This window comes from Chelonia mydas, chromosome 16, assembly GCF_015237465.2.
Source record: "Chelonia mydas isolate rCheMyd1 chromosome 16, rCheMyd1.pri.v2, whole genome shotgun sequence".
Classification (NCBI taxonomy): Eukaryota; Metazoa; Chordata; order Testudines; family Cheloniidae; genus Chelonia; species Chelonia mydas.
Window position 1 is genome coordinate 14,703,720 of NC_057857.1, and position 283,882 is coordinate 14,987,601.

The following is a 283,882-nucleotide window of genomic DNA, read 5'->3' on the forward strand; positions in this document are numbered from 1 at the left end:
CCGTGGCGAGGGGAGGAGAAGGCCGAAAGGAAAGCGGCTCGAATAGAATCCCAAATCTGTGCCTTGACCGTGGCCTGTCAGCGCAGAGCGACCGGAGCCGGCTGTCGCCCCGCTCCCGGGGAAGAGAAGGGACAGGAACAGGCTCCTCTGGCTCCCTTCACGGTGAAGTCATCCCCGTGTGCGCCTGGCCTGCCAGAGGGGGCTGCCGCCATGTACTGTGTGAAGGCTGGGCCGGCGCCACAGCCTTGTAACTGCGACGGGTGAGGGAGGAGAGAGGACATCGGGGTGTGTGCCTGTTGTGGGGCCCTCTCCGCCAGGCACAGTGGGAGTTGTTCTGCAGAGGAGATCCCCCCCAAGCCTCCACGATGCCCCCCTGGCTCAGCTGGGAGAGCAGCCGCTCTTAGGGCTTCACTGCAAAATGAACTCAGGCTCTTCCTCGCATGGTGGCCTGAGCCTGACTCCTGGCCGCATGCAAAACCCTCAAGCCTGAGCGTGGTGATGCTTGACGCCCCCAGGCAGCTGGCCCCTCGGAGGCATGGGGCAGGGGGAGGGATTGGCTAAAGCCGGAGAGTGGCCAACACTTGAGTTGCTAAGAGGACCACTTGGCAGTGTGCTCTCAGGCGAAGCCTCTGAGGTGCCACCAGTCCGCCAATGCCTTCCCACAGTTCCTCCTGGCCAGTATTTCCTTACCATCTCCCTGCTTCTGCATGGCAAGTCTAGAGTGTAGCAGGCAAGAGCCTTTCCCACCCTCTTTGTGCGCCCTAAAGGAGCCACAAAGGGCACGAGCCCAGGTTTTGAAAAAGAACCATTCTTTGCAGTGACCAGGATTGGCCACACTTGCTGGAGCTTCCTCCTGGCCCCTGGGCCTAACTTCATGCCAAGGCACTTCCAGAAGCAAGGCCTGCAATCAGCGTCAGGTCTCCCCAGTGCAGATTGCTTCGGCTTTAAATCCCAGCGAGGCTTTTCCTACCGACGGCTTCACGCAGCTCCCCCGTAGCGGGAGGGCAGGTTCTTCTGAAGGCAGAGAACTCAGTCAGTCATTGTGTGTATTATCTAGGTCAGGGTCTTTGCTCTGCACAGGAGGAATCAATAGCCAAGGCCACAAAACAATTAGATTTCTGAGGCTGGATCCAAAGCCCAGGGAGGTCAGGGGGCTCTGGATCCAGCCCCTACAGCACAGGTGACAGCAGACAACGTAATAATGAACACAGGGGGCCAGAGTTGATGTGTTCTCATTCTATCCCTCTGTGGCAATCAGCTCCCAGCTTCCCCGAACCCTTCATCCCTCAGTCCCCTCGTCCCGCTGGCTTGGGAGTGACAGTAGGAGATTCTCTGGAGAGGGAAAACAAAGGCACTTACCCAGTTATCAAATGGAAATCAAACCTCTGGTATGGGCAAGGCTGCAGAATACAGCAAGGGCACGGAAGAAAGATATGCTGGCAGGAGCCGCTGAGATCAGAGGCAGCGTTTTGGCCCTGGAGACTCCATTGGTCAGGGGAAGGGAAGAGAGGAATAAGCCTGGGGAGATCGTGCCAGCATTACAGGGACAGAGCAAGACAGAGGCAACAGTTTGGGGGAGCAGATGGTTTGGCTGAGACTCCTGGGTTGGAGAGAGTCCCACAGGCAGCCAGGATGTCAAAGGCTGAGACCATCCTGCTCCATACGTCCCAGAGGAGAAGAGCAGCCTTGGGAGCCCATGGAGGGCAGGTTTTGAGTCCTGGCTGGGACACCAAGTGACCTGGTCGAGTCCCTTTGCCACCCTGAAATGGGGATGATGGCGCCCTCACAGAAGGGCATCCATCCATGCATGTGCCTATTGTGATCTGAGAGGGAGGGCTCTAGAGAAATGCACAATAGTTGACCCCAGTGGCACGGAGAGCATGCCCCAGCTGCCGAGCTTCCCACAGGGTCACCGGGATAGTGATCAGAGTTCCCCACATCTGTCCCAGCCAGTGAGCTGCACCCCAGGCTCTGCCTGCAACCTTTACCTTCTACAAACCAGATTGGCCCGTGGACATTCTCAGCCTGCGTGACACTGCTCTGGGGACTGGCCTGCAGAAGGGGACGCAGGCTTCAGAGACAAACAATGTGGGATCCATTAAGGTTTTTGCAGCTAATGGAAGGAAACAATCTTTCTGAAAAGGCCTGTTCTCTTCTTGACTCCCATGAGGGCTGGTGGGAGGCAGGAACATAGGGGCTAAGCTGGCCCGGGGAATTCTGGCTGGCTTAGGTTTCTGCCACCAGCAAGGGCTAGCAGCTGTTGCTGTGGAAGAAGGAAATAACCCTGTGACACCTGGGCAGTACTAGGCACCGGGGCAGGGACTGCCCTTCTTGACTGCCCAGGTGATCAGCTTAAACCCTGAAGCATGAGGTGAGATTGGTTTGACCTGACCGTGCTCCGCTACAGCATAAACATTATCACTGGTCGTAAAATGAGCCAGCCCCTTTTTCAAAGCAATCAGAGGGGCCTTATTCTCCAGTCACTTATGCCAGTGTAAATCAAGAGTAACCTCACTGAAATCCCAGGTGAGAGGAGAACGGGGCCCATAGTATTTATCTGATGCACCAAGCTCCTGTCGCAGTGAGTTCCACTGTCCCACTGTGCCTAAGGGAGAACTGGGCACAGACGGGTAGGAACAGTGGCACCAGTCGATTGATTTCAACTTTAAGTAAAATGGGCCAGATCCTCAGCTGGTTTACAGCAAGGTTGATCGATGGACTTCAGTGGAGCTAGGCTGATTTATGCCAGCTGGGGATCCAGCCCCATGTATTTAATTTTGTACTTATAAATGCTTTGGCATCAGGGCCAGAGGGCTGGATCTGGAAACCGAAAAATGAATGCAATACAAATGCTGCCCCGCTAAAGGAAGTGGAACCGTGGTTGGCAGCCGGGGGCTGGTCGTCAGCACAAGCCCCTGTGCTTTTGGGTCCAGAGAGCCAGGTTCAGAGGCATCTTTGCCAGCTGCTCGGTCTCCAGGCTAGTGGAGATCAGGTGTGTGGCACAAGTGTACCATGGGTCTCCCAGGGAAAGGCATTGCCTTCATGTTTCACAGCACTCCCTTTCCCGCCTGATCCATTAGTCAGTGTCAGGAGCCCTCTCCCACCAGGGAGAGGGATGACCGTGTCTCCCCTGAAGACAAGGTGCTATGGCCATCTTGCTAGTGAGGGAGGGAGCAGGGTGTGGTGTGGGGAGGAATGGTAGCTGAGTTGGGCTCCATGATGAAGGGGAGCACATTGGGCAGCTGAGTCCCTGCATGTCCCCTCTATGAGGAAGGGGCCCAGATCATTCTCTGGATGTAGTTAGCAGCTCCTCGCTCTCTGAAGGGGCCCTCAGCTCTGGTCTCTTCCATCACTGATAGGAATTTAGCACAGTGCACAAGAAGCATTTAGCACAGGAATAGAGTCAGGAGAGAGCTGCCCAGGGTAGGATGATAACTATCCCACATCCTTCCTATGGGCAGCAATCTGAGAGCAAAGAGCATCTGTGCAAGCACAGCCGTGGTCTTCAGCACCTCCTTGTTCTGCTACCAGCTGAAGCTTCAAGAGGCTGCAGAGAACTTGGGTAGAGCCGTTGTCCAGCAGAGACATTCTGACCTTCAGTGGAGTCCACAGCTGCTCCGGTGAACTGAGCCTGGTCATGTGGTTGTAAGGCAGCATCACTGTGCAATGTGGCCCACTGCATTTCTCTCGCGTTGTGACTGATCTGCTCTTCTGCGGTGTGGCAGCATGGCATGGTCAGGTACTTGGCATGGAATATATGGCTCATCGGCTATGAGGGTTCTCTGAATGGCAGTGCCATTTTTTGGTATGTCAATATTTCCATTGCCGTGGGGTGGTGCCGCGCAGATCGGTCCCCCCAAGCTGTTTCGATGAAGTTAGTCCCAGTGAATGTCCAGCAGGCGTATTTATATGCTATCAATAAACTAGGTGCCATGGGGGAGGAAAACAGGGATGGGAAACTATTGCACAGGTACCCATATGTTCCACAGCAGTTTTATTTCTTTGACTTGGATCCCCGATTGAAACCTGCCAGAGCCCCTTTAGCTTCGGGCCCCTTCGTTCTCGGTAAAATCCCCTGGCCTGCTTGCCCCTTTGCAAAACTTATGAGTCCTTTGAAGGAACATTCTTAATGCCCCACACCCCCTAGGGAGCCTGATCCCAAGGGATCCCCAGCTCCACTTGCGTTTAGTGGCAACTGAGGGTGCTCAGAGCCTCACATTGCAGGTATGGGCCCTTAGTCCCATGTCCAGAAATCCTTCAACCTCTTTTCCCCTCGCTGAACGCCCCCCTTGCCCCGAAAGCTTAAACTCCTCCAGCTTCTTGGTGTTCCACGCAGGGGGGCTCTCTCCCACCCTAACACCCTGGCGCAGCTGCTGGGGATTCCCTGCTACTGAAGCACTAATCAGCTTGGAGAAATCTTGGTGGTGAAGCCCAGGGTGGGGAGGGGGAAGTTAAATAAATACCTGAGACCGGAATACATTGAGCGTAGGCCCACGCTCGGCACCCAGGAGCTCGGCCCAGTATTGCATATGTTCCAATGAATTCCAATTAGCAAGGGTAGAAATGTGCTCCTGCTTTCGCTAGTGGGAGAAGCTAAGTCATCTGTGGAAGATTGAGAGCCTGCTGCCCAGAAACCACAGGGGCCTTTGTGTACATTGCTTTTTTTTTTGCTTTTTTTTTTTGCACACAAACACAAGAAAAAACCAACCTCAACAGTCATGACAAATATTTTCTGCTCTCTCTTCCTCTTGCTTTTTTCCCTTTCTCCTTCTCCTTTTTCCCTCTGCCTCTCTCTACCGCAGCAGCATGTTGATTGAACTGTCTTGTTGTAATCCATTCTTTCTATGAAAATTTGGCTTTGAATAGTCCCAGGTGGGAGCAGGCATATCTGCATGCTTTTGCGGCTTGCTCACGCTGCTGTATGCACGCGCTGGCGGGGCGGGGGGCAGTGTGGTGGGAAGGTGAGGGGGGGGTCACTGTCAGGCTGCTCAGCACTGAGATAATGTTGTTATAACTCTCACCCCCGAGCCCTTTGGTGTACAGGGCCCAATCCTGTTCCCATCAGAGCCCATGGCAAAGCTTTCGTCATCGTCAGTGCCAGCAGGATCAAGCGTGTGGCGGAGAGAGGGGGAGCTCAAAGGAGGGCAGAAATGCTGGTTCAGAGGAGAGCTAATTGCAGGATCATGGCTCAAGCCATCTGTTTTGGCTACCTTGATATTAGACACCCCGGAGCTCGAGGGGCTCAGCAAGAGGATTTTGATTCAGTCCATTATAAAGAGGGGGCTTATTTGCTTTGCACTGGGGTCTGGATTTTGAACCTTCCTACGTTTCATGGGTTATTTTGGTTTGAAAACTGTGGATCCAGGTTCTAATTTTAACCTCTTACCTTCCTCCCTCTTTACTGTCCTGGGATGCTTGGATCCAGGGCTTTAATTCCAGCCCATCTCTAGGTCTGAGTTGATTATTTGGCTACTCAGAGTGCTTTGCAGGGGATGGATGCAAACGAGCGCGCTTTAGCCTTTCTTGCGCAGAGCCGAGAGCTAGCGACAAGGCTGGCTGGAAGCTGATTATATGGCTGTCCAAAGGGCTTTGCAGGGGGCCAGTACAGAAAGGAGCACTTTAGCCGCTCTGTAGCTGAGGTGGGAGCAAGGAGGGGAGCAGCTGACCATGGGCTGAAAGAAGCTCATTATCTGGCTACCCAGAAGTCTCTTCAGGACAATGGCACAAAAGAGCAGAGGAGGGCCCAACAGGAGCTAAGAGAGAGGATATAAAGTAGGAACCCCTGCTGGAGATGCTCACAATTAACGAGGATTTTCATTTCCAGCCGTGATCTCCCTCACTGTAGTATTACTCCATCTATAGTTAATGATGGCAAATGGGCTATCGTTAAAAAAACACAGGAAAGATTTTAATGTAAGCCATCTTCTGCATGGAAAACAGCATCCCTAGACCATTTGGAGGAGCATATGCAGGTAAGTGGCAGGTGTGGGTGCCTCTCCCAGGCTCCACCACTGACAGCTGGAACCTGGGGATGGGATGGTGGGGGTGTCCACTGGTGGAGAACTAAACTCCAGGGGCAGCAGTGTCCCCTGATCACCGGCAAAACCTGCCAGAGCTTCCAGCTTCCCCAGCAAGTTTGCAAGATGCCTCCATTTAATCGCCACGTTTTTACTAAAAGTCATTAAGAATCCCACTGCCAGTTTGAATAACAGCAGAGTTTATTGAAAGTTTATCTGAAACTGCAGGAGCAGAGCAGGAAAGAGCCGTCTCCAGGTTGGAGACAGGCAGCCCAGATCTGCTCCCGAAGGTCCACAGCCACCCCCTCACCATGCAGGATAGCAAGTCAATACACTAAGTCAATGATGAAACACAAACTGGAACCATGATGTTGCCAGCATACGCTCCCATTGGCTGATCCCATCCTAAGGGGCAGGGTGCTGTTACCTAGCAACTTCTGAGAGATGCTGGCTTTCACCAATTAACCCTTGCCTGGATATCTCATACCCCACCTGAAGAAAACGACCATTAAGGAAAACCTCCCTCATCGGGGTAGAAGCCTTTGGTATGAGCCTTTGGGACTGAAGTGGATGACAGGAACATGGACAGCAAGGACCATGCCCTGTAGCCTCCCTGACTGTGAGTCATGGCAGGAGTATTACTGTCTGAAGCAGGAAGAAGTTGGGGTGTTGGCAGACACAAAATGATGGGCTTCTCTAAACACATGTTCTGTGACTGCAGTGGTAAAGCAGCAGATTGCAGGTAACATGCCCTGTGACATATTAGACTGGGTAGGTTGCCTATCTCAAGTTTTTCCTTTGACAGTGTGGGCTGGTGAAAACCCTTGCCTATGCCGTAGGAGTCCTTGGCAGGTGACACAAGAATTTGGACTCGTGCTGAGACTGCCCCGCTTTGGCCCTTGAAATGATGAGCCCAGAGGGTGCATTCCTCTCACAGTACAACCATCCACCACCTCGATGGCTCCCATCACTTGGCTTGAACTCCCATGGCAACTTGTCCAGTTAGACACCGATGAGCTGGTGATCACCTGGCCTCCACGAAATCTGAACACTGAAGAAATGACTCTGAGCTAACTCTTTCTGCTCGGGAAGACCAACTGACAGGTATCCGGATGGGTGTGCCTGCTTTATTGTGCCTGGCCAAAACCTTCATGCTCCATCCCTGGAGAGAAGGGGTCAGCTCATTTAGGCATCAGAAGATGTCTAGAACACCCACTGGGTGAATGAATTATGGAAGGTGTTCACCACCTCCAAGGACCTGGCGCAGGCTTGCAGGCATGTTTTTGCTGCTGGAACTTGCTGGCGGTGTTTGGAATGGTGAAGCAGAGCCATCATCTGACTCATCATGCTGAATTGCTAACTGGTCACTTTCCCTGAACTTTGAAAGCATTTGCTCGTGGGTGTCTTGTGTCCTGTCACTCACGCAACACAAAACAGGGTTATTTGACAAAGAGTCTCTGCTTTGCTGGTAGCTGCTTCCAACCTATAACTTGTGAAGCAGGGAAGGGGAAGAGATTCTGACTGAGCCTGCTATGTGATTTGTAGATACTAAAAAAAAATACCTGAAGGGGTGTTCATGCTGACACAGTCCGTCTGGGTAATCAAGTCTTGTTGATTATTCAAGGCTTCATGTTTTCTCTGGGGGGAAAAAAATCCTCAGGTTTATGTTTCAGTGACAGATGTTTGGTTTCTAAATGGCGCAGTCATTTTGAAGGCTTCATTCTCTAGGCAGCCAGCACTTCAGAAGGCAGAACACGCCGTGGTTCCGAATCGACCGGTGTAAAGCCACATGTCGTGCATTTGTCATCGCATTTCCACTTCTTTCTTCTTAGCTGTCACTGGACCAACATGCCACTGTCCTCTCCTTAAAATGATCCATCTCTCTGAAAGTCCCGTCAGCCTGCACCGAGTTCCGACAAAGGCTGAACGACTTGGGGTCTACACTGGCCTGGTCAGATCTGTTTTGATTTCCTTACAATTCGTTAGATTTCAGCCTAGAACTTTATTTGCGGAGAACCATTTAGAAGAGCCAAAATCCCCTCCCCCGCATTCTATTCTGAGTTGAGATTTCTATCTATCTTTAGCTATTTAACTACTGACTTTCCCTCTGATTGGTTCTGTGAGCCCCAATGCACCAATGAAGATCTGCTAATTCTATGCCTATGCTATAGAAATCAAGATAGAAAAGACCCACTTAGGCCACCTAATGCGAGTGCAGGGCTGGTTGTTCCCTACAGGGTATTATCCGAGTGCTTTATCAAGTCATTGTAATAAATGTCTCAAATTATAGCACTTCCCTCAGGAGACTATTTTGCAGACTAAGAGATCTCACTGTCAGGAGTTTTCACGTGAATCAGATTCACTTTCTCTTTTTTTTAATTTCACCCCGTTACATCTGCTTCTGCCCTGTAGTGTCACCTTCAATCATTCATCTCCCACCAGGATCTTCACACCCATCTTAAGTGTGGTCTTCATACTTCTCCACTGGCCACTGTAGGGCCTGGCCCTGCTGAAGGCACTAGGAGATTTGCCCTGCTCTGACCATTAGCCAGGATGGGCAGGGATGGGGTCCCTAGCCTCTGTTTGCCAGAAGCTGGGAATGGGTGACTGGGGATGGATCACTCGATGATTATCTGTTCTGTTCATTCCTTCTGAAGCACCTGGCATTGGCTACTGTCGGGAGACTGGATACTGGGCTAGATGCACCTTTGGTTTGACCCAGTATGGCTGTTCTTATGACCAACCACTAAATAAATATTGTCAATGTTCCGCAGAGCACATGCGAGACACAGGGCCTGATCCAGCTCCCACTGACGTCAGTGGTGTGACTCCCATTGGCTTAAGGAGGAACTGGATTGTCCACCTAATCTCTGCCCCAATGATCTTACTATCTAAAGAGAAGAGCGATAACATCCAGACACATCAAGTACTGGGTTTGTCCCACGGCTCTCTCTCTTGAGCTTTAATAATAAATAAATTACAGCCTTCCTTGGGAGGTGCATTAACAATGCTAACCTAGCTCCACTCCTAACCACCTATACAAATAAAAATGTCCTTGCGAGAGTAAAATCATGGGCGGATAAAGTGTGCCATTCCCAACCTTACTGTTTGTACAGCGCTTTGAAGATGTAAAGCTGCTATGTGTTTTTATTACTCTTATTATTACATCTTGGATCAGCTATGGTTTCCTGTTCCGTTTGGAGTCTGGGGGAACTAGAAACAGGTTTCTCTCTCAGAGAAGCTGAAAAAAAAAGATTTTCTTGGTTAAAAATAACATTTGATGTTTGAATAATCAGTGGGTTTTCTGGTTTGATATTTACAGGCTGAAAACGTATCCAAAGACCAGAGGCGACTAAACAATTTACTTTTAAAAAAAGTTTAATGCGTTGTGCTCTAGATAAAATGTACCATAAAATGACTGAATGGAAATTTTAAATGGGGGGAAAATATCGTCAGGGTTTGCTGCGTCTTATGTTTTATTATTGCCAAATAAAATACCACTATACAATTAAAACAACATTTTAAGTGCCAACTGACAGAGATAATATTAGTCTTCTGACTGCACTTTTTGTGTCAGTCAATGAAAATAAATGACACAGGATATCTAATAACCATCCAGATACATTGACTTGAAGGTGGATTCAGAGCAGCAATCATTAGAGAGCAAAACAGAGTGATTTTTAGTCCTGTTTTAAGTGGAAATCTCAGTGCAGTCTTGACTGCGGATGCATCACCAGTGCCTTCATGATGAAGTTCAGTCTTTATAATGTAAGAGCTCCCCAATGGGAGAGATTTGAAAAGGGAGACTATTTAAGCAATAATACTTAGCATTTCCATGGCATCTTTCATCCAAGGATCTCAAAGCCCCTTGCAAACATTATTTAACGAAGACTAACTGCACCTCCAGGAAGTAGATAAGCATTCACATTATAACACTGATTAGCCAGATGGATAAAACAAGGTGCATAGAGGTTAAAATAGGCCTGAATTGCAGAGCAACTAAGCGGATTGTGTTGGCTCCCACCGCAGCAGCACGGGATGTTAGGGAGGGTTGTCACCCCTTTTCCCTACACGCCAGCTCAGGGAGATGACTCAAGCCATCTCCACCCACTGAATACATGTAACCCCCCCCTTCCCCAGTCATTTTTGGGGGGAGGAAGATGACAGAGAGAGCCCCCACCCCTTCCTCCCATGGGCTGCCCTGAAACGTCTGGAGATTTCACCTGAGCCCTCATTTGCCATTCTCTGCGTCTGTGTCGGTGGCCGGAGGCGGGGACCTGTCTCTGTGCAGTCAGGCTGGGTTTTCAACCTGATGCTTTACTCCTGGCTCGGTCTGAATCCAATGCACCGGCCCTACTCCTCTCACAGACCGTCTCACCCAGCCCCCCGTTACCCTCCCCTCTCCACAATCGTGCCTCAGTTATCTGGGTCCTGGGTGGTGTTACCAAATCTCAGTGTCTGCTGGCCCTCTCCCAGCCCCAGACACCCTGGGAGGGACAAAAGGGGCACGGCTGCTCTGCCCCTTTGTGTCCTTACTGCTGGTCTCAAATCCTGAGGGCCTCCCCCCCGCCATGGCTCTCTGTACACGGCAGCCCAGTATGGCTGCAGTTGGTTGATTTCAGCTGAGCCTCCCTTTCTTGTGGCCTGGATTGGAGCAGACAGGTGAGCGAAAGGGAGAGCCCAGCGCCAGGGGCAAGAGGGCATTCGCCTGACCTGAGCTCGGCTCTGCAGGGAGCAAAGAAAGTAGATTTAAAAACAAAAATCTGCTAGCTGGACCCTCTTCCCCCTGCTGCCAGGGTTTCATTTCTGAAAACAGCTGAGCCCGTAACCCCAGGCCAAGCCGGGGGAAGGAGTAAAGGGGAACTGAAATCAAGCTAGCTCCACCTTTGATCCTGTAGTGAGGGCTTCCTTCCTGGAGGCACAATGCCCCCCTGCCCCATTGGGGCACATGGCCCTGTCTCATCCCACCCCACCTTCCATCCGTGCGGCTCTCCTCGCTGGCTAACCTGCCTCCCCTACCCTGCCCACTTTATTAGCCATCTTTGCCTGCATCACAGGCTATGCTACCTACTATGGAGCGGTGAGGAAGAACATTTGTGTAAAAACAAGCCCTGGCTAATGTGCTGCTCTCTCCAAAGTGTGCCTGGCTTTAGCAAAGTATTTAATTAGCCCTTTAGCAAAGTATTTAATTAGCCTCCACTAACTTCTTTTCCTCGCCTGCAGAGTATAGTGATCTCAGCCCAAGAAGCTCTGGCATGTGATTCCTTCTGAGGACGTGCTCAGTTGAGACGTAATGACATTGACGTGGTGTGCAACAGAAAGTAGTAAGAAGAGCATGGAATGGATTTTATGAACACTATTGAGCTGCTTGTGAATGATTTCGTGACTATAGATATTGGTGACTTCTTTCTCTGAACGTCACTATCATTGGCAGTGAAAGTCGCTAGGTTTGTCACTGGTCACTTTGACACTTATTTTCTCGCTAGGGAAACCAAAAAGTCACTAAATCTAGTGACAAAGTCTCTAATTTGGCAACACGGTCCTGCTATTCATGTAGCTGGATGAGATCACGTAAAAGTGAGGCCCTGAGTGAGGGGGTCAGTAACTGACATCCTGGCTCTTGGCACTGGAAATGGGCTGGTGTGGGGCCAGGGCTCTGGCTAAGTCCCAGCTGGGAAGTTACATTCCACCTGCTCAAAATTTTAAAAATTAAAAACTCTCCTTGTAGTTTCCACTGGAGATGATGTTGGTCCTCTCGTCCTCTCCCCGGCTGAGAAGCAGCGTGGCCTAGTGCTCAGGGCACTGGATCGGGGGTCTATGGGACCTGGGTTGTAGTCCTGGCTCTGCGGCTATCTGCAGCAAGGACAGTCTCTTACTACGTGTTTGTACAGTGCCCGGCACAATGGGGCACTGATCTGAGTTGGGGGCCAATAGTGATTCAGATGGTGTTGCTCTCTTCAGCCCTGGAGTCATCTGAGTGTTAGTAGCAGATGAAGGAGCGAGAGAGAGAGAGAGTATGTGTGTCAGGTTCTGTATCTCATTATTCCCTGATCCCTGGCACATAGGCCCCTCTGCTCCCCATGTTGCAGAGGGAAGAAAAGGTCAGTAGTTCCTACCCCTCCGTGCTGTACGGTGCCCACTGCAGGGGTCCAAGACACTGGTGCTGGCCGCTGGCTTGCCATTGTTGGTGTCAGTAGGAGCAGGCAGTATCACTGTAGCCACGTTAGTCCCGGGACATCAGAGAGACACGGGGCAGCGGGGGAGGTAATATCTCTTATTGGACCAACTTCTGGTGGTGAGAACCGTGAGCTTTTGAGCCACACAGAGCTTTTCTTCGGGTCCCGAGCAGGTCTCTCTCACCAGCAGAAGCTGGGTCAATACAAGCTCTTACCTCACCCACCTTGTCTCTCTCAGTAGATTCATGTCCATCTTGGCCCACAGTCCACAAGGATTCCCAGTTCCTGGCCCCATCTCTGCCCTGATCCTGTGGTGCAGGCAGGAGCATGGGGGTGCCAGGTGGCTCAGGGAATGGGTGCAGGTGGGGACCGCATGGCCCCATGTTTGTCGGCTTTGCTGAGCGCTTTGGGGATCCATGCAGCAGTGATTTCCCCCTGCAGGCTGGGCGGGAGGCTAGCTCCCTTTGAGAGGGCTGAGAAGCCCTCCTGCACCCACCCTCCCTCCCTCAGCATGGGAGGCGCTCGCTGAGCGACAGCCCTTCTAGTCCCTCCTCAGCTGTGGGCACTGCCTTTGCTGCCCTCTCGTCCCCAGCTGCCTGTGAGGGAGAAGGCAGCGAGAATCGAACCCCATTTCCCTGCGGGGCCACGCAGGAGTCACTGGACTCTCCCCACTTGCTTACTGTTTCCAGGGCATTGTTTGGATGTGTGGCTCTTTCCTCCTAGCCATGCAGGGGCTAGCTGCTGCTGAGCAGCAGCGAGGGGGAGCTGGGGACTCAGGTCACCTCTATATCCCTTGTCTGAGGATGGCAGCAGGGGACAATGTAGTCAGAGACTCCCTGGGCTGCCACTTTCAGTGACCCTGGCCTGACCTGTCTGGGATTAGTTCCTCCTCAGGGAGCAGAGGTAATTCAGTCTCTGCGCTTTACTTCTCCAGCCAGAGCCTCTTCCATCCTGCATCGCGACTGCTGACTGTACCAAAATCCCAGTGGTAATTGGATCAGGGGCACTCTTTTCCATGAGAATATTAAATCAGGCTCACAGCCCAAGTCTGGTGCGACACACTTTGGAATATAAGGGCACGGAAGATCACATTACCAGGGTTATTTCTTTTGCTTCAAACCTGAAGCTATCACAACAGCTTCTTATTTGGTACAAAGTAAATTGGGTCTGTTTTTATTGGAAAACAGAGAAAGGAGGTGATGGAGACTGATACTGCGGTCAGGCAGAATGTGAGTTGCCTGAGGTGTTGAGCACTTGCAACTCATCACAGCCAATGGGACTCCAGGGGCTTGGCACTTCTGAAAAACTGCCCCTTCAAGAATCTCAGCAGGAAAAAGATCTAGAGACTACATGATGATGATAAACAGATAATTCTGGGCCCAGTCTGGCTGGCATGGTGAAACAGCAGCACTGGGGCCTAACTGTCCTGTGTTTCCTTGGCTATTTTCAAGCTAGTAGCCAGGGCTTCTGGGAGGAGAAGGGTACAGTGGTGGCGCCTTAAATTCCTGCTTTTCTTAAAGGGAGAAGCTCATTTTCCGGAGCTCAGTGTTGTTCAATGGAGTTCACCCCACAGAGCAGGAATTCACCATTGCAGGCGGGCGGAATTTTAAGTTCCTAGGAACATGACTTGCATTGCAGGTGATGCCTCATGAAAGGGTTAGTTTGTACAAAATTACAAAACCCTGCTGGTGACCGCTTATCAGCCTCAGGTTGTAATCAGCCAATGAGAGTGTGCTCAGATGATCGGATGGGTGACTCTAACTTAAAATCCTGCCGGGACAGTGCACTCCATGGAGTTTTTTTTGAACTTGGTGGACCAGGTATTGTCTCTTACCGGCTCAGATGCCATGGTGGTGGGCACTGTATAAGGAGTAGACTGGGGTAGACAAAAAGAAAAGGAGTACTAGTGGCACCTTAGAGACTAACCAATTTATTTGAGCATAAGCTTTCGTGAGCTACAGCTAGACAAGAAGAGCTTGTCCAGTTTGGCTTAAGCCCAGTTGAATTCATCTCTGATTCTTAATAAGTTCTGTTGTTTTACTCATTTGCCCCTAGACTCTTCATAACAATCACTCCAACCGCACTGGTAACTTAACAGGTGTGCAGGGAGTTATTTAATAGGGGGGAGCAGAGGCTAATTGAATAGAGACTGAGAAGGTAATTTAACAAATGACTTGTAATGGGATACAGAGCTTTTCACCTCTAGGTTATTGGTTTAGCTCCTTTTCAGGTTGGCGGTGACCATCTGTTACCATCTGATGGCTGCTTAGCAGCCGATATATGAAATGAATGGGTCTTAGCCCACCGCCTTGCGCCCACATCACTGCGTATTCCATGTGCAAGGAGTTATGGCTGGTCCCTTTTTGTTGGGAAGGGAGACCAAGGGTTTGAATGGGCCCTGGAGTCTGGAATCACCCCTTGAAATGCTCTCTGCGGCTGAGGGATGTTGGTAGGATCTGCTGCACCCGTGCTGGTCCTATGCTTTGGCTAAACCGAGATCTTCGGTCTCAGGGACTACCTGTCCTGGGTTGTTGGGTGTGGGAGTTAAAAAATGGGAGTGTCAGGGGAGTCTAATGTAAGCGCTTGTGGGGTATTGCAAAGAGAGTCCTGAAGGGGTAGTATTAATGGAATAAAACCACCACAGGACTGGAACACAGTGCTCTCTCTTTGCAAGCTGCATCTGATATGCAGTTCAGGTCCCTTTAGTGTCTCATGGCTTCAGCCCTCATACACCCTATGTTAAATAAATAAAAACACCAATATAAAGAGTCAGGACATCTCATTTCCTAGCTGAGCCTAGGACCCTGCAATGGGCACATCACTCACTTCTGGTACATAATAGAACCTAACCTTATTCCAGTTTATACTGGATGGGCTCCTGCATGTGGGTTACATGGACAGATGTGGAGCAGGTGAAGGGGATGGGATCTAAGTTTGAACTAAGCAGCTAAGGTGAACTGGAGTAAGGAGAAAAGACATCCACTCCAAACAGGTGGCCAGATCCTATGAGTGATGAGAGGGATGTTTCTTGGGAGGGACACCACCCTCACTCTACAGGATGCAGGGTTAAGCTCCCGTGGCACAAGGTACTTTGTGCATAGCTCACCCTGCTGTAGCAGCCCAGGTGCCAGGCTTGGGCAAAGCAGGTTCCTATCACAACAATTCTGAGGACAGCTTTGGCCAATCCCTCTCCAGACTGTCTGGATCGAAGAAGAGCCAGATGAGCCTTGTTAGCAAATGAGGTAGCCTCAGGTTATGCTAACAAGCCCATTAAGGGGGCTTATAAGGGGAGTATGGCTGGACAACAAGGGGTGAATGAGGAAGAGTAGCAGCTTTGTCCAGGAGGCTGTTATGGGGGCGCAAGGTTAAGCTGCTGGCTAATTAATTAGAAAGATTTTCTAGTGGTGTTATGCTGTTTGGGCCTTGCTTGTGAGCTAATACTATAAGGCTGGTGATTGTGGACTCTGAGATTTTTTAGCTTGAATCATTAGGTTACTGATAAGCCCAAACCCAACGAAAGGGCATGTCTGGCTTTATCCAAATCCACAAGAAAGGTCTGTTCCACTCAGCTGACCCCAGCCAATGTCCATCATTGTCAAGTCCCCTGTTTTCCTCAGCCACCTGCACATGATCTTAGAAGCGTAAAGACCCCTTTCCTCCTCTTCTGAGTCTGAGCCAAAGCCCACTGAAGTCAATGGAAAGAGTTGCAGAGACTTCCATGGGCTTTGGCTTAGCCTCTCACCGATGGTGGAAGCTTCATTCTTGTATGGGTCTGGCAAACCTTGTGGGTAAAAACTTTCGCAAGACAAGATTTCTTCCCAATGAATACTGTTGCCCTGAGGAACAGAGAGAGTAACCGTGAATGTGGAACTATAGGGTATATCCATCTGCTGAAAGAAACCAGGCACTTGAAAATGACCGATGGATTTATACTATACCACAAGAAGATCTCTGTGATTTACCTATCCCAATGGTCACTAGGATTTTCCTGATGGTCCTAAGCCATCTTGGGTCCCAAGTCCATCCGTTCCTCAATATGGTATTTCCATGTGTTGTGTCCTCTCCTCCACTGTTAATAGTTAAATGAAAACTGTAAATAGGGAGGATGTGGCATTTGTGCCCTTTAAATTTTCAGTTCTATACAAGATATTTTTAAAAGGTTGCTTCCCCTACCCCAGAAATGAGTTTCTTGGTTTTATTTTTCTCTTTGTTTAGGTTGCATTAGAACTCTGGTCCCAGCTTCCTTGGAAGATTCTCTGCACAGGATTAGGACATTATGAAACCTGAGTAATTGAGAAGGGAGCGCACGCTGATTACCCTACAGCTTCCACCACTGCTACCACTTTTGGAGCTGCACCAGATATGAATTACATATCCAATTTTTTTCCACATGTAAAAGCACCCTAGGTAACAGGGTTTTACCAAGGTGGAATCCTCATCACACAGATAATTCTGTCCTCTAATTCTTTAGGGACAGGTCACCGAGGGCTGGAGCAACATAGCCACTTCCCCATTGCTATTCCTAGTACAAGGACTCGGGTTCCATTTCCAGCTCTGCCATAGTCTTCATGTGTGAGCTTGGGCAAGTCACTTAGTTGCTCTTTGCCTCAGTTTCCCATCTGTAAAGTGGGGATAACAGCATGTTGGTGTGGTGAGGATACATACATGTAAGATGGTGAGTAGTTCAGGTGCTATGGTAACAGGGTGTATGTAAATACCTAAAATAAATAGATTCTTCTCTCTGATCCCACCATAAATTTCTCCTGATATTCAAGCCTACGTCTCTCTTGACTTAATTTCCTTCTGTTACTCCTGACTCTCTCCCCTTCGTGCCACCCTCCCTGTCCCACCTTGGCGTGGTTTAGCTTGGCATCATTAGAGTTTTATTTATGACAATGTTAATCAAATACCCCCTTCATTCAGAGCTGTGTGCAATTCCCTCTGCCTTAGTAGGGATTAGCACTAATATGCTATTACTGAGCTAGAATATGATTGTTGTTAACGCAGGGAATTCTAATAGTGATTTAGTTATTCCAGGGCCTCACATTTAGCTATTCTCTGACATTTGTAAAGTTCAGGTTTAGAAAATAAATCCAGATGAAGAGAGAGAAACTTCAGCCATTATTTACACTTCACTTGCCATTTTCTGTTTGGTTGGCCCTTTGTCCCAGATCTTAAAGGGCCTGTGTATTGTATTAAGACCTAAAGGATTTCCATTTTCCTTTCTTCATATGTGCGTTGAGTCCTGGTGAAAGGCGCGAGAATGACATGGCTGGAGATCACAGAGCAGGTTCTGCAGGAGCAGCAGCCGTGCTGGCAAGTGCGTCTCCCTGGGGTGTGAGTCCATTACAGGCCCAGCTGGGAAGCCTGGGCTCTTTAGCTCAAGCTGGTCATGCTTTTAGTTGGCAGCCCTTGGAGAGACCAGCTACACGAGTGAGAGGGGAATTTAGCTTCCTTGGCCCATTGGATCCTGGTCTGCTGAAATGGCCAGCAAGGGGGGCATTCTGAAGTGACAATTATAAGGGGTGGAACTGGACTGAGATCATGTAACTCCTTTCACACAGGCCGCTGAGTGGCCCATGATGCTAACTTTCCAATACTATTGACATGGGCTGGACTTGAACTGGCAACCTAGAAGTGAAAGTTCTGTCCTATTCCCAGTCCCCTGCATGACCCATTTTGCATACACAGAGATGCCATGTGGGGTTGCATTGCTCACCTGGGGCCAGGGCTGGATCTGTGGTGAAAGCTGCTCCCTATGCTGGTTTAGGCACCTATGTGGATGGTGTCCACTATTGCAGGAAAGACACAGATCTACAAGAGCAGGACTTGGGAGATAGAGTAGGGAAGGGAGAATTGATGCAGAAGAATGTAGAAAACCTTCCCCCACCCCAGCATTTGAATTAAGGTCTAGAATTAAACTGAATGCTAAGGGGCTGAGTGCTCACATCAGGGAGTTTTTACTTTGCGGTCCCAGCTGGGAAGCTAAAGCTTTGTGGGAGAGAGATGCTCCGTGGGAGGTATTTCTGCCCATGGCTGGAAGTTGTACAACTTGGAAATCTCACCCTGGAGCCTGGGTCTTAGATGCTCAGGAGTTCCAGATAGTTCTCAGCAGCCTTTTGGGAAGCTTCCCTGAACCAAACCTTGCTCAGGTCAAGGGGAAGTGAGGGAGCTCTGTGGGGGCGGGGGGTAACTGCGTAGGAGCCCCTTAAATGGAATTGGGCCCAGCTCTTCAGTTCCAGTCCAAGGGTGCCCTAGTTTGGTGTAATAAGGAGGGTGGGGCTACCCCTGGGCATTACAAATGGGAGACAGTCCAAAGGCAAAAGGAAGCTGAGAACCCAGAGTGTGTGTGCAGAGTCCAGAGCCTGGAGAGCAAAGCTGGCCCGAGAGCTTCAGGGAGGGGATGCCCTGAAGATGGGAGTGAGGAGGGTTCTCGAGCAAGAAATGGAGCCAGATCACAAGGCAATGCCAGGGGCAGGCAGGTCATCTACAAACTGCCACAGACCGAGGAGGCTGAAGGCTGACGCTGATGTCTGGGGACAAGAGCTGGAGCCGTATCTGAGAAGGAAACAGGGCAGAGAAAGACCCCAGCTAGAGGGGCTGGGGTGAGGCGTGGTGAGAGATGCTGGGGATTTACCTGAGGACTGGCACCTGGTGAGAGACACCAGAGCTGTATATGGTGTTGAAGGACTGTTGGGATTCGAAAGATTGTAGTGTTTGGATCCTGCTGGGGAATTCTGGGCTGTGGTTGTGGGACTTTTGTAATAAATTAACCCCTCAAAGGGCTGTTGATAATTGGAGAGCTTGTCTGGCATTACTGGGGACCCCACAAGAAAGGGGGAAACCGAGGCAGGTGTACCTGTTTTGCTGTAGCCTGCTGCTGGAGGGCACGTCCGGCAGGTCACCCAGGAAAGGATGAGGTACCAAGTGAGACATGATGGCACCCACGTGGGGAGCCAAGGTTCCTCAGAAATTCTAGAGCTGAGCACCCAGGAACAGGTCAAGGTGGGTTTCCTACGTTCTTGTTCTCTCTGTGTATTTCTGTTCTCTCCCTTCCTATTCACCTGTAATGCCCCCTCCACACCTCCCTCGCCTTTCGGCTTTTAAGCCATTGACTCTGTTTCCCTTCCGACTGCTCGTCATGTTCTTTATTTGTGTACATCTCCGGGATGCCCCAAGCACCTTCTTATTGTTGCAGCTTGTATTTGTGCAGACTGCAGACCACCCTTCTTCCAGGTAACGCAGATGGAGTCATGGATTCCCTTGCTTCAAGGCACATGCTGCTGCCTCTCTTGGCTGGAAATGTCTGAATGTGACAGAGGAGAAAGGGGACTTTTCCCCCCTGTCTATTTAAATGCACATGTAGCCTCGTGGCTAGAACCTGCCTCTAATCCCATCCCGTCGGCAGGATCCTCAAAGGGTAAGCTTTGAATTGCAGCTGCAGTCAGAGGAAAAAGAGAGGAGAAACAAACTCACCAGTGTGGGAGAGAAAGAAATGTTACCCTCTCCCGCAGAATACGTGGCCGCAAAAGGGTGTGATGTGGTGGAAGGAGATTAGGGCCGGATTCTGCCAGGGATGCTAGATGCTGATGATAAAGAAATAGAATTGGGGGATCCCTCTAGCTGCAGCTAAAACTAAATGGGAGATAAAAGCAGACGATACTGTAGAGCAGTCTGCTTGTATGCTGAATGCCTGGCCCAGGAAGGATGGAGAGTATTAGCAGAGTCCTGTTAGTGCCTGGCAGTCTCTGGATCTCAGCTCGGGCAGAAAAGCCCATTTTAATAAGTAGCTCACGGAGGAAGGAAGCATCCTGCTTCATGACTATGAGGTAAAGCAAGTGCATCAAAATATCATGCCAGGTGCTGGTCACTGTGGGAGGGGAAGGTCCCCAGGCGAGAGGCTCCCACTGTCACGGACTGTTGGCCAAGAAGGCAGTAATGCTAGCAGTTGGTGGGTAGGCAGGGCTTTTCAGCCAAGGATCCCAAAGTGCCTTACAAATTATACATGGGGATCGCGGCTCCAGGGACTGAAATGCAGCCACCTCTGGGCTGGGACTGGCAGCTGCTTAACAGCGCACAGCAGTGCTTCACAGCAATTTAAGGTCCGGATCCTGTTTCCTGGTCCCACTGAAGTCAGTTGCAAAACTCCCATTGCCTTCAATGGTACAAGACGGGGCCGGGCCTGAGGACAGGAACGGAAGGAGAATGCCACATCCACCTGAACTATATTAACCCCTTAGCAGCGGAGGGACAGTTCTGTGGTGCATCCAGAATGCATCTACCAGAGTCCTGTAGCTGCCTTCAGTTCCCTGGCCCAGCTCTTGCAGCTTCCCCTCCCCTGAAGGCCTTGCCCACTTCCCCTCCACACCCAGCCATCTCTGCCCCTGCCTGTCAGTCACTAGGAGTGGAGGATGAATGGCACCTGCTAGCACAGGGCCCATAGAGGACAGCTGGAAATTGCTCCAAAGACCTTCACTGAAGAGCCCTTACCTAGTCCCTCCCCAACGGCTGCCATGCTGGGAAGAGCAGTCCCTCAGAGCTCCGAACACAGCCGGTCCCGGTGCTTGGATTGGGCCAGGCCATCCAGGCAGCTGGTCTGGTAGCAGCATGTGGCAGTGAAAACCACCCCAGCTCCAACCGAAGGCTGGCATCTGAGTTTGATCAAAGTTCGGAAATTTTGGGGAGGGCCAGTTTAGTCGCTGCAGGAGGGAAGATTGTCCCAGCTGTGTCCTGTCGGACGGTCGCCAGTGAACTAGCACCCAGAATCCCAGCTCCTCCTTTGTAGTTAGCTTTGCCTGGCTCTGATTTCCTGAGGGCAAGAGTGGCACAGACACCCCATGGGTCAGATTTGCAGCTGCAAGGCCAGAGTCTCCCAGGTGCATGCTGAAATTTAAGCCCACTTCTCCTCCTCCCCAGGGAGTGAATTGAGAGAGAGAGAGACCTCTTCTCACTCGCTGCTATGGGAAGTGCAACTTCCAGGAGAGAACTTTATGTACAGGATTTATTTTCTTGCAATGATTAAATGTAGGGAAGGGCCCAACCCGAAACCCTGCACCCAAGCAGCTCTCAACGCTGGCCAGGTCTGGCTCCAGCTCCAGACAGTGCCCGATTCAGGTGTGCCCACTTTTCAGGGCTGTGAATTCCTTCCCCCAGCTACAGATTGCACGCTACCCATTTTTTAAGATGGGGCCAGTGACCGAAGGGATGGGCTTGGAGAAAGCAGGCAGAGCTGGAGAAGATAGATGGCTCCTCTGCAATAAAAATCTCCGGCTTAAGGAAAGGAGCCTCTGATGCCCAGATGAGTGATCTGCCTTGGAACAGAGTCCGGTTCCTCTCATTCCTGTTCACCCCTCTCTGCAGCTTGGGACTCGGGTGTGACTGCAGGAATACAGGAGCTCCGTGTAACTGTCCCTGCTCTGATTCTCAGCACAGCACAGCTCCGGCCTCCCCTGTCCAGACAGAGACCAGAGAGGCAGGTCAGTGGGGTGTTGGTAGCAGACAGGATCCCCCTTCCCCTCAAAACTACGGAGAGCCACGCTGCATGCAAAGTGATTCCACCCCCGCACCTGAGTGCCCCTTCAAAAGACAGACTAAGCTCCATGCCGGCTACACTCCTTGCTTTGAACTGGGGGACGGGGGAGGAAGGGGGATTTTCTGCCCTCGCACACACCTTGCCGCTGCTGGTGCCTGCATTGTCAAGTCTGATCAGGAGGAGGATCAGTCGGCCCCGCTCCCTCTCTCTCCAGATTTAATTAATGAGCCTTTCATCTCTACCCTGAAGGAATCTGCTATCTTCTGTCTTCTTAATTAACGTTCATTAAGCAAATCAGAGGAACGTTTTCTCCCAGCCGCCTGGAAGGCTCTTAACCCTTGTGAGGCACCCAGTTTGGGTTGGCTGGGGCTGGGTGGCGAAGTGCTCGGGAAGGGATCCTGGCTCTGGGGCCTCGTGGCTGTGTGACCTGATGGTGACAGCGTAGCATCGTGTGAAAGTCAAACCCATGCAGCTCTTCCTCCATCATGCTTGGAGAACCTGGACCAGAGCAGATGGGCAAAGGCTCCTTAGCCTGGCCGTGGAGGTACCAGGCTGTGGATCAGTTCCATGCCATTGGCATCCCAATCTGACAGAGGGAACAAGGACAATTCCTGAGCTGCCCTCTGGGTGCCCTCCACCATTCTTGTCCCACCGCTTCCCCTGCCTTGAGAAGGCTGGAGTCCATTGGCTTCTCTCCTGTGGCATTTGGAATTTCCGATAATACTTTGAGGTGGCTTGGGGTCTCCCACGGAAGAACACGGCTTAGAATGAGAGGGGGGGATTCTGTAACTATATTCAAGACCCCTCCCCCGCAAGAGGACGTTATCTTTCCAGGCTCTAGCCACATGAAATGAAAGGAAGATTCCTCTGATGATCTTGCTCTCAAAGGAGGAGGAGCGAGGGCAAGCCCAAAATAATTTTGAATTCAGTCACAAGACTTATTGACCCAGAAAGATGTACTGATTAGAGATGGACATGGACCAAACCCCCTGGCTCGAGGTTATTTCTCCAATCAGCCAAGTCGAAGCTGAAGCCAGCGGTTGTCATTTGAAGGGGCTGTAAGTGTGATCGCTGACTGAAAACAGGAGCATGCGCTCCAGGGAGTTTACTCCCAGGCATGACACGAATAACCCTGAGGAAAGCAGGTGAACAATTTTGCCATGCTTCATAGAGGGGCCCCTGCTGCAGTAATCCAGCACAGACCTATAATAGGGTTCAAAAACCAACTAGATCAATTCATGGAGGATAGTCTGTCAATGGCTATTAGCCAGGATGGGCAGGGATGGTGCTCCTAGCTTCTGTTTGCCCGAAGCAGGGAATGGGCGGCAGGGGATGGATCACTTGATGATTCCCTGTTCTATTCATTCCCTCTGGGGCACCTGGCATTGGCCGCTGTCGGAAGACAGGACACTGGGCTAGATGGATCTTTGGTCTGACCCAGTAGGGCCGTTCTTATGACCTCTCAGTTAGCATCCAAAGTGGAGTCACCTGGCAGGAACTGCTCTTGCAACAGGGCAAACTGCTCTGCTGGTTACCAAGCTGTGTGCGAGCTCCGCTGCTTTTTCTGTGACCTATAACTGTAGCAGGATCCTGGCAAAAAGGGGTCTCTGGAAATGCTCTCTCTCTCCAAGTGTCTGCCGGATCCCTGACAAACGGTGGAGTTCTCTCTGGGACATGTAAAAGATTCTGCCTCTTGCCAGCATGCCAATGAATCAGCCAGTGCCTGACAAAGCCCATTCTGGGAACATGTTAACAGTTCTCTGCCAGGGTGCCAACCGGAGTGTGTCTGACGAGCCATGAAGCACGTTCCAGGACACTTCCGTGGTCCCTTGCCAGACTGTCAGTCAGCGGTGGCACGATAAATCATCACGCACTTTCAGCCATGTCAAAGTTTTCCTTTCTCTTGGCCAGCTGTGACAACCCATTGCTGCAAATCGCACAGACCCGCGGCTGGTAGAACTTCCAGTCACTTCCAGTGTAAGTCTAGTCCAGCCATACTTATCCAGTAGTACTAGAGTGGGCCTTAATAAAGGGCTTTATGTTCTGCTCCCTTTGGATCTGCATGGGTGAACGACACTGCCTTTTGTACTCAGTGCAAGTCCGGCTGTTATGCCACTGGGCAAGATGCATCCTTCACCACCGTCATTGTGAACAGCCCTGGCACTTGCCTCTTTGCCTACCTGCTTTGCAATGGTTTCTCATTCAGATTCTCATCTAGCATAGGGTGACCAGATGTCCCGATTTTATAGGGACAGTCCCAATTTTTAGGTCTTTTTCTTATATAGGCTCCTATTACTGCCCCCCCACCCCATGTCCCGATTTTTCACATTTGCTGTCTGGTGACTCTAATCTAGCACCTTATCTGGATAAAGTAAAACAGATCTCAACACAAGCGTTGACCTGACTCACTGGTTCTCGTTCATCTGTGTATCCCCGTAAAACTAAATCAGTAATGTCGTCTTCGCCTGAGTCCACAAACGGCCATCACCACCAGCCACTGATCCAGGGTTAGCAACAACTCTCACTGCCCAGCCGTTGTACTGGCAGGTATCCCAAAAATGTCCTTCTCCTGCTATTATATGTATTATGCAGTGCCTAGAGGGCCCAACCAAGATCCTTGCCCCATTGTTTAGACTATACAAATACACAGTAAAAAAAACCCGGCTCCAAAGAGCTTACAAGCAAGCTAGGCACCACAGACAAATGGTGGGAGAGGGGATTATCAACTCCAATTTTCAGCAGGGGAACAGATGCAGAGACTTGCCCAAGGTTACACAGCAGGTCTACGGCAGAGCTGGGAATTGAACCAAAATCTCCTGAATCCCAGTCCAGAACTGTCACCATGAGCTGCTCTTTCGGTCTCCCTAGTGCTTTGCAGAAGACAAAGTGGGTAAAAGGGTGGATGTTTGGACCATTCATAAAGGAGGACCAGGCTCACTGATCACAGAAGGTTTGTGCACACTTCCAGCTGGGCCTGGAGCAGCTGCAGGGGCAAGGAAGAGAGCAGCTTGACAGCCTGTGCCCATCACTTCTGGACAGCACTGGACACAGGGCTGGGTGCTCATCTTCAGCAGCTCTTCCTTGTTCCAGCCAAGGGAAGCTCTCTGGCTGCTACTGCTGCAGGCTCCAGGGGCCCCTGGTGTGACGATGTGACGCAGCAGGGAGAGGGGAGTGATAACCTGGGAATGTGCCCTGGGGATGGGAGACCTGAGAGCCTGTCACCTGAGCCCAGACCGGGAGGTAACACCTCTGCCCAGGAATGTGAACAGAGGCTGCAGGAGAGAGTCTGCTGGGGGGGTTTAGTTTGCAGTTTGGGGCTGGGTGGAGGAACGCAGGGAACCCCAGGGCTGGGGTCTAAGCTCCCTGCTCCCCCAGAAGGACTTGACTGAGGGGTCCTGGTTGTACCCACAAGCTCTGTTTTGGACTGTGTTCCTGTTGTCCAATAAACCTTCTGGTTGGAGGGGAGTGTTGACCTGGGAATGTGCCCTGGGGATGGGAGACCTGAGAGCCTGTCACCTGAGCCGGGAGGGGGAGGTAACACCTCTGCCCAGGAATGTGAACAGAGGCTGCAGGAGAGAGCCTGCTGGGGGGGGTTAGTTTTCTGTCTACCAACCACAGCCTCAGGTCGGATGGGCACTGTTCATACAGTTGCTCCAGTACGATTAGGTCAAGCAGGTCCTCTTTAGCTTGGGCCCCAGCCGTTCACTTGCGGGCATATCCCTGCATTCGGTTGACCAGTTATAGGTATGTGACCTCAGGCGTTTTACGCTGACTCCGGAACCTTCTCCGGTACATCTCAGGGGTCAGCCCAAACTCACGCAGCAGAGCCTGTTTGAACAGTTCATAGTCCCCTGCCTCCAGCCCTTTCATTCGGCTGTACACTTCCACGGCTTTGGGGTCCAGTAAGGGGGTGAGAAACTGGAGCCTGTCTGCAGGGTCAACCCTGTGCATCTCACAGGCATTCTCAAAGGCCGACAGGAAGCTATCTATGTCCTCCCCCTCCTTACGCTGGGCCAGGAAGCACTTATCAAAGCTCCTTGCAGTCTTGGGTCCCCCCTCACTCACCGCAGCCGGGGCCCCACTGCTCCTCAGCCTGGCCAGCTCCAGTTCATGCTGTCTTTGTTTCTCCTTCTCCTCCTGCTCATGCCTACGTTCCCGCTCCTTCTCCTGACATTCCTGCTCCTTCTCCTGACGTTCCCGCTCCTTCTCCTCCTGCTCATGTTGACGTTGTTTTCATGATCCTCCAGCTCCCTCATTTTCATCTCCCTCTCCCATTCCAGCCGCATCCGCTCCAGGGATGGGTAGCTCCGCTGGGAGGCTCCCCTGCTGGCTGCTGGGGTCAGGGTGCCCTCGGTATTCACCGGGCTTCCCCCAACCCCTCCCCCAGGCATAGGTAGGAAGGGTCTCGGGATGTCCTCGGCAGCAGTCTGACCCCTCCCAGCCTGGCCAGGCCCCAGGGACCACGCTGCGTCTGCCGGGCGGCTTCCCTCCGGGACAGGGATCAGGTCATCCAAGCGATCCCTCTCCTCCAACTGGGCAATCAGCTGTTCCTTGGTGGACCTCCCAATGCGCAGCCCCCTCTGCCTGCACAGCTCCACCAGGTCACTCTTAAGGTGTTTAGCGTACATCTTCCTGCTGGCCACTCGCAGACCTGGGCAGCTTTCTACAGTTTCCAGGAAAAACCCCTCGTGTGCCAGTCCTTCTTGAGGTCACCGAGCTGCAGACTCCTCCGCCCCTGGGACCACTCACTGCAATCCCCCGGGGGACCCTGTTACTGCAAAAGTCCTTCTCTCTGGTCACACACTCCCAGGGGTTAACCACCCCCTGAAACTGTCTCTCTCTGAATCTTCAGCACGCCCGGTCCCCGTCAATCCCCCTTCGTTTTACTGTTCCCCGGTCACTTACTGCAGGAAGCGGGGTGCAGTACATCCCACCGCTACCACAAGTCGTCACGGAGTGTGGGGGAGTCCAAGCCCTGCACCCCTCTTCCTGGGATTCACTGAGACTCTCAGCCAGCCAGTAAAACAGAAGGTTTATTGGACAACAGGAATACAGTCCAAAACAGAGCTTGTGGGTACAGCCAGGACCCCTCAGTCAAGTCCTTCTGGGGGAGCAGGGAGCTTAGACCCCAGCCCTGGGGTTCCCTGCATTCCTCCACCCAGCCCCAAACTGCAAACTAAACCCCCCCAGCAGGCTCTCTCCTGCAGCCTCTGTTCACATTCCTGGGCAGAGGTGTTACCTCCCGGTCTGGGCTCAGGTGACAGGCTCTCAGGTCTCCCATCCCCAGGGCACATTCCCAGGTCAACACTCCCCTCTCCCTGCTGCGTCACATCGTCACACCTGGGCAGAGCTTTCCTTCTGAAGTGCCCATCGTGTCAGTGACTCCCTGGCAGAGGCCCCTTCTTGCTGCTGCAGCTGCTTGACAGGCAGTTTGCATTTCTCTTCCCTGCTTTTTTTATTACGTGGGGGAGCCTTCCCCATCCCCTCCTGGACCCAGGCAGCTCTGTTCGGCAATAATGTGCCAGCCTGAGAGAGCACAGAGCACACCCAGAGGCCCTGATAAACTGCAAAATTTGTTCCCAAATATCCAGAGTCATGTGAAGAAGAGAGAGAAGTAGTTCTTCCCTGCCCCTTCCCTTCATCTCAGATCCTCTTCCCTCAGGGCACCCAGCAGCAATCTATCCACCGCCCCAGGGCTCTTGCACTGCCCACTTCTAGGTGGCCAGCTTTTATATTTTGTGTCATTTCTCCCAGGTCCTGCCCGGGCTGGGTGGCATTGATAATAAGCAGTGGGTGGGTAAAGTGTCAGATTCTCTTCAGCTCAGTTCTTACGCTCTGGTCTCCTAGCCATCCTCCCTCCCTGAGCGTGGCTGCTCAGCTCAGAGCCTCTCTCCTGCTGTCTGTGTGCAGACCAGTCTATGCCACGGCCTGGCTGAAGGGCTGGGTGCCGCGGAGCTGGGTGTAGAGGGGAGGAGCGAGGTGGAGGGGGGAGGCAGACGCCCGTGTTGGGGCTTCATGCGCACAGCAGAGAGCGCAGGTTGACCAAGGCTGTGCTCCATGGAGGATGTGTCACAGCTGAGTCTGGGAGCGTATAGGGTGTGCTCATTCTGGGGGGCTGGAAATAGGACAGCCCCCAGCTCTGCTCTTAGGGCGCGCTGTGCCAGTCAGTTAGCTGGCCCCATGCAGTGGGGGTCAGAAGGCCCGTCCCAGCACTGGCCACGAGAGAAGAAGCTGTTGGAATGGGAATGTGGTAGAGAGAGAGGGTCGGAGAAAACCCCCTGCCTGTTCGGCCTCCTTCCTCGAAACCGCTGGCCTGGCTCCTCATACCTCTCTGCCCTGCTTCCCCTCAGCTCAACTCACCCACCCCTCCTCGGCCCCACCTTACCCCACACCACTGTACTCAGTTTACCCCATGTTCTCCCAGCCCCCTCAGTCTCACCCCAAACCATCTTCCTTCCCCCCATGATCCTGTCTCCTCTCATCCCACTGCACCATGCTCCCCACACACCCCAGCTTCCCTCATCCTCCCCTGCCCTCCCTTTCCCTCAGCTTCCACCCCACCCCATCTGGCCTCCTAGCGGTTCCCTTGCCTCAATTCCCTGGGGCCAGAAGCCCCCTAGCAATGTACTTTGAACAGCTCCAGCCCCGAAGGAAATGGTTCCTTCCTTTCCTTTCTGTGGAGAATTCATGCTCACCAACAATCCCATTCTCCCCCTCCCCTCCTGCTCTCCCCCCTCTCCAAAATCCATAGGAGGAAAATGACTTTTTATTTAAAGGGGAAAAAATGGAGCACGGGGAAACATCAGCTGCTTTGCTACAGGCCATTTCGCCATGAGCAGCTGATGTGAAGTTTCTCAGCACTGGGAACTCTCCCTTCCTTGAGGAATCAGTTGCAGCTGTCAGAACTGGGGTCGATACATGCTAATGAGGCTTTGAAACTGCAGTGCTGTGGGAACCGCTTTTGGACTCCCTAAGACCTTGGTAATTCACGGCTGGTCTCCAGTGCCCTCTCCCCAGTGCTGAGAGGGAAGCTGTGAGACCAAAATAAATAAATAAGAACAAAAGAAAAGGCGAGGGAGGGAGTTTAAATTATAAATAAGGGCTAAGTTTCAAGAACCTTTCCAGAGAGCTTCTAAGGGCGAGTTATTCTAACCAGGGAGCACTGCTGTGGGTAACTGAAACAGATTATAGAAAAGCAAGGAGAGCTTGTCCAGAAGGGACAGTCTGTTCCCTGTCCTACTCCTTGGCTTGGCCATCGGCTTCTATTTATTTCTGAGTGCACCAATGGGCTTTCTTCTGCTCTGGTGCTTCAGGGAACGCATGGGTGAAGAGTTGAATCTTGCAGTGAAGCCTGAAGATGGAAAAAGCTGGACACTTCCTGATCTCCTTTGGGAGGGTGCCTGGCCCCATGCCCTTGAAGGGGCTAGCAGCAGCTCCATCAAGTCTATGCTCTTTCAGCCAACCTCCAGTTCCCTTCCCTCACCTGACCCTATTCTTGAAAGTTGAGACTGAGGTGTATTGGCAGAACTGAGAGGGGGGTCTAGGCCTGGCATAGCAAGGGGTGTTAAATCAAGGTTGAGCTGCAAGGGACAAGCTGGCGGGTGAGGGGCTGTAATAGCTGGATGTTGTCGGCTGGGACTGAGGTGTCTTGGCAAAGCAGCGTGGAGGCCCAGGGCTAGACTAGCTGGGGGTGCTCCGTGGCTGGAATGAGGTGCGTGGACAGAGCTGCGTGGAGATACTGGGATGGAATAAGTGGGGTTGAGCAGGTCTGGGGTGAGGTGCATTGGCAGAACTGTGCAACCTCAGCAGAGAAGGTGGGTGCTGGATGTGACGGAGGTGCACTGGTAGAATAGTGTATAGACCTAGGACACATTTAGAGGTAAAGGTTGAGTTGTGTGTACTCCAGGGTACAAGACACAACATATGTGCTGCAAAGCTAAAGAACATTTGGGGATACTGGCAGCTGGGGTGGGAGGATTGTTCAGGGTGGAATCGCAGCCTCAGCCTCACACCTGCCTCGCTCTAGGGAGTCAGGCGTTGTGAAGTGGTTGGCATTGGGAGTGAAGTTCTCTTAGCAGGACTGAATTGATGCTGTCATTTCCCCATGGTGAGGCTTACGCTGGCCGATGGCAGTTCAGAGGCATGCACCAAACGAAGCGTCTGTGTCCATCCAAGTGTCCGTGTCCTCAGCTACTCTGTGTCTAGGCACTCACTTCTCCATCAGCACCCTTATGGCAAGCCGTATAGAATTTAACAGCCAGGAGGGTGTATAGAAATTGCTCTTAAAAACATATAGAATGCAACAGAAAATGCAGACTTTTTCCATATTTTGTGACCCATCCTATTGAATCCTAGCGCGGGCCACAAAGACTTATATAAAATAACTGCTCTCTGTTAAATTCTGTAGGACTCTTCCACAAAAAACTTGAAAGAATGACCAGAGGCTTCCTGTTGTGGATTATGGAGTGACGTCTGAGTGGGGGAAGCCTAAACAAGCTCCTAGCAAATCAGACGGAGGCCAGCATCTCCTTTCAGTCAGCAGCTGGGGACCATTGGGTTCTGGAGGTAAGTCTCGGGCCTCGTCTCCACTGGGGATTTAGCCACAGGAGTAGCTGAGCCAAAGTAGGTGCCCGTGCCCCAGTGCAAACCCTCAGCAGACACGCAGTGCACCAGAATGAACCATGACTTGCAAACCAAAATAAGCTGTTCCCGTGCAAGGACTGTGTTCCGTGAGTGCAACTCCTCTATGGGAGGCGTTTGCCTGACTGTTGCTACTGCGGTGTAGCTAGGTGGGTGACCAAGTATCTCATTACAGACAAGACCCCAGCTGCTGTGGGACGCAGGACTCTCACCTAGCGTATGCAGCCTGGGGATGATGTGGGTGCTTCCCCCATCGACTGAGTCTTCTCTTAGTGCTGGCTCACTGGCTGACGGACACCATGCTTCTTCTGGTCTCAATCTGAATCTCACATGTCCCATGCCCACGCAGCCTGCGCTGAGTAGCAAGTGTTTGGCCAGGACGGCACCACTCCGATTCACCTCAGGGCCGGTGCTCTGTGGTTGAGACCCCTCACCCTGCAGCCCTTTCGGCTCTTGGTTTTAAATCCTCAACTGGTCTCTTGCGTGAGGAATGCATCAGAAATGGGCAGCACAAAGGCAGGTGAAGCAAAATGTCCTTTTTCCTGAGAAGCTGCTCAGGGAATCTCGGCCTGGCGCTCCTTGTAACCCCGCTGGGCTCCTGCTCCCCCGTTCGGGTGACCTATTGTTCCTCTGAGCACCTCCATCCCACCCCAGTAGCATTTCCCTGCTAGTAGCTAGACAGGGATTAATGATGGTCTGTCCCTGCCACCTACTGGAGACACTTTCCAAGTCTGAGCCTCCCTAGAAGAAGAAGCTACCTCAACTCTTCAGAGCCCGGAGGCTTCCTTAAGTGCTTGGGGAAAGGGGCCTTGGAGCTCTCTGACTGCTCTGCTCAGTCTCACAAGAGAGAATGGGGATCCTGGAGTCCTGCACCCCAAACTTGCCTTCCTGCGGGGAACCAGAGAGGAGGAGTTTGGGCGTCTCAGCCCAGTCCCCGATGGGAGAGTGCCTGGCCATCGTAAAACACAGTTCAGCACGGTTGGCGTCACTTGAATAACAAGGGTGCTGGAGGTTAGGGCAAAGACGGTGTCTGAGTGACGGGGTCCCTGCAAGCAAAGCTATGCAGGGAGCCCCAAACTGGAACAGCAGGGGTGCCCCCGGTCAGGATTGGGGAGCACTGACAGTGTTGGGGGTGTGAGAGCCGAAGCAGAGCTAGGCATTGGGCTCAGTGACACCCAAGGTCTCCCTTGCTCCTCAGTTTGGCACAATAAGAAATAGAGGGAGACTCTCCGTTTTCATGTAAAAAAAGAAAAGTTTCTTTCTAGCCCTCTTCTTGCAAAAAGCCTGGAAAATGTGAGGGATGTGAAACGTTACAGAACCATTGCTGGGCTGATGGGAACAGACTGCTGGGCCCTATTCCCACAGCGGGGGCCCATACGCCTTTTATGTAAAATGAGTCTAGTTTGGGGGGTCCCTCCCATAGAATCCTTACCAGAATTCTCTGGCTGGCCTTGTGCTTTGCCACAAAGGCCCACAGTGGTGAGACCAGGACGGAGGTGGTAAGGGTGGGTCAGCACAGGGGCTTCCAAGGCTGAGGCTCTAGGTGCGCCCCAACCACAGCCAGGGCCAGACACTTTTGGGGTATCCCTTGGCATCTATAGGCCATGGAGAGAAGAGGGGCTGTGGCCTCTTTCCGTCACTCCACGTCCAGTGAAGCCTCCATAGACCCTGGCGTCAATCTTGGGCCAACAGAAGGTGAATACGTTGTCTTGGATTTAAAAATAAGCCTGTTTTTTGGCATTTCCATCAGCATCCACAAGATGGAACCTGGAGCAAGTGGATCCGAGAGCGGGGCTGCTCTGGCAAAAAAGGAGGGACCTGCCAGAGTCTCCAGAGGCTGTGACTGAGAGAAGGAAGCTCAGTGTCCTCTGAGGCTTGCCATGGCACAGGCTCCTTGTCTGTGTGTCCTGGCCTTGCTGTCCCTCAGGCCATACCCTGCCGCAGGGGGCATGGACTCCTGCTACGACCCGTGGGGGCGGGCACAGCACTGCACACCCGCCTTCGAAAATGCAGCGTTCGGCAGGGAGGTGTGGGCGACCAACACGTGCGGCTCCCCGCCCGAGGATTACTGCCTCCAGATGGGAGCCCGGGACACCACCAAGCTGTGCCATCGATGCGACGCGGGAGACCCCTTGCTCCACCACAACCCCACCTACCTGACTGACTTCCACAGCCAGGAGCAGAGCACCTGGTGGCAGAGCCAGTCCATGGCCTTCGGGATACAGCACCCCAACTCTGTCAACATCACCCTGCACCTGGGTAAGCGCGACCGGAACCACCCTTCCCCAGGGAACCTTCTGCTTTCCAGGGGCCTGGCCCAGAGTGGCAGGGGCTGCTGGAAAGAGAAGGCCCTTGAAGTGAAGAGGGAGTTGGCTGGTCTGATCATCTAGGATTATTCCCCCCCGCCCCCGCCCCGAGAGAGAGCAACATTATACACATGTATAGATGAGATTAAAAATGTGAGCTGGACCTGTGGGAGGAAGGATGGCCCAGTAGTTGGGGCATTAGCCTGAAACTCAGGAGAGCCAGGCTGAGTCCCCCACTCCACCATTCCTTGCGTGACCTGCATCTTGGCAGGGGGTTGGACTAGATGACCCTGATGGTCCCTTCTAACCCTGTGTTTCTATGATTCTATGACTTTGGCCCATGCAATTAGAGGGATGACTGCAGCCCACCTAGGCATTCCCAGGCTGGCTTTACACTAGTTAGTGTGGATAAAAGGAGTGGTGAAGATGCCCCCGTAAGGGCCAACCATGCAAGTATGTACCCAGGGTCCCGGTCAGGCTTGTACAGCCTCTGCGCCCTCGTCTTCACTGCTATGTTTAGCCATGCATGTATAGCTAAAAAAGCTAGTGCATGTATGCATGTTGCAGTCGCCCCTTGGATTGCAGTGTAGACGTACCCTTAGCCTCTGCATGCCTCAGCTCCCTATCTATACAGTGGGGATAACAGCACTTCCCTGCTTCTCAGGTGCTGTGAGGATAAATGCATTGAAAGCTGTGAGTTTCTCTGGCGCTGCGGTGATGGGAACCAGATAAGAACCTTTCTAGAAATAGCTGGGCCCATAGTGAAGTGGGGCAGGGCACTGGAAAGTGGGGTTTGTTTATGGCGGTGAAGAGGGGGCAGACTGCATAGGGCCCTGCCGACTGAACGGGTTAATGTGATCCAGAAGGCATGTGAGTCCCAATCTGGCAAAACACCTTTCCCATGCTGCCATTTGCCAGCTGCATTTGTCCAGCCTCAAAACAACTGTGAAAGGATCATAGACTGTATCCTAAGTCTTTGCACTTCTATAGCACTTTCCATCCGTGATCTCATAGCATTTTATGAAGAGTAATTAGTGGAGCTGCATTCAGCCCCTGTGCCAACCATCAGTATTATGATCTCCAGCTCACAGATGAGGAAACCAAGGCACAGAAAAGTGAAGCAACTTGCCCAAGGCCACACAGTCAATCAGTGGCAGAGCAGAGAGTAGGTCACAAGAATTTTGACTCCCAGTCCAATGTGGTAACAACAAACCCCTTTTTTTTCTCTTGGGGAAAAATCATTATTTTCCACAGAGTTATATGTTGAATTAAATGAATTGCACAGGTGTGTAAAAACATATGGGGTTCTATATAGCCAATAACACTTGGGTATTCAAAGTAGTCACCAACGGTTGAAGGTGTATGGTAGCTTGTGCTTCGTATTTAAAGCATCCGATGAAGTGAGCTGTAGCTCACGAAAGCTTATGCTCAAATAAATTGGTTAGTCTCAAAGGTGCCACAAGTCCTCCTTTTCTTTTTGCGAATACAGACTAACATGGCTGATACTCTGAAACCTTATTTAAAGCTGTGTATTATGGGCCGGGGTCACCAATGTTCTCCTTCAGTTTTACACTAGTGTGTATCTCCATTGACTTCAATGCAGTTCCAAGGGTGTAAAACTAAACTAACATGGTGGTGAATCAATTCCTATGGGGTAGGTTTTCAACTGGTGTAAAGGAGCATAGCTCTGATTTCAGTGGAGCTACGCCAGTTTCCACCAACTGAAGATCTGGCCCATATATTTCAGATATTCTAAAACTGTCCCACTTTTTCAGCAGTTAAAATGTAAGGGCTCATGCCTTCTATTATAAATAAAACTGAAAAGGTTTCCCTGCTATATAAACTCTCCTGGCAATTAGCCAGCTCCGCAAATATTTTCATTCTTTCATATCCTGCCATCCACATTCTGAATACAAGAGATTACAGAGAGTCATTGTTGGAGCTAAACAAATAATAAATAGTAATAATAACAGCCAAAAGCTGTCAGAGTGTGTGTCTGTTTAGCTTGGGCTACTCTTGGGGGACACGCAATGGTGCATTTCCAAATGGAAGCAGTCGATAGCACCGCTTCTGCAAAGCCATCAGGGTGGAAGGTTCGTGCTGTGGCCACTGATTCCTAAGGGAACAGTGGGGGTAAGGGCGGAGGGAGACAGGAGCAGCTTGTTTCCAAGAGAGGTCACTCCTTTCCCAGCCCCCCGTGAACGGGCAGGCAGACATCTGTTCTGAATCGCCGGAAAGTTAGGACTGGGCTTCCTGCCTGGGATGAAAGGCGACGCTGGAGGAGCCGAGAAGCGCTCATTCCACGTTCCACCTCCATAAAACCCGGTTTTTCCTTTTACAGCTTCATAGATTGTAAGGCCATAAGGGATCACTGTGATCATCTAGTCTGATGTCCTGCGTAAGACAGACCCAAGACTTCTCGGAACTAATTCCTGCTTGAACTAGAGCAAATCTTTTAGAAAAATATCCAAACTTTCTTTGGAAAAATTCCAGTGATGGGAAATCCACCACAGCCACTGTTAAGTTGTCCCTACGGTTCACTACCCTCACTGTTAAAAACTTTTGCACCTTATTTCCCCTGTGAATGTGCCTCGCTTCAACTTCCAGCCAGTGGATCTTGTGATAGCTTTGTCTGCTAGACTGAAGATCCCTCTGTTATCAAATGTGTCTTCCCCAAGTAGGTATTTAATAGACTGTGATCAAGTCATCCCTTAACCTCTTTGTTAAGCTTAATAGAGTGAACTCCTTGAGTTTTTCAATATAAGGCATGTTTTCCAATCCCTTAATTATTCTTGTGGTGACTTCTCTCCAAGTTTTTTCCCCAACATCCTTCTTGAACTATCAACAGCAGAACTGGACACAGTAGTCCAGCAGTGGTCACACCAGTGCCACATAGAGGTAAAATAGCCTCTGTACTCCTACTCGATACTCCCATGATGAAACATCCAAGGACCACATTAGCTCTTTGGCCACAGCATCAAATTGGAAGCACATGTTCAGCTGATTATCCCCTCAAATCTTTTTCAGAATCATTACATCCCAACATAGAGTTCCCCATCCTGTAAGTATCACCTACATTCTTTGTTCCTAGATATGACTTTACATTTGATCTTATTAATACGCATAATTGCTTGCACCCAGCTTTCCAAGGGATCTGGATTGCTCTGTGTCAGTGTCCAGTCCGCTTCATTATTTACCTCTCCCGCAATCTTTATCTGCCAACTTTATTAGTAATTATTTTATGTTTTCTAGGTAATTGATAAATTACCTTGTTAAATAGCATAGGACCTCACTAGAAACATACCTGATGATTCCCTGTTTACATTTATATTTTGTAACCTATCACTTAGCCAGTTTTGAATCCATTTAATTGTGCCATGTTTTTGTATTGTTTTAGATTCTTAATCAAAATGTTGTGTTGTACCAAGTCAAATGCCTTACAGAAATCTAAGTATATTACATTGCTGTTATTACCTGTATCAACCAAACTTGTAATCTCATCAGAAAAGATGATGAATTAGTTTGAGATCTGTTTTTCCATAAACCCATGGTAATTAGCATTATTTATATTACCCTCCTTTAATTCTTTATTAGCTGAGTCCTGTATCATCTGTTTTTTGACTGGCTCATCCTGTTTACCCTTTTAAATATTGACACAACAGCAGCTTTGTGTTAATCTTCTGGAACTTCGCTAGTGTTCCAAGAATTATTGAAAATCAACATTAATGGGCCAGAGTGCTACTCGGCCAGCTCTTTTAAAACTTCTGGATGCAAGTTAACAGGACCTGCTGATTTTAAAAATGTCCTGCTTCAGTAGCTGCTTTTTAACACCCTCCTTATAATCTATGAAACATCTCTCTGTGCCTAAGAGGGGGAAGGAGGAGCCAGTTTGACTCTTAAGGGATGAATCCTTGTGTAGCAACTGTTCATGTCATTGAGGACTAATGCGTGGCTTCTCCATCGGAGGGTACAGCTGAGAGTGTAGGTGGATGTGACACTTATATATTACAATAATATTCAGCCCATCTATAGTCCTTTTCATCCAGAGACCTCAAATAGTTTTACTGACTTAAACAATTTAGCCTCCCAGCCCGGTGGATCTTTCTCATTTTACAGATAAGCAAAGTGAGGCCCAAAGAGTAAGCAGCAGAGCTGGGAATAGAACCAGGAGTCCTGTCTCCCATTCTCCTCCTCTACCCGCCAGATCGTGCAACGTGCAGTGCTCATTTTCTTCCTCTATGCACAGTTTGCTGCTTGTCAGTTCTTTTACTCCTCCCCTCCCCTCCGCCCCTGCTGGGCTACTAACGGAAAATCCTTATGTGCCAGAATTTTTGTTGGTGCTAGCCACATCTGTAGTCAAATGAATTATCCAGATTCTCACGAGAACACAGTTTGGCCCATTAATTTTATCCCAGTGTCTTGGACCAAGAGCAAACTCCAAAACCTTCTCTGATGTGCAGTCTTTTATTAATCTGATAGCCTGGAGATTGAACCTGGGATCTCCGATTCCCACTGCTCCCGCCGTCTGCTACTTAGCTGGAATCCAAGCTGATTCTGTGAGGGTCATTCAATGGTTGTTTATTGACACAGTGCAGAGACCAGCTCCCCTCCCAGAGGAAATTGTTTTGCGCATTGACAGCTGTGACCTCCTGCCATTTTGGTAAACGCCCCCAAGGAATTTCCTGTCTGGGAATAAACCCACCCAGGGTGTCTGGAATTCCACCCCAAAGACCTTCAGGAGTCCTACATGAGACCAGGGTGTGAGTCTTTCCCAGGACAGGCAGGACATGGGCATCATCAAGGCAAGCTTCAACAGCACTGCCCGTCCAGTGTGCCTCTGCCAGGATGGATTGATTTAAATCACCAATTTTAATCATGGTTTAAACAGCATGGAGTTAACTTTGATTTAAATAATCAATTTTTAATCTTGTTTTGTACTTGTACTTAGTTGTTTTTTTTTTCCTAAAGAAGACTTGATTCTCATTGGTTGGTAACCACTGAATCATGTTGATTTGCAACTAAATATAGCTTTAGCCTAAATTTGGTGCTGCTTTTTTTGCTAACCAGGACAATACACTATATCTATACATATTTCTTTAAGCAATTATATAGCTTAACATACATGTATTCAGATTTGTAATTTTTACTTTTTTTATTGTTAGAAATGGTGATTGATACATTTCTTATTTACTAGATGGGAATTATTTCTTTCACTCATGATTTGCATCAAGCTGTTTGGAGGGAAACTGAAATTAAATTAATGCACAAAAACATTTAAATTTTTTAAAATTAGTTAAATTAAACCTTAAATGTGCTGGATACACAAGAAAAAAAGTTAATCAAACCATCTTTTGCATTTAAAACTGACTGACTTATTAAACAAAGGAAGTGTTATATGTAGTTAGTGAATTAAGATGATTCTTTCTGATCACCATGTCCTTCAAGATTTTAGAAGTAGTAGATCTCATCCCCTCACACCTCACTTTCATCCATAAATTGGGAGAGGAAAACAATTTTTTCTAATGTTTCAACTCCCACCGGGTTTCTTGACTTTGAATGAATTAGTCATTGAACTGAACAAGTTGAATAAACTGAAATGAAGAATATATTCTCACTGCATCTGCAGAAGAGGCCAATGCTGTCAAAAGCTGGTTTTGTACTTCAACGAACGGTGGTTCCAGGTGCTGAGCCAGTGACTTCCACCAGCTCAGTGCTTTGACTTTTGCCTAAAACTTTGTCAGCAAACATGTACTGCCTAATATTAATTTCTGAAGTTTAATTTACATTATTTTAATCGATCATAGTAAGTTTACCCCATAACATAGGTTATCATAATTTCAAATTTAAATAGGTTTATTTTTTAAAACAAAACTGTATTTAAATTAACCAAAAAAATCTGATGATTATTATTATTTTTCATCATCCAATTTTATCCACCGTGGCCTCAATCTGGACCTGGAGGGAACCACTACTTGGGGCAAGAGGTCACCCACCCCACCCCAGCCAAACCTGAGCCTCTGCAGAGAACACAAGTCAGAGCCAGTTGTCATGGTGGTTTGTGTTCTGCCTCCCTGGGAACTAGACTGAGACCCACCAAACCAAAGGAACTCTCACAAAAGACATTAGAAATGCATTATTTCTCGCAAGAGCGATGAGTTGGAAGCAGGTCAGTGAGCATAGAACCCAGCTGCGGATAAAGCCTCCACTAGGATCAATTTAGAAAGCTCCCAGAGGGTGGAAGGCAACCAGAGAGGAACAGCAGAGTTGGAAAAGAAAGAGAAGAGAGAGGATGGGTACAACAGCCACGCTGGGCCCGATCCTCAGAGGTGCTCAGCCTCAGCTCCCACTGAACTCAATGGATATTCAGCACTCAGCGCCTTTCAAGAGTCATCCTGTAAAAGGGGTTGTCTCCAAAGGGGAGCAGTTGCTGTCAACTTCCCCTAACGCTTGCTGCCTTCTTGCAAGGTTATCAGCAAATCTCTCCCGAAGACAGAACTGCAAACAGTAGTCAGGTTTCTGTGATGACAAGAGAGAATCTGGGCACTGCTGATCCATGGCAGCTTCTTCCCCCCACAGCCCGGCGGTAGCCTGAGTTATCTCCGCTCCCTGACAGCATTCTTACAAAGTCACAGCCCATAGCCGACATAATTCATATGGGTCCAATTAAAGGCTGTTTTTCCTTAGTCCCCAAATAACCCGTCTAACATTCCGGACTCATTATCTTTTCCAACAAAGCCCAAACCTTGTAGCGGATTGTTTTGTACTATCAATAGTAGTATAACTATGGAAGAACCAGCTCTCGGAGTTGAACCCAGTCCTTTGTCTCTGGCAATTAAGCAGTTTGATATTTGTATTATTTTTTCTCACTAATGTTTTCAATAAGCAATTGTAGTGGTGGATTGACTGCCCTCGGGGACTGGAGCCCCCTCTGTTTATCCTCGCTGCAGCCTCCCCCGCACGCTGTTCTTTCAGCGGGTGGTGTCAACCTTCACTCAAAAGGCCAACAAGGGAGCTGAGTCTCGATGGTCCACTGAGTCCTTCAGCTGCTTTCCTAATGCTGCCCTGAAGGAGGCCAGTTGGTGATGGTGGGCCTGATTCTCCTCTCCCTTACGTTGGTTTTACAGCAGTCTAGCTCCATTGGACAAGCTCTTCAGCTGCTGTAAATCAGCGTAGCTCTGTTGACTTCACCATCTGAGGAGCTGGCTCATTGACTTCAGTGAGGTTCATTCCTGAGTCTCATGGGTGTGAGTGAGCTCAGAATTGGGCCTTTTTGTGTGTGCGCAGGATGCTTGTCTGCTGGAATCTGGCTTGAGACCCAGCAAACCCATTTTGCAGAGGTCACCGAGTAGCTATTAAGTGGCAACGACCTAAAGCTAGGCTGGATTTCGGCTGGCACCTGAGAAGCTGAGTGTCTGGTCTGGGTCCCAGCTCTGATCTCTTGACCTGGATGGATTGGATGCTTTTTAATGTCCAGCGTCCTCCTTCACATCATTGGCACGGACCAGCACTGGAAGAGCAGCTGCAAAGCTGTCTTTGGGCTGACATATCTCTCTGTGTGTCAGGAGAAACAGACAGAGAGAAAATAAACAGGTTGCTTGAAACAGCAAAAGCAGGAACTATCAGGGACACTGGGCAGGCTGGGTCGCTCTGAGCTGGTGTTGTCCAGGGGAATCCAAGGTGCGACTGGCGTCTGTGTGAGCAAGAATTTCCTGCCTGGTGTTGACGTGGGGCATGTCCAGGAGAGGAAGCATTTGCTCATCCCTGCCCCATCAACTGGGGACGGACCTGTTCTGATGGCTCATTCCTCTGGGGTAGCATCTCTGTAAAACATTCCCTTTTCTAGCATTTAAAATGTGGGTGTGAATTTTGTGCTGGTAAGAAGAGTGTCAGAATGACAGTCCTGAAGTCCTCTGTGTATTCACAGAACACCTACAGCACAGGGCTGGGCCTCAGGATTCCTAGGTTTTATCCCCAACCGCTTCAGTAATTCCTTTCCCTTGGAAAAATCACTTCATCAGCTCTCTTGAACCTCAGTTTCCCCAGCTGTAACACGGGGACAATGTTACACCTCCTCATTTAGAAGCAGCTGTCACAGGTTCCTCGTGGCACAACGTATGGGGTTAGCATGGGCAATAAGTCAGTTAACCCATGGCATGAATGACCTATGTCAGCAGATTTTGACAAGCATTTGTAGTTCCTGAAATTGGTGGTACCCAAAGAGAGATGTACAGACTGTGGATGAGCTCTTTGCACCTAACTACGTTGCCTTCTCTTCTCCTCCTTCTTCAGGGAAATCCTATGAAATCACCTATGTGCGGCTGAAGTTTCACACAAGCCGGCCAGAGAGCTTTGCTATTTACAAACGCAGCCATGTGGACGGGCCCTGGATCCCGTACCAGTACTACAGCGCCTCCTGTGGGAAGACCTACAGGAAGCAAGAGCGGCAGTACCTGCGGCCTGGTGAGGATGAGCAAGTGGCCTTCTGCACTGAGGAGTTCAGCGACATCTCCCCGCTGAGTGGAGGGAATGTGGCCTTCTCCACCCTGGAGGGCCGGCCCAGCGCCTACAGCTTTGACAAGAGCCATGTGCTACAGGTACTGGGCTCAGGGTTGGAGGAGGCCATGTGTGTCCAGCAGACCAAGTGGCTCAGGGGAGCTGGCACTGGGAACCGTGTTTGGAGATCTGTAATATTGTTAGTGCTCAGGTACCATGGGGGTGGGCACATTAGAAATATCTGTTCAGATAAAGAGAGATTCCGCTCTTAACTCCATTCTGCTCCGATGTGAGTGTATGTGTGTGTGAATGTACAGATGTGCAATATGTTTCTGAACTGGATTTATAGGGGTCTGATGGACCGTGTTCAGCTGGCCCAAACTCTGATCCACCAAGCCCTTGGTGAATAACCTCCAGCACCCTAGTGGAATGGATCGTGCTAGGCTGGCCTTAATCCAGTTCTTCCAGACCCTCGCTGGCTAACCCCATTCCCAACACCATTGGGAGGTCTGCTCTGGAACTGGAAGGTGTAATTACCAGCGCGAGTAGGCGTACCCGCTCTAGCTATGTCTGACCTAGTGTACTAAAAATAGCAGCACGGCTGCGGTGGACGAGTGGCAGGATGGGCCACCTGCCCCGAGTACGATGCTGTCCGAGAGCCTAGGCACATACTCCAATGGCTAGCCCTTCAGTTGCCATGGCTACACTTCTGTTTTTAGTGCACTAGCTCAACCAGAGCTAGAGTGGGTATGTCTACTCAACTGGAAATTACCAATTCCAATGTAGACATATCCTGGGACTCAAAACATTTAGTCTTCGTTCAACTTCATAGTCTAAGGTTCTCCCTTATTTTGCTACCAATATTGGGAACTAGGGTTGTGTCCAGGTACCAGGCCTAAGGTTGGACCACTCTGTGCTCTCAAAGGGACTCGAAGGTGGTGGAAAGTACATATTCAGGGGGCTTAGTGGAGAGGATACATCCTATACACTAGCAGCAGAATGTCCCCTTCAGCTCCCGTCAGTTCTTCCATGGAATGTTAACGTTCCAGTCTCTGGCTTTATATCATCTGACTTTGTGGCAGCTCCCTCAGTGAATCTCCTCCTGACCGGAACCCTCGGAGAGAGGACTTTCACAAATGTCAGATCTTCCACTCCAGCTCTGTGCAGAGAACGGAGGTCTCTGATGAAGGGGTGGGGATGGGGGAGAAGTAGAGAAGCAAAAAAGTTCTCTCTTCAGAGTGACCCTCTGGTCACTGCTGGTGCCTGCTGCCTGGTGCCCGCTGGTGCCTGCTGCCTGCATGCCCTGGGAAGACACAGAGCAATGTCCTTATCACACTCCTTCTCCCAGAAGCAAGGAGGAAAGTTGTTTTCCGTAAACCACTCAAAAGCTAGCCATTACCAGCTGTGACCCAAAATGGACCTGGACCAAAATCCCAGGTCCAAACACACTTGCATTTTGAAGACATTTGGATCCTAAATTTTATCTCATCTATCCATCATTCATTAGGTCACCTATCACTGTGGGATCTGAACATCTTCCATCTCAATAGGTCCAATCAAGCCCAGACCCAAACTTCCCAAAACATTGGCTATTTTGAAACTGGGATCCAGTGTCAGGTCTTGGGGCCCCTCTCCGCTGCCAGCCAAATGGGGAGAATGTTTCAGGGCCTCCCTCGGCATGGGAGGACATGGTGCAGATGGAGAGAAGACAAGTTTATGCCACACCTGGACTGCACGATTTCTGGCATGTGCATGTGCGTGTCTAAGCAGCATGAGGGTTCGATGAATTAAGGGGAGGACGTAGTGCTATACACATGGTGGTTCCTCAAGGTGGTGTGGTGGTTCTGCTGCCTCCTCTGCTCCCTCTTGTAAAGGGGCTGCTGACCCCCCCCGCACCCCCCCCAGGGTGATGTGTTTGCTTGGGCCACTCACCAGCCGCTCTCTTGTGGCCTGAACTCCTCAGGAGTGGGTGACCGGCACTGACCTGCTCATCTCCTTGAACCGGCTCAACACATTCGGGGACGACATCTTCAAGGATCCCAAGGTGCTGCAGTCCTACTATTACGCCATCTCCGACTTCTCGGTTGGCGGCAGGTAAGGCGTGGGTGGGGCATGGGGAGAAGAAGTGGAAGGAAGGATGTTCTTGTGGTTAAGGGATAGGACGGGGAGTCAGGACTCCTGGGTTCTGCTCCCAGCTCTGAGACTGTGTGATTGGGACAAGCCATTTAATCTCCTTGTTCCTCAGTTTTCCCATTTGTAAAATGGAGATGATGGTACAAAGGGAGGATGTGAGGCTTAAAGCCTTTTGAGAGCCACAGATGAGAGGCACTTACACTCCAGTTCCCCCTGTTTAAGCAGCGCAGTCCCTATTTTGCACATGGGGGTTACAATCTAAATAGGAGTCAACAGTGTAATACTGTTTCAAAAAAAGCGAACATCGTTCTGGGCTGTATTAGCAGGAATGTAGCAAGCATGATGCAAGGAGTCATTTTTCTGCTCTACTCTGCCCTGATAAGGCCTCAGCTGGAGTTCTGTGTCCAGTTCTGGGCAAGGCGCCTCATGAAAGATGTGGACAAATTGGAGACAGTCCAGAGGAGAGCAACAAAAATGATTAAAAGGTCTACAAAACCTGACCTATGAGGAAAGATTGGGGAAAAAAATTAGTTTTGTTTAGTTTGGAGAAGAGAAGACTGAGGGGACACAAGTCTTCAAGTACATAAAGGGGATAATAAATTGTTCTCCTTATCTGCTGAGGACTGGACAAGAAGAAATGGGCTTAAATTGCAGCAAGGGAGATTTAGGTTAGAAACAGGAAAAACTTCCTAACTGTCAGGGTAGTTAAGCACTGGAACAAATTGCCTCAGAGGGTTGTGAAATCTCCACCGCTGGAGGCTTTTAAGAACAAGTTAGACAAACGCCTGTCAGGGATGGTCTAAATAATACTTAATCCTGCCTCTGCAAGGGACTGAACTAGATGACCTATCGAGGTCCTTTCCAGGCGTATGTTTCTAGGATTATACTTGCCATCTTCCCCCTCAGTCCCTCCAGAAAGCTCTCCCAGGCCCATGCATCTCAATGGACTTAGAAAGTGTGTCGCTCTTTCTCTGCCCAAAGTTCCCAGTCTCTGCTACCAGGTGCTGGGGCTGCATGGATGTTCTCGTTATCAGATGGAAAAGGAACCTTCAGGAGGCAGCAGGCAGGGACTCAAGGGAGATGGATCTCCAGCAAACAGGACCTGGCAGGGGAACAGGCTGTGGAAAGCTGCTCATGTGTGGAACAGGCTTTGTCCTGCTTGCATATGGTGCACAGTTTGTATTCAATACGTAAAGCATTTACACGGCCCAAGCAGTTGGACATGGAGCTGCGGTGCGGGCTGCCGGTCAAAACTATTGTGGGAGAAATGAACCCTCGGCTCCCATCCTACGCCTTCGCAGAGGGAGCTCCAAACAAAGCCCTGTTTGGGGGATTAGCAAACCAGCCATAACACACAACTCACCCAAACACAACAGCAGTGCTAGCAGAGCCTTCCGGCTCCCGCCTGCCCTGGAGCAGGGCCAGCTTTCTTCCTGCCGGCGCACAGGGCTTGTGATTGTGGGAGACTGCCCGCTCGGTGCGCAGTGCCCTCGGCTCCTGGGGTCCAGACTGTCTGTGAGCTTTGGGGCATGGGTGAGGCTAAGCAGGCTGGAGCCAGGGAGGAAGGCTGGTCTGTGAGAGGAGGGGTCTCCAGCTGTTAGCAGGCAGGATGCTCGGGAGAACCCCCACTTTTCTCTCCTTTTCCTTCAGTTGCCCCCTGCTGGTTCCCAGTTGCTCCCTCAGACCAGCCGAGACAGGTCTCCCTAGTGGGTCAGGCCATGGGTGGGGAGGAACTGGTGCAGGGCTCTGCGCAGGGAAGAGCAGCCATTGGCCAAGATCAGATGGGTGGGGTGCAAAGGCCCGTGGGTGACTGCAGAGTGTGGAGGCTGAGCTCCTGTGGGACTGAGGGAGAAGGCCCAGGACACCAATATCCTCCTCTTCAGTGTCCAAAGGGTTAAACCGTGGCCTGTTCAAACCCAGTGCACTCTAAGCAGGGTGGGCCGTATGGCGAGGGGCCGCTTGCTTGGCTTGTATGACAGCTGGCCCTGGGCGCTCAGGCCTGGGGTCGCTGGGCTTGACAGGAAGGAGAGGACAAAGCTGGAGCTGCTGCAGGGTTTAGCTGAGTCCTTCCTCTTTTTTGATCCACCATTGCCGGCCCACTCTGTTCTCTGCTTCTGGAGGACAAACTGGGCGAGGCCTGCGGTACCTGCGAGTGAGCGTACTGCAGATGAGCACTCCCATGGAGAAGGGCACCTCCCGCCCTCCATGCTCTTCCCCCTCGGGTGCCCGGAACGAGGCTGTACTGTCAGTATCTCCCTGCTCCCATCGGATCCCCAGGGTCAACATCTCAGTGGCCAAGTGAGAGCTGCTCCCCACGCTCCAGAGTAGAGACGCTGGGAGAGGAGCACACAGCAACTCCATCTGACTCTCCAGTCCCAAACAGCTGGAACTCATTAGCGTCTGATCAGGCCACCCTCAGTCTCAATGACCTCGCAGCTGGTGCTGCTGGGGAGCGCCTGCGGGAGAGGGATGGGTGGCCTTGAAATGGGCCCAGCCTGTGCTGCTTTCCCTCCTCCTCCTGTTTGGGTGACGTCTGTTCTGTCCATACCCCGATGCTCTCCTGGGGGCCCTGAAACCGGCCCAGCAGCCCACCCCCTCAGGCACATCGCAGTGCATTCACCAGCTGCTGGCTAGACACTACAGTGCACTTGACCTGCCAGCTCAGCCTGTCTTCTGCTAGCTGGGCTAGCACCAGTGCCCTTGTGTGCTGTAGGCAGCTGCCCCGGCTGAGCCATGGGGGGCTGAGCTAAGCTTGGTTCAGCTGGATGTCCTTATGTGCCACCTAACCCAGTCCACTTACCATGGTCCAAGTTTTTAAGTGAGGTGAAACTTGGGGTATGCAAGACAATCAGACTCCTGAAAGGGGTACAGCAGTCTGGAACCGCTGCTCTAGAGTAGCTTCACCTCCTTGAAATAACACCCTGGCACCACCACAAACTGGACCAAATCCAGGGGTGAGCCCGTCATTGGAGTCAGTGGATTCCCTGCAGTCCATGGAAGCTGGGCCTGCCTACGGAGGGAATGGCTCTGCTGAGCACAGCGTTCATTCTAATTAACGCTCCCAAGGCTCAGCCGAACCCTGACAGTGACAGCCCCGTGGCTCCCTTGCAGGTGTAAGTGCAACGGCCATGCCAGCGAGTGTGCCCCCAATGAAATGGGCCAGCTGGTTTGCCTCTGCCAGCACAACACCACCGGGGTGGACTGCGAGCAATGCCAGGCTTTCTACCAGGACCGGCCATGGGCGCGAGGAACTGCTCAGTCCGCCAACGAGTGTCTCCGTGAGTACCAGGTCTTAGGGCCCTGCAGGCGCTCTCAGGAAGCTAACTGGCCCCACTCCTCACTCAGCAGGCTGACTCTGCCATTCAGAAAATCATTTTTTCTCGGGGTCCTGGGAGCCTTGTTCCTGTAGGTTGCCAGTTCGAATCCAGCCCTGGTGGGCAGTGGCCAAAAGCTGCTAACGTCAGATGCTGGGGGAAGTCAGCTTAGGGTCCTGGTTCTGACCCAGGGCAGTGGCCTCTCCTGCACCCTGGCACAGCAAGAGAACAGCTCCTTCCTCTTGCAGGACAGCTCCAGCCACTGTGGAAAGAGATGCCCATGCTGCACGCAGGGGGTCACCCATCTGTTACATCAGGCCTTCTCTGAGGGCAGGCATATATTTTGTGTTTTCCATCCAATTAAGACTATAAGCGTCATGGGGCACGGGTCTGATCTCCTGTATGTAGCACTGCTCTTAGCCCCCGGGGGTGCTCAGCAAATAACAAGGTCGACTCAGAGGCAAGAGCGCTACCTACAGTCAGAGACAGACACACGGACGATTGTCAGTGCATTTAGCATCTGGACACTGATGGAGAAACTGTGGGGACTCAGATGCGCGTGGCCTTGCACGGGGAATTCCCTGACTGCACCCCAGAAGCAGGAAAGGGGGCTGCATTTCCATTATAGGCTCTTGGCACAGGGCCTACCTTTGTGCTGTGCTTAACCCCTAGCACAAAGGGGTCCTGACCCATGACGGGGGCTCCTGGTTCTCCCAGATTACAAACAATACAGAATAATAATAATAATAGCAGTCCAGTGAGGTAACACATCATCCGTTCGCTCCAGGGGACCTGGGCTGGAACCCAGCGGAGGCCCCGAGTGCCATGGGTTTGTCTCAGCTCAGTCCCGCCCCACCCCCCAGTGGCAATTCAGACCCAAGCCTTTCCATCTCCATGTCTGTTTTGGCCCCTGTGACGTTCTCGCTCTTACCTGCCCCCCACTCCCTCCGGCACAGCGTGCAACTGCAGCGGCCGATCGGTCGAGTGCTTCTACGACCGGGAGCTGTACCGGAGCACGGGGCATGGCGGCCATTGCCTGAACTGCCAGGATAACACCGACGGGCCCCACTGCGAGCGCTGCCGGCAGAACTACTACCGGTGGGATGGGCAGACGGCCTGCCAGCCATGCAACTGCAACACGGCGGGTATGTGGTGCACAGCAACGCCGCTGGGGGGAGGAAACGGGGCGGCCCTGGCGCAGGTGATGCCATGTCCCGTCAGCTTGTCCAGCCTCCACCTGGCAAAGCCGTGACCCTGGCCCTGCGCTTGGCCTGTGTCTCACGGCAGGTCTATACTAGATAGTTACAGCAATGTTGGTTAGGGCTGTGACTATTTTTTTTTTTTTTTCCACCAACACAGTTATGCTGGCAAAAGCCCTAGTGTAGAGACAACAGACCTCACTTCACTCCGGGAACCGGTATAAGCTGCACCTACAAAAGCCCTTTTTTGGCCATATAAATGCGTCTGCACTGGGAAGCTATGCTGGTATAGCTATCCCAACCAAACTTTTCGAGTGTAGACTAGGCCCCTCACCCACTCCAGGGAGCGAGAGGCCTAAATCCTCTTAACTGTGGCAGAAATGTGGGCCCAGTTAACTGCGGGGAAGGGACAAAGGTGCATCCTCAGTGACTGGTTCGAGACCTCTTAAAAAAACCATAAACCTTAAATGTTCAACCGCGTCCCATCCCGGGGAGCGTCTCTCCCACCCTGCCCCACGCCACGCCCTGCTCTCTCTGTCAGGTCCCACACGCACTCTACTTTTCTGTGATTTGCCCTCTTTGCCACCTATTGCAGCATGCTCTTCCCTCAGCCCATGACTCCTGGAGGCACCTCCCTTCCCGATCCACCTCCCCCAGGTTCCACAGCGCTGTGCTTGAGGCAGAGTCCTTGCTCCCCTTTGTGGCGGGGGGGGGGGGGGGAGAGCAGTCTCCCTCTCTTGCCAGCCCCTCTCTCGCGGCTTCCTCTTGGTTTGGTTCCTCGCAGGCTCCCTGCGGCTCCAGTGTGACAGCTCGGGGACCTGCGACTGCAAGGCCAGCGTGACTGGCTGGAAGTGCGAGCGCTGCCGGGCCGGGTTCCACTCCCTGAGCGCAGGGGGCTGCAGGTGAGAGAACTGGCTCCCCTGCACTTCAGGGGAGCTTGGCCCCTCTCCGCTTCCCACCCCTGAGCGCAGCCTTGGCCCTGACCTGATAGGGCCAAGGGCTGACAGACGGGCAAGTGGGGAGTGGGTCTCACGTTGTTGGCTTTTGCCTCTGCAGACCCTGTGCCTGCGACCCTGCCGGCAGCGTGGGGACCTGTGACCCCAACTCGGGGCGCTGCTCCTGCAAGGAGAAGGTGGAAGGCTACCTGTGCAACAGGTGAGCGAAGCACCATCTCGGGCCGGGCTGGGGACTGGAAAAAGGCTGGGGGCTGGAAAAAGCCACTGCCGGGTCAGTCTCTCCCTCCGGGGTGGGCATGAGCGAGGCAGCACCCCTCTGCCCCCACTGGAGCAATGAGATTGGGGGTGGAGACCGGAGGAACGGCAAGCTCGCTGCTCCCTACTGTGCCACCTGCTGGGAGAAGACAGGACTGCAGCAGCCACCAGTTCCCCACAGCCAGCACTCTGACCCCACTCCCTGTGGTGCCTCCTGCTGGGAGGAGCTGGGAGTGCAGTGGTTCATTCCCCGGCGCCAGCACTCCTTTCCCATTGTTGGCAATCCTCCTGCCTCTGCTCTGCTCGCTGCGGGGGCCCACGCTGGCTGAGAGAGGCTGGGAATGCAGTATTTGAGGTGTCCCCTGCAGCGTTTTCTCTCCAGCGACTCCTGCTGGGAGAGGTTGGGATTTGAAGTCCCTTTCTTCTGCCTCCTTTCCTCCCTACTGCCTGTGAACACACCCTTTGCTCCTCAACTGCATGCTGTGGGGAGCAGACAGGAGGGGAGTAACTATAGTTCCCCCACTGCAAGCGTCCATGCCTGCACCACTGCTTTGTTTTGTCACCCTGCATCCAGATGCCAACCTGGCTCATTCAATCTGCAGCCCCACAACCCCGCAGGCTGCACCAGCTGCTTCTGCTATGGCCACTCGACTGTGTGCACTGCAGCCGCCCAGTACGAGGTGCACCACGTCCGCTCTGACTTCAGCCAAGGTACCAGACCCAACACCAGTGCCAGTGCCTGCTCATTGGGAAAGGGGAGGCAGGGCTGGAGGAGGGAGACCCTGGGATGGAGGCTAAGCTTTGCACTGAGGTTTTTAAAAAGTTTGGGTCTGGGTCTGGCTTAGATTGGGGGAGGGGGCGGTCCTCTGGCCTCCCCTCACTCTGCAAATAAATCACTGATACCAGCCAAGTTTAAATTTGCCACCATAAACTCCCCCTGCAATTTCAACTGGACCCAGTATTCCCCTTCACTTCCTGCCCAGAACTGCTGCGTGGCATTATGGGAGACCATTACATAACTACCACCTTCCTCCCCAGAGTAGCTCATGGAAGTGGTGGATGCCGTGGCCCCTAGATACCGGTATATGGGCTGTAAAGTACCGGCTAAATGGCAGATGTTGCTACTGAAAGCTGTGACCATCCTGCAGTGGCCAGGGGCTGGGGTTGCTTTGAAAGGTTTGAATGGCCTTTCCCCCCCAAAACCGTGGAGCAGAGTCTGGTGAAAAAGCTCTGTTGGCTTGGGGAGGGGATAGATGAACATGTGGGAGGAGGTTTCCCCTGGCTCCCTCTGGAGTCTCTCTGCCTCTCAAACGTGGCTCCTAGTAAGGGGTGAACAGCTGGCGCAAGGGTTCTGCTCACACTTTGGAACTTCTATGTCGTCTTCCTCCTCCTAGGGTGACTAGAAGTCCCAGTTTTATAGGGACAGTCCTGATATTTGGGGCTGTTTCTTATATAGGCGCCTATTGCCCCCCCCACCCCCATCCCGATTTTTCAAACTTGCTATCTGGTCACCCTACCTCCTCCTCCCAACCTTGGCCTAACATTGTGCATAGCGTGGGTTATTCCCACCGGGGAAAGGCCCCTGCATGACCCTAGCTTTGATGGGCGGAAGGTACTGCTCAGGCCATGAAAACAGGACTTCATCTCCACTGGGCCTGCAGCCAGGGATATGTCTTATAAGGCTTCAGAGTAGTAGCCGTGTTAGTCTGTATCCGCAAAAAGAACAGGAGTACTAGAAACTAACAAATCCCATCTCTGTGCTGCATATGTGAGGACATTCTGCCCTCTGCTGAGCATCACAAGAAACATACATAATGCAACCATTGAGCATCACCCTGGGGGTGGGCTTCCTGCCCCGGTGGAGGAAAAATTCCCATGTATTCCCCATGTGAGTAGCCCAGCTATCGTGCCCATGAACGTAACCTGACCTGTGCATGGCTGCCATAGACCTGGTGGTGTGGAACGACATCCGATGAAAGCTTATCCTGATGGTATTAAAAATATGTTACCAATTGCCACATCCCTGTCATGTGTGCCATAAATTTGAAATAGAGCCAGGCTTTAGACCATGTGTTTTTCTGTGGTAGGAAATCGAGCCACGTTTGGGTTGCTCGTTTCAGGACAGATTTTCAAGGGCTCAGCTCCCAGTTAGCCAGTCGTGCGCCAGCTCTTTTATAGTTCACGTTGAGCAGAGCTTTTCTGTTCAGAAGTGGATGATTCTTTTAGTGCTCTAAAATCGGTGTGCTGTCTCAGATTATCTTGAAACTTGTTCTGCCTCCTGGGGCTGTTGGCTTGTATTAATGGGCCAGTTTGGGGGTCATTTGGGCAAGACATTCCTGAGATGCAGCCCCCCTAAAAATCTAAATAAGGGCTAGATTTCCAAATGTGCTCTTGTTGTGACGCGTCTGCCCAGATCAAATAGATGACTATTCTGCAGGGGGTACCGACTGCATGCTCCATGTTATATTTCCCATCATGCCCCACTGCATGCTCTGACTGTGTGCGTTTGTTGCCAAGGGCCTGAGGGCTGGAAAGCTGAAGCTCCAGGTGTCAAGGAAGTACGGCTGCATTGGGCCAATGGGGAGATCTACGTAGAGCAGGACGGAGAGGAACCAGCCGAGTTCATAGCACCAGGTACTCTATATGGGAATGCCCAGCTGAACTGCTACATTGTAACTGTGGTTACTGTGTGGCTGCAATAAAACCTGCACTGTGTGTTTAAGAATCCACAGTTAAAACAACGTACCAGCTGCCGTGTTCCACCCCAGAGGTGGCTGTATTTCAGTGGTAGATGAAGTGATTCCTTTGTATGTAAGGGAGGCAGTGGGTGCTAGTGGATAGGATGCTGGACTCAGAAGACATTGGTTCAGTTCCCAGCCCTGTCACTGGTTTGCTGGGTGACCTTGGGCAACTCAATTCCCCTGCTCTGTGCCTCAGTTTCCCCATCTGTAACATGGGGATAATGATATTGGCCTCCATTATAAAGGACATTGATATCTACTGAGGAAAGGTGCTACCTAAGAGCTAGGCATTAATATTACTGTTATTTGTGAAGAGCTTTGGGTCCCCTTGCCATGACAGGTGCTATATAAATACATGATGCCATTAGTGTTGTTACAAGGCTAAAAGGGAATTGAACCCTTAGCGTCCAAGCCATTAAAGCCATTCTCACACTCCCATGCCCCCTTGTTAGGAAGCATGTTGACGTTGACCGAGTGCTAATCTCAATGCAGATTAGAACAGCAGTGGAAACCCAGAACTATGTGTGAAATGAGCCAGGATCCATTGTACGCGCCAGGCCTGTGTCTGGGCCGGTTGGTTCTGCCATTGAAATCCATGGGAGCAGGATTGGGCCCAGAGGCTGGGAGGATCTCATGGACTCTCCTCTCTTCCTTTCACCTCCCAGAGAAGTTCCTGCGTGACCAGCGCCTCAGCTACGGGCAGCTCCTCTCCGTGCTCCTCCGAGCGGAGGGGAACAGGAGCAGATCCTCTCCATTTCCCGTCCGGCTGGTCTTAGAGGGAGATGGCATTGTGGTGTCTGTGAGCTATGCTGCCCCAGCAGGCCGTGGAAGCCAGCCCCACCATGGAGAGCACAAGGTCACCTTCAGGTACAGGCTGGCTGACCTCACTTCCCGGCAGACAGGCTTCTCCCTCACTAAAATCACCACCTCAGCTGGCCCCTCTGTTGGCTGAATCTAGCAGGGAGGCCAACAATTGAGTGGGCCATGGAGACTGAATTTCCCTCTCATCTTCGTCGCCTCTCTGGGCAGGTTTGAGACCCACTGGCAGGGCACCGTGGGGAGAGTTTGTACCAATGCTCCGTGTGCTGGACCTGTTCTGTCAGGCCAGCACCTTTCAGCAGTGCTACTTCCCATGGCCTGGTTCTGGTCTCAGTGCAAATCAGGACTGATTCTGCTGAGGTCAGTGTGTACTTACCCCAGTGTTAAACCAGTGTAAGCCATAACAGAATCAGGCCCACTGAGTCACCCAGAGTACCTTGCTCCATGGCCTGGGAACGCACAAACAGAGCAGGGTTTCCTCCTGCAAACTTGCCACGCCCCTTTGTCTGTGCCCCCTCTAGTGACTTCCCAACATTCACCTGCCTCGTTGCTGCCCTTCCCGTGCCTGCTGCCCCCTCCCTCAGGTCAAGATGGCACCCATTGTCTTTGTGTGGGCAGCTCTTGTAAGGAGCAAGGCCGCACCCTTCCCTTCTGGGCTGGTTTCCCACAGGCTCCACGAGGCGGAGGAGATGCAGCCCTCGCTGTCGTCCTTCAACTTCCAGCGTCTGCTCTCCAATCTGACTGCCCTCAGGATCAAGGTTGGCAACAGTGACACACCTTGTAAGTGACCCCCTGGTGGCACCACAGGCTGGGGGCTTCCTCCTGCGAAGAACACAGGAGAGCTCTGGGGCTGGGCACTGCACTGGGTAGCCCTGCAGTGCAACAGGGCGGTCAAAGGCTCGAGGGGAGGGAAGAAGATTTAGCTTGTAAGCTCTCCGGGGCGGGGGATGTCTGTGTACAGCACCTGGCACAATGGGGCCCTGATCCTGATTGGGGCCTGTGGGCGCTGCTGCCATATAAATGATTAATAATCATGGTCACCAGGTGGAGGCTGCACTGGGTTCCTCTTTGACTCTTGAATGCTGCTGACTGGGTGTTCTTTGGCCAAGGTCTTGAGGTTCAGAGACCCGCCCCACTCCACCTGTGGCCCTGAGTCTGAGGATGGAGTCTCCCTCTGAGTAGCGGGAGGCAGGTGGCATCGTGGGAATCTGTTCTCTGATCAGCGTGGGCTGTGATCTTACACTAAGCAGGGTTGGGTTAGGGGGTTACTCGGATGGGAGACCTTCCCGAGACACCTCGTGGTCTCAGGGATTCAATAAGCAGCATCCCTCTCTCTGAATCGGGGTGGTCTGATGCTAGGGGCATTGTGCGGCTGGAGTTACTGTTTCTGTGTATGAGACATAAAGCAGAGTCCTGCGGCTTATAGTTCCCACAGCTCGTGGTCAGCCTGGATGATCGAATGGGCCCTTCTGACCATCTCATGGCACTCTTTGTAGCAGTTAGCGTCGTGGCCGCATTCAAACTGTAATAGTTACATTCTGCCTCCCAAAATTCCCTCCGCAGGTTCAGACTCAACATGGCATTTTCACTTCCCGTCCTAAACTCTTGGGCAAGATTGCCCGAGCTGTTAAGCGATAGCCATGCTCCACCTCTCAGGTGGCTGCATTTCAGTGGTGGGCGCCCTGATCTCTCTCAATTTTACATACTGCGGGGGTGTTAGAAGGCTTAGTTAGTAAGGGCAAGATTTTCCAAATTGCCTTGTGATTTGCAATCCCTCAGTTGTTTGGCTGCCACGCTTAAGATGTCTTAAAGAGACTTGGTTTTCAGAGGAGAGGTGCTCAGCACTTTCTGAAACACATCTTGCCTAAGATGTCTCAAATCAGGCACCCAGAATCACTAGTCATGTGTGAAAATCGTACCCTGAGAGTATTTTGTAAAATGCTTTGAGATCCTTACATGGAAGGCGCTGGAGTTGGGCACAGTGCTCTGATCCCTTTTGATGGCCCATCCTGGAAGGGATGCTAGAGAGACTGGATTGATGGGTCCATTGTCTCTGAGCGGGTTATATTCGCCCATCGTAACTTCTGGTTTTCCCTTCCACAGGTAGAGTCTCCCTGAGTGAGGTCCAGCTCACCTCTGCTCGCCCAGGTCATTCCCTGCCTGCTCAGTGGGTGGAGGAGTGCATCTGCCCACAGGGGTACACTGGGCAGTTCTGCGAATCTTGCACTCCAGGCTACAAGAGAGAGATTCCATTGAGTGGGCCCTTCACCAGCTGCATCCCCTGTACTTGTAACCAGCACGGCAGCTGTGACCCTGACACAGGTTTGGATGCCCTGCTCTCTGTTAGTGATTTGCTTTTACCATCACACGATCTCTATCCTTCCTTTTCTAGAGACCTTCATGGCGTCAGTTCATTTCACAGCCTCCATTTATCCATATAATTACTGTGCAGTTAGGCTGTAAATAGATAATAAATCTGCATCATTCCCAAAGAAGGCTGGGAATTACACTTGAAGTTACAGTACCCAGCATCTCAGGTTATTGCCATGTAAATTTCAGGGGGGTGGTTTCATAACAGTCATTTCAGAGACAAAAATAACTGCCTCACGGTAATAATAATCATGCATGCATCTACCACCACAGATGTGCATGGCATTTTATGAACGTAAGTAGGACGGAAAAGCAGAGGTGTCGGTGGAAACGTTACTGGGGCCTGGATGGGGAGTTTGAATGTAATGCATGAAGAGCAGGAGGCCAATGGAATGATTGAAGGAGGAAGGGTGAGGTGGGCAGATCTTGAGGAGATGAAGATGACCTTGGCAGGGTGTTGGGGGCCAACTGGAGTGGCAGAAGTAAGAGGTAAGGAAGCTAGGCAGGAGAAGGCTACCGCACTTGCATTGCAAATGGATGAGCACATGGACAAAGGATTTATCAGTGAGGATAAGATGGGTATGAAGGGGAAGAAGCAACAGGCTTTAGTGAAGGAGACAGGGTAAGTGAAGAGAAGAAGCTATCTGGAGGTGGAACACAGACTGCATGTACCATGATCGGCAGTTGCAATGTAACTACACTATTACAGGGTTTTATACACAAAATGCTCTTCCAGTAACCAGTGAAATTTTCACACCCATCGTTAGGTCCAGTGTTCCCTCTAATTTTTTCCATCCATATGCAGAATGAATTTTGTTATGTGCACCATTTCGAGGTAATGTGTGGATGTGCACCACCAGTAGAAACCAAAAACCTAGATGTAATCTATATTTTAAAAAAGTTACTATAGGGATAATTACTCCAGCCAGGACAGGTTGGGCATTTTAGAGCTCACTATTCAAAAATTCAATTTAAGCATAAGAGAGAAATAAAAATTATGAAATGCATAGACCCGTCAAAAAACTAAAGTAACACACTTTGAAAGAAGTATCCAGAAGTAACAACAACCACCATACAAGTATATGTTGGGAGGTGAGTTTGAAGGACAGAGTGTGCGTGTGACAGAGACAGAAACGCACATTGCCCCTTTAAGTAAGTTGACCTCCACTTTAAGTACGCTGCCCTTTTAAGTAGATCAGCAAGTTCAGACACAGCAGGAGTTGCCAGCAAGCTCCCTCCTTCCTGAGCCCTGTCGTGCGCCCCCTGTCGTGCGCTCTGTGGAGATGGAGTACAGGGCCGGGGTGAGGGGGACACCCTGACATCAGCACCCTTTTCCCCTCTCCCTGCTTTGCACAGCAAGCAGGAGGCTTCCGGGAGCAGCTCCAAGGCCGAGGGCAGGAGCAGCACGCGGCACTGGGCGGAGGGACACCTGAACTGTGCGGCACTTGATAGCCTGCTGGGCAGTTGCCCACCCACGCAGCTTACAGGGAACTTAGGTTAGGTCTTGTAGTCTCTGCAGGCTACGGCTACTAGAGGGAGACATGTTCGTATGTAACCCACATTAGGAGAGTGTGTGGGGATGGGGTTGTCTCCCTCCAGTGGCTGGTCTATATAAAAGATTGCTGTAGCAGCACAGGAGGAGACCTAGTCCTTTAGCTCAAGTGGGAGAGACTCTTACCTTCAGCTCTGTGGGTCTAAGGGTTCAAATCTCACTGTCCACCCAAGTAGGGTGGGTTATGTGTGATCTCTCCCAGGCAGCCATGTTTCCTCACTAGAGGAGCATGAGATCACAGGTCTGATACTACATCTCCCGAGGTTCTGGGCTGGGGGGAAAGCAAGCAGATACACATGGAGTAGTGCTACATAGATGTAACCAAAACCAGATCTGCAAAGGCTGCCAACATCAAATGAATGGCAAACGGCAGAGACTCCCTGCTGTGAGCTCCACCTCCAGGGAAAGCCTCTCGGTTTCTCTGTCAGTGGGGAAAATCTGCTGGTTCATGGCATCACATGAGCACCCCGGTATCCAGACCAAAAGTTCAGCTGGGGTGACTGCATCTGCTGTCTGCAGATTCCTCATGCTGTTCCCATTGAACATGGCTTTGTTCTTCACTGCCTGCCCTCGACTGTCGCCAGTGTGCTCCGTTGATTCAGCTGCCACGTTTAACCCCAGCTTGTGCCTCAGTAGAGGGGTCACAGTGTGTGCTCTGCACAGCACGCAGATGTGAAAGGAGCTGCAGGGACACTCCCGTGCTGTCCTGATTCACACTGAGTAGTATTTTGCTCATCAAGTTGTCTCATTGACTGCAGTGCGGCTGCTTTACTCAGGGAGTAAGGCAGAATCAGGTCCATCTGATTGTATGAAATAATATAACATAACTCCATGGCTACCTGTGACCTCGCAGCTGTTAGTGTGTAACATTGTGAACATCATGGTGCTTTATGGTGACAGCAAGGACAGCACACAGGTCCGAAAAGCACAGACCATAAGCTAAAGTGGTACTAGCAGTATAGGGCCTGTGACACACAGCTGAGCCATCCTGAGCATGTATAATTAGACAGGCACGGTAGATGATGTACTCCCCTGGTCAGGTACAGCTCAGACATGGGCACCTGGCATATCTGCTACCCAATAACATACTGTCCATGTCACACAGAGCTCAGTCTGTCCATGAGTCCTCCTCTCAACATTCCCCGGCTAACGCCGTGGCAGGCCCTAATGGAGCCCAGTTCAACATAGTCCCGTCAAAGGGACTTGGAAATGATGATTTACTTGTTACTTAACTGAAGAAACCCAGGGCCCAGTGTCACTACTAACAGGACACCCCTCACCCCCACCCCACCGCCTGCGTCTTGCTGGTGTTCTGGCCCTGGCATTGTAACATCTGTGTTGCATGAATGAGGAATTGTTTATGGCTGGGACAGAGAGTACTTTAAAGAGCAGTTTTTAACATGCTCCTCTGCCCTGCCAGACAGAAATATTACAATGTTCTGCAGCTTCTCTCCCTCTTTTGTTGTGGAGTGCGGTGTCTGGAAGTCTCCAGTTTAATATGATTCCTGGGTGAAATTCCACACCTTTGATCTTTCGGCCTTCATTCTGACAATCAAGCCGCCCATCCATCATACAGGCATCCCTTCATTAATTTGCCACCCTTCTCTCTCCCTCCCTGTTTCTCTTTCAATTCCTTCTCTCCCCGTCGTGTCCGACTCATTTCACAGCTTCGCCCGCTGCGCTCCAAACTGCCCCATGTGTGCTCTTCCCAGGGACCTCTGAGTCCCCCAGGCCCCTCAGCGCACCCTCTTCCCCCTCATTGTCATGTGTCCCCCATGTGTTAAGCTGACTCCATGCCCTTGGGAAATTTTCCCAGAAACCTTTCCCACAGGCTAGCTTGCCTAGGATGATCTGATCTTTCCAACTGCATGACGAAATCATCATGGGACTCTCTGTGCTCGCTCTCTCTCCAGTGAATTGGACCGATTGCTGGAGGCAGAAGGGCTCCAGCCAAAGGGGAGGGATTCAGAGTTTCCCCATGTCCCCTGCTTGCTTCCTCAACCTGTCACTCCCTGGCTTAGGTCACACGAGGAAGTTACACTCATCTGCGGGGTTCTGGACCTGTTCCTTGTGTGTTGCATGACGCAGACAGTGCATGGGTTTGGACACATCTTGCACCGTCTTGGAGAAACACGTCAATGATTTCAGACTCGGACAGATTTTTAATATTGAGAATTCACTGGGCGTCCAGCCTGACGGTCGAGTGACCCAGGGAGAGCTGGGCTGCCATGGCTCTTTAAAATTCTGCTGGTGTTACTCAGGCCTTATTCCATGGAAGCCAATCAGTGTTTCTTGCTTGAGCAAGGACTGCAGGATTTGGTCCATAAATTGTAGAAAGGGAAACACACAAGCACACCCCTATTGTTGTGGGGAGCTGATTCAGTCAAATCCAAACCTGGATGTGACTGAAATTTTGCAGCGGGCCCCATCTCTCCAAAGGGCCCAGTGAAAACCCTGGGTCCAGACTCTGGGAGGTTGAAATTTGGCTCAGACGCATTCTAACTAGCAATTCCGCCAACCTGGGGCTGAGGCCTGACTCTTCTCTCCCCCGGGTGTAACTCTGTTTGACTTCGCTGGGGTTCCTCCTGATTCATCTCTGCTGCAGCTCCATTGACGTCTCGGGGTTTGCTCCAGGGATGGATTTGGTCCTCTGTGTCTGGATGGTGACACCAGGGATAAATCCAATGTAGAACCTGGAGCATGAGTTGAAAGGGATCCCTGAATGTAAAGGTTTGCAACTGTAGCTTAGCTATTGCCCCTAGGGATGACTGGAGGGATAGTTGGGTGAGCAGGAATGGGCCGTGGGTTGGGCACCCGGGGAACCAGAGTCATTGGAAGGGTACAGGGGGCAAGGCAAGGAACACTGGAGCGCTACAGAAGTTTGGCTAGGCAGTGAGCATGCAGTGGTGGGATGGGCAGATGGGGTGGGCTGGCTGAGGGGCTGGTACATTGATCCAGCGCAGGGGTGACTAATAGAGCTTGGCCTGGGGGGGTTCACCTTTTAGGACGTGAGAGAAATTTTCTGCTGAGGTCAGAGCCGAGGGTGGCTCAGCAAGCAGAAGGCAGAGGCACCCACCCATGGCTGACATGGGAAGCAGGTGCTGTGGCAAGCCCTGGGCTTGAGCAGAGGCAATGCCATGCTCACTGTCAAACTGGTGTGCGGCCTGGATGGCCAGAGACTGGGCACTAAGGTGGGATATTGGTGAGGAAGGGATGAATGGAGGCATGTCTACGCTGCAATTAGACACCTGCGGCTAGCCCGGGTCAGCTGATTCAACCTTGCAGGGTTCGGGCTAAGGGGCCATTCAGTTGTGGGGTAGACATTTGGGCTTGGGCTGGAGCCTGAGCTCTGGGGCCCTCCCACCTCGCAGGGTCCTAGAATTTGGGCACCAGCCCAAGCCCCAGTATCTACACTGCAATGAAACAGCCCCTTAGCCCCAATCAGCCAGCACGGGCCAGCTGCGGGTTTTGAATTGCAGTGTAGACGCGCCCTAAGGGACCTCGCCCATCCCAACTAAACCAGCTTGTTGAGAGGACAAGGCGGGATGCACAGTCTATCCACTGCAGGGACGGGCTGGGGAAAATGCTTCAGGGGTTTTCTAGGACCAGAGGATCCAACTCAGCCCATGCAATGGGTGATGTCTGACTCCACCCCAGTGCTACCCCCTGCTGTCCTCAGTGGGGTCACACTGGGGTAGCTTCGAGCATGAGGGGGTGATCCCTGGCCCAGGCAGGGGCCTGGGTTTTTTGCATCCTGGCTTCGGGCTCTCTAGCCTGGGGTGGGTGGTCTTTCTGCTCTGTCCCCTGCAGGGCGCTGCCAGTGCCTCCATCACACCGAGGGCCCGTCCTGCGAGCGCTGCGCCCTTGGCTTTCACGGCAACCCCTTCATGGGGCACTTTGACGACTGCCAGCCATGCCCGTGCCCCGGCCAGTCACCTTGCACGGCGATCCCGGAGAGCGGGGAGCTGGTGTGCACCCACTGCCCCCGGGGGCAGAGAGGTAAGGGGCTGAGATGGGGTGGGGGGAGCGGTTCTGGATGGGGAGGGGATGGGTGGGTTCACTGGCAGACTCCCCACACACGGTGTCGTCCCGTCCCTCCACCCCCATTGCTCACCCTCCCCAGGAAGACGCTGTGAGCTCTGTGACGATGGGTTTTTCGGAGATCCCTTGGGGAGGAACGGCCCGGCCCACCCTTGCAGCCCCTGCCAGTGCAACGGTAACGTGGACTCCAATGCCGTGGGCAACTGTGACCCCGACTCCGGCCAATGCCTGAGGTGCCTGTACAACACGTCAGGAGAGCACTGTGAAAAGTGCAGGGAGGGCTTCTACGGGAGTGCGCTGGCTCGGAGCCCCGCCAGAAAGTGTGCCCGTGAGTACGGATCCCCTCGCACACCCCTGGCCCTCCAGGGCTTCCCCCTCCCTGGACGCGGCCTTCTGCTTATCAGATTCCACTTCACGGGGGCATGGGGCCCCATTCACCCCCGGTGTAAACGGGCACCGCTGCCATGGAGGGGAAAAGAATCTGCACGCCATCCACTACAGGGCTGGATTTGGCCAGTGGTAGTGCCAGGGTAAACCAGCAAAACGTGGAGTGTTGGCTGGCGGGGGGGGATGGGCAGTGCCGTTGAGGGGTTAGAGTGGGGGGCTGAGTTAATGGAATTGCATCCCTGTGTGACCAGACCTGCCTTGGGCTCTATGATTATAACGCTTTGCGCCGCTGGCCGCCCCGCCTTCCCGAAGAGATGGGCAAGGGGTAGTGTGTGAAGCCTTCCGCCCCCTTTAGAGTTCCTTGGTTTTCTAGGTGGGGAAACTGAGGTACAGACGGGTGAAGGGACTGTCCAAAAGTCATGCAGCAAGTCAGGGGCAGAGCTGGGGATAGAACCCAGGTGTCCTGATTCCCAGTCCCTGGCTCGAGTCTGCCTGCTCCAGGTTAATAGCCGGTGTTTTCTCCCCCTAGCCTGTGAGTGTAACCCTGTCGGTTCGGCCCAGAGGCTGGAGGCCTGCGATCCCCTTACTGGTCAGTGCACCTGCCTCCCTCACGTGACCGGGCGAGACTGCAGCCGCTGCCAGCCGGGACATTATGACCTGCAGCCAGGGACTGGATGCAAGAGGTAGGTGGAGATGGAGCCCTTGTCAGCGCGCTGGGGAAGACGGTCTCTGAGTATCACTGCCCTGGACCACAGGGGATCCCCCCACAGGAGAGGGACCCAGCGGCTGGTGACGGGTTAACAAGGCTCCCTGCACTCTGTATTTACTGTGTGGCGCAGCTGCAGGAGCCAGACCCCTGCCCAGGTCCCAGCACCAGGTCCCCGTAAGAGCCGCAGCATGAGGTCCGGTGCCCACTGAAGGCAACGGCAAAGCCTCCCCACGGGTCAGCGGACCCAGCCTTCAGCCTCACGTCACCTAGTCGCTGCGTGGGGAGCTCTGATCTTGAACCAAAGCTCCCCCCACCCTCCGGCCCTGCACGTGTCACCTGGGACTCGCTCTGTCCTAGTGGCGGCTGGGGATGCCCCCAGCACCCAGGTGTTAACACACAGTGCTGGGCACACACTGCAGCTGACCTTGTGCCTGTTCCCATCCGGCTGGGTCCTTGGTGCCCGGTGGTGGCTGGGCCGAAGGTTTGTCTGCACTCACCACCTTCCTTTGCCTTTGTCCCAGCTGTGAGTGTCACCTGGTGGGATCCCAGGACAGCCAGTGCAACCCGCTCACAGGGCAGTGCCCCTGCCAGCCCGGTGTAGAAGGACAGTCGTGTGATCGATGCCAGCCTGGCTTCTTTGGGTTCTCGGTCAAGGGCTGCCGAGGTAACAGCAATGAGGAGCAGCTTCTCAAGAGAGGTCGTGTCACTCCGTTTCTCTCCCCTATCACTGATGGCTTATGGTATTGGTGCAGGACCCAGGACTGGCACAGGGGGCGGGCTGCTGTGGTGAAAACTGCGCCATGCCTGGGTCTTGCCATGTCCACTGATCATTCCCTCTCCTCACAGCATTCCCGGCCCAGTAACTGAATAGTTCAGTCCCCTCTTTTCTAACACAAAGGGGGCAGCAGGGTCTCCCGGTCGGGGCAGGAGCCTGGAAGACTCGGCTCCTGGGTTCTCTTCCCAGACTCGTCCTGGACTTGCAGTGTGACTCTCGGCAAGTCCCGCACCTCTTGGTGCGCCTGTGACCCTCGCTGCGCAATGGAGGTCAGAGTCTGGCCTGCTTCTCCAGGCCGTCCAGGGCTCGTGTCTGGAGCCCTTGGAGAGGCTGGGAGAAGAGACTCTAGAGAAGGGCAGTCAGCCGTGCGTTCTCCTCTGGGGGCCAGGCTCTGATTTTGATTGCGCTAGTGCAAATCTGGAGTGACTCTTCTGGATTCAGTGGAGCTACTCCTTCCCGTTGGCATTATTCTGGAGATCAGGGTCTCTGCCTTAGCCGCTGGGCTGACTGGTCATGGCTCCAGTCCATGGACGGACTTGGACCCTGCCAGGGACGCAGCGCCCCTCCTTACCTTGGGTCACCTACACCTGGGGTCTGGCTCACGCCAGCTGCTGTCCTCTGACCCCGCTGTCCCTTGTGTGCAGCCTGCAACTGCTCCCCGCTGGGTTCCGTCACCCCCCAGTGCCACGAGAACAGCACGTGCATCTGCACGAGGGGCTTTGTGGGCTACAAGTGCGATCAGTGCGAGGTGAACTTCTTCTACGCCCCGGAGCGGACTCTGTGCCAGGAGTGTCCCATCTGCTATGGCCTGGTGAAGGACGAGGTACAGCACCCGCCCTGCCTCCCGCCACACCCCCTGCCAAGGGGATTACAGAGCCAGAAGCTGCCCCCTCCTCGCAGGCTTCGGTCCCCCTGCCTGTCCAGGCCCTTTAGCAGCACCCCGGGCACCCCGCTCCCCTCAGGGGTCAGTACCGGGTATCTGGATGGAATGCTATGGCCTGTGGTATGCAGCAGGTCAGACTAGAATGGACCCTCCTGGCCTGGACCATTACGAATCTGACCCCCGTCCCCTGCCTCCTTGACTGTGCTGATCCTCCCCTGCCTCAGAGCCCCCTGCTTTCTCTGCACAGGCCTGCCTAGAATCCCCTTCGCCCCGCACACCCCTGACCCACCCTGACCGCTCTTCGTACTCACGGAGCCACACTTGCTCCCTCTTTCTCATGGGCCCCGCCCCCATCCCTCACACTGCCGTTCCCCCACCCCCATGTGCTGTGCCCTCTCCCAAGTGCCATCACTTTGCGGGCCACGGCCCTTTACTCTACCTTGCCCCGGCCCTATAGGCCTACCCTATATTTGCCTATATGCTGCCCTGTCCTATATACCGCCCTGCTCAGCCTGGCCCAAAGCACCACCCTATCCCGGCCCACACACCACTCTGCCTTGGCCCTATAGGCTGCCTCACAAGCCGTCCTCTCTGAAACACCCCATTGCCCTTGCAGGCTGACAAGCTGAAGGCCAAGCTGCAGCAGATGGAGGCGTGGCTGCAGAAACCAGGCTGCAGCAGCCCCCGGACCCATTACCCAGCGCTAGGAGAGGAGCCCCGAGGAGACCAGCTGCCAGGTAGGGAGGGGCAGAGGCAGGGGAGGCTCATCTCCTGGGGTCAGTGCAGGGAGGGCCCTGGGAGAGGAGCAGTGCACATCGGTCACTCTCCACGGCGCTCGGGGGCGACGGGGATGAAGGCAGCATAAGGGCCACGTGGACGGGGCTCCCTCCAGAGCCTGGTTCCGCCACGCGTTCACGTGGCCTGAGGGGGTCGCTAGAGAGCAACGTGGGTGCCAGCCACACAGTGCAGAGGCACGCTTCCCTTGTGGACAGCGGGGATGCCAGTGTTCCTCCAGTCAGCGGAGGCCAGAGCAGAGAAAAGCGCCGTTCCCCATCAGGCACTGGAGTCAGTGGGACCTTTGCACAAGAGCTCGGTGCACTGGGTGCATGTTGAGGGCTGAGCCCTCTGTTGGAAATCGATCTGCCGGTGTCATGGTGCGGCCGCTGGGTGCGGAGCACGCTTGGAAATCTGGCCGCAGTTGTGGGTGCTGAGCCTTGGGAACCTGCCCCTGAGCGGCCTTAAAGATCTTGTCCCGCATGGCTCTGCCGCAGCTGTGGGCATCACGTTACCAGGCGGATACTGACAAACTGGAGGGGCTCAGAGAAGAGGATGAGGTGGGTGGAGGGACCCGCAGGGTAAATGTGCAGAGCTGGGCTCAGCAACGACTCAGTGCGGGGAGGAGAGAGGCACTTGATTAATGGCTACAGGTATTTGGGTGTTGCCCGGGGAGAGGAATTGTTAAGGAGGGCTCAAGAGGGTGGACTTAGGTGCAGTGGAGGAATCCAACTGTCTATCATCAGAGCCCCCCGGCACTGGAACCTGTGAGGCTGGGGAAAACGTCCTGCTTGCCATGTAGACGCACACAGGTGTGAGCACGGGCCAGAGCGCCACTCCCCTCCCCTGGGCAGGAGCCGGCAATGCATCACCACAGGGCTCCCCGCCGCCCCCCGAGGGAAGGGGTGATGGCTGCAGGAGCGCTCTCGCTGTGCTGCTTGCAGATGCCAAGGCGGTGTTCCTGGAGCAGCTTGCCCAGCTGGAGGGCTCTGTGGGCACCACGTGGGGTCGGCTGAGGACCGTCAGCGGGACCGTGGGCTGCGCCAGTGGCGGTGACGAGAAAACCTGCCTCCTCCTGTCGGAAATCAGTGCCGTGCTGCGGTCCGCGCAGCGGGAGATCCAGCAGGCTGCGGCTACGCTGGCGACAACGGTGCCCGGCTCAAGCCCAGCACGCTGGGCTTCTCTCAATCCCTCTCACGTGGCACAGAATGGCTCTGAGCTGCACTAGGTGCTGGTACTACTGCCCCATCAGGGAAGGCCCCTTGTTACTTTCCCATCCCCGGCCCGGCAGGGGCCATGCTCGCAGGGGGTTCTAGGACCTGAATCAGTGACCTGCTCCTCCGGGTAAAGGAGCAGCACCAACAGGCAAGCACAGCGCCCCCCCCCACCCCCCTTGGTGACCTTTCAACCTTGCAGCCCTCCAGGTGCAATGCCCCCAGGGTGAGATTTCTTCCTTTGCTCTCTTTCTAATCCAGGGGAAATCCGTTCAGTGACTCTGCCACCCCCATGAGATCCTGGTGGCAGAGTTGGGGGTGCGGGGGGTTGTTCTTCCCACCAGGAAAGGCTGGGGAGAGCCCTAGAAAGGTGCGTTCAGAGCCATCCGGCGAGACTCACCCAGAATGTGACATGGAAGGAGTCTGCCCAGCCCTTCGCTGTCCCCGCAGAGGGGTCCCGGGGGCTGAACCCTGGGGTTTCACATTCATGTTGTTTTATATGTTTTTTTTAAGGTCATTCCTCATGAAATTTCCCAGCAGCCCACCAACTGGAGTCGCCTTGCGCTGGAGTCCCGGGCGCTGGCTGCCAGGTACCGTGCTTTGGAGATGCGTGCGCATAGATGCACACCCAGATTCGCACCCATGCATGCCTGCGTGTGCACACGGGCACATCTCCCACAGTCTGTGCAATACGTGTTCGCCTCACTCTGACACCTCCTCCTCCTCCAATCCTCTCGCTGGCTTCCCTGCAGGGCCGGCTACAGGCCCCAGCGAAGGAAGCAGGTGCCTGGGGCGGGCAATAGAAAGGGGCGGCACGCCGTCTGTCATCAGGGCGGCCCGTCCGGGTCTCTGGCGCCAATTCAGTCCCTCTCTTCCTCTTCGGCGGCACTTTGGCGGCAGCTCAACCAGCTTGGTTTTTTTGTTTTTTTTCCCTTTGCCGCTTGGGGCGGCAAAAAAGCTGGAGCCGGCCCTGCTTCCCTGCTCTGGGCACCTTGTTTTCTCTCCAAAGCTCTGCCCCGGCCTGCCTCTCTGAGGTCGTTCCCTCTCTTCCTCCTCCTCCTCCCACTCTCAGCCTTAGCCTCCTTTCAGGCTCCCCCTCACTCTTGGAAGCAACTCTCCCCCTCCCCCCTCCTTGAACCTCCATCCTTAAAGCCAGGCCTCTTGTGTATCCCCTGCTCTGAGCAGCTCACTGACCATCCTCATGCCCCCTGGTCTGCTGACCCACGTGTTGTGCCTGAGGCAGAGAGAAGGTCTCGGGACAGGTGCCTGAGCTTGTCCCGTGTGCTCTAAAGTACCCCGTGCTGGGAGAGTTCTCAGTAACCAGCCAAGTGCACGGACCGTGCAGTGACACCAGCACGCTCTGGATCACGGTGTCATCTGTTAGAGAGCAGAGAGGTGCAGGTGAGAGGTGGTCACGCCACCTGTCCGCCTTCTGGGCTCCAACGACTGGAGCAAGGAGCCCAACAGGCACCGTGCGGCTCTGGAGCCGGGAGCTGGATGCCATTCTGCCTCGTGCGCTCTGGCTGGAATCGTTCTGTTCCCGCTGCGGGCATCGGGTGAGTGGTGGCGATCCATCCGACTCGATCTCGTTCTGTTGCCTGAGACAGTGAGTTCAGGCCAAACTGACAGCACAAGGTTAGATCCCATCTATGCCCTGCTTCTGGGGCATAACCTCAGGGCTCACCTCTGATAGCATCTCTCGGGTGGGGGGTTGTCTCTGCAGTCACGAGGACGCAGCAGCTCAGCTGGAGTCTGTGGCCAGAAGAGCCCTGCTCGCTTCCAACACCAGCTACGCTCTCCTGCAGAGCATCCTGGAGGACAGCGCTAGCCTGGGGCTCAAGAGAGAGCTGGAAGACCGGTATGAGAACAGCAGGGTGCCTATGGGAGTGTGGCACAGGAGCCCCTTCCCCACGATGCCCTGCCAATGTGCCTCAACCCCAGCCGACAGGGACCCCCACTAGGGGCAAGAGGGGAGTTGTCTGCATGGCCCATTCAGTCCTTGGCCTCTTTGCCAAGCCTGCCAACAAGGGGGTTGGTTGTGGTGGTTTTGTGCTGTGGACACCTGGGCTGAGACCCACCAAAATCATTGCACACAAGCCACCAAAGTGCCATCGGGTAGTGCTGGTTCCCAGATCACGATCAGTCTGGACCAGCCTCAAACCCAGCAGGCTAGAGGGGACCCCCTACACCAGCAATCCCCTGAGCCCTGCATACCTGGCCAACTGCCAGCTCACTGTGTCCTTTTGCCAGCAGAAGACGCTCCTGCAGTGAGCAGCCCAGGCCCCCTTCCTCCTGCGAGATCACAGGTTTGTCTTGTGCCCCTTCTGTTTAGGTACCTGGAAATCCAGCAGGCGCAGGAGGAGCTGGCTGCTGGCGTGCTGGAGGTGGCAGCTGAGGCCAAGAGAACCTTTGTATCCATCCACCAAGCTAATGCAGACATGGCAAAGAACCTCGACGCTCCAGAGCTGGTGGGCAGCCCTTAGTGCTTGCACATGCTAACGACTGCAGGGCTGGGGAGTCATGCTGGAGACTCAGACGGGTCCCACCCAGCAGTGTGCCCAGTCCTAGCCCAGCAGGGCCCCTCTAGGGTGGAAAGGAGATTCAGGCTCCATGGCCGAGTCATCTGTCTAGGTACTTGTCCCCCCCACATCACTATGGTATCTGGATACCTCCCACTTGTGCCTAGATTGTATCCTCACACCCCTGTGAGGCAGGGTGGGAGTTGAGGCACAGGAGAGATGAAGACATTTGCCTAAGGTCATCCAGAGACCCTGTGGCTGAGCTGGGAATTGAACCCAGGCCTCGTGGGTTCCATCCCACTCCTTCCCACTAGACCAGCCAGCTTCGTTCTCTGCCTTCGTGCTGAGCCAGCCAGGGGACAGTCTGAGCCACCTCTGGCGTGGCCATGGGTGTGCCCGTAGTGTGGCTAGCATGGCCTTTCTCCATCCACAGGCGCTGGCTGGCAGGGGCGGGAAGGGGGCAGCTCCCAGCCTGAGAATGGTGCCTAGTGCAGCAGCAGCTCAGATCTCGCCTGCCTCTAAGGGCCTTCTGGGGAGGCTGAATATTATCCCCACTTTAAGCCAGGAACAGAGCCCAGGTCTCTTGACTCACTGTCCTATGCTCTGACCACTAGATACTTCCTCTGAGCTCATTCCCTGCCTCTCTGATGCTGGGGGCTTGGAGCAATGGGAGATGCCCCCTCCCGACAGCATCCGCTTTCTGACCAAGCTGTTTTGGTGCCTGACCCCACAGCGCTCCCTAGTGGTGCAGACCGGAGCCCTGACTCGGGAGGTGATGGAGCTGGAGCAGGGGGTGGAGGTGAAAGAGCGCATGGTCCTGGATGCGCGGGACTCTCTGATGGCTGCGCCACGCACGGAGCTGCAGAGGGCTCAGCAGTTTCAGCAGGCAAGTGTCGCAGGGAAAGATGGCTCGGGGCTGAAACCGGGGAGCCACTTTCCTGGCAAACTCAGAGCCTGCCACTGATTTAGGCTGGGGGGTGATAATTCATCTGCATCCATCTGCACCCACCAGCGCAGACAGGAGTGGGGAGAGTGAGGTTCTTCATCCTTTCTGGGGGACAGAGGCCTCTGCATCCCCACAGGAGCCCTCAGTTTCCCTCATCCCTTCCCCTCCCACACACCCTACCCTCTCTCTAGGCCCTGTCTCCTGCTGCGGTCCTTCTGGCCACAGAGAACTGGATGAGCCCGACCTCCCCGGCACCCGCGCTTGCTCCTCCCCCACCAGCCAGAGGGGACTGTCTGCAGCTGCTGGGCCCACTCAGGGGTGAGGAACAGGGGCAGGAGGGGCAGAGACACTCCCCCCTCAAAAAAAACCCTCACTGGGGGTTCACCCAGGCCGGCATGGGCAGAATAGGAGCCGGAACATTTAAAGCTGGGCATAGTTCTTTTCCCTGGGCCCTGTAGGGCTCTCAGATGCAGAGGGCAGTGCCTGGGTCCTCTGGAGTCAGCCCAGAGCATGTCTTGGCCCCCTGCTCTCCTGCCCCAAGAAAACCCACCCAAGCAGTCTCTGAATAGCATCATCGGATCAGCAGGAAGGCTCCCCCGATGAGACGCCCTCACGCCCCTAGATCTCACTCCTGCCTCTCCTTCCCCTGCAGCTGCGGAAGGGGGTTGATGCTGCCCGGACTCTGGCAGCCTCGTCAGTTTCGCACGGAAAGGCGGTGGTCTCTGAAGCAAAGTCCCTGCTGTCCAGCTTGGAAGGTAACAATCGCTGCCCAAAGCATCTCACCAGAGCTCAGCTCTTCTCCCCCTGCCCCCCCCAACTTATCCCAGCAGAGCCAGGGCGTGGGATGTGCCAACCCTGCCTTGCAGTGTGACACATGGGGCCGCCACCCTGCTCAGCCCCATAGAGTTCAGAGCCCCTGCAGGAGTCAGAGGCGAATGCAGATGGAGCAGGGAAAGCACATTTCTATACTGCCAGCAGGGAGTTCTCTGATCTGCTCTCTGCAGCACCAAGGATGGGACCTGACCGGGGTGGTGGGGTGCATGTGGCTCTGCTCCCGTTTCCGATCAGTCAAACACTGATGCGCTGGGGGCGTCCCTCACCCCACTGTACTGCAGCAGATGTGGCCGGAGGGGGCGGCGTCTGTCAAGCCCTGGGGGTTAAAACCTCTCGGAGGCTGCTAGGACAGGCACCGCCCGAGCAGCACCATTGCCAGCTTCCCCACCCTGCCCTTCTCCCGACACGGAGTGGGGCCGTGCCCAGCCCCTTCCGTTCCTGCTCTCTGTGCTGAGGCTGCTAATCCCCTGGCTCCTTTCTCGGGGCGCCATGGGATAGACAGACGTCTGATGCATGGCAGCCTTTGAACCAGTGACCTAGAGGCGACAGGGTGTGGAGTCTATTACCAGTCCTCCAGCATGGCTGGCTCCCTGCTACGGTTTGGGGATGGGTTTATTTCCCTCCTGCTTGGATGCTGGGAGGGGAAGGTCGGTTTTGGCTCCGCCCCGTTTCCCAGGGAGATTCTAATGCCTGGGGGTTGCTGGGTTCTTGCTCTGGTTCTGTTGAGCCTGCTTCTCTTCTTGTTGTCCCTGGCGTAGATCAGGATTAACTCCACTGATGTCCAGGAGGCTACAACAGTGCACGCTGGGGTGGAGGGGCCTAGTCTCTTAAACGCTGCCTTTGTCTGCAGGGGGGAAGAGGGTGTTTGCACGTCAGAAGGGGCAGGCCACCGTGAGCAGGAAGCTGGCCATCGTCCGGGACAGAGTGACTGTGGATGCCCAGAAGAAGATTAGACAGGCAGAGAGGGTGCTGGGAAACACTGTGTCTGTCTCCACTTCAGCCAAGAAGACGGTCAGAGAAGCAGAGAGAGTTGCCAGGGAGAGCTCCAAGGTCTGCAAGGCTGGTGTTCAACCGAGGGGGTGATGCATAGAGAGGGGGGCTGGACAAGCCTGAGCAGGGCTTGCCGGGAGTCTGGCACATGGCAAGTGAAGGGGGAGCTGGAGTCAGGCTTAATGCAGAGAGATGCTGCACGGGCTTCCCCAGCATAGCTCTGCCAATGCACCCCCCTCCTGACCTGCAACACCCCCTGCTGCCCTGGTACAGGATCCCACCCAGCTCTGCCAGTGTACCCCCATCCTAACCTGCAGCATCCCCTGCTGGCCTGGGGATCCCCCCCAGCTCTGCCAATGCCCCCCCATCCTGACCTGCAACACCCCTGCTGCCCTGGTACAGGATCCCCCCCAGCTCTGCCAATGCACGCCCATCCTGACCTGCAGCACCCCCGTCTTTCCTAAGAGCAGTTCAGAACCCCTTCTGTCAATCAGCCTTGATTCTAACCCGCAGCCCCCTGATCCCCACACAGCCCTGCCTCCTGGCATGCAGCATCCCTTGCCCTTTAGATCCAAAGCCCTCTCTTGAGCAGGGATTGTCAGTCATGCTGGGCTGGCTTTGCAGCGTGTCTCATGCTCCGGCTGACTTGCCTCTCAAGTCCAACATGAATTCCTGTGTCAGGAGGGCAGGGCTGGTGCGTGCACTCTCCGAGCTCAGCATCCCCCTTATGGAGCCTTCACTTACGCCACCAGGTGAGTGGCCCAAAGGCTCTTGTTGTTCGAGGGTGGGGTCCGGACTACCAACTGAGCTCTGGCGATAGCCTCTCTAAGAGGACGTCTTGTCTCAGCACAAGGAGGGGATGGGATGGGAGAGGAGCTATGCAAAAGCCAACTCCTACAGATCCTTCCCCTTTGTAACCCTGTGCTGCCCACGCCGTGCAGAGGTCCCAGGCCGTGCTGAGGGAAGGGAAGCGGGAACGCAAGCGCGCTGGTGAGCTCACCAAGCGCATCAATGTAACCCTGGCAGAAGTCTCAAGGCAGGAGCACGTGTCCAAGAAGCTCGGGGAAGAACTCGAGGCGTCTCACCAGGTGAGCTGTATCCCATGGGACTGTGGGGAAGAGTCCCCCTTTCCTCACCAGTGACCTGCCCCCCGGCTCCCACACCATTGATTCTGAGGGCAGGCGCAAATCTGGAAATCTCAGCAATTTATTTGGACTGAGGCTGTGTCCAAGGAACCCCAGGGCACCATGGCATGCAAGGCACGCATGTGGCATGCTCTGGAGAATACCCCACATGCAGGCTGGGACGCCATCCATGGGATCGCCCACATGGGGCTGATCTGTTGGCACTGGCAGCTAGAATCCTCCATAGGGCTTGTTATCTCGGGGGTCGCTAATGCACGTCCGTGTCTCTGTTGGAAGGTGAGGACAGGGATGAGTGAAGCTAAGAAGAGCCTCAGAGAAGCCCAGAGCTCCCTGGAGATGGACATTGGGACCCTGAATAACCTGCTCAGCAGCTTAGGTAAGAACCCACCCCGGGGCGCTGGTGGCACATCCCCTTCCTGGGCACCGAAGCCATCTGATCCACTCAGCTGTCTGTCGACCCTGTTGCACAGTCACGTGGGACAGCTCCACTCCAGCAGCACGTGCTGCCGGGGGGCCACGCTGCCTGGGACCTGTGAGTGTCATGAAAGCTTCCACCATCCTGATCTTGAAGAAATCTCCTGAGGGATAAATGCCCTCGTGGGACCTCAGAGGGAAATGCTGCTGCAAAGCTTGGCCTGCTGGAATCCCTTGGTGTTAGCTTTTCTCTGTGAGCCAAATCCAGTTCGGGCATCTCTGTTTACTTAGATGCTGCAATTCAAGTTGGGAACTTGGCCCTATATTTATTACAACAGATCTGTAGCCACCTAGGATGTCACAGCTGAGTCTCTGCTCTACATCGTGGTCACTAGGACCTTGATAGCCACAGCAGGGATCAAACCCAGAGCTTCCTGCTCTGAAACCACAGCCCAAGCACTTGAGTGAAAGGAGAATCTCCACCTGCTGTCAGCATGCCGCACCACGTGCAATTCCAGTTTTCGCCAGTAAAGGGCAGTGCTGTACTTTTCTTTTTTAAGCCTGAACTTTTTTGAGTTGCTGCTAAGGCAGCCAAGGAGAGCACTTCTCTCCCAGTGTTGTCAGTGGCCTCCTGAGTCACGAAAAGACCAGGACTGGCTTGTGGCACAATCCACATCCTGAGCTGCTTTTTGTCCTGGCCTCTGGACCTAGGTGCTGGATTTGCATGGGTTGTCTTCCCCCCCTCTCCCCGTTGGATCCTCAGTGGTGAGAACAGACTGTAATTGTGGGGTCAGCTATGGCCTGGGTGCAGTGTCAGGGAGGGCAGCCAGCAATGAATCAGGCTTCCTACCAAGCCAGGAGTTTGGGGCACACAAGGAAACGGGAAGTTTTGTATCCTTTTTATTTGATGTTTTTAATTTACATTACTGAGATCTGGGGCGGAGGGGAGATAAAACTCTGTGTCACTGAAAACGCCAGAGATTATTGAACCCAAAGCGATTTCAACAGCCAAATTTGGCCAAGTCACATCCACTCTTGGGGCCTCTGTTTCCCCTCCCACCTTTTGCCTGTCTTGCCTCTGTAGGCTCTGAGCTCATTGGGACAAGCACGTCCTCTCCCGGAGTGTGTACATACAGTGCCTAGCACAACGAGGCTGTGATCTCAGCTGGGGCCCAATAGTAAATCGACTTCTCCCTCTGGATGCTGGTAGTGTCTTTTTCTGCATTTAGCTTAGGCTGAGTAGTGAAACTAGCCTGGTTGGTTTTGCTCACTGTGGCAAGTCAGTTTCACGGTCAGGTTTCCCCATCACTGAGGAGGTTCCCACATCCAAGCCATAGATAATAGAATATCCAGGTTGGAAGGGACCTCAGGAGGTCATCTAGTTCAACCCCCTGCTCAAAGCAGGACCAATCCCCAATTTTTGCCCCAGATCCCTAAATGGCCCCCTCAAGGATTGAACTCACAACCCTTGGTTTAGCAAGCCAATGCTCAAACCACTGAGCTATCTCTCCCACCTAAAACTGGTGCTCCAGGTGCTTTGCCAGGGTGGGGGCCGGGGGGTGACAATCGCTAGCCCCATGCCACAGGTGTGGGAATGGAATGTGAAGTCACTTGGCCAGGGTCAGAGCAAGGCAATGCAGGGTGAGGATAGCACCCAAGTACTACAAGGCTGTTCCCAGTCCAGTAGGGAGCCATGTTTACATTAACTCCCTCCCCCCCCCCCCCCGCTTTATTCTTTGCAGTAGCTGGGAGCTTCCAACTCCCTTTATACCCTTTTAATTCATTCCCACCCCTGAGGCGTGAGCCCAGCATCTGTCTAAAGCCCCTTCGGCCTGGCTCCACACAGGGCTGCCAGGGCTCTCTGCCTCCTCCCTCACTGCTGTCTCCTCTTCATCCCGCCCAGGCAACCTGGAGCAGGACACGCACACAGCCGCTGTGCTGAGCACTAGCCGCCTGCAGCTGGACCGCCTGTGGCTGCGCCTGGCCAGGCCCGGAGCCCTGGAGAGGAAACTGAGCCATCTGCAGCGGGAGGCAGAGCAGCAGCAGCAGAAGATCCAGGCATTCGAGCGCGACCTTCAGGAGATCAGAGCCGACAAGCTGAACCTGGAGGAGGTTCTACAGAGCCTGCCGGAGGGCTGCTCGAGCTGGCAGTGAGCGGGCCCCATGGACAACCCCCATTGCCCCCACCTCCACAAGGAACTGCAGAGCCATGGACATCCCCCAGCTCACCGACAAGCTCCTCAAACCTGACCTCCGCTCTTTATGCTGCCGTCCCACAGAACAGCGAGGCAAGGTCTCTGTCTAAAGCTCTGGGACAAGGACCGCAGCCCCCAGCGGGACTGCCAGTTCAAAGGGTAAAACTTGTCCGTGCGGGAGCCAGAGCCGTCTTGGGAACCAACCCCAGACTGTGGAACAAACTCCTGTAGGAACTAAGGACCATCCCCAGGCCAACCCACCTGCCGCTTCCAGTGCCAGGTGCGCTTCTTCCACTGGCCTTCGAAACACACACACACACACACACACTCTCTCTCTCTGCTAGTCACGTCACTCCATGCTCTGCTGGGCGGTGCTCACACACCACGGGCTGGTGGACCACAGCGCACCCTGAATCGAATGGGAGAGCATCGAAGAAAGAGCTCGCGAGGGGGGCGTGGGACTGAGAGAGGGCTCAGTGCTGCCCCCTATGGGGGAAGTACACAACTGCCTGCTCCATGGGTCCTGCGGTCACACCAGCGTTGGTTGCAATGGGCACCAGTGCAAGTGCGGCGGCAGCCGTAACCTGGTCGAGGTGCGGGGGACAGGCCATGCCCTGCCTCTTGTGCTTCCACAGCTCTGCCAAGGTGGGACGGGTCCGTAGCAGCTCCGCTATCGGCCTCCCCTGTGGCACAGCGTATTTCCGGGCACTCAGGGGATGTGAATGGCCCAACGCCATGGTCTCTGTGTAGATGGCACCATCTCACTCAATACGTCGGGGGCGGGGGGGGATTACTAGCCATGGCCTATGTTCGCGCTTGCGGCTGCATCGCTGTCACCCCTGCTCTCAAGCTCAGCTTGGCTGCAGCCCGTAATTCCCAGCAGCTCGTTGGCCTCCCCTTGCTCTCCCTACCAGGAGGGGGAAGCGATGAAGAGCTGGGCAGTTGCCTTGGGCTTTGCAGCTGTGGTAGAGGGATCTGGCGTGACTGCTGACAAGTCCAGTGGCTAATGGCTAAAGCTTGACTATAATTCCCAATAGATGGGATCACTTGCAGGGAACGGCTACAGATAGAATGCTCCTCTGAAGTGGGCAGTGTCCGCTGTTTTCCCCTTCCTCTAATGGGTTGGTCCAGCTTGGAGCCAAGCAGTACATTAGGTAAGAGAGATCTAGCCCCTTCTGCTCTCATTCACATTGGTTTTGCAGTAGCATAACTCCAGGGGAGTGACTCCTGATTTTCACTGGTGTAAGTAAGATCATGCTAGAGCCATGCTAGGGGCCTGCTTCTGGTTTGCCTTTTAACCTGATTCTAATGTGCTTTGGTGCCATTCACACTATTAGAAACTGGTTTAGCTAGAGCCGCCTGTCAACCCCTTTTGCGAGGCTGCTGGAGCGGATTGTGGATCCCCCTCGCCCCACTGGCCCAGCTCTCTGGAAGTGACACAGAGCTCGTTCCTTTCCCTTGTTCTCGCCTATGCGCAAAAGCTGGCACCGGAGAAGAAAGCCCCAGCTGGGTGTTGTCAGACTCTCCCCCTCTCCCTGCCCAAGGACAGCTCTGTGAAAGCACAACAGTTGTTGCAAAGCGAGCACAGAACGATTCTAGCTTGGCTGGGAGGCCTGGACACACAGCCACATATTTGCCTCCCTAGGAAAACAACTGGGCATCTTCAATCTGCACACACACTCGCTGCTGTTAGAGAAATGTCAAGCCGTTGCCACCTGCCCAGTGCTGAAGAAGACATGATTCACCCGCCTTCCCGGCCTCTTTAGAGACCTGTTTCCTTAGCTGATGCTATGTGCTTGTAGCTGTATCCATTAAAAAAAATCTTAATATAATACATATGTTACATTCTGCTGGTAGTGCTGTTCACGGGCTATAAAACAGCTGGTAGCTGCGTGTGTGTGTGTGGGAAAATACATGACATACCTCTAGCATCTGTCCTCCAGCAGGCTCTCAGAGTTCTGTAAAGGAAAGCCTTACAAGAATGACTTCACCTAACAGTGAAGTGCAGCTGCTTCTGGGGTGGAAAGGGGCAGCTGTTTAACAGCTCACAGTACAATGGCATAACAGTTTAGGAGAGGAAGTAAAAACCCCAGTAGCCAATTGAAACTGCAGGGGGAATTTAGGGAGGCAGAATGTGATTGGAGATTCTGGCCAGGACACTAGGGTTAACACATCCTGTTCTTGAAAAAAGTGTCTGGGATCTTTAATGACCACAAGGGTTTGGGAGCTCAGTTTCTTCTTTAGCACAGCACCACAGGGGGCTGACTAATTACTGACTCAGACAATGCTACTGCTTGCACCATCCGGGTTCTTGTCGTTTCCCATTGATTCAATAGGCATCCTTGTGTTACTTTGCACCGTTCCTGGTTCTGTGTGCGTGTAGTGCACTAACAAGGCTAGGGCTGTATAGCCAGTCCCCAGTGGAGGTGTAGAAAGGAACAGACCCCCTCCTATGTTCCTAAAGACACTGCTATCAGCTGCAGAGCACCCCAGCAGCTCTCCCCTTAGCTTTAGAAAAAGGAGTCATGCAAATCCCAGTTCCTCCTGCTGATACTTCCGAGGAATGGAGCAAATGTAACCCGCAGAAGGCTGGTGCAGTTTGCAGGAAGTGATAACACATGAGTGGCCTGGACACACACCCAAGCCTGTTGGGAGAACAGAAGGCCCAAACTGTTAGTGTGAAGGGCAGGGTGGGCAAGGGACCGGGAGGAGAGTGATGTGTTGAGTGACAGAGATGGGCTGGGGGCGGGATATTTGAAGGTAACACAGCACCAATTGATGACAAGTCCATCCAAAAGAGAAGACATCCAAAAGAGGCCCACTGGCCAAGATGTGGGGTTGTGGGGAGCAGGAGGTCGGGGGGAGAGGTGGATCTGTGAGTTAAAGATGGGCGCTGAAGCTGTGGGAGTGGAGATTGTTCATAAAAAAAGCCATCACATGAGCAAAGCAGAGGGCCAAGGCCGGAGCCTTGTGGGGGCTGCCCCTGAAGAGGGGAGGACGGGGATCCACCGGATGAGATGCCAAAGGAATTAGCAGGAGAGGATGGAGCCATACAAGTCAAGGGAGGGGCACATTTTCAGCAGGGAGGGTCTGAACAGCAGAGGTCCGTGAGGATGAGGATGGAACAGGGCCAGGAGGGAGGTTTAGCGAGAGCAGCATGAGTGAAGCGGAGCAGGAGGAAGCCAGACTGGAGAGAGTCAAGGTTGGAGGGATGCAGGCTAGCAGCTCTGTGGGTCGCTGTCCAATGTTCCAAGACCCAAACGCTCACTCCCACAAAGGGGATGGGTCCCTGTGTCTCTCCTGCGCAGGTACCAGTAACACTGTTTGCTTGTAAAAAGAAAAGGAGTACTTGTGGATACAGACTAACACAGCTCCTACTCTGAAACCTGTTTGCTCCTGCGCCCCTCCTAGCAGCCCTGAACACTCCACACACACCCCAGTGATCCACGACACACTGCAGGGTGCAACAGGGCATATTAAGGATCTGCTCGGGGACCAAGCAACCCCAGTCCCTGAAGCTCCTCATGCTACTGCCCAGACTTGGCCCAGCATTCCCTGCGATCCCGAGGTGCCTGGCTCCCCCACACAAACCCCTCTCTCTAGCCTGCATTGGCTGGACGCAGCATCACGCCCACACTGCGGACACTAGAGGGAGGCTTTTCCCTTCCCAATGCTTTCAGCCTGCTGTTAAAACCTAGTCGGTTCCTGTCAGTTTGATCCATGCGTGGGGCACAGCTCTGTTCGTGGGCAAAGACAGCGTTAGCTAATCCTGAGCACCTATGGAATGGAATGGGAGGGAACGGGGTGAGAGCTCTAGTCTGGAATTTGGGAGGCCTGAGTTCAATACCCTCCGCTGGCACAGATTTCTGGTGGGGGTCTTGGGAAAGTCACTTAGTCCCAGATCTTCAAAGGTATTTAGACTCTTGACTTCCACTAAAATCAGGATCTGGGCTTTAATCTCTCTCTGCCTCAGTTCTGCATCTCTAAATGGGGATGCCCAACATCACGGGGTGTTTGGAGGTGCTCAGATACTACCGTGAGCGAGGGTCACATAAGCACCTTGGACAGATAAGATCTACTTACCTACTCTCATAAGATGCAAGGCCCTCTGTGTGCAGGGCCTTTACTTCCTGGTGTGGTGGAATGAACAGGTGTCAGTATCTTGCAGAGGTCCGTTCTGAAAGGCTTGCTGGAAGCCGGGTGTTTCAAGGAGCCGTCTGAGAGGGGTGAGTCGGATGCCGACGTCAAGGGGGCAGCGTGGAGGAAGATGCAAAGACCAGACCAGGAGAGGGAGCAGATGCTAGAATAACTGAAAGTACGTGCAGGGTGGAGGTGCGGCCCTCAGCCCCTTGTCCCTGGACTTTAAATCCAAAAACAGGACACCTCTCCTGTTGTTTTTGGGCTTCCAGCTGGTGACTCAGACTTGGCTTCTCCAGGCAGCAGCCATTCCAAGGGACTCGCCCAAACTCTGATTGTTTCATTTATTTTCTTTAATTAAAATAAACAGTATTGTTATTAGTGGGGATCTAGTGGTTATGAAAATGGGAGAGTGAAATGGGCTGGAATCCAGCATGGGGGACTAACCTGCAGGAAGACGCTGGGCAAGATCCTCCCCACCCCACTATCTTTCCCCAGCTTTGCTGATGCACCTCAATCCTTACCACTGCACCCCCTGCTATCCCAGTTCTGCCCCCCTCTCCTAGCTGTACTGATGGCCATCTGCAGCAGGCCCTGATACCCCACTCCTGGCTCCTGCACAGCTTGACCCTTGTCTCCTCCTTTTGTTTCACTTCTGAGCAAGTGAGGAAGAATCTTGCAATTGTGCCAAACAGTTTGTTGTTTTTTTGTGATATGGACAAAGGACCACAAGGGAGCAGGCTGAGCTCCCCAAACTCATCTCACCAGTGACCAAACTGCTCTGGATTCCAGCACTCTGGGCCACCAGCCTCTTGTCCTCATGAGAATAATTTGTTTTCACTGGATGAAAATAAATCCGGATGAGAAGTCCCTGCATTCGGAGCTTGGGGGGTTGAATCCTCTAGGGCTCAGACCCTACTACTCTGGCTGTTCTTTGGGGGCACATACTGTGCTGGCCAAGCTATTGGTGCTCCTGAGAAGCACAGCTCTGAGCAGAGCACAGGTCATAGGGGCTTGCTGAACTGCCATGAGGAGAGTGGCTGAGGGAGCCCAGGGGCTGACCGAGAAAGAGCTGAGGGACAGAAGGCATGGTCTGGTGCTCCGGGAGCAGCGTGACGCTCATCGCCTCGACTTCGAGGCCAACGCAGACAATCACAGTTCGTACCAGTTGGTCTTTGTGTGACTCTGGAACCCAATTTGAGAAGAACAACGTTCCGCACACTGGCCATGATGGAGCCATTTGCCTAGTTGTGATGCTTGAATTGCACCTTGTTGCCATGCCCGGCACTGGGCTTTCAGCTGTTCGATGCGATTCTTCTCTAAGTTGTGGGCACTCACCCTTAGGGAACACCACCAACCATCACAGCAAATGGAAACGGTCAAGCTTTCTAATGTGCCATTGATAACAGGCTCATGTTTCGTACCTGCAGGACCACAGCATTATAGACTGTGAATTTTGGCTGTAGACAGAGTCCATGTTGCTTCCAGATCCAGTGGTGGAGGTGACCATATGTGGTGCTGGCTTTCTTAATTCACAGATCCCTTTCGTGGTCAGCTGTCGCTTCCTTAGTCAACATGCAGCCAACACAGGTCAGTATGTGGCTTGGAGCCACACTAAACTGGGAGGAGAAGTAGATATGCTGGAGGGTAGGGATAGGATACAGAGGGCCCTAGACAAATTAGAGGATTGGGCCAAAAGAAATCTGATGAGGTTCAACAAGGAAAAGTGCAGAGTCCTGCACTTAGGACGGAAGAATCCCATGCACCACTACAGACTAGGGACCGAATGGCTCGGCAGCAGCTCTGCAGAAAAGGACCAAGGGGTTACAGTGGATGAGAAGCTGGATATGAGTCAACAGTGTGCCCTTGTTGCCAAGAAGGCCAATGGCATTTTGGGATGTATATGTAGGGGCATTGCCAGCAGATCGAGGGTCGTGATCGTTCCCCTCTATTCGACGTTGGTGAGGCCTCATCTGGAATACTGTGTCCAGTTTTGGGCCCTACACTACAAGAAGGATGTGGAAAAATTGGAAAGAGTCCAGCAGAGGGCAACAAAAATTATTAGGGGACTGGAACACATGACTTATGAGGAGAGGCTGAGGGAACTGGGATTGTTTAATCTGTGGAAGAGAAGAATGAGGGGGGATTTGATAGCTGCTTTCAACTACCTGAAAGGGGGTTCCAAAGAGGATGGATCTAGACTATTCTCAGTGGTAGCGGATGACAGGACAAGGAGTAATGGTCTCAAGTTGCAGTGGGGGAGGTTTAGGTTGGATATTAGGAAAAACTTTTTCACTAGGAAGGTGGTGAAACACTGGAATGCGTTACCTAGGTAGGTGGTGGAGTCTCCTTTCTTAGATATTTTTAAGGTCAGGCTTGACAAAGCCCTGGCTGGGATGATTTAGTTGGGGATTGGTCCTGCTTTGAGCAGGGGGTTGGACTAGATGACCTCCTGAGGTCCCTTCCAACCCTGATATTCTATGATTCTACGAGCCTGGTGTCTTCCAAAGCTTATAGAGGGGTCTAGATGAGGCGCTGGCTGGTACATAACCTCAGTTTTCGCTGGGCTGATGGGGAGGCCAGCGTTATTAGCCCCTGCAGCAAAGCAGTTTGCGAGACCTTGTCAGTTTGCTGCTTCAGCGGGCACCACCCAGGCCCAAGCAGCCGCCTGCAGCGGTTCCTGAAAAGCCGGCGGCTGGCAGGGCCCGAGCCTTGGGCTGGCTAGAAACGCTCTCTGGAGCCCTGGCCCCTTCCAAGTGCCCGCTGTGGGCGCTCTGCAGAACCGACTCCAGGAGGAGGGGCGGGGGAGGGAGGCAAGGGAAGGGTTAACCCCTGCCTGGCTCCGGCAGCGGGCAGTGCCTGGCCGGTGCATGCTTTTGCCTCTTCCAGCAGAGGGGCCGCTGAGTCACCAGGGCCCCGCTTGGTGAATGGCTGCGCTCAAGAGGGGCTGGGCTGCCCTTCCGCTCCCGCTCGCAGCTCGTCCCGCTCCGCAGTGCAGCCAGCCCGGCCGGCGGGAGGGCGCGGGGCAGCTCAGCATGGCCGTGACCCTCAACAGCCGCTTCCAAGGTAAGCGCGCCCCGAGCCCGGCACCGGCGGCGCCTCCGGGGCGCAAGGGAGCCCGCGCAGCCCCCTGCGCTGCGCTGCCCGCTGCGCTGCGCGGCCGGGCCCCCGCCCCACCCCGCTAATGCCCCTCTCTTCCCGGCGCAGGAGGCAAAGCCTACGGGCAGCAGAGAGCGCAGCAGGAGGGGCGGCTGGAGGAGATCAACAAGGTAGGAGGCGAGCCGGCGTGGGGCGCGCTGGAGAAGCTGGGTGCACGGGGCGGGGGGGACCTGGCCAGAGCGTCCATCCGGCGCCCCTCGGGCTGGGGAGCTGGATTGCGAAGGGGCTTTGGGAAGGCGAGCTGCTCTGGGGGGGGGGGTCCTCCCCTGTGGGTGCTGGTTTGCCAGGGTCTGAGCCGCTGGCTCCTACCTGCGGCTGCTGGAAAGGGGGCTGGGGGGTTGCGGTCCCAGCCGCCTCTGCTCCGGCTCCCCCCAGCTGTGGCCGGGACTGGCCGCCCCGCAGCTCCACGTGGCTGGTGGGAGCCAGAAGTTCCTGCTGCCCTGCGATTTCTGACACACGTCGCACGCGGCTGAACCTGCGTCCAGCCCAGGTCTCCCACGTGTGAACTGGAGAAAGGGGCTAAATCTTGGCTTCTGGCGTGGGTGTGTTTTGGGGGCATAGGTGTGTCTAGGTGCTTGCGCCACCCCTATCGCTCCCCCTGCCAGGCAGGGCCTAGCTAGCCACAGCTGACCTCTGGGGAAACTGAGGCACGGACCAATGATGTCACTTGCCAAAGTTGGGATGGGAAAGCCTGAACTTCAGTTCAGCACTCTACCCACAGGGACATGCTCCCCTACCTCAGTTACCCTGCTCGCTAGTAAAATCTGCTGAAGAGCCTCCTTCTAAAGCAATTCTAATGTGCCTCCCTCCAGCCTTGAGCTCATCCGGTGAGCCGTGCTAGGTGGGGGCCAGCGTGTTAGGGGTAAGGATGGATGATTTGTGTTTCTTCACTGAAAAGTTTGAAATCCCCCTTTCCCCCTCCCCCATCAGATTCTCAGCTTGACACAACAATCAAACATGCACCGTTTCTTAAGACACCTTTTGTTAGCCGGAGTGACCATGGTCAGTGGCATTGTGTAGTGAAAGTCCTAGATCTGGCTCAGTCCTCCTCTTCTCCTCCCAAAAAAACAACAAAACAAAACACCTTTCCAAGCGTGTCACTAAAGCCCTCCAGCTCCTAAACTGGGCTGCAAGTGAGACCACCGCCTGTGCCCGGTGGGGAGAGCTGTCTGCAGACAAAGCCTGGGTGTCTCCCAGTGTAAATGGCAGTTGATCCCTTGGCTTGTGCCCTGTTTCGTCTCCCTTGTGAAGCAGATTGAAATGGTTAGGAGCCAGTTAAAGCTGAATCCTTCAGCTCGAAGCCCAAAAGCGACGAGAAGTTGGCGTGAACTAAGGGTCTGTGTAGAGAGCTGGGAGGGGAAGACGAAGGCGGTTGCAAGGGAAGGAGGCTGCGGGGGAAGAATCCATATGGGGGGGGGCTGGATGGAGATCCGAGCTGGAGTGTTGGCTGGCAGGAGGGGTCTATGAAGGGGCACTGTTTGAGGTGGGGTGTGTGGAAAGACCAAAGTGTCTGTGGGGCCAGGCCCTAGTTAGCCTTAATTCCCACTGGGTTCTTCGTGTAACTGCCTCCTGTCTGGTGTCTGGCTTGCTTCCCCCAGCCCCAAATGGGAATAGACCTGCTGACCTACTGTCATGGCTCGAGGGACCCAGTCCTGCCCCAGCAATGAGAGCCCCATCCCCACGGGCTGGCTCTGTGACTCTGGTATTAGGGGGCCATGGTAGTGAGTGAGGTGCCCAGCTGTCCTTCTGAGTGCTTCAGTTCCATTTCCCAGCGCACGTAGGGATCTTCAGAGACTATGGAAACTTGTGGACAGGTGAAGGAGGGTGTCTCCCCAGCCTGCCATAGGGTGGGATGGGGAGGTGTCCAAAGCGGAGAGGTAGCTGGATAGAGCCGTATGGGTGTTCGCTGGCAGAGGGCCCAACAAAACAGAGCTGCCCCTTTGAGCCTCACAGAGCACTGGGTGTGCTCTGCAGGCTGGGCAAGGTTCATACATCATGGGACCATCTGGCAGGATGGTGGGAATGAGCAGCCAGGCCTGTCCTCCCTCTTGGGTTGGTGGATTAAATCCTGGTCCTTTCCCAGCAGCTTCCCACTCCTGTCCTAGTTGCATAGCTCAGATCTGAGGTTATGTTTGAATAATCCAACCAGACTGAACCAGAACCTGAGCAGAGGGGCCCGTGCAGGTGAAACAAGTGTAAACGGCCCTCTTCCCCACAGACCTCAGTGCTGCTGTGGCTTCAACAGGGGCAGCAGCAAACCCTGAGGTATGCAGTAATGCTTCCCCAGCAGGTCACACCCATAAACCACAGTGGTGCTGTGCAGGGAGTGTGGCTGGCCTGAGAAGAGGGCGGGGATGTGGCAGCAAGGAAGGAATGGAGCTGGCCTGAGCCTGGGGTGGAGATTGGTCTGGTGTGGGGCAGGAATGCGTGGCTGGGGCAGGACGGCAAGGTGAGGAGTGGGGAATCTGTATTACGTCCACAGCCACTGGCCGTGAGTCTAGCGTTGTGTCCCCTCGGGCCCTGAGGTCCCTGAGCAGGTGGTGCTGAGGCAGAGGAATGCCTTCAGGGGGCCGGTGTCCGACAGCTGAGAGATCAGAGGTACATTCAGGGAGGGATCGGGTGGAGGTGGGTGCCTTTTTCTCTCCTTCAGTGGGCTCCCTGCACATTCTTCTGGCCTGATCTAACCTGTGCTGGGCACATGGCTGGTGCCAGGCGGGCACTTTATGAGAGAGGCCCCATTGCACTCTACCCTGAAACTTAGGCCTGTTCTCTCCACAGCCAGTGGCCCTTGGAGGAGCACTTCCGCTGCAGCGGAGCTGGTGGAAGTTAGGGCAGGAGACTGCAGGACAGCAAAGCTGGATCTACACAGGGGCTGTCTCTTGACAGCAACCCCCGAGCTAGGGGGCTCTTCCCCTTCCTCACTACAAGGTGAGGACTGAAATCGTGTGTGTGGATAAGGGCTGGGCCTGTGCCAGGGACCGTTGTGTGCCAGTGGATGCTTTGTGGCCAGCTGCCATAACGGTCCCTGCAGGAGCGCGCCCTGGGAAGAATAGGAGCTATTGTTCTTGGGAAGGGCTTTCAACTTTCACCCCAGCCTGTACCGAGCTGTTCTGATTTCCTCTCCCAGGAGTGCACAGTTTCTGCCTCTTGTGAATGCTGACTTGGGTCTTTTCTCCATGCTCTGTGTAGCCAGTGGGTGAGCTCGGCGGTGGGGCCTCCGGACGTCCTGCAGACCTTGGCAGGGGGCTGGAGGGAGGAACAGCAAATCAAGGATTAGAGGGTTCAAGGGACTGTTAGGGTAAATGCCCTGGGTACCAGGGCTGGATGAGGTCCCTTTCCCTGGTGCAGTACAGAGGAGGCCCCTGGGCTGGAGGGGGAAACCTTCTCCTGTCCCAGAGACTAGGATACAAGATGGGTCCATCTCCCCCCTGCCCCCGTCTTCCGTGCCCATGCCATGGACAGTAAGTGCCTTAATCTCTCAGGGGAGGTGCTTCATGGAGGAAGGGGAGTTGGGATGGTAAGTGCTGGCGATAGGAAGCTGGCTGGGTTAATTCTGGGTGGCTTTGGCACTTTACCAGACATCCTGCTGCTCCACCTGTCAGGAGGCCCATAACGAGTGGGCTGGAGGCTAGGAAGAGAAGAGGGTGTGGGGTGAAGGGGCATGTCCATGAAGGGTCTCAAAGGCTGTGGGGGCGTGTAATGGATTCTGAGATGGACAAAAGCCAGTGAAGGCTTCAGGGAGGAGGGTGACAATATCTGGAGCTCATCCAGGCCAGCACCTTCAATCTGAGCATCTCTTGAAAAGGCTGATGAACCTTCCCAACCCCCATGGGGATGGGGAGTGTCATCTCCATATTACAGGTGGAGAAACTGAGGCGCAGAGGGGAAATGACTTGCCCAAGGTCACAGAGCAAGCCTGTGGCATAACCTGGAGTAGAACTGAGGTGCCCCAATCCCAATCTCTTGCCCCCACTGTGTGCCAGTGTATTGCACTTGGTGGGTTTCTCTTCTGGGTATGGATGAGAGCAGCCAGGATCTCTTGGACTGACTGAGCCCTGTAGAGTTGGGACCTATGGAGACCACAGAGGAGGGGATTGGAGAGGACTTGAACCAGTGAGAGGCCTGAATAAGAGAGCAGCTGGCAGAGGAGAGGTAGAGACAGTGTCTGATGTGGGGGTGATTTAAGAGTGAGATACCAGGGCAGCTTACAGGGCTGGGTGATGTGGAGACTAGAGAGATTGGGTTCAGTTCTAGCACTGCCTGATATCCAGGGGCAACTGCGAGATTTGGGGCTAAGAAGGCTGAGGAAAGAGCTACGTTCTGCTCTCTAACCTCCCCCCAATCGCACCTGGAAGTGTCAAGGGCCAGGACTCTGGAAAGCTGCTCTTCCCAGAACCCTCTGACACTTTGAGCTGTGGTAGTTTCAGCCCATTGCACTGAGTGGGAACGTTCTTATGACTTGTGCCACCCTCGTTCTGCGGCAGGAGTCTCCTTGTAGGGAGGTTTGGGTGTCTGAAATGCAACGAGCTTGCATTTCCTTGGAGAGCTACTTAATGCCCTTGCTGGCTTCTCCCTCCCCACTTTAACACCTCTCCTGGGCCTGAGTGTTAGGGATGCATGTTCTGTGCACACAACTGCTGCATGAAACAGGCTGCAAACAGCCTGCAAATACTGCGGGATTAATGGGCTGGAACAGCTGCGGGCAGTTAACCCTGCTCTGCTCTTCTTGACCAGCCTCTGTACTTCCTCTCTTCACTGAGGGTGAGGTAGGGTAGTTGTTTTTTGCCTTTTTAAAAATCTGATCAGCTGTGCAACTGCAGAGATTTAAACCTCTCCAAATCCTCCCAACTGTAACATAGCTGGCATACCAGGCTGTGCAGATGGCATGGCGGGGTCGCCCTCGAGAGCCAGCCCGGACCGTATATGGAAAAGGAGAAACTTTCTCCACCTTTTTTCTGAGGGGACTTTCCAGCCTGCAAAATCCCCAGGGCTGCAAACAAGCTCCATTAAGCAGGACAGAGATCTGTTAGGAGCACCTATCCTCACTCCCTAGCAGGCTTGGGGAGAACAGTCAGGGATGCCACCTGGGAAGCTAAGAGCTGGTCCCCTCTGGACTCTGCTGTCAGAAGCTGAAATGGTGCCCTTAGCACTCTCCTGACTCCTGTGTGGATAAGGATCTCTGGCAGGAAGCCACTCCCCACTGCTGCCTCCTGACTGCCAGAGGGCATTGAAGCTGTCGTTTCCAATGTGTTTCTCTCTTAGGGGACTGGTTTAGGGACTTTGACAAAAATGCCCCAGTTGAGGTCCCCGCTTCAAGGGGCAGTCTCAGCAGAGCCTAAGAATTCAATGGCCCATTGCGACAGGCCCAGTGATGGGCACTCTACAAACACTATAAACGCTGTAGGTAGATGGGCCTACCCCTCGTGAGGGACAGGCCCATGTCTCCACTGCAGTTGGAGGTGTGATTGCAGCACGCGTAGGTTTGATTTCACTTCGGTACCAATAGCATTGAAACCATAGCAGCATGGACTTCCGCAAGAGCTAGCCACCCGAGTACACACCCAGGGTCCTGGGCAGGCTTGCACCGTGCATGCTGCCGTGGCTTTACTGCTCTTGGTTCCTGAACTAGGTAGCTCAGGTACCTCTCCACATGCTGCAATCAGACCTCCATACCCTGAAAGGTCCAGGTGTGTTAGTGGGGTGGGGCTGAGGGGGTCTGTGCTTTTGCTACCCCAGTTGTATTGCAGTTAGAGAGGGCTTGTGCATCCAAGTCCATATGCCTAAAGAAGATGACCTCGAACCAAGAGTAGCTCCGTCTAATCTGCGCACTCGTGTGTCTCATTTGTGCAGTTCTGCGTAGTAATAAGAATGCTAGATAGGCAACTATGCCCCTAAAAGCTGGAGCCCCAGCAGAGGGCTCTGGGAGCAACCTTAACCGCTAGAGCAGAGCCCAAGTCGCCAGACCCTGGGGGTGGAATTCCTCCGTGATATTGTTAATGCCTGTTGTTCTTATCACAGTGGCTACAAACAGGAATTGTATACAGTTCGTTGAGGGTGGAATGTTTCCATTTGAAATGTCTTCCTTGTTGCTTTGCACATTCCAGACCAGGCCCCGTGAGGGTTGCTGGGCTGTGACTCTCACCCCCGGCCGATGAAATGCATTCCCCCCCTTCCCCGGCCCCAACTTCTTGTAGCAAGAGAACTGGCAGCTGACATCAAGATAGCTGAATACCTGCTGGGTCAGTGCCACCTGCTCTTATGTGTTGGCATCTGGGCACCTTCCCTGGCAACTTATAGCTGGCCTAGGGCAGCAGGAGTTGGTGTCCTCCCATCCTAAATGCCTCTCCTTTTTCACCACCCCTCCATTCTGTGAGAAAAATATACCCACTGCTCTGCTCAGCATGGTCCGGCAGTAAGTCGTGGGACTGGGAGTCAGGCCCTGGTTCTGTACTGGCTCTTCCACTCCCTCCTCTTGTGACGTTAGACAGGTCACTTCTGCAGAGATTGTTTATACCCATAATAACCCTCCCTCCCAACACAGGTTCACTCTGTAGCCTGCGAGTCTGCCACCATGCCCCATGAGCTCTACAGAGGGTGTGCAGATGGTGTTCGGGGATAGTGTGCTGCTGGAGTTCTGGATGAGATACCAAGCCAAGGGCATGACCACTTGTGTCCGTCACCGCTCCCCTGAGACTCTCTCTACGTATAGAATGCTAACCCTGATGACCTGGCTGAATTCCACCTTGAGTAATGGCATTCTGCCGCCCAAAACTCCCCTTGCACTTTCAGCTGGGTTCCAGGGCTGAACATAGTATTGAACTGGAGAGCGATACTCTTAGCTGGGTCATTTTTTCTATTCAAGTGTAGCTCAAAGGGAACCAGACTGGTTTACGTGGGTGAGGGGAAGGATCTGGGTGTGTTGCTTAGACCAGCTGTTTAAATTCTCAAGTGGAAGTGCTGTAGTGGTAACAGATGCTAATGCAACACTAGGCTGTATCAGGCAGCGTATGTTACACAAGCCTAAGGATACTGTGCTTTTGCCACCTTTAGAGCAGTGTTCAGATCTGGTCACTGTAAAGAAAGGTCAGGTTAAGTTGCAGAGAGCATGGTTGGGAGCAGGGGTGGTGGTAAATGGAACAGGCAGGCTTGTGCATGAGGAGAACCTGAATAAAGTGTGGCTCACTAGTGGTGAGAGAATGATCCAGCGGTAACATGACTGAAATATTTAGTGAGGGGCTTTTACACAGCAGAGCTGCTTGATCTCTCTGAGGTTGCTTGAGAGACCAGAGCTAAAGGACGTCATTCTGTTCTGTGTTGGTTCTTACACTGTGCTCATCACCATAAAATCTGAGCACCTTCGAGAGGTATATTAAGCAATAACTAATTAATTAGCAAGAGTTGAGAGGGACCCTATTAGAGTTGGGGCTATTTAACAGAATGCAGATTTGGATCCAGACTTCACCACTATGTACCTCAGTTTCCCAGTCATTAGGTGAGGATAACGATACTGACCTGCTTGGAGAGGCACTGATGAAAAGCACGGTGTGAGAGCAAGGTGTTACTATTCAGCCCTAGTGTGCTGATCCAGGCCTGTCTCTGTGCTATAAGTAAGAATGCCAGGAGCTGTTTGTACAGAGCGGGGATGGGATGGGCTCTGAGAGGGAGGAGGCAAGTATGGTAGGATTTTTTTTAAAAATGACTGCAATTGAATCATGTAGATGGGTTCTTGGTCAGCTCTGTGCTAGGGAGGAGCCAGCAGTGCATTTGGGGATTTCCCCAGTGTGACCCAGGGACCTCTTGGTGCCAGCTGGCAGAGGGCACAGGAGTGCATAGAGTTTTACAGGCATCTGCTGGGCTGGATATATGCATAATAATTCACTAAAGGGTGGCATGTGAAGTCTCTATTGAAAGCCAGCAACCACTTGGTTACCATAATCACTGTGACAAGTGTGTATGGGTAATATTGAAGGAGTTAGGTTTCTATGCTGAGAATTATGTTCTTAAGGCAGGTGACCAGGAGGGGACAAACTTCGAACATTCTTACGGCAGGGGGTAACGTGTCCGGTCACCTGTGTGTTGTATGCCTCACAGTGGAGGCTGGTTTGCATCCTGAGCCAAATGCTAATCAAGAGGTTGCAAAAACCTTCAAGAGAGGAAATTTGCAGAAAGAAATAAACAGCAGGAGGGGGCCCTGCTTACAAGTAAACCCAATGGGTTGTTGGGTTATAATGGGACACAGAGGTAGGTAGACCCTGGATATTTCCTTGGGAGGGGGGCAAGCTGATAGAATGACTTGTCTCACAAATGGAAGATCACAGCCAAACCTGGCTGTAAAATACTGAAAGGACTTGGGCTGAGATTTGCTCCAGATAGAAGACATGACAGTGACTAGTGGAGTAAGTCTAGGTTGTCAAATGCGTGTTCTGATTTTGTTTTATATGTAACTGTCTATTTCCAGTATTTCTACTTGCTATCCCTTGAACCTCTACACGTTGTTAAATAGACTTTTGCTTGATTTCACTATCAACCTATCTAAGTGCTGTGTGTTAAGCAGAGCAATGATCTGAGATGTAACAGGGAAGCTGGGGTGCACTGTTTCTTTGGAAGCAGTGAATCTGCGAATACTGGGAGTGTCCAGTGGATCAGGGACTGGGAGCTCTGGGAGTCGCTTGGAGTGCTCAGGGGTTGGAGCGTGCCTATCACTAACCGGTTGAGAGACAGCGGGGCCTGCAGAGGCCTAGTGGGCAGTGCTTGTGTTGCCTGTGGCTGGTGCAGTCATGGAGCTGACCTCCGGTAGGTGGTAGCGAAGTGCCTCTCAGCCCTGGGTATCCCTGGGAAGCATCACATCCCGCCCCTCCCACCATCCACGCTGGTCACTGCTTTGGGTGTGGCTGACTGGCTGTTTTCTCGCTTCTGAAACAGGTGTCAAATGTACTTAAAGCCCTAAAATCTCCAGACTAGAGATGGCTGAGTCAGCACCTGATGGTCCCAGAGCTGTAGGCTGAGACTTTCTGAGCCACCTCAGGGGTCCAGAAGCCTGGTTCCTATTTTGTTAGCAATAAAGACTGTGTCCAGCAGGGTTGTAGGAAAGAACATGCAAGTTTCCAGTAATGTTAGTGACGACTGGGCATCCCAATACCTTAAGGCCAGGGGCTGCTTCTGCTACTCCCATTCATGGCTACACAGTTTGTGTCTGCAACGCATGTATGGAGTGTGCAGCAGCCTCAGCCCACTGCCCCTCAATCCCTTGGAGGGTCCTTGCCCCAAACAAGCAAAAAAATAAACGGCAGCTGTTAATGATTGCTGCAGAGAAGAATGCTGAACACGGACCAAGTGACTAAATTCCTGGACATTGGGTGGACATGGGAAGCTGGAAATGAAGCGGAAGACCATGCAGTTTGCAGCTGCAGGGAGTATATTGCCAGCAGAGGTTCGCTGGAGGGGCACAGTGGCGGGGCTTGCTGACCAGATCCTGCTCTGTGCTGGAGCTCCAGGCTCTTCACCTTGCAGTGCTAAGGCACTTTAATAATAAAGCCGTGAGATGATGGCAGTGGAGCCTGGAGACGTCAGGCATGCCACTCCTCCAGCACTTGGGAGAACCTGTTTCCTGCCTCAGCGCATGAGAGGCACTAGCTGTGTCTCGCTAGTAAAAGGTCCTCTTAACTTAGTATCCAGTGTGAATCCAGGAGCTTCAAAGCACTGAGAGAACTGTGCTGGCTCTAAAGAACCAAAAGCCATTGGTGTGTATGCATAGAGGAGAGAGAGGTGAGGGGGTTGGAGTCTCTCATCTGCTACCTCAGACCCTATATGGCTATATCAGGAACACTGTTATAGTGTCTGCCTATGGACAGAACTGAAGGGAATCCCCCGGCATTGCCTCTAGAACAGTCCCGGAGTTGCTGGTGCAATGAAGGTGTTGTCATTAAGAAATCTCCAGGCACTGTGATTCCCTCTTGGTTCCCTAGGATTCTCACTATAAGGGTGGGGGCAGGAATTGACTCATTTTAGATCTCTCCTGGCACTGATGATATTCAGCTTTGTAAACAGCATCTGTTTTTGACTTTTGGCAGTTAATTCCCCTCTTGGGTATTTATATAGTCAAACACACATCCCATCTTAGACTTGCCCTAGGAGTTTTGAGGAGCTTTGCCTTGTGTTTTTAACTTTTGGGACTTTTCTGCCCCTATTAGGAATTTCTCTGTGACCCCAAGTTCAGTGATGAAGAAGATCTGGAGGAGAAACTTGCGGTGTTCAAAGGTGAGACTTAGCTGCCGCTCTCTGTCCCCTTTCACCTGTACTCTGTGTGCCAAGGGTAGCCTTTTCCCAGGAGCTAGGACCAGCCAGACTGTAGAACTCGCTGCCAGAAGAGATAAGTGACTAAACTGAGATAACAGCCTCCTCACGTTTCAGACTAAGCGCTAACCTTCACTGTGACTTGTTTTCCCACAATGAGTCTTCACACAGAGACACACACCCTCAAATGGTCCCTCCGCAGGCACTTCTCACACAACTGTGGCAAAATAGTTACTCCTCTAAGGGCAGCTCTGCGCTCAAACATGTGTTCCTGTTTTCCAGCAACAGCACAGCTGCCATGTTAGCAATGGCTGCACCATTGCTTGAAAACACGTACAGAATCTTCCAGTGCAGGCAAGGCCCTAGAGGGTGAGAAGGGGAGGAGAGAAAAAGTATTTCGATAGATCCTAGGAGGTACTGAGCCAATACAGTGATTGTAGCCATATAAGCACCTAGATTGATTAGACAAGTGAGTAGAAGCCTCTGCTACAAAGTTGGGCTCCAAACTTCCTCAAAATTGGAGGGTCTTGGGATCCCTGTTTAGGCCACTTGTCCCTCTTGTCTTTCCTAACATGCTATAGATTGCTATCCAGCCCAACCCATTCCCTCCCAGACCCCTTCTCCTAGTCCAGTCCGTATTGATGGAGTTTAGAGATGTGCCCCATCTTCATTTTCCACCCAAAACTCTCCTGTTCCTAGATCTGGGGTTTTGGTTTAGGCCTAGAATGGTGTTTTTTTTTTTTTTTCTTTTCTTTTTGCGGTGGGGAGGAGGGCAGCACAAAGCATGGATCTGCATGTGGGGCTCTCTGGGTGCGGGGTTTGGGCCCATTTTGGGTGGGGCAAGTCTCACGCTGAGCTGTCTTGGCTGCCTCTGTTTCTCAACAGGCCGTTAGAATCCTAGAATATCAGAGTTGGAAGGGACCTCAGGAGGTCATCTTGTCCAACCCCCTGCTCAAAGCAGGACCAATCCTCAATTTTTGCCCCAGATCCCTAAATGGCCCCCTCAAGGACTGAACTCACAACCCTGGGTTTAGCAGGCCAATGCTCAAACCTTAGGGGATGTCTGTGTTGCAGCTGGGAGGGGGATTCCCAGAGGGGGTAGACAGACTCACCCTAGCTCCATTCGAACTAGCACACCAAAAATAGCAGCATGTCCGGTGGCTCGGGCTAGCCACCAGGCTCCAAAACTGCCCGATCCCCTAGATCCGAGCTCCGGTGGCTAACCTGAGCTGCTGCCCATGCCGAGCAGAGCTAGTGCAAGTCTGGCTCCCCGCACTGGGACTCGCACCTTCCAGCTGCAGTGTAGACAAACCCTTAAAGACCCTGCCCCCCAGGCCCTCCCCACGTCCCCGGGAGCCCTGGGAAAACATGCCTTCTGTGCCATACTCCCCTTGGTCGTCTGTCCTCTAGCACGGCTCCTCAGCAAATAGGGGCCCTGGGGCAGCTGCCTAACCTGCTTCCATTCCAGGCATTGGCTGTTTTTGACTTTGATCTCAGCCCTGGAGGGTGCTGGCTGGTGCCTTGCCCAGTGGAGAGTGAGGGAACTGGATGTCTCCAATTTCCCCCGGTTCTCCCTCCCTCCCACCCACCCCCATCACCTGCCTCTCGTTCCATTTTTGCTGAAACCCTGAATTATTTTCCCTCTGAATTGGGCTTTCTTCAAACATTGTGACTGTGGGTCGCAGCCGCAGAACTCCCTGTAACAGGAGGCCTCGGCATCTCCTCCCCCCCGCCTCGTGCATTTGTCTCCATGGCTCGATGGCCTGTTCTGTGGGAGTCCCGCTCCCTGCCGCCAACACCTCCTCCAGCTTCTCCCAACAATCGGCGCATTGTGTGTCCCCCTCGCCCAGCTGAGCCAGAGAGTCTCAGGAGCCCCTGTGCAGAAGCGGTGTTTGTGTGAATGCGCTGGGGTTAGCAGGGCAGGATTTCACCCCATTGAATCCCGGCAGCATAGGATGAAAGAGAAACATGAACGTGTAGGCTCAGGCTCAGAGCGCCATGGTATAAAGCCGCCTCTGTTCTCTGCCCTGCCTGTCAAACATCCTCAGAGGAACAGAGAAAATAACACACACGCTGCGCGCAGCAGACATGCAGTGGGGGACACGTTTCAGATTCGTATGCTGGGAGGACTGACCCCAGTGCTTGGGCCTGGCCAAGTGACTCAGAGCCACAAAGGAGAGTAGAGAATTAAACCTGCCTCTTGTCCCAAGAGCTGCCGTCCTAGTCCCTTGCTGCTCTCTGTACCTCTGGCCCACCTGCCAGTCACAAGCTATTCCCACGACAAGCCCAGGATTTCTGTTGGCAACTGAAAGGGGGCTTGCTGACGAGACATTTGTCAAGGTGAAAATTCCCTCCTGCAGCTGGTTCTCTGCTGCTCAGCCATAGGGGCAGTTCTAGCATCATGCCCTGGCCTGTGCTTGGTTAGGCCTCTTGCCCTGAGCTGAGCCACAGGGCAATGTAAACAGAGGCAGCTATTTACCTGTTGCTGGTAGAACAAGGACATGGCACAATGAGCAATTAAACTGCAATTTGCCCGTAGAACAAGGAAATACTGTGATGGAGCTGGGACTTCCCTGTGCCGCTATAAATGACCTTGCTTAATGTTACAAAAATAAGGTGGAGAAGAGAGGGACTTTCTTAATATAGTGCCCACCACAGTGGTATCAGGGCATTGCTTAGAGCTTAGGGGCAGAGGAATGTAGCTTTGTCCATCCAGGAGTGTCCTCCTGAGCCTGGTACTGTAAAGCACAACAATACTCTGAAATAACAAGGAGTCCAGTGGCACCTTAAAGGCTATCAGATTTATTTGGGCATAAGCTTTCATGGGTAAAAACCCCACTTCTTCAGATGCATGGAGTGAAAATTACAGATGCAGGCATAAATATACTGACACATGAAGAGAAGGGAGTTACCTTACAAGTCTCTTGTGGATACAGACTAATACGGCTACCCCTCTAATACTCTGAAATGATGCTGATTAATAATGAGCAGTATCCAGCACTTGCCCAGGGGCTTTGCTGGCATGGGGAGACAATAACACAGCCTCTTCCCACTAGGAATAGCGCACCGCGTAATGGGAATGCTTGTGGAACTAACTACATGGTAGCAACTCAAATAGTATTAGACATAGGCTGTTTTTCATAATAGAAAGTTATTGTAACGCATCTGTAGCCCTCTTATGCATCAATTATTGCCATGCTGCAGACTGTAGCAACTTGGAATTTCAAGTTGCCAGGAGGAACAGAATCTTCTGACCCAAACCAGACTCCTACTACTTGAGCTTGAGGAGAATCTCCTTTTAGAGGTTAGCAGTATAGGGCCATGGACATAAAGATGAGTTCTGATTCTAGCTGCTAGAGGAAAATTGTGCATACACCCAATAGCCAGTTCATTATACCAAGTGCCAAACAGTGGGTTTCAGTGGAATGCCTTTTCTGAAAAGTAAATATCCAGCTCTCCGTGCAGTAAGCCATCCCAAGCTGTACACTGTCTTGACTCTCCTGATTCTTTAGGTGTGTTAAAGGACACAATTTCTTCCCTCACTGGTTTTCCAACCATCCCTGCCCATTGTGCCTTAGTGTTTAAATCCAGAGTGAAGGCTGTCATTCAACCATCCAATGGCTAGTTAGCTGACAGCTTGGGGCTAAATCAAAGAATTTGTGGCCCAATACATCTACCTTGCACTGATCTTTCAGGAAATAGGATCATTTACCACATCAAACCAGTTATCCATCTACTCTAGAAACCAGATCAGCCAAGTAAAATACAGCAAGGCTCTGTCACATGAGGAGATACAGGCCTGCTGCACTATCCAGTGTGGAAAATACACAGTTCTCTAATGAGTGGTACGTGTTGCCCAGGTGCATTGCATGCACGGAGCTCCCATTAGCACTAACGAGCCCTATGCATTCACCCAGGGGCGACCCTGTCACAGTTCTGAATGGGGGGCTGTGGCACTAATTGGCACCTCTGAACTGGCATTTGGCCTAATTGGTTCTTAGTCCATCAAAAAGGCTTTTGTATCTTCAAAGCCCCTTTATGTGACCTGAGATCAGGTTCAATTGCAGAACCCCTGGCCCAGTTCTCGCTCATGTCGTATATGATGTCTCCCGTGGATCAGCGAATTCTGAAAGGTGTGTCTCTGCTGGTAATAGACGTGATGCCTCAAAGTTTAAAAAAAATGCACTCTGAAAATCTATTCAGTGCACGTTGTGTAATGGTTGCTAATGGCTAATCTCTCTCTGGTGATGGTGCTGCCTTTAAGTGGTGGGGCTAAAAATTTCTTGAAGAAAGAGCACTATCCTGTAAGAGCCACTGTGCCTCGAAGAGGGGATGAATTCATGACATGGGCAGGCCTGCCTGGATCTCTTGTCCATAGGATTCACAGGGAGACAGGTTACCCCACCCAGTGGAGCAGTGCCCTTCCAAGTCATCAAGAAATCAGACCTAAGCAACTGGGGAAAACCCAGCCCTTTACCTGTGCAATACTGTATTAATCTAAATCCCTCCTTCATACCACAACGTCCTCATCCGTATCTCGTTACCTTGGTCTGCCACTGGCCACTGCTTTGTACCATGTCTCTTTCTTTCCTTTCCCTGTAGGAAAGGAACCACGACGGAAGTCATTACTGAGCTTTAGAGCCCATTGAGCCTGTTCTCAGGCTGGGCACTAACCCCAAGAGCTTGGACATTTGTGTCCCTGTGTGACCACCCCGTGGTGGTATTAGGCACATCACTCTTTCTATTCCAGTAGCAGTTGGAAACCCCCCAGCTGAGATCAAGGCCCCATGGTGCTAGGTGCTATACGTACACAGTCAGAGGCATTCCCTGCCCTGAAGACTTTACAGTCTGACTAGGCAGATGGTTCTCAGGTGGGAGGGGAGACACAGGCACAGAGAAAAATAACTTTCCTGAGGTCCCATAACAGATCATTGCAGAACCAGGACTAGAAGTCAGGTCTCCTGACTCCCAGCTCAGTGCTGTATGCACTAGGCCTCACCATCTTGCTTCCTCCCCTACCCACACACAATAGTGCAATTGTTGGGCATTTTGGGGTGTGGGGTTTTTTGCCTTCCTCTGAAAGGCTTGGTTGTTGCCAGCTTCTGAGGAGTCACGTGGTGCAAGACTAGCTGGCAAATGATCCATTCCAGTATAACCACCCTGTGTGTTTCATTGCATCCTCTTGGTGATCTAGCCTCTGTGCCCAGTCAGGGAGCAGTGCCACTCAGTGCTGTCCTCTACCTCAGCTGGGATGTGGAAGGAGCTGCCCTGAGAGCCTGCTGAAGCTGCTCTGATTTGCTAACTCCCTTCTGTGTGTCTCTTCCAGAGAAATACATGGAGTTTGACCTGAATAACCAAGGCGAGATTGGTGAGTGACCCCTTGAGGAACACATCAGTGCTGCTGGGCCAGAAGGAGAGTGGTCTGTTGGGGCAGACACTGGGACTACAAAGCATAAAGCCAGGGTTGCTGCTACTTTTACAAACTCTATCTCCAGGTGCTGATAAAGAGACCACGGGCTGCTCCCCACAAATCTCTTGCCTGGTCCTGTGGAACCTTACTCTGTCACTTGGCTTCTGAGAGACTGACTCTGTCTTCACATGTCCAGTCTCCTGTCCATGGTCTGTCTGTCTCTCTCTCTTTCTCTCTCTGGGTCTCTCCTTGCCTGCTTCAAGCATTAGACATGTGTCTGCTCTTGGTCCCAAGCTCCCCTCTTTCTCCTGGATCTCTGCTCAGCCCTCTTGCTTCTCTTTCTGTTCTGGGCTCTTCTTTCCTCATGGTTCTCTCTCAGTAAGTATCAGGAAGAGTCATGGATTCCTATCCAGGGTTTTGTGCTTGGATGAGCCTGCAGCGTTAAGGCTTTGTTTGGTTTGAGGTGGAAACCAAGCAAAGCTCCTAGGTTTCCACCCAAAACCAAAGCTCGCTTGTCCTTGCCCACCTCCAGACTCTCTGTAGGGGGAGAAGGGGCTGTCCCCCAGACCTCTGTAAGGTGAGGTCTAGGCTATGGAGCTGGGCCCAGTTTTCTGTTTTCACCTGCTGAGATCTCCCGGCTTAAGGTTTTTAAGGAAGGCTTTTCTCACATTTGGTAGTGGTGCTATCTTGCTCTTTCCCAGGGACAGGCCCCGGCAGCTGAAAAGAGATGAGGCCAAGCCACGGTGTCCAGATCCAGACTTCTGCAACGTTCAGGATTTGGGTCCCAGGTTTTGCCTTGGGCCCATCCCTGTTGCTAACTTCCCCAAAGTACAGCGTATTCACTGTGTCTGTCTGTCTTGTGAGTTCCCTGCAAGCCACAGCCGCCTCTACCTCCTTTAGCTGATCCAGTGTCCCTGGTGGGCGGGGAGGGAGAAGGAGACCTGGCTCCTAACCCTGGTGCTGGTTAGGAGGAGGAAAGGAGCCTGCAGCTCATTGTTCAAGTGAGAACAATCTGAAGGAAATTGCCTCAGACTCTGCCTGAGGGTGGGGTTTTAGCACCACTTCCAAGGGGCCTGTTTGGGTCTGGCTCGGTTTCTTTAATATTGGTGCTTCTCTCTCTCCCTCCCCCTAATCCCCCTCCCCCACCGCTTGCCTCCTACACTTCAGGAGAGTTGGAATCCAGAGACCCTCGTATCTACTCACAACAGGGTAGGGATGGGGAAACAGGCACAGATGCCATGATTAGCCCCCGATCATGCAGTGAGTCAGTAGCTGGGTTAGGATTAGAAGCGAGGGGTCTGATCCTATGCTGTGCCCTCAAATGGCTGCACCTCAAAAGTCAAAACCCAGTGGGAGAGGCTGCAAAGGTGGCTTTATACCACCTTAGCCCTGCGCTGCTCCAGGGCCACTGGCCTCAGCAAAAGTCAGAGCAGCCCTTAGCTGTCTAACTTGCAGCTTCCTCCCACCTTGGCACAACCTCTATGCTCAGGTTTATGGTGGGGGCTGTCTTATGTTTTACCTCAGGATAATCTCTAGTCAGTTATGGCCCCCGTACGCTTCCAGAGCAATGTTGTGGGGCCGGGGCAGGAGAGAGTGGTAGATTCTAACAGGAGGCTGAATTCACTAGTGTTTGAGGCACACGAGTATAATAGTATGGACGCCACCGATACTTGTTTGGTAACTAAACAAACTTAGACATCACCCAGAGGAAAAATATCTGTAATTCTTGGTTTCTGTGGTACCTTTCTGCTGCTGACTGTCAGCCCTGACTTTTGCAAGAGCAGCATGGGGCTGCAAGGGATCTCTCCTGCATTATTTTTTTATTTTATACCTTGGAAACGTGAGGCAAGGTCAGCAAAAAAATGGTCAGCAAAAAAATGGCAGCTTAGGTTTTGCTGGATCTTTTGGTTTGGATCTCGGAGTTGCCCATTGAGCATGCTCGGCTTGTAACTGAAGGGGTGGGGAGGACTGAGTTGTTAATGTAGATGTCCTGTATCCCGAAGGCTTATTAGTCACGTTCAGCGCTGCACTATCTCCCGCCGCCACCATTCCTGGCATTGGTTCTCTGGCTCTTCCTCTTGCAGATCTGATGTCTGTCAAAAGGATGATGGAGAAACTGGGGGCTCCGAAGACGCACTTAGAGCTGAAGAAGATGATCTCTGAAGTGACTGGAGGGGTTAGCGAAACCATCTCTTACCAGGACTTCGTCAACGTGATGCTTGGCAAGCGCTCCGCTGTCCTTAAATTGTGAGTGTTGGCGGTGTTTGGGGGGCAGACAAAGGAAGTGATGCTGGGATCTGAGCTCCACGCTTTGGAGGTTCGGGGGCCAGGTGCAGCAGGAGGCAGGGGCTGTTCTGCATGCCCCGAGGGGCAAAGATGGAGCAAGAACCCATGTGTCCTAGACAAGCTGGGAAGCCTGAATGGGGAAAAGGATGAAGAACGTCTCTGGAAGGCAATGAGCAAAATGGCATCTCAAGGATGGAAGGAGTTGGGAGTCACTGTGGCGGGAGTCGGAGTCCAGCCAGGGTGAGGGCTGAGCCTGAGGGCGGGGGCTGAAGTTGTGGTGGCTCCAGGCCCCCTTTGCTTTCAATCTACCTTCCAAAGCTGGACCATGTGCCAGGTCCAGGGGTAGGGCTGTCCTAAGTCTGTCACCACCTCATGCTGCCAGGAATGCGCTACAGAGGTGCCTGGTGTATCTGGAAGAGGCTTTGTCCTGCATTGACATGGCAGGGATAAAGCAGCTCCAAAGCACACAGGCCGCAGTACTCTGGAGTCCTCGGCCACTTGCATGGTTGAGCCTGTGGCCCGCCTCACAGCCCACCTAGGTGGTGCGCCACACAGTCACAACAGGTCTATTATGGGGTGCCACTGCAGCTCGAGTAGATGTACGCCAGCGAGCTTGATCTAGCTAGCTTGGGTGCCGATAGAAACGAAGCCACAGCACCACGCACCTCAGCACGGCTTGCCCAAGCCTGCCTGGAACCCTGGGTCATTACTCATGGGGCCAGCCCTGTACTGTAGCCCATGCTGCCGTGATTCACTGCGCCGGTAACCGAGCTAACTAGATTGCGTCTACGTGAGCTGCAGTCACACTTTGTGATTGCAGTACGGACATAGCCTCGTACTCAGGCTTAGGGTGACTCTCATGCTGCGGCCTGGTGTGTGTCCACACAGGTGTTCCCCAGGGACCACCCAGGTCCTATCACGCTCATGCCCCAATCTAGCTGTAACCCTAGACGGGGGTGGGGGAGGCTAGTGTAGCGATTAGGTCTTTTTCGCCTCTCTCCCACCTGAGTCTGTCCGGGTTTGCAGGACAGTAGGTTCCCTCTTGCTTTCCTTTCTGAAAAGCGTCCGCACTGAACTGGGAATTCAGCGACAGTGCAGAGAAGCAGGGAGGCTCCTGTCACTTGCCTCTCTCTACAGAATCCCCCTTTCCATCTCCTCACACCCATTCCAGAGTCGCCCCTGCCTGGTGCCAAGATTTTCCTTGTTCCCTTGGCACCGGAGTGGGTGGAGGAGGCACGTTTGAAGCAGTGCATGCGGGGGAGGGGAGGTGCTTCTACTGTGGTATGAGCCACTGGTGTAAGCTTCTCACAGCCTTTTGCGCCCTCCTGACAAGGGCGGTGAAAGCCCTGCTGTTGTAACAAATGGCTTCTGGGCACCAGCTTGGCTGCTCCTTGCAGTGGGGTGGAGTCTATGGGCTCCTTCCCCACCCTCCTAAATCCTCTCTGCCTTTCATGGCCACCAACCATGCTAGCACTGCTTTTGTGCTTAACCGAGATGGATAGATGGGGTCCTCTCTCCTCTGTGCCCCTCGTCCGTTTCTGAAGGATACCTCTAGTGCGGCTGGCTCTCCAAAGTGGATGTTAAGGGAATCATTTTATTCCCCACACCAGCAGAACAATTGCCATTAATCTGCTGTGTATTTATGGTGAGGGAAATCTTTACCACCCCTCTCCCCTTAACTGCCCTTGGTTAGCATGTTAGTGACGGATGTTTCTGGAGTTTTCTCCCCCAGCGATGGATTTGTTCCTGATAGTTCCGTGACTCCTACCACAAACGCTCATGGCAACCTTGGCAACCTTCTTCCCCTGCTGAAGCCTGTTTGATACTCTCCATCCTCTGCCCCAATATAACTAGTTTTAGATAGACAGAGACAGGTCCCTTCTCAGCAGACACCCAAACAAGCATCCCATTGTCCTCAGGGCAGGGTTGAGTTTCTGCTCCAATTGTAAATGCAAAGTTCCAGTCCCAGCAAAAGCCACCAAACCGAGATAGCAGCTGCCAGCTGCTAAGTGGCTACAATTCTTAGGGAGGAATAAAGCAGTGACAGTTTAAAAAGCATTCTGGATTCTCTTTCCAATTACGGCCCCACCCAATCGGCAGTCACTCCCCCTCCTTCTCCAGCACACAGTCGCTGTGGATTGCTTGTTGTTGCTTCTGAATGTGCATGCAGTGTAGTTTCCAGGGGGTGGCTAGTTATGCTGTCCAATGCACATGTCTGTAGGCATAGTGTATTAGAAGCAGTGATCTGCCATGTGTTCTCAATCAACTTCAAGTGGCTGCTTAAAGTGAACATACAAATCCCTTGCGCTCTCAGATGGGAACCAAATGGGCGACTTTGCAAGTGACATTCAAGGCACAACTTTTATGGCTGCTTCAAAAATGAGATACTGTGCCTTGTACTGTGTTGGTAATACTGCCCTCTACTGGCTACAGAGTAGTGGTGGCGATGGGGAAATAGCACAGCCATATTTTTGCAGCTTAGAGCGGATCAAGAAAAACATAAACCAGTTACTATTCTGCACATCTATAAGGCCTTGCATCTGGGGATCTCCGAGCACTTTGCTGGCATGTATTGAGCCTCACAACACTCCTGTGCAATGTAGAACATCTCTGTTTCACTGTTAGGGAAATGGATACGCGGAAGGGTGAAGACACTGCCCAAAGTATGTCGGGGGCAGAGCTAGGAATAAAACCCAGGAATCCTGACACCCAGTTTTGCATTCCAACTACTGGACTTTCTAGCATAGGAGAAAGACCTTGTTGTTTTCCAACAGATGTTGTCGATCCTGGTGATGGGTTAAACTTTCACCTGTTTTCTTAACTCATGCTTCTGACTGTTTGTTTTTTCCAGAGTCATGCTGTTTGAAGGAAAAGCCAATGAAAACATCCCAAAGCCTTCTGGCCCACCTCCAGAGAGAGATATTGCCAGTCTTCCCTGAAGGCAATAGGCTGAGATCCAAATCTGTCAGCACCATGGTGGTCTGTAAGGAGGGTTACCTGTTTTGTTACTTTTACATTTGGTCAGTCTTAGTGATAGAAACTAATCTGCCTTAGAAGAGGAATGACAAGGGAAGCCCAAGGACCCCCAGTCCACAGGTAGCTGTCTCTTTGCTGCATCCCCTAGCCAGTTTCATCGGTAACAAAAGTGTAAACGTGAAACCAAAAATAACTGCAACCCCACCTGTGGTTCTCAGGTGAGAAATTGCTGATTGTTCTCTGTGGTCTCTAGCATGGATCTCTCTGCTAGAAAGGGCTGCCTCTTTTTGAACAGATGGATCCTGAGCCACAATGAATCAAATGCCGAATCTGCATTCGGCACAGAGCATCCTCCAGTCACTCCCATGGGAAATTGGTATGTTCTTAACATGGCCTTGCTGCCAGTCACTACCTTGCTATCTGCGTCCCCTGAGGCTGCTGTTGAGTACTGCCCTACCACACCTTGTAAAGTGCCTTCTCAGCTCTACCCTACACCTCCATCCAGTTCCAGGATGCGCGGGATCTGGTGCCGAACTGGGATGGCTCTTTGGGGCCTGTTTCCTTTCGTTGTTGATCAGGACTGTGGAAGAGATTTTGCTGGTGGTTACACCTTGCATGTGTCTTTCTGAACTAGGGTGCAAATCCATGAGAGTGCGGACCTGTTAAAGCCTCTGGGTGAGATCCTGGCCCTACTGAAATCAATGGGAATTTTGCCATTGACTTTCTAATGAGGCCTGGATTTCCCATTCTGTCTTGCAGTTCTAAGGCAGGCTAAATTCTCACTGACATCCACCAGTATTTTGCCTGCCCAAGGTGCAAGATTTAAGCCCTAAGTGTACTTCTCAAGCTGTCTGCAGGAACATATAATTGTTTGCTTATATGGCAACTACTAAAGAATGCACAAGTAACTTAAAGAATTCCTGCATAGCTGTAACTTAAAGGAGCTCATAACAGCAATGAGACTAAAAATAGGCAAGAATTGCCCTCCCAATCACAATCACTGGCCTCCAACGAGAAGACAACAAAAAACTTCCATCTGTGACTATGGTGCAGGACAGAGAGCAAGCACCCCGTAGGGTCCCTCTTTGACCAAGGGGAATAAGCCCTTGCAACTGTGATCTCCTTTTTAGAAGCTAGAGAAACTATTCTGTTAAGTCATCTGTGGTAGAAGCTGTGGATCCATTGTCTGCTTATATTTATATAGTTAAAATGTAAACTTCGTAATATATTGGGTTTGTTTTCCTTGTAATGTGAATAAGTGGCTGGCTTCTGAAGCTTGCAGCCTTCCTCTGCTCCACTGACCGATCCGTTCAAGTGCCTAGAATAAATCCCGTTTTAACAGCCAGTTGGAACTGGCTGTTATCTTGCACCTGAAATATTGGGGGTGGTGGGAGAATGAGCCCAGCTTTTTTGCCTTCGAATTTCACAGAAGAGGCCTGTGATGTGCTGAACCTGTAGGTCAAGGAAATGGGACTCCAGTCTGAGTCTTTAAGCTGTTCCAGAAGAACTGTGGATGAGTGTTTGTTCATATTGATGCCCTCAAAACCTCCTAAATTAGACATGGATCCTGCAAACATACTCCTTCCTATGTGCTTGAATTTACTCACATGCAGAGTCAGTTGATTTCAATGGGACTACTCTGCGGTTAAAATTGAGCACGTGAACGTTTTTTTTTTTTTTTTTATGGGAACAGGGATCTTATGTCTCGCTTTTGGGGGTGGGAAAGACTCCCCTGCATACCAGAACTTAGATCTAGCAGGACTGTGCTCTGGACATTGAAGTGTTCATTGCTGTGTACTCTGTATTTACAATGCTTGGAACCTAGTTGTTTGCCCCTAGGGTTTCATTGCTTATCGTGTTTCTTCCCTCCCACTCTGGCTTTTTTTCCTTTGTCCTTGGCAGCTTTTAACTTTTGTGTTTTTTTTTAAATCATGCCTTAAATAAAAACAGATACCCAATTTATTGTTTGGAACTCTAACTTGTCTTATTGCGCCTGCCAAAGGCTGCCCTTTTTAAAAAATGCCTTGCTATTCTTGTTTGTCTCAGAACGGCAATGGAGAGAGACATTGTGGGTGAGGGCAGCACAGCTCTACTTGTACAGACTGAAAATAAATCTTCTGAAACTCTGTGAAGCATCAGTGTATTTAATGTTGCTACTCCGGAGCCTTGTCTAAACTCAAGTTGTTCCCAATAAACGAAAACTTAGTTTTTAAATCAATTTAGTTAAAAGGTGCGAATCCCAGGATAGGCACTTAAATTACATCAGTATAAGACAGGTGCAAATCATTTAAGTCAGTAACTGATCAAATGCTTCAATGTTTGAGTTAAACAGTGCAAGGGAAGGTTTATTTTATTTTATTTTTTATAAAGTCAAACATTCATGAAATAAATTTCAGGCTGCCTCCTGGCTGCTCACTTGCTTCAGGGTCACTGTTTGACATGCACACCTGTCTGGCAGGAGTAACAAGACTCTTCTGACAGATCTTCTCCACCCTTGCTTTTACAATGGATTGGCTAAATCATCTGGGTCTCCATAAATAATCATCCAAGCAGCGACCAAGCTTCATGGTTCCAGGAGATGGCAGGTGGATTTCTTTTCCATCATCACGGAAGGCTGAGTATCAGATGCCCTTTTGCCCCAGCATAGTGGGACGCGGGGATGAGGCCTTGCCAGCAGCCTCTCTAAAGAATGTATATGTCTCGCTGGGGCCAGTGCAAGTTCAGAATGTATTGTTCATTTTTAAAAAGGGGGAAGGTTTACACTTGGAAGACTTTCTGACATTCTTACATGCTTCACATAACACAGTATGACATTTAATCCTTGCATACAGGTGTGGAGTTGTGACTAGAACCTTTGTCCTTCAGCTCCCCTTGCCCAAAACAGGGTTTTACCACTGATCTAGAGATAAAATGGTTTAAGGGGGAGTAGTCGAAAGTGTTTTGTAGGCTCTAAAATGCCCATTAGGGTGATATAAACACATGCACTTGTACTACCTTACAACTGCACCTGAACTCTCTCTACGCTGCTTTTCCAGCCCCCCGCAGCTTAACAAGGGAGCCAGGCGGAGATGAAATCTCCCTGCTACCTTGTTCTAGTGCTGGGGGCCAGGAGAAGGGGTGCGCTTCCGGATTTGCAGTGTAATAAGACTCAGCTGTGCTCAGGAAGGAAGTCTCTCGCCTCACTGTGTGACCGGTAGGTGGCGGGAGCCTGGACTGTTTCCTCTGGGCGCTGTACAAACCAACGGTGCCTGACCCGCAGAGCGGACGGCTCCCCCGGCTCCTTTGGCCACGCCCCTGCCTGTCAAAGCTCCCACCCCCAGGCATTAGGCCCCGCCCCTCAATCTTAAACCTCCGTCTAGGCTTCTTTCTCCCTGCGCCAGAGGCGCTACCATAGAGCGCTGCGGCGAGAGCGGCTCAATGGCCGCCGGAAGCGGAAACGCCCGCTCAGGTCCCTGCGCAGCCCCGGGGCGGGGAGGAGGCGCCGAGCGGTTGGCGCCCGCGCTGAGCCGGAGCCATGGGGGACGATATGGACGTGGTCCCCGAGCGGGAGATGAAGGTGCGGGAGGGCTGTCGGGTTTGGGGGCCCGGTGCGGAGCATAGGGGCTGCGGGAGGACGCCTGGCGGGGGCCTGGTGGGCCCTGGGGCGGGAGGGAGTCGACCCCTGCGTTGGGCCCCCAGGGGGTTGTAGGAGGGAGTTGCTGGGGTGGGGGGAGAGGGGAGCCTGTGTTCCGGGGTGCGGAGCTACGCGGGGGGAGGGAGCTGGGGGGGATTGTTAAGGTGGACGAGGGGGGGCTGTGTTCCGGGGGTGGGGAGCTGGGGTGGGGGGATTGTTGGGGTGGACGGGGGGGGCTGTGTTCCGGGGGTGGGGAGCTGGGGGGGGGGATTGTTGGGGGGTGTGTGTGTTCCAGGGGCGGGGAGCTGGGGGGGGGGTGGTGGCAGCCTGTCACCCAGCCCAGCAGCTGTCCCCTCTTCCAGTGTTCAGACGTATCCTCTTCATCGGCCCCAGTCATCCCCCTCTCCCCTATATAGGGGGAGCCCTGGAACTGGGACCCTAGGCTGTCAGGGTCCATGTTACTCACTGGACCAAGGCGAGCACCGCGCATGGGGCGGCCTGGGCGGCTGGTTCTCTTTCCAGGCACGAGCTAAGCCAGCTTCCCTCATAGAGCTTGGTAGCAAGGCTGGTTATTTAGTTGACACATTGCTGCGTATGGCAGGATGCAGTTGCTTCCTCAGTTTTCCATGCCCAGGGGTATCGAGTTAGACACCTGTATCTATTTTTAAGCACTTTACTAAGTGCCTAAGGGACGGGGACACCTAAATAAGTGGTCTGATTTTTTTTGCAGGGGTGTGGGGCACCCACAAGTGCCTTTTACATCAGCAGGTGCTGGGGCAGTAGTTCTCAGACTTTTGTACTGGTGACCCCTTTCACACAGCAAGCCTTTGAGTGCAATCCCCCCATATAAAGTAAAAACACTTTTAAATATATTTAACACCATTGTAAATGCTGGATGCAAAGCGGGGTTTGGGGTGGAGGCTGACAACTTGTGACCCCCCCATGTAATACCCTTGCGACCTCCTGAGGGGCCCCAACCCCCAGTTTGGAGAGCTCCTGTGCTAGGGTGACCAGATAGCAAGTGTGAAAAATTAGGACGGGGGGAAAATAGGTGGCTATATAAGACAAAGCCCTGAATAGTGGGACTGTTCCTATAAAATCAGGACATCTGGTCACCCTAGTGAGTGGTCAGTATCCTCCCTCTCCCAGTCAGGCAGTTTGTTTAGATGCCTAACGTTAGGCACCACCATTACATTTTGAAACATTGGTTTGTGTGTGTTTTTATGTTAACCTATTTGGGAGTGAGACTGGAATCCTAAACAGAACCCCTGTTTTCTGCGTAGTCATAATGTTACCATTAAGTTCTGTGTCCAATCAATCAGCATTTATATGTAGCTTTAAAATTTTATGGTTTGTAATCACCTTTTTTCCTATTTTTCTGTTTCCTGTGATGCAGAAGCCCAATGCAAACAATGGGTGTGTGTGTGTGATATTACACGCAAACTACTGCCAAATGCACGAAGTAAACATTCAAGGGGGAGAGGGGAGAAGGCGGGGGATTTTTTTCCTACTGTTTTGGGTATAGTTATCTTAAGTGTTACTACAATAGCAGGTAAAAATATATTCAGACACGTATACCACTCTTAAGTTGACAGTGTCCCCTAACTGTCACTCTGACTCTAGTAGCCATGACACACAGGTTTTTTTCAAATGGAAGATATGTGCTACCTTCTAGGAAAGTCTTCATGTTCTCAAAATGCTGCCAATTAGTGCCAAGTATATTAAGGATTATCAAACTTTGGAAAAAAAATATACCTGTCAGGAATTAAAATGGTGACTTCCTAATTTATTTGTAAACAGTGAAAAGAAGTGGTCCATTTTAGGACACCTGATAGAAAAATACTTTTAAAAAGATGCTTGAAAATAACTTGGCGCTCAAGCTGCAAAGTAGATAAAGTGAAGAAGAAATGATTTAGTAGACCTCTCTGAGAGAGATTTCATTATCCTGTTGAAAAGGCACCTGTTACTGTTTGTGGTTAAAGTGTTTCATGAGATTAATAACAGCCTTTCCTATTCTGCATTACTTATCTCACCAATACCAAATGTACTGAGTGAAGTCCCTGGCCCATTTGTTTATAGATAATTCATGGAACTATCACTCTCTGTATATTTAAAAAAATCTGGAAGTGATTGTAACAAATAATTTTTCCTTGGGTCAGTTTTAGGGTCAATATTTTTGTTGTTGTGGTCTGTAAACTGTTCAAAATCATTTTCAGGAGCTCGTGGTTTGGCAACCATGTGGGAAGTAACAATTGAGAGGCTGTATGTATAGTAGTGGGAAAGTGTAAAGTGCTTTTTAATGAGTTCAGTTTCTCCAGGTGTAAGTGAAACTCAGTTTTCTGTCCCCTTCCCTGCCCCACATATATACAACTAGAATTGCTTTTTAACTCTATTATTTTTATGACAGGATTTTCAGTTCAGAGCGTTGAAGAAGGTCCGAATATTTGATGCTCCTGACGAACTCCCTAAAGAACGTTCCAGTCTCCTTGCCATCTCGAACAAATATGGGCTAGTCTTTGCTGGTGGAGCAACTGGCCTGCAGATCTTTCACACTAAAAACCTTCTCATGCAGAATCAAGCAGGAGAAGATCGCAATAAAATTGGTAAGCTATTTTTAAATTATTGCTGTACAGTGAAGGGAGCTGCATTTGGAAGGTCTGTGACATAGTTGATTAGTCTACTCGTGCCACATTCCATTTGATACAGGCCTGGCTGTGGTGATCCATGAATTTGTGACTACCAGGCTTCATTATTTGAATTTGTTGTATTTAGGAACGAGGCAACATATGCTGATGCAACTCCAGCTGATACAAGATGCAGCAGTTGTCCGCTTTGCAATATAAATGGCTGGGAACGTGTTATCAGGATACCGTACTCTCCGCCCGGGCTCCCCAGTGAATAAATTCCTGTTCAGTTTTTCCTTCCTGACATTCAAAGTCCTCCATGGGATTGACTTTAGCTTCTGGAGAGAATGGTGTTTTGTGCACAACCATGATCTCTTGTGACAGCTGCGGTCAATCAGGACAATAGTGAACCTGTGAACTCACTTAGGGAGGCTTGTGAGAGCAGGAGATAGAATTTTCACAGGAGCTCAACCTAGATTGTGGAACTCTCTCCAGTAAAAGAGATGAGTCATCACAAAACTACCACTTTCAGACCTCAGTGCAAAAGTAATTTCTTCAATTTAATTTTCCCTCAGTAACTTCTTCATAAATTACCTAACACACCCTCTTGCTCATGTAAACAAACCTATAAATTCATCAAGCTGTTTTTCCTTAGAGGTGGTTGTTAGTATCTGAATGTCTCCCAAGTAATTAAAAGTACAATCGTGATGTGTGCCATATAAGTACGTTCTTTCACCTGAGAAGCGTTACCAGACTCCTAGCTCTGACAGTTGATATTCACAGGAATTTAGAAGTTGCCTGGCTATATCAAATCAAATCATCCATTTGATCCAGTATCTGGTCTCTGATAAAGGTCAGGACCGGATGCTGTAAGGAATATTGTCTTCCTCTCATTTCTGTGATTCTGATGCCATATCTTAGCCTCAAAAGTAATGAGACCTGCTGGGATATTATCCATCAAATTTAAAAAAAATTGTCATGTTCAATTTGATCTGTGCTATCTGACCCTTCCAGTAATTTGTGTATTAAAATTTACAACCAGGTAGATGTAAGTCTCAGCCTCTTCAGTTTTAGGGCAATCGACATGCCAAGATCCAGAACAAGGAAATTCCTCAAAAACCTTTAATTAGAAATGTCCCTCTTCAAGATAGTTAAGCATCCAAAAAATTATTCAGACTTGACTTATGGAAAGTGGAGTACATGTCTCTACGCATCTTTTAGAATTAGTCTGCAGTGTTTAGCTTTACATGAATGCACTTTAGGTTACCAGGTGGCATCTGTATTTACTTTTCTTAATAATTCTGCTTAAAGTGACTCACTTACTTTTGACAGTTTTCTAAGAGTGACCGCTCCATACTTCCCTCTTCTGTTTCCTTTTGTTTTTAAGTTGAAAATGTTCAAAGTATATTGGTTCCTATGAAGTTTCCTGTGCATCACCTGGCTCTGAGCTGTGATAACCTCACACTGTCTGTCTGCATGACATCCAGTGAGTTTGGTTCCTTCATTGGCTTTTTTGATGTCCGCGTGTTCTCAAATCAGGTAAGGTACATACAAACAGATGTACAAATTTCACCTTGAAAGGGAGCATTTGATGGCAGAAAGGGGATATCTCAAAATGTTTTCCTGGGTGTCCAAAGTAGAGTATGCTTTGTAGGTAAAGAAATGTGAGGTTTATTCAATAACTTTTCAATTAAAATCTGCTTTAGTTTCCCCATCTGTAAAATGAGGTTATTCGTCTACCTCATAGGGCTGTTGTGAGGATCTCACAACTGATGTTTAAACAGCCCTGTGAATAAGAAAAGTGCCAAATATTAATAGCCCCACCTCTGACTTGGAATGTGGTAATTCAAACTCCTGCTTGTACGCTAGCCCTGTCTGCTGTGCTAAGCAGTGTTTGTGATTGTCCCTGTTTGTTTGCTATTGCATAGCTGTAATTTCTCTCTGAATAAGGAACGTGTTGAAAGAAAAGATGAAATCGTTATCCAGAAAAAATTCTACTGCAGTAGTGTTAAAAAATGACTTATTTTGGCCTTGTTCAATTATTCCACATGACATTTTGTATAGTTTACTGCTTGCTTTGCATCAAGTATCATGGGCTTGCATGTTAGAGTGCTGAAGACTGAACTTTAGTATTGACTGTGAGCCCCCAGTACAGGGAGCAGTATTTCCACAGCTGCTCTACTGGCTTTTAAAATGCTCTACTGGCATTATCAGGTGGTTTAGGTCCAAATATAGATTTAAAAAAAAAACCTAAAAAAACCCCAATTATTGAATGCCAGAAACAATGACAATATTTGATCTTGTGCAGTGCTGAACATACTTAAACAAATATTAATCCGTTTGCAGTGACATTTTTATATTCTGGCTAAACAATGTGCTCATACTTTTACACATTCCCCTCATTGTTCGCAACCCAGCCATTGCAGCACTGTAGAATAGGAAAGGGAAACAGACAAGAAATCAACAGTGAAACTAATTCTCTCCCTCCTCTTCCCCCCTTCCCCCCCCAATTAACCTATATGGTGAAAAAATAAACTCAATATTTAAAATTCTTAGTAATCTGGAGAAATTAACATGACACAAGGAAAGAATTTTTAAATAAATACATAACTTTTAACCTAAACATGTCACTTTAACTTGCATTAAATCTTGGTTTGTGTGCTGTAGCAGTCAGTGTTTTTTTCCTACATCGCAATTGTTACAGTACAGCAAGGCCAAATAGTTATGGATTATGAGTTTGGGAGAACTTGTTTGCACACTGAATTTATGGGCTGAGGCATTCATTTATTTTCTCTTAAAAGGCTAAACAGCAGAAACGTCCATTTGCTTATCATAAACTGGCCAAAGACTCAGGCAGCATGGCAATGGTCTGTGATCTGAAGTGGAACCCTGCTAGCCCCTCCATGGTCGCTGTCTGTCTGTCCGATGGTAGCATCTCTGTCCTGCAGGTCACAGAGTCTGTGAAAGTGTATGCCACTCTTCCATCCTCGGTGGCTGTTACATCAGGTGGGTGACCCAACTCTGACTTAGTGATAATTTATAAAGATGGAAGATGCTGTAAAGAGTGTGGAAGTGTAGATGTCACTAGAGAGACGGGCGTATTTGCCTTTACAACAATTTAAAAATCTTCTCCTGGGGAGCAAATGGAGTTAAACTTAAATAAAACTTAATTATATTCCAGTAACGGTTTTCTAAATTTTTTTTTCATGATCTTCTTTGAGCAGCCCACTTTGAGAATTAGAGCTAAATGTTTCTGACAAAAGATTACATTGTATCAGGCCTTCAATATCGCTTGAGGGAAAGGCGCATTATTGCAGGTAAAATAGAATTGTTTCCCTGCGTTTTTCAGTTTCATCAGCGCTCGAGGAACTTTGTCTTCTGTGATGTGGAGTGCAAGCAAGCAGAATTGGTGTTTTGCAAGCATTCTCCAGACTTCTAGCCCAGATGAGGCCTGGTTCAAACACACATTGCACTGGTTTTACAAAAGTTGTGATTTTTAAATTGATTTAGTTAAATCAATGCAACTTTGTGGCTACTCTTAAATCACAGGATTTTCACCAGTTTAAACCACTGCAAGTTTGTGTGTAGCCAGACTCTAAGGCAGATATGCAGAAAGTTAAATGTTGCTGAAATTTTAATTAATCTGAGCCATGGAGCCTCTTTGGACTCATCTTTCTGCATTGCGATATGGTGGTGAAAGTGGATGGAATCCACAAGAGAGGACAACTTCAGTAGGATCGGTTGTTTGGCTCTAGTTTGAGTGGTATTTAGTTTACTGATGCTGTCACTGGGAAGTCCTGTAAGTGTTCAATTCTTCCACTGCCATTCTATTTTGTGCTGATAAAACCCTCTTGTTTACTTAGTGTGCTGGAGCCCCAAAGGAAAGCAACTGGCTGTAGGGAAACAAAATGGCACTGTGGTCCAGTATCTGCCTGTAAGTTTTTGTTTGCAGTAATTCATTATGTTTCTTTTCACTGACTTCTAATTAGCTTTAATTTTGCCTTTCATCAGCATGTGGCTATTGATATTGGGAGCATAGTGTAGGTAGTACAGTGCCTTTCATATGAGACTTTCCAAGCACGTCATAAACATTAAGCATCTCAGTCTGCCTTTGAGAGAGGTATTGGGACATCTGCTGCTGCTGAAATGCAAGGGTCTCTGAGGAGGAATGTGGCAGCTGTTTAAAAAGGACCTGTAGCACCCTAAAAACAACTCTTTGGGATCTGCAAAACTCCTGATGGGGGTTGTTAGTGTTCTTATTTCTGAAAGAGGAATTCTTTTTCTTTCAGAGCCTGCAGGAGAAAAAAGTAATTCCCTGTCCTCCGTTTTATGACTCAGATAATCCTGTTAAAGGTACAGTATTTCTTCTTTTTTTTTTTTTTGACTTCCATTAAAATGTCATGTCCATGTCATGTCCTCTTTAAGTTGATTCTTGTTGGTGCTAAGGTACTTAAGGATGTGCCAGCATTTCTGCCATAGACACCTTTTTTGGGGGTGTGTGGGGGGGGTTAATTTGGTAATAAAAACTGCCTCCAGGCCAAAATTTAATATACAAGGTCTTGTTTCAGTTGGACATTCATATGTAGAAATAAAGCATGAACTTTTAAACAGTGAGGATAATTAACCATTGGAACAACTCATAAAAGGTTTTGGTGGATTTGCCATCACTAAAAATTTTTAAGTCAAGATTGGCTGTTTTTCTAAAAGATATGCTCTAGGTCAAACAGGAATTAGTTCAGGGAAGTCCCATGATCTGTGTTATACAGGAGGTCAGGCTATATAATCACAATGGTGTCTTCCGGCATCATATTCTATGAATATTCAAGCATTTAAAAAACTGTTAAATGTTTTTTTAAAATGAATACAAGCTGCTTTTTAATGCACATGCAAAAAAATTAAATAATTAAAACGTTAAGATGAATTTGGGCGATGCACCTTAGTGGTGGGGGGAAAAGTAGCTCCTGTGCATATCTAGGGTTTCTAACATGTGCATTAGGTCAATGTGTGATGACAACTTTTAAGATGGACTGTACTTTCTAAAGGCTGCAATTACATTTTGCCATGGAGATTTCCAGACACTTCATGAGAGAACTGACCTTATTTTATTCATAATTTTCCTTATTTCATAATAAAATTCAAATCACCACTACAAAACTACATTCAGAACTTTCTAATACTGATGCAAATGCAGAAAATTTAGAGTTAAAGCTTCAACTCCATCATTAGTGTGTGAAGACAATGGTGTGTTCTTGCCCACAGTGTACCAAGGCACAGTAGACTGGCCCAGGTACGTGCCTCAGCTTTGTTTCTGAATTTCCTCACATCAAGTTGGTCTCCTAATGTCACTCAAACACTTCTTGTATGTTGTCTGCTAGATGACATGTAGTTGGTTAGGTAGCGCATTAGAAGTTGTCTTCGTCCTACTGCGGAGGTGTAAACCATCCCTATGAGATTTACAATGTCACAGTGGCATTCGAGTTTGGTTTTAGTTGCACATAGTACACAATATCCAAGGCAGTGCTCCTTTAAGATGTCTCTGGATGATGATTATTCATTTTTCTTCCAGTCCTGGATGTGCTTTGGGTTGGCACCTATGTGTTCACTATAGTTTACGCTGCTGCTGATGGGACCTTGGAAACATCCCCAGAGGTGGTGATGGCCATATTGCCTGTAAGTGCTAGGAAGTCTCAACTTTATTTTTCTCATTTTAAGGATTTTATGCTAATGAATGTGATGGTAGCACTGTTTGTTCTTCTGACCTGCTTATTAGTGTCCTATGTTCTTTTTATTGTTCTCGTTAGCATCAAATAGAGGTTCCAGTATCAAACTCAATTCTGAAGCTTAATGATTTAGTGGCAAAAAATTGAAGTAGGGTCCAATAGGGAAGAAATCAGTATCCCATTTTCTATTGAGATTAGACTGTGGCAGACCTTTTGAGGTCTCCAAGTTAATAGGACTTAAGTCCTGCGTATCAGGTGCTCTGGAAGGTAACCTTGTGGTTTATCACAGTGGGCTACCGAGAGACTGTTTTTTGTACCCTCCTGCTGTATGCAATACCAAATTGTACCCTCCTAGGACTGTTTGTGTAGAGTGATTGCTCCTGCGCACTTTACACAGTTGGACCCGATTAACTTTGTAATGATCTGAGCATATTTCTAAGAAGTGTAATGTAATTATATTCTCTAGGTATGCCTATTTGTATGAGAAGCTGACTTAACTTGCTTTAATGGAAGCTAAATTGAATGTCAATTTCTGTTCCTCCGGTCTCTGCAGAAAAAGGAAGAGAAACGACCAGAGAAGTTTGTGAATTTTATGGAGCCTTGCTATGGTAGCTGCACCGAGAGACAGCATCATTACTTTCTCAACTATGTTGAGGAGTGGTGAGTGTAGAGACCTATGACCAAGTCTTCAGCTCTTTATACATGGGTCAAAAGAAATGATCAATTTCTCAGTTTTTGGGTGGTAAAAATGTATAATATGCCATAAATGCACAAAGGTTTTTAAAGTCGTGCTTTCCACTAAGAATGAAACCTATGCTTTAAGTGGTGCATGGCTTTTAGATTTTTCTGTTCACAGGTCTGTGTTGAATATGTTATGCCCTGTTTGTTAAACTATTTATTTCTGTTCCATCACAAATGGCTTAGAATAATGATGTTGCATGAGTATCTTGTCTCATCACCTCTGACAAAGGAACTGAACTCCTGACTGCTAATGACACCTGTTTAGAACGATGAAGAGTTCCCTGTATTTCTCCCCTGTCTTTTACCACTTGAGCATGACAAATCAGTTTCATTCTGGATTCATATAGCATGCAATATGTATTTGGGATGCCCATTACAATAGTATGGGCTGAGGAACTCTATATGTGTTGTCATCATATTTGGACTTAACACTGTTTTGGTTCTATACTTAAAGGGATCTAGTCCTGGCAGCGTCGGCAGCTTCCACAGAAGTCAGCATTCTCTCTAGACAAGCGGACCAGGTAACCTTCCTTTCTGCTGCACTTAGCTTTCCTGGAAAAGATACATTTAGTTATCTGGATATCAAAATCTGAGGGCTAGAGAATGCTTATCTCAGAGTTGACCCATTTGATATACATAGACTCTTAAGATGAAAGGAAATTTTTATTACATCCTTGCCTTGCTTATGAGCCAGAAAGTAGACGACTGTACTGAAGCATAGCAGGTAATGAGCAAAGTGCCAAAGGGCTATATGGCATCAGTGGCTTTGTGCCAGTTTAACATCCTGAATCGCTTTTCACCATGGTGACTTTAGTCTTGCTGAGCTCATTAGTTTAACTTTAAACTTAAAGTGAACTCATTCCAGAAAATGTAAGTACCATATGTAAAAGTCACTCAGGAATTTGTGAAGGTTTTTGATATTTGTAGGATTTTTTTTTTTAATCTGGCAAATTTTGACAGATGTAGCCCATCTTGTTGCTATCTATTCTTTCTAAATCTTTGGCTAACATTCCAAAGCCAGGCTATCCAGAGTTCATGTGCAAGGTATTTGTGCTTTTCTGCAGCTTGTTCCCAGCATGAGTGAGAGTGCTGAAAATCACAGAACAGTAGCAAAAATATTCTTTCTTTCCAGAACAACTGGGAATCGTGGGTTCTAGAAGATTCCAGCAGAGCAGAACTTCCTGTGACAGATAAGAATGATGACACCTTACCAGTAGGTGTTGCCATAGATTACACCAGTAACATGCCAATACCTATCAGTAAGTCTATCTGCTTGTTTTGTTTACTGGGGAATACTATTAATAATAGCAACTCAGATATCTTCTGGGGAGTGGTAGGGTGATAGAACGGCCATACTGAGTAAGACCAAAGGTCCATCTTAGCCCAGTATCCTGTCTTCTGACAGTGGCCAATGTCAGATGCCCCAGAGGGAATGAACAGAACAGGTAATCATTGAGTGTTCCCTCGCCTGTCACCCATTCCCAGCTTCTGGCAGACAGAGGCTAGGGACACCATCACTGCCCATCCTGGCTAATAGCCATTGATGGACCTATCCTCCATGAATTTATCTAGTTCATTTTTGAACCCTGTTATAGTCTTGGCCTTCACAACATCCTCTGGCAAAGAGTTCCACAAGGTTGACTGTGTGTTGTGTGAAACTTTTGTTGTTTTAAATCTGCTGCCTATTCATTTCATTTGGTGACCCCTAGTTCTTGTGTTATGGGGAGTACATAACACTTCCTTATTTACTTTCTCCACACCAGTCATGATTTTATAGACCTCTGTCATATCCCCCCCTTAGTCGTCTCTTTTCCAAGATGAAAAGTCCCAGTCTTATTAATCTCTCCTCATATGGCAGCAGTTCCATATGCCTAATCATTTTTGTTGCCCTTTTCTGAACCTTTTCCAACTCCAACATATCTTTTTTGAAATGGGGCCACCACATCTGCACGCAGTATTCAAGATGTGGGTGTACCATGGATTTATATAGAGGCAATATGATATTTTCTGTCTTATTGTTTGTCCCTTTCTTAATGATTCCCAACATTCTATTTGCTTTTTTGACTGCCACTGCACATTGAGTGGATGTTTTCAGAGAACTATCCACAATGACTCCAAGATCTTTCTTGAGTGGTAACAGCTAATTTAGGCCCCATGATTGTATATGTATAGTTGGGATTACGTTTTCCAATGTGCGTTACTTTGCATTTATCGGTGTCCTGAGAGGTTACATCTTGACCAGGGCTCTGGTACAGTTCAGCATCTAGTTTGTCTAATTAAAGAAGCTCTTAGTAACCTGGGACTCAGCAATCGTCAATATATAACTTATGTGCTTTGTTTCCATCACCTCCTCAGTTGATGGAATTGAGATGATATTGGGTTTGAAACTACCTGTAGTGTTTCACTCCAGTATTGCCTGTAAAAGTGCTTGGCGTGCTCTTGTAGCAGAGTTGTTCCTGCAGGGCTCTTTTCTTATATAATTTGCATTGATCTAAAGGAAAAGCAGGCTAATTCCACAACCAGGCAAATGCATGGTTCGTAAATGCCTAGGAATCGGCTCTGCATTAAAGCAAAAGGCCTGACCTGGCTTTGTACCCTACTGTGCTCTAGGTACAGCCAGTTACATTGTTGCTATAGCTTCTGCTCTGCCTGAAGGCTCCTCAGCTTCTGTCTCTGACAAGGTGCTTTGAAGATATAATGACACCACTGTGCTGTATCTTGATGGATTTTGAAAACCTTCTCTCAAAGCACAGAGTGAGACTGAAATGGAGGAGCCGTTGGGCAGAGCAGAAGGTAGGGACAAGCTGCGTGTAGAACACAGCAGGATGCCAGTTAACTGAGAACAGCAGTAGCCTTTATGGTAGCGACAGGCTATGGTACGCAATTTGTGTTTAATGCAGAATTGGATCTGAAGCATTCTGTGTGTTAATCCAGACACTTATTGGATTAAGGAATCTACTGGAGCAGCTTCTTTAGGTCCATGTCTCTCGTCTCAGGATTCAGCTATCTCTTCAGAGAATGCTACACATTCCATACCCTCCCCACTTAACCCAATCAGCTCCTTTTTGGCTGCGCTTAGTCTTGCTTTATCCACTCTCTGATACTTCCCAGGAGTCGGGAACTGTCCCTAGGGAGGTGCAGGGCCCGGGACAAATTCGCCTGTATGGGTCCCCTATGGGGCAGGGGGAATGCTGGGTCTCCCCCAGGGGCCCTTTTTGGGGTGGAGGGATGGAGCCAGGGGTGCGCTGGTGGTGGCGGTGGGGTCGAGGAGGCTTACCTGGAGTAAGGCCCACCCACGGTGGTCAGGGGTGCCTGTCCGCTGGGTGAGGATGCTGCTCCTGCCCAGCCTGGGCTGGGACCCCCACATTCCCCGGCCTCCGCATTTGAATAATGGTGGGGCCAGGGTGGGCACGTGGGGCGGGGGAGCTGTGATGGCGAAGTGTGGGGCCCCCTAAAGCATGGGGCCCGGAGAGGTCGCCGCAATTCGCCCTACCCAAGGGACGGCTCTGCCAGGCGTACCCAGAGTTGTGAGGTACCTCACGACCACCTTCCTATAGCATGAGGAAGCTTTGTCTGTGCGTGCAGGGGGTCAGCTCTCCAGTTCCACCAGCCGCAGACAATACAAGCACTCCCCTCTAGGCATACAGGTTAGCGATGGGCATGCTGCAACCACTGAGCCCTCCAAGTGTCTCCTTGGAGTGTCCCTGGATTCACTGGATAGTCACACATTCGCTGCTTCCAAAGAAACAGTGCACTCCAACTTACAGTTTCACCTCGGATCACCGCTCCGCTTAACACTTACATGTATTTATACTGAAATCAAGTATAAGTTTATTTAATAATGAATAGAGAGTCAAGAGATAGCAAGTAGAACTATTGGAAGCAAATGGTTACATATAAAAAAAAATCATAGTACATGTTCTAGAGAATAAGTAGCTTTGATATGAGATGGTAAGAGAGTCAAGTATGAGGGATTTGGGGTGATGATGGTGGCAATGAAGGCAGGTGACTTTGACAGTGTCATTAGCCTGCTGTGTGGTCTTTTGCAGGTGATGAGAAGACCCTCCCTGCAGCTCCAGTTCTAATATTGCTCTCTACGGATGGAGTGCTGTGTCCATTTTACATGATCAATCAAAACCCAGGTGTCCGATCGCTCATAGTGACCCCAGACCAACTGTCAATAGAAGGGGAGAGAGCACCAAAAGCAGCAGGTGGGTGCTACCATGTGTGGGGAAGAGGCTTTTGCTTTAATTTGTGGCACTTGGAAATACTTAGCTGTTAAGCTTGCTATCCAGGTAGTTAGAGGGGGACCGCCAGGAGGCTTTTGTGGAATAAAACAAGCCTGTGCCCCAGCATATAGCATGTAGTAACCAGCTCATGATGGTTTCCATGCTCAAGGTTCCATTCCACCAGCTGTGTAAATGTACATAGGGAACCCAAAGCATTTCTCAAACTGTACACTTATACCCAGTCACTTTTGGGGTACAGGGCTGCAACTATGTGGCAAACCAACTGCCATAACCTGTATCTTTCAAGAAGGCATCTTGGGCACTCTCGTTGTGGTGTTATGTATCATTGGTGTTGCAGTAGCACTTATGACCTCCCCAGTCATGGGTCCCATTGTGCTAGATACTGTACAAACACGGAACAAAAAGAGTGCCTGTCCTAAATAACTTTTGTGTTCTTCCCATATGTTGTTTCTTCATGGGGCCGTGACATGCATTAGATGCTTTGTTTGTGATCATGAGGGCTTATTGAAACAGGTTTCGGATCAACTGCAACAATAGCATTGGAAAACTGGTGGGAAGTAAATAGTCTAATAGGCATGTTGAGCATATTACAGTGTGTGTAAAATGTAGATTAGGGGGCTCCTTGTGCCATCCTGGGCAGATTAATTCATTCTCTGTTTCACTTCCCTATATACATGGAGTGATGTTTCAGTGCAAAGCTACCAGTTTCTTTTTTAAATCTACACATTTGTTTTTTTACCGCTTGGAACAATATGCCTTAATTTGGCATTATGCCTCTCTTTGCATCCATAGTAGACTTGTGCGCTGGCAGGCTGCTTTATATGGGATGAAACACACCACATCAAAACTGATGGAGAAATGGTGAAGCCTTTTCACTGGAAATTCCAGACTGAATTAATTCAGAATGGCTTGGGAAAATGGTAGTATCGAGCAGGTCTTGGGCTTTGTCCATTCAATATCTCAGCGGCTTGACTTGGAGACTGAAACCCCTTCCTCCCTGTCATTTTGTGGTGATGTCAGTCTCTGTAGTGTGATTGAATTTTACTGTCCACAATGAACAGTATTTGGCTTGCAATACTTCCTTCCTTTAATGATAGAATACTAACTTGGTCCAATTGTTTTTCTTCAGGAAGTACTGCTACAACCCCGACCACCCCTCCTGCTCCTTCAAAGTTTGAAACTGCACCAGTTGTCACTCCTGCCTCAGATCCTCTTGCTCCTGCATCTTCAGCCTCTTGTGTGCTTTCTGCTGGCGGTGGAGCAGCCACTTTTTCCTTTACATCTTCAGCTGTAAAGACATCTGGCTCTATGTCTGGGGACCCCCCACCATATCCATTTGCATCAGATGTCTCCAAGCAAGCTCTGGGTTCCAGTCTAACTGGAGCAGCTGCTTTCTCTTTCTCTTCTGTTTCTTCCAAAGCTTCCATGATTCCTTCCCCCGCTGCAGGCCCCATGGCAGCTACAGCCAACTCCTTCTCTTTTGGATCTACAAATTTTAAACCAGCTACAGACAGTGCACCTGTGCCACCACTGTCTACCACATCTGCCGGACAGAAACCATGTTTCACCCCTACAGCATCTACTGTCAAAGTAAACCTAAGCGAGAAGTAAGTACAGGCTGATGGCTTATTTGAAGGGTGGGCAGTGCTTAAACCAGTTTGGGAATGTATAGCATATGGTGATAGTTACTAAGATCACACAGCTGTTACCAGTTTGTGATTTTTCTAGGGGGATCCTCTATACTCCAGATGGAGTCCTAAGGAAAGCCTTCTCTACCCAAGGCTTTGTCATAGATATGAGGTTGGAATAGTGGAGTTGTCATAGGTTGTATTCATAAAGCAGCAAAACTTGCACAGCACCAGCTTGCGATATACCTAGTGCTTTTATCTCTTTTTTTTCATAATCTTGTCTCTTGGTTTTGTTAACTTTAATACTAGTCAAAGGTACCAATTTAACACCATCGCAATTTGAAATTCTCTGTGTCCAGAGCAGGTACAGAATGGGTAGTAGCAGTGCAGGCTTCCTCCACTGTTTGCTCGTGTGCCTCACCCCTGACCTAGCGGTGAGAGAGTAATTTGTTTTCTAGGTCCCTATCATTCTTTTCTCTCTACTGAGCCTTTCAATGAGAGGTAACAGTGTTTTTTTTATGCTGACATTTGTTCATTGAGAACTGGACCTGAGACCTCCAAACTCACTTCACTCAAGCAATTGGAGGATAACTGCTTCTGATCAGCATCCATATGAATTGGATTTGAGTCACCGGTGCAAAGAGTTATTGTCTCCAAAGCCCACTGTCTGTCTCCACAGATATTTAATTCCCTTAACTCACTCTGTTGGTTTTAAAGGGAAGAGACTAGAACACCAAGGGAAATGTTAATTGAAGCTGGGGTTTAATGAGATCAGTTCTTTATATTTGTATAAGGAAATTTCTAATGGTTCTAAGAATTATTTTTAAATTAGAAAATCTACTTCCACTAAGATCTCTGGCTGTAGCTTTTAAAGCTTCTTTAAAGTTAATGTTAAAGACAAACAAGGTGATCAATTCCTGAATCAGCTGAATATTCATCTCGAGTGCTGGTCCTGGTTTTTAAGCTAAATGGAAGTTCCTGTTCTCCTGCAGCATTTGCCTTTTAAAAGTAATACTTGACAGACCTTACAGTGTCAGCACTAGTTTCATTTGATGTATAGCTCAGGTTTTAAGGCTGCTGGTTATTAATTTTCCTCTGTGCCTGGTGTAACTGGGGGTGGGATGATTCCTAGAACGGAGCAATTCCCTGATCCAGAGCTGACTCCTACACAGCTCTGGCAGTTCTGTGGGGAAATAGTCTCCACACAGTTCTGCTCTGGTGGTTGAGGCAGCAGGAGCCAAGTATCAGATAACCTTCACCAAGACCATTCTCCTTCATGACATTGTCTGTGCAGTTACCCATTATAGCAGCCACAAGCCGTGCCATGTGAGCCACGGAACCTTCTCAGAATAGATTGTCTGGGTTACACATGCCTCTTGAATCCAACATTCTGGGACGAGGTGTAAAAGCCCCCGTTCGGTGACTGTCCCTGAGTCCACTTTGTCCTTTCACCAATTTTCCATCCTCTGAAAACACCACCTGCTCCTTCTGCTGTGCAGTCTCGTCCATATTCCCTGAATGGCTTCTTCCCGTCTTCACTCCCAGCTAGAACCATACTTGGTATCTGGATATTGAGTCCCAGTACTGATTCAGAAAGTTGAAAAACTGTCTCCTCTTTAGATGTTAATGCTTTATTTTGGGTATATAAGAGTAAATTATGTCCAGTTCAGGGTGCTGAAATATTTGCCCTTTTGTCTTTCAGGTTCACTGCCATAGACACATCTGCTTCTGCTGGCAGCAGCAGTCACAACAGCTCCACGATGTTTTCATTCTCCACTACCTCCAAACCTATTCCTGGAGGGCCCCTAAGCCAGTCCACACCACTCTCAGCTTCACCTGCCACCCCAATGAAGGCATCCACTCCTGTGTCTGCAACAAGTATGACATTGAGGCTAAGGCTAGATTCTTTTTTTTTTTTTTTTGCAAATTTCTATCTTACCAGGTATAAAGTGAGCATGAGAGGTTTTCTCTGTGCTGCTTTCAGCTAGTGCAGATTGGGAGACTTCAGGAACCATAGCCCATCTTTAAACTGCAAACTATATAGTGCAATGAGCATAATACTGGAACTGGAAGGGTTTCCCCTTTGCCCCTCATTCCCCACAGGGATAACTATTCATTGTCTCAAGTAACCTATTTAGCTTCTTAGAGACTAACAAATTTATTTGAGCATAAGCTTTCATAAGCTACAGCTCACTTCATCGGATGCATTCAGTACTCCTTTTCTTTTTGCGGATACAGACTAACACGGCTGCTACTCTAAAACCTATTTAGCTTCGTATCTTCACCTAGAAGCTGTTGCGCCTTCAGTGGACTAATTCAGCTCATTATATTGCCAAAATGTGTTTGCTCTGCTGCAGTGACTTAATGCATTACCTTCCATCTCTAATGGCCAGAGTTCAAACTGATCACAAACGAAATTAAACTAAATCTCATCCTGTTAACAAGTTAATGTTATTCCATTTCTCATATTATCATGTGATTAGCTGTCTCTGGCAGGAGTTGTCCAGGATTGAAATTGCCAGGGTGGTAGAGATCAGACTTGAAAAGTAGTAAACTCTGTCTAGCATTGGACGAAGGGATGCCACATGTTAATACTGAGTAGTAGTATTAGCAGAGCTCTTGCAGTTGGGAAGGAGGAATTCTTGAGGAGCACCTACCTGTTCTGTAGCTAGTCTAGCCATTGGTCTCGCTTTCATGAGCGTCAAAGTTCATCCAAACTACTCCCACAAATAAAAAGTGTGGGTGGAATTTGGGGAACGTGCTTGCCAGACTGGAACCTGTTCTTCAGTTCCAAGTCATCTGTCCTGTGTCTGAGGTCTGGGCGCAAGGGTACTGGATTAGGCTTGTAGAACCTTGCTGACTTGATGTAGATTGATGCGTCATTTTAGGGGGGTGGACTTGTTGAAATGCGCTGTTAGGGTTTGTACCCTTCCTTCTAGTGATCAGAATGTCCCCAACAGTGGGCATGTCCCATCTCCAATGATCAACCTGTTTTTTAGAGAACTATATGTGTTTGTCTATAGTTATTTTTCTCTTTAAATTCTAGTGGCGCGGCCTGCTCAGAATGTGCCTGCAGCATCTAATCTACTGAAGACAGCCAGAATCACCCCTCCTGCAACAAAATCAAGCTCTATTCAGGTTAAGAGAACTTGAGCAGATTATGCAGGAGCTGAGAAATTTCACTGACCTGTGATTTACTTTAGTCGTGGACTGATTTAATGCTGTTAGGTCAAGGGACCAGTGAACTGAGATCTAAGTCTCAAACTATCAAAATTAGAATGATATGCTATCTAATTTTGGGAAGCTGGAGCTCTGACATGGTTTGGAGTCTGATGTAATAAACAGAGCTATAACTAATGCTTTGTGCTGTGTGGAAATGTGGAATCACATCTTTTTATCAGCAGAAAGATGTAATTCCTTGAAAATTCTGAGCTGCTTTGAATATTTAACAATATTAGAAAATATAGTTAAAGGGATAACTCCAAGTGGTGCATAAAGATTTAGCCATGATTTCCAACAGCTTGAATATGTTCAGTGTGGTTAAATCTCCGCAGTGTTGTTTGAACGCTTAGATATCATTTTCAGTTTATTGTTTAGATGAACATTTGTGCTTGTGAGAGTTGTTCCATAGGACAGTTTATGCATCTTAAATTACTTTATACACAAACTATTTCTAGCAGCAGATGTTGGTTGGTAATAAAGATTTTCATTTTGATAAGTTTACATTCTCAACACCTGGCTTTCTAGGGAAGGTCAGCATTGTCCAGCGCTGGTTTAGAAAAACAGGTCCATCAGTGGAAGGATTCGGACCCTGTCATAGCAGGAATCAGAGAGGAGGTGAGATTTTCAAGGATTTTTGTCTTCCAACTTCTAAAAATATCACTGTACAGGCGTGTGGTCATCTGTCACTCTTTCATATTCCATTAGTGTCCTTCATTACTTAAGCATCAGAGGGGTAGCCGTGTTAGTCTGGATCTGTAAAAGCGGCAAAGAGTCCTGTGGCACCTTATAGACTGACAGACGTATTGGAGCATAAGTTTTCGTGGGTGAATACCCACTTCATGCATGCTGCATCCAGCGAAGTGGGCATTCACCCAAGAAAGCTTATGCTCCAATACGTCTGTTAGCCTATAAGGTGCCGCAGGACTCTCTGCTGCCTCTTCAGTACTTAGTTACCGTGGGAGATCTTTCCATTGTACTCTGAACCACTTCTTTAAATACTGTCACCCCTGTTTGGCTGCTTAAGCTGCTAGCATTAAATTCATGTTGGGAATATAGGGCTCTCTTCCTTGGGTTGGAAGGGAATGCAAGAGACCTGCCTTTATTGTCTGTAAATTATCATGCATTCATGGCTGAATAAATATATTAGCCAGCCCCAAAGCAGTAACATTTGTTCCAGAAGCAGTCATGTCACAATGAGAAAAGGAGGACTTGTGGCACCTTAGAGACTAACCAATTTATTTGAGCATGAGCTTTCGTGAGAGCTGTAGCTCACGAAAGCTCATGCTCAGATAGATTGGTTAGTCTCTAAGGTGCCACAAGTCCTCCTTTTCTTTTTGCGAATACAGACTAACACGGCTGTTACTCTGAAACATGTCACAATGGTTGAACTTTCTTTACCCTCTGGCTCTGTAGATTGCCCATTTCCAAAAGGAGATGGAAGAGCTGAAGGCCCGAACTTCTAATGCCTGTTTCCAAGTCGGCACTGCTGAGGAGATGAAGAAGCTGCGGACAGAGTCTCATGACCTTCACACCTTTCTCTTAGAGATTAAAGAGACAACAGAGGTAAGTAGCACACCAGAACTTCTCCCAAATGTTTATGCATTGGTTGAGACCTTCAAGACTAGCATTTGGGGGTACACGTCTTTGCTTAACCTGTTAAGTGTTGAACTATATAGCTGAGATGTCTGGATGTGCTGCTTCAGTGTGTGTGGGCATACCCAGTTGTTCCTGAAAGTGAACACTTTTGCTGAAACGCAAATGGGTACTGATGCGAACGGCACCGTTAAGGTCTTTCGTTGAGATCTGGCTCATCTCTTCATCTGTTCACAGTCCCTACATGGAGATATCAGCATTCTGAAGACGACCCTGCTGGAGGGCTTTGCTGGGGTGGAAGATGCTAGAGAACAGAACGAGAGAAATCATAACTTGGGATATTTACATCTGCTGTATAAGAAACCATTGGACCCCAAAAGTGAAGCACAACTTCAGGTATAAAGCCTGCTCACTAATTTTAAACTGGAGTTTTAAAATAAAATGCGACTAATTGAGGCTTGAATGTAGCTTGCCCAGAAGCTTTGACCTGCCACACTCATGTTGCTTCAGCACAGTGTAACAACAGTATGATTTAATAGTGTCTCAAAGTACTCAACGATCTCAAAGTACTTTGCAGACATTACACTCCTAACACTGCTATGTGTAGATGGGGGGGAACCAGAGACCTGCAGAAGTGAAGTGACCTGCCCAAGATCAGAGTCAATGGCAGAGCTGCAAATAGAGCTCCTGACTCCCAGTACCCTAGTCTAACCAATAATGGTTACTTAAGTGAATTTTTTTGGCAAGTGCCAGTTAATTTTTTTTTTTTTTTTAGCACTTCATAAAACCTTTTCAGAATAATTTTTATCTTTAGCAAATGCTTTGCAGAGCAATTTGATGATTTATAATGGCTTACAATATTGTGGTTAATTTCATGGATGGCAGAGCATAAAACTAAATGGTGTTCTAAATGCCTGATTGCAATGGAAAATTTCCCAAAATACTCAAAAGGCTTTGAAAGAGATAAAAGAAACCAGCATAAAGTACATCTCCCCTCCAGGCAATTTCCTAAAGTATCTCTGGGAGATTTTACTGTATTAAGTTTATGTATCATTGTGGGCCAGGGATTATATGTTCTACCATGGGGAATGGTGACCACAGCCGTCCAGCAACTAAAAACAGTGTGTGTGTGGGGGGGTGGTGATTAGGTAAATTCATTCCGATTGTAGCACTGCTAGAGAGATACTACCACCTGGAGAGGCTAGCATATACTGGTTTAAACTGGATTATCCAGAGGTTAACAGACAAAGAAAGGACTTTTGCATAAATAGCCTGAGGTTTAAATTGACTCAGGGCCTGCTTTCTGATCCAGCAAATGGATAGAACCTACTCTCCAAGGCGGGCTGGGAAGGGCTGCAAGGATTTTCCTATGAAGGTACCGTAAGACTGATAGGTGACCTCTGATGAGCTTTCTAGCATCCATATAGGAACTTTGTAGTTTTCAGTAATGCTTTCATTGTAAGAATAATTATGCTTGCTTAGAAAGAGCGGTGTGGTAATTTATAACTGGGGGGCAGTTAACCTGTTCATAGCCTTTGGAGAGAAAGCAAAGTGCAGATGCAGGCCTCTCTGTGCAGTCTGGCTTGCTGGGGAACTCGGTGATCAGGGAACTGCTCAGCTTGAACAAACCCCAGTTGGGAGGGGGAGCGACGCATGTCTCCACGCAAGAGGTGTGATGGCTTATAGCCGGAAACCTGAGAGTGGTGCCCTTACTGGGCCATGGAGGGGGAATACAGGTACAGTTGCCCTGAACTATGACAAGTACATCAGGGAAAGTAAAATAAGTGTGTGCTATAATTGTGATACTTATCTAGTTCTTGGTTCCCTATAGTCAAAGCATGCTCATCTCAGGGAGTGTGACTAGGCAGTTGAGGGTACCTTTTTGTGTTATAGTAATTTTAAAATGGTTTTGTGCTACTAAAAATTAATGGTATGGTAGTTAGTGTCACATCAGAGTGTGCCACTTTGCATGCAATTTCAGATTTCTGTTAAAGGGAAAATATCTGCCTTCCTAATTCACAGTATTGCATGTTTGTATGTAGTCCTTATATAGAGAGACACATTTTGTTTTTGGTATAGTGTTCATTGCTGACATGGGGCCTGTTGGAATCCCATCCAGGACCAGGAAAAGAAAATGTTCTATACATATATTTATTCATATATTGCTGTATTGAAAATAATAGCCACTTTCTCCTTCAGATTTTACTAAAATTCCCCTGGGTGCTGTAGATTCTTTCATGGTCCAACTTGCCTTGTTTCTCCATTTTGCAAAGTAGCATGTGTGACTTTAAAGGTATGACAACCTGGTTTTAAGAGCTGACTGCACAGACCTTGAAAAAAGAACATGGGGAAGGATGGCAGAAGGGGAGAGAAGCAGGAAAATTGAGACAGGAGTAAGGACAGAGGATTTTCAGCTAAACTCTCTGAAAGAGAGTCTGCCTCCCATCTTCTTGATACTTTTTGTCTGTGAAACTTTGCTTAGTCAGTGCCATTCTCACATCTCCTGGGTGCAGAATGTTAGCATAAGACGAGCTTTTAGCAGAGTTTTAAAGATCATGGGGTTTCTTTGATGTTTGAACACATCAACTCACTCACCTGAGAGCTGTTGCTACATTAGTGCTCATAGTCACAAGACGGAGGAGTTGTGCTTTTCACGGTATGTGTACGCTACGAAATTAGGTCGATTTTATAGAAGTCGATTTTTAGAAAGCGATTTTATACAGTCGATTGTGTATGTCCCCACTAAGCGCAATGGGTCGGCGGAGTGCGTCCTCAATACAGCAGCTAGCATCAACTCATGGAGTGGTGCACTGTGGGTAGCTATCACACAGTTCCCGCTGCCCATTGGAATTCTGGGTTAAGCTCCCAATGCCTGATGCGGCGAAAACATTGTCGCAGGTGGTTTTGGGTACATATCGTCAGTCTCCCCTCTCACTCCTTGAAAGCAACGGCAAACAATCATGTTGCGCCTTTATTTCCTGGGTTACCTGTGCAGACGCCATAGCACGGCAAGCATGGAGCCCGCTCATCTCAGCGCTGCTGTTGTGAGCATTGTAAACACCTCACGTATTATCCTGCAATATGTTCAGTACCTGGCTAGGAGACGCCAGCACGAAGACTATTGTGAGGAGGACATGGACACAGACATTCCTGAAAGCATGGGCTGTGGCAATTTGGGACATCGTGGTGGCAGTGGGGCTGCTTGATACAGTGGAATGCCGATTCTGGGCCCGGCAAACAAGCACAGAATGGTGGGACCGCATACTGTTGCAGGTCTGGGATGATTCCCAGTGGCTGCGAAACTTTCGCATGAGTAAGGCCACTTTCATGGAACTTCTTGAGTTGCTTTCCCCCACCCTGAAGCGCAGGAATACCAGGATGAGACCTGCCCTGACAGTTGAGAAACAAGTGGCGATAGCCCTGTGGAAGCTTGCAACACCTGACTGCTACAGGTCAGTCAGGAATCAGTTTGAAGTGGGCAAATCTACTATGGGAGCTGCTGTGATCCAAGTAGCCAAGGCAATTGGAGACCTTCTGCTAGTAAGGGTATTGACTCTGAGAAATGTGCAGGTCATAGTGGATGGCTTTGCTGCAATGGGATTCCCTAGCTGTGGTGGGGCAATAGATGGAACGCATATCCCTATCTTGGCACTGGATTACCTTGCCAACCAGTACATAAACTGCAAGGGGTACTTCTCAATGTGCTGCAAGCACTGGTGGATCACAAGGGACGTTTCACTGACTTCAACATGAGGTGGCCGGGAAAGGTGCCTGACGCTCGCATCTTTAGCAGCTCCGGACTGTTCGAACAGCTGCAAGAAGGGACTGACTTCCCAGACCAGAAAATTACCGTTGAGGATGTTGAAATGCCTATAGTTTTTCTTGGGGACCCAGCTTACCCCTTGCTCCCAAGGCTCATGAAGCCGTACGCAGTAGTAGGGAGCAGTTCAACTATAGGCTGAGCAAGTGCAGAATGGTGGTAGAATGTGCCTTTGGATGTTTAAAAGCTCTCTGGTGCGATTTACTGACTAGGTTAGACCTCAGCGCAACCAATATTCCCATTGTTATTGCTGCTTGCTGTGTGCTCCATAATATCTGTGAGAGTAATGGGGAGACGTTTATGGCGAGGTTGAGGCAAATGGCCTGGCGGCCAGTTTTGAACAGCCAGACACCAGGGCGATTAGAAGAGCACAGCTAGGCATGCTGCGCATCAGAGAGGCTTTGAAAAACAGTTTCATGACTGGCCAGGCTACAGTGTGACAGTTGTGTGTTTTTCTCGTCAATGCAAAACTGCCCCCTTTGTTGAATTTACTTCCCTGTAAGCCAATCCCCCTTCCACCACAGCTGGCAAAGGAAATAAAGTCCCTATTGTTTTGAATCCATGCAGTCTTTCGGGAGATCACTGACAAGGTAGCCCGGGTGGGGTGGGGGTGAGGGGGGGAGGGAAGGACAAGGCCACATTGCTTATTGTAGCCACACTACAAATCAAAGCTGTTTGAATCACAGCCTTCTGTTGCTTGGGCCATCCTCTGGAGTGGCTGTGTACCTGGAGGGGGCTCCCCCCAACCCCCCGCATTCTTGGGCGTCTGGGTATGGAACTTGGCGAGGAAAGCAGGCAGTTATACAATGGATGCAGCGGCGGACTGTGCTCTTGTATGCTCACTGTATGCTTTCCTGACCTCTGCCACCGAATGCCTCCATGCGTTCAGCTGTGCCCTATCAGTGCGGGAGGACTGCATGAGCTTGGAAAACGTCATCACGAGTATTTTTTTTTCGCCTTCTAATCTGCGATGACCTCAGGGACGGAGTTGATATGGGGAGCATAGAAACATTTGCACCTGCGGGGGGGATAAAAAGGGAGAGTAAAATTTAAGAAAATACATTTCTGAGAACAAAAGGGAGACTTTCACAGTGAATCAAGCAATTCACAGCAGACAGCACATGTGTTTTAGGTACAAGGTTGCATTTTGCCTTTTTATATTGAGTGCCTGCCGGTATGGTGACACATAACACACGGCTGGGCAACAGAATTCGGTTTCCAGGCTGCCATGGTAAGCCAAAGGGTACGCGGGGTTGGCTTCTTCTGCCTTCATAACATGTGGGAATGGTTTCAAATTGAAGCACCCTCCTTTCCTATAGGAGGCAATGCCAGTTGGGTTTGCTGTTTAAAAGGAGGGGCTGCGGTTTTGGGTTGGATGTGCAGCACACCCTTCCCCCCACTGTGTGACTGTTCTCCAGGATGATCCCTTTTAGCCAAGTGCAAACAGCCCAACATGAGTGGGGTCCTTTTACTGTTCCCTTACAAAAGTTCCCTTATTTCAACCAGGTGACCATGAATGATATCACTCTCCTGAGGCTGATACAGAAAGATAAAGACCGAATGTTGCTTGAATGCGACCAAAACCCAGGACCATTCGCTGCCATGCTTTGTGCTGCAATGATTCCAGACTACTTGCTACTGGCTTGGCATGGTAAAGTGTCCCATGGAGGACGAAATAAGGCAGCCCTCTCCAGAAACCTTCTGCAAAGGCTTTCAGAGTACCTCTAGGAGAGCTTGATGGAGATGTCCCTGGAGGATTCCTGCTCCATCCCCAGACAAGTTAATAGACTTTTCCCGTAGCTGTACTGGCCACGAATGCATCCCAATTCTTCAGGGCAAATCAGACTTTAAACACAATTGCTTTTAACCTCTGTAGTGTAGTTACAAATGTGCACTCACCAGAGGTGCCTTCTCCTCCGTCAGGGTCCAGGAACCTGCCTTGGGAGGGTATTGGCTCCAGGGTGATGAAAAGGTCCTGGCTGCTGGGGAGAACGGATTCTCCTCTTGCCTGCTGCGCATTCTCATTCTCCTCCTCTTCTTCCTCATCCACAAAATCCTCCTCCGTGTTGCGTGAGACTCCCCCCTTGTAGGTGTCCACGGACAGTGGTGGGCTACTGGTAGGGTCCCTCCCCCTAGAATGGCATGCAGCTGATCATAGAAGCGGCATCTGTGGGGCTCTGACCCAGAGCCACCATTTGCCTCCGTTGTTTTGTAGTAGGCTTGCCTGAGCTCCTTAACTTTCACGCGGCACTGGTGTGTCCCTGGTGTAGCCTCTCTCCACCATGCCCTGTGTGATTTTGGCATAAATTAGCATTTCTTCTTTTTGATCGGAGTTCTGCCTGCACAAATTCTTTTCCCCATACAGCAAGCAGATCCAGTGTCTCCCCTTGGCTCCATGCTGGAGCTCGTTTGCGATTCTGGGACTGCATGGTCACCTGTGCTGCTGACTGCACAGGAAATGAAATTCAGAAGTTCCTGGGGCTTTTCCTGTGTACCTGGCTAGTGCATCAGAGTTGAAAGTGTTGTCCAGAGCGGTCACATTGGAGCACTCTGGGATAACTCCCGGAAGCCAATACCGTCGAATTGCACAATGCTGCATCTGCACTACCCCAAATTCAACCCAAGAAGGTCAATTTTTAGCACTACTCCCCTCGTTGGGGAGGAGTACAGCCGTCGATTTTAAGAGCCCTTTAAGTTGACGGAACAGAGTTGGTTGTGTAGCTGCGTTGCTTATAAAATTGACCTAACGCAGCTAAATTCGACCTAACCCCGTAGCGTAGACCAGGGCTCAATGTATAACCCTGGGTCAGCAGCAGAGCTGGACTCAGTTTCATGTTGGCCTGGTCTGTCTTACTAGAGCCTTGTGTTAATCTTAAAACCAGTTACAATGGAATCCTGTCACAGGCATAGATTTTTGGCATCCCATCTCATTTTGATATTTATATTTAAATGGGCACTCTTGAAATCAGTAAAACTAAACTTCCCATTGCATGCACCTCCAATGCACAAAGGCAGAGTTCTACTAGGCATTTTCATGCTGTGGCATGTGAGAAGAATGAAGGCAGGGCGAAGGATAGTTTTACATTTGGTGCACTAGACTGGGACTAGAGATGTCTGGGTTCTGTTGTCAGATACGCTAATGAACTCTGTGGCCTTGGGCTAGTCACTTTAATATCCCATGTGCCTCAGTGCTTTATCTGTAATGTGAAGATAGTGGGTGTTGGGAGGAGAGGTTCTTAAGTGCTTGGGAAGAGCTCAGATCCTTGAGTGATTGGGGCGGGGCCACATGAGTACCTAGAAAACAGAACTTGAAATTTTTGATCACTTTGCTGGTTTCTAAAGGTAATGTAAACTAGGGACAAGCACATCATCAGTAGGAAATGGCTCTAGAAAAGTGAGGTTTGATCTGTGTAATACTTAGCATTTGTAACACACTTCATCTTGAACACTTTGCACTGGTAGAGAGCAGGAAGCTGAGGTACAGAAGTTGGCTTGCTCAAGGGCAGACAGTAAGCTAGTGACAGATTTGATTAGTAAAAGAGTTCCACTGTATAGGGTTCTGCCATTCTGATTTAGATTTTCTAGATGTGAACATATAAGAGTGTCCTGCGTGACTTCTATTTTGGTTCTTTTACAGGGTCTTTAATTTACTTCATTGGATTTAAGATTCCCATAGAGCAGTGGTTCCCAAACTTGTTCCACCGCTTGTGCCGAGAAAGCTCCTGACGGGACGGAACGGTTTGTTTACCTGCTGCGTCCGCAGGTTTGGCCGATCGCGGCTCCCAGCGGCCACAGTTCGCTGCTCCAGGCCAATGGGAGCTGCTGGAAGCGGCACGGGCCGAGGGACTTACTGGCTGCCACTTCCAGAAGCTCCCCTTGGCCTGGAGCAGTGAACCGCGGCTACTGGGAGCCGCGATCGGCCGAACCTGCGAACGTGGCAGATAAACAAACTGCCAGGGGCTTTCCCTGCACAAGTGGCAGAACAAGTTTGGGAACGACTGCCGTAGAGAATTGAAAGATGACATTTTTTTTCTCTTTGGTAGGAAATTAGACGCTTACACCAGTATGTGAAGTTTGCTGTTCAGGATGTGAATGATGTTCTGGATTTGGAGTGGGACCGGCATCTGGAACAGAAAAAAACCCAAAAGTAAGTGAGTGAAATTGGAATAGAAAATTACTTGGTGTCTAAGGAGCATACTAATGAATTAGGAATAGGACATTAATAAATAGACAAAAGGCATTTTATGATTACCACTCCAAAACTTTTTCAAAGAGTTTGTGAACAACATTTGACTGAGTCATTTTTGCCTGTATTTAAAAGTTCAGACTGCGGACTATTTAACTGTGACTGACTTTGCTAGATGCTTTCCAGCAAATTCTCTACATGCTGCAAATTCCACTTTCCGAAATGCCTGTAAAATACGCTTTGTACGCACTAAACATATCCAGGGGAGACTGGTAATGAAGCCCTTTTGTTGAACAAGTACCTACATGTTAAATTAATAAACTTGCAGTGTACTACAAAGAGAAATACACAACTGACCTGTGCTGCCTTGATATTCAAACCAAAATGTGGTTTGGGGGCTGAAGTCGTCTGAAGTCAGTAGATGAAATAAAACCAGTTTTCTGTGTATGTATGCACATGCACTTGCAGCTAGGTGTCTAATGGTCTTCTCATCTTTTCCTGTTTGTTTCTTCTTGTTTCCAGGCGCCTGATTGTTCCTGAGCGAGAGACTTTGTTTAACACACTTGCTAATAATCGTGAAATAATTAATCAGCAGAGGAAGAGGCTGAATCACCTGGTGGACAGCCTGCAGCAGCTCCGCTTATATAATCAGACTTCTCAATGGAGTATGCCCAGTGACACGTCTTCTCTTAGCAGTTCTCAAAGGTATGTGTAATATTTGGAGGTTGTAGCAAGAAGTGTATTGAGTTAAGTCTCTTCCCAATAGTAATGTATGAAAGTGCATGTCCAAAACAGACTTAATAATCATGCTTTGTAGATATAATTGAGTGTAGAGATGTTGGGGAGAGGGGGGGAATCCTCAAAAATGAGCACTGGCTGTAAATATGCAAATTCTGCTCACCAGTAACACAGGTGCTCCTCAAATAGGCGTGAAAATTAATTCTGTTGTATTTTGTGATAGTTTGTTTTAATATATCGGTGTGTCTCTCTATGAAAGATGGGCTCTCACAGAAATGAAAACTCTGAAAATGTAGCCTCAAAAATGATCTACCATTGTCATGTCTCATGAGGACTACAATAGAATTTTAATTTAGGACGAGGGAATTTATTAGCCATTTGATTTTTTTTCCATAAGTAACTTAAGGTCTTGGTGCATGCATTTAAATATTGCAACATCTAAAGAGGTTATGGTGGCATTCAGCAATGGCTGTTGTAAAGCAGTGTCATTGAGGCATATGCAGATAGACAATCCTGTATCCTTTAGCCCTTCCAGGTGAGTTGGGCATCAAATTATGGTGTTTCCACATGAGCCTGTGGTTCCTTCTCATTCCCATACAGCTGCTTATGTGGGGCAGATATATGGCTATTCCTCTTGCAGGACCTGTCTTTTGTTTCACGGCTCTGTCTTGTTTCAGCTTTGACAGTGACCTTGAGAGCCTGCGCAGTGCCTTGGTGAAAACTACCTTGGAATCGTATGCCAAGCCTCTGCCAAAAGCACCTGGTAACTCATTGTTCTGTGTTTTTTTTTTTTCCCCACCTGCACATTCTAAAAATGACTTTTAACTGAATCTCCATGGTTTCTATAGACTAATGATTTTTTCTCCATTTTGCAGCTAAATTGTCCCCAGTTAAACAGGCACAGCTGAGGAATTTCCTAGCCAAGAGGAAGACTCCACCTGTGAGATCCACTGCTCCAGGTAAACCCTTGATACATTAGGAATCTGAAACATGCAAGCCTTCCCACAGAACTTGTTAATATCCTGCCTTATCTGTAGAAGGAAACATTCCCACCATAGCCCCTTGTATTCCTCACTTCCCCAAATAATGTGCTTCTGTGGAACTAGTTCTAGCTAGAAGTTTCCTTTCCCCGCTCAGACTAGACTAATGAATATCTCTTTTATTGGCTTGTCCTCAAAGTTGACCGCCTTATTTTCAGTAACAATAGTGCCATTTGCTAAACAGTTAAGAAAAGGAATCTAAATAGCAAATGGAGGCAAAGTTAAAGGGAATCCCTAATTCTTAACTGTTTTCTTCATAGTAGTGTTGGTTATTTCTGTGTAATGCATCTACAATGCTAAAATACAAAGAAGGCTTTTATAAGCCCTTTCACAAAAATGCAGAGTAAAAACTAGTTGTGAACCATGATCACTCAAAATACTAAATATTTAAAAGTTATTTAAGCTTGAGTAAATTCTAAATATCTCTTTATGGCTGAGTGAGTGAGTTATTTCTAGCACCTGGGAGCTCCAATCATGGACCAGGACCCCTTTGTGCTAGGTTCTGTACAAATACAAACCAAAAAGGTGATCCTTGCTCCGAAGAGCTTACAATCTAAGGCAGTGGTTCTCAAACTTTTGTACTGGTGACCCCTTTCACATAGCAAGCCTCTGAGTGCGACTCCCCCCAAATAAATTAAAAACACTTCTTTTTTTTATATATTTAACACCATTTTAAATGCTGGAGGCAAAGCAGGGTTTGGGGTGGAAGCTGACAGCTCGCAACCCCCCCAAGTAATAACCTTGCAACCCCCTGAGGTGTCCCAACCCCCAGTTTGAGAACCCCTGATCTAAGGCATGGGAAGAGCATCATTAAACTTTCTACTGTACATATATATATGCAACCCCCCCCCCCCCCCCCCCCCCCCCCCCCCCACACACACACACACACACACTATAGCTTTTGCTCATGAGAGAGATTTAAGATGAGTGTCTAGTCTCTTAATCTCAGTGAGCCTTCCAGTCTGAAATCCAGGTTCAGGATTGTTTTAAAATAGGACAGTTTAAAATTAAATGCCTCTTTTCTTGATGTTCTCTAGTTTAATCAAAGTACGTGGCACTCATTTCAGAATCAAACACCAGTAGCTCTTGTTCTGAAGTAGTTATTCAGTGTAAGTCTTGCATATTCAATCACAAAGAACCATTTCTTTACAATAACAGCAGAGAACAATTTGTCATTAAAATCTTGAGGTGGAGGCAGTCAAAGGGTTGCAGGAAGCAGTGGTCTGATAGCAAGTTCCTGCCTCTTTCCTTCCCTCACACTAGGCCTACAGTACTAAGAACCATAAGTATTGTACTTCACTGTTAAAGTCTCAGGTTTGTCAAGGAGATAACCATGTAGCTTGTGAGACAGATATAGATGTGACTGATGAATAACTGTTTCACAATAGTTTCTACATGAGACTGGGAGGAATGATGTGAGGTTGAAGCTTATAATCCTGTGATTAACAAGAAACCTTTAAACTAGATTTTATCTTAAGAATGGTTCTCAGTATCTTAAAGTGTGGAGACACTTGCAGACTCCGTGTTTTGATAACCTGCTGCTCTTTATGCCATTCTTGAAAGTATTGTCTTGGCACCACAGAACTTCCAGAAATAGTGCAACACTGCAGCTTGTTATCATACACACAGACGTCACAGTTACTACAGTTGGCCTTTCCAGTATTTCAGTGTCAATCTCATTGCTCCTACGACCCTCCCGCTGCCATCTCCCTACCTGCATTGCATTTCAGCAGCCAAAACGCTGTCTCGCTGCACACATGGCTGGGGAATTTCAAGCTGCAATTTGGACTGAAACCTGAATCTCGGGATCACAAACAGCTCCTGCACTTTAACCTTTTGGAAACTAGGGTTTTCTCTTGCTTTATCATGAACACTTTGAGAGTTCCAAAGAACTCTTGGCCCACTCATTACTCCACCAGGTGTCACATCACTTGGTGAACATCAAACGCTGAATGCCACTGTGAAAAAAAGTTTTTTTTCACTAAGTGTAACAAATATGGAGATTGAGATGAGTCCTAATTTGCATATTAACAGATCAGTTTCAAGTGTGACCTTCAGATCCGTCGGGCAATTGGGGCAGCCACTAAAAATAAAGGTTTCCATCTGTTATAACCACAGTGGGTGGCTTTTCGGATGGGTGGCTCCTATGACTCAGAACAATGGTTCTTATGGCATTGGGAAGCCTTGGAATGTCACCTGCTCCAATGTAGTTTTTGAATCAGTCTCAATATCCCAATATTTGGGGGTTGTTGGCACCCAGGCTCCTAAGAGAAGAACCCCAACGGCCCTGTGTGCCTTGGAAGTGTATCGGCGGTTCATATTAGACCATGTGAGTTAAGAGCATTTATGGGGTCCCTGATGTCATTGTACGAAAAGTGTCTTCAGAATCTCTCTCCCTTATTTTAGACACTTTTGACCTCCTTTCATTTTTGTTCCTATGGCCAAAAAATGTCCATTGACAATGACCACACTGGTAACTTTCAAACATGTAATGTTTCTCATTTGTTTCTTCCATAAACAACATCTCTCCCAATTAGTTATAAGAATATAACAAAGTAGCCCTTATTTTTAAATTTGAAAGGATCAGGAGATTGCATGTTACCGTAATGTAATGCCTGGCCACACAGCATGTGGTGCCAGAGTTGAGAAGTTAGCTTCTGCACTATGAAGTTAAAATGAGACAGTTAAAAAGTTTTATAGACATGGTGTTTCTATCCTAGCCATTGAGATTAAATAGCACCCTCATTGGCTTTGGATGACAAAATAATGTGGCTCTTCTCCAATTGCAGCCAGTCTCTCCCGATCAGCCTTCTTGTCTCTGAGGTATTATGAAGATTTGGATGAAGTCAGCTCAACATCCTCCATTTCCCAGTCACTGGAGAATGAGGATTCACAGGTCGTAGAGCAGGAAGAGGAAGCTGCTCCAGTCCAAGTCCCCCGACATGCTCCTGTAGTCCGTACTCCCTCTATTCAGCCTGGTCTAATGGCACAGTCTCCACCATTTGGTAAACCTCATCTCACAATGGGCACTTTAAGTGAGTAGATTTTGGAACTGCATTCCCCTTCTTGTTTATGACCTTGTTGATGTGTTTAATCTCTACAGTGCTTGTCATAACTTCAGTTCTAGGTGAAATGAGTTTGTGGTGTCTGTCTTCATGTTGCCAAATCTCCAAGAACAATGAACAGTACAGAATTATAGCCCCCTTGAACTCAGGCCACTAGTGTTGAAGTAACATTGGAAACTTTATTGTGCTTTTCCTATAGCCTGGGCCATTTAGATCAAGACTGAGAAATTCAACTAAGATTATCTTATCTATTGGCTAGAGGACAGGAGGGAAAGTCAAGATGCCTGCCTTTTGCCACTAATGTGTGACTTTGGGCAAGTTACTTGACCTTCTTGTGCCTCAGGTTCCGCAACAGTAAAAACGGATGAACCTTTTTGAGCCATAAATATGAATTCTTACATGGGAGATGGCCCTGCGGCTCAAATGTGCATATTGAGGGCCTCAGTTTGTAGCTTTGTGTCTAACTTCTGCTTTCAACTGGTGTGGCCAGGTTTAACACTTGGCATCCCAGTGTCTGACAGTAAGGTGACTACTGGTGTGTGTTCGGTTTCTCTCCACACCCAGAAGAGTTGTGCTCACTTCTGTAGGGATCCTCTAAGTGATCAAGCAAGATGCCCAGTAGACATGACTATAAGGACAGACTGAGAAACAGCCACCCAATATGTCCATGCTTTTATGTGACTGCCTACATCTGGTAGCTGATTGAGAAGGTGTTTTTTCGGCAGATGACATTCTGATTGATTGATTGTTAAGGTTTATTAAGGAATTAATGTAGGAACTGGGTTATGTTTTTCCAAAGGAAGTAAGATTAAGGGTTGGCAATTTGACCCACCCTGCATGCTGAAAAGATAGCTGATTAGGACTCCACCACTTGCAGTTCATCAAATCTGGCAATGTTCACTTTCCCATAACTTCTAATGAATTGCTAGTTGCTTGACTGTTGTAAATTAGTCTTGTCTAACTATATGAGGATTCAGCGGGAACAGGTATATAGTGTATTGCTTTTAAAGAGTCAGTACATTCTAGTAGGGGCTTTTGAGTCTCCCTTGTTCATGGGAGTTCAATGAACTGTATTTTTTTTTTTTAGTGCCTACATCTTCAAGCAGAATCGTTCCACAAGGGGCAGATAGCACAATGCTTGCAACAAAGACTGTGAAACATGGGGCCCCTGCTCCCACTGTCACCGTCCCAGCACCACAAGCAGCTGCTGCAGCAGCATTGAGAAGACAGATGGCTAGCCAGACTCCAGGTAAAACTAATGTTAACTGACTAAAATCTGGGCATTTCTACACGTGTGGTGTTTTCATTTATTTATGTAGTGAGTGCATTTAATAGACTTTTAATGCCTTTGAGGGTAAGAAACCATTGCCCTTGGCATGAGCCAAGTCTGATACATACAGGATCTGTATATTCCCCACACAATGCTGCCAATGGGCTCTTCTCTCTTATTTGAACTCTCAGGAAAAAAATGCCTGAAGAATCAACATCCAGGGCTACTTAATATTCATTTTAATCTATGCAGAAACACAGGAGTTGATGACTGTATATCAGGGGTGGCCAACCTGTGGCTCCGGAGCCACATGTGGCTCTTCAGAAGTTAATATGCGGCTCCTTGTATAGGCATCGACTCTGGGGCTGGAGCTACAGGTGCCAACTTTCCAGTGTGCCAGGGGGTGCTCACTGCTCAACCCCTGGCTCTGCCACAGGCTCTGCGCCCACTCCACCCCTTCCCACGCCCTCCCCTGAGCCTGCTGTGCCCTCCCTCCTCCGCCCCCTCCCCCCACCAGAGCCTCCTGCACTCCATGAAACAGCTGTTTGGGAAGTACGGGGAGGCGCTGATTGGCAGGGCTGCCAGTGGGCGGGGTGGGAAGCTGATGACGTATTACTGTGGTTCTTTGGCAATGTACACTGGTAAATTCTGGCTCCTTCTCAGGTGCAGGTTGGCCACGCCTGCTATATATCTTCAAAAACTAACATTACGATCATCTGATATACATAAGCCCCGAGGAATTCCTGATAGTTGACTATTGCACAACTGAAATAATAATCAATCTATATGTAAAAATCCTCCATGATTAATGAAAGGTAAAAGGAAAAGATGTGTTGCCCATTCTAATAGTTGTTCACCATGTTAGTTACATTAAAAGATATATATTTTAAAACAGTTTAATATTAATATTAAAGGAACACTTTAGGTTCAGGTAGGTTAGTCCTTAGATCTGGCTGTGGGGTTTTAAAAGACCTTAATAGAAAAATCTCCATATATGAGGGGTGTTTTTTTTTGTTTTTGCTTGGATTTACACATCCCTTGTAGCACCCAATCATTGCAGGAAATAATAAAATTCAGCTACATACAAAAAGGAAACTGACTGGTCTGTCTTGCTTGTCCAAGGTGAGTGGAACTGCAAAAAGCAGATGGACAGCATGAATACTGGAAAAGTAAATTAGGCATTTAAAATTCTTTTTTTATTAATCTTAGAAGTTTAATAAGGGAAAGGGGGGAAAAAAGAGCAAGGTAAGAGATTTGTGTTAAGTATGACTTACTCTCTATAAATCTCTCAATGCAAAATACAGTAATTCCAAATATTACAGAATCCAGTAAACTGGATTGTATTATGTAAATTGGAGTAATACAAAGTAATCTAACTAATTTACGATACGTAATTCTAAACAGTAATTACAGTCTAAATTTATAGTAAAGTTTATATGACATTGCCAGCACAAACTGACACACACAATTACTTTTAATACCTAGGACTAATATTTGAACATACTCACGTTTTGCATATACACAAACACAGAGCATGCATTTATGTGGCCAAAATAGCAATCATGCACACTCAATAGGTATTTCTATATTTGCCATTCTTTCACCGTATAATTGTGGCACCTTAATATAGACTTTTATTCTCCACTGAAAGATTTTTTGGCGGGAGGGGATGAGAGCAAGGAAAGGGATATGATCATAATCGCAGTTCCAAGGATAAAATGGCCAGAATTCTGAATTGCAATCAGGAGATCTGTCAAGTATTTATACCAGTTATCACACCAGTTATTAATGTCCTTCATGCATAGTTGTCAAAAATTCTCTATATATCTTAGATGTGCTCTCATAAATCACAAGTTTTCTAATCCGCAATAAATTACTCATATCAAATTTGAGCCAAATCCATGGTTTCTGCTGATCTGAATAGATCAGGAGTTCCCTTGTAGCTAGTGTACTGCAGATTCCCTCCCTGTCCTCCCAAGTGTACATAGGTGGTGGTCTAGTTAAGAAGCTACTCTTCTGGATACTTGTATAATCCATGTGCAATGGAATATTTCAGCTAATTGGTGGGATTCATCTCTGTTCACTCTTAAAGCAGTGAGCACCTCCTTGACTGAATCAACTCTAAAGAACGTCCCTCAGGTGGTGAACGTGCGAGAACTGAAGAACAATGCCTCAGCCCCTGCTGTTTCTGCGGTAATAGGGTGCGTGAACGATTTTCCTTTCTCTACATTCTGATATATTCCTTTAATTAGCCCTTGCAATAAGGTTCATCTGCCAGTAGGGGGCAGTATTACTGTTTCATATAATCTGAACCTGTTGAAGCGGAAGTGTTTTGGGGAGTAATGCAGGAATGAACAGCTGCTCCTTGCTGTTTTGTTAGCACACAGGTCTTGCTGGGGAGAGGTGGTGGGTACTGTCCTCCCCGAGTTGTTCAAGGACATACTACATGATTTGGCTAAACAGGAAATTTCCAGTGTCTGGTTTAGAGTCCTGATAATCTAGGCTAGTGGATCAGTATTAAATTCGTTATTCATTATTAGGTTGTATGTAAATATAAAATATGTTGGTACATCCCCTTTCTGTTATGGTTCTAGATCCTATGTTTTGCTAATGCAAACTCTGGATCCTATTACCTCAGTGGCGAGCTTGAAACTTTGCTATCTGGTCCCCACTTCCCAGTTACTAGTATTTTTGCATGTATCCTCTACTTTTGAGTGGGGAAAATGCACCCATCTGCAACTGACTGGGTGTCTGTGTGTTTGAGCTGTCCAGCTGCTCTCCTGTTTATTCCCTCTGCCATAGAAAACATCTGCTCTGTAGTTTACTTCTCTAATGCCATGCCCCTGGGTCCCTGCCCTGAAGGATTAAGTTTATACTCCAGCTTCTCTGATAACTTGCATTGTTAGAATTTCTTCACAGTATAAAACCCTTGATATATCAAGGATTAAATATTAATTTGGGGCAGAGCTCCCCAGAAATATATCCAGATGCTAGGCTGTCTTGCTCAACAGAAACCCACGAATATGTGCTCACTGTTTAATTTACAATTTATCAAGCAGTTCTGACTTCCCTATGAGTTTAACTGAAACTGTTGGCCTTCCCATACTCCACAGCCAGCTGCCAACTCAGGTCATTCCAGGCAGTGCCGCCAGCCAGAAAACTAATTCTTTTCTCTGTCGGTAATGACCTTGAAATCTTGTTTTCTGTGATGGTTTAAACCAAGAGAAATGAATGATTTTTTTTTAAAAGTGAGGGAGGAGAGATTTCCACTGAAAAGTATTAGAGGAGTAAAGGATTATGCTGTCTTCCTACCATGATAAAACAAAGAAAAAAGAAAAGAAAAAAGGTATTACAAAGAGATAAATTCACCATTTGCTTCCAGTGTAAATTGTCTGGAATTGCAAATGCTTTATCCTGGACAATGGTGTGCATTGGACATGCGCCTCTTGGAACTATTTCAGTTTGCCACTTCTGGATTTCATGTATTTTGTATTCCTCTTTTTGATGGAGAAGGGAAAGCAGTATTATTTTGAAGTAGCTTATCAGAATGCCTTGGAAAAGGTGTTTTCTAATGGTGAGCATCAGTTGTTGCTTACCTCTGGGAGTCCAGCTTGGAGGGTCTATGCTTGGAGAAGGTTCAGAAGTTCCTTAGTATTTCATTTTCCCTAAAAGCAACTACCTTCCTCTGAGACAGTACTTTCTTGAAGAGCTGTAGACTACCAAATAACGGTGCCCAGAACTCCTGCCAAAAGCCAAATTGGGATGAGCCTGTGGAAGTGATCTCTACATGGTTTGTTTGTTGCATGTTCTGTGCCAAAAAATTAAAAATTCTGCACCCAATATTGCAAAATTCTGCATATTTTATTTGTCAAAACACATTATAATCACACCAGTTTCAATTATTATTTTGGGTAACTTATTTCAAAATACCTGTCAGCAAGTATGTCTGTAACAATACAGACAACAAAAAAAGATTCAGGAAATATTTTTTGACCAATAGATTCCTTACTAGGCATATTATTACTCAGAGTTCTGTATTAATTCATTTAAACTACAATACAGAACCATATTTCCTGCACCCGTCAGACGCAGTGCAAAGGCTTGGGGGAGTCGGGGGTAATGGAGGAGCTGAGGGAGAGGGAAGTAATTCCAGGGAAGGAGCCTGGGTGTGAACCTGGAGGGTTGTTGGGTATGGGTGGGAAAAATATGGAACAGTTTTTTCGGGGGGTGGGGAGGGATTGTTAAGCGAGCTTCCTCCACGCAGACCCTGGCTGACCCCTAGCCTCTTCCATTCAGTCAGGCACATCTGCCCCTGTCCCCATGTGTCCTTGCACCCCGTGTCCACGTGTCCCTCCATCCCCACTCAGACACCCACTCCCTGGCCCCCATATGTCCCTGCGTCCCCTCCCCCGTCCCTAAGTGTCTCTGTGCCCCCATTCAGCTGTGCCCGTTCCCCATGTAGCCCTGCACCCCTTCCCCCCTGTCCTTATGTGTCCGTGTCCCCACTCAGCCATCCCCTTCCCCCATCCCCATGTGGCCCTGCAGCTTCTTCCCACCGTGGCCTTGTGCCTCCACTCATGTTCTGGCTTCCCCCACTAGCCCTTATGAACCCCAGTCTGACCCCCAGCAGCCCCATGCTGTCTGTCTCCTGACCTGACCCGACAGGCATTGTGAAGAAGGCACTGCAGGCTGTTTCTCTTCCCTAGCTGGCTGGGAGTGGCTGCTGTGTTCTAGCGCCACAGTACCCTCTGGTGGGGAAAAGGCAGAATTGCAGCAACTTTCCAGACAAAGTTATTTTCTGCTGAGGCTGGCCAGGAGCGGCTGCTCTGTTCTAGCGCCATAGCGCCCTCTTGTGCGCAAAAGGTGGAATGGCAGCAACTTTCCGGCAGAAGCTATTTTCTACAACAACAAAATTAAAAATGTGTGGCACATTATTTATGCACGTGTGCAGTGGCACAGAATTCCCCCAGGAGTGAAACTATATCTGAACTGTATTGCCTCAATGATCATCTCACTCACCGTTATGCAGCCTTGTTAGAAGTGCTATATCCAAAATGAACAATCGATGCACATCTTGGATGAGTGTTAACTTGAACTCTGATATAACTATTTTAGCTTCAAATAGTTTTAGACTTGCAGTATCCATCTGTATCTAATTCATGGGGTGCCATATACCTTTATATTTCAAAGGCTTTTAGAGCCTTATTGTATAAATGACCTCATAAAAGTGTACCATCTAAAAAAAAATCTACCAAATAGAACCCATGGTAGCCAGTCACATTGATTACTAAATAAAGAGCATCCATCCAGCAAAGTTGTCAGTTTTTGCTACTTCAGGCTTCCTGTTTCTCTCTTGCAACAGCAGCACCTTCTCTGGGTTGTTGAGCTGCAATGATTTCTAGTCATTATCTAGTCAGGTGTTCTGTGGCCTGTAGTTAAACAAGTTGGTGGCCTCAGTCCAGTTGTTAGTGTGTGGTTGATCTCCTCGCCAAAAAAACCAAAGGGCATCTCCACAGTTGGAACCAGACTTTCCTTTGTTAATAGTTTCATCAGAAGAGCTAAGGATTGAAGGAGCTTGAAGACCAAATTTTCCTCTCAGAGAGGTGACCCCTTCAGAACAGTCCTGAAGCATTGTGGGACTGTGTGCGGAAGCTTGCCCCCCCTCTGCCTGTATTTACCTGCTCTGTGCTTTGCCTTCAATCTGGCACCTTTATAATAAATATCCTATATATCTATTACACCAACATTCATCAGACCAAGCGAGCGTAGCTACACTGAGTGAGTAGAAATCATATTCTAATAAAACATCAATGGCTCACTATCATTTCCCCTTTGGGAAGAACTTTTTTGGCAAATGTTAAGGTCATGAGTTGCACAAAATCATTTACATGGAGATGATACACTTATACCTTTCTCTGATTTTAAAAGTAATTTAAGTTCTTACTGCAAAGAGTAAGTCACTGAAATGTCTTCAGTGATATCTGGATGTAATTTGACAACGGAACAGAGAAATGTACAAATTGAGATGATCTCTATACATAAATCTGTGATTGAAATTGGTTTGGAAAACCTTCATGAATATAGAAGGTAATAGCTGACAAATCTGATCTGGCTTTTACTTCGACGCATTACGACAGCATTCTGCTCCTGTATGCTGACATTCTGTACTGCTCCGGTAGAAGGAGCAGGAAGGCTGAATCAGTGAGTCTTTTTATTCTCTTAATTTCTTTATATATTATAACAAAGAACATCCAGCACCACACAGTGAGGCTGCATCTTTATCACTAGGTTCTAATTTGTCACCACAAAACTTCAAGATATAGTTTTGAGCAATGATACACAAGATGTCTGCCTTATACTTGATATGTGCTATGTAACCAGAGTGCCTTCAATGAGTCAACATTATCTAGTGGCAGACTTTTGTTTGGCGCTCTGTCACTGTGAGACCTTGAGCAAGTTACTAACCCCTCTGCCTCAGTTTCCTCATCTGTGCAGTGGGCACAATATTTTGTGAAGCACTTTGAGACCCTCTGAAAAAAGGTGGTCTGTATATTTTTTTTAAGTGGACTTGTTTCATGAAATCATAGCAGATATCTTTAACTTTTTTTAATCTAAAGTATTCAAGGACCTTTAGATTCTTGTTTTATGTTTGCTTTAAATTTAAAGTGTTTAGTCTGTAGCTATTTTAACATAAAGTTTAAACAGACCTAGTAAGAGGAGAGGCTTAACGCATTCAGTGAAGTGAGTTCAGGTCGTGAGCAGGAGGAGAGAATATGAATGTCCTGGTCGGTAGCAGTCAGAGAAATTGGAGTTTATAAGATGGACTAGATCAGGTGTATAATAGACCTTTGTAATTTAAGAGTTCCTTTTGTATGGGGATATGTGGTTGTTTGTAGCCAATAGGAGGCAGAAGAAGCTAGAAGTGAAAGTTTTTATGGCTGTAGCATAGTGTTTGAGTAAGTTAACTGTCCATGTAGCAGAAGTAATCCTGCTTTGCTGATGAAAGTTGGCTTTCACTGCGGGGGTTCATATCTGCACTGGCTTTGGAAATTGTCACTTTTCTTGACCAGCTGATACCAGTGACTGAAAGTGACAAGGGAAAGTGCATTCTCTGGTGCTGCTTGAGAGGATGCTTCAAACTACTTTTTGCTGTATTTTGCATCATGATGATAAAAGTTAGTTAAGGGTTTCCAGGACTGACGTGTGTGTATTATATATCTCAACTTTGGATTCTGCAGACATGGGATCAAAAAAGCCTCTAGCAGCTGAGAACTCTCCCTTGTCTCAAAACTCAGTACCTGACACTTTCTGGTGTATTATACTTTAGAGTTCTTTTTTTATAAGGGGTTTGGGACCAGGAGGGCTCTTAAGAAGCTGAATATTTCAGTCACACCCTGTCACCTGTTGAATCTCCTAGCTGTTTACTCTGTAGCCCTTCTCCCCTGCTTTTGTCTCTTCCTTCTGTATTTCTCCTGGAACATCCTCCTATGTTAAATGTGAGTCTAGGGCCCAGCTTCTGTTCAGAGCCCCTGCACAGCCCTTAGTTGAATTTCCGTATGCTTCTAGTATGCAATACTCTGGAACCCTCCAGTGTTGGGAGCACCCCAGACACAAGCACTTGCCAGACCATGCAACAATTCAGCTAGAAAGATATCTGCTGCCTGCACTGAGAGCCTCTTTGCCCTCTGCTCCAGCAGGTGGCTTTCAGCCAAGAGACTTCATGCTGAGGGTTTCCCCCAGCAGCACCTCTCTCTGCCGAAGGCCCCCTGCAGAAGCAGAAGGCACAGAGGGAGGCTCTGAGCCCCGGCAACAGTGGCAGCGTAAGACGCAAACCCATTGATAAGACACAGGTGACCTTTAAGCCTAGTTTAATAGTCTCTTAATTAGGAAAACAAAAAAGGCTGTTGATTAAAGAATTTTCCCAAACACTCGTGGCTCCCCAAAGGAGCAGCAACTCCACTGCCAGTAGAATTGCCACAACTGTTGATTTAGGGACATAAGTCTAGGGGAGAAGGTCCAGAGAACCCTCTTCCTCCCTGTCCCTGTAAAAAGCTGATTTGGGAAGGCGAACTTTAATTGACACATTTGCTATTTAGTAAAACTCCACAGATCTGTTTCTCTAGCAAGTGACTGTCTCCTCTAGCTGACCATGAAGTGTTTAGAAATCAAGTATTTGAGCTGTGTGTGAATGTTCCAGTTCTCTGATTTCTTGGAGAAAGGAATTGTATTTGTATTGCAACTCACATAAGCTAGCTTCGTGTCTCCAAGCATGTCCTGCTTTGTTCCTCCAGCTTGCCTCGGGCATCTGCAGGCCCTGGCAGTCCCTGAAACTCACTCGTTTTCTCTCTTGTAACATTGATTATTGTGCGTGGGAGAGAGCAGTGCTATGTACTGCACTCAGAGCATTCCTAGAGGAGAACTGCTTTGGGTAGTTCAACAGCAGGAATACAGCTCTGCTGCACCTTCAGGGAACACCGGAATGAAATTATGGGGATGTCTCATCTTCCTGATTTGTATTTCTGAAGAGTCTTTATACTCTTATTTTGCCAGTCATTGCTCGTTAATACCCCACCTGTAATGAGAAGTGAGATCAAGGGGTTATTGCAAAGGTCTGTGCGTTAGATTCCTGAGTTCTGTTCCCAGTCCCGCCACAGATTTCTTGTGATCTTGGGCAAGCTGCATAACTGTCGTGCTTTTATAGTCATCTGTGAAATGTGTGTAATGCTCACTTGCTTCCAGAGGTATGATTAGGCTTAATGTTCAAAAGTGCTTTCAGATCCTGGGATGAAAGAATGCTAGGAGTGTGTTATGACTGTAAGTGGGTCTGAGGTTGAATCCTGCCTTTTCCCATCTCCCCTGCATTCTGTACATAATCTAGTTTGTGTGGAAATGAACTGAACTTGGTGTACACATCTTTTGGAGCTGTGCATTAGTCAAGTGGGCTTTAGATAGGGCTTTTGGCAGGTAAATTGTTTGTGCAAGAGCTTTCAAGTTATCACCTATAGGAAACTACCATGGCGTTTCCACCTGGGATCTTGCATATTGTGTTGATGACAAGCAAATAAGTTCTGTTGCCAGTACACTGATTCTGAGTATTGAAATGGCAATCCCCTGTGCTCAATGTATTCGTGACCTGTAGGAATCTGTGTGATATTTACCAAATCTAGCCTTCAGGCATGGTACTGGCTTTTCCCCTTCATTATTGGGTTTCAAATTTTATTGACACTTGGCTCGGGGTGTGCTGATGGTATGTAGAGCTGAAGGTAAAACATCTGTGGAGATATCGGTCACGGTGCACCCTGTACAGGCTGGTTACAACTCCTTGCATAGCTTGTTCTCATTCAGTTCAGGAATGTGGGGTGCCCTTCCCTGAAGCTTCAGTAGCAGTCTGGTTATAATACATCTGAATGGTTGTCGTTCTGGCGGGTGGGGAGGGAGTGTGTGGTGGTCCTGAGAGGGCGCGTGCAGAATGATGATGTCACATCAGACTTAGACATTTGATTCAGTATTAGAAATGCATGACATCGCCTTGGCTTGAGATAAAAGGGCTTTGTTCCTGACTGGCAGGCAGACATGGTCTGAATCTTAAGACTAGCTTGTGCCTTGAGGATTGGAGGAGAGCATTCAGGATATGGGGCATTACTGTTACAGTGTAATGCACTGTGTGTAACAGTCTGCAGACAGAGGGATCTGGATGAAAAAGATCCTTGCTAACCAGAGGATCTAAAATATTTGTCTAGAAGCCGTCTCATTAACGAGTACAGTTCTGCTAAATAACCTCAGATGTTGGATGCACTGTGTGGCACAAGACTGAAGTGCCTTTAATCACTTGATGGATGGGCATATGGTAGAACCAGAAATGCTGTTTGTGTTTAGTACAAACACTAATGACTTATTTTCTAGGCTGTGGGATGTCTGCAGTGGGCAGGCGTTCTCCTGAGGAGACTTGGCTATAGCTTCTGCCACCTCCTCCACACCGCCACCCCCTCCACACCACCACCCTTCGCACTAGTCAGTGCTGCCCTGAACATGGGCTGCAGAGGGACATGAAGCACCCTTCCAGGAGCACCACTGCATGCCTCTAGAGCCACTAGATAGGGTTAATTCTGGCTGGTGCAGCTTTCGCAGAGTACATCTTCGTGCATGTGAGAAGTGCTGAATTGAGGGTTCTAAGAAGTGAAGCCATCTGTCCACACCAATGCCCTACTGCCTTGCTGTGGAGGGACCACCCGCTGGATTGCTAGAGAGCACTTCACTCTTCCTGCCCTTTTAATTCTTAGCCTCTCTGAGGGTGTCAAGTATGATTTGAATGTGGACTCCAGATTACTAAAAACTGTACTGAAATCGCCAACTCATTGCACATAGACCACTGAACTTTTGTCAGTTGTAATGACTTGCCATAACAAACATGCCCTGGACTTGAAAAAGTAGCTTAACAGGGAGAGACTCTCATCCAGTTACCAATGCCATGGGGGTATCTATTCATTCTCTCTACACCCAGGGACCTTGAGCATCTTGTGATGTTTCTTATCACCTCCCTTCCTCTAATATTGAGCATTCGCTAATGCTAGTCAGTTGCTGAAATTGTTGTTGGGATAGCTGGGCAGAGGGCTATTCCAGTGTGTGCAACACGGGGAGCTTTCGTTGCTGGTAGGGAAGGACCTGCGATTAGTGCCAGTCTTTTTTTAAAGCATCAAATCCTAGTCAAGCTTCCCCTCCCCTCCCCTACAATAAAAAGGCAAATGGCTGTGAGAAATCGTTCTTGTGTGTACTCATCCCATTCCCTTGGGATGTTAGGAAAATTCTGAGAGTTTTCCATGTGACTGACTGACACGCTTCTGATTAGGGTGTGGGAGTTGGAGTGGTGTAGTAGTTACAGCACTTTTGAGACCCAGATTTGATTTCTGCCTGGAGAGGAGGACTTCTGAATCTTGGTCTGTCTCATAGTGGAGAGAGAACAGTTTTTTACAGAGCACCTGTCACTGGTTTAGATGTGGGGAAAACAGGTCATTATAAGGTTTTTTCCTTACTGCTTTCTTCTAAAACCTATGTTATTGGACCAAATGGACCACTAATGGGAGGAGTTCCTGTGACTCGATGGCAATTCCCATGTTCTAATAATTAGAGCTATAATGTGACACACAGTGGGAGCTAGGTTTCATCCCAGTAATAGTTGCCTTCCACTAATGATTGCCCATGGGCTCAGAAGTACAGTTTATAAAGCAAGTTAAGCTTTCATATCACCCTAACCAAGCAATCACATTATCAGTCACAGATTAACCAGGCCACTACCCTTTCTCACTAGTTCACTGTTTGTACAACTTTGAAGCCAAAGTGCAGGGGTTTTTTTCCACATTTTTGTCTCCTTTTGTTCATCGCTTATGAGAATTATGTATATTTGTATCCAGTTCCAGGCTCTGGAATGTGTGGAAAGCCTCTTGCCTTTTTATGCCTGGTGTATAACATGCACAATCCCCTGACCTGCTGATTCTTTCTTCAATTCCCTGTTGAAATAGAGAGGGGTTCACTACCGTCTCTTCAGTGACATAAATGGGTGTGAAGGAGACTTGATCACTTAAGTCTAGAGCTTTAGGCACATTTGCAGCCACGCTCTGTTAAATGGGGCTTATTCATTTAAGAGGTTTATTCCATAATCTGATTTGTTCATTGGGTTTTGTTAGAATCACGTGTTCAGAATCTTTGCTGTCAGTGCTGTACTGGACTTCTCAAAAGTCGATGCTTTGGGGAGAGACCTGCTTCTAAATTAGCCTTTCATTAAATCTTTATTTTATTTTATTTTAAAGATCTTCCGTACCTCAGTCTGCAGCCCAAGCCGTCCACCAAGTTTTGGCTACCGTTGCTACAAATCAAGCCAAGCAGGTATCTCTTGATATTTACCTTTTACCTATTAAGCACTGTGCCAGGCAGATGCTGTACCACTCTCAGTTTCTGCTGCTGTTGAATAGGTTGTCTTGCAGTCCCGTTCTACAATCTCTATCTGGCATTCCTTTCAAACTCCTGCTTAATCTGTGACCCTGACTGGATAGTGCCAGACATATCTGTATTATGTCTCTTAACTCTACTGCTTTCGTTTTGTTTTTGAAAATAGCTTGCCGGCTGCAAGTGGCCATGGTCTTACTGTAGCATCAGGACTGGCTGGTCAGTCTGAAACTAACAGTGAGGGAGATAGTGTTAACTGAGTTAACGGACGCTCCAAGTTGATGCAAAAACAGAGGCTGGTGGTGAAATCAGGGGAAAGAATAATTCTCCGCATCCAGTATTTTCCATAAAACCTTTTCAACGGGGGGATTCGATTTTACTACAGGTTAATGGTCATCCACATCCCCAAACCATTAACGTTGTCAGTCTTTGTTCAGGAGAGCCTCAGAACTGCAGTAACAGAGGTTTGCTGGGCTAGACTGGAGACTCATTGGACGAGTTGAGTGTGGACTGTCTATTGAGTTTTGTAGAGCTATGTGTGGTCTCACAACTGTAATAGGAAGGGGTATGCTGCAGATTAGGACAAGATGCATTGCTAGTGTTGGCAGGTGCTTTGGCCAGCTTCTCCTAGTTTTATCTAGATATAGTGCTCCTTTCCTTTTTTGACACCAAATCCAGCTCCAAAATCACAGAGTAACTTCAAAAAAAAGTTTTTTCAATTATACGCTCGTGCAGTGACGTAATATTTACATTAAGTGGTGTTTGTATTTTTAGGGGTCTCTAACCAGCTCACTTAAGGCACAGTCTTCACCTGTATCTGCATCCATACCATGTACCATCACTACTACAGCTGGTCAAATATCAGCGGGCAACAAAATCTCAGGTCAGTTGTCATTTCTATTGAGATGGAAACAAAAATGGGAGAAGGCCCGTCCTTCAGAGCATAGGGGAAAAAAATCAAGACACTGATTCAGCTTCTGTTGACTGCCTCTTACTATTTCAGTCTAGAGAGAGAGGTTTAAAAGCAAAGGTACAAAAAATAAATGGAACAGCTGCTCAAAACTCAACCCATCCACATGGTTTTTGTCTAAAATTCTGCCTTGAAAAAGTTCCTTTTTCATTCTGGAACCAAGGTAACTACACGTAATATTTAGCTTGTGTGTTCCCTTTAAATGTTTGAAGTATCTGAACTGGACACTGGTGTATTTAAAAAAAATCAGTTAAAACGGAAGCCTGTTTCGGGCTTGAAAGCGCGGTACGCTTACCTGCACTCTGGAATTTTCATTGCACTGTAGCAGCATCCACACGAGATGATTTTGTGGCAAGCTGTTGAACTGTAGATTCACACCGTGGCTTGCCATGCAGTAACTTACTATGTAGGCAAGCTCTTAGATTGTGTAAAGGATTTCCACTGAAGTGCCACAATGACATCCTTGTCTAGAGGTAACAGTAATACTGTCCACTATTCATTTCTGAATTTGTGGTATTAACCAGAATAACCCATGTTAGGCAGTCGATAAGTTACCTATTTAAGGGCTACTGCAGACCTCCTTACAATGAGTTGCTACACCAATGGTTTGAAATATGATCAAAAATACACACAAGAATGTTTAAGAGATCAATGTTAACTTCTACTGTGATTATGTAGAGTTTGGAATTGCCCACACGTCTTTATACAATAGTCGTTTGCTGCCTTCAAAGTGAAGATACACGTGAATGGACTTTGTTATTCCACGACTAAGACCTGGTGTACACTAGAAACTTAGGTCTACATAAGCCATGTTAAGTCGATCTAATAATGTATGTGTCTAGACTACCGAGTCCCTTCCACCGTTAAGTGGCCTGTAAAGTCAACTTCTATACTCCACCTCCGTGAGAGGTGTAGTGCTTGATTCAACATCCACGGGTTGACATGAGGATAGTGTAGACACTGCGTTGTGTAATTCGAATGAATTGGCCTCCAGGAGGTGTCTTACAGTGCTCTGCTGTGACCGCTCTGGAGAGCACTTTCCACTCCACTGCATGTCAGGTACACAGGAAGCAGCCACTCCCCTGTTAAAGCCCTGGGAACTTTTGATTTTTCATTTCCTATTTGATCAGCATGGAGAGCTCGCCAGCATAGCTGATCATGGAGACTCAAGGCTGCAAACGCGCTCCAGCATGGAGTACACAGGAGGTGTGGATCTTATTGCTGTGTGGGGAGAAGAGTCTGTACAGGCAGAGCTCCAATCCAGCAGAAGAAACTCTGACATCTGTGTCAAGATCATGCGGGGCATAGGGGATATAGTGCGGGGCATGGGGGAGAAGGGCTACACCAGGGACACGCAGCAGTGCCACGTGAAAATAAAGAAGCTTCTGCAGGTGTACCAGGAGACAAGGGAGGCGAACAGTCGTTCTGGTTCTGCCCCACAGCTTTTATGAGGAGCTGCATGCGATTCTCAGCGGTGACCCCACCACGACCCCAAAACACTCCGTAGATCCCTCACAAGAGACCCAGGATGCAAAAACGAGGAGGACATTGATGAAGAGAAGGAGGAGAATGTGAGGCAGGCAAGTGGAGGATCCATTCTCCCAGACAGCCAAGAACTGTTTTTAACCCTGGAGCCCATCCCTGAGCAGGACCAGTTGACGGCAGAGCGTGATGCTGGGGAAGGCGCCTCTGGTGAGTCCACATTTCCAGTCAAACTGTCGGGGTTACATGCTGCTATTTTTTATGTTTAATCTGAACACAAAAATAAGTGTAGTGGGTATCGGTGGCCACTCCAGCTGTGCAGAGGGTGCTGTCCGAAAAAGACTGTTTATGTGCGTGGGGATGGCCTGGGAATCCTCCCTGGAGATCTGTAGGAAGCTTTCATGGAGGTACTCTGCAATCCTTTGCAGAAAGTTTCTGGAAAGGTCTGCCTTATTTCATCCACGACGGTAGGACACTTTCCCATGCCACTCCAGTATTAACTCTGCAGCACGCAGCATTGCCGCATAAGGACCTGTTCTGTATCCAGACGCTTGCAGCCTCTGCTCCCTTGCTGCGTCTGTTACCCTCAGGAGAGTGATATCGCATAGGGTCACCTAGGGGAAACGGAGGAAGTTTTCGATGCTAGCCCTTAAACCGCAAACAATTCAACTGTAATCCACCCCCCCCCCCCCCCCGTTTGGTGAAATATGGGTCTCACAACCACTCTTTCCCAAACATGCCATGGTTGTAGTTGGAAGGGATCACTGTGTTGCAAGCAGCGCTGGAAAAAAAAAAAGGGGGAGGGGGGGAGGTGACTTCCTGTTTCTCCCTTACCACCCCCCCGACCCATAAAATAGTTTTTTTGTTTGTTTGTTTTTTGTTTTTTAACAAAGTATTTGGGGGGCTCTACCCTGGTCCCTGTCCTCAAGCACCATCCAGGTTGCTAGGGGGAAAGGGGCCTTTTCTCAAGTTCCAACCTGTGATCCCAAGGATGTCTTCACAAAAGCAGCAGCACAAGACCTCTTGCCCATGCCTCATGGCCTTACTCACCATGGCTGGAGCAGCAAACCGATGCTTGCAATAGCCAGTGGCTTGCAGTGAAGTGTATTGCAGGGTGTTGTTTTGTTCAAAAAAAAAAAAAGAAAAAGAAAAAATTAACCTTGCACCAGAAACAATGCATGCACTGTCAATGCTACCCTTGTGCGTTGCATTCCTTGCAGCTGAAACCTTGTCCATTGGCCCATCCTCCACACCGGGACAGAGACTTTTCCAGATTAGAAGGCAGAAAAAAGAAGATTCGGGAGGACATGTTCAATAGGTTAATGCGTGCCTTCGAGAGTGGCAAGACAGAGCTCAGAGCATGGAGGATTACAGTGTCCGAGGACCTGGTCATGGACAGGGAGGACAGAAGAGCATGCAGGGAACAAGAGCGTGCCATGTAGGAAGAGATGCTGCAGATTTTGAAGGAGCAATCAGACATGTTGAGGCGTCTGGCTGAGGTTCAGAAAAGGCAGCTGGATGCTAGAGTCCCTCTGCAGCCTATGCTGAACCTGCTGCCATCATTGCCCAGTTCTACATCCTCCTCCCCAAAATGTTCTATTTGGCGGGGTGGGGCGGGGAGAGGGAGTTTGGTATCCCTTGCACTCAATACCAGGGGAGGGTACAAGGACCAGAAGGCGCCCATTCCCACACCTTTGATTGTTGTTGCAGTGCATCCATAAGCAAGCTTTCCTTTTTCTCCCCAGTGTTATGAGCCCTTTTGCCCCAGGTTCTTACTTTTCTTTGCTGTCTGTGTGCATAATAAAACTTAACGGATTGAGGAGAAAAGGCGCTCTATTCATTCAACACATGGTGGTTGGTGGGGGTGGAGTTTACAGGGGAGAAAATGCAATGGAGGGGACAGTTTGGTAAGGAATACCACAGATAAGTGTCACATTACTCTGGCTCATTGCTGAAACTGGTTTTCAAAGCCTCATGGAGACGCAGAGCCCCTTGATGTGCTCTTCTTATTGCCCTGGTGTGTGGCTGCTCAAAATTGGCTGCCAAACGATCTGACTGAACCCCATCCCACCAGAAACTTTTCTCCCTTTGTTTCACAGATATTATGGAGCACACAGCAGGCAGCAATAACAATGGGGATATTGCTTTCACTGAGGTCAAACCTAGTAAGCAAACAGTGCCAGCGACCTTTTAAACGTCCAAAGGCACATTCTACCATCATTCTGCACTTGCTCAGCCTATGGTTGAACTGGTCCTTACTACTGTCCAGGCTGCTTGTGTACGACTTCATGAGCCATGGGAGTAAGGAGTAGGCTAGGTCTCCCAGGATCATGATTGGCATTTTAATATCACCAATGATTATTTTGCAATCTGGAAAGAAAGTCCTTGCTTCCAGCTTTCTGAACAGACCTGTGTTCCTAAAGATGCGTGCATCACACACCTTTCCCAACCAACCAACCCATGTTGATGTCTGTGAAACAGCCTCTGTGATCCACCAGCACTTGCAACACCATTGAGAAGTACCCATTTCGGTTTATGTTCTCTTTGGCAAGGTGGTCTGGTGCCGAGATAGGGATATGCGTTCCGTCTATCACCCCATCGCATCAAAACCATCCACTATGTCCTGCACGTTGCCCAGAGTCACTACCCTTTTTATCAAAAGTCTGTTAATGGCCCTGCAAACTTGGATCACAACAGATCCCGCGGTAGACTTACCCACTCCAAATTGATGCCCCACTGATGGGTCTGGCATTGCAAGCTCCCACAGAGCTGTTGCCACTCGCTTCTCAACTGTCAGAGCAGCTCTCGCTTTAGTTTTGCTGCTCTTCAGGGCTGGGGAGTGCTCTTCACACAGTTTCTGGGAAATGACCGTACACATTCGAAAGTTCTGCAGCCACTGCTCACCATCCCATAGCTGCATAACGATGTGGTCCCACCAGTCGGTGCTTGTTTCCCAGGCCCAGAAACGACATTCAGCCATGTCAAGGTGATGCCTGACTGTTGCCATCAACTGTAAATTGCTCTGCTCTGTGTTCCAGCAGAGCTGCTTGCATGGCATCACATTGTTCCACATGGCAGCTCCTGTATCGGCTGTGTAAATACTGCAGGATAAGGCGCAGGGTGTTTGTATTGCTCACAACAACAGTGTACAACTGAGCGCAGTCCATGCTTATTATGCTATGGTGTCCACGCAGGCACCCAGGCTTACGAAAAAGGCTTGGTTTGTTTGCTGTTGATTTCAGGGAGGGAGGGAGGTAAGTGCATAATGGGAGGCTAATGCCATATTCCCATAACCACCCGCGCCAATGTTTTGGTCCCATAAGACATTGCAAGCCCAACCCAAAATTCCAGTCAGCTCCGTGCACTGTGTGATAGCTTCCCATAGTACAGTGCTCCGTGCGTCAATGCAAGCCCTGCTAATGAGGATGCACTCTGACGACCCAATGAGCATAGCGTGAACACGCAGGATCGACTTGCTTAAATCGGAGGCTCAATGTCAACTTACATAAAGTCAACTGAACTTTGTCGTGTAGATATGGCCTAAGACTGAAGAAGTGATGGATAATAGGTGGGCATTAATCTATTCTACTGTAGCTGCCTAGTTCAACCATCCTGTATGGTATATAGGCCAAAAGAGGAACCTGGCAAGCAGTTGGCACATAGCACTCTGACACCTGGAACTTGGCAGTTCTGGGTTAGTTATTAGAAAATAAGACACTGCTATTTCATTGCAAATGGCTTTAAATAGTAGTTGAATATACTTCAGCATGAATTAATCACTAATCCATTTGACTGCACCGTTGGTTTTCTGTGACTTCTGAGGTTTGTGCTCAGATGTGATCAAAGGGACTGTCAAACATTTTCTCCCTCCAGGCTCTTCTGGCTTTTGCATATCAGTTTGGGGATACTCCAGAGACTGTTAATAAGCCTTGTTTTTCAGTGCACAGCTAAATAATGTCTAGAAATCTATATGAAGGGACTGCTAGGAGAATTATGAAATATGGTGTAGAAAAGGGATTCATGGAGTAGGAAGAAGAATCTATTGCAGAAAAGTCCCCACAAGGTTACTTGTCTCCTGCATTATTCAGTTCAACATTTTTTCTGTAGTAAAAAATAGATAAAAGTAAATAACTAGATAAGTGTTTGCATGCTTGCAAAGATTAGGATTAGAGTGAGCCTTCTGAGTGGAGCAAGACGTTTTTCTGAAGTCACACCAGACTAGTATCCCTGTCTGCTCTTCCGTTGTTTCCAGTGGCTTCTCAATAGCAGCTCTGGCTTCTCCATTTTCTTGGTGCCAAGGGGATTCAAAATAAGGAGCCATCTTGCTCTTAAGAAAAAAAGGTTGAGAGCAGTTAAACCCCAACCCTCTTCCCCCCCAAGTTTTTTGTTTTGGGAGGGGGTTGGATCTAGGTTCATCAAGTAGCAAGAGCCTGTAGTGTCTGAAAAGTCAGTATTTAGAAGATATATCTCTTTTTGTTAGGCAGATCACCTAGTAGTCATCCTTTATCGCCATAAACAAAAATACCTCAAACTATAGTATCACTCAAGATTGTTCAGTTACACGTAGCTTGAGAATTCCAAATTAGTGCCCCTTTTCCCTCTAACAAAATGTAAAATGGAATGGGGCTGAGAAGATTAAGAATTACAGTAATGCTTGCTTGTTTCACTGTATAAAGAAAAGAGGAAATCAGTGGTGGCAGGAGGAGTTATCTTCATGCATGTGTTAGATAGCAGTGCTTGAAATGGGTATGGGTTTTTATAAAACCTCTTGCATAAATTTCTGAAATCCATCACATCGTTGATACTCATGAAATATTCCCTTTAATCCATAGATGTAGGTTGCTTCTTAATCAGAGAATAGAGCCAATAGAAGTAGTCAGGAACCACATTTTACATAACAAAACAATACTTTAAAAAAGAACACGAGCCTCTTAAAATGTTAGTTGAAAATGTCAGATGTTGAATTTGATAGTACCTTCTCTGTATTTGAACACTGGTTGTTATGGTGATGGTTTCAGGAGGGAACACTGTCAAGGATCTCTTGGTAGATTTTGTTTGCTCTATAATCTTTATTTTATGAGAGAATGTGACCATTAACTTCGCTCCTAGTCAAATACAAATTATTGCTTCAGTTGTGTTAAATAATGGTTCAAATGATCTGCAGTCTTGCACTAGTAGCATTAATACTTTTATGTATAAGTGTCAAGCAAATAAAATAAAACTGAAATGCACTTTCTGAGGATATGATGTTAGAATTTTGCAAGACTTTTGTTTTCTGTTGTTTCCAGTTTGTGCAATAGGACACAATGTGTGTTTGTGAACTGCTCTTTTCCTTTTGATGCTGCACATGATCCATCCGATATGTGAGAACTCTGCTGGGCTTGGCCTAAAAAATTCTCTAGGTACAGCGTGTGACATGACCGGCCTATGCTGAGCGGGACCTGAAGGTGAAAAGATGATGCACTGGTTTTGTATGTACTGTTTTCTGCAACTTTTGTTGTTCTTGTAACCCTAGGGCAAGCGACAGCAAAAACAGTTGCAGCTGTGACCTCTTCTACAGTGACTTCAACTCCAGTGGCTGCTGCACAGTTTAACAAGATATTTTCATTCTCTTCATTGGGGTCTGTTATGAGCCTTTTTATTTCTGTATGATATATCTTCTAAGTACTAGAGTGCTGCTACAGCGAATAATATGGGAGAGCTATGTAGCAATGAAAAATAGCTACTGTAATTAATTATAAGCATTTTCTAGTAGTATGTGTGTAATTAAAGCCAATGGCTACAGTCAAGGGCTTGGCAAGGCTTACATGGTTCACAGGCTACATAAGCAAGGTTAGAAGAGCTGTGGGAATTTGGCACAATTTTATTTTGCTGTGAACATTCTCCATCAGGAGAAGTGGATGAGGAATTCTGTTCATAGGTTTTGGGTGGCTGGTTGGCAGCATGGCATTAGCCGGGTTGTGGAGAATGTATACAGTTCTAAGAACCTTTGAATCAGTTGGGTTGAAATCCAAGGGTTTAATTGTGGTGGTAAATGTGGTAGTGTATTTAGTGATGAAAGCACCAACTTGGTGGTCAGACAAACTGAATTCACTCTCTGCCTCCTAAATGTGCAGCAGAGACACCACTCTCTACCTGTGTGCTTCAGACAAGTGTAAAGTAGAGTGCTCCCCTTTGGAGAGGGGCAGAAGAACACATGATGGGGGATAGTCACTTCTCTGTGAGGGTGACAGAGACAAAATGGATCTGGCTTTCTTATTACCTCTTTATCCAGCCAGGACAGAGAAGTAACAGTAAAGCTAGGATAAGAACATGAGAGAGTGAACCTTCAAATCTTCAACTCCTAGCTGTTGAGAAGGCCTGAAGTTTCCTCTTCCAGAGGCTAAAATTGAGAGGCAGGGGATCTGGGCTAACCTTGACTATCCTTGTAACCTAACTAACCTTTGATGATAGGTTTCGTTCTCCAGTTAATTTTTCCAACCCTGGATTATACAGATGTTCATTACAAAAGGGAGGGTGTACACGCTAACAAGGTTCTGATACACACAAGCACTGAAATTCCCACTTATGGCTGGAAATCTGGACAGACAGTCCAGTTTGAACTCACTGAAGTTAAAAAAAGACACAACAGCATGAATGCCATATTGTGACTTGAAAAGTAATCTTCTCATGGAGGTGACTACAGTCCCAATGCCATCTGGTGATTTCTGTTGCATAAGCAATAACACAGAGTGAGGCATGTGTTATAATGAGATAAGAGCACATTATTATCACATTATTTATTCTAAAATGTTTCAAGGATGAGACAAAAAAACATTTTATAAACATATATATTTAAATTTACATGGCAAAGGCAGGTTAAATAGATATTCTGTGTGTATTTACATATTCAGGTGAATTTCTTTTTTTGAAGCAGGTGTAGGCAAGTATTTTAAAACAGAGGTTTGGGAATTCTCTTTCCGAGTTCTGTTGCAGACTGCCACTTCTATGATTTTGGTCTCTTAGTCCCTCTTGCCTTAGTTTATTAATCTGTATGTTGGGTATAACACGTAGACTCTTCGACTTGTTGCACTCTTCAAAGGACCTAGGTGTTTAATCTTTAAAGGAGGAAGTTGAAATTTGTATATAAAATAGAAAATCAAAAACCCTCTCAAGTTACAGCCCCCTTGTCATAGCCTAGAGTGCATCCACTGGATGTGGAGCCTCTGATTGTGCATGCAGAGTGTAATGAAACAACACAGATTTCTCCTAAAGATGCAGCAGCATCTGTCACAGAGACTCGGAGTGAAATGGCCAGAATGCTGAAATTCCTGCAGGCTTTTAGGTTCCCCAAAGGATCCCAGACCTCATTATGGTGGCTTTATTCTGTATTCAACTAAAACTAGATTAAAATATATTTCAAGAATTTCCCCCCTTAAAGTACGTTTGTATTATTAAATGAGTTGTGGAAATAATCTTTTTGTGTATATCCTGTTGTGGATGGTTTCCTCCTTCATGAGCAGGAGTAAAGAGCATACAATTAACCCATAGTCTATATACATAACCATTTGGCTTGAAAGCTGCAGAGAGAGGACATGGGAAGAAGTGGTCTGAAGGGTCTTGAATTGAACTGAACTCTTACTGTCTATAACTAAGAGCTTTGTCATAGGTAGGGAAACAAATGCAAGCCATTCTCCCTGCATTTGTCAGTTGCTGTACAGAAGTATTTCCAGTCACAACAGGTTTGTGGGTAGGCAGCAGGGGTACGTACACATATACACACAGCCTGATTTTGTACACCCCTGTGCTGGGAATCTGGGTTTCACTGGCTGGGTTAATCATGAGGAAGGCAGTATTAATACTATAAACTAAATGTCTTCTGTCCCTTTTTCTTTTTGTCCCTAGGACTGGGTTTAATTTTGGTGTAGCCACGTCCATTGCAGCAACATCACCCAGCCTTGCCACCTCACAAGGTAAATTGTCTGAAGTGTGGAATAACGTCTTTTCTATTTCTCCTCCAGATGAATAGTTAATGCCTTCTTCATGCATACAGTTCTTGTGTTCTGTTGCTGCTTTTTTTGGTTAAAACTGCAGTAGCTGTAATAATACTGTGTTTTGTATCCATATGCTGGATTAAGCCATGTAATATGCAGGAATTCAGGCCACCTGCATTTCAATTAAGAATAAGCAAAATATTTGTTCCCAAGAACATCGAGTGAAGTATTAGCATATGAAAAGGGCAGTATCTGAAATTATTTCCTCTATCTCTAATCTGCAGGCTTTAAAATGGCATAGGTATAGGTGGCTGGCTGCCTAGTGCCATCAGCCTTAAGTAGAACGTGTACATGGTGAGTGATTTGGAATGGTTTATAGCCTCTTGCTTCTCAGAAGCTGATGTGAAAAACAGGCAGGCTGCCTCTCCTACTTAATACTTTGGTTTATGGGTAGATTATATTTACCAATAACTACCTGGATGGAAGAGCCCCTGCTGTATCAGAGTGCAATTATTCCATCTCTTGCAAGGGGGAAGAACTGATTTCATTTAATCTTCAATTTCCAGATCAAGATTTTACAAATTCGGATAAGTAATGGTAGTGAAGGGGGATTGGAAGGTTCAGCAGGCCTAATGAACTATTTGTAGTGCTCTGCATTGCACATGAGTAATTTCAGTTCCTCATGCCACTCTCCCTGTGTCAGCAAGAGTATCCTAGCCTTGGTAGCTATTTATGGTGGAGATGAGAATTGAATGAAGAAAATTGGTAAGGATCTTAAGGTTTCATGAGGAAATGAGTCATACTAATTCAGTGTCTGTTACTAGTATATATTAATCTGTATCACTTTGACATTTTAATTTATTTTAAAAAATATGGGTCAATAAGGGCATAGAAGAGAAATTACGGCTTTTCAATTTTGCTCCCTCTGTGGTCCCAAAACTACTTGGTCTTTTTATTGGCTGATCCCCATCAAGTCTCTTACGCTCTGTCTAAATACCACAAAACTAATACATAATTTAAGCATATTGTACGATATATTTATGCCCAAAGTAGGCATTTACAGTCAAGGCATATAAATGTGTTGAAATGTATAAAATATACAGTTATACTGAAAATTTTCTAAATTGCACATTCTGATAACTATATATTGAATAAATGTAATTACATTTGGGAGCTTTTCTTCAGTATTTCAAAGTTTAGGATAGACTAGATAAAAGTGGCTAATGCTCTCTTTTTAGCTAAGATTTTATATAAGACGACTTAATTCTGTAGAAAACTTAGCATCTGCCAGAAAACGGTTTTGTGACCCAACCTTGGCTGAGAGCCACTGCTTTAGACTACCAATTCTTCACTGCATGCCAGAACTTTTTGCTAAGTAAATAAAAGGTATAAAAAGTGGTGGTAACTGCAAAATGTACTGTAGTAAACAGAGTGGGCTTTTTAGTTAGATAATTATAACTGTTGAAAAATGAAGGAAGTAAGAGCACGTAAAATGGCTATAACCCAATCTATAATGAAGTGGGCCTCAGTTATAGCCATTGTTATCCTCATGAAAGCAGGGCTTGAGAAAGTGGCAGGGATAGTTAATCATCTGATAGTCATGAGACTGTAAAGTCTTTGAGGTAGGAGAATTTTCTTCATACCTGTCTGTAAAGCACTCAACATGCTGGTACTATACAGATGATAAACGAGTGTTGCAACCTGTAACCCATTTTAATTCCTTTTATGTCTCTCTCTGTAGCAGTGACAGCCCCTGCTAAAGAGTCAAGTCAGCTTGATGCATTTTCACTTGGTGGGGGTACTAAATTTGGAACAGTTCCTGAGAGCTCATTTAACTTTGGGTCCATCAAGCCAGCCAACGTTTCAGGAGTCTCCATGACGAGTGGCTCTTCTGTAGATGCCACCCAGATGAACAGCAAACCTGCTCCAACTGCCACTTCTGCTCCCTCCACAACCTCTGGCAAACTGGAAGTCCTTCCATCAAAGCCAGGAGATCATTTATTTCAGAATAATATGGCTGGGGAAACTCTTGGGAGCTTCTCAGGATTAAGGGTTGGTCAAGCAGATGATAACACCAAGGTCAGTGTTAAAGCTCCATCCACCAGCATTGCTGGTGGACAGCCAACTAAAACATCCACAATACCTCCTGGATTTACCTTTAACAGCCCTCTGCAGTTAGGGAAACCCGTGGAAGCCACTTCAACATTAGTCGTGGCCACCAGTACAGTATCCACATCAGTCAGCACAAATACCACAGGCGGTATATTTGGCAATGTCCAGTTAACCAGCACAGGGTCTTCTGGGGTATTTAGTCTTGGAGGATCTTCAGGTGGCGGCAAGCCTCCTTTTCCATTTGGGCTTCCACAAGCAAACAGTATCACAACATCCACCCCTGTACCTGCAACTCTGCCCACTTCAGCATCCCTGTCATTTGGAAGTCTTTTGAGTTCAGCGCCAACTGCTGTCTCCCCAGCAGCTTCTAGTAATGGTGCAGGGGATGTCAAGCTACCACATTTGTCTGATGAAAAGCCATCTGAAGGTGAAGCACGAACAACTGTGTCTGCATCTCTAACTTCTCAGCCACAAACACCCCAACCACAGTTACAGCTGTCTGATTCTGTTAAAGACGAACCTGCTTTATCTCAGTCTATAGCAGGAGATGCAGATGTTACAGGTCCTAGCACCTCCTTGACTCCTTCCACAGATACAATCTCTACAGCTACCTGTGTTAGTGAGTCTAAGGCAGAGTTAGTTCCTCCAGTCTCTACCTCTGCCCCACTGGACCAGAACATTTCAGTGACCACAGCTGCAGCAGATGTCGCCATCACCCCTTCTGCAGAAATTACAAGCACGTTGACTACCACCGCGGACATTGATACGTCTGTTCAAAGCCCAGCTGTAGGTACTTCTGTATTTGGGGCTGTTTCTTCAAGTTCTGCAGTGTTCTCTCAGCCTCCAAATTCCAGTTCTTCTGCTTCGGCCTTTAGTCAGCCTGCTGGTGACACGACCACCACCCCTTCCACTCCTGTTTTTGGACAGCTAACAGCAGCTACCACAGCGTCTTCTCCATTTGGTCAACACACTGGCAGCACTGTCTCCACCACTGCAGCTACTACTCAGGTAGCTGGTTCAGGGTTCAGTGTATCTGCTTTTGGCACAGCAGCTGCAGGTGGCTTTGGTCAACCAGCATTTGGGCAAGCACCAGCCTTTGGACAGCCAGCAAGCAGTTCAAGTGGTTTTACCTTCACTCAAAGTGGGTTTGGGACAATGCCTGTTTTTGGCCAGCCATCTTCCTCCACCGCAGCTTCAAGCAGTGGGAATGTCTTTGGAGCACCATCTAGCACCAACAGTCCCAGTTCTTTTTCTTTTGGCCAGTCATCTGCCAGCACTGGTGGTGGACTGTTCGGGCAAAGCAGTGCTCCAGTTTTTGGGCAGGGTGCTGGCTTTGCACAGGGTGGATCAGTGTTTGGTAACAACGCTACTGCCACCACCACTACATCATCTGCTGGATTCAGCTTCTGTCAAGCTTCAGGTAAGAGTGAGTGGTGATGGTGGGGTAGTCTAGTTCGAATACAGCTGTCAGGTTGAGGTAGATGAGCAGTATTTCCTAGGGAAAATTAGGACTAATTTTGATGCCTTCTGCTGGCAGTGGACATAGCACCTCCAATGGTATGTGTGAGACCTGCAGTTGGAAACTTTCTGGGAACAAACATTCTGCTTTAATACTAATAGTTCCAGTGGGAGCTCTGTTTGAATAAAGAAGTTCCAGTTTAGGTTCCCATTCCTAACTGTACCTTGACATGATTCTGAGCAGTGTATTGTGCTGCTCATTGACCAATAATTCAAGTGTTTTGGATTCAGTGTAGTCTCAAATTACAAAGAATTAAATGGCTATTTAAGGACTTCAGAGCATTACATTAAAGTAAACAGAGATCTAAGGTAAGCCTGTAACAGTGAGGAAATTAATACAGCTAAAGGACTCTCTTAAGTGAACTGTATTGCATACATGCAGTCAGAGCATATAGATGTACTGTTATATAAGGATCCGAGGGACTAAACCAGATACCTTTAGCCACCCCAGAGCCGTGGGTTAATGGGGAACTAGTCACCTAGCTAAGTATTCTTTTCCTTTATGAAATATCTTGCAAATAAACAAGGGGGGAAATGTGTATTCAGAGTCCCTGCCTGTGCCGATAAATTGAATGTTTACACAGGCCAGAACGTTGTTTGCCAATCTTTCTCTTGTTACCTATGTTACTAAAGCAAATTGCTTTTCTGTTCAGGCAGGGTTATAGCCTTCTGAGAGCCTTGAATGAAAGGTGCTAACTGCAAAGTAATATTAGATAAAATGTATTTCCAATAAAACTAATTAGTCTAATTTAATTATAACAGATGGGACTATAGGAGACCTGCCTCTTGCATTAACTATTGTAATAAAGAATACTTAAGTCTGGGCGACTCCTGCTAAAGGAAGGTGCTTCTAATTATAGAGACTTCAAATCTTATTACAAAGTATGTATTTAAGTGAACTGGGAAATGGAGTCGTGAGTTCTTTTTAATCAAAACATTTCATTATCTTTAACTGGAATCTTTAGGTAACAAAGCTCAAATCCTCTCTACACAAGGGAAATCAAAATCCTACAGCATTTGTTCATAGATTGCCGCATTACAGTGACATTAACAGAAATCCAGTTGGAAATTCAGTATTATTAGCCACAGCCCAAACACTAAAACAGATTTTATTTTCTGTTTGTTTTAAATGTGGAAGAGGGGATAATGACTTTCAAATAAAATGTAAATGATATTTACCCTTATGTCTTATACCATTCATGTGTTGGTATGTACCTAGTCATTCCAGCTCCATTTGGTGATAACCTTTTCAGTATTATAAAGTTAAAACTGAAGTATCATTTGGGTCTTGAAGTGCATTGCTTCTTTTTACTGGAGCCTCTGTAACTACTCTCTGCTGAAGTACTGAATGGCAATCCCTTTTAAATTGTCTGGTACCATAGTATTGCACTAGATCGAATTATATCGGAGCATCCTTTCCCTTTCTCCTTTGGCCAGGTTTTGGTTCCAGCAACACAGGTTCCGTGTTTGGACAGGCAGCCAACACTGGGGGCGCTGTCTTTGGCCAGGTAACTACAATGTGTGTTGTCTCAGTGTACGTGGTAGGGCCCTGTATTTGCAAACAGATTGGTCCAAAGTACTTTGGTTGTATCAAGCAAAATAGAACCTGTTTTACAGTCAGTAAGTAAAAACTATCCAAGGCTATATCAGTAATGTTTGATTATTCAGGGATGTACCACTATGGCATCTGAGTGAGAGGACATAGCCTCTGCCCCTCCTGCAGCATGCATGGACTCTTGTGCAAGACAGCCATTTGAAACAGACAACAGAACAAAACAGTGTGAACAGGTGTCAATACACATACCATGGACTCATTATGCACCTGCTCCAGGGAAGGGCCAGTGAGCTGTGTATGGAATTGTTGGCTGGTTGCAACAGTTGGTAGGCCCTGCAAGTGCACTATGTGGATGTGAGACAGGGTGGCTAGCGTGGATGTGATGCACCATTGCAGCTTCACCTGGTGCATCCAACTGGTGCAAGTTATAACTGTACAATTCTCCAGTGTCACTAAAGGTTGAGAGAGACCTAAGTAGATGCTGATTTTGTTCAACCTTAGGAGACCACCATCTCGTCCCTTTTGTATCACTATTGTGAATGGAAATAGGTCAGTCAAAATCATATGTGTTTTTTTTACAGTGACCTATAATGCTTTCTTGCCTTGTGCCCTTTGTTTTTTTTAGCAGTCATCCACTTCTGCTGGGGGTTTGTTTGGGTCTGGAAGTGGTGGAAGAAGTGGAGGTTTCTTCAGTGGCCTAGGAGGAAAGCCAAGCCAGGATGCAGCCAATAAAAACCCCTTCAGTTCTGCCACTGGAGGATTTGGCTCTGCAGCTTCCCAGAGTAAGTAAAGGAAATGAGTATAAAACGTACTGAGCTTCCATCTTGCTTTGGTGGTGGTAGTTTTGTCCTTGGGTAATTTCCATGATAGCATGAAAGGCCTAATAAGTAACAGAGGGAACTGGTTGGAGGGGGATGTGCTGGAAGGGGGCGGTGGGTGTGTACCTTTCCCAAAATCTACTTTCCTTTGCAGGTTTGTGCAAAATTATGTGGACTATTTCCCTGTTCAACAGCCATGTGCACAGGTGGGAGAAGTATGAAGAGAGCATGCAGATTTGTAGGGATTTTCAGTACCAAAATATAATTGTCTTAAATTCAGTGCTGTCAGTTCTTACCAGTGAACTTCAGCTTTTAATTTGGATGTTAAAACCTTGTTTATTTCTCCTCTGCAGTATTTTTTACTTACTGCAGAGTCCCACAGTTACCACTCTCCTCTCCTGTGATTTTGATTTCTTGCATTCTTTTGTTGATCTGTCATTTTGTAGCTGGAAACTATGCAAAAATTGTTGTTAAAATATTTATTCTTGCTACTAATGGTAGAGAAGCCAGGAACCTGCCTTTCTCAGGGTATCTTAGCAGTCTTTCTCATATTGATGTATGATACAAGATATTTATGAGCCAAGCACGAGCACTGCACTTAAATACAACAGATGTATTCAATTTATGAATCCACTTACTATTCAGATCCCAGGTAGTTCTGTACAAACATCCCATCTCTTTTAATCCATAGACCAGAGGTGGTGCTGGTGATTTTACTTTCAAATCTCGGAATGAGTAAGCAAGGATTGAAAATGAGATTATCTTGAGACTGTGAAGTCCCTTCTGCTTTAGAAAACTAGCATCTCCACTGTTGGGTCCGGAGGCTGGATCTCATGTTTTTTTTAAAAAAAAAAAAAAAGACATGGATGTGCACACCCTTAGGTGCCTCTAATAATTCATAAGCATTTCCAGTACCAGTATAATTGCACTCATTCTGGACAAGTGTTCTGCTCCACTTCAAAACATTTCAGAGCTAGTGTAGATGGGTCACATAGCTGTAGACAGTCCTCGCACTTTCACCCAGCAAGGTTTTGCTTTTTAAATTTAGAGAGAAATTATATTTCAGATTTTATAAATAGAGAGAGAGCGTGTTTAATGTCTGAGTAACAGTGAAAAAGGAAACTTGAAAGTGGGAGCTATTGAGTGGAAGTGAGGCATGCTCCGCAGCACAGTGCGGCCTGTTAACTACAGCCTAATCTACAGCAAGCTCTGGAGCCTTCTGACGTGTATATCTACATGCATCTCCAAGTGCTAGCCTCTTCTCTTTTACAGTACTGAGTTCGGCGTAGTTTGATTTTAAGGACCTTCTCCTGACTTGTACTAAAGAGACAAGTTGACATGCCCTTCTACATAGCTCTTACTTTCATAAGCATAAAACGCAGAGGTCATTTAATGGCCCACTTTTCCCCCAGGGAAACTGCCGATCAAAGTAGAGTTGTTTACCATACAGACTTGTCAAAATTTTCAAGGACAAAACCATCTTCCCCTGGAAAGTTCAACTCATACATTTCTGGGTTGTAGTTCTTGAAGTGCTGTATGTGTAGCTTGATTCCTGCCACTGGTTAGCAGGGATAACATTTTTAAAAGCACTTACAGCCATTTTCAGAAGTAACTTAGGTACTTCGAAAGTCAACAGGATGTAGGTTCCTAGGTAACTTTTGAAAACTTTATCTTAACATCCCTTTGGGAAAGGGCAGGAGGAGAGGGGGAGCAAGACCAAAGATCTGTCCTCCTGTTTGAATATTTTTACTTTGTAATGTGATCAGATACTACATGAAGGACACAAAAAAAAAATCTAGATAGAGGTTTATAATGGCATGAAATCCAGTTTCATCTAACTTCATTTCAGATGTTTCTCCTTGGAATAGAGATTGGGGATCTGTGTCCTTTTTGCTCCCCTCTTCCGCCCCTCTCCCCAACCCCGGTCTAAGCAAGATCCTTAGATTTTCCCCATTTAGGTCTAGTAGCATTTTTGACCCATTAAGGAAGCAGTAACACTTCTTACCTGCAAAGGCAAGTCTGTCATTTCAAACACAACCTTGTTAATACCGCACTGTGTTTGCAGCTGGAATGGTGCCTTTTCTCTCTAATGCCAAAGCCAAAATTATTACCTTCAGGACTCAAGTCCCAGTGTGTCTCTCAAATGGAAAGTACATTAACTTCTTTTTATTAATTAACAAATTATCAGAAATCTATTGACTAATCAAGCAACTGGTGCATGGGGAGTGGGTGAGTAGCGGAAGGAGACGTGAGTTATTTTCGCTGCAAGAGGATTTCAATCCACTGATCTGCATAAATCAATAGAAGAACAAATCCCAGATGTACAAATAGTTAAGGATCGTGGGCTTGAGCGTAACTAAGTCAGTAGAAATGAGCATAGTAATATTGAGACACCATTTTCCTCTTTCAGATGAATTTCTGTATGCATAAGAAAATATACTAAATCTCTGGCAGAAAATTTCTCAGGCCTTCAGTCACTTTTCACATGCAAGATAAGATATCAAAGAAATGATGAAATCTCAGAATGCATTTAATTCACATGAATGTTTTACAGGGCAACCAATGTAGTTAATGCTGTAAAAAGATGGTCTTTTAAACATATTCAACGTGTTACTCCTGGACAAGCTGTTCTGTCTTGGGGGCTGACTTTAAGCCTGTTCAGTCAAGGCAAGGCAAAAGATGCCTTTTAAAGGCCAATTGTAGAGGGGTGATTTTTCATTTCTTTAGGAATCTGCATTGTGTTGGTCATGAAATATTAAAACCGAGAGAGAACCTCTGGAAGCTACTAAGGATTTGGTAGGCTATTTAGATGTTTGTGTATATTGAGGAGTGGGAAAAAGCTAATCCGATTCCTCAGAAATTTGCCTCTGGATCTAGTAGTTAGTGCCAGGCTCAAATTATTGGCTGTTAGTGTAAAGTTTTTTATTGTCAGGGCTATCGGACTAAAATTGCATCAGTCTGAGTTTTCTGAACTAGCTGGTCTTTGTAATTCCCTGTGAAACTGACTGAATATCATGCCCACCAGTCTCCAGAATTGAAAATCAGTTTGGAATACTTGGAGTACCATAACATTATACATGTATCTGTTGCAGACTGTTCAGTGGTCTGCATAAGCAGGTTAACAAGTACATCTATATTTAAACAAAATTTAGAAGCCTTTTTTCTGATCAGCTATACCTTTTACTAAATTAGGAGCTTCGAGTGCCTTTATTATTCTTCCCTTGTAAATTTGTCCAAGCAGCTAGCAGGGAAATAGGAGAAGAGCGTCTAGTGGGTAGGTTGGCTGAAAGGGAGCAATGCAGTTGCCAGCAGGTGGAAGTAGGGAGGAGAGGAAAGCAGCCACGTTAGCTCTGTATAGTTGAAAAGACCATTTAAACCTGCTGAAGAAGTAATCTGGTCCCTTCGTACCCTTTTAACAGTCTACCAGCATTAAAGGCTGTGGGCAATTGTTTGTCCTTGCAAATTCACCCATCTCTAACTTTAAAATTAATCTTCATGCTAATGGAAAACAAATAGTTCACCAAAGAAGAACTTAGGCCATTCAGGGTCATTTGACTACCGAAGCCATAAACTGAGTTCTGCCTCATGGAAGATAAAAAACCTCAGGCCCTGTTTAACCAGTGAGGCTGTAAGAGCACAACTGCAGCTGCAAGTTATACTGCAGCGTGTCATGTCAAGAAATCCTGGCTCTTCCTGCCAAAATGGCTAAGACTCTTTAGTTCTTCTTCAAGTATTTGTCAGTGTGGATCCCAATGTAGATGTGTACATGTGAGTTTGGAATCTTTGGAACAGCTGTGTCCATCAGCCATGTATGCACCCTATGCCTCCTTGTGTTCCCCTGTCAGGGAGCCTAACAGGCAGAGCAGTCCGTGCCCTCTTCTCAGTCCCTTCTTACCACCCATGGTAGTGAGGCGGAAGCTAGCAAGGGTCTGACCTGCTTCAGCATTCGTCTGAGCTTCAAAAAACTGCTGTGAAAACTGTTCCTCACTTGTGTTAGTTTAGTTATCGATTTTACCATTTAGTTGGACCTTTCCGAGTTGGGGGGGGGGGGGGGGGGGGGGGGGGGGGGGGGGGAGGGATGGTAAGAGAGAAGAGACTGTAGGGGGAGACCCACTCTACAGCAAAGTGAGGTCGTGCAACCATTGGAAATGGAAACTCTAAGCCCTCAGGGTTTAAACCCTGCCCTTCAGGCAACAGTCTGTTGCCCCCAATAGGCAAGCATAGCTGATGTCTCTTCTGCCTCAGGGAAGGACACATCACTGGTAAATGCTCCGTTCGCTGCTCCTCCTCCTGTACCAAAAATCAAGGGATGTAAGGCTCAAACTGCACCTCCTGGAGCAATCCATGAAGGTGGCCTCAGACCTCAGGGAGATCTCATCCAAGGTGGAACCAAGGAGCATTTCTTCAGCAAATGCCTCAGCAACAAGGTTCACTTCTGGTTCCAGTGAAGAGAGGAGATCAAAAAGAACCGTGTCAGCACCAGGCGCGCGTGCCCCCACAGGCACCTCCTTGGCATCATAGATGGGGCAGACATCCTCGGCACCGACCCCAGGACAAAGAGACCCCAAACACCGCGTCATATGCTGAGTGCAGCACCTGCAGTGGATGTGCCACCCACAGGCTGGCCAGCACCAGTCCAATCCGCCGCCATTGCACTCTTGGTGCTGCTGGAGCTCGCCAGTCTGTTATTTTATCCCAAAGACAGTAGCTCAGTATATCGTACTATTATGAGCTCCCCACTCTCTGTCAAGGATCAGTCTACCAGACCTCAAGCAACAGCCTCGACTTGTTTCCAAAATGTGCCAGAATGCGTATATGCAAGGCTGCTAGTTGAAGCAATCCACTCTTGTTTGTAAAGCACTATGCATTGGACTTGGCTGATAGATCCGATGCCAGATTCAGGAGAACAGTATTCAGATTCCTGGTTGACTGATGAACCTGGCACTCCTCCATCCTGAAGAGGATACTGCTTGCCAGTCACTTCCTGTGGGAGCCATACTGACGTACTAGAAGAAGAGAGAATGATCACTTTCCCTACATTAACTGTGGTTCTTCGAGATGTTGTAATTAGTGTGGATCCTATGACTTGCCCTCCATCTCTGCTTTTGGAGTCCTCCGCTAACATGGGCTACGAATTGTGAGGGAACAGAGGGAGGGTCGTGGCTACTCCAACCTTTATCATCCCTCACAGGAGCATGAATAGGCACAGGACGCATGCAGGGCCCCAAGAGACGTGGCTGTTCAAAAGATTCTAAACTTATATGCGAAAGGTGCATTTGCACCTACAGTAGGCTCCACAGTGACTACAACGTCTCAAAGAATCAGTTACTCTAGGTCACATAACCATTCTTTTCAAGGCATGAAATCTAGATGGTAAACTTGTGTCACCATGAGTGGCTGTTTCCAGTGACCACAATTTCTGATTTGAAGGATTGACTTCCACTTAGTGCAATGCAAGATGGTGCAAAAAAGTCACACACCAGCTGGTCAACGCTGGAGATGACAGTAGTTATGTTTGTCTTGTTGACAGTGGAGAATGAGACAGTGAAGTGGCTACTAGTGCAGTTTATTCGAACAGGGATTAGGAAAAGCTCAGTTTCTCTCCATAGACTATCATTTTGGATATAACATTCATTATGTGCTTTTTGGGAAAGTGCTTCTTTTTGTCTCTTATGAGCTTCACGAGTATCCTTCATCTCTCTAGATACCTCTAGCTTATTTGGAAACAATGGGGCCAAGACCTTTCGATTTGGCAACTCATCTTATGGAGAACAGAAACCTACAGGCACTTTCAGTTCTGGAGGCGGGACCGTGGCCGCTCAAGGCTTTGGGTTCTCTAGTCCAACCAAAGCAGGTATTGTATTAACAAACCCGCTATAAACACCCACACTTACTTGTAAGATATTGAGTAGTGTGTTCCAGTGGTCAAAGATCTATACCCAGTGTATGGAAGATCATATGCATGAGTATTGCCTCTGCATGATACTCCACCATATGGTACCATCTATCTCCTTCGAAAAAACAGGTCCCAACAAGTGGAAATTCAGATGCTAGATTCAAAACTTAATGATTTAGAACCTGAACTGCACAAAAACACTGAGTAGACTTTATCTTCACAGGGTTCATTGCAGAAACTGCCATTCCATTTGTAGGGAAGTGAGCTGTGAGCATTCGTGCCAGGCTTATATAGCTCACTGACAGTGTAACATGCAATGTGATTTATAGAACTTATTTTGAACTGGGTGTTTTTGCCTATTGATGATCCCAAATTCCTTCTTGTGTAACCCGTTCTGTGATAAACTCACCATGGCCTTGTATGCACCAGAGTCTTTGGTGGGACTTTCCCCAAAAAGTCCAAGTCAGGAAAGCTTCAGATCTACTTTTTTAAAATCAGTCTGACCTTGCTGTTACACATGTGGCACTTTCTCGTCTGTAATTAGTCTATAGTGAACACTGAAATACATGGTCCTTCATGCTGTTCTGTTGACTATTACGTTCTTGGAAATCTTGCCTAATCCTTTTTCCTATTCCATGGTAATTTGCCTGCTGCAAACAATGGGAGTAATGGTGACTGTGATATGAAGTCTGTTTCAACCAAACAAGGTGTTTGCCTTGATAATTACCAAACAAAAATAGAAAACCAAAGGGTTATACAAAACAAGGGTTCTTTCCTGTAACCTTAGAATACTCCTCCAGTTGGCACCCTTGCAACTTGTAGTTTCCTGGGAAAAAGGCTATACAAAGGTTGGCGCCATAGAATTCAGAGAATGATGCTCCAACGTACCTCTTACAAAAATGGTACTTCATGGGATAGTATTTTAACATGGCAGCTGTGGCACTAGTGGTGGCTTTGCTTTTGGGTAAGTGAGGTAGCTAATACTGTCAGTTGATGCTACTAACCCCAGTAACAATATCCGGTGTTTTTCCTAAATACTACTTTCAGTGTGATAGGTAGCAAGCATTCTGCCTGTCAGGCTAGCCTTGTGTCTTTCATTTTGGGTGTTGGAAATAGGTAGTTTCAGTGAATGATTCTCCTCTCTCCTTCCTTATTGAAGGAAAGGAGAGAGTTCTCTAATTCCTGTTTCAAAATAAATCTTGAGATAGGATTTCCTGACAGGTTGTTGCAGAAGGCGATTTACTGATGTGGAACCTCCTTGAAGTCCTTTCCCCATCCAACTCTAGGTGTTAGACACCATACAAATAGTCAGTAGTTTCCTTTCCTATTTAGTGTGGGATGAAGAAGGGGCATGACTTGCTACAGAACTTTCTTTTTCTTGGTTTGCTGTCTGTATATTGCATCACCTTCTCATTTTTATGTCCATTAACACACAGTATACAAGAGAGTCCAGTCCAGAACTAAGCTCCAAGGAGCTAGGTAAAGACCTGTGTCTCTAGAAAGAAAGTGTAACCGGATATCTGATCTGTGTTTCAATAATTCAGCCCCAGCTTTTATTTTTTCTAGACCTTTGTGTTTACAACCAGACAGTATCCATTATCTTGGCCTGGACTGGAATTTCACCCAGGGTATTAAAATGCATGGTGTTATTCCAAACCTCAGCCGTAATCAAACAAACCAGCATGTGCCCTTTGAGATCCATGTAGTCGGTTCTAAACAGGCAAACAGTATCAACAGAGTGAATGTAGAGTAGAAAAATCCTAATAAAAGGTTTTTATTAGATTGTGTAGAAGGAGGAGGTTAAGACACTGAATGGGAACTTGTGGCCTAGTTTAATTCTTGGCTCTGCCACTGATTTCTTGCACGACCATGAACAAGGCACTTAATCCCCATGATTTAGTTCCCCATCTCTAATTGTGGGTTAAAAAAATCTCCTTCCTTCATTAGTCCTTTAAAGTTAAATTTATTGTTTGAGGTGCTCAGATGCTATGGTGGGTAGCGTATAAGAACATAGGTAGAGAAGAGCAAATCTTACCCATTGCATAGAGATTCCTTCCATTGTTTTTAAGGATCTGTATGCAGCACAACAATATTGTTGATCCAACAGGCTTGTGTATAAGCTATCTTTCATATCAGATATATAGTTATGGTAAAATAGCTCCTATTGCATTTTGTTGGGGGTGTTGTCAGTAGAACCAACCTATGCAGGGAATTTTTCATCCTGGTTTTTTGCACAGGAGTTCCTTCAGACCTTAGTAATTTATCTAATTTCTGGTGATTAGGTTTGTAAAACTGTCTGCAGAAGCTAAGCTCTTCCCTTCTGCAGTAAGGAACATGAGATCATTGATGAAGGATGCATGCGCATTGTTTAAATAAATGAAAAGCATCAGTCTATAATTTATTGCCACATGTATTTTTAATTGCCAGTGTAACCCAGTTAACATGAATACTCGCTAACTTGCAATTAAAGCATCTAGTTTATATAAAGCAGGTAGACTGTTTTGATTCCTTCACGCACCATACAGGCATGAGTATATGTTAGTGGGCTTTGTACATTGTATATATATCCTTGTGTAGCTACAGAACCCTATTAAACTGAAAATTGTGCTCTCTAAAATGTAATTCTGGGAATCGAGCTCAAGCAACTGCTCAAGCAACCCAAACTGCACTTGCCCACTGGATAGTCTGTTTCTTTGGGCTGGTTTTGGAAGGCGTTCACGAGCTTTCCTACCCATGCCTTTTGTAATAAAATGTGCTGCACTTTGGAAGCTTTGTCACAGCTGTAAGTTCCATAGATAATGCTGTGACCATGTACAGGAATGTCAGCCCTCATTCTAGAATCTGTCTCCTTAGAAATCTAACTGTTTTTCTTTTTTTCTCTGTTATTGTTTACTTGATGTTCTTGTCCCTTTTTTGCCTCTGTTTTGCTCAGGTGGCTTCGGTGCTGCTCCAGTGTTTGGCAGCCCTCCCACTTTCGGGGGGTCCCCTGGGTTTGGAGGGGTGCCAGCATTCGGTTCAGCCCCAGCCTTTACAAGCCCTCTGGGCTCGACGGGAGGCAAAGTGTTCGGCGAGGGTACAGCCGCAGCCAACGCCGGAGGATTTGGGTAAGCCAAAGAGGGTCTAGGGATTGGGAAATCAGTGTTCTTACTAGGTGTGAAACTCTTATGCTTCATTCTGTATCCAGTAGATTCTGCAAATAAAGAAGGGTCTAGGGATCTAGGGTTGATCGCTGAGCAACGGGCTTCCTCATTAGAAAAGCCCACCTGAAAAGAAAACAGCAAAAACCAGTAGTTTATGATTCCAACCATGCTGGTCCTAGTGAAAGTAACAGGTTCTCATTTCAATTTGGAAACTATCAAATTGAATCCTAGAATACTGAAGTGGGAAAGACCTAGGCCATCTAGCCCATGTATCTGAGTGCCAGTTTGTTTCCTATTTGCACTTTTGTTAGTGTGCATTCCAGTCTAGTTCTAAATGTACCAAGCAAGAGGGCTTATTTCTTTTCCCTGTGGAATGATAAATATGTTTAATCTCTAGAATCATCCCCACTTTTGGGATGGGATAGAGATTTTGAGAAGAGTTCAGTATGATCGCTCATCCCTGCACAGTAATATTTGGTCAATTCCAGAGATGGAGTACTGATTGTTACCTGTTTTGTTTTTTTTCTTCATCTTTGATCACTTACATGGCACTGAAATCTTATCTCGCAGCAGATAGCACTTTATGTATTCCCTGTGCCACCTAGCAAGTACATGGCTTCATACCTTGTGAAGCAGCAAATGACCCACCCCACACTTTAGAGTTGCTGGTAGATACTTAGCTTTCAAGGCTACCCTTTCCTGTACGTACACATCCCATAATAATCAGTCCCAATCCTTTTCTGCAAAGAAGTCTTGGCGAACTGTGTTGCAGGATCCAGTGGGAAAAAACCCCAAGCCTTCCGATGAAGTGAGCTGTAGCTCACAAAAGCTTTTGCTCAAATAAATTTGTTAGTCTCTAAGGTGCCACAAGTCCTCCTTTTCTATTTTCAGGAATGTAGCTATTCGCATCTCAATGAGAGTTCTTGTTTAAGGAATTGAAGACTTGGGAAGCAAGCACTTCAATGACTTGTACTCAGTTTTCTTCACAACCTTAGAAGTTAGAGACTTACGCAGCTTTGAAAATCTTATTCCAAGAGATTTGGTGTCCCTATTTTAAAAAAAAAAAAAAAGGAATTGGGTGTCCAAATTCCTTAGGAAGCATTGAAATCCCTCCCTTGAAGTCTTTAAACCATGATTTGAGGACTTCAATACCTCAGGCATAGGTGAGGTTTTTCGCAGGAGTGAGTGGGTGAGATTCTGTGGCCTGAGTAGTGCAGGAGGTCAGACTAGATGATCATAATGGTCCCTTCTGACCTTAGTATCTATGAATTGGCTTAAATCAGTTGTGCCCAAACTTTTCCTGTCAACTCCCTCTTCCACCACAATAGTGGAATCTGTCCACGCTGCCCCTCTTCCCCACCCCCCCATCACAACACGGGGGTGGGAGGGACAGAGACAGGTTGAGAAGCTGAAATCCAGGTAGTCATTTTCCCAAGGTGTTGGAGGTAGGATTAGTACTCAGCTCCTTTCAGTCTTGTGCTCAGCCCATTAGACAGTGTTGCAAACTCAGTCATGTGGTTAGTTGCATCATTTCTCAACAGTTTATGTTGGTTTGAGGAAGTGCAGCAAAAAGCAGTTTCTGTTTCTTGATACCTGCAAAGTTCCTTATCAAATCTAAAGACAACTTGGGATGGGGACGGTCCTTCACTGTCACCACTTTAATGTCAACTCCCTCCAAATTCTCAATATCACAGTGACACACCATGAGAAAATCCCTGAGAATCTGGGAGAGGAGTTTGGTCAAAACCAGATTGATAGGTTAAGGTGTTAACAGGTGGCATCTCCAGCTCTAGAAATGGAACTTACACCATTAAAATAAAGTCAATGGCAATGACTTGTAATTTTTCTAGCTTTTTGTATTCTTACCTCTCTTAGTCTCTTTCAACAGCCTGTAGTAGCCAGTGAAAGATTGAGGCAGTTAAACCACAGGTTTCTTTGTTGCTAATTTTACGTCCTGTTCCTTTGATAGCTAGTAGAGATGGTTTATTTGATAGAGGCACAGAGCCTGGGGAGACAGAACAGTCATAAAAACCTTGTCAACCACTGGCCCTTCCTCCCACTCTTTAAAAAATACTAAGAAAAGCAATATAGCCCACGCTTCATTTACAATCAAGAGCCAAGGCCATCTGCAACTAGCCACATCAAGAATCTTGTTCGGGGCCGTAAGTGGCTAGCAGGCTTAAGTGTTGAAAGGCAAAGTCACTGAAATGCCTGTCTGAATCTAACACCATATATGGAAACTACCTGCATAGACAACTCTCTCTTAAACAAAGAGAGCAAGGCAGAGAGGATTACTTTTCTTTATCAAGAGAATTGCATGAAGCACTTCTGCAAGGGCTGTCTCTTTTCGAGATGTATGTTTTGATGCTTCCAAGAACGTACCCTTGATCTGAATGGATGGAGAAGTGGATTAATTCACTGTCAGTTCAGACTGAGCGTCACAAATGAATGGAGCTTGCTGGGCTCAGCCTACTACCTACTTGACATTTTATCAACATCAGGAAACAAGCACGCTGTTTAACTTGACTAGCGTCACTGGCTGCATTACTCAGTACTGAGGTGCATTGTCAGAGCTTTGTGATGAGAAACTTGGATAGCTCATGCCCACACTATTCCCAGTTCCAGATACTATATCAGTGATATAAGCCCATTGTTTTCAAGCATAAATATAGCATACAAAATTGTGAGAGGGTGTTGGTGCCAGTGAGAACCATGCTAGACAGAATTATCATGGCATTTCATTGATGTGATACTGGTGGTGGTGAGTTATTTTTAAAAAGGAAATATTTGCCTGTACAATGCTTGGTTAAATGGGTGAGTGGGGAAGGGTAGATCTGGTTTCTCTCTATAAAGCTACATTTGAGTATCATTTTTCATACAGACTGTGTCCCCAAAAGCTATCAAGTTAATAATACAAAGAGGTAAATAAATTAAGTGTTCTAATAGGTAAAGTGAGAGAGAAGTGTCAAAGGCAAGGAGAGGTTCAGGAAGGAAGCAGAATGAGGCATACTTCAAAAGAGATAGGGAGGAGAAAGGGAATAAGGCTGGAGAAGGCTTTATGGGAGGGCTGCATTGTTCACTGAATAAGGCACTGGCCTGGGAAACAAGAGACTGGGTTCAAAATCCTGGCTGTCATACCCCTTGCTATGTGACCTTGGGCAAATCTCACAACCTCTCTGTCTCTGTTTTCCCCCTCTGTAAGGTACAGTAATGATGCAGCACTTTTGAGCTGGATGGATAAAAAGTGGTGGTGGTGGGGGGGGGGGTGTAATTTATTATATTCCCCATGATGGCAGGAGTTGGGATTTCGTGGCATGAAAATGCACCACAGTTGCTTGTCGTGTGTTAAGATGAACTTTTTCTCCATGTGCTCACTTCTTGTTCCCTCTGAAGGGCAGGTGGGCAGAGGGGTGGCTGTAGTACTGTGCAAGATTCTTAATAAAACCAAGAAATAAGCATCTCTCAGTGAGTGGGTATATAGTAAAAGAGGTTCTGTGGGCTTCAGGGGGTGTTGCTTTAAGGGGGTGGGGGCAGACACGTGGTCTTCCTTTATTGAGTGATGAAATATTTCTGTGTTTTTTCCTCTTTGAATTGCAGTTTTGGTGGCACCAGTAACAATACTGCATCATTTGGCACCCTAGCAAATCAAAATGCTCCTACATTCGGGTCGCTATCCCAACAGACGACTGGTTTTGGCGCACAAAGCAGTGGATTCTCTGGCTTTGGGTCAAGTGGAGGAGGTATGAGGAGCTGAAATGTCCCTGTCAGAGAGTGAAGCGGGAGAGACCTAGCATATTCCTGTGCCTGTCCTCCTCAAACTCAGCTGTGACGCTTGCTCCGTTGGTCTGTTGTTGACCAGTTGGGGTTTACAAAACTGGGAGCGGGAGGAGAATTGAGAGGTGTATTTTCCCCTTTCTGATTACAATAAATGCATGTTTCAGTTTCCTATTGGGCTTTACCCCAAATTTGAGAGAGCAGAGGCTAAACAGGCATCAGGTGGATCTCTGCCCAGAAATCTTAAATGGCAGAATCCAAGAGAACACAGCCAGCCTTGAGGGTCCTGAGCCCCACCAGCCGGCGCTGAAGCCGAAGCCTGAGCAATGTAGCTTTGTAGGGGCCCCTGGGGCATGGGGCCTCAGGCAATTGCCCTTCTTGCAACCCCCTAATGCCAACCCTGACTTTTATATGCAGAAAAACAGTTGTTGTGACACAGGTGGGGCGTGGAGTTTTTAGCATGTTGGGCGGGAGGGGGTGGCTCAGAAAGAAAAAGGTTGAGAACCCCTGTTCTAAGTGACTATGGGAGGGTGACCGTACTGTGTCTCGCATGCATTCCTTATGCCTTTAACAATAATCCTTCTTTAATCTTGCACTTCTCTCAGGCTTTGGCTTTGGATCATCTAACTCGTAAGTACCCATCACTGCCTTATATCTGATTTTCATTAAACATATAGAAAAAACTAGAATAGAAATGCTAGACGATGTGTGAAAGGAAGCTTTGGAAAGCACACTAAAACGCTAATCCTAGTTGAAATTTTAAGCAGGAAAGGAGGATTCTTATTTCATTCACTCTCGTTTCTCCTTTTAGTAGTAGTATACACAGCTCAGTATCTAGATGGCAAATTTCTTGATCGTGTCCTTTCCTGTGTAATTAACTGAAAATTCTATTTTACAGGGGATTATGCAGTACTTTTTTCTCGATTGCAAAGTGCATAGTAGGGATAGGTAAATATTTATCCCCATAGTAGAAATGGAAATGTGATGCAGAATACCAGATCATATTCCTGATCTAAATGAGGCTTTATTGTCTAGTGGTTCGAGTACTCCTGGACGGCAAGACTCCTATTTCTATTCCCCACTCTGCCACTGAGTTGCTGGGTTGCCTTAAGCAAGTCATTTAAACTTTGTGCTTCTGTTTCCCCATCAGTAGAATAAACATAAGCCAGTTAACAGGTATGTTGAGACAGTGTTGTTAAAGCTCTCTCAGATCCTCAGTTGAAAGGTGCAGGAAGTGCCAATGCATTCTATTGAAAAGCTTCCAGTGGCACATTGATGGGTATGGAGGTTCTTGGAAGCTTTAGAGATTTTCTAGATTGATCTAGATGAAGGGGGGCTCTAGCTTTCACTGTTGTGTTGTGCTGCTGTTTCACAGATCCACTTCTGGGTTCAGTGGTTGGAGAAGCTGAGAGGGGATGTTCATGAGCCCCTTCCACCAATTCTGTGGTCAGCCAATTTAGAGCTGCTCCGTTTGTGGATCCTCTTCATGATCAAGCATCAGATCAGCTTTCCTTTGAAATACCAGTTCTGCTTCCTTTTTTAAAAACACTTAATGCTTATTTTTATGAAATAATTGTTCTTGCTCTTTAATAAACTGTTTTATCTGCTTCACTGTGGTTTGTGTGGAAGAATTTTTCAGCATGTATCCAGAAAAAACAAGCTTGCATTATACCAGCTCCATGTGGATTGGATGTAGATGCTGTTAAAGGATGCCTCTTGCCCAGCCCACTTATGTAAGAGAGAAGATGATGTATTGGCCAAATGCAGTCCTTGGTCTAAACCAGTGCAGCTTTCATTGAAGTCAATGGAAGTCAGTCTTTTTTTTTTGTGACCAGGCTAGTATATTTGACCCGTCAAGTGACAGATGTGCATGCTCACCTCACTGAAATTCCAAGAATCATGGGTCCAGTCTGAGCCTGATGGGGAAGTAGAAAGTGAGTTCAGATGAAAAATTGGGAGAGTACAGCACAAATACTGTTAGCTGTCATGCTCAGTAAAGTGGTGGGGAGCAAGGGCTTTCTTTTCTTCATTTTTTGCAAAGCCTACTATAAAAATTATCACAACTGAATACAATTTATAGGAAAGACTTCTGGCCTTTGTATTTGAAGTATGACATCCATCTAGAAGCACTAATGCTTTTCATCTTATGGCTTTGGGCATCGGATCTTCCTGTCAGCTACACTTTTACTAGCCTCTGTGAGATACTTTTCTTAGTGGCACTCCGCTCCAGTCAGTAACATTTGTGAATTTGTCTTGTATGTGTTTACTTGAAAATATTTAGCAAATGTTTTTAAAGCATGCCTCAAAGGCATCCAGAAAAACATTTTCTCTCCGTTTTAATGCGTCTGACCTCCGTGAAACCCCCAAGTGATGTAAAGGATTTTCTCTGCACTGTGAAAGATGCATTTGAAGTAGCAGCTTGATATTAGTTTGATGTGTTGTACAGTACTTTGTCCTGTTACTGTCATTGATTCTAATAGGACGCTTAGGAATATGGAATGTAGCAATGTTTCAGATTAAAAGCTTTCTAATCTTATTTTAAATAGATGTGCAACAGTGTGACAAGAAAATGTCATCTTGGGTTTTGGGTGACATCTGGGAGCAGAGTTGCTTGTTGAAATAGCAGCTGTGTGTATACATGCAGCAAGGAAGTTTTACCCTCGTGTGTCTCTACAGTGACACCCATTTGTCAACTAGGAGTGACATTGAGTAAGTTCAGTTTAAAGGGACAGTCCTAAAAATGCAGGGTTTGTAATTTAATGTGTATAAGAGAGAGGGGAAGCTTTTGTTTGATGTGGACAGGCTTTTATGAAGCTGTAAGCACTCCATCTCCACACACTTCCTGCATTTCACAACCCACTCAAGGTGAAGTAGCACTGTTTTAGCCCCTCTAGTACTAATGCAAAACCCAGTAGGGACAGTCTCCAGGAATTTTGTTGGAGAAAACTGATGCTGAAGTTCCAAACTAATAAGGAGATGAGGTACATATCAGAGAGCTTAGAGCATAGCATCCTTGTATAGTGTGCTCCTTGACTACACCCAATCTCACCGAGCCTAATTGCGCTGCTGCCGTCCCTGTGGTTTCCTTCATACTTATAAATAGAAGCTGGTTTGGCCCAAGCGGTTGACCTTAAATTCTTTGCATTAATCCTCCATCGCTGTGGCATGTGACACCTCCTAGCAAGGCCGTATCAGCTGTGCTCCCCCAGATAGCTAACAAATCACTTGCTACGAAGAAGATTGGCTTGGTAAGAATGTGAGGCTGGCATGTTAAGCCATTTAGAGTTCCTTTTTTAGGATGATGGGAGCAGTTGGGGGTCGTCCCTGCTCTTTCTCAGTACCTGTTTAGCTCCTTTCCCAGTGAAAGTGGAGTGGCAAAAGGATTGCTTCAGGCGTCAATTAAAAGAAAACACTCGTGGTTTTATCCTGACTGCAGCAACCCCACGATTTTAGTGATCCTCTGCTGGAGCGAAATGGGTGGCACCCAACACCTGAGAGTGTGTTGACCTCCAGTTTAGCTATGTAAGAATCAAATTAGCATAGAGAAGGCTGTGATTGATCCTTGGCTTGCAGGAATTACGTACATTTTTATTGGATGGCTCGAGGGCTTGGCAACTGTATATGGAGCCGTTCACTTATAGCTCAGTGCACTTCAAATCCAACCCAGGCTGGTAGTCGCCGAAAGTCATTACCATTTGACAGCTGTTAGGTAGCCTGTCTGTGAGCTGATGGCTTCTGTCCAATTTCTAGTGGGCAGGTGTTCACATCAGAGAATAAAGTTACTATTCCAGTTGGCACCCTTGTTGGCAGTCCTACCAACGACGCCAGTGACTTAATGGCACTTGAACTTCCCTAGTTCTATTGCCTCAGATTGGCTAATCCTTAAATAGCCATTAAGCTCAGGAGAGCAAGTCACCCAAGGGATGCCTTGAAGGTGACCTGGAAAGGGAGACAAACGGTGGTTGTACTTTTGTTTTTTATGATGGAGAAAGGAGGTCTGAAAAGTTTTTTGTCAAAGGTGTTTTTTTCTGCTTTTGTTTTTTACCTTAGATATTCCAGTCTGTTTTTCTTGTGCAGTATTCTGTATCCTAGGCAGAGGGGTCCCAAGGGTATCTGTGAATGGTACTCAGTTGTCTGCGCAGCCAGTGACAACATGGGTTGTAGGCTGAAAAATAAGACCATGCCTCCTTGGTAAGATGCAGTGATGTGAAATAGACTCTTCCTATTGGTATATTTGAAGAGGGTGTCTAGTCAGGCTGGGGAGAAACCAGACTGGGTATTCCTTTTCTGAGGTCTGTAACAAAGAGGGGGAAAATCTTCCTTTTTTGAAGGATGCTCTTGTTATATCATAAAGATGCACAAAAGGCTCCAACAAAATTATTTTCATTTCACTTTTAAGTGCTGTGTTGCATAATGTGTGCTATCCCATTCCTACTCTAGTTTGCTTAAAATACTAATTTTCTGCCTACAATAAAGCACTTCTGGATACATCTCTGGATAGTCAAGATCAGAGGAACTTTGGGCACCTGTCAGGAATGAGATGAGGGGGGAATATTGAACCATCTGTTTTTTGCTGAGGGAGTCGAACTTACCAGGACACTGGCCTGTAGTTTTAAATGCAAAACCTGCTTCTCTGGTCACGACAGTGGGTGAGGGAGAGCCTGTGACAGGTTTACATGCCTTGGGATGCAAGTTGCTGTTTGGCTTTTCTTAGGTGTTCCAGTTGCTCCTTTCCTTGGTATACAGGAAGCCCTGTTGTTTCTGGAGTTCAGCAGGAACCAGTCTCATCTGGCTGCTTCCAGCAACTGCTGGGAGAAGGTGTGACATTGCTCCAACTGCCCACTTTTGTGTGAGCCATTCCACTACTTTATAAATAGAAACCCATACAGAGAAGGGCCTTGACCAGAGATTCCCAGCATTGTTTTCAAACCTTGGAGGGATTTGTGAGGCATAAAGCAAGAGGACATTTCTAGACCAAGTCACACTTGAGTGCCTGGTGTGTGTGTGGGGGGGTGTCCTATAGTGCTGCTGGTTGTGTTTCTGGTGAGCTGTAGCCTGAGAGTTTGGCCCCACTCCCCTCATACTACATAGCAACACCTGATGGATCCTGAGTGTTACCTCCGCTCCCTATCTGTTCCCAAGTGCATTGATGTCACATATATTCCCAAGACGGGGATTTCTTAAGGAGATACATTGCTGATCGCTGTGCCAAGCTGATTCATACCTTCCTTCTCTAGTGAAGTCACAGGCTGCCAATCTCCTCCTTCTCTCCCCCTCCCTCCACTCTCACATCCTCAAGTGGGTGTCAGAAGGCTCCAACCTATGACCCACTTACAGATATGCCCTTGAACCAAAGTTGCAACAATACTGTGTTTATAAGTGGCTGCAGCTGGCATTAAGTGTTTCCCAGGAGAGTGTCACTAAGGTCTCAACCCTGGGGGAGGGGGGCTCTGACACTTCCTTCCAGATTCACCTTCCTAAAACTGCAGGTACCAGGAGGAGTTCACCCATGGCAAATATTCTGAATTCATGTCTTTGTGGAAGCTAGTTCTTAAACGGTCGGCCAAGGAGGCAGGAGGGAAGCACCAGCTGAAGGAGTGGGTGTGAGAAGAGTGTTGGATGGGTGGAGATGTGTCTTACTGCCCCACTTTGCTAATAGGAGAAACCTGGGATGGTCTAGCTTTAAGGTAACTCTTAAACATCAGTTAAGCCTGTGATGACACCGCAGGCACCACCAATCGCAGCAGGGATATGCCAGCGTTGAGGGGACCTTTCTAGGGCAGGTCATGACATATGGAGCTGGGGGATTTTGCTATAGATATCAACGAGGCTGTGATTTCACCCCTAGCGTTCCAGGTTTGACCCGCCACACCACGCTCTAATTCTAGCTATCACAACGATCCGTCAGCCACCGTTGAGTGACATACTAGCCTAGACCCCAGGCGAAGGCCAAGTAACCAGGTCAGCTGGGAAAAGTAGCTTATTGCTGCTGTGTCTGTTCCTGTTTTCCAATTCACGTGCCATCTCCTCTAAAGCTCCATTTCACCTGAGGGAATCCCTGGGTCCAGGCATCTGGCGCTCCAGCTGCACAGCCTGTACTAAACCCTGGGGAGCTCAGATGCTACAGTAGCGGGTGTAGTCTGAGAACCGAGACAGATAAGATTTCAGTGTATGTGAACAGGCGAGTGGGGGGTGACCACGTGGATGAGATTCCGTCCATCTCAGACTTTTGCCATTCACACTTGGTAGAAGAAACCAGCTGCTTTCAGGAGCTGGTGCTCTGCCCTACTTTGTTTTTCTCAGCCCTTGCTAACTTATTTTATCCTAAACCAAGCAGCTGGAGAGAGTCAACCAGTATGTCAGGGAGGGCAGTGCCAGGGAAGACAGGAGAGGAATACTGAATTAGAACCTTAAGAAATAACTTTGTTCTGCTCTTGTAGCTGTAAGGCCAGGTTTTCAACAGCTCAGCACTCAATATGTCTTTTGAAAATCTGTCCCTGAGTGTGGATGCTGAAGCATCTTTGAAAACTTGCCCGGGGTGTCCTCATGAAGTCAGATTTGGATACCAAATAGTATTCACAGCAATGTAGGAAAAGATTGAGATCTTGCTTCTGGGCGAGCTCAGGCCCTGTGCACTGTTTTATTTGGAGTTTTGTTTTTTGATTTTAGTTCTCAAGGAGATAAGGGACCGATAACCCTCCTGGAGCCAGGCCTAGCAAATTCCATAAAGACATGGTGTGAACTTCCACAAACAGGTCAGTCAGTGTGTCTCAGGTCAGTGGGCCCCCCCTGCTTTTCTCATACCAGATCCCAATCACCTCTAGGTTAACCTCTTATTCCAGTCTTAGACATCTACCTAGCTCTGCCAACACACTTAATTACTGACTGTATTCTATCCTGTCTTCCATTCCAGTCCTGGGTCACTTCCACTATCAGCCCCTCCAACTCCTTTCTAATCATGAGCAAAGCCAATTTGCATTTAGGTTCCCAGAAGGCTGATTAAACCTCTTCACCATTCAGGCCATGGTTGTATAATGCCTCCTGTTTGAAGTTAGTGCCCCGTGCCTTCTGCTGACAGTAAGTGGCTGATGTCTGAGAAGATGATACACACATCCATCCATGCTTGGTGCCAGCATCAGGTCTGTTGTTTTTCCTGAGCTCCAAATAGTTCCTGAATGAAAACTAAAGCCCTTCAGCAAAGAGGAGTCTTTTGATTGGGCAGCACTGCTAATTGCAGAAGCTAAATAACAAGATCACTTACAACTACATTCCTCTGCCTGCAGAATCTGAGCACGAGAGGGGATGCTAGGCATGGGACAGGTAGGAAAGCCACCAAGTGTTGGAGGAGGGGTGAACCACCTACCTTCCTTGGTTATACCTACCACATGCACATCAACTCTAGCTGCCGAGACAAAACCACAGAGCAGTGCTGCAAGGATTTAACGTAGGCCACTTCTCAAAAGACAGTCCCTCTTGTTGCAGGCTCCACTGCTTAACAACGACCACAGTGGTATGCACTCCTTCAGTGGCAAGTCAGAGATGGCTGCTGGGCTTCCAGTAGTGACAGCGATGGCTGGACGGAGATGCCCTTTAATTGGCTGCAGAGCTCGGGGGTGAATAGATGTCAAGTTGAGCGCCCAGCTGGAAGGGGGGCCAGCAGCAGCTCAGAACTTATAGACCAAAATCTGTGATTCAGCAGCAAAAGGGCCCCCCTTCCCCAGCAGTGCAGCTTGGTCAGAGGCATGTTTAACCTCCCAGGGGGATGCTGATCTCTAGCCCCTGCACAGGGGTATGTTCAGCATGTTTTGGGGGGGAGCGAGAGAGGATGGGGGGCCTTTGGGAAGCTGTTGTGGAGACTGTCCTGTAAATGTCTCCCTTGGTATCGCAGGGTTATTGATGCCTCCCTGGCTGACTCGCTCCCATGCCGAATGAGGAGGGGAGGGGCACCAGCAGACCCCTCTATCACTGCCACGGGGATCCTGCCCCATGACTCCCCTCTCCTGGGAGAGGCTTTTCTGTCCGTCTCAGCTAGACCTAGGGCTGTCTCCTTTTTTAATTAAAGCAAACTGTCGGCTCCCGCACTGAGGACTCGAGATGACTACGTTTCCATGGTTGGAAAGGGAACAACTGCAACCTCCCGAGGAGCAGAGAAGCTGAGGATGCCGGGATTAGCCTGATAGTGTTCTCCTAAGGCAAATCCCACCAGAGCACTCTCTCTCTCTGGTTTTATTTGCAGGTGGGGGGAGGTTTGGGCTTCCAAGTATTTTGGCTGCAAATGAGCCTGAAACCTCCAAAATCAAAGAATAAACCCCGGGTTGGTTTTTGAGGGGAGGGGCCTGAATTACCCCAAAACTATAATTTGCTTGAGGTTCAGATCTGACTCTTGAGTGACCCGGACAGCATTCAGACTGTGCCATAATCCAAGACCTAGGGAGAGGTGTGGGGGCTTTTTGTTTTTTTCATTTTTTTGGGTTTTTTTAGTATTGTTGTGGGAAGCCAAAGGGCTCAAGTTATTATTTCCCCATAAAAAACTGGCTCTGTTATAAAGGTGACGCACCGAGGTTTAGCATGGGAGAGTCCGGTGGGAAAATTAGAACAGTTATTTGTGCCACTTTTTTTAGTTAAGTGCACAGAACACACAGCACTCCGAATTAAAGATGTTTCTGGATTCAGCAAACCATCTCTGTACTTTACGGAAAAGCATTTGTTTTAAAACGTAACAACGTTGGGGAGTACAAGCAACATCTGCAGCTGCTGCATGTCAGAGGTCACCACAGTGCAAGATGGCAAAAGACAAAGCCCAGCCTGTGACAGCAGATGGAAGTCCACTGAAAATGGTTCTGAGCAGCACCGTGGAGATAAATAGGAGACTTCCGCTAACAACTGAAGAGTAATAAAATCTGACGCATTATTCCACTTAAAGAGGCCATGAAATTACGAACCAAAGTGGTGAAGCCTTTGTGGAACAGAAACTAGGCTCACCAGCTTCAACACCCGCCTCCCCCATGGGTTGCGGAGAGGGGAAGTGTCTGTTTAAGAGTGGAGGCACTGCACAGAGAGCCTATGGTCAGTTCAGTTTATGGTGCAGGAGTCTGGCCACATGGCCAATCCCCATGCCATCTTCTGTAACCAGTGACTGGACTGTAATTCTACTTTCCCTGACAGCGTGTCTGGCCATGTGAACAGGAGCAAGAGCTGCTCTGGCCTGGAGCACTGTTGTTACTGGTGACCTCGAAGGGAAATAAGTGTTTGGTGAGAGCAGGAACCTATGAGTTGGATGAAGCTGCTACGTATTCCTCCAGCACCAGCCAGGGCTCTAAAATGCTTGAGGGACCTGCCGACTCCTGACATCAGTTGCTAAAGGTGACCCTGTAGCCTTTGATGTAAATGACACGTCCAGCCTTGCTATTGTCGTTCCTTTTCACGTCTGGTGCTCACGCTGGCCTCACTGACTTGCATTTTCATTTAGCCCAGTGGCGGGGGAATCCTGGCATAGAGCTTTGCCTCCCTTTTCACGTGACTTTTAGTCACACACCCCTACCACCTGACCCCTGACTACTTCTATAACCAGAAGTTCCTGGCTGATCTTGGTGGGGACCTGATTGGTTTTTTTTTTTTTTTTTTTTTTTTTTTTTTTTTTTGAGTTTTCTGCTGGGTTTCTCAACCTTGGCAATGAAAAAAGAGTGTTGGGCCTTTTTTTAAGATGCATGGGGGGTTTAGGGGTTCAGCAATGAATGCAACAGCTTCCGTTGCTGCTCCTTCTCTCGGATTCTCGTAGGGAAATATCTGGACTCTGCTGCGCATACAGCAAGTGACTGGAGCCTTTCACCTCCTTGAGTGCGTAGCCCCAAACAGCTGTGAATAGACTGGTACTTTCTGTTGTCCCCCCCCTGCCCCCCCCGCAAAGAAAAGAAAAGGAAAAAAAAAACCACCCCAGGACATCTAAATTTAACCTGCTATCAACATGTAAGGCTGGAGAGTTTCCACTGTGGAAATGAATCCCACTTGGAAACCTGTCTTCTCTTCTGTTCAGTCTCTATCCCTGCAAATTCCTTTCTCTAAGCCACAGCCTACAAAATACTTTATCCCCCATCTCCTCCCCAGCCGCATACTCATATGCATCCTCATGTTCATGTTATGCGTTTTACTTATATGCTTGTTCAATGTCATGCCACTCACACTCAGTCACGGGTACATGTCTATACAACCAATAGCTTCCTGTTCACAAATAGGTGGTGCATACCTTGCACACAGCCTTGTAATAGTGTGAGAGATGCTCTGGCCCTCAAACAGTTGGCTGCAGCATATAGAGAGTATCAAGGCCCTTGCTGTACTGATTGCTAAAGGAGACCAGGGAGAGAAGCAGGGTCTTTGAGGATAGAGGGTTTAGAACTGAAGGCCTTTTCTCTTTGTCCTGGTGCCACATGTGTCTGCTGCCATTTTGGTTAGCACTAGGTACCTCTAGATCTAATGGCAGGGGTCTCTCCAGTTTGAATTAGTCAGGCTTGGTAGCTGGGGGCCTTAATAGACTCTCATCCTCTGTGGGTTGAACACAGAAGGGGGCTGCTGTGGTAATGCGGTCTACAAATTTACCATAGTCCTAAGCTCAACTGCGGAAAAGTGGGCAGAGGTTCATGAATGGTCACAATGAACTCTCTATAACACTGATTAAGGAAAGCTGTGAGAGACAGACTGAATTAATTTAAACAGAAAGTGTTAACTGATACCACCCAAGGACTGTTACGATTATGACCGGTAAACAAGCAGAGCAGAAATCAAGCATCCAAAATTGGTGTTTTGGAAATCAGGCCTAACTGGTGGACAAAATAAGGAGCATGTGTGCACCCGCATCTGCAAGCAGAAGCAGTCCCTTTGTGCCCTGTGTCATGGGCATGTGCTGGGCAAGCCACCGACCTGCCTTGCTGCAGTTACAGAAAGACAGCCTGCACGAGAGCAGTTGCCCTTGATCTGCAGGGTGAAACCTCTTGCACAGGACAGGTTAGGCCTTTCTCAGACTCCTTGCTGAGACGTCCCTGCCTGGCCTCGCACCTTTGGCAGCAGTGAGTGCTGAGACACCAGTGGTTCTGCAAAAGGGGAAGTGACCAGCCAAAACTAGATGCAAAGACTTATTTCCTGAGGGGGGTGGGGAACCCGCAGTGCCGCTAGCTGAATGTCAAGAGAAAGTTGCAGTTGAGACCTAAGTAATGCCACAAGAGGTCCTATTGCCTGCAGCTGTTGGCCTAAAGCCCAGGTCCCTGCCATCTCCTTGGACACTTGCCTGTTGGATTAGATGCTTCCTTTCTTCTTGAAAAGTGACATGAATCTGAACAATGGCAGGAGCTGGGCAGGAGGGGGGGAGGTTGAGGTTATTCCTATAGACCAGTGGTTCTAAAATTATATCCTGAGCCCCACAAAGGTCTACAAAGCCCTGCTTGCAGGAGTGGCCCTAGGCATTTTTCAGCCACCGCCCTCCCACATCGAAGCGCCGTGCCCAAAAATACCATCAACAAATCCAGCCAATCAGCACAGCTGGATGGTAACCTCTGCAAGTTGGTACCCAGGGCAGTTGCCCTGCTCATCTGCCCCTATAAAATGGCCATGAGTGCTTGGTGGTGCTCAGTATGGAACCCTTTGAGGAACAAGTGAGGGTAGGAGGTTGGGAGAAGAGATGGGTCCCTCAAGATGCAGCATCTAGGCAGATAAAAAGTTTAGCAAGCCCCTTGCCGAGCAAGTGTGAAAACCACATCTGGTAACCAAATTGTGCAGAAGCTCAACTGGTGTCTACCCTGGTGGGTGCTCCAGACTAGGTTAGCCTGGCAGCTTTATCACAGGGCACATAGCCCAGATGGTGGTATGGGGAAGGTGGAAAGCTCCCCTGTATTTTTAAGCAGTACCTCCACACATTGTGGAAATACACACGCAAACAGCACATACACTGCACGCAGAGTGTTTAATGTAGAGATCTGAGCATGAATGCAAACACCATGTATTCTTTACCTTAAAAAAAAAAATCCAAACCCTCCTCCCTCTCTCAAAACCACTCCGGCAGACTTGTTTGAAAATTCCACTTTATTTCTCTCCATTATAAAAGCAGGGTTTTGTTTTTACATTTCTGTTAAGTGTCCAGAATGTTTTCATTATGTTTTCACAGTATCTCTGCAAGACCCCAAGGACGGTTCATATTGCTGCGGCATGAATGTGGGCAGAATGCTAGAGAGGAACCTCTGCTACGGGGTCTAAGGTAACCCTTCTCTCCCCCCAAAGCACCATCCTAATCCGACTGCCTTTCTCTGAGCTGCCCTGGGTTGAACTGGTCTTCCTTCCGCTTGTTCTTGAGCAGCATTGCAGGCTCTCTGCTGCTTCTTGCCATGCTCGCTGGTGCATACAATGGAGGAATGGAATCCACGTGCCATTGCTCACGTGGGGTTCTTGTTCACTAGCACACATGAAGTCCTGCCTCCTTTCAGTGTGTGAGAGATGGAAGTTAACGTGAGGGACCCCTTGCTATTTCCATCTTGGTCCCTCCGCAGCTCTGCCCATCCTCTCTCTCCTGACCTGCAGCAGAGACTGACCTAGTCCTTCCCCAGCAGAGACTGGCACATTTCAGCTCATGCAGTGGTTTGGGGCTGTAGAGAACTGCCCATCATGAGAGGAGTAAGATGGGACCACCAGAGCTACCACACTCGTGTTGTGCACCAGATCTTAACCGAGAGTTGCAATGGCTCATGTTTTCAGCAATACCCAACTTTAGCTCTGCACTTTCTTCAGGACACGTCCCCCGTACAATCCCATCAATTGCTTGGCTCCAGAGCACCCTAATAGGGAGGTCGCTGTATTTCCCTCTGCTGATTGCAGCCACTTAGTGCAGCATGAGCTGGTGCCCTGAACATTCAAGTACCAAAGGAGAGGCTAAGTGCTATCCACAGCAATTCTAAATATATGGCTATTGAGTTATTAACCAGCCATATAAATAGTGGTGTGCATAGCACTTTCCATTTCCAGCAGCCACCTCTTTCGTGTTTGGCTCAATCTGTCCCCGGCAGTTTTTGTAATGAAGCAGCATTGGAAAAACATCACTATTTAATCACAAAGCATGAAGTCTCTAAAAAGGCAGTGTCCTTTTTCTACCCCCACGTCTGACAGCACAAAGGGAGGAGGGAAGGATGTTTCCAACAAGGAAACGGGAGAGGCATTCTTGGGATGGAGTGAGAGTTAAAGGCCTTGCAAAGGTCATGCAAAACTCTGACCCCTGACGTGAATCTTCATTCTCACATTTACTGCACAGCCAGGTCTACTCAGTGCAGCAGGACAGTCTTTGCAAAGAGGTTAATGTCAAATTGCAGGGGTGTATCCAATCCAGCAAGATAGGCGGTGGGAATCTGGCTTGTTTAATGTACTCAGAGACTAAGCCTAACGCCATGCTAAATGGAATACGACCTGAGGATTCCCTGAATGTGATTTCTGGTGAGCAGGAGAAGAAATCTTTCCTCCGAACACTCCTTCATATAGCTAGTTAAGACAGTGGGTTCTGATTTTTTTGTTCCAGAGGTGCTGAGAACCCACAACCTGTACTGAAGTCAAAAGGAGCTGTAAATACTCAGCACTTCAGAAACAGGCTCAAAACAATGCCAGGCCTGAAGAACACCTCCCCTCACCCCCGACACACGCACACCAAACTTTGGGGCTGCTGAGAAATGGATGCAAGCTTCACCACTTGGGTCCATCCCAACTATCACCAGTCCGGCCGCAGCAGGAAGAGGTTTTGCTGTATTCAGTGATTTGCTATTGCGTGGTATTGCCCAGGGGAGGATATGGATAAGTCTCAAGGGTCTGTACAAGTCAAGCTATAGCTGGGAGCTGATTAGACATAAGAAAGGGAAACTTAAGAATGGTGGCGGCAGTTGCCATGCACACCACAAGGTCTCACAAGCTTGATTCATCATCCTCTCTAGATGTAGGGCCTGGGTTTAAGCCTTCTTCGGCTGTTCATTGGCAAACTGCTTCTCATGAATGGCTCCCTGAGTCAAATATCTGCCTGCTGGGAAGAGTGCAGGCATCTGTGGACAATCCCATCTGGAGCAGTCTCTCCCAGAATGCCCATGAATACTGTTGCTGTTGGGAGTAAACTCTGAGTCTGGTGGTGTGGAGGATGACTATGGGTGCTGTCATGTGGGATGCCGGGGCTTTGAAGCAGGCACTGAGGCCTCTGGTCCCTGGGTGGGAGGGTGGCATTTGAGCATGCTGCCAAAATAAAGTGGTTGGACACAAACTAGGGAGGGTCCTGGTATACCGTAAGGCTGTCTTGCTGGTGAGCTCTTTAAAGAGCGTGCATGGAGGCTGGCTGCAATGCTAGCAGCTAGCCGATGAGTGGGGGGGAGAGACAGCTGCTTGGAGCATAGCGTGGGAAATGGCAGATCCAGATGGGAGTCTTGGGGAGTCCCGGTGAAACCAGCTGAGCAGGGACCAGCCAGGTACAGAACATTTGAGCACTCTTAGTCCCTAAGCAATTCCTCAGTAAGGGGAAGTGTCACTATCCCCATTTTACAGGTGCAGAGGAGAGGTGAGGTGACATCCATGAGGCCATACAACAAGAGCTGAAAACAGAAGGTAGGTCTTCTCATCCCGGCCCCTGCCCTGTCCTCCGGCCCACACTGCCTCCATCATACAGGTTCCTCCATTTCTAAACTTCCCTCAGCCACACGTGTCTCAGTCAAGCTGCCTCCTTTTCATGCCTCCAGTCTTTGGAGAAATACTGGTGGTGTCTCTGAGGCCACCAGGAGATCTACCAAATGATTTCTTAGGGCCCTGACTTATGTTCCAAACAGACCTGACTTCCCGGAGCATCCTCCCCGCAGGATGCACATTTTGCAATATTTACACCTTCTTTTGGGTTGCCTGCTTACACATGTATGCTTCCACCATATCTCTGCAGCTATGTTATCACCTACAACCCTTAACACTGAAAGCCATCTGAATCCGGTGGGACCATGAAGCTGGTTCTCCATCAGCCCAGGTGAGCACTAAAGCTATAGTAAGAGGAGACTTTTTTGTTTTCACTGTTAATAGGAAGGGTGCATATTATTTTCACAGGTATAATTCTTCCTGAGTCAGAGACTTCAGTGGACAACAGCTTTCCTCATTTACACCCATGCAGCCCCAGTGATTTTAGATGGGTCCCTCTGTATCTTGCTTCTCACCCCACCCTGTTATGAATTCATTGGGGTTTCGTGGGAGTAACCGATGGCAGAATTTGACCCCACGCATATTACAGCTTGTCTGTGACCCACCAGTCACGATGCCCTAGGGGAAAATAATTGTGTGCTAGTTTGGAAGGAGAAAGTCATCTCCTCAGGACAAGCAAGATGGAACTAATTCCCCTGATTTGCATTTCTTTTTGAGTACCACATCTCCAGTCGTTCTCACCACTGGCTGGATTGTTCCGTATTCTCGTGCCAAAAGAGGCTGAGCTCAGAAGGCTTAAGCAATGCAAGGTTGTGATGACCCCTTCTATTGAGCAGCGAGGGGCCTGGCAGCTCTCATCCAAAGACATTTCTATAACAAACTTGTTACTTGCATTGCAACTCTGTGTGCAATACTAGTCCCATTTCTGCTCATACAGCAAAACAACTGGTTTTGAGCTGGGTTTATTTCCATGCTTGCTTCTTCCATGTTTAAAACCAGGAAGGTTTTCTTTTTAATCTGGTTTCTTCCATTATCATTCCTTCGTCCTCATCCCTTGATAAACTGACAATCTATCCCTCGCTCCAGAACGCTTCCCCTGACCCTCCCTAAAATCCTGTAGAAAAGAGATTCTGCTTGGTGAGATTAAATTTTCTTTCAAACACAGCTTTAAGGCAAAAGTTTGGCAATGCAAAGCAAAGTCTACATAAGGCCGCATGACTTAGGTTTGCAACTCAGAACCTTTTATCATTTAAAAAAAACCCATAATAAATAAATAGCATTTAGCTCCAGGAACTTGAGTTTCATTCTGGGGAGAAAAAAAAATCCCTTTCCTCCCGCCAGATATAATAAAATCCCAGATAAAAACCTTGTTTTGTTCTGGACAATCTGGGTGAGCTAATGAGACTGAAGTTCAAACAATAACTAAAGTCAGGAAGAAAAGAAAGCTACGGGGCTGGAAATAAAGTTTAGTTTGTTGATTCCTCCCTTAGGAATCAGGTGACGATACAGACCCTGGTCAAGGTCTTCTCTTTAGCTTTAGCACAGTGAGATCCGTCCCAATGGGAGAAGGTAGAATGGTTGCATTTCTGTTGAATGAATAAAAAGTGCATCTCAATTTTGCTTAGATTCTAAAAGTATCTAAGTGCAGGGTTATTTTCTTCCCTTCTGGTGCCAGGATGCCAGGTTGCTATTACCGATATTTTGAAGGGATCACCACTAGTGGTGGCCCATCCTTTGGCCTCCACATGAGTACCTGAGCATCATTGGCATTGGGTTTCACAAGGGCACTGGGTGGTATTGGCTCATTCTTGTTAAGGACCTGGGGCTGCTCTTGAGCAAAGGGTTGCCCCAGCGTGGCACGCTGCCCCAAGGGTCTGCTGGGATTCACCTGTATGCCCAACCTCATGCACCACTTGATAGTCTGCAGGGTCACCATCTCGCTGGTGGTTGTGTTGGTGGCAACCAACCAGGTGGTGAAGCTTTGATTCCGGTGGATGCTCGTGAGTTTCGCCACGTTGCTCTCGCTCACAGGTACCGCCCACGTGACGCTTGGGTAGAAGTTATCATTCATACTGATGGTGAACTTGGATTCCTTCCTGGTGGGCCCCACAATCATGCACGTTTCTGTGGTGTTGCCGTACCAGGGGTAGTTCACGCCGTCTGAGTCACTTATGGCCTGGATCTTGCCATCTTGCAGATCCGGGAGCTCCCAACTCGACCTGCCGCAACCAAGAAGGAATCACAGTAATTGATTAGCGCAGGGACTCACTGGGCTGGGTTTTTTCATTGTACGGCCTGAGAGCGGGGGCGGCTCTGAGTGTGGCTTCCCTGTATCTTCCTCTATCGGGATTTGTGCTCACAATGTTCCTCTGCAATGAGAGCTCATCCCTTCTGTTAAAACAGCATTGCAAATGCCAAGGCCCAATCGTAGAGGTGGGGGGCACCACTACACTGGTATCACACAGGATTGGAAACTCAGTTTCTAGGCTTGGTACCAGTGTGGTCACAACTTAACTACTGGGAGTGCTCTCAAATATATTGGTGTCTCTAAACTCCTAGAGATGGCCCTTTATATCACTATCAGAGCCATGAGACCCATCCCAGTTCTCTTTTCTCCTGTCCCTTAAAAACCCTTTATTGCAACCGATCTTGTGCTGCTCCTTACTCAGCCTCTTACTCACTCCCTGCCTCCAGGCCAAATAAGCTGCCTCCAGTTTCCTGGCCTCTGCTGGTTTTAAGTAAGAGCAGGAGTCAAACCCAAGTCTCCCAAGTAGGCAGAGCTGCTGCCAAGCAGGCAGGCAGGCAGACTCCCAGTCCTAGGGGACAGGTGGAGCAGCCTCAAGTGGTAGGGAGAGGAGGTCCCCAGTCTAATAGCTTTCAGCGGGCCCTGCCGCTTGCTAAGTCCTGAAATAAATACTTGAGTTTAGCAGGGACCTTCCTATCTTCATTCAGTCTCTAACCACACACCACTGTTCAACGTTCTGGACAAGCCACTGTCCTCTCCATCTGCCCCTGCTATATACCAGTCATAGGTAGGGCCCTCCAAATTCACAGTCCATTTTGGTTAATTTCACGGTCACAGGATTTTAAAAATCATAAATTTCATGATTTCATATATTTAAATCTGAAACTTCTCAGTGTTGTAACTGTAGGGGTCCTGACCCAAAAGGGCATTGTGGGGTGTGGAGTTGCAAGGTTATTGTAGGGGGGTCTTGGTATTTCCACCCTTACTTCTACGCTTCTGGTGGTGGGGTGCTGCCTTCAGAGCTGGGCACCTGGCCAGCAGCCACTGCTCTCCGGCCACCTAGCTCTGAAGGCAGCACAGAAGTAAAGGTGGCAATACCATGACCCCCCCCCCCTACAATAACCTTGCAACCCCCTTTTGGGTCAGGACCTCCTGTTTGAGAAATGCTGGTTTCGCATGTGAAATCTGTATAATAAGGGGTAAAAATACACGAAAGACCAGATTTCACGGCCGTCAATTTGGTAGGGCACTAGTCATGGGCAAGGATTGCCTTGTCCAGCATCCGGCACAATGGGCTTCTGATACGGACCAGGGGTTCTGGACACTACTTTAATACAAATTACATTAAATAAGGCCCATCCTCTCCCTCTACCCCTTCCCCAGTCTCTCCACTTTAATCTAGGGCAACTTTCTTACAGCGCAAGACTTGATTGTGCAGCTAAAAACCCAACCAAACCAATAATAATGAGGCAAGTTGTTCCAGTGACCCTTGGGCTGTTACTTTTGCAGTTCAGCAACAACAGAGCAGCCTCCCCTGTGGGGGGGGGGGAGTGGTACAGCTGGGCAGATTGTTCTTAATTAGGCAGCTGGAGAGTGCAGGGAGGTAAATGGCCCCACTGGCAAATTAAAAGGTGAGGTGTGTCTGTTCTGCATTCAAAAGGACCCCACCACCACCCCCATCAGAGCAGGAGTAGGAGGGCAAATATCACTCAAGGGAAGCCCCACCTCCTCCCCCTCTGCCCCCACCCCGTCACTCTCAGAGTGTTGCCATTTATTTTATTGTGGCCAATCAAAATGCAGAAATTCAGCCCACACCCCCATCACCCCATTTTCTCATATGCCAAGTCTGCTAAAACATCTCAAAACTCATCACAAGAGAAGCAACACTAGCATTTAAAATATTACACCACTGGCTGGAGGTTTGCGTGCATGCTGGGTTTTGTGGTTTGTGTGTTTTGTTTTTTTTTTTAAGTCTGTGGATTGACTTACACGTATAGAGGATCTGAGTAGAATACTTTGCATTTCTAAATTCAGGGTGCTCACTGCATTTTCCAAACGCTAATAAGCACCGTAGCTCGCCTCCCATCTACCTTGTGTTTTATCCATTTTACAGATGTTGAAGCACAGAGGGGTGAATGGTCTGATTTTTTCCCCCTCCCCCCTCCAAGTTGCAGAGCACTTGCAGAGCCCACTGATGTTAGTGGCATCTGGGAGTGCTCAATGCTTCTGAGAATCTGGCCCTAAATGCCTGACCCAACATCACAGCAAGTTAGAGTGGTGAGAGAGAGAGAGTGCGGTCCAGTGGCTAGGCCCCTAGAGTGGGACTCAGGAGACCCGGATTCTGTTCCTCAGCTGCACTGCTGACCTCATGGCTGAGCTTGGACAAGTCCCTTCTCCTCCCACCTTTTTGTCTATTTAGCCTGTAAGCTGTTCAGAGCAGAGACCTCACGTCTGTGTGGTGCCAGGCACAAGGTGGGTCCAGTTTTGGTTGGACCGTCAGGCACTACCTACCAAAATACAAATGATAAATGTTAGTGGCAGAGCTGGGAAAAGCACCTACAATTTCTGACTCCTCATCACCTGCTGTCACTGTTAGACAAAAGTGCCACACCGCAGACCCAAGGGTTTGGAGGCTATCACAGTAACCACAAAAGCAAAGGCTAGGTGGTTCAATGCCCTCTAAACTGGGAGGGGGAGGGGAAAGCAGCTGCAGTCTTTTGATTGCAAGTTTAAACATAATCACAGGAATCCAACCAAAAGGCTAGTGCTTTCTATTGAGAAGATGAACAAAAATGTTCCTGCCCCACCTGCACATCTGACGTCAAATGCTGGAGTTTTGACCCTTCCAGTTGGATTTTTCAAGCCCATTATGAGAAGCTGATTATTGGGTAAGAGGGACATGATGCCAGAAGTAGCTGAGCTCAGCTGAGAGCCCGTTTTTTGGCAAAGTAAACCCCACTCGAGTGACCACAAATGCTGACAGGAGCCCAAAGGCCAAGATGCATTCTGGAGGCATGCTTTTACAAATTGGGCTGGCAACGCTGGTTCTCCTGTGCACACTGAATTCCTACTGGCTATCACACGCCAGAATTACTGTGTTTTGGGGGGATTTTCTTGCACTTCAGTACAAGTCCTATGTCCCAGCCTTAAAACAGCCCTTGGAGTAAATCAGAGAAATATGCTTTGAGCACAGCACTGGGAGAGGGAGACTCTACAGTCTAATCCAGGGGTGGCCAACCTGTGGCTCCGGAGCCACATGCGGCTCTTCAGAAGTTAATATGCGGCTCCTTGTATAGGCATCGACTCCAGGGCTGGAGCTACAGGCACCAACTTTCCAATGTGCCGGGTGGTGCTCACTGCTCGACCCCAGCTCTGCCACAGGCCCGGCCCCCACTCGCCGCCTGCCATGCCCTCGCTCCTCCTCCTCTCCCTGCTCCCAGAGCCTCCTGCACGCCACAAAACAGCTGATGGGAGGTGCAGGGAGGGAGGGGGAGGCGCTGATTGGGGGGGGCGCTGGGAGCAGGGTGGGGGAGCTGAAGGGGGGCTGCTGACGTATTACTGTGGCTCTTTGGCAATGTACACTGGTAAATTCTGGCTCCTTAGGCTCAGGTTGGCCACCCCTGGTCTAATCCAAGCTTTGGTATTGACTCACTGTGTGGTTTTTGGGCTAGTCACTGAACCTCTCCTTGCCTCAGTTTCCCAATCTGTAATGTGGGAATAATACAAGCTACCTCTCAAAGCTGTTCTGAGAACTAATTAGTTTAATTAGAGGGAAGTGATAGCTCACTGGTTTGAGCATTGGCCTGCTAAACCCAGGATTGTGAGTTCAATCCTTGAGGGGGCCATTTAGGGATCTGGAGCAAAAATTGGGGCTTGGTCCTGCTTTGAGCAGGGAGTTGGATTAGATGACCCCCTGAGGTCCCTTCTAACCCTGATATTCTATGATTAATGTTTGGAAAGCCCTATGAGATTTCTCTTTCACTAGTTAGCAGCAGACGTTTGACTCTAACCATCCTGCGGGGTATCTTTTACGATCCGAGGTTAGTCGTGGTCTCCTTGGTTAAAAGCCTTGCACTTGTGGTGCTGCAGCATGGCGTGGCTGCATGTCTACTGCTGTAGTCTGTACAGTCTACAGGGGTGTTGCAGGATGGAAGACACAACATCAAAGGAAAATATTCAGTGCAAAGCATTATTTTAGGAAACTGCATAGGGCGTGAAGATCTGGGGTCAAGATCTTAAAAAGGGACTAGCAACTTTGGGTGCCCACCTTCAAGGAGCCTCATTCGCAGAAGGCAGGTGCTCATTACTTCCTGGAAATCAGGCCCCTTTAAGATGTCTCAAGTTGGGCCCCTAAAAATCACCAGTCACTTCTTTCAGAGTAGCAGCTGTGTTAGTCTGTATTCGCAAAAAGAAAAGGAGTACTTGTGGCACCTTAGAGACTAACCAGTTTATTTGAGCATAAGCTTTCGTGAGCTACAGCTCACTTCATCGGATGCATTCAGTGGAAAATACACTGAATGCGTCCGATGAAGTGAGCTGTAGCTCACGAAAGCTTATGCTCAAATAAACTGGTTAGTCTCTAAGGTGCCACAAGTACTCCTTTTCTTTTTACTAGTCACTTCTGAACATCCTGGCCTCAAATGTCCAGGCCACAGAAACCTGGCATCCTGACCCCAGCCTGGTAAGTTCAGTGCCATGTGATGTTATCAGAGCCTGTAGCGGTATATAGCCTGATTCGGTTTTTCATGTGCTACAAACCTACTGGCTAACATACTGTCTGCGGCAGTTCTTGTTCTTCCAAGTATATTGCTAACGGACAGAGGGAGTCCTTTTCCCGAGAGCCACTTCTGACCTAAAACTGTAAAAAGAAAACCCGAGTGGATTCTAGCCATAATCTCTGTGGCACAGGGGAGACTGATTATGAGTGTCTCAAACAGCGAGGAGTCATTTCTCCCCTATGCCCCTCAACAAGGGATGAGAAAGAAAAGCTCTAGGGATTTTTCAGTGAACTCTTCCCTGCAAGGGAAGATGAATTGGAGGTCATGTACTATAGCAACAGGTTTAGCCCTTGCAGCAGAGTCTCATCAAGTGTGATCTCTGAAATACTATATGGGAATCCTTTCTCTCCCTTTCAGCAGATGATTTAGGATTACTTTCTGTTCAAATCATTGCTGATGCTCAGCTTGATTGAGGCCTGGGGACGAGATGTGACAATTTCCTGGACGTTCCTATACATTATGGATGTGCCCACCGCTGAGACGCTGGGGCTGTATAAACGTGGGCGTGCCACACTGGGACATCTCGTTTGGGACTCCGTCCGCTACTTAAGGTTTGTAACTGAATCCTGAGCTGTTTTGCCCTACCCTTGCCACAGGCCGGTGGAAAAACAGTCTGGCTGAGGATGCCTCTGGAACTGTGAAAACGAGTTAATTGGTTCGACCTTAGTGTTTGATGGATCTTTTGTCTGCATCCCAAAACCACTATGTAAGAGTCTCTGGTCAGGAGCAAAGGTTGTTGCAAGTCAGGACTGAGAGGCCTAGACAGATCGGTGAGAGGTTTTTCGCAGAGGTGGGTGGGTGGGTGAGATTCTGTGGCCTGCGTTGTGCAGGAGGTCGGACTAGATGATCATAATGGTCCCTTCTGACCTTAGTATCTATGAATCTGTGCTGGGCCCTGGATTAGACCAGTAAGGAGTGTTGCCAATCAAGAGGTGCATCTGCAGAGTTTAGGGAGAAGGCTAAGTACTCAAATGGCAAGGGGTTCTATATGGCTAAGGCGCATTGGTTTAACTTTATAGACGGATTCGGGCTGGGGGTGGGGGATTAGGAGTGGATGCTGCAGGGCAGGTGAGAGGTTTGGGGAGGAAATTTGCACAACACCCAATGGCTCCATCCCTAATTCTAGCAAGTGTGACTAATCCTGAGGATTTCAATGAGCGTCAAATTTACTCGCAAATGTTAGCGAGAGGAAGAAGTAGGCCTTCGTCGTCATCCTGTTACTGGAGCAAAGGGAAACGAAATAGCATAGTTCATGAACCACAAACCCTGGACTTCCTGCCCCTTGCCTGCTTTTATCAAAGATCCCTTGCCACGAGGGGTCCTGACCTTTGCTTATGTGGCTTGTCCATATGAAGTCAAATAATTCTCCCCCAACCAGCCATTTTGACGTGATCAGAAGATGGTACTGCAGAATGCCCAGTTGCTGCAAACGGATCTCTCTGGGATTAAAACCGTGCCATGGAAAGCCCAGAAACTTGCACTGTAAATTCTTCGACCCCAGGGAAGCTGTGTGAACTCCCAAGCCTGCCTGATTTCAGGCTGAGCTTCTCCAGAATCAATGGTTCTGGCTTGTAATGCTGACAGGTTTGTGGTTTACTCTGCTGCTCGGTTGTCCAGAATCACCAGAAACTAGGGTAGCTGAAAGGCCTGCTTTAACTTACCACGGGCCCTTTACGAACACACACATACTCTTTCAGCTACATCTCCATGGAACAATGGTGCCCAGGCTGTAGCCTGTCAAGCCATATTTTCCAGCCTTCCTAATCTGGGTTCTGACCCCCTCCCAATTTCCTTTTGAGGCATGTTTCTTTCTATTCCCTAACGAGGGGACCTAGTCGCTGGCTTATACAATCCCTCTGGATGTTCCCCTGCAGCATAACATGAGGCCATAAGTGCAGCATTGTGTGCAGTGACAGCAAATTCAAGCAAAGTGACCTCCAGCTTTCCGCAGCAAGCAGGATGACATGGGTGCATTAAATTTAACCTTTTCAGACAGGCATAATGTGCCATCAGTAAACACTCGGGTGCTAGCTCATCCTCAGACCTCAGTGCTTGAAGCCAGACCTTAATTAGTCCCAGGACATTATGGCCTTGCATATCCTTTTTATAATAAAAGGGGTGCGGCTTGCATCAGATCTAGACTTTGCTCTGCATGGATGCTCAAGGAATCCATGGGCGGGGGGGGGGGCAATGCAAAGCCATCCTGGGCTTTCCACCCATCCTTCCCCATGATTCATTGTGACTAACATCACCAGCTAACCAAGTCTGTAGCTGGTGACAGAAACAGACTGGCAGCACTGTCCATTAGCAACAAGCGGGAATGGTCCTGAACTGGATTTCTATGGATTTATACCCCTGATCCTCCATGTTCAAAACAACGCCCTTTATAAATTGGCTTTTACCCTCTACCTCACCTACTTCAGCACTGCAAAGCAATTCAGTAGGGCTCCTGGTAAAGAACAAGAAGTGAATGAGAAAGTGGAATGGGGACAGACTTTCATGCGTGAGAGTAGCAGAGCTGTTACCGCTTTTAGACTTTCGGGGAACCTCAATGAGGGGTTTTTTTTTAAACAAACGTTGGTTTGCTGCACTCCAAAAATGTCACCGTTCTTTTAGTGGATTAGTCTCCAATCACATTTCTCCTCCTGGGGTCTTGGAAGTTTATTCTTCATATAGGCCTGTTTTTATAGCAGAGGTGAGTTTAATTCTATTTCTGTTGTAGGCCCTGGAAGATGTAATCTTTAAGGCATCTCTCTTTTAAAACTTCAGGGGACATTGTAGAGATAAAAATCTATATCCAATTTTATTTTGAAAAGCCTTCGCAGATGACTCGAAAAGTCTGATTTATTTATCACAGTCTGTGTTTTGCTTATCACCATCTGTGCTGTTACCTGCACTTTACTCCATGGAGACAGTGAAAATAACCTGGTTAACTTCACATAAATTTTATATTCTTATTTGTATAGTGGTAGCACCTAGGAGATACAATCATGGCCAGAACCCCACTGTAAGCACTGTACCAACACAGAGCAAAGAAATGGTCCCTGCCTTAAAGAGCTTACAATTTAAGTAGGGCCTGACCTTGCCATCCCTGCTTAAGCAAAGCTTTCACTGCCTGATTCTGATCACCCCAGTTGAGTAGCACCTTGCTCGATGAGTAGTCCCTCCTACAAACAGTGCTACTCCGGGTAAGCAATGGTATCAGAACCGGGCTCTCAATGCAACCTAATAACCAGTTCAAGTTGTCTGCAAAAGGACAGCAGAATAGGACCAGCAGGCAGTTTCACTTCGTAGTCCTTGTGCTCTGTTGCTCTGCTGTTTGTTTTCAGCTCATGACACTGCAGGAGGAATCTTCATGGCCAAGGAAGAGTTCAGTGACTTTTTAAGCAATGGCATTTCTCTTAGCATTAGGTTTTTCAAAAGACCACCTTTGTCTGTGTGTAAAACCTAAAAATGTGGCACCTAATCCCCGAGCTGCAGACATCCTTTTAAACATGCGTGTGTTTGAAGGACTGCCTCTCTACCTCTCCTCCATCTAGTACTGAGGGGTACGCACAGCTCAGTCTGTTCCTGCGGTCCCCAGCCATGCCTGCCTTTTTCAGTGCAATGGGCAGTGTATCAATGACTCAGTGACAACTTCAGGATGTAACAGCAAAAATGCTTCAGAGCCTGGTGCGAAGATGAGGCTCCCATTCTCAACCTGAATCCTTCCCGTGCCATCAGACTTCATTCAGGGCATGGACATTAATTTTTGTATTCAGAGTCATTAGAGCCTGTTTTAATGGTCCGTTGCAACAGTGATTTTTAAAAAAAATCCAGTTGTCCCTATTTAAGAGGGAGTGTTCCTTGAGCCAAATTCTCCACTGCTGTAAAACTCCAAAAATGGAACTCTGCTGATGGACACCAGCAGACGACCTGGCCCATTCTTTCAGCCAGATGTCCACTGGTAAAAAACTCTTGCAGTCCAATGTACTGCAGTGGCATTAAGAGGTCTTTCTCCCCAAATGCCCTTTTTATAGCTTTATCATGTGGCAAGTCTGGGGGCAACCCTCTAAGGAAATGGCATGGAGAGGCTAACAAACTTTTAATCATGTTTTCGTAATGTATAAAATCCTCTAAATATGGCTGACCCCAGAGGAAAGCACCTCTTTGCACACATACAATGATATTTTCATCCCTAAATTTGCATTGTTTACTGAATTATAGTTCATTGTTCCTCTGTATGTGCTGAGCTTAATTCCAGCTGCTCTGATAATACTTAGCTCTTATACAGAACTTTTAATCTACAGCTATAACAGCATTTTAGAAAGGAAGGTCAACATCATTATCCTCAATGTACAGATGGGGAAACTGAGGCACAGAGACAAAGTGTCTTGCCCCAGTTCTCTGTGTGTGAGTGACAGTCGGGTATAGAATCCAGCTGCCCTGTTAGTTTTGTTTTACTGAATACCCACCTATATTTATGTACCAGTGGATTTTTGTGTTTTCCCCTTCGCACCTGATCATCTAGGCTAAGATTGTCAAATGTGGCTATGGGAGTTAGGCACGCAATTTGTTTCAGCTCCTTTGAAACCCCCGGCCCTAATTTCCTGTTGCTGGGCCCTACCCTGCAGAACCCCATTTTAAAGAGCAGACAGTGAGCCCAACCTTCCAGGGCTCAAGGCCCACTGTGTACTTTAGAATCAGTAAAATCTTACCCCTTCCCCATCCAACCTAACTCCCAACATTTGGCTGTTGCCCATGTGTTGGTGAGGGAGCGCTTTCTGCTTGGGCAATGAGCTGGGAAAGGAAATGGGGACAGAAAGCAGGAACTGTTCTCCTTGGCAATCTGCTCCCCTGGGGCACTGGGCCTGTCAGGCACATATTCGCTTCATGCTTGAAATGTCAAACTTGTGTCATTAGGCTGGGCAAATACTGTATGTAAGCTTGCTCTCTCTGGGTCCTGCAGTGCTCCTGGAGGGGAGAGGCACTGGAAGGTAGAGTACAGCAGAGATGCAGTTGGACCTTTTGGGAAGGCAATATGTTAGGTTCATCTGCTCTCTGGTTCTATCCTCTGTCCCCCTTCTTTTCCCTCCTCCCCACCTTTCATTTTGTAGTTGGCCTGTCTTTCCCCCAGCTAGGCAAGCATTTCCCTCATGCGGTGCTTGTTGAATTAGCAATCAGGAAGGTTGCTTAAGCCTGACCTTTCCATCCCATCTTCCTCTGTGAGACTGAACAGCATCAGTGTGTCCAGTCACCAAGCCACCTGCCTCTCCTAGCCTATGCTATGTTCCAACTTCAGGCTCTTGTACTGCTGGCTGGGCAAACCACTTCCGCTGCACCATGAGTCTTCTACTAGTTTTACCCATGAGCCACACACTTGCTATTCTGTGTGGGGGTATGTGTGTAATAGTTATTTATATATATATAGGTGGAGCTGCATTTCCACTTACATCACAATTTGGAGGTAGAGAGCTGTGTGTTTCTTTTCCCCCTGTTCTTTTCGCTTCTTGTTCTTACGTGGTGTGAATGGGGATGTACATTTTTAACCGCAGCCCCAGGGTGATGCACAGCGTTAACCCTTCACTCTTGCAGCCAAATCCTGCTTGCCTCACCCATGCAGACAGCCTGTTGCAATGAGCAAAGCAAACAGGATTCAGCCCCCTAATGCTGCCGTACATTCATAGCTGGTGTAATGTCAAGCACTCAGCCCTGCTGATAGCACATTGCAGGAATAGCAACCCAACTTGTTTACAACAGCAGAACGCTGTAAGTGTCAGCATTTGTTTGCATTCTGATTTGTAAAAAAGCACCCTTTCCTTTTTTTAAAGGGGGGGCATCGGCAAAGATCTGGCATGGAAGGGACTCCCTTATCATATGAAAAGCAACACCCTTGTCTTCTACCAGATCTGCAATCTCGTGGCAGGGGTGACTTCTGCTTTCAGGATTTACAGTGTTGCTGGAACCCTCGGACTACCCTCTGTATAAATGGTATTGCATTTGGGTGGCTACCAAACCAAGCGTTTGTTTTAGGACCTGATTTTGTTCCCCTGGGAGTCAATGGAAAAACACCCACTGCCTTTAAGGGGGCAAGTTCAAGCTTTTATCTCTCTTTTAAAGAAGTGTACAGTTTTAATATTAGAGAAGCTAAATCAAATGGGCTAAATGGTGCTTCACCAACCAAGTCTTGCTTCCCCTGCTGCAACACACACATACATGCTCTCGCACTCACTGGAAATACTTACATTCCCTGCTCCCCGTAGTGGTTGTAAAACTCCATATGGCTACACGCCTGAATCCAACCCACAATCCAGGTCTCTTTCTTAGGGATAGGGGGTACCAAGACCTGGGCAGAGGCTCGAAAGTGAGGGGTCCGGTATCGCAGAACCACGCTGGATGACTCGTCAATGCTGGTGGGAACGGGATCGATGGAGGCTTTCACGTCAATCACTGAAATACTTTCCCGGAAAACTTTGGATTTGCAGCTAATACTCTGAATACAGCCCATGGCATACAACACCAGTGCAATTCCTAGGACACTCCAGAAATCCTGGGGAAGATTAGGCATTGAAATGATATGGTGCTAGATCAAATATAGATCTTCCTGGTTTGTAATCTCAAAATTGATATCCATAGGATAGAAAATTCATCATATAAAGTCTTTATTTGAATTTCAGTATTATCGCTGCTGCTTCGGCTCTTACGGAGTTAGCTGCACTTCAGAAGCAGAGGGGCCTTTTCTTATTCTCCAGTTAATGACACAAGAAATCTTTCATTCATATCTTCTTTGGATTAAAAAAAGTCTTGAGTTCAATAAATAATCCGCTCCTTTTTTAAAGATGAGATATTTAGTCCTTCCTTTTTCTTGAATGCCATCTGTTCACCATGAAACATCGGCAAAGCGAGCATTTCCCTTTATTCTTTGGATGAAAAAGCAGAATGCTGATAGACACATCTATATAAATAATAAAATACTTCTGGTCACAGCCCCTGTAGATTTCCACTTCCGGACTTGCAGTTGTTCATAACTTCCTTTTGCAAAGAAAAATAGTACTGTAATTAAAAAATCAAGGTGGAAAATGTTAAATCAGCCACATCTCTCTGATTTGCAGGCTTCTGTAGGTGGCGGAGATACGGGTGTGGCTGATATTTTTTTTTTTTTAAGTAATAGCTTAAATAATAAACCACAGGTCTTTGTCACACATCACATTCCCCCGGCTTTGCATTTAGAAATAAAACAGGAGGGGAAATGACGAAAATGAGAGCAGTTCCCAAGGAGATATTTTAGCTTTTCTGTTGCACCACTTCGCTGATTTCTGTTTCAACGTTGCTCTCCCTTCTTCCCTCAGTCACTGCGGATTCCAACTGCAAAAACATCACTGGAAGCCCGGCAGACGCCCTGTCTCCTCCCCTCCTGGGCTTTCCGCGAGCTTGTGGGGAGGGGGGCTACCCCGCCTGGGTTTAGTCCTTCCACCTCTCCTCTCCGGACCTGGCTGTGGGATGGGGAGGAGCCGGCTCTGAGATCTCTAGAAGTTTTGTCAAACTTTCTCTGCGGCTACTGGTAGTTGGAGCTGCTTCCTGGCTGCTCTCTCCCAGGTCACGATCCGCCGCGGTGACCCAGCCTGCAGCGAACAATCGCCCCCCGTGACATCGCCACTCACCCGCCACCTGGGCTGGGGAAGGATGCGAAGCCGGGAGGATACGAGCCCGGCGGTGGCTTCGCAGCTTGCCCCCACCCCTCCTCCTCCTCTTCCAGCGCTGGGCTTTTAGTTCGCTGTTGCAGTGGATCGCATGTCACGCCGCCTGTGTCCTCGGATGTCTCGGCAGCCCTGGCTCCGCAGCCCGCCCTCCTCCGTCTTGTCTCCGGGGACCAGGCTCGCCGTCACCCCCAGGGAATCACCTGCAGGCATGGGGCGAGGGTCCTTTGCATGTGTGTGAACAGAGAGAGAGAGAGAGAGCAGCCTTCCCCCCAGTCTGTGCTTCCGGATCCTTGTGTCTTCAGAGCTTCACAGCATCCTGCACCTTGGGGGGACTTTGCATTTTCACAAATGCACCTCCCCTCTCTCTCCCCCCCCCTTGGACAAATGTCATTCACGGTCTCAAATCGCTTCGGAGCTGCAGCTGCTGGGTGCCGGGACAGCAGCTTCTTCGTGCATCCGTTTGCCAGGCTTTTCCAGCCAGACCTGTATTTGCGTGTGTGTGTGTGCGTGTGTGTGTAGGGTCGGGTTTTTTGTTTTTTTTGCTTTATGTCTCGGAAGGTGAGAAAAGCAGGAGCGATTCCCCCCTCGCTGCTGCAAGCCTCCTCTTGTTGCAAGAAATAAATCAGGGGGCAGGATCTGAATTGTATTTCAGCCTCTCCAGTGGATCAGTCCCTTGGACGGTGGGGGAACAAAATCCTGCTTCAGTTTCTGCTGCAGCATCAGAAAGGCAGCCAGGTCAAACTTTGCAAGAAACTCATTTTCATGCCCGTGGCATTCTCATGCAGCCCAGCTGTTCTTGCAGGCTTTCCAGGGAGGGAGCTCTGTGCATGACAGCTTCTTTCCCTCCGCCCCAGTCCAACTGCAGTATTATTAGCAGGTCTCTCTCTCTGCCGCTCATACCTCCCTCCCTCTCTCTCCCAGCCCTCCCCCTGTATTCCTCGCTTAAACTGCAGCTGTTGGAGCTAAACCTCTTTGCAAAACGGCATTTCCTTTCAGCAGCTTCAGGCATTCTGGGTAATGTAGTTTTGGTTTAATTCCACCTATTTAAAAAAAAATGCAACGCATTTTCTGTCACTTTAATTTTGGCCCTTTTTTTTCCTCTGGAATATTTGCTGGCTGAAGTTTGGTAGGTGGATTCAATCAGGGGTACGACATCCCTTTAGTCCTAGGCTCTCTGGGCTGGGTGGGGATTCTGGCAATGGAAAATCGAAAGCTCTCCCTAGTGGGAAAAGGACTGAGGAGTAGCTGGCACAGACAGAAAATTGAAAGTGGTTGTGAGGAAGCAATGGCTGGTGGAAAGTTATTACCTTGTATTATTGATACTTGCCATGGTCTTGTTGTATAGCCAATGGCTGAGGTTGAGAGTTTTCCTCACTGTGTTGGGTGCAGAGCTCTGTGGAGATCTGAGCATGAACCCTGCTGGGTGCTAAACACAGCTGCAAACCGGGGGGGGGGAGACGGGGTGTGCACACGTGTTTATAGAATTATTATAGGTCTTAGTGCTTTTCATCTGTAGTGCTCAAAGCTCTTTACAAAGATGGTCAGTATTATTATGCACATTTTATTGCTGGGGAAACTGAGGCACAGAAATGTGAAATGACTTGCCCAAGGTCAACCAGCAGTATAGTGTATTATATCAATATAATAAGATGGACACTTGTGTGTTATTTACATTCACAATTTAGCTCAGACAATGTGCTTTGCACTGCAATCTACCCAGGTACAATCTCTGCCCTTGATTCTACAGCCTTCTAATAGATACACAGAAGGTTGGGAGGCAGAGGGAAATTCAGACACACGGATGCCTTCGGGACAGGGCGAGGTTGTATCTGCTCCTTGTGGGCAGTGCTGGAATTGCAATGGAGCCCATTGGATCTGAGACCCGAGTGAAAACACAAGAATTTCCCTGGGGTGTGCTGGCATAAAGTCCTGTTTCCAATGCTCAGTCGGACCAGTAATGTTCAGCCTTTCCCCACCCCTCCTTCTTTTCAGCCAGGCTCCCTCCCTCTTCCACCTCTCTGCCCTGGAGAACAGAATGAGGTGCCTCAGCGTGGGTGGGATGCTGAGCCCACGCCCCTTCCTTGGCCTGCTCCCCATCTTCATGCACCTTCCACTCTTCATGCAGAATGGAGCAGAACTGGCCACCACACTCAATAGGTTGGGGCAGAAAGAGCCAGAAAGGAGGGACAAACAGGCCCAGAGACCACCACAGAAGGAATTTCCCTAGCTGATAGGGTGATGGGCTGATGGGGAGGGGAGTGGTGAGCTGCTAAGCAAGCCCATGACCGTACAGGAGTGGGGAGCAGAGACCAGCCCCAGATGGAGCAGGCGAGATCGTGAGGTTGCTCCTATTTGACTTTAAAAGTCATTTACAGTCTACCTACAGATCACCTACAGATTAGCTAGGCATGAACACAGGCTTCCACGTTTTGCAGCCACACCCTGTTGTCTTGTGAAATTGTCAAATTAAGCTAAGCCGGATCAGAGCTGGTCAGTCTTTGATTGGAAGCTTCCAGGGAAACAGCTTTTAGAAGGGGGATTCATTGATCATTCAGCAAGTGGTAATATTTTCTTGCTTTACATTTTTCAAAGTGCCATGCAAACGTTGGATTCATTACTGATTATTACTATCCCTGCAACAGACAGGGAAACGGAGCCGCACAGAGCATACAAGGGAGTGATTTGCCCATGAGCTCACATCAAGTCTGGTGGAGGGGGAAGTAGAACTCAGAAGTTCTTGACTCCCAAGAAACTTCTTTCTACCAAGTCAGTACTGAACCAGTGCTCTGGACATTGTGATTCTGGGAGTGATGCTCTGCAGACAAGACTTAAAACAAAGTAATTCAAAATCCCATTGCACTTTTTGCAAGAATTGAGTAGAGCTGTGTGGCCAACAGAAGTTCTGTTTTGTGCAGGATTTTAAAATCTGGCTTTGTTCTGAAGGGGAACAGAAACTGAAAATTTCAAAATATATTATAACATAAAATTTAAAAAAAGTTGAAATAAAACCAAAATGATTCCATTGACCCAATCCTCATTTTGGGGGGAATTTTTCTGCACTAAGAATCTCCAATTTTTGAATATCTATTCCAATGCAGAACTATAATTTCAAAACAAAAAACTGAAATGTTTCATTCTGAAAATGTTGACAAGGGGACATTTCCACCTTGTTAGATTCCACCCCTCCCCTCCCCCAGTGTTCTTCTGAAATTAACCCAGTTTTCAAGAAGCATTTTGATTTCAATAGAATCTGGTTCTGTTACAATTTCGCTGAGCCTGTTTAACTTTGCTGTCTTCGTCAATTTCTAATTTGGGTCATTATAGTCTACTTATAACTCCAAATCATCTCTGCAGCTTCAGTGGGATTCTTCTTCAAGTTTAGTGGTACGTGGCTGCATAGCATGCTGGGGACTGTTAAACAATTGCCACATTCCACTCCAGCAGTGGCTGCATGTGAGGACTGGGTAAAGCAATACCTGTGCTATAGTGTGGAGAAGAGCTTGAAGGTGAAAATGTTCACGCTGAAGGCTGGCCTTTGAGGCCCAGCAGTAACCCAACATAATGTAGCGCTTGGGGATATTTGCTGATTCCTTTGGTTGTCTATGCTTTTCCTTCTTAAATCTGTTTTTGTGTGCCCCAGTCTCACATTATAACATGCCCACTCTCCATTCCTCCTGGGGCTGTTTTCTCCTGGCAGCAGGGCTGATATACTGCACTATCACCTTGTTTCAGCAGAGGATGACGGAAATACAGCACCTTCTTTTATGGGGTGGGGGGGGAGGAAATACTGCAGTATTCTCCACTAAAGGACTCAAATACTGCAGCTGGAGCCAGCGTTGCTGTAGCATTTCGGGTTAATACTCCAGAATACTGTCGTGCATTTTAAATAAGGTTCCTTCCCTCACCTCCCATTCATCACCACCACCACCTCCTTCACTGCCACCTCCAAATCAAAAGCCTACTGAAAACCAGTCCTATTGTAGGAAGGCAGAAGGCTTTGCTGTTGAGCAGTTTGGCTGCAAGTGTCTGCTGCTGCTTCTTGGCTGTGGCTGCTGGAGCTTGGGGTGTGCTGAAGGTGTCGGTGATGCTGGTGGGGATGGGGAGGTTTCCAGAATCATGGGGACAGAGGCATTGCTGTTCTTCCCTGACTGCATCTCCAGTGCAGGCTGCGCAGCTGGGATTGCCAACTGAGCTGATAGGCAGCAACAGCTATGCAGGGGGTTTGGGCCGTCAGACCCCGCCAGCCCAGGGGAATGTGGTGCCAGCCTGGGAGAACGAGCCTGCTGGTTGGGGAGGGAGCTGGCAAGGAGGGGAAATGTGCCGGGCCTGGGCAGAGGCCACTCACAGCAATCAGCCACCTTAGGCAAAACTTCAGTCTGCTGCCCTCAACCTACTCTCCTAGAAGTTTGCAACAGCCCCTCTGCGCCTCCCCGACTGCTGCTACCCCCTAGCCCTGAGCCTCATGCAGCCGGGTCAGAGGCTGATGAGCCAGACCCCAGCCTGGGCCTCTGGGACAGACCCCAATCTGACATCCCAGTGGGTTGAGCTGGGCCAGGCCACCATGAAAGTCCCCTCAGGCCTGTGCCCTAGGCCCTGCAAGCTGCCAAGACCTGCTCTTTGGGCCCACAGTATCCCTGCCTGCACCAGTCACCCCGTACCGCCCGGCCCACCCCCTGCACTTTCTGGATTTGCATCTCAGTGTTGGGCTCGTAGCCGTGTCAGTCTCTCCAGAGCGCACACATGGGGGAGTTGAAGCAGAAGGTGGAGCAGGAGCCAGGCACTGCGTGGGCAGCAGGGGGGTTAGCTGCCAACCTGAAGCCGGGTGGGGCATTGCACTTGTGGCTGAAGGCCTAGCAGAACCTGCGGTGCTGCCAGGAGCAGCCCCAAGCCACTCAGCACCGAAGCCACTGCTGTGACCACTATCTTACCTGAACTGGGTTCAGGGAATAGCGGAGTGAGGGCAGGAACACTTCCCCAGCAGCTCAGCTGGGGACCGCTTCCTGCTTCGTGGAGCCACGGCTGGTGGCTGCCCACATGTCTGGGCAGCCCCTCTGCCGCCACCACCAGTCTGCCGCCTTCCAAAACCTGCCATCCTAGCCAGCTGCCTAGTCTGCTATAGCTAGCAAGGCCTCTGAACTGTGGCCTCAGAGAAGGGATCTGGGGAAGGGAGCTGGAATCCATCAGCCTGGGAGTTCTCCAAGGTGCTAAAATAAACCCAGTGTGGATCAGATTGCAAGACCAAAATAACCCAGCAGCAGCCTTGGAAATCTGAGCAGAGAGCACAGCGCTCAGCAGAACGTGTGTGAGGGAGGGAAGGCACATTTTAATGGTTTATTAATAATATTTCAAAGCTGTGTATTTCTGGTTAGCTTCCAAAAAAAGGTGTGCCTCTGCGAACCCTGCTTCACTTCTCCTGACATGCAACATGCAGGTGCAACATGTGTCTGTGCTCAGAGCAATCTGTGAATGATGCAGCCTCAGTGTGATCTGTAGGAAACCCAAAACTTTTCTCTTGAACTCTCCTTCCCCTCCCAGGCGATGGACCATTGCAGCCTTCCTAGTTGTAGGGCTGCTAGCAACAAGCTGCTAAAAGCAGAGTTCCCTGCCCAGTCCAGTCTTACCCCTGAAAAGGGGGGAAAGGGATGAGTTGCCGCCTCTCCTCCCTTTAGGAAGAGTGGGAACTGGACAGATAATTGCCTTCCTCTCCCATCAAGCTGCTAGGAGGAGGACATTGGGAAATAAGCTGCTAAATCTGTGGGGTACCCTAGTTAACCACTTGTGCTTATGTTTAAGGCTGGGACCCTGATTAGAGCTTGTGGAATGTGTGTATGTGTGAGAGAGAAAGAATGTCCCCCCTGTGTACTGGAAAGTAGTTGGCAGGAGAGAGACCCGTCAGATTTAAAATTAACCCCAAGTGTTTGCTTTCAAAGTATTTTTCCCTGTGATTACTCCACTAGGGAAACTGCCCAGTAACAACGTCCTCCTCCCCACCCCCACCCTCTCGCCATGGCCCAGAGAGACAGAACTCTTCCTCCTGATTGTTAGGACCATTGCTACAAAAACAACACTTAACTGCAAATGACTCCCTTCCCCCCCCCCCCCCCCCCCCCGAGCAACACCCCTGCAGCAGGCAGTAGGAGTGTCTGGGCCATTCAGAGCAAAAGTGATAGCTGTCATAAAGTTAAAGCGGTGACCTGTCTAGCCTATGGCACGTGGGTGGTGATTTTCCCATGCCATGGAACCTCAGCACAGAGTAATGGCAGACCAGTAGTAACAGGGATATTGACCGCTCTGATAGCGTAAGAATGCAGCTGCATGACTCTCTGATCAAATGGGACCTAGTGCGTGCCTGTGGTGTACTACTAACAGCCCTCCTGTGCTGCCTCTTGTCTGTGTCTGCACGAGTGTGTGGTTGTGTGTATTGTATATGCATATAAGTAGTAGCTGTCTTTACAAGCCAAGCTGGGGTGTGGCTCCTGGGATGGGATAGGTGTGTTTGGAGAGGGGAGGGGACAGAAAAGTTTGCTGCAACGCAGTGAAAGAGCTCTGTCCTCAGCTGGTCATCACATAGCAGTGGTTGATCCCTGGGGCAACAGTGGCTGAGAAGCTGCATTAGACTGAAATACATTCCCTCTCTATGGATAACAGGTAAAAAATATATCTGGTGGTCTGAGAAAGAGGCTAGGAGTTGGGACTCCTGGGTCCCTTTATTACCTCTGCCACTGATTTGCTTGGGCACATCATGGGCTAACCTCTCTGTGTCAGTTTGTCTGTAACAAGGTCTTATACCACCTCCCTCCACAGGGCTGTTGTGATGCTTAATTAATTCATGTGACACACTTTGAAAGACTCAGATGCAAGGTGCAATAGATGTGTAAAGTTTTATTATTTATTTTATTTTATTATCCTCCAAAGCCAAAACCACCTCCTACAGATGGTTTCAGCTCTCCCGTGCAATGTATGACTTAATGCTTGTATTGATAAATAGCACTGGAACCAAGGAATGTGCGTGCCATAGGGCAATGGTAATCTGTAATTGCACTGCCTATCATGTGAGGATTTCAAGGCCCGTGACAAAGATGGGTGTGTATTATATCCACTTGACAAATGTGGAAACTGAGGCATGCAAAGAAGCCTTGTGGCTTGAAGGGCAATCCAGCAATAAGACTCAGCCTGGCCTACAGGGCTGCAGAGAAATGTCCCTGGAGACACCCCCTGTTCCTTTCCAAGCAGTGCCAGATTAAGCACAGATCCATTGAGCTGTAGATCCAAATCTTACATGGCAAAGGCTCTAGTTCCAACAGCATTTAGATCTACTGAGGTGTGGCTACCACCCGCACAAGGGGAGGGGGGGACTTGGTTGGGGGCTGGCCCAAGCTGTCCTCTGCTGTCCTGTTTGTATTGCATTAGGGAGCTTGATCTGAGCCCCTATGCAGATGTGGCCTGAAGCAAGAGTAGGGAACTTGCTGTTGACATCTGTCAGTGAACAGGGAGAAGAGCAGCCCAGAGCTGCATGAGAACTCCAGTTGGACAGGAGCTCTAAAGGGCAGGGAGCTCTCTGCTGGCATCTATTGGTGAGCAAGGGGAAATGATTGAATGGGCCAGGCCTCATTTGCATTTCAGTTATGTGACAGTTTGGTGCATTTTGGTTAAGACACAGTTAAGTTTTGAGTTTGGGGGCAGTAAAATGCTATTGTCCGTGATGGGAAATGAAGGGACAAGAGAACTGCATCAAATTTGCCTAGGGTGAGAAGTCACCCTAACCGCGATTGTGACCTGGCACAGCTGAATAGCAGTTACTGGACAAAGTCTAAGTAAGTAATTTGAATGGATAGACTGGGCTCTACCTTCTGTTGAGATGCCCTTCCTGGTGGTAGGGGCTTTGTTTAGGGATGCTATATGTCATTGACTTTTCCCTGCAGACTCCTTACGGAGGTAGCTTCAAGACGGTGGTTGGCTTTGAGGTGGTGGACAGAGGTAAACTGAGGTGCTTCAAGGCCGTGCAGGGAGCTGAGGTGGCTTGGGCTGAAGCCACAGAGAGCCGCAGCTTACCGGAGGGACTCTGGTGCAGGCATCTCTACCTAGCAATCAAAGCTGAAATCGCTTCTGCTGGGTCAGGCGGTAGAAGACCCTTCCCCCTCCCCCTGGCAACCCAGGCAGCACTTCCCTTAGGGGCTGATGACTGAACTGAACACCTCCAGCCCTGGACACCAAACTGCAAGTGGGGGAGCTGCGGAGGAGAGAAGTGGCCAGAGTGCATTAGGAGGACTGAGTTTGGAACTACTGCTAAGACACCTTGGGGCAGGGGGGAAGAGTCTTGCCTAATACTGTCCATTTATTAACTGCTGCCTTTCCCGAGCTCATTATGTTGCCCCTCTTTCTTCTCTGCCCCATAAAGTACTCTTCGTTTTAAACCCCTGAATTCCCCATCCCTCTCAAAGCTATGCAGCATCAGTTGGTCTCCCAGTAACATGCCTGTTACCTATAACCACTTCAACACACGTCTCCCTAAGAAATCAATCACATCCTATTCCCTGAGCCTGTCAGTTTTCCCATACTCCATGCTTCCCCTTGAATCTCGTGCCTTGTAGTCTCTCTGGTCACACCTTGCTCTGCTACAGATGCTAACTGCATTGCAATCTTCCACACTGATTTGAGTTTGCAGGTGTCGCCTGCTGGGAATCAGGGTTCTGTGATTCTGTGCGATGCAGTACAAACATGCGCTACAATGAGGCGGGCGGGAGAGAAGGGGGAAATCATTAGCAATCCAGCATCTCTCTTAGTCCAAAGGCAGGTGCTGCTACACCTACAGCCCGGAGGCGAGCAGGTTGGTGGAGCAGTTACTGCAGGAGTTTAGAAAAGGTGGCTGGGTGTTGGGAATATAGGACTAGTGATATTTGAAGGCAATTAACACCGAGGAGTGATGGGAATTATTTAGGGCAGCACAAAGGGGGACAAGGGGGCCAGTTATGAGCCATGGGCTTGAAACTAAGTGAGGGAAAAGAACTGGAGAAACTCCCTGACAGTGCCCCAAGGAAGCCTCCTCTCCTGAGACTTCAAACCCAGGCTGCACAACAGCCTGCGGGGATCAGCCCTGCCCTGGTAGGGAGGGGGGCGGGGGGTGTCGTTTTCCAGCTCTAATTCCTCCATTAAATCAAATGGAAGAGCACGGTGAAAAACTACATTTCCCAGTCTCCCCTGCAGCCCTGGGGATATAAGCAATTGGAAGATTTAAATAGACCAGGCCTGAAGCAACCAACCTTTGGCACATAGAATTTCCCCTCCTCTTCTCTGTATCCATTGGCTGTTTAACCTTTTTTCTGGTGTTGGACTGGCTGCCCAGCCTGGCATTAATTTTTCTTCCAAGCTTGCTAGGCCCATGAAGTAAACAGCCATGTGCATTCCTTGCTCTATATTTAACAGCTGCAGTCTGTGCTGGGGGAGACTGCACAAGAAGGGAATCTGTGTCGCTTACCAAATTCATATCTCTGAAGGGGGGCGGTGAGGAGAGCTGATTGGAAGGGGAGAGGGATTTCTCTCCTGTACGTTTTTTTGAAAGCAGGTTTCCTCTAGGGAGACTCCACAATGCCAGCATCCCAAAGCCGGGCCAGAGCCAGAGAGCGGAACAATGTCCTGAACAGGGCTGAGTTCCTCTCGTTGAACCTGCCCATGAAAGGAAGCCAGGAGGCCAGGAGCTCCAGCAGAAAGCAGGGCAGTCAGTCTGGTCTGGCTCCCACCCAAAACGAAGGCACCAAGGAGCGGAGGCAATCTCAGCAGCTTCCTGAGGAGGACTGCATGCAGCTGAACCCCTCCTTCAAGGGAATTGCCTTCAACTCCCTGCTGGCCATCGATATCTGCATATCCAAGAGGCTGGGGGTCTGTGCCAGCAGCGCCTCATCCTGGGGCAGCGCCCGCTCCATGATCACACTCATCGGGATCACAGGGCATGGTGTACCCTGGATCGGGGGCACACTCATCTGCCTGGTGAAGAGCAGCACGCTGGCGGGACAGGAGGTCCTCATGAACCTGCTGCTAGGTGAGTAAAATACTCCACCTCCTGCACTCAAAACCCAGCCCCTAGTCACAAGGGACAGCAGGCTTTCCCCCCTCCTCTGTCTTTTTCATCCATCTCCAGGGTTTTTAAAGGAAGAGGGAATGAACTTAAATTCAGAAAACTTATGTTTATGGGGTTCATGGCATTTATTGGCCATCTCTGTAGATCCAGGATGCGCTGGGATACCACATTGATGAGTGTAGTACGGTGCTCAGATACCATGGTGATGGGCGCAGGAAGGTGCTCTGATACCATGATGATGATGGGCGCAACATAAGGACCTAGCGGGCACGTGCTAGGTTCTGTGCCTTCCTTCCATTTGGCTACTCCTGGAGTAAGGACCTGTGCAATGTGAGACTAGCAGAATGAGACCTGGAATGGTTAACGACCAAACCTGTGGGCAGGAAAACCTTATGGCTTTGATGCTGTCAGCCAGATCCTTTATTTAAACTGTATCTGTCTCCCTCAGAGGCTTAGTTGGGGCAGATTTAAAGATGAATTAAGATTTCAGTTGAGGGTGGTTAAAGGCAAAATGGGGATCAGAGTCACCCAAGTTCGGTGCTCTCTCTGCAAATGTTTTGTGTCCCCCTTCCCTCTACCTTGGACAGACTCTGGCTCCTCTTCTCAGCTGCCCCAAGGGGAGTCTCGTCTCCCGCCTGCTCCTGCTTCTTTGATCTTCCTCCCTTCCTTCAGCAGGTGCCTGCCCTGCACCATCACCTGCTGCTCTGCCTTGCCTTACTGAGCAGAGAGAAGCCCCTTTTAAAAGACTATGAGGACCAACTGGTGAGGAACTAAAGGCCCCTGGCAGGCCTGTACACATATCCTGTGCAAGGCTAGCCTCTGGGGCCCAGGAAGCCTGCGACTCTGGGCCTCTAAACATTTGCAATCCAATGAAGATCAAATGCTAATTTCAGCTTTCACATTTTTCCCCCTGTTGCTTGCCCTTTTCACTGCAAAGCTACGATTCCAAGTACAAAGCAGTCCCTGGGCTGGCCCCCTTCTCACAGGTTATTCACACTTAGCCATGCAGCTGCTAGCACCTGGCCTCTTGGGAACACAAACCCACATTGGTAGGTCCCCTCAGTTCTGAGGTGGTGCCCAAAATAGCCTCTGCTGGGCTTCCCCCAAATCTTAGCTCAGCTCCCCGTGACCCACAAAAAAAATCATTATTTTTGATCTTGTTCTTCTTCATGGGAAACATAAAGACTAGTTTCATCCCCTATTGATCAAAGGATGGTGTACTTTGTCTAACACCCATTGCCATAGTAACTAGGCAGTTTCCAAATAGGGGCACATTAGGGAGATTGTAGGAGACTTGGAACAAGATGCACGGAGACATTTCTGTCCCCTGCATCCCCCTTGTCACATTTCCATCATCTCCCCTCGTAGACTTGCCATTATCATGTACAAGGGGGTGGCTGATACAAAGGAGTGGCCAGTTAAATGCCCAAAATTAGGAGGGCAGAGATCTGCCTATTTATAGAGTGCCCATTGCAATAATATCTAAGTGCTGTCAGGATAAAAGGCCATACTGGGGATGTGTGGTTGGTGGACCCAGCCAGTAACCGCAAGAACCATTGCACCTGAGAGAATGAGACGGGCATAGTATGGCCAGCGAATGTGTGTCTGCCTGCTCCTCTGTTTCGTGAGTTGCTTCTCACCGAGAGTCTGGGATTTTCCCCCCAAGACGGATCCTTGAATATTTCAGTGACCTTTTAAATTTCTCAGCTCTCCTTCAGAAGGAGACAGGGCTCCTGTCACAGAGTTTACCTCCCCACAAGAAACTTGGTTTGCTGATACTGTCTGACATCCTCTATCACCCTTTTGTTTTGGCTCAGCCCCATATGCAGTTCAAATCCAACAGTACTTGGTGATAACAAAGCCCTTCTGGGTGGGGATGGGTCCGAGGGAATGAGCTCTTCCCACTCTCGCCCTGACCCTTTGGAAGGGGAAGCAGCAAGGCTGTTCACCCCATTTGGCTTTCCTCCCTTCCCCCAGCCCCTTCGGAGTCTGATACAGCGAGCAGAATTTCTGATGCAGTCTCTGGGCAGGGAGCCAGCCCATTACAAAGCGCTTGTTTAGGATTTGTAATCAGGCTTTGCAAAGGGAAGGAGTAAGGAGATTGTTGAAATGGGACTGGGGACCTGGCAGAGGCACAGCTGCAGATGGACAGCGGGCTGCATGCCCCCGAGCTGTGTGCTGGGTGAAAACTTCCCGGCGGTATGATGGTCTGTTTGGGTGGGGGTGCTGAAATCTAGCCCTGCGTCATCCTCTTCTCCCTCCCCATAGCATGGATCCCAGCTGTGGATCCCCTCCCTAGGCCCAATGGACCCACGTTGGCCCACACGTTTGCCGTCCATGCTGGGATTTATTAATTCACCTCTGTTTCATCCCCAGCCACAAATGCCAAGCAACCAAAGTAAAGAAGCAGAGTCATGGCCTGTGGCATGGCCTGTGGCTAGGAGGAGCGTATCTGTCCCCATTATAAGGGCTGCACTGCTAGAACACGCTTTCAGGAGAGCGAGGCCTGGGTGCTGCCAATCTCATCTGTTCAAAAATTACGAATCAGGCCCCCAAAATCATGAGATTTAAAACCGTACAATGTGGGTTCGTTTTATTTGGAGCATTTAGAGATCACATTTTCAAGTTTTTCTCTGCAATAAGGAGGGCTAGAAACTTACATTTTAAAATCAGAGCTGAGATTTTCAGATAATCATCTGACTCCAGCAGCTGGAGAAAATCAAATATCCTGGGACTCACAATAAAATTGCCACAGTTGGCAAGTTGGGGCCAGTGCTCCGATCCAGATCCAAACTTTCCCAAAGCTGAAGGGAGATGGGATCTGGTGTTCTGATTCTAATCCACCTAACAGAAATGGGCCTAAGTTCATAGAATCACAGATTATAAAGCCAGAAGGAACCATTATTTAAGCTCAGTACCAATGTGGACACAAGAACAAATGGATATAAACTGGCCATCAGGAAGTTTAGACTTGAAATTAGACGAAGGTTCCTAACCATCAGAGGAGTGAAGTTCTGAAACAGCCTTCCAAGGGAAGCAGTGGGGGCGAAAGACCTATCTGGCTTCAAGACAAAGCTTGATAAGTTTATGGAGGAGATGGTATGATGGGATAACATGATTTTGGCAATTAATTGATCTTTAACTATTCATGGTAAATAGGCCCAATGGCCTGTGATGGGATGTTAGATGGGGTGGGATCTGAGTTACTCCAGAGAATTCTTTCCTGGGTGTCTGGCTGGTGAATCTTGCCCACATGCTCAGGGTTCAGCTGATCGCCATATTTGGGGTCGGGAAGGAATTTTCCCCCAGGGCAGATTGGCAGAGGCTTTGGGGTTTTTCGCCTTCCTCTGCAGCGTTGGGCACGGGTCACTTGCTGGAGGATTCTCTGCACCTTGAAGTCTTTAAACCACGACTGGAGGACTTCAATAGCTCAGACATAAATTAGCGGTTTGTTACAGGTGTTGGTGGGTGAGACTCCATGGCCTGCGTTGTGCAGGAGGTCAGACTAGACAATCATAATGGTCCCTTCTGACTTTAAAGTCTATGATTCTATGTGATCGTCTCGTCTGACATCTTAAGTACCACTGGACGTCCCTGAATTAATTTCTGTCAGAACTAAAGCAGATCTTTGGAAATGTTGGCTGTTTTTTAAATGATAGAGAATCCAACAGTTCCTTTGGCAAGTTGTTTCAATGGTTAATGACTCACTGTTTAAAAAAAAAAATGCACCTTTTTTCTAGTGTAAATTTAGTCTTGTCTAAATAATGTCAATAGCTTCAACTTCCAGCCTTTGTATCATCTTATACCTTTGTCTGCTAGACTGAAGAGCCCTCTGTTATCAAATTTCTCTTCCCCATATAGTTACATATAGATTGTGATCAAGTCATCCCTTAACCTTCCCTTTGTTAAAACCAAACAAATTGAGCTCGATAAACTGATGCTCTTTCTGGATCCAGAAATCTCTTAAGCCTGAAGAGGCTCGGTTCTGCTGCCCAGTGTTTGGCCCCTTTTTGTTCGAATGCAAGCTCTGATTCAAAGGACACTGTCTATTGGGCCCTGATAGTATCCGTTCCATCTTCACCCCTTTCCCCTACTCACAAATCCTCTTTAAGGGTAAGTGCTCCAGCTCCCTGGTAGTGAGTCAGGGAAGGCACTGGTTTTAAATCATTTCTTCCTGCAGAACACCATCCTTCTGGGGATAATAATAGAATAGTAATAGTGATCCTTCTTGTGGCACCATTTAATGCAAGGATGTTCAAATGCTGTACCAATATGAGTTTGTTAGTTCTCAACCCTGTTAGGAAGGAAGGAAGGAGCTGGTATCATCCCCACTGTATCACTGGGGAAGCTGAGCCACCAGAGAGAGGGGAGCTGACTTGTCGAAGGCCATGCTGAATGGTTGTCAGGGGCCCTGTCCATAAGGGAAATTTGCTTGGGCCCAGGGAATTAGGTAATTCCCCCAGCACCCAGAAGTGGCTGATTCTGCTCTCGTTTACACTGTTGACTTCAGTGGAGCTACTCCTGATTTACACTGGTGTGAGTGAAAAGAGAATCAGGCCTGAGGTGTTGTGAAGGGTCTGGTACCAGGGCTCATCCCTCTTGGAGATATGGGGAACACAAAAGTCCTCTTTTGAAGGACTCAGACTTTGGCTGCACAAAGCCCCCCTTTTGATTAATTTCATTTAGTAACCAGGCTGGGGGAGCCTGATGAACCTTCAATGTAAAACTCTGGCTGTGGGAAACCTGGTTTATTATACTGGGTTCTGTAACATCAGGCAGTTTGGCTTCTGGGGCCTGATTCTCCATTGGCTTGCTCTTGGTGCAGTCCTACACACCTGTGCAAGGCGAGTGACAAGTGCTACCATGTGGATTTGGTAGCATTTTGCACTCGGCTTGCACAGGCATAAATGCTTATACAAGATGCATGTCAGTGGAGACACCAGCCCCCAGGTTCTGGGGCATCGGTGCCACATCTGATTGTGGCTTGCTGGACGTGCCACAAAAATCCAGGGTCCTGATTCCTAATCTCTTGCTCTGCCCATTAGTCTACACTGTCCTTCCCCCTCCTATCCCTCAAGATTTGCCTCTCAGCCCATTAGGAGTCAACTGGATTGTGTTATTCTTGAATGAGGTTTGGTGGTGGTGAGAGTTTATTTACCTGGTCCAAAGTGGCATGGCTCCACTGACTTTAGTGAAGCGACAACAGATGGGGACCAGGCCCTCAGATTTTAAATACGATGTTACCATTCGTTACGAGCCCTGCACGTTGTATCTAAGTCGTAGGTTGGCTCCTTGGCTTTGTCACAGGGGGTTTATCACTGTCAAAGAAGCAGCACTGAATAAAGTGGACAGATCCTTCGTTTCTTAGCGTCAGGATGAGGATTCACTGTCTGCCTGAATGAGGGTGAAAGGCTGGGGTGCAGGGATTTCCCCTTCATAAAAGTAAGCAAAAGGTCAGAGCACGCTCACTTCAGTCTGTTCCCTGTATGCAGAGCCAGCCTTAAGATCTGTGAAGTCCCAAGTAGCCAGGACGGGTGGGGAACCAGGCTGTAATGTCCTGGGGAAATCCCCTACAGATTCCTGACCAGGACTTTGGAACAATCCTACAAATCCATCCCTGACTTTATACTGAGCCCAGTACATGCAGGGACAGGACTCTGGGAGTTTAGAGAGTACTAGGTGAATACCCATGCAGTGCAGACAAGCTCATTGTTCATGTATCTGTGGGTATGTCTACATTGGAATCAAGGGGTGTGATTGCAGCCCGTGTAGACATACTTTTGCCAGCTTGGGTGCTGGTAGCAGTGAAGCCACGGCCACACAGGCTCCAGAAACTGACCCAGAACCCTGCGTACTACCCTGGTTTCTCTGCTCCGGAACCTGAGCAAGCTCAGGTATGTCTACGCAAGGTGGAATCACGCCCCGTGACTGCAATGTAGACGTATCCTTTCGGTCGAGTCTCAGGGCTCAGTAACCTGGACACATCCCAAGCAATGAGTTACCTCCTCTTCTGCTCTAAGGGGAGTTGCATGGCCAGATGGGCCAAGTCTACACTACAGACCTATGTCACTATAACTACGTCACTCAGGTTTGAAAAATCCACACCCCGTAGCAACGCAGTTACATCAACCTAACCCCTCATGGAGACAGCACTATGTCGATGGTAGTGCTTCTCCTGTCGATTTATAACCACTGTCTTTCGGGGAGGTGGATTAACTCTGCTGATGGGAAAGCTCTCTCTCGTCAGTCTAGGAGCATCTTCACTTAAGCACTAGAGCGGCGCACCTGCATCGATGCAGTTGCACCAATGCAGTGTTTTTAGTGTAGACCTACCCAGGGTCAGTATATAAGCAGCAGAGTTTGTGGGCCCCAGGTGGGATTGCCTATAGGCCAGACATATTGATTATTATTTTTTAATTATCCCACCGACATGCTAGGGAGCATCTGAATTAAGCAGAAACAAATTATGTTCCAATGGTGGAGGAAAACGCTTCTGAAGACCCGGCGGCTTGCATGTTCGTTCCCTGCTCAGACACTCTGTTCCGAGGTGGCCCCATCCCCGGCTTGTTACCCTGGTATGCAAGGGAGACCTTTGCCTAGCCTCCCCTCCTGGGATCTGCTCTGCCCGCTGAAATCTTGGCAAGTTTGCAGCCTGTCTGTGCAGTGAGGTGGAAATTTTTAAATGTCAAGTGGGCTAATGTGACTGGCCCATGGTGGGTGTTGATCGGAGGTAACCTCACACACATCCACCTCCAGTGCTCTCTGCCTCCCACATCCACACCGCCTCAAACTGGGAGTGAACATTCCTCTTCCTCACTCGTCATGCTGCAGATCTCTCTCATTATCCTTCTCAGGCAATGCAGTAAAAGCCCCAGGTCCTTTGCCACGTGTCTCCCTCCCCTCTTGTCCTACCCTCAGTGATGAGTTCAGGCATTGTGCAATGGCAAATTGCATCCAACTTGCTGGCTTCCCCTCCTACTTCTCTCCCCGCCCGCTTCAGTTAGAGCAAATATGTTCTGTTAAAGAGCAACTCTGCAGTGTCCCTGCATATAGTGGCAGGCCCGGTGACACACTGGAACCTGCTCAGCTGCTGCAGGAGCAGAAACCAGGACCTATGTAGGACCCCTGCCAGAGCACTGATCCAGCTAGCTTAATCAGCTATCTCAGCCATGACTGAGGCCCAGCACTTCAGAAGAAGGTGGTAACGCAGGAGCCTTAATAGCAAGACTCCCAGGGAAAGCTAGCAGGTAAAATGCTCTGAGGCCGAATGTGGATTCAAAGCAAAGGGAAGTGCTGTGGTTGTTAAATGGGGGAGAGGGAAATTGGCTGTATTTCTGTGCTACCCTGCAGGGGACAGCTGTCTGGATCTGCCTCACCCAGCTCTGAACTCTGAGGCACCCTTGGAAGTAGGTGTTCTCAGCTGAGATGGATCCTGCTCCTGCTGGGAGAAGCCTCAGTGATGGCTCCCGCCCCAGGGGCAATGTGTGTGTGTTTGCCTCTAATGCAGCTTGACAAGAGAAGTAGTTGGGGGAAAGGAGGACAGGAGTGCGGATTCCGGTTGCTTTCTTTAAGGCTGCCAGAGAGTTGGCTGGGAGTGTTGAGGGGCAGGAGAGAGCGGCTCAGGGACTCTTGCTGTCAGTCTGGAGTAGGAAGTAAAGACAGTATTAGAGGTTTTCTCCTCTTCCTGGCAGAGCCAGGCTGAAAAGCTCCACTTTGTTAGAGGATTTCTTAGATGTGATTTCAGGTTTCTGCTCCTGGCTCCCCTTTATCACTCTCCCTGGGGCACTGAGAGGCCCAAGTCCTCAAGGTTCATAAAGTGCTTTGAGTTCAGCAGGTGGGAGGCACTGTAAATCCTCCAAGGCTATAAAAAAAAAAAAATCTAAGAGGCTGATTCCACTTTCACTGAAGCCGATGGGACTTAAACGCATGCTTAAGTGCATTGCTGAACAGGGATAAGCTGAAGCATGGCTTCATGTTGAGCACATGCTTAAGTACTTAGCTGAAGCTGGGTCTTACTCATGACATTATGGGTTGCCCAGGCGCTCGGCGTTGCATCACCAGCGGGTGAGCAGCACAAAGCGCTTCTCTTCCTTCTCCCCACAGGCAAAATGTTCTGCTTTTCTTTCATTTCCACACCTGGCCCAAGCCTTCCCTCCCATGAGAGACACGGACCACAAGTCAAATCTAGTTACGCTGATGCAATGGTCTCATGCGATATGCTGTCGTCACGGGTTGCCTGTGCACCATGCTGTCTCATGCCGTATGGTACCGTTACAGGATGCATTAGCACTGTGTTGGTATGGTTGCCATTATGGGATACACCGGTACTATTCTGGTGTCATTATGGGTGCCTGGGTGTTATCAGTGCAGTGTTTGTGCAATCTCTATCCAAGCTAGTGGCACAGTTGGGAGAGAGGTCTCCTGGCGTGTCAGCTCGCCTCTGCACATAGCTAGCAGGATTTGTAGGCAACAGATCCGCTTCAACCCAATAAACAAGATGTTCAGAGGCAAGTGCCCCGCAGAGGCCCAGCTCCTGCATAGCACAAGGTTTTTTCACTGTGCTCACCCTTTGCTCTTCTCTTCTCCAGAATAATTGCAGAGCCCGTGCATGGCAGAGCAAATTTGGGAAGCAGCCATGCTAAGTAATTGGTTCTAAGACACAAATTGCCCAGCTCCCAGGGGCATCTTATATCCAAGGGGAGGCTCTCTAGGCAGCCTGTGGTTTCACTCAGGGCTGTTTTCTGATAAGCTAGGAGAGGGAGTCTACTTTTTTAAATTCCAATGACCCCAAATTCCTCCACTATGTTATCGTCCTGGGACCCCATGTTCCAGAATCCTTTGTGTTGTTTTGACTGAAAAATAACCTCCCCAAAATGCTGCAAAATATCATTAATTATTGTTTAAGTTCATTGTGCGATGTGTGGCCGCTGTCTCCATTGATGTGTGTGGCAGGTGAACCTGATCATTTCACATGTCAGAAAGAATATTGAGAAGTAGCGGGCTGGACTTTCAGAGTTGCTGAGTGCCTCCCACTCCCACTGACCTCAGGGCTTTAGAACACCAGGCCCATCAATTTATATCCTTGTTGGGAATGGTATAACTTGCACGTTCCCCAGGGCTACATGTTCAGGGAAACTAATTTCTACAGCAGCTTACACTTGTGATGTTTTCCACACAAGCAGCAGGTGCTATTGAAATGCTGTGAGTTCCAGAAAACAGCTTCACGAACCACCTTGGAGCCACAACTTCCAGGAGACGAGAATCACAGCCTTGAAAGTGCTTGGTTTGAGCTCCATCTTCGACCCTGTGTATTACCATAGCCGTGGCTCCTGTGAGCTCTCCAGGGGGGCAATTTTCTTTTCCTTTATGTTTGCACAGGGCCTAGCCCAGTGCGGCCCTGATTCAGATTGGAGCCTCTGCGTTCTAGTGTAATACAAGTAATAAATAGGGGTTAGCCATAATGCCCATGCCCTAACATCTGTAGGGATAGGGTTTTGTCTGTGGAATTCCCCGGTATTACTCTCTGGCTGTTGTCTGAGCTCATTGTAAGCTCTCCTGCTTGAGTGAGTTTCTCTCCACCCATTTCACTTCCCCTTTTCACATCTACCCCCATGACTGGCAGGTGGTAATGATGCCTGGGGGTTACTAGCTGAACCATTGGGTCCTGGCTTGTGATTTTTAGTTTGATATTTATCCTAGAGCCCTTACTGCCAAGAGTTGTCCTTGTCATTTGAGTGGTTCCATCTGAGTATCTACAGGAGCAGCCGAAGCAAAAGGCTTTGGGACTTTGTCTTTTTTTAGTACTACACCCAGGCTGTTCAGCAGTAATCATTTGAGAACTTATTCATTTAAACATCTCCCCGGCGCATCTGCCGCATCCCTGGAGTAGCTTCTCCAGCTCCAACCTATGGGAGTCAGCCAGCCTTCCCGCACAGTCAGCGAGAGCTGCTGCCCCTTTAAGATCATCACTCCTGAATCTACTTCAGAACCCTTTCTTAAAGGGACAGCAGCAGTGTTCACACCTCAGAACACCAGAAAGGAAAGAAAGGACAAAGAGGGAAATCCTTTTATTCAGTCTTCCTTTAATGGTGATATTAGAGGTATAGTTTTTTAAGACATAAATGGAAGTATTAACACTTCTAAGTTTGTCCCTAACCTGTCTCTGCAGGAGGTTACCTCTCTGCTGTTACTGAGCTGCAACTTTTAAGTGGTTCCTGAATGCAGTAGGAGCAAGGTAGATATATTTATCCTTTCTCTGTTAGCAGAGCTAATAGCTACCCATGTGACTTCTGTTAATTTCAGTGGGAATCCAGTGGGTGAACATCAGAGGCCAGATTTTAGCAATTTAGATACCACCGTGACTTATCATACTAGAACTCCCTAGATAGGTAAGATTTGGCCCTCGGTTTTATGTGCTGAGTAGAGTTGTGAAACCATCTCAATTTGCACTTTGGGAGATTTTTGCCCAAGAAATCTTACGTTTTCACACTTTTAAAAAACATTGGGTCACAGGAGAAATTGAGCACACACCATTTTCAAAAAAAAAAAAAAAAAAAAAAAGTGTGGGGGGGGAGCAAGGGAAGGCTTAAACCTAAAGGGAAGAAAAGGAGAATTGATTCCTTCCCTTGAAATATTTGATGTGCTCCTAACATTATGTAGTGGCACCTAGATGTTCTGCTGATGGGTGCTGTTGCAATAAAAATTCAGCTCTGCAGCCAATCACACTTTTGCCTCAGCTGACATTTTGCCATTTTTGCTATAAACCCGAAAAAGTCCTCCCTCTGTAGGGAGCAGGGGCAAGTGCAGTCTGGAGAGCCAGTTTCAGGCTCTCTTCAGAGACCTCTGCCTATCCTGGATAGGGCAGAGTCACAGGGGCCAGATTTTCTACACTCATCAAGTATCTGGGCCTGAAGACTTTACCTGTGTCTCCATGTTGGGTGCACAGGACAGGTGAACTGGGTATGCGGATGCCAGTTCGTAAATCAACATGTACTCACGCAAAATGGATGTGCTGGTGAAGTGTGCAGGTGCAGTTCAGACAGTCTGTTAGAATCTTAACCCTTTATTTTTGCATTTCCTGTGAACGCAGCTGGCCAGCTCTGGAGAGAGAATCCTGCTTGCACTGGGCTGCAAGATTGAAACAGGGATGGGGGAGGGCAATTCAGCCAGCCCACAGCCTAGATCCAAACAAGTACGTAGGTTGGGGAATTGCAGGGGGATATGGGATGGAATATGTGCTCCCTGAGTGACTGCACCATTTGTATCTATTTCTGAAGGCTGGGCTGTTTGCTGAGTCTGTCAGAACTGTAATAACACCACGCGCTGATTCCCTCTGGCGTAGTGTTTCCCCAGGGCAAGCGGTGGAGGATAAGAGAGCCAGGGAGGGCAAGGTTAGAACCTTTGCTTTGGTGTGTTGTTTAAATGCGCTGATTGGGTATGTGCTCTAGCGCTGGGGTGAGCCGCCCGGCATTGCTTTCAACCCCGTGTGTGGTGCTTCAGAGCCAGGGCACCGCTGAGGCTGCTGCAGGCGCATCATGGAATAAGCTGCTCAGTGGTGGTGACCATGGTGCAGGGGAAGGGGACACCACGCTGTAGTATCTTGTGATAGAGAAGGGACAGGGGTTGGTTGTAATGAATATTATTGAGGCTGCTGGAGAAGGCACAGACAGACCCATTGGCTCTCTGAGGTTCTCTGGCTCCCAGGCCGACTCTCACAACCTCTGCTGCCTAGGTCATTGCTAGGACCTATCAGCTATGGGCCACGGACTGCATTACAAACGTCATTTAAATGTGTCTAACTCGCCTCTTCATTAAGTCATGCATAAGTCCAGTGAAGCTAAAACAAGTGTCCATTTCAGAACAAGACAACCCTATCCCAGAGTCTCGGATCTTGTGGCTTATGCCCAGGGAGAGAGATGGCCACTTTCTTGGTTCATATGAGAGACCAGCTCTGAGAAATTGTATAATAGGCCCTGATTCAGTCTGTGCTTCAGTACTTTGCTGAATCGGGGCCGTAACAGGCACGATGATAAGGGTTCCCAAGCTGGTGGACGGCAGTAGCTCATGAAGCAAAATAAGAGTCCGAGAACATGAGACCACTTGGATCACAGTCAGGGCCAAGCAAGGCTTCCCCATAATGACTAGCCAAGCTGAACGGTGGCCCTCTGCAGCTGTTAGCTTTGCTGACAACGTTTGGTTTCTTAACAAGAAACAACAGTGAATGGCTTGTTCAAAGATTGCTGGCCTATTTTTAAAATTCCTTCCACCCCCATGAAAAATCAGTCTTAGCAAATCTTGAAACACAAAGGAAACCCCCTTCTATTCAAATACTATTACAGGAAGAACAGCGACAGACCTGACATTCTATCCCTAGCTCCCCTCCTGCCTAGCTAGTGCATCACATATACCAGCAGTTCTCAACCAGGGATCTGGGGCCCCCAGGGAGGCCGCGAGCAGGTTTCAGAGGGTCCCCCAACTAGGGCTGGCATTAGACTTCTTGGGGCCAAAGGCAGAGAGCAGAAGCCCAACTGCATGGGGCTGAAGCCCGGTGCCCCAAGGCCCGCTACGTGAGCTGAAGCCCTAGCAACTGCCCTGCTTGCTACCCCCTAGCGCCAGCCCTGGCTTTTATATGCAGAAAAACAGTTGTGGGCCGTGGAGTTTTTATAGCATGTTGGGGGGGCCTCAGAAAGAAAAGGGTTGAGAACTCCTGATATATACAATAAAGGAGCACCCATTGTTGCGTTTCTTCTCACAATCTCACCATTGTTGGTGCAAGATCTTTCTCCTGGGAGGCCCCCTGCTGTTGTGAACAGCCTCTCTGCATCACTCTGCCTCCTTGAATCACTCCACTTCCGTTCAAATCTCGTCTGTAAACCTCTCCTCTTCCTCCCCTTTGTCTCCACCGCTTGTGCTTAGGAATGGAATACTTTTGTTCCCTGTGCTCTACAGTGGATTTACAACACTGTTGCCTCTCATTTATCCTAAAGATGAGCTGGAATCAGAATCTTTTATCTCAGTCTAGTGCCCTTTGATGGTTCTGATAACACGGGATCTGGAGCCAAACCACCTCTCATTTGGGCTTTGCAGAAACAAATTCCAGCCTCTATATGCTACCTCTAAGTTACGCCATTGCACTGTCTATGATCTTGTGGTGCTTAGCTTTGCATGGGCTACAGTTTGCATGGAAGATGCTATTCAAGCTCTATTGAAATGTATATTGGGAGGAGTGTGTATACAAGGTGCATGTATTCATGGTAGACACTATGCAGGGAAGAACACAACTGGCAAAGATGCCATCTTTGCAGGTATCTGGTATAACCCGTGGGTCAGAATTCGCTAGCTAGTTGTGACAAGAATATTACAGAGCAGCAACAGAGAGTCGAGACCTTCTTATTCCCAATTATCTGAATGTATATTATGATCCCCTCCATGTGCATTACTGTTTTACTGTCCCTGGACTAACTAACCTCTCTTAAGGAGAAGCCCCATTTAACCAAATAAATCTCCTGTCCCCTATTCTATTTGGATAAAGAGGGTTTTGTTGTTCTTGTTACTAGGACTGTAGTACTCATCATTCCTACTCAAGGGAGCAGTTCAATTGATGTCAGTGGGATTACTCACCCAAGTAACACTTTGCAGGATTGGGCCCTTGTTTTTGGCCTCATGGCTGAGGTCTGTCAGTATCTGGGATAACTGCTTACCTTGTTGTTTGCCATCTCCTGTGTACAGAAACCCCCTCCCTCCCCTTCCCCCCACCAATCTTGGCAAAATCTTGGCAGCTTCAAATGAGAATAGTCTTAGTCAGTCCCTGAGAAAATAGGCAACTGGCTCTCTGACATTCCTGCGGATGGAGCAGGCTGTGCCTGCTATGGTATATATCTGCTGTCACTGCAACTCCTTCCCAGCAAGGAGTTGAAACCAGCACTCTACCTAATTAGAAACGCTGCAGAAAGGCAGATGAGGGGATTAAACAAATTGAAGAATAAAATCAACAGCACCTGTCTGAGGGAGGGAAATGAGTGAGATGAGGATAAGCTCCACCGGAAATTACTTCCGGACAGGAGCAATTAAGGCAGAGGAGCCAGGAATGATATAGAAACCACCTGTGTGGCATTCGGAAAGCAAGAGCTGTCTGTCTTTAACATTTATACAGGGGAGTATGTGTGTGTCACACACACACACACACACACACTCTCTCTCTCTCTTTCGAGGGGGAGGGGAAATGTCTGTCTGCATCCTCTGGACCATCTCACACTCGTGTACATGAGTTTGTCCTTTCTGTCCTCCAGGCTAGGCCTCAGAAGAAGCAGCTTTTTCCAAATCCAGCTCAAATGTCACAAATATTTTCTTTCTTCCTTTCTTCCTTCCTTCCTTCCTTCCTTCCTTCCTATAGCGAGTTTTCTAAACACCAAAACAGCCTGACGTGTAAAATTTGCAGCCCTTGCATATGGGACGCAGAAAGTGGAAACGGACTAGAAATCGCAGTGATATGGATTGCTCTTTTTCCATTGCTCCAGCCCTAGAGAATGCAAAAAGAAAAGAAGTGAGAAGTCAATGAGAATTGTGACCACATTTCATTTTCACTTCACCAGGGTGGTGTGTGTTATGCAGATGAGGCCATTTTCTCAATGATATAATTTTTAACCTGTCGCTATCCCTTAATGTCCTCCCACTAGTAGAATCCACCAGTTGACTAGAATTCTGTGGGTGTGGGGAGGAAGAGGCTGTTGTATTTGTGAGTGTGTGTTGTTCTTTTTAAAGGCTTACGAGAACAAGGAATTAAATAGCTCTGGCATGAGCTAAGCCTACTTTAAGGCAGAGATTGTGTAAACTTTCCCCAGCCAGTTCTGCTACGGCAGTGCAGTCCTCCTGACTTGCAGCCTCAACCATCTGTACTGCAGAATGTGCAGTTCTGTGGGATAGTTTCATTGGCACACAACTGGGGACAAAGCTAGAGAGCCATTGTCTAAGCATAGGGCTAGGAACTCTGGAGTTTTAATCCCCGCACTACCACTGACTCACTCTGTGATCTTGGGGTGAGTCCCTTGTCTTCTCTGTGCCGCAGGCTCTCCCTCCTGTGGGAAGGGGATAACACAATATTTGCCTACCTCACGGGGGATTGGGAGGGTCAATTCATGTTTGCAGAATGCTTTGGCGATGACCAGGGCTGAGGGCACCCATACTCATTTTCATCTAGGCTGAGATTTGAACTCAGGTCTTCTGTGCAAAGACAATTATTGCCCCAGCACAGATGCTGCCCCGAGATCCTCCCTTTCCTTTGCTGAACATCTCATAACAGTGACCTGTCTGCTTGTCTCCATGACCTTTCCCGCTTTCTCCCTTGTTTTGCAGCCTTGCTCCTGGACGTCATGATTGTGGCAGGATTGCAGAAGCTGGCCAAGCGACGAGGCCCCTATGATGTCCACCCTGGCCTCTTGGACTATCTGACCATGGACATCTATGCTTTCCCAGCCGGCCACGCCAGCCGAGCTGCCATGGTGTCCAAATTCTTTCTCAATCACCTGGTTTTGGCCATCCCACTCCGGATCCTGCTGGTCCTCTGGGCCTTCTGCGTGGGGCTTTCCCGCGTCATGATTGGACGGCACCACATCACAGATGTCCTCTCCGGCTTTGTCTTTGGCTACTTGCAGTTCAGGCTGGTGGAGTTGATGTGGATGTCTTCCAACACGTGTCAGATGATAATATCAATCTGGTGAACACAAGAATCCCTGACGGAAACTAGCAGACACTTTAAGATTTTCTCTCTCTTCATATTTTTTTTTAAATATAATTCTTCATATTTATTGGAAAAAACTTTAACTTCCATAAGTAGTAGTAGTCTTTTTACTGTTGCTCCCCTGCCTGAAAAAAAATGTTTCTTGCAGATGGTTAGGCTTCAGCAATCAAGGGCCAGCCATCACAGTATTTTGGCCACTTTTTAAAATCCCATTTGGATGGTAACCAAACTAAGCAGTACAGATAACAAAATGTCAGGTTTCAGAGTAGCAGCCATGTTAGTCTGTATCCACAAAAAGAACAGGAGTGCTTGTGGCACCTTAGAGACTAACAAATTTATTAGAGCATAAGCTTTCATGGGCTACACAAAATGAGTTCTCTTTGGGTGGTGCACATCTGACGCCCAGGTGTGTTCTCAGAAAACCTGTTATCCCTTTGGGATGCGTTAATTAGCTTCTTGGAGGCAAAATGTTTTGGGGCAAAGTACTACAGCACTTTTTCTGTCTGCCAGCCCAACGATTGTGTCTTGTACCGGGCCAGGCGCACTGCTGATGCCTCACAGATAATAAATAATCATAAAACTTCTGCCATGTTTGTTTCTTATCATATATTGGGGGAATCTCCCAAGGGAAAGTGGTGGAAACCCATCAGTTGTGACTTTTAAATAAAGGCCGAACAATGCCATGCAGGGAACAGTTCTGCACTGCCCCTTGGGTAACAGAACAGTGGCCCTGATTAGAGCACTTAAACACATGCTTAACTTTGAGTGTGTGCTTAAGTCTTTTTAACTCCAATGGGACTTAAGCACGTGCTTACATGTTTTGCTAAATAGGAGTGAATTTCTGCACATACTTAAAGCTAAATGTTTTCTTAAGTAGTTTGCTGAATTAGGCCCTAGATCAGCTATTCAAAATTCTACTCAGCTAGGGAGAATGTGTGTGTGGGGGGGGGGGAGTTGTTTTTTGGAAGGACAAATAAAATGCACACTTTCCTCATGGTCAAGGGTGGGTGATTTGATTGTGTCTGTTCATGACAATTTTGAAAGACTGGACTAGATGAGACCCCATGAGTCTTTTCTGTCTCTTAACTGTATGATTTTAGATTCATGCCAATAAATAAAATGTGATGAGGTGATTTTCATGGCAGCTCCAGTCTCAGGTGGAATGCAATCCAGCACATAGGTGTACTAGCCAGAGCAAGGGATTGGGAGCCTAGAGTTGTCATTTCTACTCCTGGGCATGGCTTACTTCCTTTGTGACCTGGGTAAGTGACTTCATTACTCCATGCCTCAGTTTCCCCATCTATAAAATGGGGGTAATGATCTTAGCCTTCCTGGGTTGTGAGGCTGAGTTAACTGATGTTTGTGAACTCTCTTGAGATTATGGGATGGCAAGTGCAGCACAAGTGCACAGCATTGTTGTTCTGAGCTATCATTGTGAAAACTGGCCAGTTCATCTCAGAATTGACTGTATTTGATAAATGTGATCCATCTCAGATGCATAATGCAATGACCGTATGGGGAAGCCCCCGGTTTTGAAAACTGTCTCCTTTCCCTTCAGAAAAGGGGTCCTGGCATTTGGTGGAGGACCCCACCAGAACATCAGGGTGTCTCATGGTTGGGTGCTTCTTCCCTGCTCCAGGTTGGGGTTCTGTTTTTCTCCCACTTCTGAGTCCTTGATGGCCCCCACCCTTCATTAAGTCATACAGGCCAGCCAAACCAGGCCCGCATGGTGCTGCATTCCCATCCGCTCCTGTGCGTCACTACCTGTGGGGAAAATGTGGGGTTTGGATCCCAAAGATGTAAGTATTTGCCCACTCCCTCTGACCCGCCTACCAAATGAGAGACCAGACCACTGATTCCATAGGATCCAGGTAAGAGTAGTGTAATTTGTGTAGAAACTGCCTGGTGAGAGAAAGAAAGCATTTTAGCTAAACGCTGTTGCTGGTGTTTAACTTTTGTTGTTGTTGTGTGATAATTCGTATGAAGCACTTATCCCAGGCAGACATCTCTAGCTGGGGAAGACCGCAAAGAGCCTTCAAAGGCATCAACTGAATGCTCTCCCCATGCTGAAATTACATCAGGCAGAGCGTAGCGAGAGATACATTTAAAGATGATTGAATCTTATGGAGCTTTCCCTGTGAGCAGTTCCTAAGGAAGTCTCTTCTGGGAAAGACCTGTGATTGTAGTGAGTGTGACAGGGAAGGGGAGGTGCGAATGCTGAGTCCGATCCCGTTTCTTTTCCAGGAAAGCAGCACCCGTGTTCTTGGAGAGCACCCAAGCGGCTGGAGGGTTGGTCTGTCGTTGTTTGAGCAGTAGTGAGTTAGGTGTGTATAGGGGATGGGGAGATAAGGCCGGCTTCAGCTCCCATTGCGCTCACTGGCAATACATCTGTTGATTTCTGTGGGAGACATTATTGCGCTTTGGAAGAGAGGCTCTGATCTGATGTCTGGTTTTGCTGCTGGGTGAGGAAGGAGAACCAGCATTTCCTATGCCTCCCAGGACTGGAAGGGTCTTTGCAAACACCCACGGGTGCTGATTCATGCACAGAATTGAGCTGTTGTGTCTCTCGCCTCTTATTCTTCCAGGTTTCCCTGCTCTCAAGACGACTGACCTCCACCTTCAGGGAAGATTGAGGCATGGGTGGGAGCATCCCAAGGTGAGTGTATGTAGCTGCCTGTCAGATGGACAATAGCTGTCTGAACAGGAAGGGAGCAGTCGATTCCTCTGTCCTGGTTTCCATGAGGAAACTCATCACTTTTAGGGACATTTAATCCCAAGCCCCAGATTTTCTCACCCCTTTGCTAATGGGCTGGATGCTTCTATAGCTGCACTCCAGGCATCCATTGCTAGGGCCTGAATCTCTTCTCACTTACTCCAGTTTCATGCTGGAGTCTCTCTGCCGGCTTCCGCAGAGTGAGATTCACAGTGGTATAAACAGGAGGCCTATTAGGCCCCGAGAGTGCAGCACAGACTTGCTGACTAACCTCCGTGCCCAGGCTGCTCTCCAGCACCCTCTGGATGGTCATGAAGTGAGGAGGGGGACAATTTGAGGCCCCAGCTGCCTCCGGGTGGACACTTATTTCCCTGTGAGTGGCTGGCACAGCCTGGCTGGCCCTTTCTGTTGCCCAGGTGGGAAAATGATTTTGGTCATGTGACAGGAAGGCAGCTCAGGCCAGGCCTCGGGCTCTGGACACTCCAGCGAGGATAGGCTGGGCATGCCAGGTGGGACAAAAGCCCGGGAAGCTGCAGCTGGACTGAGGAAGCAGCTGCCGGTGAGGGCTGAGGGGACCAAGGCTGGCTCTGGTAGGGAGCAAGGGGCTGTCTGGCACTCTGGGAAGTGGGGCTGAGGACCCCTGACTCAGGAGGAGAGAACTAGCTGAACTTTGAAATGGGTGCCTGGGGCCAGCCGAGTGAAGCCAGTGTGAAGTGCCACATGGCTTGGGAAGCAGGGCTGTGGGCTCCCTGGATTAGAGGGAAGGGCTGGGGCCTGGAGAGCCAACATATGTATGGACTAACTAGACTGGGTCCCCCTCCAGAAGGGCAATGTCATAAAATGATAGGGACTGGGTGTTGTTTTTGAGGAGCTCTGTGAGAGATGCAGAGCCATCCCAGGCCACGAGGGGGCGCTCTGGGGTGACAGCCCGCTTATAGTGGTTTGTTTTGGTTTCCCTTAAACCTTCCCCAATCAACCTAAGCTAAACTGAAATAAACCTGGTTTATATGGAAATAAGTGTCCGCACAGGGATTTGCACCAATTTAATTAAATTACTTCAGAAATCACACCTCTGGTGAAGCTGGTACAGCTCTGTGAGGAGGCCAGCCCTAAATCAGTTTAGAAATCAATGTAGCTTGATAGCGCCATGGTGACACAACAAGGCCAGAGGGCACAGAGCACTGGGAGGAAGGTGAATTTGTTCTACGCTGCTCTTTATTTCCTCATTGTCCTGAGGGATGCAGGGATACAGGGCCCCCACTGGCTGAGCTGTCATTAGCCGAGGGAACACAGGGCTGCGACTGAACTCAGGGACACCCAGAAAATCCATTTGCAGAGGCTAAGTCAGCTCTCGAAGGACGTGATCGTGCCGCTCGGTTAGCAAACAACCAGTGGAGCTGTGTGCAGTTCTAGCCTCAGCGGAACAAGAGGATCCTACCTCTGTCACTATAGCAACAGACCGGGATCGCAGGATACCCAGGTGTTCCCTGGTCAGTGTTGCTCAACTTCTGCACCAGGGCTGAGCGGAGCTCCTTGAGCTTGCTTGTCCAATGGCTCTGTCATGAGCTTCAGCGGGCACCGGGGCAGGTCTCTTCCAGGAGACCCACTCCACTGCAGTCCCTTGGGAGGCAGATGCCTTGGATCGCCATTATAAATCACTGCCGTCTTACAAGCGGGCATGCAGGGCAGGGAATGGATGGGTTACTGATTAGCTCCTGGGGGCGAGAAGGGAGGGAGGCATGAAATTCACAGACTTACAGAAACAGCTTTGAAGCAGTGTTCTCTGATTGTAGTTTAGAATCGTGTGGGTGGTGGTGGCTGGGAGACCACAGTGCTGCAGCCTATAAGATACAATCTAAGGGGATTTGTTGTAGCTCTAAGCTTTGGTATAAATAATACAGACCTACTTTTATGATGATTGCTGTTTGTGCTAGTGATAAGCCAGAATGGCAGTGGGGAGATGGGATTGGATGGCGTGGCACTGCAGTCACAGAAATTCAGGGCCTGATTTGCCCCTCATCCTGGTGTAAATCAGGAATCACTCCGCTGAACTCAGTGGGGTTTACACTGGTGTAACTAAGAGGAGAATCCGCCCCCCTCCCTCCCCCGCATTTGTATTTCATACACCACAGGCGCTTACTTCTCGCTAGTGTCTGATTTCTGCTCGCTGCTCAGAACTGAGATACAGGCATGGTTGTTTTTAAAAGCAGGGCTTTCCAGTCAGGGGCAGAGTGTGAGTTTTGTTGCCTCTCCGCAGGTCTCAAAGGGCTGTCGGTAGCATATAGAGCCTTTGGGCCTGGTTCTCCTTACAACCTGTGTCGTCATTCACACCTCTGCAACATGGGGGTAAAGGCTTGGTTTGGTAACATCTGGCACCCACGGTGCACAGGTGTCAATATCTCTACAAGTGAAGGACGGTGGAGAATCAGATCCTTCAACTGCTAAATCGTAGGTTCAAATCCAACCTGGGTGCATAATGTCCAGCAAATTGCTGCTCCACGGCTGTGTGGAAAACAAGTTTGGTGTCCCCAGTCCAGCGTTCAGAGGGTAGGTGTCCCCGTCACATCAATCACCCCAACTGGCACCTCGGTGGGGAGTTTGAGTAGAGGCAAAGGGCTGAAGGAGCCACAGGCACTGAACTCCTACAGGTCATGGTTGATGCCCATGGATGTAGGAGCCTGCCCTGCAGATGCCCATGCGCTCTATGGTGGCCTCCAGAACAGTGAGACTGGTACCTTTCACCAGCACCTAATTCACACGTAAAGCGTTTTCAATACATGGGAGGGAGGAGGGTTGGTGAGGCCTGATCCGTGGTTAGAGACAGACTCTGCTCTACAAGACAAGGCCAGGAAGCCAGGCTGTTCTGGGCTCTTCCTGTTTCCTGAGCTATTTTTCATCTGTGCTGAGCAGCAGCGGTGTTTCTTGTGATAAGAGCAGGGGAGGAAAGGGTGTGTGTGTCAGTCAGTCAGTCACACCCTGAAAGTGTTCCCTCAGAAGCCCAGGAGGGCCCAGGCCTCCCTGGATAACTGAGAACCACCAGCCCACAAGAAGTGGGGACAGGGCTGTAAAAGCTGGGGTGTACATGAAGCCCCTGTGGGGCTTTCCTCGGCAGAGAGGCCGGGTGGGGTGATGTGCTGCCTCGGTGTGGGGATGGAGAGGGTTGGTGCCAGCTTCGGAGCAGCAGAATCACGTGTGAGATGTGGAGGCTCCACATACGGAAGGGATCAGAGGGTAGAGGCCGGGACCTGTGCAAGGTGCCTGCTGGGACTGAAGGACAGAGATCTTGCCATCAGTTGAGGCTTTAATAAGAGGAGGTGCGTGTTGGTAGCATGCATCGCATTGTTGTGTGGTCCTGTGGGCCCAGCCCGCATGGAGTAGCCGAGGGCTCTGCAGTAGAAGTTTCCCAACAGACAGCTTTGTGTCTTGGGGGGGGTGCGGATCCATTCACGCAACACCAACAATCTGGTGACACCCATGGTGCTACTGTTTAGCCACTTGACCCCATGGTGCAGCTGCTTGACTTCTTTTCCAGCCTAAGCAGAGTAGCTTGGGGTGGTGGGGTGTAGGAAGCCACACAAGCATGAGGCCTCCAGCTGGAGGCCCTCGCCCCCTTCCCCTCCCACCAGAGCTGGGGGTAGAATCGCTGCCCACACTGCAGGGGAGGAGGCGTCCCCTGCCACCAAACAATTTGGGGTGCAGTGTTTTCCTGTAGATTTATCTGTGGGAGGGGGCTGTTCTGGGCGAGCTGCCCGTCCGCTAGAAGGGGCTAGGACCGTGGCTGTGGAACAGTGCAGGACCCCTCGTTACGGGTAGTGTCGCCCTAGCGTCGCCAGAGGGAATGAGTCCCAACTGCAGCCAGGCAGCGCCGGCATCTTCACTGAACAACACTCAGCACAACAAATGCCCCAGAGGAGGCAACTACTTCATGCCGAGCTGTGGGCGTGGGCTGCTCCCGCTGACGCTGAGCGCCTCCTAAGGAAGCCAATGCGTTGTGGAGATGAGGAGGAGGAGGATTTCATTTTTATTTTTGGTGGGAGTGATAACATGCCTCCAAGCTTTTAATGCTGATTAAATTCAGCTGCAAAAAGAGGTTTTAATTTATAAAAATGAAGAGCACTGGGTAAGTAGCAAATCTGGATTATAACCTCAGGCATATGGGGGAATCGGAGCTGGGCTGTTTGTCTCTCTTCCCCTCCCGCACCCCCTAAGCTTGTGTTTTATTTGAACAAGCTGTTTGGTTTATTTTTGGCCTCTGATGATTGGAACTGTGGGGAAGAAAGAGGGAGACCCATCCCTTCTCGGTAGGGCTGTGTGGAGTCTCGGCCCTGGTCTGTGCTTTGCTCTCTCACCGCCCTCTTTCATGATGGGTCCATTTCTGTTCTCCCCCAAGGCGGAAGGGGAGAGGAAGAGGGAATGGGACCCCCCTGAGACCAGAGAAGATGGTTTGAGTTTGGTGAGGAGAAGCTCAGGCTTGCAGAATGCTGGAGTGATATGGCTAAAGCTGACCCCTCTGGAGGGGGCAAAGACCCAGCAGGTGGGTGGGGTGAGGAGGGAAGGTTATTTTCCTTTCGCATGTCATTGGAGCTGGGCGAAGAACAGACTTTTTTCAGTCACTGGCAGTAGTTCTGAAAAACCAGGGGGAAAATTGTGTTGGGTTGTACTAACCGTTTCCTTTCCATTTTGAATGTTTGCTCACACTTCTCATTCTTCCAAATAAAATTCAAAGCCATTTCAAAATGAAAAGTCCCTTCAAATCAGAAAATCAAAATGTTTCCTTTCAAAATGGTCCAAACCAAATATTTTGATTTTATTTGGAATTTTTTAAAGTTGTTTTTTTAAGGTGTGGTTTGTTTTTTTGTTTTTTTTGCCAAACCAATTTGGCAAAATCAGCACCAAGTCATGAAACATTTTGTTGTGGCCAAATCTGCACTTGTCACCAAAAAAAATGTTTAGGTTGAAAAATTTCACCTCATGCTGTGTGCAATGGAGTCAGCAGAGAGCTGGAGGAGCAATGAGTGAGCGTCTTGGAACTCTGAAGTGCCGCACACAACCTCCTACCACACCTGCTTGTGCTGCAGCTGATTGGGTTTTTGTATCTCGACAGTCACAAAACAGCTTCAGACAAGTGTGGGTGCATGTCATGGGGTGTGCATGGTGTTTGTGCATGGCATGGACATGTGTGTCGAGTGTGTGGTGTGTATTCATACATTGCATGTCTGTGTGGTGTTTGTATGTGTGTTGCATGTCTGCATAAGAGGGAGGGGCTTATTTTGTGTGTGCGTGCGTGCAGTTGTGGTGTTTGTGTGTGTTCAAATGGCAGACGGTTCCCCCCACATCTGATTATACTGTTGAACTGGGGTGTAATTCTGCCTGCTACAGAGACACCGTAATCCCATAGAGCTGTTCTGCGGATTTGAGGACTCGGGGGTGTTATTAACTCTGTTATGCAAGACTTCATTTTGGTAGAGCTTAAGGAAAGGCACCTTTCGGTGCCCCTTTCCCTCGCTGTGTTCAGCTGGTGCTGGTCTCTCCGCTATGGAAGGACCAGCTGGCAGGAATGCCAGCAGCAGGAGAGCAGCTACACAGGTCTAGTTCTCTGGCGGGATGGCCAGCCATTCCCTAATGCCTGTCTCCTAGAGCCAAGATGTGATCTTGGAAGAGTCTTTCCTGGAATGCCGTGATGTGGCTCTAGCCTCTTATTAGATTTCCTTGGGAAAATGCTTCCCCTTTATTAATTCAAGAGAGAGGCTCTAAGAAATTATAAGAGATCCATAGACCAGCTTAAACATCTTTCAGCAGCTCTCTGAATCTGGAAGAATCTATCAAGTGTAGCTGTGTTAAACTGCTTAAACACAGGTGTGTGCTAGAACATCTGTTGCAACAATACACAATCTTCTTCTATGCTCAGAGACGTCTAGCCCACAAGGACAATAGTAGTCCATGCGAACTCCAGTTTAGCCTATGTACGTAAATTAGGTGATGATTAAGCCTTTAGTCACTGGACTGAAAAAAAGATGTATGCGCACAGCACATATATCTAAGATGGCACATCCCTTCTCAGAGACTAGACCAGTTACTGGCAACTTGGTGGCAGAGGGAGGCTTCAAATAGGAGATAAATGACCCTTTCCCCTTGACACACAGACCACAGTAACCTGGTGTTGCTGGGCTGTCAGGGTCACCCAAGAGTGAATGCTATAGACAGAGTCCTTTGTCCTAAGACCTGCTACTTTGTGGGTGTCAGTATATCTGGGAATGTGTCTCTGTTCTGCACTGTGGACTGCATCCCTGTCTTAGCTTTGGGGGAACCAGAAAGTCAGGAGAGTGACCTTGACTGCAGTCTCTGATATTGTGCTTTCATGCTGAAGGACTGGGGAGGTGTTTTTTCTCCCATGCTGACCTTAGTTACCCAGGAGTCCCCCTTTGACATCCTTTGTCAGAGGTAGGGCTGGCCCACGGATATTTCTCATTAGTGCTTTTGGGCAATATTAGGGTATGGGGCATTATTTAACTTGGCATTTCCTCAGCTTTCATCTGAGGATTTCGCAGCACTCTATGAACACACTGATTTCCCCTCTCAACACCCCTGTCTTTTTAAAGGGGTGGGAAACTGAGGCACACACCTTTCTCCAAGGTGAATCAGTGGCAGAGCTGGCCATAAAACCCAGGTGTCCTGACTCCCATTTCACTGATCCAGCCATCAGAATACACTTCCCCTCTGCAGGTTTGAGCATGTTAACCTGGCACTTGGTGTGCATGGGCCCTCTGCTGGATGGGCTCCTATCATTGGCTGACTGGAACTCCAAGAGATCTTTGCTGCTTTCTGAGTTCATTCCCCAGGATGCAGGAATCAAGGCGGATTAAGAGTCCCTTAGCTGATCACATTTATTTCATTATTTGAGTGAAATCCCTTGGTAAATACCTTCTTTCCCCGCTCCTATCCCCTTCGCCCTTCATCAGAATAGAAGGCAAAGAAGAATTGCAGAATTAGGAGAAGTTAATCACAAAAGTGGCATTAAAATCACCTAGATGCATCCTTAACGTCTCCTGGCCCAGCTGCACAGAGCTGGAAGGGAGGCTTGGCTGTTGCTGGGAGATGCTAAACAGGCAACGGATACCAGCAGATTCTGCCTGCCTGCACGGTCCTCCTGCTTAGTGGGAGAGATACGCTCCAGCAATTAACGAGGGATTTCCCAGCAGCCACTAAGTGGAGCTGCAGCTACTTCCTTTGCAACAGCATCGCAGCAATAAACCTTGGTGGTGGTTTGACAAATTGGCCCACATGCCATAGCAATTAACATCAAAGGCCATGAATTAGGGCAGCATTTGGGTCCTCAGTATTGTGACACGCATCATACGCAGGGGGCCTGAATAGGAGGCGTTTACATCCAGAGTTTGGAGTCGAATACAATTAGAAATGTCATTGCCCCTCGAGTTACAGTAAGGTCTTGGATCTGCCCTGTGCTCTTGAGGGCATGAACACAAAGACATTGCTAATACACCTGGTGCTTGGACAGGAACCTCCCCAGGGACCTTCAAGATGTACAGAGTGGGTTTGATTTTCTGTGGCCTTCGGATTCTGGGCTGTTACTGGAGCGAAACAGCTCCCAGCACATGTTACGGCAGCTCCCTGCTTATGGGCAGCAGCACAATATGGGACATGTATAGCCCCCAGGTAGGGGCCTCCCACCTCTAACACCCCCCCCAACCCCCCATGCCAGGGCTTGGTAGCGTGTAGGGCTGTGTGCCTGCATTGGGGCATTCTCCCTGGGCCACTTCCAGGCCCCTACATGACACTGGAGCAAGGGAAGGACAGAACTTGGTCCAATACATCCACTGGTGCACTGGCTTGCAGTTCGTTCCTGAGGGCAGTTTCAGGCATTGGTTTTCACCGGTACAGCCCCTTGTGGTTTAGACCCTGGCTCCCTTAGAGGTGTCCCTCTGTGTTTGTGCTGAGGTCTGCGGGTGCACCTGAGCTCACAGCCCCCACCCGAGCTTCCTCACTGAAAGGCAGGCCCTGTGCTCTGCCCAGCAGCTCCCCACCCCAGCCTGCAGCCCTTGAAGGCACGCTGCCGTGCCCTGCTGTTGAGAGACGCCTGTCCATGAAAGGAGAGTTCGGGTTTGCAGAAACCCTTTCAGGCATGGAGATTTTTATAGGGGGTTGACTGAGCTCTTTAACTGATGGGGTGTGTTGCTCCGAGATCCTGTTTAGTGAGATTTAGAAGCAATTTCAGATAGATGCCTTGACCCTCAAAAACTCCCCTGCTCCTCCAGACACCCCACACACCCATCCTTCCACACACATGGACAGCACTTGATAGCAGGGAGCAGACATGGAGAAATTCCCTCTTTTCATGGTGCTTATCCTCTTCATCGGTTCCTAGCCTGCATTCCTTGCACAACCAAGGATCCCACTGAAATCAGCAGTGAACAAGGGTTGCAGGGTCAGACCCACAGGATTAATTCAAATAAAATAGTGGGGAAGAAAAGCTCAGATAATTGCAAATAGATGATGGATGTAAACTAAACATTCCCCTTGAGACACGGGTGCATTGTCCTTATACTGCCTCCATGTCCCTGCCTGGCAGAGCAGCAGTGAAAGCGTTTTCCTTGACAGTTTGTTTAGGAATTAGCTTCTTGCACATCTAGCTGCAGAGGTCAGCTGCAAAAAGACATGATCCGGTTAGTGCTGATTCCCCAGCCTTGTTGAGATTTTGACCTTGAATCTGCCAGGCTTGTTATTTTTAAAAGGGTTTTTGCGGTGTGTGTTTTTGTTTTAACCCAGTTGCTAAAGATGTACAACGGCAGCATCGGTTTCGTGTCCGGCACACATGCGGGGTTACATAAAGCAGATTAATGGGATAGCAGGAACAGAAAGAAATACATTGGGCCATGTGATGAGAGTTGCGCAGGAAGGGATGCGGCAGGAGGAGCCGTCAGGTACCAGATCAAAAGTATGGCTGGTCTGATGGTTTGGATGATCTGAGTTGAACCAGAGCAGTTCCTGGAAGTATTCAGCTATTCCTCTACATTCCTTGTTTCAGGATGTTTCGTATATTCTTTTCTCTTGCTCCTAAATCAGCGTGAGGTCATGTGTGCTTGGCTGATTTCTCTAAAGCCCTGTCCAGAGCTGAATCAGAACCAGGCTAGATGTGAACAGAGAATTTCAGTCTGCAGGGCCCTCAGCCCAGGAGCATTGAATTAATCCATTTATTATATACTTCAAACAGGAGAAATAATAGGAACTCTTCCATTTTCAACTTCCCTGAGTTTGGTTGGTAGGGTGGGGGCAGAATGGGAGGCACAAGCTAGAGAGCGGGCAGGGAAGCTTTATATTTTGGATCCTGGTGACCTAATCTGCCAACCTCCTGTTTCCACCCTCCCGCTAAAACAAGTCACTACAATATGTCTAGCACTCAGAGAGCTCAGCAGCTCTCACCTGGGGAGGTGCCTCTCTACTGCTTTGGGAAGGTGCGGCTGGAGTCTGACCAGAAGTGTCTAGATCAGAAAAGGAATTCGGAGGGGAAAGATTTGTATGGCTCACAAGATTTCCGGTGTTTGTTTGGTTTTTTTCAGTCTCCTGTAACAACAACGGCAGCTGCTCAGCTTCCTTTCTAGATAACCTTCTTCCTGTTACCCAGCATGCTTATTATCTACTACAGACAGACTGGCAAGAGTAACCGGAAAACTGATACCTTATCTCTACCTCTCAAGGAGCTTATTGAGGAGTTGGAATGTGTTGCAATGGTAATTGATTGTATAAATACAAGTGATATATATATGGATATGAGGCTACACCTTTGACAGAGACAGCACCTGCTAGACAGGAACCAGGCTGTAGGCACCAGGGCTTGTGCCTACAAAAAAACCACCATTTAAAATCAGAGTCAGAAAAGCAGCAGCTCAGGCTTAGCAGCGGATTGGGGGTTGGCAGTCAGGACTCCTGGGTTCTATTCCCAGTTCTGCCACTGCCTTGCTGTGTTGTTAGCCAAGTCTTGACCCCTTTGGACCTGGGTCTCCCCATCTGTGGAAAAGGGTTCACCATACATACCTGCCTTGCAAAGGATGTTATGAGGATGAATCAGTTTGTTTGCGTGGGGGTTTTCCACGAAATGTCTTTTTAGTCTGGGCGTGGATTTAGAACAAGGTAATATGTAAACACAACAATAAGAGTAAATAGGATTTTCAAGCTAATAGACTAATTGAAATGAATGGACTCAGCAGTGAAGGCAGGCTGTGAGAGCTGAACCGGAACTGATGAGTGACCGGAGTCAAGCAGTGCTGCAGCACTTCGCTCATTTCCCTCTCGGTAAGTTACAGACATGACTGTAGCAGTTGCAGTAGCCCTGTCTTGGTGGTGATGAAAGAGGAGGGAACAGAACAAGCCAGCTTGGCAGGGGGGATGAGGGTAACAGCTGCTGGAGAGGGGCGGGGGTGGGGGTGTCTATTTTGGTCCAGTTCTGGTTGGGGAAAATAGACAAGAGGCACTTGTGAAATGTCGGCTCTTGGGGCCAGCCTTGAGGAGGAACCTGATAAATAATCAGCACTTCCACTTGCCTGCAATTTAGAGAGCTGGGGAAGGTGCAGAGATGGAGCTGGGTGAGCCTGGATCAGCCAGGCAGGGTAATTCCAAATGGCCAAGGGAGCAAGAAGCCCTTTTGCCCAGGTCACTTTTTAGGGCCGTCATTCAGTTGTGCTGCCCAGCTGCAGCTGTTATGACTGCATTGTCTTTGACCGTATCTGGACCAACTAGTAAGGAGACTTGGATATTGACTGTAACGTTGCTATCTGACTGTAACTGCTACTGCGTCCCTACCTGTACTAGTAAGTCACCCTGCCTACATGTGCAATATACCAGCACTTGAGACTTCCACCATACTGACTCTAGAGACTAAGGCCCACATCTTCAAAGGTCTTATGCTCTTAACTTTCATTGGGAGTTAGGAGCTTAAATACCTTTGAGGATCTGGATCTGTGACGAGAACTGTTCTTCTGCCTATACTTGCACTCTCATTGTAGTTGCCAGAGTAACAGTACCTTGAAAAGATACTGCTACTACTGATGACTGGATCTGCAAAATAATCTGTTCCACATCATTGGCATAGGAATTGCCAAACCAGATCAGACTCTGGCTCATATAGTTCAGTAATCTTGTCTCTGACAGTGGCCAGCACCAGCAGTTTCAGAGGGAGGTGCAAGAAACCTTGCAGTCAACTGATAGGGAGTAGGATGATTATCCCCTAACAGGGCCTGTTTTAAACCCTGAAGTTTGAGGCTTTATATCTTTTCCAACACTCTCGTTTTGCATTAACAATTAAAACCCTGGCTATTTCTGCTATCTCTATGAACATCTGAACCATCTCTGAATCATGCTAAATTCTTGGCCTCAGTGACATCTTGTGGCAATGAGTTCCACGGTCTAATTACATGAGTACTAGATCCCTGACCACTTCTGATGATGTGTGTGTCACCACAGGGGGATTATGGTCATATGGACCAGGCGTGACAGCTGCTAACACAAACGCCTAAAGCCAGCAGCACTTATTTCTGCCCGCCACTGTAATCTGATCACTCCTGGGATGGGGTTGTGAAGTGAGGGCGTTAAGTAGGGGCTAGCTGCCACCAATGATCTCTACCTTGTTGACAGCCTCAGTGGAGTCTAATGATTGAACGGGCCATGGAGGCTGAATTCCTCTTTTCCCCCAGCAGAAGGTAGAAGCACATTAGCAGGGCAATGTGCCATACATTGATACCTGTGGATAAAGGGAAGGCTTCAGTTTGCAGGGCTGTCAATCCTGCTGCTTTTGCCAGCACTATACTCACTTAAGAGTTGGGAGGGAAAGCAATGCATTACTGTAATCAATTCTGCAAGCCAGCTTGCCTGTCCGGGGACTAGCTGTAGCTATATTTGCTTAGCAGCTTTGTTCCTTTATTGGCTATTGTTTTTGGAGGCCTTCCAGCCCACTGGAGATTGGGATAAACCCTTGTGCTGTTTCCAACACTTGTATTCCTGTAAGCAGACATCGCTCCCTGGATCAGGACAGAGCAGCCTCTGCGCCTGGCTGGCTGGGGAAGGGCACCGTGCAGCCCAGCTCTGGCCAGAGCTCTGGCACGGCATCACAGTTCTCTCTGTCAGTGTTTTAAGAAAAAAAAAATGTGAAGGAGTGTTAAAAATCTAACCAATCCACCCGGCATCTGCATCTTGTGATCCTGAAACCCAAGAGCCTCCCTGACTCAGCAGGTTAATAATAACACCCTGGCTGTCTTCCCAGGGCAGCGACTGCCAGCCCCAGCTTCTCCTTCCTCTCCTCTGGGACAAGGCAATGCATACGCTAGGCAAGGTTAGAGGTTCCTGCCCACCTCCAGGCCCCTGGGCGTTGTAGTGTAGCCAGTGGGCTGCTGGCTTTCCAGCGCTGCACGGGCCGAGCCCTAGCGGATGTGTGTGGTGGCACGAGTTATTGGAGGCTTTGCTAGTCAGGGCTCCAGAGAAGATTTGAGGGTCCATCTGTGCCCAGCAACCCTAATGAGGAGTCACTCTTGAAATTCATAGCACCAGGATCTGTGCCTGTGAGAACACTGTGCAGCCCAGCCCACTGCTTTGGGACCTAAGGGGTTTTGGCTAGGGAGGTCACAGGAGCAGAACAGGGTTCTTGGGCCCCTGGGTCTCCCCTCCTCTGTCTCTGTGCATCCCCTTGCAGGCAGGGCCATCCCTAGCCATTTCGGTGCCCTACACAGCCCCCCAGCCTCCGTGGGGGGGAGCTGGCCCCAGGCCTCCACGGGAGGGGGCGGGGAGAACTGCCCCCTGTCCCCAGCCCGCTCTGCTCCCCTGGCTCCCAGCCTTGGGGGGGCAGAGGGGAACCAGGGGGCGAAGCAGGCTGGGGCTGGGTTGCTCCACTTACCAGGTGGTGAGTGCAGGCCTGACCCCTGCAGCAGTCCTCAGGGGAGTGGGGGCGGGGCTGGGGCGGGGCTGGGGCGGAGCAGGGGCGGGGGCTTTGGGGAAGGGGTGGGGGTAGGGCAGACAGGGTGGGGGCTTTGGGGAAGAGGTGGAGTGGGGGTGGGGCTGGGGCGGGGACCATGGGGAAGAGGCGGAGCAGGGGCTGGAGCAGCACACAGCTGTGCAGGGCACCAGGAAAGGTGGTGCCCCAAATTCCCTGGTGCCCTACGCAGGTGCATACTTTGCATATGAGTAGGGACAGCCCTGCTTGCAGGGCCTTGCTGTGTTCGTGCCCCTCACACCCTCCCTTTGTATCTGTGACCAGGAGAACAAGACAGGCAAACCTTAGGCCCTGGTGCAGGCGTGACCCTGCTGTTACCCGTGTGAACCTGACAGGAGGGGATGTTCTTAACAAGACCAACGCAACAAAGACCAAAAAGCCCTGCCTCCATCCCTCCAGCTGTGGGGAGATGATGTAACCTGGGGTTGGGATACTCTGGCTCTAAGCCCCAGGTGAACAGAGTCTACTGAGGCACCTGTATTCCCCAGGTAAGTATTGTACTGGGGGTTGTCACTAACAGCCTCACCGATTTCTTGGCCTATAGAAATATGGCTATATCCTAGGGAAGCCCATTGCCAGCCTGTGCCTCCGGTTTGCACCCACGCTTTGCCCATTGTCAGGTGACATGGACTCCAGTGAATCAGGTCCTATCTACAGGGCACAGAGACCCAGTTACCCCATCATCGCATTCATGGGCAGACAGCACCATTCAGCCTGGCAGTGAAGAGCACATTGTGATCAGGCCCCAGCCCCGTGTTAAGGACTTTGGCTTTGAAGGGCTGCAGCATGATTTGGTACCGTGGGTCAGTCTGGTCCAGGCAGCAGGAGTGCCCAACCTGTTGGTCCCCAGCTCCCTCGACCCATTGGATTTGAATAGCAAAGAGGAAGCCTGGCTTGTGCCTGGTTACACAACCATCCTAGCAGCTGGAGCTCTGATTTCTTTTCTTCCCCTTTTCTGTTTTGCCCTCCCCGCAATGGGTTCCTCTTTTCCGCTCTCCCTCTAAGTATTTTACAACATGAGGGCAGGAGAGGGGGGGCAGGAGCTTAGGCTGCAAACCACAAACAGGAAAGGAACAGTAACCTCCTACTAACCCCTTACGCAACGGAGATGAGGTCTGCACCATCTCGAGTACCTGACGGAGGGCATTATTAGTCACATGCGGCTAGGAATAGAGCCCAAATCTCCTCACGCTCTCCCCTCCCAAACTGTCAAGGTTCCTTCCCCACTCTGAACTCTAGGGTACAGATGTGGGGACCTGCATGAAAACCCCCCTAAGCTTCTTTTTACCAGCTTAGATTAAAACTTCCCCAAGGTACAAACTATTTTACCTTTCGCCCCTGGACTTTATTGCTGCCACCACCAAGCGTCTCACAAATATAGAACAGGGAAAGAGCCTGCTTGGAAACATCTTTCCCCCCAAAATCCTCCCAAACCCTACACCCCTTTCCTGGGGAAGGCTTGATAAAAATCCTCACCAATTTGCATAGGTGAACACAGACCCAAACCCTTAGATCTTAAGAACAATGAAAAAGCAATCAGGTTCTTAAAAGAAGAATTTTAATAGAAGAAAAAGTAAAAGAATCACCTCTGTAAAATCAGGATGGTAAATACCTTATAGGGTAATCGGATTCAAAACATAGAGAATCCCTCTAGGAAAAACCTTAAATTACAAAAACAGGAATATACATTCCATTCAGCACAACTTATTTTATCAGCCATTTAAACAAAACAGAATCTAATGCACATCTAACTAGATTGCTTATTAACCCTTTACAGGAGTTCTGACCTGCATTCCTGCTCTGGTCCCGGCAAAGGCAACACACAGAGAGAACCTTTGTTTCTCCCCCCCTTGAAAGTAACTTGTCTCCTCATTGGTCATTTTGGTCAGGTGCCAGCGAGGTTATCCTAGCTTCTTAACCCTTTACAGGTGAAAGGGTTTTTCCTCTGGCCAGGAGGGATTTAAAGGTGTTTACCTTTCCCTTTATATTTATGACACAAACACAATGCCCTTTCCAGCCCAGCAAGCCCGTGCAGGCTGCTGTACCACTCTGCAATGTTCTGGCTGTTTGCTGCACTCTGCTTTCTGAAGAGGGGACCTCTTGGCCACAGCAGATGTTCCCAGCAGCCATTGCTCATGGGGATTGTTCAGACTCTCTCAGTGAGCCTCATGCCCTCTTTTGTTTCCTGACCCTCCCCTGTTCCTTTCCTTTAGTTTCTGATTCTCAGTCCCTCTCCCCCCCCCCAACCCACTTCCCTGTGGTTGGGGCAGGTGCAGGGGAAGAGGGCAACAGTGGGTTTTAAGTCCCCTTTGTGCTGCCTGTATTCTGGGGCCTGAGCAGCCCCCAATGAAGTTAGAGCAGCTCCAGGGCTGCTCCAGTTTATCTCCTGTCTCTGCCCCATGGGCTTGTGAGCACAGTAGATCCCAAACGCAATGTGTTCTGGCCTCAGCCTTGACATGACTGGAGCAGGGCTTACACCAGCTCTACGTTGCCTGTACTAAGGTCATTTCTTCACCTATAGGGCCTCTTTACAGTAACAGCGTGGTGTAAGGGGGCCTTACAATGACAGAGAATCCGACCCGATAGCTTCGTCCTGCCCTTCTGCTCCCCTGCTTCTCTTCTGTCTCCCTGTCTTGCCATTCCTGCCACATCTTCCCCAGTCTCTCTCAGCTTCCCTTCCTCTTCCCTCTTGCATCTGTCTGCTCCCAGTTTCCCTTTCCTCCTCCTCCCTACCCCTTGGGCACTGCCCCCTGCTCTCTGCCTCGCTGTTCTGCTTTTCTCTCCTTCTCCTGGGCCTCTCCAGGACTGGATTTCCCAGAACACTGACTCAGTCCTAAGGTGAGCAAAGGGTCTTTGGTGCCCTCACACTAGCCATTTCAACGGCTCCCTCTTCCAAGCCAGAAATCCCTGGAGATACCACTTCACTGACTCATGGGGTATCCCCTCAGGCGCTCTGGTATTTGAAGCTGTGGTCGGGTATCTGAGGCTAGCTGAGGTAGGTGCTTTTCAGCAGTGTCTAGTGCTCCCACGCACTGCTGCAGGCCCCCCACAAATGCCACCATGCTGATGTGGTCATAGAGAGGCTTCCCGTCGGAAAGGGAGGGCGGGAGGCTATGCCACACCATGATGTGAACGTAAAAATCCTCAAGGCAGGCAAGCCCCAGGTGGGGCTAGTAGCTGCAGACCAAGGAAGACAGCATGTTGGCTACATTTAGACGATAATGCAAATCCCAGAATGCTCTACAGAGAGTGAAGCGGCAGGGGCGGGGGTTACAGTCTCGAGCACCTGCCTCTCCCTTTGACTTCAGCTAGAATTCTGGAAAATAGGTGCAAACCCAGTGGCACTTTGGGAAACACTGACTCCATTGGCTGGGCTTCTGGGTAGTGTTACCTGTGGAGATGGACATAAAAGCCTTTCCTTCACGCCCATTTTCCAGAAATCAACACCCTACACCAGTGGTTTTCAACCTTTTTTCGGTTGTGGACCCCTAACATATTTTGAATGGATATGTGGACCCCTTTGGAAATTTTAGACCGGGGTCTACAGGCCATGGGCTGAAAACAACTGTTCTATGGTAACGACATCCTTCCAGAGACTCTTTAGACATAGTCCGTGGACGACCACAGGTTGAAAAACCACTGTGCCAGATCCAGCCCTGATGGCTAATGATGCAGGCTGAACTGCTAACTTTCTGGGTTATTTTGTGTGCTCTTAGGATGTGATCCCAGCCACCTCTTTATGGATGGTTTTTGTCACACAGTACCCTCTGGTGGGGAAAGTGTGCACATGTCACATAAATAGACACTACGGTATCCAAATCCCACATCCATTGATTTGACATCTCTTGGAAATGGTGTATTAAGGTGTATTTATTGATGACTTTAACAAAAATGTGTACATCATATTTTCTCTCATATACACACACAAATTATATGTATTGGGCTGCATCCTTGACCCCCCCCCCCCCTCTTTCAGATGTCACTTGTCTTCCTAGAGGGGGAGTTCATCCCTGCACTGTTGTCAGAACATGGCCATCAGGGAGCTATTGCATCTCTCCACTTCCAAGGTTGGCAGGGGTAGGTCAGCCTCAGGCTCAATTTAGGGCAGCCCTGAAAGTTACCCTAAATTGCACCCCAGCTGCAGAGTGCAGAATAGCTGGGGCATAAGAATGTTCTGGCCATTCCCCCTAGAGCCAGAGGAGGGGGCAGAGGAGGGGGCAGAGTTGGCTCTGCAGCTCCCACAGAACCCCTTTTGTGCCCAGATTATTCCTTGTTGGTCCTAGGCAGCTGCCATGCAGCCCCTTTATGCCAGTGCCAAAGGGGCTGCAGGGCAATAGTGAATCTTACCCTTAGATTGTACGCTCCTTAGGGCAGAGACTGTTTTCGTGGCTGTATACAACTGGGAGTATCAGCAGGCACAATGTTTAGAGATTGCATTAAGGAAACACTGAGTTTGGATCAGAAGCTTACTTCTCGCTTTATTAAAAGTGGACAGGTTGTGTGTCATGGTACAAAACTACTGCTTCAAGCATTCCTTTTTAAAAAAAGGGTACAAAAAATGACTTACAAATCTGAAAGCTCCAAACAAAGATCTTTGCCTTGGGTTTCCTGAAGTGAGTTCTGTACATCAGTCTTGTCCTTGTGTACATGTAAAATCACATGCTGTCTGAGCTGTGATTGCCTATTTGAGGCCATGATTTACTATGATGTAGAACACTGAAATGATGCTCAGCTTCACCCCTTTGGAAAGCAGCCAGCGTTCACACTGGCTGAGTGAACTGAGATTTTTCTGAATGGACTTCAGTGATCTTTCTGTAAGCTGACAGCTGGCTTGCGAGATATGAGGCTGAGTAATCAGTTGATCATGGTTGAACTCGAAAGCCTACACCTAAAGGAAGTCTTGAACTTTTGTTTCTATTGCATTTGGAGTTATGAGAGTTTCAAGATTTTGAATAATTTTGTAGCCTTTTTGTTCACATCTTGATTGAATACTGGACATTGTAAAATCAGTTACTTATAAGATTCCTTTGCTGAATTTGGGAAACTGGGTTCATGCGTCCTTATTTACATTTTCTTGGGAACTCTTCCCTGGAAGCTCAGGCATTCCATCTATCTCCAACTTTACTGGTGGATTTGCTCCCAGAATAAGTCATAGCTTTTATCTGATTGGATGGATTGAACTAAACTAAGTGTTGTTTTCATACTAGATTGGCCTTCTGTTGATTAAATGTCTGACCTTTGCAGAGTTTCAGAAAGTTTCTCTATCATGTTTAGGACTTTCTGACCTAGTTCAAATACCAAACAGGTAGCTAAACTTTTCCATTTGAGCTGCTATGCCAACAATTTAAGATCTTATTTCAGTATCTTTTTCGTTGCATTCTTCACAACTTCCCAAGTTGCGCACACAATCAAGGTAGGTCTCAGAAACTGAAGCCAATGCTTCTTCGTGGAGAGTCCATCTTCTTGGATAGAGGACACAGATACCTAGTGGTGTATTTAACACTTCATGTTTTGTCCTGAAATATTGAAATTGTTTGGGTGATTTATTTATATTTTTTGTAAGCAGTTCCAAGAATATCTCTTAGAAAAGCATTTTGAATAGTGTCCTGCCATGCCAAATTCAAAGCATGTCCATAGCAATGAGTATATGTAGCTTGGGGTTCTTTCTGGTGCACTCTGCTTGCTACATTTGATACTCAGCTAAACTTCACAGTCATAGCCTTGCCTGTGACAGTTGTTATTCCCCAGAGTTAGACGCAATGATATATAGCTAATTACTGATATGATTACCTCAGTGGATGTACAGGCCATATTGTTCATGAAGAGTTGATTGTACAAGCCATTCGTGTCATCATCCACATAACAGGCAAAAGCCAATTGCTTTTTGTTGAAGAAGAATGTTATTTAATTTACCATAATTGTATAGCCTTGATTCTTGTATAGCACTTCCCAGAAACTCCCTCAGAAATCCCCCTCAATGCCATTGAGACACAATTTCCATTTTTTCATTTTGAATAACTGGACTTGTGAATTTGTCTTCACTCTTTTTCAGCTATTTTGAAGTATCGATCATAATCTGCGGCAAACAAAGCAGATTAATAAAGTTGCAGTCAACCTCTCCGCTTAAAGGTATATTTTCAGCTTGTTTAGTATAATGGCCTCTCAGTGCAAGTCCTTGGCTGGCAAGACATGTACTACTATAATTTTCATTAGGATCTTCCTGTTTTCTTCTGAGAGAACTGAAAACTTAGCATGTCACCAGCATTCTTTGTGGTCATTTGACACACTCCAGCTGCTTTGTGGTGACACAGAGAAGCTTGATGCTTCTCAAATTTGTCTCGAGTCTTTTTCCACTTAGGAAATTCAGACTCAGTGAAAGTATCACCTGCGCACTTAGTCAAAAGTATTTTGCATCTAAAAGGCTTACAACAGACGCAACAAAGTGCTTTATCACTAGCTTCAAAATAATGGAGCCATTGATAGTCATCAACCAGGATGAGCAGGAAGAACGGCCCTGTTTTCTAAAGCAACACATGAGGAAAGACTTGTGTCATGAAGTGGTTGACCAGGTGTCTCAGAAGTACCAACAGTATCAGGTAACTGGCATTTGGTTCTTGTTGAGGGGGATAAAAGAGATAGGTCAGTGCTATAACTGCAGGAGTAGATTCACTTGTTGGAAGCGTAGTAGCTTCCTCCTATTTAATCAGCCATGTTCCAAGTGATTTCAGGTTAGCACCTTGAAAATGGACACTTGGGTTTTGTGCTTTGCTCAGTCACTGCTCACTTAGGAAGAATGGTGTGGGGTTGCAGAATTAAAAAACATACTCTGGCAACCTCAAACATTGAGCTGGCTTCTTGGTTTTATACAGTTGCTTTCTTTGTAGGGCAGTCTAGAATGTCGTAGAGTGAAGAAAGGGAACAGCCAACACCTGATCTGTGGTTTACACTGGGAAATAATTGCTTTTATCTTTTGCTTTTGTAACTGTAACATGCTGTAGGGGATACGCAGAGTTGGGAGCCACGGTTACCCTTCTGCCTCAGCAAGCATGTGCTTTGCTGGAGGTTAGATTAGGTGTTAGCTCCCTGCCATGCCAATCTGTCTTTCTTGTCAACAAACTCCTCATGTCTCTCACAGCCCAAACCTTGCCTAGCAGTTAACAGTTGTGAATTCCCGCAGCCCTGAGCTCCTCAGAGATCTTTCTCTGCAATGCACAGCCCCTGTCACTGGTTATTCACAGGAGGTATTGAGTTTGCTGCTCTTTTAAAGACTCAATACATTACAGCTCATTAACTTAACTTGGGTAAATACACACTTCCCTTCAAGCACAGCACTGAATTGGTTTATAGTCAAAAATAAAACAAGTTTATTAACAGAGGGACATAGGCTAAGGCAGTGGTTCTCAACCTTTATTCATTTGCGGACCCCTAAAAATTGTCAAAATGGAGGTGCAGACCCCTTTGCAAATCTTAGACATAATGTGTGAACCTTCCAGTGGTCTGTGGACCACAGGTTGAGAACCACTGGGCTAAGGGATACCGAGTAGCAGGAGTAAAGGTAGAAATAGTTAACAAACAAATAAAAGTGAAAACACACATCTCACCGACTAAAACAACCTCACAAGGTGCAATCTTTGGTTAAGATTGTTTTTCTCACCCCCAGTCTCCTTTCCAGCCTGGCCAGGATCCATCAGAGATCAGGTCACTTGGTTCCTTTGTTTCCTAAGGTGAAGGATCAAGATGGAGTCTCTCTCTGTTCCTTATATCTCCAAAGGGAATGTCTTTGTCTTACAAGTCAGGAAGCCCTCTTGGGTGCTCAGGTTGGCTCTGCTTGCTGTGTCCCCCAGGGAGCTGACCCCATGTCAATTTTGAAGTCTCCTGTGATTTTACAATGCCCATGTCTTTCCTACAACCGCCAAGGCAAATGAATAGTTCATTGTCTGTATCTCTGGTCACATCTGGCTCAGTTAGCCTCTAAGCCAGAGATGTTTGCCTTCCCCTTTGTCTTGAAAAAAACTGATATGCCTCCTTTGTCTGTTTACGGTCTCCAAAACATAATATCAGTGAGTATTAATAATTTCATCTACAATGTTTTTACAGACATTTCACAAGGATATTAATGACCAGTGTGGTATTAGTTTTCTAATGATGTATTACACGACACCTTTCAGATATAAATTATAACAACAGGGAGTTGGGGTACATTGAGCTGGTCAGCCCAGCTGAAACTCACTGCTACATATGAGCCCCTTGCCTTCTGGCATAGGGATGCTCTTCAGGTCACAGTGACCCCCCTGGTTCACCTCTCACCCAGTGACTTCAGCAAGGAGAAGATTACAAATCAGGTGGTAGCTGGAGGCCCTTTGACTCCCAGACATGATGGGATTGGGGTCAGAGGTTGCCAAAGGACAGCCAAAGAATTCTGGACTCCATGATACCTAGTCTCCCCCTCCCCCATGTGAAAAGAGCACATAGAACTTCCCATTCTCTGGTACATCAGGACACCCTGGGAGTCAGCCCCAGAGAAGTCCAGTTGGCTGGACTCATCCCAGGTCTCTCTAGAGACAGGGGATCAGAAGTCCTCCTGCACAGAAAGAGAGAAGGTGGGAAACAACCAACCTGGCTAAAGAAAGAGCAGGAGAAGTACAGGCAGATGGGCCTCACCCAGACATGCAGAATTCCCCTTCACAAGAAGAGGAGACCTTGCTTGATGAGTCATTTCCCAGTTAGGAAAGAAAGGAGCCAGAGCCTGCTGCAGGGGAGACCTTCAGCTCAACCCTGGTTACCAAGAGCCAGCAGCATGCCGTCTATGTATGCAATGCATGCATTGCATGCCCAAGAATTCAAAACTTGGTCCATCCACTGAGTGGCCAATGAGCTGGAACTGGCCCATAGGACAGTGCATATGAAAATTTTCAAGTTGCTTGATGTGTCTGCAATAAACTGACCCACACCCGTATAAAAGGGATGGTATCACTGCTGCATTGTGTATCATCAGTTTTGTTGGCAGTTTGATGGTATGCAGGTTGAGTATCGTACGGTGAAATCACCAAAAGCCAGGGTTGCCTTTCATATTCTGTTTGATATTTTTTGATCTAGGAAATCGTCACTTGAGATGGTACTGTCATGATATGCTAAGTGATTGTTGATCTTTAGTTTATACCATTGATGATGATGATGGCTCAGTGGTAATGGTTAATGGGGCTGGTTGGAGGAGGACTTCATTTTTTCCCCCCAGGCTGATGGTGAGTCCATTTCTTTCTTTTTGTCTCTGCCCATCTTTCTCTCCCTGGGATGGCAAAGTAAACACACTCTCACTCACTTGCCTCTGAGAACCTATGAAGGATAAGCTCACTTTTACTGAGTAAATAGAGCTCAATCATCTGCAAAAAACAGTTTCACGTATGAGTTCCTCAAAGACTTTTGTCTTTGCAGTAAGCCTCTGGGACGGAACAGTTTTTCATCAGTTCTATACATTATGTAGATGCCCTTTTGAAGGTGGTCAGTTGCATTATTCAGAATGGGTGTGAAGAAGAGACCAAAAAGGATCAGTGCCAACCCACAGCCTTGTTTCACCCTATTAGATATGGGAGTTGGTTTAGGGAGACTACCATCTGAGAGTACTTGACCAGTCATGTCTTTGTGGAATTGATGTATGGGGTGTAGAAGCAGAGGTAGTACCTCTGAAAGTCATGACTGCACTCTTTTGAGTGGTTCTTCCAGTCTTCACTTCACACCCAGCTTTCATCTCACCAGCACCACACTGTCTCAGCAGTGGCCCTGACATTTCTGACCACTACATGATAAGAGTGGATGGATGAGCAATGAGTTTAAGTGCTGTGGCGGAGGGGGACACACTATATAAATGAATGTATTATTATCTTTTGCTTGTTTATTTCGCCTTCTTGAACTCTATACTGGGGTTTATTAATTGGCATTTATATTCCCAGGCCTTGAAATGTTTCCTTGGAGATGAACAGTAGACCTTTGGAGAATTGCTTATTATAGTATCAGGTGTGCATGAAACTGAGTGCAGTCTAGTGCAGCCCAAGTGAGTCACTCTTCTAAAGTTTGGGTGCTGGTGACTGCACTAGTGATCACAGAGTGATGGATCTAAGAGGGACACTGATGTTACAAAGTGCAGAGTTGTGGGCTTTGCTTAATTTTTATAATGTCACATCAATATGTTATGACATTAAATAACACGAGATGTTTCATTCCCCTCTTCCTCATCAATCAGCTAATGTTGGCCTTGATTCTGCAAAAGCCCTTGCTCTGTGCCCACACTAAGGCTACATGTGCCCACATGTGCTACATGTGCCCACACTAAGGCTAAGCACTCTGTACTGAGCATTCGTGAATCTCAAGACCTGACACTTCCACTCTCTTACTCATAAGAGTCCAGGGTAAAAAGGGCAGGGAGAGGGTAGGGAACAGGCATGGATTTAAGAACAATCCTTATCCTATTAAGAGGTATTTAGTAGGGATGTCAATTAATCACAGTTAACTCACGTGCAATTGCACTGTTAAACAACAGAATACCAATTTAAATTTATTAAATATTTGTGGATGTTTTTCTGCATTTTCAAATATTTTGATTTCTATTACAACACAGAATACAAAGTGTACACTGCTTACTTTATATTATTTTTATTACAAATATTTGCGCTGTAATAATGATAAAAGAAATAGCATTTTTCAGTTCACCTCATACAAGTACTGTAGTGTGATCTCTTTATCATGAAAGTGTAACTTACAAATGTAGATTTTTTTTTGTTACTCAAAAACAAAACAATGTAAAACTTTAGAGCCTATTAGTCCTACTTCTTGTTCAGCCAATTGCTAAGACAAACACATTTGTTTACATTCACAGGAGATAATGCTGCCTGCTTCTTATTTACAATGTCACCTGAAAGTGAGAACAGGTGTTCACATGGCACTTTTGTGGCCAGCATTGCAAGGTATTTATATGCCAGGTATGCGAAATATCCGTATGCCCCTTCATGCTTCAGCCACCATTCTAGAGGACATGCTTCCATGCTGATGACGCTCATTAACATATAATGCGTTAATTAAATTTGCAACTGAACTCCTTGGGGGAGAATTGTACGTCTCCTGTTCTGTTTTACCCGCATTCTGCAATATCTATTTCATGTTATAGTAGTCTCGGATGATGGCCCCGCACATGTTCGTTTTAAGAACACTTTCACTGCAGATTTGTCAAAATGCAAAGAAGGTACCAATGTGAGATTTCTAAAAATAGCTATAGCACTGGACCCAAGATTTAAGAATCTGAAGTGCCGTCCAAAATCTGAGAGGGATGAGGTGTGGAGCATGCTTTCAGAAGTCTTAAAAGAGCAACATTCAGATGCGGAAACTACAGAACCCGAACCACCGAAAAAGAAAATCAGCCTTCTGCTGGTCGCATCTGACTCAAATGATGAAAATGAACATGTCAGTCTGCACTGCTTTGGATTGTTATCGAACAAAACCCGTCATCAGCATGGATGCATGTCCTCTGGAATGGTGTATTTTTGAATACAGTTATTTTTTGTACAGAATTCTACATTTGTAAGTTCAACTTTTATGATAAAGAGATTACACTACAGTACTTGTATTAGGTGAATTGAAAAATACTATTTCTTTTGTTTTTTACAGTGCAAGTATTTGTAATAAAAATAAATATAAAGTGATCACTGTACACTTTGCATTTTGTGTTGTAATTGAGATCAATGTATTTTAAAATGTAGAAAACATCCAAAAATATTTAAATAAATGGTATTCTATTATTAACAGTGCAGTTAATCACTGTTAATTTTTTAATCATGTGATTAATCACAATTAATTTTTTAAATCACTTTAAAGCCCTAGTATTTAGCCTCATGCTGCTAACAAGGCTGGAGCAACCAGGGGGCAGCATGCTCGTTATTGCAGTAGAGCATTACCCTATGCTCTCTGCCCTGCTTGGATCTGTAAGATATTCTATACCAGTGCTCAGAAGGATCAAGCTCTTCGGGGAAACAAGATAGAAAATATATTCATGTGCAAGTGAGAGAGAGTTTACTTTGAGAGAGAGTTTTACTGCCCAGGAGGAGGAAAATGGATAGAGACAGACAGAAAGAAAAGCAAATGCACCAGACTGATACCCAGATTCTCTGAATGAGACTGTGTGAGTGAGGGTGTGCTGATGTCCAGAGGAGGATGGATTGTTCCACCTGAGCAGCTGAAAGATGAGGAACAGAGGGATTGGCCAACATTCTCCACAGACAAGAGGTAAGATACAGTGAGAGTGAGACAAGAGAGATACAAGAGGCCTATTTTGACTCCAGTAATGGAGGGACTCTGACATACAGAATGCTTATGGGTTTGTTCGTTTGTTTGGTTTTTGCAGTACTGCTGATTCTCTTGATAGCTTGATGTCTGGATAATAGGCTTGCAGCACCACTTAGGAACATGGCACATGGACCAAGCATCTGCTCAGGCATTCCCTCCCTCAGTATTACTCCCGGTGACTGGATCTTAGAGCAGGCACCTCCAATCTGCAGAAACCCAGGTGGTTAGGCCTAGCTGTTTTCTCTTAGCCTAGGGGCTACTACTACTTCTCAGGCATTGCTCACTTTTCCATGGGAAAAGCCCAATAGCAATAACAGCACCTTCCCCTGGGAGGGACGGATGGGCACTGAGTGCTCTGATACCTTGTAAACTCTGCTGATCAGCCTGCAACAAGGGGCTGCTCTTCTTTCTGCTTCAGAATGGTCAAGAACCCTCCTTTTTTATAAGGAAAAAACATTGAGTTCTATTTTTTCAATCAGATTATTAAAAACTGGTAGAAGTTAAAGACTTCACAGTGGAGCCTTTAGTGTGGAAATGGAGTTTTGCTAAGTCTGAAAAATAATTAATCAATTATAATAAAGTTTTAAGCAATTGAAACACATCACTTCTGAGTGTATGCAGAGACTTCTACCTTACTGAAGCCTTGGCCCTCTTTCTCCTCATGGTGCATACAAAGTTCTCCTTGACTAAGGGTCCCGGTAAGCACAGAGGTTGCTACAGTCAGGCTGTAACTGGCAGATGTAATAGGTGGTGGAACCAGGCTGCCAGACCTCACACCCTTTGGTTTTTTGTCTTTCGTTTTTGACAGGTATGGAGAGGAAGGATGGAGGATATTATCTGTCTGCTGGCAGAACAGCCACAGACCCAGCCACTCCTTCTGCAGTTAACAGAAGTGGCAAAAATTTCAGTTTGCCATTCAACAGCATGAGGCCCATCCTCAGCACCAAGGGGGAAAGGTTGAAATGGCTGGAGAACTCCAGGGAGTCTTGCTGGATCTGGAGAGTGCAGTTGAGGCAGGCCTGGCCCTGGGTTTGCAAAGCTGTGGCTGGAAGGTGACTTCTAAGGCCTTTGAGTGGCCAGTGCTGCCAGCTGGAAAGAGTTGATGTGATTGGCACCATTTCTAATGGGAAAAGGTCAGGTAGCGTACAGAACCTTGAGTGCTGAGCAGTCTGGCTCATATCCAGAGGTAAAAGCTGCCATTTTAAATAGACCGAGACTGACTCTGGAGGCATATTGCCACTGGTTCTGGGTCCAAACATTTCATGGGGAGCACACCAGAATGTAGTGGCCCAGCAGTTGCAGGACCTTACTGCCCACTGGTTTTTATCTTGGCCCAGCTATATAAGGAGGGATGGGACCCAAAGACTGGCACAGCTGGGAAGGTAATGTGCAGGGCAGGCTTAGCAGGGAAGGCTGCAACCCCAACAGCTTTCCACTAGGCTGCCCTAAGGCTGGATGGGAGAGATCTGAGGGAAGGGGTTTCCATGGCTGATGGGATGGAGGTCTCCGCTCAAGCTAGTAGCCTACGCTTTCAGATGGCAGAGTCCTTACAGGAGCTGGAAGAAATGTGCTCCTCAAGGGAGAAGGTTTTGATACTGGAGGAGGAGGAGGTGATGAAGATCTGTACTGAAACCTCCTACAACAGCAGTGCATGGCACAGTGATGGGCACTAAATATGAATGTCGTCATTAAGGAGAATTAAATACATTTTCTATTGCCATCATATCAGGTATTCCATTGTAAACAGGAGTATGCTAGGTAGAGGGAATTCTCTGCTGGCTGTAGGGATTCCCTGATCATAAAATCAAAGAAGAATCGTAAGTGAGACTTTAAATACTATTGAGATATGAAGAAAAAGGGCTCAGCATTTGCCAGGTAGCTGAGAGCCAGTGTGAAATGGTCTCAGCCCACTTCCTACCAGAAGGTATCCATGCCACACAACTGCTACCATAGAGGTTCTTAAACTTTTGTACTTTTGGTGACCCCTTTCACATAGCAAGCCTAAGAGTGTGACACCCCCCCCCCCCATAAATTAAAAACACTTTTTATATATTTAATACCATTATAAATGCTGGTGGCAAACCGGGGCTTGGGGTGAAGCTGACAGCTCATGACCCCCCACGTAATAACCTTGTGACCCCCTGGGGGTCATGACCCCTAGTTTGAGAACCCCTGTACTACCCCATCTGTCATTAACTGGACCTCTTTCTGGCAGCCTTAATAAAGAGGTGAACTAAATGAGCTCTGGAAAATGATCTCCCATCTCAGCGTTAAAGGTGGTCGCTGCAGGACAGGGTCGGCAGCCTGTGTAGGTAGGTGAAACTTTCATTGATGTTATTTGTGCCATATCTTGTGTGTGACAGATCTCCACTGATAATCTCTCTCTCCTCCCTGGCTGTATATGCCTCTTGATTTGCTTCTCCCTTTCATTATTATTCCGGGGCCTGATCCTGGATGCAGAGCTCCCAGTAATGTTGGTGGAAGCCCCAGGGCATAGCCCAGATGGTGGCACTGTGGGGGAGGTACAGGTAACTAGAGAAAATAAAGCTGTTGGGAGGTGATGCTGGCTCCAACAATTTGTGGCATTTGTGGGAGGGTCTGAAGCCACATCAAGGTCAGGGAGCTACGGGCAAGGCTGTGACTCCCACAAACCCATAGCTGAGGTGTTTAGGGGGCAGTATCTTTGCCAGCTTGGGAACTGATTTAATGTGTAGAGAGAGGGGTGAAAGAGACAGAAATTCCCTGGCTTCTCACCTTACTGAGAAACTGCTTCACCCTTTGCACACTCTGGCCCTTATATAAAGCCCTTGAAGACAAGGGGAAGACGACGTCTCCTCTTTCCCTAATTGCTTCCTCCTCAGCTTTCATCCCATACCTGCCTCAAATGAGAAAGGGGGAAGTCTGATATTTCCCTCTTGACTGCTCCTTGACCAGGCCTCCTCCTGTTCAGCCCAGGTTTCTCTCTTGTTTGCATGCACATCTAATCAGGGTTTTTTATTATTACTATTATTTAAAGCAGGAGAATAATTTCTGCCTGGCTGTAAAGTAATCCTGACAACAGCAAGGCTCAGGGATCCTAGAGCTGTTGCTGCTGGAGCCTGGCTTGGCAGGACCAAGCTCACAGGCTTTCCTCCTGCAGTCAGTTTGATGGTCTGTAACCATGGCACAGACTGTGCTGTCCTCCTCCAAGATCCCTGAGGTTTTGGAATCAGACTATAAAGAGCTCCCCAGAGCAGAGCCTGGGGTTAGACAGTTGTGTGGTCCCCTCCCCATCCCTCCTGTTTCTCAATCATTCTTTCCCCTTGTTTCTTATCTTTGACTCTTTAATTCTCTTTCATTCTTGCTCCTCCTCTCCTCTCCTCTCCTTGGCGCTCCCTCCTTTTTTTCCCTCCTCTCCTTTTGCTTTCTCCCTCCACGCCTGTGTCATTAACCCCTCTGTGCAGCGGGGCGCCTGGCTTTTCCCCGGGGTCCCTGCAGGTGTCGCTGTCCGGTTTGCAGGGCTCTGGCTGCGGGATGAGTTGCTCACTCCAGGCCGGGGATTGACAGGCCGGGCGGGCAGGACTGGAGGAGGAGGGGCGGGCAGACACAGAGAGGCAGCCAGCGAGCGAGAAGCCGCAATCCAGCCAGCGCCGCCTCTGCCTTTTCAATCCGCAGCCATCCGGCTCCCCGAGCCCCCATCTCCCCTCCGCACTCGGCTCCCCAGGCAGACCCGGCTCCCGACAACCACCACAGGTGGGTATTGGGGCCGGCTGGCAGGGCGGAGGGGGTTTATTCCGGGGGGGTTGGGGCGGCGGGGGGATGGGACCAGGCAGCCCTAAAATGGAGCCTGAGCCAGAGGCTGCCTGGAGCCCTGAAGGAACCTCCCCTCCCCCCCCCCAGCTTTGTCTCCGTTTCAGCCCCCCTTGGCTCTCGAACCCACTGTGCCTTCTCCCCCCAACCTGGAGCGGGGTGACCCCCTGCCGCGGCGCCGAGCCCAGCCCCCCCGGATGCCGCTTGGCCGAGGCCGGCAGTGCCCGCTGTTGGCCCAGCCCGATCCCCGTGTGCCCCGGAACAAAGAATTGGGGGCTTACCCCGCCCCCGGGGGGCTGGGGTTGACGCCGTGTGGGGCGGGCAGGGCCATTGGCCTCTGGTCCGCCCCAGCCGAGGGGGCTGTTTAAGTCTGGAGCCAGCCTGTACGTCGGTGGTTTGGAGTCTGCAAAAACCAGTCGGTGATGGAGCCTCCCTCCGTTAATAGCAGATGCGGGGCCTGTTCGGCCACCCCCACGCCTAGCTAGGGGGGAGAGGGGCTTAGAGGTGGGGGGGGGGTCGGTTTTCCAATTTCAGATCCCTAATAAATATGGGTGTGTGTGTGTTTTAAACCCGTGTTTAGCCCCATTGTTTTGGTTCTGCGCTCCGGTCATGGGAGGCCTGGTCTGTGTGTGTGTTTTGCTGCTGCTATTACAAACTGCTAAACCCTCCCCCATTTGGGATTATAAAACTAGACCTGCTACAGAGCATCCTGCCCACCCCGCATTGCTCCGCTACGGCACAGACAATGGTGTATGGAATAGTTTAATTGAACAGTGTGTGTTTGTTATTAACTAGTCGATTTTTGTTTTTCTTTTCTGCAAAGGCGGTTGAAAACAGAAATAACTATCTTGATTTTACAGTGAAAAGATTCTTGTTGCAATGTATGTTTCAACACAACATTTGGGATCTCAGTTTCGCAGCCCCGATTGTTTTGTTGTTGTATTTATGGTAGCTGTGCAAAGACCAGACTAAGAGCTGAAATGCAGCTTGTGGGGGAGTGTTTACAGTGCAGCTTCTGAGGCTGTGAAATGCAGTGGGGATGTTTCTTGTGTTTTGATGCTGGATCTTGGAAGATGCATATGGTTTTTAAAAATATATATTTTTTTATTAGCAAAGAATTTACAGCCTCTGGGCTCTTGGGGGCTCTGGGCTGGAGGAGATGAAAATCCTGAAACAGGTCTTGGCTCGACATGTAATGTTTTTTCCATGCATCTCATTAGAGTTTGTGGATGTTTTGGTTAGCAGAACTGTGTGGGCTTTGGTTTGAGTGATTGCAAACATTCTTTGATCCTGAGATTTGGGTTTTGTTATGAAAATATTTTTCCTAGCTCTTTATGTAGAAAAGGTGATAGAGGAGCAGAAATTTTGGAGGCAATGATTGTATTTGATGGATTAATACTTTCATATAATGAAGCATTTTAATTTTAATGGTACTAGGGTTGGTATAATATAAACAGGCTATGTAAATATTTAAGGCCCTGTGTCTCTTTCAAGAGACATGGGGGGAGGATGGGCATTGATCCTGAAAGCTTCGGTACTCCCTCTTCAGTACTAACAGAGGACGCCTCTCATCTTGCAGAACTGAGTCCTGATTAAGGATTTATAAGTTAGTTTAAAACTTTCATTGCAGTAGTGCCTAGATGCCTCAACTAGATCAGTCCCTATTGTGCTAGGCACTGTACAAATATAGAAAATGACAGTCCCTGTCCCCAAAGAGCTTGCATTGGAGTGTTGGCATCTGACAGGTGGATTTGCCAAATATAAACTTGGAGTCAAAATGACCTGGGGCAGAGAGGTTGAAAGTGGTAGGTGGTGCTGCTCTCACTGTGCTGTCAGGCCAAGTCCCAGAGTACTTAAAACTTTTAACTGCACTTTTGCTTCTATAAATGAATGGGCCCTGGTTCTGTAAGGAGCTACAAGTGGATGAAACCTTGGGCCTATACAGAGCCCCATTGAAGACAGTGATGTTCTGGGTGGGTGGAATGGTCATGTTGCTCCTCACAGGACTGAGACCTTAGAGATTTTTTTCCATTTGTTTTTATATTTTTGAGGTGTGAAGGATTAATAACAGAACTTCATTGTCAATCTCTGTTTTCATGATGACCTGTCTGAAATGTGCTTTCTCTTTAAGGCCTATGAAGATGATGTCAGGTTAAAAATTACATTAAAAAAATCCATAGAGGTTTGGCGAAATTTGAGGAATTAAAACTAAATGTATCTTTCACCATTGCTTCTGAATTTTTCTTTTTGGACTTAATTTGGCTTGGACATTGAAGATAAGCTGCTCTGTGTCCCTTTTTAGTCACTTTCACTGTTTGGTTCTCTACCCTAGTCCAGTGGATGGACACATTTCAGGGCAAATTTTAAATGGAAGTAAAACAGTTTTTTGAAATATATAAAAATATGATTACACAATTTTGTTTTCAGTTAAAGCATAGTCCTGAGATGCAGCTGGATGGAGAGTTCATTTTATAACTCCAGTTAGGAATTTAGTCTGTAACTTGTGGTTTTATTTATTTAACGTTTCACAGAATCTATTTTGAGTAGAAATGGCTACATTAAAGTTTTCATAATTCACTGAATATTTTGTTTGGCGTTAAATCCAGCCTTGCAACATTTGCAAATGAAACATCATTCCTTTTTGCTAGTGCCTGAAATCCAGAAAGTAAAATTATTTTGTCCGAGCTGGTTGAAGCACAAAATGTAAACAAACTGCAAAACCAGGGAAAAGTAAATGGAGGTTTTAAAAAAATCTTAGTTTTTAACCGGAGTAATTTAGGTAAGGAATTAAAAAAACATCATCATGACCTTTTACCAGAAAGTGACCCTTTCAGTATTAGATTTTATTAAAGCTTTTTCCAGCGTGTAAATTTAGGAACTAACTTCCACTTAACAGTGTCCTAAAAATAAATAAGTCATAATGTTTTGATAAGTATTATTTATCAGACTGGGATAGTGTTAGAGTCCATGTTTGCACTGTGCCCACTACCATGGGGCCTGATCTCTCTGGTTGGAGTATTTGAGTGCTCATGTAATATAAAAATCTCTAAGATCTCTGTAGAGTGCTGGTATTTTTGCAAAGCCACCAAAAGCATATTGGGTCCTGCTCCTGCAAGTTGTCCCACATGAAGTACAGCTTGCCAGATCAGGGCCATAGTTTTGGGTGTCGCAGTAGGACCTCTTGTGCATCTAACCTTTGAAATACAATGTGTATTCTATTGTTCCTTGCAGAAATAATCAGCTATTTAGGGTTCACATTGATCAGTTGCCCAAGATTTCCATTGTACTTATCCAGGTAATTTAATGTACTGTAGGACCAGTAGGGTTAGGACTCAAGTTGCAGTAGTACTTAAATCATGACAACCTTATTATTTATTATTTTTTCTCAGTACAAAGAGATCTCACTGTAGCAAGACTTCGTTTTGTGACTGCCCAAATTGAAGGGGTGGGTGTCGGGGGGAACTTCTGGGATAGTAAATGTTAATTTGAAATAGGGGAGGGATGAATTTTTAGAATTGCAGGAGTGGGTGACCCCCTTCTCCATTCCATCGCCAGTGGACTTTCCATTTGTTCTGTCATTGGGCAATGGAAATTTTGTCCCAGTTTTATTTTTTTGTTCTTCAGATAATCATACCTTCTAAGTGGGTTTTGCTTTTCATGTAGCACTGACTCATTCCTCTAATAAGTTAGTAATCTCACAGCTCCCTAGCTTGACTAGCTTGTCATTGGGAACAGAAAAAACATAAATGTAGGTCTTTCAGATAATTGTGTCATGGCCACATAGAAACATTCTGAACAGGTAAAAGCTGGTGAATTGTAAATCTCTTCTTCCTAAGAACAACTTTTTGGATAGCTATTGAAATAAACTGACTTTTCATTACTAAAACCAACATAATCCACTACCAAAAGTTTCTTCCAGTGGAAGATGTCTGCAGATTTGTGACTGCAACACAAGTTTGTTTGGATAAAAACTTTTTCCAGAGAAGAATAAATGTGGATAAAGCAGAGAGCTATAATATAATGTTATAACTCACTGAAACATGACTTGGTTTCATTATGAGAGATTGTCAGAAACTTCTTATGTAGCATTCAAGAGCTCTGTGTGTGTGTACATGTAGGTTTAGATTAGGAAATCGGTTTTAGTCATGCTGGTGCAAAGATAAGGGAGCTGTATGTTTTGCATTAAAATTGTTAGGTTTGTATGTGTAAAACTTGAATTTGTCAGGAAGCTGTAAGACCACATCTATAGTAGCCTGAGCCTTTTCCACTAACAACAGTGCTTTTGTATTTGACTGTGGAACTGGAGGGGGCTGGAATCTCTTGAGTTGCTGTGCTAAAAGATCTATAGGTACAAGACAGCAAGGAAACTAGTGTAATTTTGGAGCTGCAAATGCAGAGGCATGTGGAGGTGATCATCATCCCCTGTGACTCTGGTGCAACTGCATCTCGAATATAGTGTCCAATTTTGAGCACCTGTATTACCAGGGAAGTGTTGACCAATTAAAGGGAGCAACAAAAACTCTGAAAAGGCTGCAGGCATTGATTTAGGAGGAAAGATTAAAAGGGCCACACCTTGACTGAGTGTGAGAAAAGGTGATTACAAAGTTATCAGAAGGATGTAAAAATCAAAGAGAAAAAGGAGTTCTTTTGGGTGGTACATAAGGGAATAATTTGGAGCTATGGGATGAAATTAAGGTGGGGGACTCTGGGAAATCTTTCTGATAGGGAGATGAGCTGGTAGCTCTTGACAAATCATCCATTGTCACTATCAGGAAGACTTACTCTATTGTATGCTGATGCTTGACATGAGTAACAGGGCTTGTGGTTGGCTGGAAGGGGATGTTTGAAGCCTCCCAGGAGTTTCAGATCTATAGCAGTAAAGCTAACAGACTGCAGAGTTAACCCATATGGGGGAATCCTCCTGTGTAGTTGCACAGGACTCTTTTCCAGTGGAGCTGGGATAGATCTACCGCAAGGAGTAGTTCGGGACAGGGTTTAGGAAGCTTGCTTTCGATATGTATGTGTCACATACTGTTCATGAGCTTCCTGCATGCCTTTCTACAGTGGGGATTTAGTGCCAGGGCTGCTGCTATGTAGATTTGTCAGGTATCTCCACCTATGTGTGGAATAAGGGCAGGTGCAAATGTGCAATAGGCTACTCTAGTCTTGAGGCTGGAGTAGCAGTCCTGGAGTGGGCTGGGGGGCAGGGAGGAAGGATTTATCTCCTGCTGTGCCAGCATTTGGGCCTAGGCAGTTCACATGTCTCTGGTTCATTATGCTTTTCTGAATTTACAGAAAAGCAATGCCCCATCAAGTCGTATTCTGGAGGGTTTTCTTCATAGCCATAAGGGTCAAGAAGCTTAATTTTTGGAAAAACTGAATATTAGGCCCCCAACTAACCAGGGGCAGTTTCCTGCCGGTCATTGATGAGTGCGCCCATGATACTGTGCTAACTGTGTTATTGTTCTGTATTCAAGCGAAATATAGCATTTTATCATGCCACATGATTATACCAAATACTGAGGGCAGTGTATTGATGAGTGCAGCCAAACCTGCGGACGAGGCAGGTAAAGAAACCGGCCCGGCCCACCAGGAACTTTCCCTGAACAAGTGGCGGACCGGCTTTGAGAACCACTGACTTAGATCCTCTCAGTTTTCCCATCTGTAAAGTTGATAGGATGCTTACACGCCTTTGTAAAGTGTTTTGTAAATCCACACATGAGAAGTATGAATATATGGGTGAGATGTTTCTCACTTCCTGTCCCGCAGTGCTCAGTCCAAACGTCCTGCATACAGAACACAGCTGCTTTTCAGAAGACCTAAGCAGGGCTTTTCATTATTCCAAGCACGTTAAAAGTGCTACTCACACTATAATATGATCACTTACTTCCTTGTGTTTGTTGCCTTTTCCCTATTAAGCACTTTCTCTAATTCATGCTTGATAAAAGTCAATCATTAATTTTTAATTTAAATTGGATTTTTTTAAATTTAAATGAAATTCAAGTTTATTTTTAATTTTCAAGTTTAAAAAAAGTTGAAATTTAAAATTAAATTTGAAATGGACAACTTTTATTAAGGCTTTACTTTATTATAATCTACTAACATCATCTAAATTAAACAAAATTATTAAGCAGTATATGTTTGCTACCAAATTTTAAGGAAAGTCAAACCAGTGAACTGGTGGAAGAAGTCACTGGTTAAGTACCTGGCGCCCAGAGTTTGCTGAAGTGCTAAACCAGTCTTTGACAGCAGTAGCCTCTTTTGGAGGTGCAGAGAGAATAATTGGTTCATTTTAGTTTATATAACTAGTTCAGCTCAATGGCTAATTCATTCAAAGTTGAGAAACTGGGAATTGAAAAAGAAAGAAAGTTTGTTTTCTCTTCCAACTATGAATACAAACTAGGCATGAAAGGATGAGATCTTCTAGTTCTAAAATCTTGAAGGACATGAACATAAAAATGGCTATCCTGGGTCAGATCAATGGTCCATCTAGCCAGGTGTCCTGTCTTCCAAAAGTGGCCAATGCCAGGTGCTTCGGAGGGAATGAGCATAACAGGCAATCGTTGAGTGATCCATCCCCTGTTATCCACTCCAAGCTTCAGACACCCAGAGCATCGGGATGCATCCCTGACCATCTTGGCCAATAGCAATTGATGAACCTGTCCTCCATGAACTTACATAATTCTTTTTGAACCCCATTATGGTTTTGTGCTTCACAACATCTCCTGACAACAAGTTCCACAGGTTGACTGTGCTTTGTGTAAAGAAGTACTTGCTTTTGTGTGTTTTAAACTTGCTTACCTATTAATTTCATTGGGTGACCCCTGGTGACATGGTGACCAGAGATAATCAGTTTAGTTAGCTAATTACCAATAATACTTCCTTTTTTTAATAATTAGTTTTAAGTACAAAACATATTTTGATAAACTTTTGATAAACTGTTTTTTATTATATATCCAGCTCATTTAAGGTAATTTTAGTTAAAACAAATAAGTGCTTTTTAAATATATGTTAATCATCATTTAGTAAATAAGAAATGCATCATTCATCATTTTCTAACGATATAAAATATATAGAAATTAAGACTCTGAATAAATGTAAGTTAAGCTATATGGTTGTTTAAATAAAAGTATATACATATAGTATGTCCTGCTGGTTAGCAAAAAGCAATACCAAATTTATCATGAAGGCTATATTTAATTGCAAATCAATATGTTTTAATGGTCACCAGCCAGTGAGAATCAACCTTTCTTCAGGAAAATAACTGAAAAGTACAAATTAAAAACACAAAATCAGTGATTGAAATGGAGGTTTCTTACTTGATGATTTAAAGCTTGTTAATTTAAATCAATCTGCTCTAATTTCCCATGGACCTCAATATGCATATCCAGTGCAGCCAGGTGTTTTGAATAACTGGCTACATGTAAACCAACTGTGGGGTGAAATGCGGTATTATAATGGTATTTTTTTTAAAAGGGAAAGGATTAGAAATACTTTTTTAGGAACTTACATCTCAGATACTGTAGTATTTGAACTACGAACTTGCCTGAATTGTTGTGAATTTTATTTGTAGTTTGACCCAATTGTTTCAACAGATTTGATGAATGTGGGAAACAAGAAAAAGTTGATATAGAGAATGATTTATTCATCTCCTTGCCAGTGCAGTATTGTTCCCTACAGTACACGTACTAGTACGTTGTCCTGTCTAGTTCTAAAGGTGGTCGGCAATGGGACTCCCACCATTTCCTGTGGAGATGATTTTATATTCAAATCAACAGGGGCTTAACAAATCCACTCAGCAATGACAAGTAAGAAACTTTCCCTTGTATGTATTTTTGTTGGGGAGTTGGCCTTTAATCTCTGCGGATTTGAAACTTTCTTTTTTTGTCTTTAGTCATTATGGTTGTGAAGATAACCAGAGTGTAAGCCAATTCAGTATAGTCAGGAGACAGCCTGAGAGGGTGGAGAGGTGTAGGGTACCTAATATCCAAATCCTGTGAAGCTGAGCTCTTTGGTCTATAGGAGTGGTGGATCATATCCTTGACACGGACTCCCAAAATCCTACCTCAGTTGTGTGCAGAGAAACCAAATTGATTTTGTGGGGCCTCTAATGATCCCTTTCCCATTTGTCCCAACCCCTATGTGTGCTAGTGTCATACGTGATAAATTTCCAGGCTTGTCACCTACTGAAAGACGCATCAAGAGTTGTGTTTTATTAGTTTACTACTAGCTAAAATTTGCGCTGTCCCATGGGTGTAGTAATTCATAAAGTTGGGTGGGGGGAGCTGAGAACTTTAAAAATTAGACTTAAACTATTCTGAACAAAAAGAGCTGTCCGCTATGCTTGTAGCTGTTTCCATCACTTCACATTGACTTACGACATTCTAGGCTTCAGAGTGACAATTCTGAAATCTCATTATATCGGTTTTATTTCTCTCTTTATGCCATAAGTGCAATTATTGGAGTGTGGCTTGTCTGTCTTCAAAACATGCTCTTCCCTAGGTTAAGTGAATGCTTCCTCTTTTCCCACCCACCTCAATATATTGCCGTACTTACAGACTGGTACCTCATCCCTCTGGTCTTCAGCATGTATCAAGATCTCCAAGGTGACACTGCATGTACAAATGAATATTATGGACGCTACATTCAAGGCCTCCATAGGGCTTTAGCTAGTGCATGGGCTTTATTTGTGTTTTGATGTTGGAGATGTTATTTTGTGTATTCAGTTACTTAAGTAGACCAGTTTTATCATAAAGCACCTGGGTTACTTAGCTGGATAGACTCTCTCTGTAATGATTTTAAAGTAGAAGGAAATGTGGGCTCCATGTGGCAGACTGGGAGAATTTATTAGCTTAAATTATTGCATTTTTAAAGTTGACTTGTCAGTCGTGGAAATCACTCTGTGACTCTGAGTTGATGATAGGTGTAACAACCTGAGCAATTGTGCACCTGTTATAACTTGAGATCAGTTCATGCTCACTTTTAGTTATGGGAGCACTCCTGCTGCCTTCAGTGAGCTACTTGCATGGGGAAGAGGAGCAGGCTTTGGCCCATTGTCTCTATTTTAGATTTTCATACAGTGTGATTCTCTTCTGAAGGACATTGTTGTCAGATACACAACAGAACTACTATCTCAGTATTTCTCTCCTCTTCCGTTTTTCTTTACAACCATTGCTCCTTCATGGATTTTTCTCCTTTTCTTTCCTACCCAATAGTCCCCATGCTTCTGAGGCCTCAGCAGTGAACAGTTAGCGTGATATTATTTATAAAACTATAAGTGTTTAAGGTCCTTTGGAAGGGGCACTGTAGTGAGAATCAGGAGACCTGAACTCTCTTCCTTCTGCAACTGAAGTGACTTGCCCAAGATCACACAACACTTCCCTCTGTGCCTGAGTTTCCCAAGGGATAATGATACTAACCCTCCTCTGTACATCACTTGAGATTCCAATAAGAGCTAAATATTGTTTGTTATTGAAATGTTCAAATACCTAGATACCTAATTAAAAATATTCTATAGCCCATGTGAAATCTGGGGTTAAAGTACGGTGACTCCATCCTAATAGGTTGTGTGGGAGAAGCTTATAAATACAGGAGGTGCTCAGCTTGGTTTTAATTTGTTTAATCATGAGACGTCCTGTCCTTTTGGTGCTGAGGGAGTGAGGCTGTTGCATCTCCATGAGCTCTTCCCTGGGTGTTCAGCTGTCTCAGGAGTTTCAGCAGGGCAAGATGGAAGGCAAATGACTTTTAGAAAATACAGTAGTACCTGTGCTGAGTCCTCCAGGTGTTAGCTTTGAGAGAGCTCAGAGCATACATACAATTGTAAGTGTAAACATTTGCACTTAAATAACACTCCTCTTCTTTGTGCTTTAAAGACAGCTTGCAAAACCCTAGGTCACTTCCCCAGGTACAAAAGGAAGAGGGTGATAGGTCTGACTTGAGGAAGTCACAGGTGGTTCTCACTTGACTGAGCTACTCTGTCCTTTGTGGTTTGAGTTCTGAATGTGAAATGTGTGCTTGTTGCATTTGTTTCTATTTGGGCCTTGCTAGCTTGCACTAATCAGGTGGTTTCAGGAAGTCACAGCTTCTAGCCTAGTAATGTTTCTTATGTGAATAAGATTTGTCAGAGGTTGTTGTCGGGTCCAGTTTTATTTAACGTCTTCACTGTCTAGATGAGGACATAAACAGCATGTTACTGACATTTGCAGATACTGCTAAATTGGTCCATTTTATCAGACATCCCACCTCCAGCAGTAGCCAATTCCTGATGCTTCAGAGTAACGTGAAACCCCTGTAATGTATCTGCCCAACTGAAATTAGAGGGCAGGAGTCCCCCTTTCCTGACTCTCGGATAACTAGCTCATTCCTTAAAGCATGAAATTCTTAGTGCAGGACACTAGTTCTTTTTCCCTGCAAAACTGAAGACTGGTCCAGGTCTACACTTTTGTACCAGCTTAGCTTTGTTGGTCAGGGTGTATGGGGGGGAAAAAACACACTCCTTAGAAACCTCGCTATGCAGACAAAGCCCCCAGTGCGGAAGAGGGCTTCTGTTGGTGTAGCTAACATTGTTTGGGGAGATGGTGTTCTTATTCTTGGAGAACTCCTTCTTTTGGCATATGCTGCATCTACACTACAGAGCTATGCTGGCATCTGCTCAGTAGTGTACCATAACCTGAGTTCCTGACTGATTGCTCTCAGGGAAGGAAGGATGGACCTTGAAATATCTATCTCAGGATCTTGTATGCACCTCTTTCTTTGCATGAGCTACAGACCAACTCACAGGCTGGATTTACCTAGCTTTTCCTCTTCATCTTAGCCCTCAATTACTGGAGGCCAGGGCCTTCCCATGTATAATACTGTCTGTCTAGTCCTTGTGGAGAAGCAGGATCCTCAGAGGTTACTAATGGACCTGCTGTGCTTTTTGTATAGATATTGGCATGCTCCCCTGCCAGACTCTTCAGTCTGCACAAGTAACCCTTTATTGCTCAGGTGGAAGGTGGGCTGTGAATCCATGCACACAGACTTCTCTTCTCAGTCACAAGTTTGAGACATTGGCCAGTAATGGATGTTTCAGAGGAAAGTGCAAGAAATCCCATGGTGAACAACGATGGAGTCATTTGCTCATAAGGGAGTTTTGTTCCTGATGCCCTCAGTTGTCATGAAACATGAGGATTTACATGCTGCTTTATACAAACAAATAAAAAAAAAACACACACAAAACAAAACAGATGTTGTTATGCATGTCCTCATTAACAATATCAATGTCTATCCTTTTTTAATCCCACTAATCTATTATCTTTATTATTTTGTGGCAGTGAATTGCAAAGTTAGGTATGCATTGTGTATAAAGGTATTTCCTTTTATCAGTTTTCAGTTAGTTGCTTTTGAGTTTCATTGGCTGTCCCCAGGCACTTATGTGCCTTATGAGAGAGGGTAATTAGGAGCACCCGATTTACCTTTTCTGTACTATCTGTTATTTTGTATACCTCTGTCACATCTCCTCTCTGAATTGAACAGTCCCAGTCTTTTCAATCACTCATCATACAGAGTGCCTCTAAATCATTTTGATTGGTCACATTTAAGCCGCCTTCATTTCTGCAATATCCTTTTTGAGCTATGGTGACCAATATTGCAGGCAGTATTCCAAGTCAGGTCATACAGTTGAGATGTATAGTGACATTGTAATGTTTTCAGTATTATTCTCTATCCCATTCCTTATGCTAGGTTTTATGATCAGTGTTGTAAACCAAGTAGAGGTCTTTGTTGAAGTGTCCTGATGTCCAGGTCCTTTTCTTGTGTGATTATAAATAGTTTAGAACAGGGGTTCTCACAAGAAATTTTTTGGTGGCCTCAGAGTGTGACCACCAACTCTTGCTGGTGGCTGCTCTGACAATTTTTCCTAAAATATTTAATTAACTTCAGGAAAAGCAAATAAATATGCACATATCCAAGTCCAAATCATTGTAATTTATTTATGTAGGTTTTTTTGCAGACAGTAATAATAAAAATAATGTACAGTTGTCTTTATTCTTTACTTGACCTAAACAGAATAGAAACAAAATAAGGTGCTTTGCACATTCTTGTCTTTATGTTGGTTTCTTTTACTTTTTTGGCTGCCCCCCCACCCCCCTTTTTTTAAAGACTTGCTAGCTAGTAAGGCTGCTGCTGTGAAAACTGTTATTTGTATGTATCACTTTTCACAGCAGACTTACTAGTTAGCTGGGAGGCAGTGAAAAGTGATATTAACAAACATACAAATACCGCTTTTCACAGGAGACTTATGCAGCCCCGCGGGGCAAGCCAGGGGACAAATTAAGCTGTGGATGGAGAGGAGGGTAGGGAGGCAGTGGGAGCCTGGGGGGTGGGAGGGGAAAGACCCCAGGACTGGAGCTCGAAGCCTGATGCCCTGCGGCCGGAGCCTGATGCCCACCACTCCAGGGCTGAAGCCGGAAGGTGGGGAACTCTCACCAGCTGCCTGCTCCTCTGGCATTTGTGGCTCCAGAGGAGGTCAGGAACCAACCCCTGCTGGCAGCCCCGGGAGAGAAGCCACTGCCCTCCTCCCTCCCGCCCTCAATCACTGCCCAGGAGGCTGTGGCCGCAAGAAAAGCCTCTGGTGGCCGCATTTGAGAAACGCTGGTTTAGAACTTGGTGGTGTGTCTGAAAGTAATTGAAAGTGTGCAATACCTTCCATAAATCTGTTTGCTCAAATGAGGCATGCTAACTTCCAGGTATTCCATCCTATTGAGATGTAGTGAATTAAACCTCAGCAGCTCAGTCTTCCTCATACAGGTGCTCACAAAAAGCCCACCAGACACTTCTGTATGGCAAGAATGTTGCTCATTGGCTTTGTTTTCAGCCCAGAGGTTTCTCAGCACCAACAGATCAAGCTTTTAGTGCTGGCACTTTCATGACAAGTTCCCCCCAGCTGGGGAAATTTCCTTACTAGATGACATTTCATCGCAGTGTCCGATCATTTGGGGCAAGTAACCAAGGGAAAGGATGGGAGAAGCAAGTACTCGACTCTCGGCCTGTTTTGATAAGTATAAAGGAAAGTCAGTCGCGATCAGAACTACTGGTGGCCCACACCTCAACTTCAGTGTCTTGCATGTTCTGTGATTTAAAGCAGCATCATTACCTTAGTTGGGTAGAACACGCTCAGTGGAATGGGAAGTAGGCAGCACTGGTGCCTGGATGCTGAACGCCGTGTTTAAGGCTGGTTGCTGGCCAGATTGCTGGCTGGTACAGCACAGGTTTTCATCTAGTGATCTGAGTTTGGTGTAACTGTTTGAAGCCTGGGGAGCCCTGATTTAGACAGACATCTAACAGAGTGTTCTGTTTCTGTTGTGACACTGGGATTTTGTAGTCTATTATTATCATTTATTATTTGTATTACAGAAGTGCATAGGGGCCAAGCAAAAGTAGGGGCCCACTGTGCTAGTCATTGTACAAATACACTAATAGACAGCCTCTGCCCCAAAGACCTTGTGATTTAAATAGACAAAACACAGAGGATAAAGGAAAGGGATATATAACACAGATATAATTATTTAATTGGCTTCTACAGTCTTTCTGAGCAAGACCATCCAATAAAATGGTTTTTTTTCCCTCAAGATTAGATATTAGAGTAGGGAAATGTGGGTGTTTTGAGATCTTGAGTTCATTGTAACTACTGTATCCTACGTTAATGGCCCCAAGCAGAGGCCAAAGTAAAGGGCTATAGTCAGGCAGCCAGCTTTCAGGTGTTGCAATCAGCAGGTGCCAGCTGGCTGCAGCATGTGTTTTAATAACCATACCGGAGGGTAATTCATTTCTTCATGTGTTTGGATTTTATATGGGAGAGCTTCAGTCCACCAGGCTGGGAAATCTTTTAAGATGCCTGTCTGGATCCCAAGTCTGTCTGTCTGATTGGAAAATACAGTTGTCTCAAGGTAGCTTTTGGAGTTACAGGCAGGTGCACTCTTTCCAAAGTACAGCAGAGGACCCAGCTGGGTGAGCCGAACCAGAAGAAGAATTTAGCAGGGTAGGTGGGCAAAAATACTTTCTATGGCCTTTGCACAGACCTTAAGGTCTGAGGGTCGGTGTTTGTCTTCTGTTTTAGATGGAATGCCTGTCAGTTTTGTTCAGATCAGCAGCTGTCCTGTAGCAGGGTCACTTACAATAAGAGGGGAGGCAGTGTGGTCAGTGGTTACAGCAAAGGTCTGGATGTCAGGAGAATGGGATTCTGTTCCCAGTTCTGCCATTGGCTCGCTGTGTTACCTTGGTTAAGTCCTTTCACTGCTCTGGGCCCCTATTTTCTGTTCTGGTTGCATCCGATGAAGTGAGCTGTAGCTCACAAAAGCTTATGCTCAGATAAATTTGTTAGTCTCTAAGGTGCCACAAGTCCTCCTGTTCTTTTTGTGGATACGGACTAACACGGCTGCTACTCTGAAACCAGGGTTAATGATACTTAGCACTTTGCAAAGGTTGGTTTGAGATCTCAGCTGAAAGTCGTTACAGTAAGTACAAAGTACTCTGTAAATGTCACTTGTCGAGATTCTGACTGTGGTTGCACCATAAGGCTTGACAACAGGCTTTTCCTAGCATGCCCCTAAGTTCTCTGCTTTGAAGTGGTTGTTGGTTCCTCCTTCATCCTTTTTAATGATACGAGATGTGATCAAGAGGCAGCTAAGACTCAGTTACATAACTCGTTGCTAGGGTTTCTCTTTGGCAGATCTACCCTGATATCTGTTTGCATGCTGACTTTCAGGAACGCAGGGTTTTTCTGTTAAGCAGCCAACTCCCAAACCAGCTAATATCCCCCCCCCCCCCCCCCTTACCATTTTAAAATTCTAAATGGGTTTGAAAAACGTTATTGCTCTCATTAAAGTGAAGGATTGATACCTAAGCAGCAGAGTGGACAGGTGTTTAGCAGACTTCCACCTCAGAGGGTTTTGCTTTAATACACCTCAATCCTGATCTCCAACACGCCTGCTAAAATAGTCCCGGGGTCCCACAAAGCATTGCCAGTGCACCACAGTCCTGATTTACAGCATCGCCTCTTCTTCTACTCCAGTCACAGGGCTCCCTACAGCTCTGCCAGAGCAAACAGAAAACATTATCCTCAGTCCAGCACCATACTGCCCTCCACACTAAGGACACAGTTCTCCCTTCCTCTTTCATGCCTGTCCTACTAATAAAATACTGTGGAAATAAGGGAGGGACCATTGTCAGGGGAGGGATAGCTCAGTGGTTTGAGCATTGGCTTGCTAAACCCAGGGTTGTGAGTTCAATCCTTGAGGGGGCCATTTAGGGATCTGGGGCGAAAACTGGGGATTGGTCCTGCTTTGAGTGGGGGGGAGGGATAGCTCAGTGGTTTGAGCACTGGCCTGCTAAACCCAGGATTGCGAGTTCAATCCTTGAGGGGGCCATTTAGGGATCTGGGGCAAAAATTGGGGATTGGTCCTGCTTTGAGCAGGGGGTTGGACTAGATGACCTCCTGAGGTCCCTTCCAACCCTGATATTCTATGATTCTGTGATTGTTTTCTTTGGCAAAAGATGAACGTCTGAGAAAATACTGAACCAGAGAAGGTGCCAAAGATGTGCCTGC

General features: G+C 48.1%; 6 protein-coding genes and 1 long non-coding RNA gene across 29 annotated transcripts in view; 6 read left to right on the plus strand and 1 right to left on the minus strand.

Moving 5' to 3' along the window:
- Positions 1-32,115: 32,115 nt before the first annotated feature.
- Positions 32,116-76,161, plus strand: LAMC3 (laminin subunit gamma 3). 2 transcript variants are annotated; one of them, XM_027823476.3, is made up of 28 exons: positions 32,116-32,624; positions 40,961-41,265; positions 43,128-43,258; positions 46,409-46,575; positions 47,568-47,756; positions 48,595-48,712; positions 48,867-48,965; positions 49,596-49,732; positions 51,539-51,655; positions 52,428-52,629; positions 53,252-53,361; positions 54,685-54,903; positions 60,314-60,502; positions 60,627-60,872; positions 61,461-61,614; positions 62,162-62,304; positions 63,060-63,238; positions 63,915-64,035; positions 65,017-65,222; positions 65,800-65,876; positions 67,010-67,144; positions 67,619-67,754; positions 68,539-68,691; positions 69,404-69,506; positions 70,436-70,635; positions 71,517-71,663; positions 71,997-72,096; positions 74,038-76,161. In XM_027823476.3, the coding sequence occupies exons 1-28, from the start codon at positions 32,246-32,248 to the stop codon at positions 74,286-74,288; spliced, it is 4,713 nt and encodes a 1,570-aa protein (XP_027679277.2). In that variant the 5' UTR covers positions 32,116-32,245; the 3' UTR covers positions 74,289-76,161. The 2 variants fall into 2 exon arrangements, with proteins under 2 accessions (XP_027679277.2, XP_043386425.1); XM_043530490.1 differs by lacking the exons at positions 69,404-69,506; positions 70,436-70,635; positions 71,517-71,663; positions 71,997-72,096; positions 74,038-76,161 and having other exon boundaries at positions 32,194-32,624; positions 68,420-68,544.
- Positions 76,162-80,961: 4,800 nt separating this feature from the next.
- On the plus strand, positions 80,962-104,716 carry AIF1L (allograft inflammatory factor 1 like). Of its 2 annotated transcripts, XM_037879915.2 has the most exons (6): positions 80,962-81,532; positions 81,674-81,735; positions 91,816-91,882; positions 97,245-97,286; positions 99,413-99,575; positions 102,466-104,716. In XM_037879915.2, exons 1-6 carry the CDS (start codon positions 81,394-81,396, stop codon positions 102,551-102,553), a joined length of 561 nt encoding a protein of 186 aa, XP_037735843.1. In that variant the 5' UTR covers positions 80,962-81,393; the 3' UTR covers positions 102,554-104,716. The 2 variants fall into 2 exon arrangements, with proteins under 2 accessions (XP_037735843.1, XP_037735844.1); XM_037879916.2 differs by lacking the exon at positions 97,245-97,286 and having other exon boundaries at positions 80,998-81,532.
- A 1,143-nt stretch (positions 104,717-105,859) lies between these two features.
- Positions 105,860-182,889, plus strand: NUP214 (nucleoporin 214). 8 transcript variants are annotated; one of them, XM_007061048.4, is made up of 36 exons: positions 105,860-106,146; positions 108,611-108,806; positions 110,215-110,366; positions 111,629-111,833; positions 112,691-112,761; positions 113,117-113,180; positions 114,394-114,497; positions 115,101-115,207; positions 115,743-115,809; positions 116,421-116,547; positions 119,338-119,499; positions 120,668-121,145; positions 122,869-123,044; positions 124,213-124,304; positions 124,914-125,003; positions 125,802-125,951; positions 126,219-126,377; positions 133,845-133,948; positions 134,510-134,692; positions 135,403-135,488; positions 135,601-135,684; positions 138,555-138,800; positions 139,918-140,079; positions 142,193-142,301; positions 151,905-151,980; positions 152,815-152,923; positions 160,008-160,113; positions 162,377-162,444; positions 164,207-165,997; positions 167,533-167,603; positions 168,276-168,432; positions 174,173-174,322; positions 177,297-177,468; positions 181,102-181,244; positions 181,884-181,908; positions 182,654-182,889. In XM_007061048.4, exons 1-36 carry the CDS (start codon positions 106,105-106,107, stop codon positions 182,685-182,687), a joined length of 6,318 nt encoding a protein of 2,105 aa, XP_007061110.3. In that variant the 5' UTR covers positions 105,860-106,104; the 3' UTR covers positions 182,688-182,889. The 8 variants fall into 8 exon arrangements, with proteins under 8 accessions (XP_007061110.3, XP_027679219.2, XP_007061111.3 ...); XM_027823418.3 differs by having other exon boundaries at positions 105,967-106,146; positions 142,196-142,301; XM_043530676.1 differs by having other exon boundaries at positions 105,971-106,146; positions 142,157-142,301.
- Positions 182,890-193,332: 10,443 nt separating this feature from the next.
- Positions 193,333-209,530, minus strand: FAM78A (family with sequence similarity 78 member A). Its single transcript, XM_007061047.4, has 2 exons — positions 209,208-209,530; positions 193,333-198,179 (listed from the first exon to the last, which is right to left on the minus strand). The coding sequence occupies exons 1-2, from the start codon at positions 209,528-209,530 to the stop codon at positions 197,651-197,653; spliced, it is 852 nt and encodes a 283-aa protein (XP_007061109.1). The 3' UTR covers positions 193,333-197,650.
- On the plus strand, positions 193,430-237,057 carry PLPP7 (phospholipid phosphatase 7 (inactive)). 3 transcript variants are annotated; one of them, XM_037879803.2, is made up of 7 exons: positions 193,430-193,519; positions 195,826-195,885; positions 196,211-196,291; positions 203,344-203,534; positions 213,305-213,500; positions 220,236-220,698; positions 236,089-237,057. In XM_037879803.2, exons 6-7 carry the CDS (start codon positions 220,248-220,250, stop codon positions 236,451-236,453), a joined length of 816 nt encoding a protein of 271 aa, XP_037735731.1. In that variant the 5' UTR covers positions 193,430-193,519; positions 195,826-195,885; positions 196,211-196,291; positions 203,344-203,534; positions 213,305-213,500; positions 220,236-220,247; the 3' UTR covers positions 236,454-237,057. The 3 variants fall into 3 exon arrangements, with proteins under 3 accessions (XP_037735731.1, XP_043386618.1, XP_043386617.1); XM_043530683.1 differs by lacking the exons at positions 193,430-193,519; positions 195,826-195,885; positions 196,211-196,291; positions 203,344-203,534 and adding an exon at positions 211,617-213,223; XM_043530682.1 differs by lacking the exons at positions 193,430-193,519; positions 195,826-195,885; positions 196,211-196,291; positions 203,344-203,534; positions 213,305-213,500 and having other exon boundaries at positions 216,786-220,698.
- Positions 237,058-248,530: 11,473 nt separating this feature from the next.
- LOC119563854 lies at positions 248,531-262,777 on the plus strand. Its single transcript, XR_005222555.2, has 3 exons — positions 248,531-249,494; positions 252,445-252,668; positions 258,233-262,777. It is a non-coding gene; the product is annotated as an uncharacterized LOC119563854 (long non-coding RNA).
- A 5,163-nt stretch (positions 262,778-267,940) lies between these two features.
- PRRC2B (proline rich coiled-coil 2B) overlaps positions 267,941-283,882 on the plus strand; it is a 69,313-nt gene continuing 53,371 nt past the window's right edge. For 4 of the 12 annotated variants that reach the window (XR_005222560.2, XM_043530294.1, XM_043530297.1 and 1 more), the window contains exon 1: positions 268,066-268,242. The gene's annotated coding sequence lies outside the window, so the exon portion shown is untranslated. Of the gene's footprint in view, positions 268,243-283,882 lie in introns of all 12 variants that reach the window. The other 8 variants (XM_027823530.3, XM_037879969.2, XM_043530295.1 and 5 more) reach the window with 4 other exon arrangements.

Excerpts from the sequence above, each read along its gene's own strand:
- LAMC3 (XM_027823476.3), top strand. The coding sequence starts at position 32,246 with ATGGCACAGGCTCCTTGTCTGTGTGTCCTGGCCTTGCTGTCCCTCAGG. Across the intron at positions 53,362-54,684 it reads TGGCAACAGTGACACACCTT|GTAGAGTCTCCCTGAGTGAG; the intron begins GTAAGTGACCCC and ends TCCCTTCCACAG. Across the intron at positions 65,877-67,009 it reads TCCCGGGCGCTGGCTGCCAG|TCACGAGGACGCAGCAGCTC; the intron begins GTACCGTGCTTT and ends TTGTCTCTGCAG.
- AIF1L (XM_037879915.2), top strand. The coding sequence starts at position 81,394 with ATGGCTGCGCTCAAGAGGGGCTGGGCTGCCCTTCCGCTCCCGCTCGCA. Across the intron at positions 81,533-81,673 it reads CCTCAACAGCCGCTTCCAAG|GAGGCAAAGCCTACGGGCAG; the intron begins GTAAGCGCGCCC and ends TTCCCGGCGCAG. Across the intron at positions 99,576-102,465 it reads CGCTCCGCTGTCCTTAAATT|AGTCATGCTGTTTGAAGGAA; the intron begins GTGAGTGTTGGC and ends TGTTTTTTCCAG.
- NUP214 (XM_043530676.1), top strand. The coding sequence starts at position 106,105 with ATGGGGGACGATATGGACGTGGTCCCCGAGCGGGAGATGAAG. Across the intron at positions 108,807-110,214 it reads AGAAGATCGCAATAAAATTG|TTGAAAATGTTCAAAGTATA; the intron begins GTAAGCTATTTT and ends TTTGTTTTTAAG. Across the intron at positions 114,498-115,100 it reads TGGTGATGGCCATATTGCCT|AAAAAGGAAGAGAAACGACC; the intron begins GTAAGTGCTAGG and ends CGGTCTCTGCAG.
- FAM78A (XM_007061047.4), bottom strand. The coding sequence starts at position 209,530 with ATGCCTAATCTTCCCCAGGATTTCTGGAGTGTCCTAGGAATTGCACTG. Across the intron at positions 198,180-209,207 it reads CACTACGGGGAGCAGGGAAT|GTCGAGTTGGGAGCTCCCGG; the intron begins GTAAGTATTTCC and ends TGGTTGCGGCAG.
- PLPP7 (XM_037879803.2), top strand. The coding sequence starts at position 220,248 with ATGCCAGCATCCCAAAGCCGGGCCAGAGCCAGAGAGCGGAACAATGTC. Across the intron at positions 220,699-236,088 it reads CCTCATGAACCTGCTGCTAG|CCTTGCTCCTGGACGTCATG; the intron begins GTGAGTAAAATA and ends CTTGTTTTGCAG.